The sequence below is a fragment of the Lissotriton vulgaris genome, chromosome 7, assembly GCF_964263255.1.
Source record: "Lissotriton vulgaris chromosome 7, aLisVul1.2, whole genome shotgun sequence".
Taxonomy (NCBI): Eukaryota; Metazoa; Chordata; class Amphibia; order Caudata; family Salamandridae; genus Lissotriton; species Lissotriton vulgaris.
In genome coordinates, this window is record NC_141695.1 from 1,150,510,263 (window position 1) to 1,150,798,620 (window position 288,358).

The window sequence follows — 288,358 nt, forward strand, 5'->3', positions numbered from 1 at the left end:
CCAACATGTGTGTTTCAGTGTTGCCTTCTGTTGGGATGATGTTTCTCGGGTGAGTTTCCCTCCCATGAGCATCCAACGATGGATGGATGGATAGATGCAATCTCTCTCATAAAGAGGTGACGGAATACTTGTGTTTTAGAAAAGATTACGTTTTTTTTAACAATCACTGTGAGTGAGGCTTACTGACCCTACTTATGTTAGAAAAGAAACAAAATATTGTATACAGAGAACTCTATGCTAGCAGCACGTGTTAAGTGGATCTGCGTTTGTATTACCTTTAACATATGTTTAGAAAGACTGTGTGAGTGAGCCTAAGTAATGTCAGTGTATGTGTGGTGTGCCTATGTGGTTGCCAGGGGGGTTTACTAATGTGTGACTGAGTGGACAATAGGTATGTTTCGTTTTGCGTGTCTGAAGGTGTGTTTGTGTTGTACAGGTGTGTATGCACTGCAGCGTGTAGGCGTATGCATGTTTTTGGACTGCCTTGTATGATTCTGTATTGGTTGGCATATCGTAGATTAGCCATGATTTGGGCAGATGTAAATGACATATAGGGGTGTGTGCACATTCCTCCTTGGTCACATGCTTTTGCTTGTTATCTGCTAAAGCGATCTCTACTGTATCCCTCTGGGGATGCAGTACAGCATCACTAAAATCCAATGGCAAAGCCAATAGTTTTCAAAGGCGACAGTTATGGGCTTTGCCAAAACTTGTCTTTTAAGTTTCTGCTGGTGGAACTCGAGGGTGTGAGCTTCATGGCTTCACGACGACAAAAATAAACAGCTACTCTTGCTGTGGACAGCCATAGGTACTGTGCAGCTTCACATGTGATATTAGATCAGTGGGCGGCATCTGCGCTTGTGCCATTCATTCCGCTTCTTGACACCGTTCGTAGATGTGTGCCTTTTCTGCCATCTTGTGGCTACATGTGGCCTGTAATTTTAACAATTAAAAAAGTCTGCTGCATGGCTAAATGTATAAGGTCCCAAAGGCGAGACCTATTGGCTATGCCAATGCTTGTTTTTTTTTTACCAATACTGAACAGCATTGGCAAAAACTATTGTAATGGGATGGCACATGGGTTTTTTCTCACTCTCCTTTGTTTTACATTTGTTTTTAGGTCTCGTATAACCAACGCGCATGCGTTGTTCTGCGAGAGTATAGTAGGGATTTCAAAAATTCTCCCAAAGTCTGCAGATCGGACACAGTGCATGTACTCAGGCGCGCGCACACTATCTGTCCGCCTGCAGCTTTGGGAGCAATTTCGCGTCCGCTTTGATGTTCTCAGTGAGCCGCGCGGCCACTGAGAACATCAAAGCGGCCGCGAAATGCTCACCATTTGTCACCCCCTCCCTTCCTGTGGCATTCCCCCCTCCCTTCTCGCCCAGTCCTTGTTCTATTTTACTTTGCTTCCTTGCAGTGATCTGCCTGCCTGTGATTTTATGGTCAGCATGCTAACTTGTCAAAATGTGTTTTGGTGTATTTTATCTTGAACAGGAGGTGAGACTCTCACGTTTTCTCATATTTATCCTCATGTGTTTTAATTCTCACACAGCACTCTTAACTGTTATTTTTCAAGGAGGTCTTTAGTTCGCTAGTTGTTTTGCTCCTGAAAGCTGCATCTCTCAGAAACTGTTATTTAAATCGGCAAACAGGGTTCATTTGCCTCCCACCGGAACCCTCATTTTTAGGTTACTGGAGAATAACTCGAAAAGGTGATCTCACTTTTCTTGACTTAAAGCATCCATTTCCTAGTAGCAAAATGTAGTAAATGTGAGGATCAGGTGTGCAGAGGTGTGCCCTAAAATACCCTTACATCAGTGCATTTATAGCACGGATACCCGCTGACCTATATCGTGTGGGCCTTCCCGGGACAGCCCTCAACACACGCACAGGCCTTCCCCCAGCCTCTCTTTACCTAGGCACCTCCGCAAATTTAAGTTGCCCTCTGGAGCGAAGCATTGTTTCCAAAAAGTCAATATTTGGTACGCAATTGCTTTCAATTGGTGTCCCATGTCCACACAAAGGCCTTTTCACTGATTCTTTTTCACCATGCTTCTGTATCTTGTAGGTTTTTTCTAACATGGAATGCCGTGTACGTATATACTAAAGGCCATGCTCCTTTACTAATAGTAATTGTCGATTCCCACCCATGACATCCTACGGGCGTGTTGAGCAATTCTCAGGTGTTCCGTAATGACATTTTTCCAGCTCCCGATATCCTGTCTGTCTCAAGCATCTTCTCTTGATCTGGTTGTTCAGTCCCAGCACATTCCATGCAATCCCCTAAGTACACAGTCTCTACAATTTGGAAGCTGCACTACCTTAGTAGAATATCCCCCCTCCCCACCTTCCTTCTCGTAACTTAAATGGTGGGATTGGGGTTGCTTCAACTAATCAGTTTGCTATGTTTGACACCTTGTCCATTTTACCTTTACCAGATTCCCTTACCAGTTAGCCTAGTCAAATCTCCTTTCATTTTCCGAATTAACCATACAATGTTTTTATTTTTGTGATTTCTGTTTCAAAGGAATTTAAAATATATTTTTGTGCAGTACATACAGTTGCCCTTAGGTTTCTCATTTACTTCCCTAATTGGATTAACCCCCTGCAGGTTTCCTCATCACTGTAGCTTTTAAATTAGAAGATTTGTTTTATCAGGGCGGAGTTACGCCTTTGAACAGGAACACTGGTGATCCCATGAGTCTAGGGGATGTTCAGATCTTATGTTTTTTCACGTTAAGAACATATTGGAGATTACACGATTCTGGATTTGTTACAACTGCTCTGGTTATCCATTGTACAGTTTTAGGAGCCAGTGCACACGCTGCTCGTTCTTTAAATAACTCATGTCTGTACTAAGAAATGATGTATTAACTTTAAGGTAGAAATGCGGATGCGTAAATCTCTGCACGGCCTGCCACTTATTTACCAAGACTACTCTGTTACTGCTTGTTTTTAGGTCTCGTAGAACCAACGCGCATGCGTTGTTCTGCGAGAGTATAGTAGGGCTTTCAAAAATGCTCCCAAAGTCTGCAGATCGGACACAGTGCATGTGCTCGGGCGCGCGCACCATTTGTTGCCTGCAGCTTTGGGAGCATTGTCGCGGCCGCTTTGATGTTCTCAGTGTACTGCGCGGCCACTGGGAACATCAAAGCGGCCGCAAAATGCTTACTATTTGTCACCCCCTCCCTTCCTGCTGGCATTCCCCCTCCCTTCTCGCCCAGTGACTAGTCCTTCTTTTATTTGAATCATACCCCACGCACTCCCCTTCTACTATTTATTCTGTAACATCCCATTGCTCTCTCTACGTCTTATCTTTTTTTGTGTGTTCTCTCTTGCAGGCATTCCCATACGAACCGCTTGCTCTTCCTCCTGTCATGCCTGTGCTCATGTCTAATTTACGCTCTTTTTTCTGCGCACTCGTGTCCTCTTCTTTGTTCTCTCTAGCATCACCCTCATCACACTCTCCTAACAGGTCTTCCTTCTCCCGCATGTGACCCTACTTGCACTCTCTCGGATCCATCTTCATTCTTTTCTGCTTTTCCCTGTTTCCCCCACACACTCCATTCCTTTGTGTATCCTTTCTGGCCTCTTTCCTACTTAACTTTTCATCCTTTCTCTTTTAATCCCATTTCCACCTTCTCACAACCCCTTCGAGCACTGTTATCTTAACATTTGTGTTTCTCTCTGTTGTATGATGTCTGCCCTGCCACGATTTAGTTCGGACCCTCACACACCCTCACCCTCACACACCCTCAGACCCTCTCACCCTCACACACCCTCACTCACCCTCACGCCCTCACCCTCCCCCCCCTCACACACCCTCACTCACCCTCACACCCTCACACCCCCTCACCCTCACACCCTCACCCTCACACACCCTCACCCTCACCCTCACAACCCTCTCACCCTCACACACCACCCTCACCCTCACACACCCTCACTCTCAAACACCCTGAACCTCACACACCCTCACCCTCACACACCCCCACCCCCCTCACACACCCTCACACATCCTCAGACACCCTCACACCACCTCACCCTCACACCCCCTCACCCTCACACACCCTCACCCTCAAATTCCATCACCCTCAAATCCCCTCACCCTCCCTCACCCCCTCACCCTCATACCCCCTCACCCTCACACCCGCTCACCCTCACACCCCCTCACCCTCACACCCCCTCACCCTCACACCCCCTCACCCTCACCCTCACACACCCCTCACCCTCACACACCCCTTCACGCACCCTCACCCACGCTCTCACCCTCACACACCCCTTCACCCACCCTCACCCACGCTCTCACCCTCACACACCCTTTCACCCTGACACACCCTCTCACGCTGACACACCCTCTCACCCTTACCCTCACAAACCCTCTCACCCACCCTCACCCTCACATCCTAACACACCCTCTTACCCTCACATCCCCTCACCCTCACACCCCCTTACCCTCACCCCCCTACCCTCACCCCCTCACCCCCCCACACCCCCTCACCCTCACACCCCCTCACCCTCACACCCCCTCACTCTCACACCCCCTCACTCTTACACCCCCTCACTCTTACACCCCCTCACCCTCACACACCCTCACCCTCACACCCCCTCACCCTCACACACCCTCACACCCTCACTCACCCTCTCACACCCTCTTACCCTCACACACCCTCACACCCCCTCACCCTCAAACCCTCTCACCCTCACACCTCCTCACCCTCACCCTCACACCCCTCGCACCTTCACCCTCACACACCCTCTCACCCTCACACACCCTCACACACCCTCGCCCTCACACCCTCACACTCCTCACCCTCAACCACTCACCCTCACACACCCTCACCCTCGTCACCCTCACCCCGTCACCCGCACCCTCACACCCCCTCACCCTCACACCTTCACCCTCACACCCTCACATACCCTCACCCTCACAACCCCACACCCTCACCCTCACACAACCTCACCCTCACAACCCCCACACCCTCACAACCCCTCACCCTCACACATACCCTCACCCTCACACCCCCTCACCCCCCCTCACCCTCACACCTCCTCAAACCCCCTCACCTCACAACCCCTCACCCTCATACCCCCTCACCCTCACACGCCCTCACCCTCACACCCCCTCACCCTCACACACCCTCACACCCCCTCACACCCCATCACCCTCACCATCACATCCCCTCACTCTCACACACCCTCACTCACCCTCACACCCTCACCCTCTCAACCTCACACCCCCTCACCCTCACACCCCTCACCCTCACTCACCCTCACACCCCCTCACCCTCACACCCTCACCCCACTCACACACCCTCACACCCTCTCACCCTCACACACCCTCACTCTCCCTCACACCCTCACCCTCACACCCCTCACCCTCACACCCCTCACCCTCACACCCTCACACACCCTCACCCTCACACCCCTCACCCTCACACCCTCACCCTAACACCCCCTCACCCTAACACACCCTCATACCCTCACCCTCTCACCCGCACACCCCCTCACCCTCACACCCCTCACCCTCACTCACCCTCACACCCCCTCACCCTCACACCCCCTCACCCTCACCCCCCTTGCCCCCCTCACACACCCTCACGCCCTCTCACCCTCACACACCCTCACTCCCCCTGCACCCTCACCCTCACACCCCTCACCCTCACACCCTCACCCTCACACCCCCTCACCCTAACACACACTCACTCACCCTCACACCCTTACCCTCACACACCCTCACACCCCCTCACCCTCACACACCCTCACACACCCTCACTCACCCTCTCACACCCTCTCACCCTCACACACCCTCACACCCCCTCACCCTCAAACCCCCTCACACCTCCTCACCCACACCCTCACACCCCTCACATCTTCACCCTCACACACACCCTCACACACCCTCTCACCCTCACACACCCTCACCCTCACACCCCGTCACCCTCGCACCCTCACATACCCTCACCCTCACACACTCACCCTCACAAACCCTCACCCTCGTCACCATCACCCTGTCACCCTCACCCTCACACCCTCACACCCCCTCACCCTCACACCTTCACCCTCACATACCCTCACCCTCACAACCCCACACCCTCACCCTCACACACCCTCACAACCCCTCACCCTCACACCCACTCACCCTCACACCCCCTCACCCTCACACCCCCACACCCCCACACCCTCACAACCCCTCACCCTCACACACACCCTCACCCTCAGACCCCCTCACCCTCCCTCACCCTCGTACTCCCTCAACCTCACACAACCCTCACCCTCACACCCCCTCACACACCCTCACCCTCACCATCGCATCCCCTCACTCTCACACACCCTCACTCACCCTCACAACCTCACCCTCTCACCCTCACACCCCTCACCCTCACACCCCCACCCCTTCACACACCCTAACACCCTCTCACCCTCACACACCCTCACTCACCCTCACACCCTTACCCTCAAACCCCTCACCCTCACACCCTCACACACCCTCACCCTCACACCCCCTCACCCTCACCCCCTCACCCACACACCCCCTCACCCTAACACACCGTCACTCACCCTCACACCCTCACCCTCACACACCCTCTTACCCCCACACACCCTCACCCTCACAATCCCTCACCCTCACACCCCCTCACCCTCACACCCCCTCACCCTCACACCCTCACCCTCACACCCCCTCACCCTCACACACCCTCACTCACCCCAACACACCCTCACACGCCCTCACCAGCATAGCACAACAAAACACAGCATAGCATAGCACAACAACAAAAGCATAGGATAGCAAAACATAGCATAGCATAACAAAACAAAGTATAGGATAGCAAAACAAAACATAGCATAACAAAACAAAGCATAGCATAGCAAAACACAACAAAGCATAGCATAGCATAACAAAACACAACAAAACATAGCATAGCATAACAAAACATAGCATAACAAAACAAAGCATAGCATAGCATAACAAAGCATAGCAAAACAAAACATAGCATAGTATAACAAAACATAGCATAGTATAACAAAACATAGCATAAAATAACAAAACACAACAAAACATAGCATAGCATAACAAATCACAACATAGCATAGCATAACAAAACAAAGCTTAGCATAGCATAGCAAAACAAAACATAGCATAACAAAGCATAACAAAGCATAGCATAGCATAACAAAACCTAGCATAACAAAACATACCATAGCAAAACAAAGCATAGCATAATAAAACACAACAAACCATAGCATAGCATAACAAAATATAGCATAGCATAACAAAGCATTGCATAGCAAAACACAACAAAATATAGCATAGCATAACAAAACATAGTATAGCATAACAAAACAAAGTATAGGATAGCAAAACTAAACATAGCATAGCATAACAAAACAAAGCATAGGTTAGCAAAACAAAACATAGCATAGCATAACAAAACATAGCATAACATAACAAAACATAGCATACCAAAACACAACAACACATAGCATTACAAAACATAGCAAAACACAACAAAACATAGCATAGCTTAACAAAACACAACAAAACATAGCATAACAAAACATAGCATAACAAAACATAGCATATCATAACAAAACATAGGATAGTATAACAAAACATAGCTTAACAAAACATAGCATAGCATAACAAAACAAAACAAAACATAGCATACATAACAAAACATAGCATAGCAAAGCATAGCAAAACATAGCAAAACATAGCATAGCATAACAAAACACAACAAAACATAGCATAGCATAACAAATCACAACATAGCATAGCATAACAAAACAAAGCTTAGCATAGCATAGCAAAACAAAACATAGCATAACAAAGCATAACAAAGCATAGCATAGCATAACAAAACTTAGCATAACAAAACATACCATAGCAAAACAAAGCATAGCATAATAAAACACAACAAACCATAGCATAGCATAACAAAATATAGCATAGCATAACAAAGCATAGCATAGCAAAACACAACAAAATATAGCATAGCATAACAAAACATAGTATAGCATAACAAAACAAAGTATAGGATAGAAAAACTAAACATAGCATAGCATAACAAAACAAAGCATAGGTTAGCAAAACAAAACATAGCATAACAAAACATAGCATAACATAACAAAACATAGCATAACAAAACACAACAACACATAGCATTACAAAACATAGCAAAACACAACAAAACATAGCATAGCTTAACAAAACACAACAAAACATAGCATAACAAAACAAAACATATAATAGCATAGCAAAACATAGCATAGCATGCCAAACACAACAAAACATACATAGCATAGCATAACAAAATATAGCATAGGAAAGCAAAGCATAGCATAATGAAACACAATAAAACATAGCATAGCATAACAAAACATAGCATAACAAAGCATATCATAGCAAAACATAGCATAGCATAACAAAACATAGCATAGCATAACAAAACACAGCATAGCATAGCATAACAAATCAAAGTATAGGATAACAAAACATAGCATAGCATAACAAGTCAAAACATAGGATAGCAAAACAAAACATTACATAGCATACAGTATCACTCAGCACCACCACAGCATCACTCAGGGGCACCACAACATCACTATGCGCTACCACAGCATCACTGAACGCCACAGCATCACTCGTTCGCCATCACAACAGCACTCAGCCCCACCACAGCATCAATCTGTGCAACCATTCAACAACAACTGGTTCAAATATGTTCTCTCAATGTTTCAAGCTTTATTACAAATGTAACAAAAAGATGTTAATATTTCACTTCTGTTCTTGGATTTTCGTCACAATAAAATACACTGAACATAATCTTCACAAAAGTTATTTACAAAAGTTTAAGCTATTGCCATTATAAATTACAATAACTTTTATTTAAGTATTATTTATTAAAAAAAGTTAAAAGCCATTGTTATTTGTAATATCAATACATGTAAGTCACGTAAATACAACACATATTGCATTGCAAATGCTATAGGTGTCACATTAGTGAAAGTTATAACTATTGGCATTGTAAAATGACAAAGCTATTAATTTCAATATTTTCAAAAACAAAACATAAATAAAAAAAATGTGTCATTTACAATACCAATAGCTCTAACTTTTCTAATGCGAGTCCTATTGCATTGCAAATGCTTGTTATATTTAACTTTCAGCCTTCCAGGGGATTGTAACTTACATTTAGGGCCGTAGTTGGGAAACAAAAGCAGCCTTGGCAAAAAATGCTCAGACTAGCCTCGCCTCCTGTGGCTATCTCTCTCTTTCCAACCATCCATCCATCTATTCACTTGCTCCTTCTTTCATCTACCTCCTTCTTCTCTGAGTCTCTGATAGCTTTCCCTCTATCGCTGCCTTCCCCCTGCCTCTCTCTCTCTCTCTCTTCCGACATTACTGAGGTGCCTGCTACAGAACCTTGGGCTCTGGGAAAAGTGACTGAAACCCCAGGAGTACCCCTTGGCCTTCAAATCCCAGCCTCCAAGGGCCATAGCCCACCAGAAACACAGCAGTGAAATAAGAGACCTGTCTAGCTTGCTTTTGTTGTTCCTTCCTGCCAGTTTGCTTCCGTCACATCCCTGCTCCATCCTACCACCTGTGCTTGTCCTTTGCTTTCACATTCCTCCTCACTCCCTACATTATTTGTCATTTCCCTTTTTCTTTAAAAAAACATGTATTGACTTTTTATTCGGGGCCTTCCTTCCCCGCCTGCTTGTTATTTCGCCCCATCACCCCCCTCCCCCTTTATTTTTAGTTTTTGGGTCTCACCTGGCATTAGCAGCGCATGCGCTACCCTCGCCATGAGAGTGCCTTTTACTATCAATACACTTTCCAAACTTACTTAAAGGCATGCCCTTGTTTTCAATTGGCGTGCGTCATCGTTTATGTTAACCGCTGACACGTGATTGAAAACTGGGCTTTCAGGTTACTGCCTTGTACACTTTTCGGACGGCCCATGTGGACAAGGCCACGCCATCTTTGTTTCTTGCAGTGCACACTGCCATACGCTTGTGAAGCCAGTCCTTCCAGGACAGACACCACAACAGGGTTCCCTTCACAGGATCACACGCTGCTTGCCTTTCTCTCGCGCACACACAGGCTGAGTTCCATTCTGAGCCCATGCCCACCGGGCATTGTTGTCGCTAATAGTAAGACACAAGGGGGTGCGGGACATTGACAGGTGATGCACCATCCCCATCAGCGCCCATCCCCTCTTATCGCCGCCATTGTATAAAAGCAGTCGCTCTGTTGAGAGTCAGATGTTTAGCGCTTCCAATCTCCCTAAATCACGCTACTCTTTAATTCCCGGCATGCCTAAGATCACACAGATGGCCCTACGGACAGGAGAACAATTCCCAGGTGACACAGTGCGGAGAAAAGTCGGACAGAATGCACAGAGTGTGGCTTGGTAATTTATGCAAAAGGGAGGTTGTCCAAAGGGAAACACAGCAATTACCTGTTCGACATCTGCAGTTTTTCGGGGCATTTGGAGCCAGTGCGGTCTTCACAAAAAGAAAGTACGCAACAGAGTGCTGATATGAGAGGGAAAGTGAAAAGTTTCTTGCATTTTTGTGAGAGAAAAAAAACAGAACATGGTAGGTTCCTGCGCAAACACAGAGAGGATGGAGACTGTTGCCTACGTCCATCTGGCACTAGGCGAAGTCCAGACGCGGCCCCCAGGGTACTACTCCCCCATACCATCTGACAAGCAATCCCATAAACGACCCCCGAAAAAAGAGAATGATATACCTGCTGCACACCAATGTGCCAAAAATGTGGGGGCTCCACCGACCCCTTTGGGGGAGTGCGGAATCCCACCTCTTTTGCATCCACCAATGTCCCCTATGCCCAAAAATGTAAACAAGACAGACATCAACATGGAGGCGCTATCACCAAACAGTCAGGGAATAAATGCATGCAGGAGAGAGTGTCGAAAACTGAAGATTCTGCAAATCCATGTGCCTGTTGTCGCTGGTAGTAAGATACAAGGGGGTGCGGGACATTTACAGGTGATGCACCGTCCCCATCAGCGCCCATCCACTTTCATCCCCGCCACAGTATAAAAGCAGTCCGTCTGTTGAGAGTCAGATGTTCAGCGCTTCACATCTCCCTAAATCACGCTGCTCATTAATTCCTGGCGTGCCCAAGATCACACAGATCATCTTACAGACAGGAGGACCATTCTCAGCTGACACCGTGCAGAGAAAAGTCGGACAAAATGAACATAGTGTGGCTCTGTAATTTATGAGGAAGGGGGGTTGTGCAAAGGGACAGACGGCAACTACTTGTGCGACATCAGCAGTTTTTCGGGGCATTTGGAGCCAGTGCGGTCTTCACAAAAACAAAGTGCTGATATAAGAGGGAAAGTGAAAAGTTTCTTGCATTTTTGTGACAGAAAAAAAACAGAACAAGGTAGGCTCCTGCGCAAACACAGAGGCTCAGGTCTGCTGTTTACGTCCATCTGGCACTGGGCAGAGTCCAGACGCGGCACCCAGGGTACTACGCCCTCATACCATCTGACAAGCAATCTCATAAACAACCCCTGAAAAAAGAGAAACATATGCCTCCTGTACACCAATGTGCCTAATATGTGGGGGCTCCCCCACCCCTTTGGGGGAGCGCAGAATCCCGCCCCTTTTGTATCCACCAATGCCCCCTCTGCCCAAAAATGTAAACAAAACTGACAATAACGTGGAGGTGCTATCACCAAATAGCCATGCAATAGGTCTCGCCTTTTATTAAGTTAAAGTCATTTCCTTTGCTATACAATACCATTAGCAAAGCAAATGGCTTTAACTTAATCAAAGGCGAGACCTATTGCATTTTCAATGCTTGTCTCTTTTTTGTAATTTTATTTTCCCCGAGGATCTAGCAGCTGGACACTTCTAACAGACCACTCGCGTTTTTCTTTTGGGAGGCCCACACAATTTTTCTATTTAATTTATTGTTAAAAATTGCCGTCAAACATCTTTGAACAGTAAATTAAACTTTAAAAAAAATCAGCTCTTTCTTCACAACGCATACATATTCGTCTTAACATCGCGATACATGCACATGCATATTTTCCAACCCATTCCAAGATGGCCTCAGGTACAAGTATGTATGCCATAGCCATTGCTGTCTTCTGCTCCTATTTTTGACACCTGTATAACCGTTCTGGTTGACTGCGGAAAACATTGCTTCCTTTGTCAAGATTGCATCCTGTCAGGAAGTAGCAGAATCCGGTGGTTTAGAAAATACACGCTTTTTTTGTGGAATACAATTCTTGCACTTCTCAATCAAAATGTGTTAAATGTTCCCTTCAAGAAACCATTGTTTTATATTTTCAAGTGAGGCCCTTGTTTAAGCACAGAGCTTAATGCTTCCACTCCTAAATGGCCACGATTTTCCATCCCGCATTGCACCTGTACCAGTGTTATATATGTCAATAGGAAAAAAATAAGTGTTTTAATAATTTTAGGCCACCATGTCCATTTCCAGATGCTGGTGGGATTCAACAAAAATAAACATGAAGATTGTTTTGGGTGTGTAATTTGTTGTGCTGTTGAAACTACAAATTGACCTATAATTTTCCCATGAGGTTAATCTTTCGAAAGGGCGCTGGACAGAGTAAGTCACATGTTTTTGTCATGTGGGACTGATATCTGTTCTTTTGATTAAAAAAACAAAAATCAGTTAATGGTCCATTGGATCAATGAGTCTGGCAAGGAGTTTTAACTAGGGTACACTTCTTTCAGTGTTCTTAACCCTGCTTTTCAGTTGAAATACTCCCCTCTTAGGCCCTCCTTCCCCTCAAACTCTTATGCACACTAGTTATACCTCCAAACCCTAGTTCCACTCCTTCTTGGCCTTCCTATTCCCCTCTAACGTCAACTTGCCTTGCCTATCTCAGTGATAATGAAAACAAACAGAAAAGTGTAACATGAAATATTTAAGGAAAAGGGATTTAAATTTAAGAAAGATCCATCCTTTATGGTTGAATGAGAACCTCTTTTTTATTGGGATTTTAGGTTGTAAAGTCTTGTCAGCAAAGTATGTTTCTCAGCACCTACCTGTGCCACATGTGTACCTGTTGTAGCCACTGAAATGGTCTTAAACTACTCAAATTGTCTCTGGCTAGTTGTATCAGCTAAACAATGCACAAGTACTTTGGCTGTGATCTGCATAACTCAGGTGAGTTCTGTTGTATTCTCTGCACTTATGTTTTACTGTATAGCCTTTTATCTGTCTCTCAACTTCATTTACAACAAGTTCCCTTACCTTTTTGGTGCTTTATGGGCAATAGATCTTGAGAGTCAAGCCTGGCACTTGAAAGCTTCCTTCAGATACATCGGAAAGCTATGGAAAGCGTTCAGATCAAGGGTTTTGTGAGGTGCATTTGTTTTTGGCTCATTACTAGTTGGGCTCCACTGCTGTGAACACGTTCAAGCTGTTTCAACAATTTCTTGGGGAGAACTCTTTGTATGAAATTACAGTGGCATAGGTGGTACAGAACCAATCCTGAACGAATCTACGAATCCTTAAATCTCTCCCCTTTCCTGCTCACCCCTACCCCCAAATCTACCCTATTTATTCCCTTTTAACCCAATATTACCACTGTGTCTAAGCATCTACACCAGTTGCCGCTCTACTCTTGGTTTTATCTTTCTCCACCTGTTGCACAAGCATCCTCCCATGTGGAATTGCCTACAACTAGATGTGAAGTGCTTAAATATCCCTGGAGGCTTGCATGCTTTATAAGAACATTAAATAAATAAGTAAATGCAAAAGACAGATCTACTTTGAGTTGTAAAGATAACATGGGAATATTTTGCTCAGCATGTGGGGCTGAAAATGTGTCTTCTGCAGCAAGGTGTTTATGTGAGTGATACCCATAGTGGAGTATTAATAATGGGTTAGGCCAGGGGTGGTCATCTTAGGTCCATGTGCATTAGATTCATGCCAGATTTGCTAGATAACTATTGGCTACCTTAGTAGTTTCGCCCAGGTTCATTATGTGTGCAATTGTTTTTTATGAGGATATTTTGAAATTTTGACTTGAATTTGGACTTCCAGGACCTATGTTAGACACACAATAACTAAGCAAGTTGAGGTTGCTGGGTAGTTTCCAGATCCTTTATCTTTGCACAGACGAATTGAGGCACCACACAAGTTCATTTGAAGAAGCATGTTCACTTCTCTAGGTGCTGTCTAGGGGATACATTAACAAGCATTAGAAATGCAATAGGTCTCAAATTTTTTTTAGTTAGAGCTATTGGCATAGCTCAACAGCTACCGGACAAACATTGCCACTTTGCAGGTGCGGAACAGAGCATTGCTCCTTGAAACGGCCTGAAAGCCTAAAACGATATTGATAGCCTACAAAATAAAAAAGCAGATCAGGATGGCCAGAAGAAACCACTGACATATTGGAATGGCCCACGAAAGCAAACAATGAGTGAAATCGCCTGGGCGTGACCCAAGCATGCAAAGGTGGGAGAATCAGATCCAATGTACCAATAAAAACTGTATTTCTAAATGGCACAACAACAAGCAAATGGCAATTCATGGGCATGCCAAAGCCGATAGAGGAGATAACAACAGGTCTTGCAGACATCGCATGAGAGCTGCCTAGGCTCGACCTAAAAATCTGAATAGTCACTTAGGCTTGACAATGTATTAGGGGCCTTCAGCTCACCACTTGGATATCTGAAAGGAAGGGATGTTTCTTACCAGCCTTGAAGGATGAAAGCTAAGCATGACAGATCTGTGGATAAAATCCCTATGTATAACTGTATTGAAGTAAGATACTGCTTCATATAATTCAAACCTATCTTTTATAATATTAAACTAAGCTTACCTACAAAGACTGAACATAACACCTATTGCCCCCCCCCCCCCCAACAGACACCATACTTAGGAAACTGTGCTCACCACATCCTCCCTGCATACCGTTTACAAAGGCTTCCATGCCTTCTTCACCTCCCCACATCAACTTTCCATTGTCCCGATCTTTTTTCCCTCTCCTCTCATTGAACCATGCAACGCAGCTGTGGTGTGAACATTTCCACGGCAGAACAATAATATTGTTTGAAACTGTTAAGTCCAAACCTGGGTGTTAGTGTAAATTGGTGCATTTGCACCTTCTGATTTGATTCTAGGTTGAAAGTTCCAGATAATCGACTTCCTGCAAACTAAAGGACGTGTCAGTCGTTCCAAAAGTCGAACTGTGATTTGCAGAAGGCCTGTAGATCAATGCAGTAGAAACATTAAGCTAGTAAGCTAACTCACAATGTCAGTGTCTACCAAAGTATTTATTACACAAGGATGGTCAATCACAGATCTCTCCTGTTCTTGTTTGCCCTGCCTCCACAGTGATGAACCTTGGCCAGAGTGCTCACATCCTGACAAGTTCCCATGAGCTCATACACTTCCTTCCTCTGGAAGCACGTGTGTTTCCCTCCACTCCCAAGGTAGGGCCAATCTGGAGAAGGCTGGGAAGCGGAAGTGGGGCTGGCTCGGTTCCCATTGTTTGTACAGAATAGAATGTCTTCCTGTTTCTCAAGGAGCCCACTTGCTGAGTACCCAGTTGGCTGGTGTTTGTAGCAGCCTTCAAGACAAGTGTAAACAAAAACATGGAGTGAAGGGCAAGCGGCTCCTATCACCACTGGACCATGGAAGCTAGACTCCGATTAGGCATTCGCCTGCACATCCTCCACATTTCAGATATTCGTCTTTGAATGAACACTTTTGTGCTTACTCTTTTGGAATACAAATTGTTAATATTGGAATTCGTGAATTATCTATTTCTTCATAAACATACTTGTAAATTTGCACTTATTAACCTAAAATCAAACGTAATTTCTTTAAATGTGATAATTTATTCAAAACATCAATGTGCTTTTCTTTAGTTTTTTTTGTTTTTGTTTTATATAGCGCGAACTTGACCTGAAAGTATGAGAGCGCTTTAAAAGCGCACCAGTTGCGTAACAGACAGACACAATAATTTTGTTAGCCACGGGGAGATTAAATGATTTGCCCAAAATTACAGGATGACGACTGTCCCTGCCCAGACTCAAAACCAGTTTTCCAGCTTTGAGGTTAAACCACTAGCTGTTAGGCCACATCCTCTCTTTACACTGATGTTTTAAAGCTGTGTCGATAAGTTTCAATTTTTGGGTACCTGGAAGTGTTAGGTTTTCTATATTACTACCGTTGATGCTTTTGGATAATTGTCGAGTTGCTTCCATACGCCTACATTATGCAAATTCAAAGATCTGCACACAACAAAACACTCCGTTCTTGACCAACTCCTTGCCTCTCCAGCTACCCTTTCAAGATGCAGAGAATTAATGGCACATAGTTCTCAAGATTGGATGCAAGACTTGTTAGCTCCTCCCAGCAAAGAATAAGAAGCGCAAAAGACCATCTGGAAGGAATTAAAGATCTGGCTCTTCCCTGTCTAAGAACCACACAACAGCTATGCTCAACAAAAATGGAATAACACCTGTGATAAGTTCAAGAAAGACACAACAGCGACTTAAGGATGTAGCCTTATGGCTAGAGTGGTTGACCTCGAAGCTTGGAAACCAGGTTTGAGTTTCAGCAACGACGTTCAATATCCTGTGATTCTGGGCAAATCACGTAATCTCCCCGTGCCGCACAAAAAATGAATATGTCCATCTGTAACGCAACTGGTGCTCATGTAAAGCACTCTGATACCCGATGTCTCAGGTCTAGTGTGCGCTATATAAAACTCTAATAAAAATGTTTTTACAGTAGGGCGGTTTCTGTAACCAGTACATTCCATGGGCTAATCAGATGTTTCTTACATGTTGGCCGCTCTTGTGGAGACCTCATGGACATTAACTATGGGTAATGTAAGCTGTGCTTACATGTAGCCACTCTTCATCCCTTTTAAACTAACCCTACATCATTATGAAGTGATGTTTCCCCTGTGTGCCACTCCGGGGAGGAAAATCAATGTAAAGCATTTATTAGCTGCTGCAGATGATTTGCGAAGACTATTTGTAAGCAGTGAACGCCTGTGCTCAGTGACTGAGCATTTAGGTTGGCGGCCTGTGACCGGTGCATGCTGTCAATTGTTCCTCTACCTTCCTCACCGCAGGGTGAGTAACTCTCTCATTTGGAGTCACCCTATGGAATTCTTCTCTTGGTACCCGGTAGCCTTAAAATGTCTGGAAAACATCTCTCGGCTACCACTCCGAGCAGCACATAAGGAACTTCCACTGGGACTGCACCTCTCCACTCTGGGCTTATGATCTTGTCCTGACAGTCCGGCAGGGACACTCAAGATCACTTTTTATGAATGGCTGTATACAGACTTTTACTGGAAGTTCTTCTTCCATCCTTCCATGGTCTATAGGGGACGTTTTCCATAACTGTTGTTTGCAAAACCCAACTGGGTTGCTCTGCTGGGCTACATTTACCATTCTGTGATTCTGTAGAGACCTGCAGATTAACTCACATCAATCATCTAAAGTTTGGGCTTTCCATGTCTATCTCCGCCCTATGGTATTGTATTTGAATTACATTTATATAGCGCTTACTACCCCTGATGAGGCGTCAAAGCGCCTTTTCAGCAAGTAGCGCGCTACTCCAGAACCCTTAAAGGATTAGTGTTGAATTAGTATAGTGAAATAGTAAAGTAATTTGAGTGGTGGATATTAGTCAGTTATTTGGATTCAGAAAGATAGCGGAGAGATAAAAGAGGGTAAAAGGTTTGCATTTATATAGCGCTTGTTACCCCTGATGGGGTGTTGAAGCACTATTTGTGCGAGTAGCACGCTACTCCAGAACCCATAAACGATTAGTGGTGAATTAGTATAGTGGCATATGAAAGTAATTTGAGTGGTGGATATTAGTCAATTATTTATTCCAGCACACACCTAAGAACCGCAGTCCAGGAAAGGACAAGAGAACAGTTCTGTCACTGAATCATAACAATAAAACAGTTCCCACATAGACCACACTGTAGTTTAAAACCCTTCCAACTAAGCACACACACTGTGTAGAATGCAAATGATGTGTTAATGTGCTCCCCCTCTTTGTAAGGGGTAAGAATGAGTGTCATAGCCACTCATGAACTTCTCCTGAGGTGGTAGGTATCTAACCGCATGCCTGCGTCTCTTCCCCACTTTCTCCAGTACCGATGCGCTGTTGTAAATAAACATTCTGCGAAGTCTCTGACATACAACTATAACATCAAACCACTTCCCACAAAGTTCCACAAAGCATCCACACTGTTCCTGTCCATCCAAACTATTGCATCCAATCCATACGGGTCCTATGCCTCATTCCCTTTTACTTTATGCATAAGCACAGTGCCTAATACTTTATGAGAGCTCAACCCTGGTCTTCAGGCCCTTTTAATCACATACTATCCATACAGGTTGCATGACAACCCATTCTTCCATCCATAGGATTCCCATGAAGTAGTGCATTATCCATCCACATATGTGCTTTGGTGCCTTGTCATAGGTATGAATTGCTTTATAAATGCAATTCCAACACAACATAATATGATTCATCCGAATGATTATCACACTCATGAGGGGGCCCTTATTCATTCTCTGTCTCAAAGTTCTCATAGATATTAAGGGAGTTTTGCACAAGGATATCCCAATTTGTCTGAATTTGTCAGAAAATCATATTTTGGTTTGAAATTATCCAATGAAATCTTGAGCAATGCCGCCCCTTTCCTTTCTATGTGTTGTATTGTTGTGTAGTGCATTAGTGAATGGTGTGCTGGTTGCAACACCACTCATTCTGCAATAGGAACTGCAAGCAAAAGACTGAGGAAAATTTGTATAAAGAAGTGTTTTTAATAATAATAATAATAATAATAATCCACATTTGTAAATCGCACAATCACCCTTAAGGGTCTCTAGGCGCTGGGGGGCGTCGGGTAGATTAAGCAGCTATTGCCCAGAGTCACATGGTGCTGGGCTAACCTGCCGCCGGTGCCAGGGACACTGTTTTTAATAAGACCTCATTTAAGTTTAGAAACGTATGTGGAAGAGAGCCCCTATGGCTACATTTTAGCGACCCTCACCCGTGGTCCCTGCTTATGGTTTCTAAAGATACTAGCCTCTAGGAGCTTTCTGATATTTGAAAAGGACGTAAGTCTATGAACATCCTTTTGCACTAGAATGGATTCTGTGGCTGACCCTGGCTGAGCTCGACCATTCCTTTACAATCCCTCCAGCTCCTAATGAAATCTCGCACATTACCTATAACAGAGTAGGCGAGTCCATCTCACAGATATGAATTGGAACATGAGTTCTTATTAGTCTATATAAATAAGTAGCTGAGGGAGCAGTCAGTGGCAGAGTGCTGTGTTAGCTGGTAAGGTGTTTGTGGTGGGCCTTCTCCCAAATGCATTCTTTGAGACTTAGCACTTAACAGTGTGATGGATAAAGAAATGTGAGAAATAGACGCTCAGATAATGGTTTAGAGTAAGCTGGCCGCTTTGTCCTCCTCCGCCTATCGCTTTACAGTATTTCTTACGGTCACAGTCCACAAAGCAGGTTACTGCACGGGGTTGTCCATTTTGACATTTTTGTTTTTGTTTGTGGTCCTGAGAAGGTTTAGGGAGGACCATGGGGCAGTCAGGAGATCTGCTGCTTGGGGAAATAAACAAGTGCCTGTTCTCTTTTGCTACTGAGCTTCCAGCAACATTTTAAACCACCTGGAGACTATCGTGTCCTTCTATGAATAAAAACAGGAGTTTTTTCGGACTGAAGCTCAGCAGGGTCAGTTTCAATGCACTAGTGTTTTAAGAATGCATTGAGGGTCGCACAAGAGGTTCTTCTTGTAGGACACGTGGGACCTCTTGTTGCTCTTAAGTAACACACTATTCCTATGGGAACAGTACCAACCACGCAATCATGAACTAGGTTAAATGATTTTTAGTATTCCAGACATATTATCATTTTGCTAATAGAGAGCTCTCTGTCCCTATTATAAACAGGGCTTGACAAAGACAAAAGGTTACGCCCAAAACATTGGCTACAGACTTGGCTTTGTCAATGCTCATTTATAAGACCATTTTGAGGTGCTTTTCTTAAAGTGATACACGCTTGTTATGGGGCTAATGGATGAATTTTCAATAAATTGTTTTAACTATTGTAGATACCCCTGAGGAAGGTCGATATGACCGAAATGCATTGGGTGAAGCAAAACAATGGATTAATGAAGTTTCTATATGTGCCTGTGGATGGGCAATTCGTAAGCATTCAAAATGCGTGAAAATTTGGAGACTCATTGTCTGTGACGTGACGGAATAACCTGAATAAAATATTGAATTAAAATAAATGGAGTGAAATATGGATTATTCCTGAGTACGTGTCGGAATCGGATACAAATGAGCATGAGGCTGTGCAACTCCTGTGACACGGCTACACACGTGTCACAACTTTGTAAAACTGTTTTTTAAAGCAAAAGCATTCCAAGATAGCCCCAATGGATGTGCACATGCACAAGTTTGCGCATGCAGAGGCGGCCATCTTGAAATGGTTTCAATATTGTTCAAATATTACTACCCATAGTGAATAGAGAGAGAGGACGAGGGCAGAGGGGCGAGGGCAAGCAGGTGGTCAGGTAGCTAATTTTTAACACGAAGAGAACAGGTCAGGATAGTAGAGGGAGAAAAAGAGAGAGGGAGAGAAATAGTCATTCATACACTGCAATATGAAGTCTTGAACTCAGCAGTAGGTGGATATTTCTCATCCAACCAAAACATGGTGAGGCCAAAATGCTCCTTGATAAGAGCAATTAAAACTATAGTGAGAGAAGCTATCAAATCAGAAGCAGGGCGGGAGACAGACAAGAGAGCCATCAAATCATGGGCAGGGGCTAGACACAAAGTCCATTCCAAATCTATACTGGATTCTAAAAATCTCCTGCCAATACAACAGCTAACAATTACTGTAGGTGAAACCTTTAAAAAAAAAGCCATTCTGTTTGCCTTCTCTTGCCTCACAATAAGCAATTTCATGCCATAAAATGAAGATGTTGCAAGGAGTGCACTCCTAAGATATGACATTTGCTCAGTCATAAAGTATCAGGGAACATAAAATGAGTCCCATTTTGAGAATGTCACATAATAATAACGACTTTAATGGCATACACAACATCAAATATTTTCTTAATGTTAAAAATTACCAAATTTTTAATATTGCACAGCAGTAGTTCTGTTGTCAATTGCAGAAAGGTAGATTGGTGAGTCGGATCTGCCAGCATTTGACCTCACCCACCAGTGCCAGCTTCACTCTGTCCTCTTGTACCAGAAGCTTTTTTCACTAGTGTAGACTCCACTCCCTGCCCACAGGTGGATGCCCCTTACAGTGGAGAAGTGTGGCTCACTGGTTAGAGGAGGCAGACCTGGAAGCAGAGGTCAGCCTGGGACCAGGGTTCAATTCCTGGCTCGGCGGGGTCTTGAGTCCTAAAATGTCCATGGACTCGACAATTCTTGCTCCGGTGCCTACTCGATTCACGGGTTCACACTCTGCGACTCTGGGCAATAGCTTGCTTAATCTCCACAACGGCCCCTCGCGGCGGGATGCCTGGCTTTCACCTTGTGGATACCCTGCCGGGGTTATCTCACAGGGGAATACCAGGACGGGTTCCCTAAGCAAGCGCTTAGAGACCGGTTGGTGATTTGCGCTATATAAATTCCTGTACATTTACATTTACACGTCTCATCAGTGCCACCATCTTCAAGTCTTAAAGCCACCAGTGTGAGTGCCTCGGAAAGTGCACCAGGGCCAGCCTCTCTCTCAATGTCCCCCCAGACAGTGTGCATCAAATATACTCAGCCTCCGGGTACTTCATTCACTGCGTGTGCCTCGGATGCCCCAAGCGTGTGCTGAGGATACTGTAGCATGCTTGCCCATCTGTAGATCTATTGCCATTCACTTGGAAATACTCCCCTGAGTGCAGCTGGCAGGAACACTTTGTCTCCCAATATCTACCGGACCAGTGAAAAGCAACACACAGAGTCATTTGCGTTCGGTGTGCGCTGGTATGTTCGCGTTGCACAACATTGCACATCTAGCCTCCATTGTGTTGCCTCAAAAGCTGCCAACTAGATCCTTGTCATCAGGAACACCTTTATTTGTTTATGTAATGTTAGCAAGGAGAAGTAAAACTACAAATCCCAGCATGCAATGTGGCTGCTGGCCTAAAAGCCAGCACTAGCTAGAAAATATTCTACAGCCATTTGGCACCTTACATCCAGTTAGTTGTCTGCCAGAATTTTAGGTAGTAGCCAACCGACTTTAGTGAATGGAGGGTTCATGATAAAAGAGTATCCAAAGGTCAAAGGGCGCCATGTCATGATTACTGGGCTGAGGCCTCGGCTGTGCCTCTGACAGACAGACAACCGACTCGCAGCGCACATTGCCCACCAGTGAGGTCACACTGGTGGCTGATGGGCTGTCTCTGGAGTGACACCACCACTCCACGAGCAGCCTCCGGGACTGAATGCCCATTGTTTCCAACATGGCGGGACTGTTGCTATCACTCACACTGAACTGCAGGAAATAGATATGAAAGGAGGCTCTGGGTGCAGGGGTGGGCTGTCAGAGGCCCAGCTTATCAACATCTCGAAGGGGCGGGAGTCTGGGAGTGCTTGGGGTGAGGGGCGGCTTCATTTCCGAGGTCGTTAGCCTTCTGCCTCTGATAAGGCCAAGCTTCACAGAACAGAAGGAGATTGTGTCATGGCCGCCCGCTTCCAATTTAGATGTGGTTGATGTTAAGGAGGAGGTCGTTGCGACCTCTGGAGCTGCAAAGACGACGTAATCCTCGAGGAATCCTGCGTAAGACGGAACTTCCTCAAAGAAGAATGTTAAATATTAAACTTTTCTGCTGTGCAGATGAAATAATACACTTTGCTGCAGAAAATAGTCAACTTTTACAGCTTTCTACGTAAATGATACATTATACTTAGACCAAGAACAAAATAAATATAGTATAAGCAAAGCGTGCCAAATATTAACAGATGATAAAGTGAAGGAGGGTGGAATCACCCCTAATTCTATATACCCATGTATACCACAACGTATCGTGTACTTGGCTAATACAAAATGATTCCTTGTTTTGCGTGCAGATTGAAGCCATTTTGCGGCGATTTTAATATCTTGTATACTTTTCAGAAAGATATGGGGGCACTGTTAAGAATCAGAGAGACTGCAGCAGGGTCCACTATGACTCCTTGAAATTCCTGGGGGACGTGGGCAGACGCACTTGACTGGATGGAGCTTTCATTTGCTGTGACCCTTCACCTTGGTTGCATGTGATCGAGACATGACAACATGGTAGTTGTGATGAGTCAGGAGTGTTGAGTGCCCTTTGTTTCTTGTCCTTAGGTGGTTCACCTCATACCTACAAACCCAGTCCCAAGTTGTGAAAATTGGGAATGCAGTCTCAGATTCAGTCAGCCTGCTACAAGGGGTCCCCTAAGATTCAATTGTCTCTCCAACACTTTTTAATCTCTACCTCTAACCCTCCATCTCAATCCGCAGGAGCTCAAGAGTCCTGTTCACATAATGCTGACAACAGCCAAATCTACTTGAAGGTCTCATGCCCGGAAGACTTCCCTTGCCTATCCAACTCCCTGAATAGAATTCAAGCATGGATGCCAAGCAACCGTCTCAAAATAAACCCAGTGCTAACTCTTCAATCAAAGCATCAATGGATCTCTTAACGGACATTGAAGGCCGCCCGTCCATCATTCAGAATGCCAAATCAGAAAGAAATGGGGCACTAGAAAGATTGCAGCAGAGTGCAATATGAAGCCTTGAAGTTGCGAGAGGAAATGGGGTGCATTTGCCTGGTCGGAGCTTTCATTTGCTTTGCCCTCTCATGTTGTTTGCATGTGATCAAAAAATGACAACATGGTAGTTGTGATGAGTCAGGAGTGTTGAGTGCACTTTACATATACGGCGAAGACAGCTAGGACACTTTGTCTGTTACAGTGCACTTAACTTGCAAACTTGGAGACTCTGAACACATAGCCTGCCTTAGATCTGCAGAAATCACCTCAACAAAGTTTCAAAGAAGCATAAGTTCGCATCTTACAAGGTTGGAGAGGGCCAGATTCAAAAGCGCCCATAGGCGGCTCTTGGAGATGCCTAGTCAAGCTGCTATCCAGGGACATGCGTTTTTCAGGCAGAGATTAGCTCTGCTCTTTCTCTTAAAAGAGGTATAGACTTGAGCCAGGTCCATTTTCTCAAAATTTCAAAAATGAAAGTGATGGGTTTGGTTGCCAATGTAGAAAGCACTAATTTCCAGACCCCCACCTCCAGCCTACTCTCCCACCGACTCCTCTGTGATCCAGTGGTGTAACACAACTTGAGGGGGCCTCCCTGCAAAGTGCAAGGAGGGGCCCCCTTTCGGACTTACTCAAGAGTTCTCAGGCCAGTGTACTGTGCTACGGGGGCCTTCTGGAGCTCGGGCCCCCCGCAGTGCAGTGGCTGCGGGGTTATTTTTTTTACGCCACTGCTGTGATCTCGTTCTTAAGTAGTTCACCTCAGACGTAACAAACAGCTCTCAAATTGTAAAACTTCGGAATGCAGTGAAAAGAGAGGGCCTCATTTACAAGTTCATTTCACAGCCGGTGTATCACTATTTTTAAAGTATTGGCAGCGCAATGGGCTTGCCCATATTTACAAGGCCACGTAAAGTCACCCTGTGTGACGATTAATGGCCTTGTAAATATGGGCCCCTTTCATGCATTACTCTACTCGAAAGGGGCGTTCCATGGGTGTTGCTGTGGGTGCTCCCACACAACATCCATGGAACCTGACACATTCCCAGATTTACAACATTTTGTGAAGCTGGGAATGCATCAAAATCCTATTCCTCAGAGGAGAAATACTTATTTTTGTTTTAATTTGTTTACTCTTTCTATACGTGCTGCATTCTGCAGCACACATAGAAAGAGGAAAATGGCATCAATTATCCCTTCCTGCACAAAAACAATCATCACCGCAACGCAGGCAACCTTGCAGAATGATGCAAGGGTGTCTATGCTGGCTCATGGCAGCCAGTTGTGCGCCAGTGCAGGGGAAAGCACACAGATGCATTGTATTGTTAATACAATGCATCCCTGTGCTTGTAAAATGATGCAGCTCGGGACTGCAAAATGGCTTGCAGAGCCGCGCTGCGTCATTTTGTAATAAATTAACTCCAGAATTTCTTCTCATCTTTCCAAAGAAAGCTAACTCTTTGATCAAAGACTGGGAGGAACTCCTCCCTGATATTGACTGCCACCTGTCCATCATTCAGAATGCCAAATCTCTTAGTTTCATCCTCAGCAGACTTCTAAACCTCCAGAGCCATATCTCCTCCATGACTGAGGGTACTCATTCCGGATATGGCTGTTTAGGAATTAGGAACCTCACCCCAGCACCCAACCTTAAATCTGAAGTCCAGGCGCTCATGCTCTCCAGACTCAAATATGACATTGCCCGCTTTTGTGACATTCCCAAAGTCTACCTAGGTCCACTTAGAGCAGTCCTATATGTGACAGTCTACTTTGTGACAGCTCAATAGAAATTCAGCCACATTTTTCCCACTTCCCTTCAGTGGCTTCCCATAGAGGTGAGATCTTAATGCCACTCATATAACCCCTCACTCCTCTGTACCCTCCTCAAGGTCCGAGTGGCATAGCCCTCCCTCTGCCTCCCCTTACCTATAGTTTGTTTAACTCACTCAGAAGCCACGCGCGGAGATACCCCTTCGGGGCTGATTCACGCGCGCTATAAGACTATAAATAAATAAATAAATAAATAAATAAATTGCCAGGCATTGGGCGTTTCCCTGGGAGGCTGTATGGGTGGTGGGGGGCACTTTTGTTACTGGGGACGGTTTTGTAGCAGTGCAGCACTTTTTAAAACACTCCAGAGCTCCTTGTTTATCCATTAGTTTTATTTAGGGGCAGTTTTGACTCATCTAAGGTACTGCAGAGGCTTAATATGCCTGCTGCAAAGAGTGTATACTATGCAGATCACTGAACAGTTGTTTATGCGCATGGCTCCTTGGGTTACTGCTTTTGTAACTGAGATCCTTTTGTTACTCTGCAGTTCAGAAGTTACAATCGTAATATAGGTCGTTAGACAGTTGTGTATTTTTCCAAGTCTTTCATTATCCTCATTTTGCTTAACCCCTTCGATGCTGATGACGAGCTCAGCTCGTCATCAGCCACGGGGGGCGTGTGCTGATGACGAGCTGAGCTCGTCATGTAACGCGGTACTTTGAATTGCGCAGCACAGCGCAAAAATCACCGCAGCAGCGATGCGGTTAAAAAGGTTTGTTTGGGTGGAAATACATTTTTATTAGTAAAGTCACCCCTAACCACTGTGTTAAGTTCTGAATCCTGAGTGTGTGCTTCTCCAGAACAATCACTCTTAAAAAATGCCTTCCAGTAGGGTTGACAAGTGAATCCTACACATGGTAGTCCCCTTTGCATATGTAACATTTTCTATACATTGATTTACACATGTATGATTTACTGTCTCCGTATGCGTGTGTGATGGAAAATGCTGCGATAACATACACTGATAAGAGTGGTGTTATAAAACAAATGAAAAACATGTGAGAGGGGCTACGGAGAGATGAGAGGCACTGTTGGAGGGTGATTGTGATGGAATTTAAGAGCCCCAATAGAGATTGCTGTATCCTGGTGCACTGTAATGTCATCATTTACTATGCTTTAAAAGTGAATATAATTGAATATATAATGAAAAGTATGTTGTTGAATGCACCATTTTTCCCAAACCCCTTTGTAGTGGTCAGGCTCGCCTTGATCGCTCGCTATGAACCATATGCGGACTGGTCTGACAAAATTTGCCACTGCCAATTTGGATTCAAAGTCTGGCCCTGACCCATGTACCTCTCAGAGACACAAAATCTCAGGCAATGGTGGACATTCAATAAGTGCCCAACAGCTCTGCCTCAAACCTCCCAATTTCAAGCATGAGAGATACATGAACCAATCCTTCTCCAGAAGCGCCGCAAGAATATGTAACTCCCTCCCGCTGAGCCTCCACCTGACTGCATGACGTATCACTTTAAGAAATACCTCAAAGTTCTTCTCTTTGAACGACACCAGGTCTTAACCACTCCCACCTCCTATCACAAACCAACCTCAACCTGCACGATGGATGGATGGATGGAAGGATGGATGGGTGCAAGTATCGATGGACGGATGGATGGATGGATGCATGGATGGATGGATGGATGGATGGATGGATGGATGGATGGATGGATGGATGGATGCATGGATGGATGGATGGATGCAAGGATGGATTTATTGATGGATGGATGGATGGATGGATGGATGGATGGATGGATGGATGGATGGATGGATGGATGGATGGATGGATGGATGAGGATGGATGGATTGATGGATGGATACATTGATGGGTGGATGGATGGATGGATGGATGGATGGATGGATGGATGGATGGAAGGATGGGTGCAAGGATCGATGGACGGATGGATGGAAGAATGGATGGACTCATGGATGGATGGATGCAAGGATGGATTTATTGATGGATGGATGGATGGATGGATGGATGGATGGATGGATGGATTGATGGATGGATGCATTGATGGGTGGATGGATGGATGGATGGATGGATGGATGGATGGAAGGATGGGTGCAAGGATCGATGGACGGATGGATGGAAGAATGGATGGATTCATGGATGGATGGATGCAAGGATGGATTTATTGATGGATGGATGGATGGATGGATGGATGGATGGATGAAAGGATGGATGGATTGATGGATGGATGCATTGATGGGTGGATGGATGGATGCATGGATGGATGGATGGATGGATCCTCAATGGAACCGTACCACCTGTTCTTTATTGCTATGTCCTGCTTTGAATGTGTGTGAAGCGCTCTACCTCCCGGAAGAGGCTAACGCAGCGTTCCCTCCTGCTTTGTTGCCCTTGCACGTTTTCATTTTGTTATTGATATGTTCGGGCTTTATTGGGAAGCGCTCTGATATTTCCGGGCCGTGTCCGCACCATATAAAATCACTAAAATAAAATAAATAAACAAATCTCTCTGATGGGAAAACACTGGAGGAGGGCGTTGTGCATTTGACTTTTGTGCAGCTCGCAGTCTGCTTTTGGTGTGGCCTTGTAGTGCTTGGTGAGTGTTTCTATTACCATTGACTTGTGCCCAACCGTGCCTCACCACAGCCCCCAAAGCAGTAGGAAAATAAAACGGATTTGTGGTTTGTGCTGATAGTAGCTAAAAGGTGAACATATAATGTGAACAATAAGGCTAACCCACTATTTCGCATGTCATCAATAGCCGATTACTAAGGAGGGTAGTGACAGCTGAGACTCCCTGCCTGTGTACACCCCTACTGTGGTATATTTGTGGTAACTGTTAATAAACCTTTTTTTTATGCAGCACGTCACCCATGGTGCTCGAAAAGCTTTGATAAAAATGGGTTTAATTGACTGACTCAGCGTTATTTCATCACCCGAAGATGGGTAAAAGGCTGAGCTGACCGTCGGGATTAGGGCACAGAGTCAACAGTCTACACGCAGAACTCTTTCACAGCGAGTAAAAGAACCGCTGAGTATCGAACAGCAGTTCTAGAAATTGCGCTTAAAGTTCAGCTCAAAAATGCTCACATTACCGTCCCTGTAAAGATGAAAGGCCGAGTCAATCCAACTGACAATCAAGCTTATGACCTGAAAGTGGCAAGGAGACCTCAGCTGCAATAACTCAACCCGCTGAGCTACCTCGCCATCATATTAGATTGGGTAATTCTGATGGATGACTCTTACTTTCCCCCCAGAACAGCGGGGGTGGGCTGACACCTGATAAGGCCCATGGGTGTGTGCACCCTCCCCCAACCTCTGCTCCCAGGTCCCGGCTCGTTTTCTTATCCATAAACATTGCATTAGTTCTGAAACCGCAGGCCTTGGAAGGGCAGGGGAAGTCTAGAGCGCTTCAAAGGGCCGCCGGCCTCTCGGGGGTTAGCGGGGCCCCCACATCAAAGTGCGCCTCCGCCTGAGCAGGTGGGGGCCGGGGACCCTCACGCCCATGAACCTGCCCAAGCCCCCTGCCTGCGACGCCGATGGGGCCGCTCTGTTTATTTTTCTTTCCCGAAACTCTGGAAGCTGGCTTTAAAAGGATGGATGTGGAAGGAGGTGGGCCGTGGGGTGGGGTGGGAGGGGTTTCAAAGAACAGAACAAATATTTGGCCGAAAGCAGTGGACCGTGCTGTTTTTGTATTTTTTTGTTTTATCTGGTTTGGTGTTATTGGCTAAATAGAAGAGCTGTCCGCTTCTGCGCCCCAGTCCCCTCACCCCTGACATTTCACACCTGTTTCAAGTGTGTAGGGTCGAAAGACCCCGGGCAGTAGCATTTCACCGCCAGATCCCTATCTCGTCATTGACAGCGCGAGCCACTGCGCAGGAAACACACTGGCAGGCGCTCCATCTGATGCTTGGGAGTTGTTCACCTGCAAAGCAATGCACTGCCCTGAATAAAATGTCCAGCCACAGTGGCACTCCTTTTATCCTGCATGCCAACCATTCCCATGTCTTGAAAAGGCTAACGGCTGGATGCATAAAATTGCATTTATATACACATATATACTTACTACCCCTGGCGTTTGAATAATTGTCGTGCGGTGGAAGCCTTTTTGAGTGCACTGCAAATTGGACGAGATGTCTCTGTCCTCCTTGATGGCTCAAAGCAGTTTCCACGACTTGCACCTTAACGTCACCGGAGGTATGGGAGTCGTGCATATAGTCATTCACACCCCCAACAGGCCGCTTCACTCCTCCTATGCCTACCTGCTGTCAGTGCCAAGGACCAAAACCGCCTCCTGGGGCCATCGACGCTTTGTTGTCAGCAAACTATGGAATTCTCTCCCTTTGGAGATTAGATCTTGCCAAGCATTGCTGGCTTTCAGAAGAAAAATAAAGAACTGGCTGTTTAATCAATAACTTCCTCCTTTTCTGTCACGTCCATAGCGCCGAGACGCCTCTGGGCATTTGCGCGCTTTACAAGTTTCAAAAATATATAAATAGATGAACGTGTTTGGGGGAGCCTATGCCGAGGTCTCCCGACGTAGCCTGAATAATGTGGATTGCCATGTTATACAACCCATGTGAGCTGTTTTCTACAGAGGGGAGGTGGTCCACAGGAGAATCCAAGTCCACATCAGTTTTCACAAGGTTTTGGTGAAGGTAACACACTCAAAAAAACTCTGGACCTCTTGAGTTTTCAGACAGTAAAGTTTTGAAGGGGGTGATGAGTGTGTTAGGTGTTGCATCTTAATGTCCTTAGGCTCAATCCTTGTTTGTATAAACAGAGTCAAGAAAGTCCTTGTTTTGTAGAAAAATTGTTCTTTATTTGTGTAAGTAAAACCGTGGACAGCCGACACGTGTTTCGCCCCTATGGCGATTTGCGCCAGGGCTTTTTCAAGGCTGTAAGGAATCACAATTAAATATGTAAGTGTACATGAATGAAGAGACAGTGCCTAAGACCCCAAGAGACGTGCAAGAGTTCGGAAAAAAAGGTAGTGTAAAGTCCAGACACATTAGTGTGGTTTCTGATATGTGATCAACGAGTAGATAAGACCCCATTCGTGAATTTTTAGACAACATGGAGAAGAGGTATGTGCATGAAGATAAAAAGCATTAACCTCTGTGATATATAATACCTAGATTTTGTGAAAATTATATGTAGAGGTGTTGAGAGTTACAGTTCAGAAGATCAGAGTGATCATAGTTTAGCAGGTTCTGCCACAAGTATAGTTATAGAAGTGATCAAGATGGCTTGCCAGAGCAGAGAGAATAAAGGATGGAAAGATGAAAGCTTAACCATTACTGGATCATACCTATTTACAATGTTATTTGTTCTGTACACTTCCTCATCTTTTGCAAAATAATATCCAACATCAAATCTGGTTTTTCAATCTGTTAATACAACATTTGCATTTTTTAGAAACAATTTTTTTTATAAAACCATTTTTACTATATTCATGAGTTTTCATTTTTGCCTGTTTCTTTGCCTATTAGCGATCTGATTAAAAGGTACGATATAATATGCAACCATCTTTTTACATTAACTCCACAGTTTTGATCATGTAATTCATATCATATGATCCCAAATGTTCTGACATTTATTACAAAATTATCACAGATTGAATTCACACTCGATGTATCGCAATGTATCGGGTGAGATCAGGGTAATGGGCTAGAGTCAAATAGATCATGTATAAAAAATATATTCTGGGAATTAAGTCCCTTAGTTCATAAGAGACGTAATTGTTAAGATGTTAAGGCTAGTTGGTCATGCACTGAAGAGTATGGGGATTCTCACATCATGTGGGTGATTAATAGCATTTGAGAACTAGCGGGAAGACAAGATTTTAGGATCTCAGCAAATGTTTTCTGCATACGGGAGTTGGACACTCCGGTATGGTGACACGAGCTTGGCGGATTTCGAAAGAATGCGATGATAGCGAGGTTTCTTAAGAAAACCACTCGTAGGATATGTGCGCGGGGGTGGCAGTCCGACAGAGAGTGCTACGGTGCTGCGCACTCAGCGGGATTTAATAATACGTAAGAAAACTTCATTACAGCTATTTGGTCACTTACTTTTTGGGGTAGAATCCCTGAGGTGCTCCTGAAAGGTCTCTCGTTTCTTCTTCCGCTATCGTGATCTACGCGTTAGTGGACTCTGCCTCTTTTAAACCGGAAGGGGGATGTTAACCCGGAATATACTTACTACCCCTGGCGTTTGAATAATTGTCGTGCGGTGGAAGCCTTTTTGAGTGCACTGCAAATGTGACGAGATTTCTCTATCCTCCTTGATGGCTCAAAGCAGTCTTCCACGACTTGCACCTTAACGTCACCGGAGGTATGGGAGTCGTGCATATAGTCATTCACACCCCCAACAGGCCGCTTCACTCCTCCTATGCCTACCTGCTGTCAGTGCCAAGGACCAAAACCGCCTCCTGGGGCCATCGACGCTTTGTTGTCAGCAAACTATGGAATTCTCTCCCTTTGGAGATTAGATCTTGCCAAGCATTGCTGGCTTTCAGAAGAAAAATAAAGAACTGGCTGTTTAATCAATAACTTCCTCCTTTTCTGTCACGTCCATAGCGCCGAGACGCCTCTGGGCATTTGCGCGCTTTACAAGTTTCAAAAATATATAAATAGATGAACGTGTTTGGGGGAGCCTATGCCGAGGTCTCCCGGCGTAGCCTGAATAAGGTGGATTGCCATGTTATACAACCCATGTGAGCTGTCTTCACCAAGAAAAGAGTTGTGGATGGAACAGAGAAAGGTTGTGCAAACCTCCCTGATGGAGACTCGATGAGCACATAAGCCTGTAAAACGCGAGGGCCGCATCACCTCCAGTGTGGCCAATCGCCTGGCCGCTGCTAAAACCCGAACAAAGATGTGCCTGATGCAGATCCCTTCCCCCACTTTGTGGGCGACTATAGCAGAAGTGGTGGCTTCTCCACTAAGGCGGAGGAGCGTCACCCAAAACAGTCATGCGCAATTCTCTGTTATCCATTTGGGCTGCATTACAGCCTGTATGGAGAACATTCCAACCCCTCCAGCCCCTCCAGCCCCTGGCTCAGGGCAGGCGCGCAACACCCATTGGACTCAAAGGGCTTCAGCCCCCCCGTCGAATGTGGCAACCCGGGATGAGAGCTTCCCGGGCACACATACAGTCGCACCCGAGCACTTCACAGGTCTTTAAAAGATTATTTGCATTTTAATGAGGCCTTGCTGTTGTTTCACCCCTTCTAAGAGCCCCTGTAGCTCCACTCTGATTGTCGCTTAAAGATTCAGGCCCCCCCCACCCCGAAATTTTTTCTCAGTCCACCCCCGAAATTTGGCTCTAGTTGCACCTCTGTCTCAGGGCCATATCACAGCGCTCAGACCAATCACAACCAGGCACGGCCCGTGCCGGGCGTTATACTGGGGCGGTGACGTCAGGCAGGGGAGGGTCAGGGTGGGGGGTTGTAAAATGTGGGATATGGACCATTAGAGGTAAGTACCGAAAAAAATAAATAAAACGAATTTCGTTGCCCACGCTGCATCACATTTGGCAATGCAGTGTGTGCAACTAAATCGTTTTTTTTTCTATTTTCGGTATTTACCTCTAATGGTCCATATCCCGTATTTTACAACCCCCCCACCCTGACCCTCCCCTGCTTGACGTCACTGCCCCAGTATAACGCCCGGCACGGGCCGTGCCTGATCACAACGCATTGTGATTGGCTTAGATGTGGAAGCCTGGCTGCCTGCTTCCAGCTTCGACCGGCAGTCGGACACAGGCAAGCAGGAGAGAAGACACAGGACCCAGCTGTGGCAAGGTACGTTTTTTTTTAAAGGCAGCCTGCCCCCTCGCACCCCCCCCCCCCCCAAAGCTGTGCCGGCCGCCCCTAGAAGATGACTGAAGCCAGACTTAGAATCTATAGGTATGTGAAGCAACATTAGTAGGTGTAGGAGCTGTCAAAATTGGTAGCATACTGCCTAAATCAGTAGGGTTGGAGAGCCTGTCTTCTATCTTTATCAAACTTATATCTCTGCCCAGACACATTATGTTGATTGTCTTTCTGTTAAGTGCTACCTGCATCTGAGCCTTCTAACCCACTTTACCCTTAAGGGTAAACCCCAACTATTCATCATAGCTATTGCACAAGAGTTATATATTGAAAGTGATGGAAGAGATGTTCTGCGAAAGCTTAGAAGGGGCTGTGGAGAGGAGCTCTGAGGGACTTTAACAGGATGGACGGAGGCAATAGGAAGAGAATAAAATATTGAAAGTACAAAAAGAGAGGAATAGCTCAGGGCACATAGTCCTGTACACATATTTGTTCTCCATTGTGCTATCCCTAAATTGGCCATTGGCACAACTCAATGCCATCAAATAGAGAGAATTCTCAAAATTAAGCTTAAAGTATTAACAGAGCGGGGTTTTCTGTATCTCAGTCTTTGGGTATAATCATTATGTAATCCCCACCACTGTTTTTTCGGACCTTTTATGGTCGCTGAAAAGAAATGGGAAGCAATCATCTACATAAAAAATGCATTGTTAAAGATTTTTTGAGAGTCAATAAAGAGAGTTAGTGTGAGTAAATGGGTTTTATTTTCAAATATTTTAATTTTCTCATCTGTTTAATTATTAGACATTCATTAATAAATTTCAGCATTTAAAATTAATATAAACCATCAATCGTTACTTGATAAAATAAAACAAAATGTTCATCAAGATCACAGTCAAAATAGTAATAATAAAGCGAGCATGTTCCATAAAGGAAACACCCTATTCTAAATAGGATTTGGATTAAGAGAGGAAAAGGTGTCAGTTAACAACCCCATAAAGGGTTTTAAGGAGAGAAAAATCAATGCGTAAGCAGGAGGTCTTTGCATTATAAGCTGGGAAGTATTCTCAGCTCAAAATAACAGTAGGCAATTCAAGGAACAATCTAAGAAAGCCCACTCAAAGAAAGCTACAATTTAAAAGATGAGCCTCCGGTCAGAGAATCGGGGAGGGAATTCGTAAAATCCACCTCTGAGGTCTGAGGTCTGAGGTCTGACATCTATGCTCTGCACACTAAACTACTCTAGAAACATATACAATTATAAATGCACACACAAATTCTATGTTGACCTCTTTTTTCTTTTGTCTTCTTCATCCATCAATAAAATATCGGCAGAGTTCTGGGAACAAGTTCACTCCCCATGCTCTCACCAGAACATTATAGATTTCCAAACTTTAGTCCTAGGAAGGTTACAAAGTTGTTTTTTTACGGTCCAAACTTCTTCCCACAAATTATTTTTCCTGCCGTTATCATCTCCTCCAGATGAGAACCTCACTATCAGTTGTCCGATACAAAACAAATGTTTATTCACTAGCTAACAGTAGGCTTCTCAAGATACAACAGCTGCAGCAAAGAGAAGAAAAAAATATCTTGCACAAACAACTATTCAATGTGAAAAACAGGCCTTTCCGTGTTAATGCATTAATTTGCAGTTAACATGGCATCAGTAGTTAGGCTAACTTAGTTCAGAACTTCGTTTACATGCATGCCTACAATATTTAAGTATGGGTTCCTACTACAAGATTTTCATTCAGCATATGCTTGCTTTAAATGTGAACTTGCACACATTACTAAAAAAGGTGTTTTCAATAGCAAATAGAATACGCTGCAGCACTATGTAACTGTTTATGAAATGTTTGTCACTAAGAGCCTGACTCAGGCGTTATGTTTAGTTATGTTGATTTGTATAGCACACTAATCCCCCGAGAGTCTATCCAGGTGCTTGGGCAGTTGTGTAGTGTAGTCCCCAGAGCCAAGTCTTCAGCTTTTTGCTGAACTCAAGAAATGATGAGGTGGGGCTTGCCTTAATGAAGCCTGAAAGCCATAAAGACCACTGGCATATACCCATAACTGAGGTCAAAATGGGATGCAGGATGAAAGCAAAAGGTTTTCTTGGGTACTACATGGTATATGGAATCCCCAAATACTGGCTGTTGCTCTATGCTGAGATCAGGACATTAGTCTGTTACTAATTCTGTACATTGTATTCATGCGTTTCACACAAAGTTTGTCATTTTCTACCTCTTGTCATGTGCTCTGACGTCAGCTTGAGATAAATAAATGAATTGGTCCCAGTTGCATGCCATTCTTTTGACAAACACACAGGAGGGTGGTCATGTCATCCGAGCCATACTTGAACTCTTGCGCACTTCCTCCGCAGTGTCCAGCTCCACGGGTGTGCCACAGACCCATTTCCTTGACATCAGTACATTGCCTTCCCTTCCTGTGGTAGTTGGAAGGCCGCCTTTCCCTTTAGAGAAGAGGGAAGCTTACGAGGCACTTCCTGATGGCAGGTGCTTCCGAGATCTTTTGCAGAAGACTGTTCCTCAACAGATAGTCTATGCAGAGGAGACAAGCGGAGGCTTCCCGACAGCCGGATGCCTCTGAAAGGCCTTTGGAACCCAGATGGGTCAGCACACTAGTGGTGACTGGTGAACTTTGAAAATGGTGGGGCATAATTAGTAGCAGAGATATCCACTGAACAAGTGAAGCAAGGAAACCTGGCTTTCTCAATGAGGCTCTGGATGGAGGGGGCAGTGGGAATGACAAAGAATGCATTTTTTTCAACACATCTTTTGCATCAATTGGTTAAAATGTCACATGTTCTACCTGGCCACTAATGCAACATGTCAATATTATTTTCCTGGTATGACAAGCGAGTCTGCATCTAAATAGGAAAGACTGGCGCACACCCCAGGGAAAATTCCAGAAATTGTTTGTAAAACAATTAATTAGCAGGACAATTTCCTAAAAATTGTATAAAACATAGATACAGATAATTCAGGTAGTTAAAAAAGTCATGGCATGCTATTTCAGACGTGAGTCCCATGCTCTCCACACCACTGGAGTCAAGCTATCCTGGCTGAAGACGTCTGACAGCCAGAAACTAGTCCTAGGATGCTTGATTCCGGTCCAGGAAAGACATGGCTTGGCAGTTCGGGCTTGACTGCTCCCATGAGGCACAGGGTCAAGGCTGATTTGCATATGGCCATGTCTGAACTGGGGTGGTGTGGAGTGCACAAAAACAATGGATTTAGGCCCAGATCTCTGTACTGGGGTGAGTGTATGACATTGTTCTGCATTCTGTCCATCAATTGTTGTTTTTGCATTTGTCACCCCGAGTGGGATGGGTATGCTCAGACGTGAGTCCCATGCTCTCCATACCACTGGAGTCAAGCTATACTGGCTGAAGACGTCTGATAGCCAGAAACCGGTCCTAGGATGCTTCATTCCTGTCCAGGAAAGACATGGTATGGCAGTTCGGACTGGACTGTTCCCATGAGGCACAGGGTCAAGGCTGATTTGCATAAGGCCATTCCTGAACTGGGGTGGTGTGGAGTGCAAAAAAACGATGGATTTAGGCCCAGATCTCTGTACTGGGGTGAGTGTATGACATTGTTCTGCATTCTGTCCATCAATTGTTGTTTTTGCATTTGTCACCCCGAGTGGGATGGGTATGCTCAGATGTGAGTCCCATGCTCTCCACACCACTGGAGTCAAGCTATCCTGGCTGAAGATGGGTGATAGCCAGAAACCGGTCCTAGGATGCTTGATTCCGGTCCAGGAAAGACATGGCAGTTCGGGCTGGACTGTTCCCATGAGGCACAGGGTCAAGGCTGATTTGCATATGGCCATGTCTGAACTGGGGTGGTGTGGAGGTCAACAAAACGATGGATTTAGGCCCAGATCTCCGTACTGGGGTGAGTGTATGACATTGTTCTGCATTCTGTCCATCAATTGTTGTTTTTGCATTTGTCATCCCAAGTGGGATGGGTATTCTCAGAAGCTATCCTGGCTAAAGACGGCTGATAGCCAGAAACCAGCCCTAGGATGCTTGATTCCGGTCCAGGAAAGACATGGCTTGGCAGTTCGGGCTGGACTGTTCCCATAAGGCACAGGGTCAAGGCTGATTTGCATATGGCCATGTCTGAACTGGGGTGGTGTGGAGTGCAAAAAACGATGGATTAATGCCCAGATACCTGTACTGGGGTGAGTGTATGACATTGTTCTGCATTCTGTCCATCAATTGTTGTTTATGCTATATCAAGTAGCATTTCGTTTTTCAAAATGTGTGTGGCATCTTTCTTCGCTTCTACTTAATAGTTTTGCAAATTTTTCGATGCGCGGCCACCATATAAAACAGCAGAGCTAGGGAGATTTTAAAGGTTCAGACAGGAGAGCTACTGCACAAGTTGCTTAGAACATAAAAGATCCAACACCAATTTTACGGGCTTAGGACGTGGCCACCAGTTGTAATAATTTTATTAAAAAAGCTTTATCCATATAGATCATGAAATGGCTCCACAGAAGTAATAAAAAAACAGTCAGAGTAACATCTTGCACTTAGGAAACCCCAGCAGTGATACATTTAATGAAACCAGCGTACATTTTCATCCAAGGATGAGCTTGAAATATGCTTTGCAATTTACATTGTTTGGCCTATATGCCCTAACACATTTTCTTATAGACGCAGAATGATTATATCAGGCTCTTTCTTCCTAAACATCAGCGTGTGCATTTCTGAAAATGCACATATTTTTCTGTCAAAAATATGTTTTTCATATTGGATTACTAAAGAGAATTCCCCCCAAAATTCCAAAATTCATACAAAAAAAAATGTTGTCACAAAAGCCAACGTTTTTCTTTTTTAACAGAAACACATTTAGGGAAACATGTACAAAAGGTTTCAGTGGTCCCAAATGCAGAATGGGCTGTTTGCAACCGCTAAACAACCTGCTGATATGTACTAACCCTATTTTGTGAGTCAGTAACCTATTACTGAATCGCAAAATCGGGTTTGCGAATCGGTATTAGGAAGGGGCATGTTAAGGGCGTCCCTTCCTAATGGCGGGTCGCAGGGGGTTGTATGAATGTTTTGCGACCGGATTGCAATCGCAAAACATTCACAGATTACTACCAACTTCAAGTTAGTGATAACACATTGGCAAATGGGAAGGGGTCCCTATGGGACCCCTTCCCCTTTGCAAATGTGGGCTAAAACCTTTTCGAAGATTAGGCAGTGGTCCCACGAACCACTACCTACTCTTAAAAAATTAAAAGAAAACTTTTATTTTGGTTTTTGAAAGGTTGCATTTAAAAAACAAAATTGCTTTATTGAAAAAGCAATCGCTGTCATGGAAGTCTGCTGACCCCAGCAAGCCCCCATCCCTGTGAATTTGGGCATTCCCAATGGGTTGCAAATTGCAGCCTGCCTCAAGCGTATTGATGAGGCAGGTCAATTGCATTCCACTGGGAATCTCAAACAATGTCAAACACACTGTTGTAAATCGCATTTTGCAACTTCCTATTTGTGAGTAGCACAAAAGTCGCTAAGCAGTTACCACTTATTCAAGCCACCCAGGAGAATTAAGGAGGCTTTGGGGTCTGATATTTCAGCTCAGACGTAGACCCTAGTATCCTGGTCTGTCATCTGGGGTATCTTTGATAATGACAAGTGGCCCCTAAGGCTGCAATATCATGGAAAAGGCAATAGTGTTGCTTTTTTCTCTGCCTCAGTATCCGTGTATTCACATCTCAGTGTCATTGCATCTCTCTTTTGCTGCTATCCTACTTTACTCATTGGCTGTCTCCAATCCAGTTTACCCACAATGCTCTTCTTTCTGGTTTCCTCAAACCCACTTTATTTACCAGACAATCACTGATCGCATTTGCACATGACATCATTTTTTATGGCCAGCCTGGGCAGCGCATGCGCTGCTCTGCGCGGCATAGTGTATTCAGGTATGGACTTGAAGCTCCGCCCACTTTAAGCTCATCTTTTCAATTGGCTCACGTTACTGTCCTTTCTAAATGGTTGCTTTTGATTCTAATAGGCTTAGTAATCCCTCCTTGGTACTGCCTTGTGTGTATTTGTAACCTCCCACGAGGGCTGGACTTTTTACTTGTGTTGTTACACGGTCTGTTTTACCTACAGTCTATGAGCACTATTTTCTTTAATATCTTTATTCTACAGGCACAACAGGCTCTCACAAACGCACCCTGTTTTCCTGACAGCGAGGCGCCTGATCATGGATGCTGCGCTTTATCTTTGAAAGATGCATCCTCCCCACGTCTAACGAAAGGGACATGGACACCTTTAAAGTGAAAATGGGGCATGGGGGCTCTTACAAAAAAAAAAAACATTTGTTTGTCAACTGAACAAACAAATGTTTTTTTTTGTAAAAGCGCCCCATACAGCGCTTTCACTTTATTGGCAATCGCGCACATTTCTTTAGACACAGCTCGTTTAAAGAAAGGGGCGCGGCAGCCATCAAAGTGACAGCTCAGCATGGCGCGCTTTTGCAAACAAGCTTTTGCAATGCAATAGGTCTCGCATTCGCAAGAGTTTTAACTATTGACATTGGAAATGACAATGCCTTTTATTTATCTTTTTTAAAAACCGACACATAAATAAAAGGCATTGTCAATTACAATGTCAATAGCTTAAACTCTCAAATGCGAGACCTATTGTATAGCAAATGCTTGTCTTCTACTGTGAATCCTAGCGTGCTATTGACACAAATGATACTAAAGTCTAACATCTCAGACCACACTAGCCCTTGATAATATACTCAGTATGAGCATCCTCTAATACCGCAGCAGGTTACTTGTGAGCCTACCAATGTATCCATTCTCCTTCTTCGATAAAGTCATAAACTTTGCAACCCATGTTCTTGCTTATCTACTCCGATACTAACCCATCGCCTTGCGTCATAATATCAGAATACAGTCACTTGACTTGCTACACCCAATGAAGCCCCAAACAAAGTCAACCTCTGAGTCTCCAAGATGCATCGATGAGTCGAACGCTCACCGCTGAAACATATGGGGATCTGCAGGGCACTTGTTCTAATCCCGGCAAGGCTAAGCCATCCTTCCAAGGCCAGTGAATCCAGTACCATTCAATTGAGTAATAATGACACCAGTTGTTTACAGTGCTTAGAAAAGGCCGATGTGCAGTATGATGCATTATATAAAATACAAGTGTTATTATTGCGGTGTTTTGTCGGGTAAAGACTGTAACATACTTGTCAGCTACACTCACGCAATACACACCCACCACACAACCCCACACTTTCCTTCCTACTACCACTGTTCCCAAACCCCCTGAACACAATTTTGCTTCGCTGGTCGCATTGTTTCCTTACCCCCCCTCTCCTCACAGCTCGACATCAAGCCTGTACCTGCCTCACCTAGCTTTATTTTTCCTTTACAGAAATCCTTTATGGAATTTTCAAATATAAAAAGAGGTAACAGCAATAAACATTAAAACAACATATATGCATTAAAAGAACATAAAGTGTACAAAAAGTACATAGAAATATCATAAATGAATATAAGACGTGACTAAGAAACAGATTCTACATACAAAGAAAAGGTAAACCACAGCAAACATAGACTAAATCAGTACAATAACTCTCAGTGAGGTTTCAGACAGTAATCTTAAAAAAAATATATAAAACAATATAAAACTTTAAAACATAAATATGTGTTATAATTCTAGAAAAGGGCCCCAAATAGCCTCAAAATAAAGGAGATTATCAGTTAGTTTATATATAATTTTCTCAAAATGTGCCGCTTTGCACATATTTTTTAACCAGGAGTTAAATGTCGGAACATAGACTGACTTACAAAAACACAATATACTGATTTTTGCTAAACTTAGAGCTCTAGAAAGCCATTTAAAAGTATGTGTACACATGGCTGTATATGCTGCCCGCAAGCCCCATCCTTTCCACGGCGAACTGAGCTCGAGCTGAGATGCCAAATGGAATATTGCCTCTTCTCCCTCTGGTATTATGTATACTATAAAATGTATAGAACGCACGGCTGCCTCAGCAACTATGTGATATAATTATCACGTTAATGCACACACTATCTTTCCTGTGGCCACATCACCTGCCCAGCGTGCCATTGATAAATACACGCACAGTAACCCAGGGCGTGCCAGGACTTTGCCCTCCCTGGCCTTCAGCCAAGGACGAGGCCGACAGTGGCAGGACACAGCCGACTCGAGGACCATCCGGGCAGTCGCCGCGCGCCCCTCCTATCTAAGCACGCCTTCTGTTTCCTTCCCGCCAAAAGAGCCAAGCCCTCATATTTTACCGATGCTGAATGGTCACGTGGACAGGGTTAGTTGGTGACGTCGCCTTTCAGATGTTTGTTCTTTTTATTTGCAGGGTTTCTATTTTTTTTTACATTTTCTAAAGTTCTTCTCCACTACGGTCTTTGAGGACCACACGCTGCAGCTGTGAGGAGCGCTGTCAGTCCAAGGGCTTTGTGGCCTCCAAAGGGGTGTAGGACACCATATCAGCTCTGCCACACAATACTGTACAATACACCGTTGTGAATACGACTGATAAGATGTAGCGGTCAGCTTTTGGGTGGGTAGCCAGAGAAAAAGATGTATGTAGCAGATGAAATGTAAATAGATGAACAACATCTGTGACGGACAGTGCAAGCACCGCTGTATTTCACAGGTAAGCAGCCTGGAACCCCTACCTCCACCCACCGTTGGTCCATCAAACGTGGCAGGGAATCTGAAGTGGAGTAAACATCTCAGAGTGTTCCACACCAAGGAAGTCCTGGGTTCTTACTTGACCACTGTCACCGAAGAGCATTGAGCCACACGCTCTGTGGAGTGAGTGGGATAAGAAAGGTATCGTTTACACAGGACAACCACTGAGCCTTAAGATGCCTCTTGTTTTCAATTTAAAGGCAACAAGACCGTGGCTTGAATTTACTAAGAATCTCTCACCACCCCTGTGCAGAACTACGCAGAGTTGTGTCACGCGAACGGCAAAAAATAGAGCAGCGCTATATTTACAATGTGCAGCCTGCTAAATATGCCATGCTTGGGTGAATCGAACCACAATTTAGCATTAGGCTGCGGAGCACGGGCAAGTGAGAAGTAAACTTGTGTCAGATGTGTACTTGATATTTTAAATGCATATGTTTCCCTTACATCATGAATCCTTCATTCTTTTTGTTATCAGCGACTAAGTTATTGTTCCAGTATTTTTAGCCTTCTTGGTAATTCATAACATTTTGTCTACACCTCCTCGCTCACCTGTATCAGTAACATGAATTCGAAGTCAATGATTCTTCACCTTCCATAATTGCAAACTGGCATGTATATAGACCCAAATACTCATATATGATAATGATTCTGCAACGGTAAAACTCCTGCCTCTTTTCTGGGCACCTTTACTTCAGAACCTGCCACATATTCATTATGCAACGTGAGACAGACAAACAATGAACAGTAGTGACAAATCTACATAAACATCACATTTAAAAATATAAGGCATACATTAATTGCAACATTACTACATGATATAACGAAATGGCTTATTTGCATACATAAGTGTCCGTATATTTACGGTCCTTGTCTGTTTTTTTTTTGTATTTGCCACCTGAGTGGGACGGGTATGCCGAGACATGGGTCAGGTGCTCTCCATGCCACTGGAGTCAAGCTAACCTGGCTGATAAAGGGTGAAAACCCCAAAAGTGCTCCCAGGATGCTTGTTTTCAGTCCAGGTAGGACCTGGCAGTTCAGGCTGGACTGTTCCCATGGGGAGTGGGCAAGACTGATTCGCATATGGCTGGGTCCAAGCTGAAATGGCACGGTGAGCAAACAAAAACAAATATGGATCCAGGCCCATATCTTTGTACTGGGGGTGAATGTTTGACATTGTTCAGCTTTCCATCCATCAATTGTTCTTTTTACTTTTAGAAAGTTGCCATTTTTCTGACCTTAGCCCTTGTATACCTGTAGACTCTCTTAGGTCACTTGACTGGGTGTAACTGACAGGTAAAATTTGTTAATTCCTCCCAGGCAGTCAGACAACAGAGGGATTAGCTGTGTGCAATGGGCCATCTGCTAGCAGGATTGGGGGGCAAAGCTGAGCGAGCCCCACTTACAACTGAATGAGGAGTGTTGTGCCTTCACACAAAGGAACAATCACCTGCACATTTTCACTGCATCAAGCTTAGAACCAGTGGAGTCAGGAAATTCCATGCACTTCAAAGCCACTGTCTAGAAGCTTCTCCCATCTTCCAGAAGGAGGGCACCAGAGAATAAAAAAAGGACCTCCGACACCAACTCTTCAGTTCACTACTGGTGCTGCGGAAGGACTCTCGGAGAACGGCCTGCTGCTGTGCCTGCTCTGCACTTTGCAGGACTGCTGCTGTACCTGGAAGGACTGCTTTGCTGTCTGGAGCCTACCTTGAACCCTCAGAGGCTAGCCCTGCTGTTGAACCCCACATCTTCACTTGAACACAGGGCGACCAGAGTGACTCTAAGGACTAGGTTTCTGGCCTCCTGTTCTGAGCCACAGGGACACAAAAGTCTCCCACCCTCTTGAACCCACACCTGGACCCAGCATAAGGGAGTCCCCAGCCCTCAAGTGGGTCCCACTGGTCCTGGACCCTTGGTTGTTGTGCTAAAGGAGCCCAGATGGCCAAATCCAAAAACTGAAGACTCAAAACATCTGCTCTGAGAAACAGGAGGAAACCGGGGCCGACCTGGTCGCCTCTCTGCCCGAGGCACATTGCTGGTTGGATTGACTACGCAGCTTCTCCTGCTACATTCTTGTCCACAGCAGCAAATCTTTTTCAGTCTGCCTTCGACTAAGAGGTATCGGCCTTGTGGAACTGTTTTCCGCTACAGCCCTCTACCTCTTCCCAAAGGAGATTTTCAATTTCCTTTTCAGAAACTAAGTCGGAACATAGAGATCTTCACCACAGGTTTCACTCAAGGCTATCAGACGATGACATTCCTTCCTCAGGTACTTCCTTCAGCCTTTCCCCACTGAAATTTACTTTCTCAGAAATTCTTGTAGGTCTGACAGTAAGCGCTGACAGGCCCCAATCCACTTCTTGTATGGGAACCGCGCTCCATTGCGATCAGCAATATGTTTTTACTTTGAATCGGTCTCATGCGACTAGATGTCTGTGGTTGGTGCCTTGATCTCTTGGGTGCTAGTTTGTATTAAAAACGTTAAAGATTCACAACTCCGACTCTACGATTGGTTTATTGTTGTTTGGTGTCATATGATTAATTAAAATGTACTCTATGTTTGTAAATTGGTGTGGGATTTTGTATTTTCACTTTATTACTGTTTGTTTACTGCATAAATACTTTCACGTTGCCTCTAAGTTAAGCGTGGCTGCTTTTTATGCCAAGCTATGCAGGGCTAAGCACAGGTTAATTTAGTGGCTGTTTGTGGTTCACCCTATTGTGACAGTTGCTTGAACCTGGTTCACATCTCAGTCAACCTTCAACCCAATTTATAACAGATATGGCATATATCTTTGTAATTTTGGAGTGGGGTAAAGTCATGGTTGTAATATAATATATTGTGTTGCCGCTTTTATTTAGTGCTTACTACCCTTATGTGTGGCAAATGAAGCATTTGCATACACGCATAGCATGCTACACCATGTAGGGTGTGCACTTTCAAGGAAATTGTCTTTGTTTTTGAAGTGTACGATGACCGTTAAGGTGCGGTTACCGTGTTATGGGAAGTAGCGTGTACCAGTCTGGTGGATGATGAAGTGTGGGAGACAGGCACCCGGTTTTATGGTTTTCAGCATGCAATCAATCAATCACTCAATCACAGGCATTTCTATAGCGCACTACTTACCCGGAGGGTCTCAAGGCGCTAGGGGGAAGGGGGAGTGCTGCTACTGCTCGAATAGCCAGGTCTTGAGCTTCTTCCTGAAGGAGAGGTGGTCTTGGGTCAGGCGCAGGTCGGTCGGAAGGGAGTTCCAGGTCTTGGCGGCCAGGTAGGAGAAGGACCTTCCTCCCGTTGTCATTCTTCGGATGCGGGGGACGGCGGCGAGGGCGTGGCTGGCTGATCGGAGATGTCGTTTGGGAGCGTAGAAGTTGATGCGGTTGTTGAGTAAGCTGGGGCCTTGATCGTGTAGGGCTTTGTGTGCGTGGGTGAGGAGGCGGAAGGTGATTCTTTTGTTGACGGGGAGCCAATGCAGGTCTCTCAGATGTCCGGAGATGTGGCTGTGTCGTGGGATGTCGAGGATGAGTCTGGCTGAGGCGTTCTGGATCCGCTGGAGTCTCTTCTGGAGCTTGGCGGTGGTTCCGGCGTAGAGGGCGTTGCCGTAGTCCAGTCGGCTGGTGACGAGGGCCTGGGTGACCGTATTCCTGGTCTCGGTGGGGATCCACCGGAAGATCTTCCGTAGCATGCGCAGGATGTTGAAGCATGACGAGGAGACGGCGTTGACTTGTCTGGTCATGGTGAGGGAGGAGTCCAAGATGAAGCCCAGGTTGCGTGCGTGGTCTGTCGGTTTGGGTGCGCTGCCCAGGGCGGGGGGCCACCAGGAGTCGTCCCAGGCGGAGGGTGAGGAGCCCAGAATGAGGACCTCCGTCTTGTCTGAGTTCAGTTTCAGGCGGCTGGTGGTCATCCACTCGGCTACGTCTTTCATCCCTTCGTGAAGGTTGGCTCTGGCGGCGGCGGGGTCGTTGGTCAGGGAGAGGATCAGCTGGGTGTCGTCAGCGTAGGAGATGATGTTCAGGTTGTGTTGGCGTGCGATGGCCGCGAGGGGGCTCATGTAGACGTTGAAGAGGGTGGGGCTCAGCGAGGATCCTTGAGGGACGCCGCAGATGACTTCGGTGGCCTCTGACTTGTACGGTGGTAGACGGACTCTCTGTGTTCTTCCGTTGAGGAAGGAGATGATCCAATCCAGTGCCTTCTCCTGGATTCCGACGTTGCTGAGGCGCTGCACTAGGGTGCGGTGGCAGACAGTGTCGAATGCCGCGGAGAGGTCTAGGAGGATGAGGGCCGCTGTTTCTCCGTTGTCCATCAGGGCTCGGATGTCATCGGTGGCAGCGATGAGGGCGGTCTCGGTGCTGTGGTTGGCTCGGAAGCCCGACTGTGAGGGGTCGAGGGATCCATTCGTCTCGAGGAAGGCGGCCAGCTGCTTGTTGACGGTCTTCTCGATGACTTTTGCTGGGAACGGGAGGAGCGAGATGGGGCGGTAATTCTTGAGTTCGGTGGGGTCCGCTGTAGGTTTCTTGAGTAGGGCGCTGAGTTCGGCGTGCTTCCAGCTCTCCGGGAAGGTGGCGGTGTCGAAGGAGGTGTTGATGATGTCCCGCAGGTGGGGTGCGATGACCACGTCGGCCCTGTTGAAGACATGCTAGTTACTTTGAACAGCTCTGCAGGACCCTTTATGGTATTTTGTATGATATAATTTGCTTAGTTTGGTGACTGCCCTAGGTTGTCCAGTCTGAGATTTTGTGTATAGTTGTGGTCCGAACTGGCAGAGACAAGTGAAGAGATCTGTTGGGATGGGCATTTTTATTATTATCCCCTATCTGAGTATCCTTGTGCAATGCAAAGAAACAGTCAGATTTTATAGTTTTTGGGGACTTGCAGTGGCAGACTGTATTGAAGTCCTCCAAAGTGTCCAGCAATGTGTGACAGATCTCTTCAGTTATTCCATGCCTGTTCATTTGATGTTTGCGTTTATGGCTGTAAAGTGCTGGTGAAGGATAACCCTCAAAGTAGTTAGGTATGGGAATTTAAGAAGTATATGCTACAATATGTTGCTGACCGGTGCATTTTATGATCTTAGTACTATTGTGGGCCATAACTGTTATATATATATAAGCACATGACTATATTATGCCATGGAGAACCATGGGTCAGTTGGAAGCAGTTTGCTGGTTCAGTTGTTTCCAGGTTGTGGGTTGTAAGCTGAGGAATGTGCTTGAGGGTGAAACGGTTTTCTGGACTCCATTGTTAGAATGTGTGTGGTACAGTTATCTAGGAAATTGCCACATTTTCAATTGCCGTCGAAGTTTATATGATCCTGGGTGCTTCTAACGTTGGTTGGCAGTAAGCTCCAGAGCTTGGTGGCTTGTACTAAGAAAGCAGGTCCTTCTACGGATTTCTTAAGGTGATTTGATGATAAATCGTTCAATCCTGGAGCACGCAGTTCGGTTTAGTTTGATCAGCTTAAGTTTAACTTGTAGGTATAGTGGTTGTATTTTCCTTGGGAGGCACTGTGGATATTGCCCTTTCTATCTATAGATAGCCAGTGGCGCAATTACAGTATTGGAGCCATGCTTTCCCTTGGGGGAAAGAGTAGGAGGAAACTCCTTGATGCAGCAGTTTGGATGAGTTGTATTTTGCGTATGTTGAATACAGGTGCACCTTGGCGGGGGAACTTCTGGTCACTTTGACCTCCCAGTTACACGTGGACCTCAAAGGGGGCTCTTGCAGCACTCGTTAAAGAATCGGCAATTTTGCAGGGGGTTGGGTTGGTCACAAAGGATCCAGTCCGGATGGGCCGTCTCAAAAGGAGAAAGGGCGGTAAAAGTACACACAGGACAGCGGCCTGGATACCAGGGGAATAAAGTTCACACAGGACACCGGCAGGACCCCTCTGCTGCCCCAGGAACCCAAGACTAGACCTAACCCCAATGAAAAAAAGTCAAGTTACTCAAAGCATGTGGAATGACTGCACGTCAGGGTCTATGCGGAGTCCAAAGTGAGGGTCTATGTGGAGTCCAAAGCGGGGGTCTTCGCGGCTGGGATTTGCCCCCCCCTAATGTCTGCCCACGCAGGGGCGGCCTTAGGCATGTGCAAGCTGTGCACCTGCACAGGGCCACCAAACTCCAGGGGCCTCCACGCCAATATATATATCCTTAATATAATAATCCTCTGAGGATGGATACATATTTGCGTGGCGACCCCTGGCAGGGATTTGGTGGCCTCCAGCTCAGTTCCACTTCCAATCACCCTGACCCCCCCCCCCCTCCTCTTCACTGGCCTCCGCGCTCCGCCCTGCCCGGACCCCCTCTTCCAGGGCCCCCTATCTACGCTCCCTGCCCAGGGTCACCATGAGCCTAGAGCCGCCCCTGGCCCACGCACCAGGGTTCTTTGAGCCCCTTAAGCACCTTTAGAGCTGTGGACAGAGCAGTCACGGGAGAGCAGCAGACGAGAAGTCATTGCCTTACCACGGAGTGTGACCACTTCTCTCCGGGAAGAGCCCGTGTGAAAACGAACCAAGATATGCAAGCTTCCTTTTGTGAGCCATCCCTGAAGATGTCGATATTGGACGGGGGAGGATGGGGCGGCAAATAAAGCAGGGCCTCGAAGAGAGAAGTGAAACCACACCACTAGTATCGCAGACGGTGGAAAAGCCAGTCATGGTAAAAGCGGAAGTTTCACATGAGCACGGATCCCGCCTGTTGTGGTGATGAGTGGGGCGGGGCCTGGTCTGGGTAGCCACCACCCCCCATCCACCAACAGCCACAATCTGACAAGGTGTCAAGAGTCCTTCCACTGAGACAGATTTGTCATTCTGTGCTCCCTTCAATGAGCTTTGCGGCCATGTTACAAGCCCTGGAGCATGCTGGGACATAGCCTCCGAGGGGTATTTACCACAGAACCCCCCCCCCCCAGGACTCACTGTGGTAGTCTGTCGCTTTTCTTGCACAAGTCATTGCCGTCAGGTGTGTTAGGTCAACCAGATCACCTTAAATCCGGATTCTGCAATTATGCGATTGGTCGGCCCCGGCAATCTTCGCAAAATTAAAGTTTTCCCTTATTTGCCACATAATCCATTACGTGCAGCATAATCAGCCGATCGTAACAAAAAAACTGCTTCCAGCTTAAATGGTTCAAACGTTACTAAAAACGCAGCCACACGTATGTGCCACGCTGTGGAAGACCCTTTGCAATGCTGGACTGGTCCCTTTTCTGTTGCTGCTAGTTATATTTTGGTATTACACTGGTACTACAGAGGTGCAACTAATACCTAAACAGTATTAACAAGTTTAAAATTGACAGAACAATGAAGTAATGCTATCACAATGTGTGCTGCATAAAGCCTCATTATTTGCCATTTCTTGCCGCATAATTTACTCAACCCTGCCACATAATTCCAGTGGCCCTGCCTTACGTGAACCAAGGCTACAGAATGCATTTTGGTTCTGAAATGGTAACGCTTCTCTCTCTGCCTGCTCCCTTATTAAATAAGAAAAGTGTCCCTTGGGGTGGACGGAGTGCAGCAGCAGGTCCCACTGCCCCAGTTTTTGGAACCCACATTGAAATACACTCGCCCTAAGTACCTCACTCACACCTCAGAAAGCGCACTCAGTGCTGAGGACGAGAACTCACCATCACGTGAATGTGAACTCCTCACAGGAACCATCTCGTCAGATAGGGTTTCTTCGACCCCCCCCCCCCCCCTTCTCCAAGCTGGTTTCCACCAGGACCCTCAGCCCTCTAACCCCGTCTTTGTAGTTTCCTTCTCTAGCCCACTTAAAACAAATTGTTTAGAGCTTTGGACAACTGTGGGTGACAGATTAGACTCTCATGTTGATGAGAAATGAATGTCCTGTTTTAGCTTTTGGGAGTTTATCTTCTGTAAATAATTTTACAGTTTATGATTTGCTTTTCGCTGTGCGATTGACTGGTACATCACTCTCTTTCTCTTTCTCTCGCTCTCTTTCTCACACACTTTCTCCTCTTTCTCCCCCCCTCTCTCTTTCTCCTCTCCTCCCTCTTTCTCCCCTCCACGTCTCCTCTCCCACTGTCTCTCTCTCTCTCTCCCTCCCTCTCTTCCTCTCTCCTCTCCCTTTTTTCTCTCCCTCCCTTACTCCTTCTCACACTTTCTCTCTTTATCTCCCTCCCTCTCTCTCCCCCTCGCACTTTCTCTCCCTTTCTCCCTCTATCTCTCTAAATCCTTCCCTCTCCAGTTCTCCCTCCCTCCCTCTCTCTCACTTCTCTATCTGTCTAACACCCTCCCTCTCCCTCTGTCTACCGTTAACTCACCCTAGTACGAATGCAATGCAATAGATTTCGCAGTTACAAAAAAGTTAGCTATTGCCATTTTTGCATTTGAGCATTTTTTTATTGTTTTTTACAAAGGAAAAATAATAATAATAATGTCATTGCGAGGCCTATTGCATTGTAAATGTTTGTTTCTGTTGTATGTAGGGCCCTTAGAGAGCCCAGAAAGGCCAGAGCTACCAGGGGGACCAGGCAGAAGGACATGACTTTACAGAATGTTTTGTTGCACAGGAGGTCTTAGAGTTGGACGTGACTCGCTGTCTAGAGGACTATGTATGCAGAAAAAGAATACTGTGACAGAACTTGGAAATATAAGTGCTGTTAAATGTTATATATTTTGCATATTATAATTATTGATTAACAAATAAATAAGGCCTAAGATTTGAATTTCTAAACAGCAACAATTGAGTGTCAGGTTGCCACTGGGAGCAAGTTTCGAACAAATGGCTGTGAAAAGAGTTGGGTGAGGCCATTGGCATGCCACACAGTTTCCTCTTGCCCAAAGTTTTGTGCTGTTTTCTTTTGGCCCAGGATTCCATGCAAACCAGGTCGTGCTACTTGGTAGACCTTTAAATGATCTGATTTTACGTGAAACCCAGGGGTGTTTGTGCTACAACACCCTTAGTACCTACTTTGCTTGAATTATCAGAATTTTGAAGCTACGCTACAGAATAGCATTAGAATATCTTCAGTGGCTGCTACGGTTTGGGATGCATTTTTGTTGCTGCAGTTTTATGTATCGCTCACTCAACCCGAAGGTATCAGAGGGCTTTACAGGAGCACCAGTTGCACTACAGACAGACACATTCATTTTTTGTAGGCACGGGGAGATTAAGGGATTTGCCCAGGATCACAGGATGATTGAGCCTCCTGCCAGACTCGAACCTGGTTCCCTAGCTTCAAAGTCGACTGCGAGCAAACCTGGGCTAGAGTATGTCTACCCCTGAACTGGGTGTACATTATCACAGAAGAGAATGTGGATCTGCCACTCGTGGAGTGTGCTGCAGCATGCCAAGGGTGTGAAAGGCTCAGGAATGGAATCTGTAAAGTCACTGTGTGGAATGTGGAGTGCCACTGAGTATGGAGGGCCTTCACTCATGGTGCTGAGTGCTGCATATTGGAATGTCAGGGCAGAGTCTGGGGAATTCCATTGTCACTGCAGAAAAGCGAAAATGTAAATAAGAAATGTATTTGGGAGTTCATGTTTAGATTTTTTTTTTATAAAGCAAAAAATGTGATGCCTTGAGGTGCTTCCCATACCTTTTCTGTCCAAAGAATGGCAGATGGTAGTCTCTAGCGCCTAGAGACGCCTGATGTAAGGGCCACTATATAAAAGTAGTCAGTAGTGGTACCAATAGACGACACGCAAGGTGTACACTGGGAATTTAGTGAATCTAAGGGCTAGTTTATGAATGGTTTTCATTTCAATGTTGTTCTTTGCCATCCTGGGTTTGGCATCGGCTAGGGATGCACATTGAGTCTGAAGTTAGTAGCAGTAGCATTGAACAGTTCTACTACAAGAAGCAAATGGACAGTTGTCAGATCAATCATCACCGAACCCTCAATAGATTGAGATCTCATGGATAGGTTCATGTTATTCTAGAGGGCGGAATTGCCCTGAAGGCCTTTTCTGCATTATTCTTCAATCATAATCTATTTTTACACCAGTGCTTATTTCCTGGAGTTCAGGTTATTGGAAGGTGTGTTGTTTGGTGATTGGTTCTAGAGGTAGTTAGGGCTCCTTTATCTATATACAGCTTTTGATTTAATATATTGATTGACTGGGACCCACCAAAGTGATTCGTATCTCCTTTAATCTCTAGTTGTGATTTTCAGGGCCTGGGTACAGTATGTTACAAGCGTCTACTTTTGAGAGAACTTTCTAGCGTGCTGCAGGATTATGTGTTACTGCTTGGTGCTGGTCTGCGGGTTGGGTGATGGATCATTGATTCCACAATCGCTATTGTTTGACAGTCAGAGGTTATGGTTTGTGTGTAGTAATTCCATCACATGTGGGCTCTTTGAGGAAGCTAAAAAAATCACACCTGTTCTGCATCTTAACTCGCTTCACTTTCAATAATGCATTACTTTTTTATTTGATCCCTTGACCGCTGCCTTTCCAAGCCTGAATAAGGACCACTCTGAGTCAAAAAGTTTGAGTAACTTCTTACTTATTTGCCCTAGAATTGATGCATCATCCATCAGCCAAGGCAGGGGAAGAGAAGCAAGTTTTACGTTCCACGACCCATCATGAATACATCTACTTATGGCCAGTTGGGGCAGGCACACACTTTCCCTCCTCTCTCTTGATGTTTCTCTTCAACATTTATATGAGGTTGTTGGCTTATGTACATATTCAATATAACCTACTGTTCCAAATGTATATGGATCATATCCAACTTCACAATCAGGCAGGAGGAACAATGGGCCAGATTCACAAAGATAATCTAAGATGAAAGTCTAACTTTACGACTTTCAATATTCACAAAGGGCATTTACGAGTAGTAAAGTTAGACTTTTGGCCCTCAGTGCCTTTTTCCATCCCCCATCTCCAAACTCCTATACACCCTTGTCCCACCTCGCCTCGAGCTGTAACATGCAGTAGGGGAGTGATTTTGATGTTTTTATACAACAGTGATGTGGCAATTTTGGCCATTGATTCTGTGAGCAGCCATTCTTCCAGTGGTGCGGATTCCTCCACATCTGTGCCCCTTGTTATGTGGGAGGCCAGTGTACCTGTAAATTTCTTAATCAGCCTTGTGGGATTCTATCACTAGATCTTTCAGGAAAATCACATCTCCTCCTGCCCATAGCTCACCCAGTTTGGAGAGGCCTATTAAGTTCCATTTTGCAAAGCCCGATAATCTCCCCAGATATCCCTGAGTGGCAGAGTCATGTAGTGGCATCTCTTGTGTGAGTCTGCACTCCTATCCCAAGTATTTCATTACATCCTTCCAAATCGTCACTACTGTGGATTCAGAGTTCTTTTCCCATAGAGCGAGGCTGGGTACCATATGCTGCCCATCATGTGTCTGTCCATTCTCACAGCCAGTTTGTTTTCTGCAGTGAAGACCCAGTCATTTACCATCATTAACTGAGAGTCCCAATAGTAATTTTGAACGTGCGGCAGGGTAATCCCCCTCCCTCCCCCTTCATTCATACCAACCTCTGGTCAGATTGGCCAGACCCCCTCTTTCCCAGAGTCGCAGGTGAACTTCTGCTGTCACAGAAAACAAGCAAATTAAAGAACACACACAGGATCTCAAGTGCAAGCAAGAATGCCCTACCTGCAATCTAACAAAATGTCCACTTAATGTCCCATCAACAAAATCTAGTGTGAAAACAAATAGGCAATGTAATCATGCTTGAAATGCCTTAACTTTAAATGAAAGCCCAACCAAACAATGGCAAACCATGAAAACACATACAAACGAATGCTGAAGGGGGCTGACAAAAAATCACTATTTCTCTGTACTTCATTTTAATGTGCTTTTTAAAGAACTGAAAGCATGGGGCCATCCAAATATGCTAAGGCTGTTTATAGCCAGACCTGAAAGTGGAACTGTGTTGTAGAAGCCTTAAAAGGATGAAAGTCCTTTGACTGCTGTGCACAAATATTGCATGATCCAAGTGGCACTGCATCAAAAACCCAGGGAGACCAATTCACACAGACAAAGAGCAGGGGAATGATATGGTGTAATTTCTGGCATATTATTTCCAGTTATATATAGGTCACACCTGGAGTATTTTGTTCAGCTCTGGATACCAAAGCTGAAGTATTTTTAGGTCAAGCCTGGGCGGCGCATGCGCTGCTCTGCGCGGCATGCTGTATTCAAGTAAGGACTTGAAGCCCTGCCCACTCTCCGCCCATATTTGTCATTGGCTTGTGTCATTGTCCTTTGTAAATGCTGGCTCTGAATCGTTAATAGGTTTGTTAGTCCCTCCTTAGTACCGCCTTTTCCTCATTTGTACCCTCCCTTGAGGGCTGGCCCTTTTTACTTCTGTTGTTACATGGTACGCCTTATTTAGTCTATAAGCACTCTTTTCTTTACCGAGTTTCTCCTACTGCAGGCAGGACATGCTTTCCTGCAACATTCAGAGCGCCATGAGCTCTTTCACTTTCCAAGCAGCCCGGGGCAATGGCGACCGCTTCTTTGATATGCATAGGTCTCGCTTTTACAACAGTATGAGCTATTGGCATTGTAAATGACAATGTCTTTTATGTATGTGTTAATTATCAAAACAAATAAATAAAAGGCATTTCCATTTATAATGCCAATAGCTTAAACTCTCATTATTGTGAGACCTATTGCATTGCAAATGCTTGTTTTATTTTAGTGTTTTGTTGAGTGCTACATGATGGCCCTTGTGGCCAATGCAAAGTGTTTGTCTTCAAGCTGGGCACAGTTAAGTGGAAGTTAGGGTCACCAGTCCAATCTTCTCAGGTTATTGTCTGGAAAACTGGTTTGACAAAAGGTCTGATTCACAATGTCCTTGTCAAGGTTGCATTGCAGACTAACTTCTGTGTTTACAGTACAATTCTAACATTTGCCTGATGCATACAGGACCCCCAGAAGCATGTAAATAAAACGGTGACAGCTGTAAATATTCATGAGCACTCAAATGTGTCAAATTTAGCTGGCAGATTGTCCACCCAGTGGAAAATCTGCATGGAAATGCAAAGACAATGTGTTTTTTTCACTTTTTACAGTTTCTCTGGAGATTTTTTTCTGTTTACAAATCTCTTCTCAAACATCACCATTTAATGTAGGGGTGCTATCAAACCCTTCTTCCTTTAAAACAGGCTTATTGTTCCCTATGATAAGAGTAAGTTTGCACTTCCTGGAAGAAAATTACATGAAGAAGTACATAAATGCCCTCACATATTGCGGGCCTTGTGGAAGTTGACCTATTGTTGTATGTAGGCCCACCCAGAAGTGACCAGAAATGTCTCTTAAATCTTCCACCGTGAACCAAGATTGAGAATTTACATGGGCAAAGTGATTATTTTGTGCACCTAAGTGCATCTTGAATGCACTCATTGCTTTGTGAATCAGGCCCATTATCAATCGTTCAAAAGAGAGTACTGTGTTCAGTTCTGAGTACTCATTGGGAGTACTGTGACCAACTGCTTAGGCCCCATTTGAAGTACTGTGTTCAGTTCCAAATTGTTGTGGACTACCCTCCTGTCATAGGGAGACAATATCTGGAGAATTGTGACCAATTCAGGAGATCACATCCGCAGTACAGCATCCAGTACTGGAGACCACCTCTAGAATAAGGTGCCCAAGTATAGTGAGCACATCTGAAGTATTGCTCACAATTCCAGAGGTTGCTTCTGAGGAAGAGTGTCCAACTCTGGGCAGCTTTTTAGGTCTCGCTTAGGCAGCCCTTGTGTTGTCTCTGCGAGATATGCTGTATTCAGGATATGCGGTACAAAAGGGGGTGGTAATGGACGGAGCATCTGAGCCAATCAAACACTCAAACCCAGTCAAAAGATCTGGGTTTAATCCATCACTGTTCTTTAGCCCACTCTGCCACCCCAGTTCAGACATGGCTATATGCAAATCAGTCTGACCCTGTGCCTCATGGGAACAGTCCAGCCCGAACTGCCAAGCCATGCCTTCCCTGGACTGGAAACAAGCTTCCGAGGACCGGCTTCTGGCATTCCAGCCATCTTCAGCCTGGCTTGCTTGAATCCAGTGGCAAAGTGAGCAAGGGACTCACGTCTGAGCATACCCTGCCACACTTATGGTGGCCAAATAGTGGTACAAAAGGGGGTGGTAATGGATGGACCATCTGAACCAATCAAACACTCACACCCAGTCAAAAGATCTGGGTTTAATCCATCACCGTTCTTTAGCCCACTCTGCCACCCAAGTTCAGACATGGCTATATGCAAATCAGTCTGACCCTGTGCCTCATGGGAACAGTCCAGCCCGAACTGCCAAGCCATGCCTTCCCTGGACCGGAAACAAGCTTAAACAAGGTGTAAACAGGGGCGTAGATTGGGGAGATGAGAGGTGGAAGGGGGTGAGGTGTTACACCTCATAATAAATCTATTATTTAATAAAGTTGGGTACAGGAGTTTTCAGTCATGGATGGTAAGGTGTCTGTGGGATTTCACCTGAGATTTTAAAATACCCACACACACACTCTCGTCTCTGATCTGAAGGTCTTAAAACTGGGCTATTTTGTAAAATAAGTGTTTTAAGTACCTCCTCACAATCAGCACTCCTTTTCCTTTCCACTGGCCCTTAAGGTCCTCTCCTGTGCTGCTTCTCATATGATTATCATGATATGCCAGTGTGATTGTCAGAAAATCTGAAGCTCACACCCCACTAGTCTTACGGACCAAGCTACACCTGTGGTTGTAACTGGGGGTTTACATTCAAAGAACCGTTCATTTATACCTATAAGTAATTCACAATGGAAATCCTGGCAGATAGAAATGTGTTTACTGCTGCAATTTCTCTGCTATTACTGCAGAGAAATGCCAACCAACAAATCCCACAGAAGAGGTGGGAATGTGTGTGGGACATGGTATTCTTAGCCTTGTAAGTTTGCAAATGCCCACAGACTTAAAGGTGTGGCTGCATTTAAAAACTCTGATGCAACCCTTTTCCCACGCTGGAAAGAGTCAGAGATTTACTCCACAGAAGGACTGGAGTAACTTTTCTTTTACTATGGACGGCGAACACATCATCTCCAAACCTAAAGAGGTCTCCACTAAGAAATCTTTTACATGACATATTTGCTACCTTTTCATCAGAAGACATTTCTCAAAGTGCTGCTCATGATATGATGTATGTGTGTTCAGAGGGTGTGTCTCTGTGTCAACGCTCAGGGGTAGTAGAATTCACAGAATAAAGTGAATAAAGAGAAGAGACCGCAGGCACAAGTGGAGGAAAAATTGCACAATAATTATTCAAATAGACGTAGGCCAGCTGCAAGCAAGCATTACTACTATTAAAATGGAGACTACATAGAACGTGTTGAGCAAACCCGAAGAGGGCACAAGAGTCATGGATGAGGATATCATATGTGCCACCTGCACGAGTCTGCTACACCGGAACAGGCAGGGTGGCCATGCAGCCTCTAAAACTTGATGTGACTCACAGATGTTAGGCCTACTTCACCTTTCCTAAGGTGGGGTGGTGTTGGCAACTGTGCACCTTGTGTTGTTTTTACAATGAAAAGTGCTGTCTGCTAGGCCTGGAAGGAGTTTGCGGAGTTTCCGCAAAGTGACCCAAAAACTCCTCCGTGCTTTGCAGAGTTCCGCAAGTGGCGGAGTGCGTTACATGCTGATTCTTAGTACCATGTGTTTGTACCACGCTGTAAAATCAGCGCAAATGGCACGCGCAGCGCAAGTGGGCGCAGCTTCCTTTCTGCTGCTTGAGTAGATGTTCTACTCGAGCGGCAGCTTCCTCAACGCGAACTGAAGGTTTCCCAACAGGAGCGGTAGTGGCCATTCGCGACTGCCTGCGTTGGGAAATCCCGCCGGGGGCCTCACTCGCTCTCGTCAATTTAACGTTGGTGAGAGCAAGCAGGGAAAAAACTCCGCTCTGGGCAGTTTTTTTCAGAACTCCGCGCTCTACACGGAGCGGAAAAAATTCTGCAAACTCCACGAGCGGAGCAGAATTTCACACCCAGGCCTACTGTTTACAACGGAGCTTTGCAAACATTCCCATGACGTGATACGTCAACTGCGTGCACAATCCCAGTTTCCTTTCTCCTTTATTCAACTTGATTCTGACCTTTCAGCACACGCCACCCTCCAATTGCCCTGCCCTCCCTGTAAATTTCCTAACATCTCTCTCCCTTCAGCCCTGTGACCACCTATGCTATGGCTATTTCTATGTCTTTCCTTCTCTTTCTTTCTTGATGTCTTGTTAACCCATTCTCACCTTATCTCCCCAACCTAACCGCACTTCCTTCCTTCGCACCCTCTACCTTGTTCTCCTCCCGTGGTACCACCATATTGTCGCTTCTGTCCCTCTTTCTCCTCCTCCATCTTTCCCTCCGCTGCCTCTCGCTTTCTTTTTTCTCCCCCCTCCGCTTCCTTCTTATACATGCCTAGTCCCCTTGCATCAATGTGTTCATTCTCTGCCCAGTCTCTCCTCAATTTCCCTCAGCCGCCCTTCTTCGCTGCACTAGACTTCGCAACTTTCTTCCCCTTGTGCGAACAACCCGGATGTCGTCTAGAATTAGGAAACCGCATAAAGCTCTGTTGTGTATTTGGAACACCCGCCTCCTCTGCTGCTCAATTTGCACCCTCCATTAACCGATAAAAGATATATCGCTCCATTTAAATAGAATTGCCTCTGGGCGCTTTTCGCCTTGAGGCGCCCGATTCAACAGCCTGCTCCTCACAAGGAGGCTTAGAAAAGAAAGATGTGTACCAGCGGCGGCTGCCAGACAGTCGTCCTTCAGAGGCAGTGACTGTCAGGGCTTGCTTGAAGTTTCCCTTTGTACGTGTGATGCTCTAAAGTGCTCGCTTCCCCTTACTCAGACCCCCCAGACGCCCACCCTTCTCCCCTCAGGCCGGTTTAACACATCCCTGTCACCCTCCCCGGGACAGTGGACTTTGTCCCAAGCAGGTCCAGGGCCCAATTAGTGGCAAGGTGTCCAGTTACCGGGACAGGCCGGGCTCCTGCCGACAGGAGGGTGTGGGGAGGAAGGGAGGGGCGAACAGACAAAGCAGGGAAACTGCCAGAGGTGCTGCTCACTTGGACGGAGCGTGGAGAGAGGAGGCAGCAGCACGACCAGAACTCACCACCATTTCCTGGTCCGCCGCCATGTTGACCAACGGGTACCGGTCCACGGTCACCGGTGAGTGGAACCACGTGGGGAGCAGTGTGGTGCTGAGAAGGAGGGGGGGGGGGGTCCCCCACAATGCGACTACTTATTTGGGCTGGAAAAGGTAACTCGGTGGGTTGAGCCCCCGCTTATGGCGCAGATTATAGAGGTGAACCTCTAGCTGAGCCGACTCAGCCTTTCATCCTTCCTAGGTGGATACAGCTGGCATTACCTACTTCCAAGGTGGTACAGTGCTCGCACGCAGGACGTCTCGTTTGTTTCTGTAAAGTGTGACTTGTAATATCCTCCTCATGTAACGTACTTGGTTCTATTGTGCAGCGCTCTGACACCTTTGGGTAAAGTCCGCGCTATATTTAAAATGCATTAAATAAAATAGTTTGCTTGGTAATGCGTGTGACTACCGTGCAGCTGAGTAAGTAAAAGAGTATTTTGGTTTGACTGGCATTGATGGAAACGCAGAGGGAGAAGCGAGGGGAGAAAGCAGATGCTTTGTGCTTTGATGACTTGATGTGGCTTACTCCTGTCCTGACTCAGGCAGTGCTGGGAAACTACATCTGCCCCAGGTGACCACGAGCACACAGCAACCCACCCCTGAACCGCGTGCGCCGCCGGACCCCTACCCTTTTGTCACTGTCTCACAAAAGGTTTTAAGTGCTTTTGAGTGGATTGTTATGTTTTAAAAACATGATTTTTAACAAGTCTGCCTGCTACTTTTTCCCCTCTTAATCTGCTGTTATTGTGTTGGGCAATTACTTTTATTTCATTCTGATGGCTAGTTAGTTGTTTATTTAAAGGGATGCTTCCTTTATGGTGACTGCAATAAAGTCCCAGACTGTTCGCTCTCTGTGCCAGGAAACACATCACTCAAGAAAAGACCGCGAGCCGGAGTCCTGCGTGCATGTTCTGTAGATTATTGTTAACGGCAGAGCCCCGTGCGTACGGTTTAAAGTAACAAAGAGGGGAGGAAGGAGTAGAAGAGCTCATTAAAAATAAACAATTGTACAGTATAAGTAGGGCTGGAACCGGCGACGGAAAGAGCGAGTTTTACAGGAGATGGAGCGGGCCCTTTAAACCTTGTGAGGGCCCTGGGGTTTCACACGGGCCTGTGAAGGTTTGCTCATTAGCTGTGCGGGCGGGCGGGCTGCAGTACACTGGGGACTCGGGCAAACGGGAACGCTTCAAGGCATGCCAGTGTGGTCGGTGCAGAGTCAGTCACGTGCCAGGCTGCTGTCTCCATGAGGCCTCATGGGCTGGGGTAGAGTCAGTCATGTGCCAGGCTGCTGTCTCCATGGGGCATCATGGGCTGGGGCAGAGTCAGTCATGTGCCAGGCTGCTGTCTCCATGGGGCCTCATGGGCTGGGGCAGAGTCAGTCATGTGCCAGGCTGCTGTCTTCATGGGGCTGCGCGGGCTGGGGCAGAGTCAGTCATGTGCCAGGCTGCTGTCTCCATGGGGCGGCACGGGCTGGGGCAGAGTCAGTCATGTGCCAGGCTGCTGTCTCCATGGGGCCTCATGGGCTGGGGTAGAGTCAGTCACGTGCCAGGCTGCTGTCTCCATGGGGCCTCATGGGCTGGGGCAGAGTCAGTCACGTGCCAGGCTGCTGTCTCCATGGGGCCTCATGGGCTGGGGTAGAGTCAGTCACGTGCCAGGCTGCTGTCTCCATGGGGCCTCATGGGCTGGGGCAGAGTCAGTCACGTGTCAGGCTGCTGTCTCCATGGGGCTGCACGGGCTGGGGAAGAGTCAGTCACGTGCCAGGCTGCAGTATCCATGAGGCTTCGCGGGCTGGGGTAGAGTCAGTCACGTGCCAGGCTGCTGTCTCCTTGGGGCCTCATGGGCTGGGGTAGAGTCAGTCACGTGTCAGGCTGCTGTCTCCATGGGGCTGCACGGGCTGGGGCAGAGTCAGTCATGTGCCAGGCTGCTGTCTCCATGGCGCTTCACGGGCTGGGGAAGAGTCACTCATGTGCCAGGCTGCTGTCTCCATGGGGCGGCACGGGCTGGGGCAGAGTCAGTCATGTGCCAGGCTGCTGTCTCCATGGGGCGGCATGGGCTGGGGAAGAGTCAGTCACGTGTCAGGCTGCTGTCTCCATGGGGATTCACGAGCTGGGGCAGAGTCAGTCACGTGCCAGGCTGCTGCCTGTCTCCATGGGGCCTCATGGGCTGGGGTAGAGTCAGTCAAGTGTCAGGCTGCTGTCTCCATGGGGCTGCACGGGCTGGGGCAGAGTCAGTCATGTGCCAGGCTGCTGTCTCCATGGGGCCTCATGGGCTGGGGCAGAGTCACTCATGTGCCAGGCTGTTGTCATCCAGGGTGGCTCATGGGCTGAGTCAGTCATGTGCCAGGCTGGAGTCTCCATGGGGCTGCACGGGCTGGGGCAGAGTCAGTCATGTGCCAGGCTGCTGTCTCCATGGGGTTGCACGGGCTGGGGCAGAGTCAGTCATGTGCCAGGCTGCTGTCTCCATGGGGCTGCACGGGCTGGGGCAAAGTCAGTCATGTGCCAGGCTGCTGTTTCCATGGGGCTACACGGGCCGAGGAAGAGTCACACATGTGCCAGGCTGCTGTCTCCATGGGGCTTCACGGGCTGGGGCAAAGTCAGTCATGTGCCAGGCTGCTGTTTCCATGGGGCTACACGGGCTGAGGAAGAGTCACACATGTGCCAGGCTGCTGTCTCCATGGGGCTTCACGGGCTGGGGCAAAGTCAGTCATGTGCCAGGCTGCTGTCTCCATGGGGCGTCATGGTCTGGAGCAGAGTCAGTCATGTGCCAGGCTGCTGTCTCCATGGGGCGGCGCGGGCTGGGGAAGAGTCAGTCATGTGCCAGGCTGCTGTCTCCAGGGGGCTGCACGGGCTGGGGCAGAGTCATTCACGCGCCAGGCTGCTGCTTTGGCTGGGACTCAGTCCAGAATGTGACAGGTTGGTGTTTCTACAGGGCTCCTTAAGCTGGGCAGAGCCTTATGTATCATTTATGACGTGGAAGGGCTCTGTGGAATTAAGTATATGGATTTCAATAGGTTTAATCTCAGGGCAAGGGTTGGGTCTAGGCGTGACTTTAGCCAAGGCACACTTTTAAAAAAAAGAAGTGGGGGGATGCTGTCACCGGAAGTGATGTCACGACAGGAAGCGTTGTCACGAAAGGTGCCGAGCTCCTCGTCCCAGAGAAGCCAAAGAGTGAAGTCCAGCTGGTTGGCAGGGGGGATGGCGTCCCCCGGTAAAATAAGTGGGGGGACGCCGTCCACCCCGTGTGGTACCCCGACTCGAGCCCTGAATTTAGCATTAGAAGTAGGCCCAGGTCTTAGGGTTAGCGTTAAATCTCGGGGTCAGAGACTAGGGCTAAGGTCAGTCTTTGCACACGACTTAGTGTGGGATTTATGCCCAGGGTTTGGGTAAATATTAAGAATCGCATTTGGTTAAGGTTCAAATCTTTGAGTTTAGGTTTAGTGTTGGTTCACTCTTTTTGATTTGTTTTCACTTTAATAGTTTATGCTTATCTGCATTATATTTTGGGGATTGTGGGTTTTACTATTGTGGTGTCATTTTAATGGATATACATTTTGGTTACGTGTTTTCAATATAATTTGTTTTTTGCGGTTTGGATATTATGAACACTGCCACTAGAATAACTCAATCCCTCACTCACAACAATTTCCGTGTATATTTATGTTAGCAACACTTGCCGAAGCAAGTGACTAACTAAGACAGGAGGCCATGTTAGGTCACGTGTTCAAATATTTGCAACTTCAGCATCAGTCAGAAATGGCCACTGTCTTGATGTTTGTGTTCGCTTGTGCAAAGATTGTCACAAGTGAGCGCAGCCTCATTGAACAGATGTCACTTTCACACACGGTGCAATTGTTGGCAGTTTCACGAAGGAGGCCCTAAACCGGTGGGTAGTGTGAGAAACTTGTACTGGGGCAGTGTGACGTGTGCACTGCTGGGCAGTGGTTAATTTGTAAAAAAAAAAAAAAAGTGCAGAGGCTCTTGTCAGGAGGCAGCTTCCACCAGCCCATTTCGCCTGTTAGTGCCGCCTAAAACAGAGCCAACTACTAACCATGAAAGTGGTTCGAAGATGTGGCGTAATGGCCAGAGCTGCTGACTTCGGAGTTGGGGAACCAGGTTCCAGTCTTGGCGTAGGCTCAACATCCTGTGATTCTGGGCAAATCACTTAATCTCCCTGTGCCTACCATAAATGAATGTGTCCTTAACTGGTGCAAAAGAAAAGGGCCAGTGTTGATGATTAAGTGCTGTGCTCTGCTCCGGAAACCACCGGCTCAAATTAAGCACTGCCAGTGCTGGGCGTTTGCTGAAGAGTTTTCCCTTGTTAGACTTGTGATGGGAAGCGTGACACATGCACTGGGTGGCACTGTAAGAAGCTCACGCTAGAGAGCAATGTGAGAAGCTGGCAGTGCTGGGAGGTAGGATAATCTGGATATGGTGGACACTGTCGGGGACTGGTGATAGTGGGCAGCATGAGAGTTTAGTGCGTGTTGACGTTTTGAGAAGCTGATTCTAAAAGACAGGTTGAAGCTCTAGTGAGAGAAGATAGTATGACTTCAAAGTCAGAGAAGTTGACGCTGGTGAGAAGTGTGTGTAAAAATAGCACTTATGACCACCGTGAAAAGGTATTAGAACAGAGCCACCCAATAATCCCACCGGGACAGGGTAATGTAAATCATATAAGCTAAGTGTCCAGGTAGGAATCATTCACAGTGTAAATTTTACATTCAACAGTGTCATAACTATGATCACTAAATTGAAGAGGGTAACCGAGGGGTTTCAGCAACAGCAAACAATGAATAGTATCAAAAATATATATTTATTTTTTGATTTTCAATTATAAACTTTTTGTGTTTTACAGTTTTATCCAAGAATCAAAAGTCCGGCAACATTAAACCACCAAAACCATATATCACAAATCATATGGTGGCATACAAACACCTTTACCACATAGTGTGGACACAATAAAAGGACCACATGCACGTTATTATATATGCAGCCTAATTCACAAATTGTTATTTCAAGTGAATTATACAGTATGGTTGTATAAAAGGTGTTAGGCGTCGACGTTTCGGTCCATGTAGGCCAAAAAGATCCGGAGGACCATCTTCAGGACAAAAAGAGTTGCACAGGGGTATAAAAAGCCAACAACCAAAACGCCTCACAGGTCGTTATCTGGCGGCCGCCCGAACCATTCGCTGGCCAAAAGACGCCGGCTCTAAGGAGTCCGTGTGTCTTCTCCGTGAACGATCGTGGAAACCATCCACTTCCGCATATGATGTATATAACGTTAGGCGCCGGACTTTTGATTCTTGGATAAAACGTGTGTCTGAATTTGGCAGCAGCATTAGATAACAAGATGGCCGGCGCCTAACGTTATATACATCATATGCGGAAGTGGATGGTTTCCGCGATCGTTCACGGAGAAGACACACGGACTCCTTAGAGCCGGCGTCTTTTGGCCAGCGAATGGTTCGGGCGGCCGCCAGATAACGACCTGTGAGGCGTTTTGGTTGTTGGCTTTTTATACCCCTGTGCAACTCTTTTTGTCCTGAAGATGGTCCTCCGGATCTTTTTGGCCTACATGGACCGAAACGTCGACGCCTAACACCTTTTATACAACCATACTGTATAATTCACTTGAAATAACAATTTGTGAATTAGGCTGCATATATAATAACGTGCATGTGGTCCTTTTATTGTGTCCACACTATGTGGTAAAGGTGTTTGTATGCCACCATATGATTTGTGATATATGGTTTTGGTGGTTTAATGTTGCCGGACTTTTGATTCTTGGATAAAACTGTAAAACACAAAAAGTTTATAATTGAAAATCAAAAAATAAATATATATTTTTGATACTATTCATTGTTTGCTGTTGCTGAAACCCCTCGGTTACCCTTTTCAATTTAGTGATCATAGTTATGACACTGTTGAATGTAAAATTTACACTGTGAATGATTCCTACCTGGACACTTAGCTTATATGATTTACATCACCGTGAAAAGGTGGCATTGTTGGATAGTGCAGAAAAATAGCACTGCTGGATCAGTGCTTAATTTGTAAAAAACATAAGTGCCAGGCCCCTTGTCAGGAGGACACTGCAGCTTTCACCCCTCATTGCCCCTGCCAGCGCTGTCAATGACAGTACCAATACAACTAACCTTCACACTCCTAGAAGTGTGACAATTCAGACTTTTAATGTAATATACATTAAAAATGACTAATATCTGCCAACCAAGCAATTCTTATAGATTTGGATGGGATGCATTAGTCATTTAAATGTATTTTGAATTATTAAAGAACTGTTGTTGTGCCCTCCACAAAATTAGACAAACAGCACCACCATGTGGCAGGCTGGCATAAGTGCTGTGTTGACAATGAAGTGCTGGTGCCGAGCACCGGAAACCACTTGCTCAAATTATGCACTGCGTGCTGGTCCACCAAAAACTAGATGAATATGGTGTACAGTGAGATAATCTAATAATAGTGGGCAATTTTAAGAGCTTGCCCTAATGGGCATTGTGAGGAGGTGAAATTGGTGGGCAGAGATGCTTTCACTGGTAAGCAGCTTTAGAAACTTGCACTGGAGGGCAGTAAGAGCAAATTCCACTAGTAGGTATTTTCAGATGGTGATACTGGTTGGAAGTGTGAGATGATGCTACTGGTGAATAACTTGAAATGGTGGCACTGGTGCAAAACAGCCTGGTCAACAATGTGAGAAGTTAGCGTTGGCGGACAGTGTGAAGAGCAAGCGGTAGCAGTCAGTGTAAGGAATTTGCACAGTGGGTTGCTTTAGAGGCTGGCACTTTTGAGCCATGTGCATTGTTAAATTTATTTAACAAAAGTAAGTACCAGAGCCCTCGCCAAGCTCGCACCACCCATTGCCAGCGCTGCCAATGACAGTACCAACACAACTAATTACATCGCACTGTTACTAGTGTGACATTTCAGACTATTCCAGGCCCCCAACACTACAAGAATAGTGTGGGTGGCAGATATTTGTCATTTTAATTCATATTTAATTAAGCCCTTCAGCGCGGCACGAATTTTCGCGCTGTGCTGAAGGTTCTAATGAGCCTATCGGCTCATGACGGAACGGTTCCGTCATGAGCACAGCTCAACCGACGCTCATGACGGAACCGTTCCGTCATGAGCATGGAAGGGGTTAATAAAAAACTGTTGTTGTGCTTGTCTCTAAATTAGACAGACAGCGCCATCATGTGGCAGACTATCATAAATGTCAGGGTTGATAATTAAGTACTAATGCCGATCACCGGAAACCACTTGCTCAAATTAAGCACTAGCCATGTCAGACGTTGGCACTCGGGGTAAGGAGCTGGGCAAGTGTGAAAAGGTGACATTGAAGAGCAATGAAGAAAGCGTGCACTGCTGTGTTGTCTAATTAAGAGATCGTGAGTGAGACTTCAATACAACTGTGAAGAGTGAAAAGTTTGCATTATTCGTTAGCGTGAGAAACTGGCACTGGAGGGCAGTTTGAGAAATTGGCCCTGATCGCAAGTGCGGGAGGCTGCAAACTGTGGATAGTGTGGAGGCTGGCACTGGTGGGTGGGGGGTAAGAAGTTAGCACAGGCTAGCACAATATTAGTCTTTTCCTGTCCACTTCTATCTCTTTGGGCTTCCTTCCAAATGTGAATCAATTACTCTGCAATGCAGGAGTGTGGCTGCCCACAACCATGCCAAACCACAGTCTTGTATTTAAGTCCTCCACAGCACCTAAACCCTTCATGTTTGTAGGACCTCTAGGTCATGTCCACCCATCACATCCACCTACACCTAGGAGTTAACTTTCACAGTAAGAGGCAGCCCCCCACAACTACTCAAGTAAAAGTAAGGTCTGCACCTGTCAACTTCACTTCTCAGCCCATTCCAGTGACCCCTAAAAGTAGACTGTTGCAGCAGCCTAGCCCTTGATGTTTTCTCACTTGTTTAATCCTCTCGACAAAGGCCTGAACCCATTTCACCACTTGGGTGCTCCACACTTTTATATGGTCTGCCTCAGTGCTTTATTTGAGCCGCTGTTTAAAGGTGGGGCCCACCGGCACCTATTTTTGGGGACTAGCATTGATGTTTCCTCAGCAGGCTGTGACACACAGGAAGCGTAAGTCAGAAAAACAGTGACAAAGGAAGAAAGCAAGGATGAAAAAGAACCCGCAAGAGTGAGATTAAGTGTCTGGTGGTGGATTAAAGGAGCATGAAGTAAAGTCAAGGCTATGCAGCCTTGGTTTTCAGCACCACAACCGTGGGTAGGCTGATGAACAAACTTTGGGGCCCGGCACATCATCTTCCACCCAGTTGGGTTGGGTGGGATTCGACAGACGACCACAGGGGAGAGGTAAATAAATAATGCATTTTCCCCCGTCATCTGTTGAAATCTCCCCCCAACCAGCCCCACCGCTCTTACCTGCATGGGCCGCGGCTGCTTTCACAAATTAAGCACTTATACTGATACTAAGGTGGATTTATGACCTTTCTATGTTATCGTCTTGTTGCATTTTATCCGGTCTATTTCTTTTTATACTCCTGGCCTAACAATCCGATCCCACGTCCCCCATAACGTCCTTACCAGCCCAAGCTCCACGACCCAGTCACTGTTTCAGTTCTTTGGCACAAATTCACACAATCAACTCAACCCCTTATAAACAAAACATCAGGCTGCTCTCTACCAATCTTCAGACTCCAACACGCATCAGAAACAACTGATTTTGGCCTTTCCAGTTCCCTACAAAAGTGCACTCACTCGGAGATGGTTATACGATGCTATGGGCATTGTTGAAAACATATCATTCACTTACTCTGATGGTCCTGGCTGTTTCAAAAGAATCCTTCATGTTCAACCTCCTACGTCAAAAGATACTCACCACCTCCTAGCCACTGGCCAGGATCTCAGGGCAGAACAGTGTCTCTCGACTTATGTAAGGCTTACAGTACTGCTCTGCCTGGCATGCGCCACAGACCAATCAAATTCTTCTGTTTTTGTTGTACTCATGGAAAACATCCTATCTGATGTACAACAATCCGATATGAATGCCCAATGTTTAAAGGGAGGGACTGTGGAAAATAAGTACAAACTTGGTGAACATTATCGGCGCCATCTTGCCCCTTTCCAAGCCCATTCGTGCGCGTAAGCGGCAGCCATTTTGAGCACCATGGCCTCCCTGCCCCTCGCTGATAGCCAGCGCGTCTCTCTCTCTCTCTTAACCTCGCAAGCATTCCCCCGCACGCTGACAACCCCCGCTCTCTCATGCCTTGGGTCATAGACCCCTTCTCGGCGCAGCTTCACCACGGAATCCCATCCTGTTCCCAGCGCGACACCTCCCCTCATTCCTTTCATGGCCTCAAACCCTTCTGATGCAAACCCCCTTTTCCTGTGTCCCCGTTTGTCTTCCCTGTTCCCAGGCCGCCACCTGGCCCTGCGGATACTGTTTATTACCCCGTACAGTAGGAAGCTTCCCCTCCCCATCAAAAGATCCCCGAACCGATCAAAGCCCCCACCCCATGAGATCCGATCAAACCCCATGCATTCCGTGAATCGGCGGAATGCCCTGCTGTGCGACAACCATCACCTGTTGTGACCGGGGTGGGGAATCCAACTGTAAATGTATGTGGGAACGGGTCTGAAGGGGAGATTCCAAGAATGTTCTTTCAAGTACTAAAGTATTGCGAGAATGTGTTATGTGCAATAAAGGTCGTAAACCCTAGTATAAGAGGCCAGGCCTCAGAGATGTGGTTAGAGCACCTCGTGACGATACTTGCTGTCTGAATTGATGTGTTCTCCTCCGGAGAGAATAAATCCTCGTTTCCCGCCTTCCAGTCTCCAGCGCCTGCTTCTTCATTGATTAATATTGGTGGGTCATAGAGGCGATACCGCCGGGCAACATAAAAGGGTCTTTGGTTACCGGTTGTCTTTGGAACCCTTTTTAACAATTGGCGCCCCAAACGTGGGGCCCATCAGCGACTCGTGGATCCAGTGGGAGAGGTCCCGACGACAGAGTGAACGACTGCAACGATCGGAAGGTACCCTGTCCGATAGACCCTTGTCTGACAGCCGATCATCCGAACTTCACTGGTTCCGAACAGACCTCTCTCGAGTGATCTGCGGTCCTGACTGGGAACCATCAGGAAGTGCCACGAGAAGTACGAAGAGAAGAGGACGATCGGGCGCTGGATTCGGAAGACGAGAAACTGTCCATGCGGTCCGGGTAAGGTCGTGTAAACACGACGAATTGCGAAAGTGATAGATAATTGGAAGTGGTTGATAATTGTTGAGAAAATACTAGTATTACTTTTTGTTAATTTATTAGAGATTCACTGTCTACAAACGGAGAAACAACAGGCTCTCCCTTTATAAACAGCGAAGGATAGGTACGCACCCATCGGACCCATCTTTCTCCCCCATTGATTAACTGTTATAGATTGTTTTCTGGAGATTCTCTGTCTGCAAACAGGGAAAAATAGGTCCCCTCTTTACAGATAGTGAAAGGGTAGGTGACGCGAACTTTTGCGAGCCTACTTATTCTCCCCATTTGACCATATTGATTTTTTATTTTCGACCTAAACATTGATTAACTGTTATAGATTGTTTTCTGGAGATTCTCTGTCTGCAAACAGGGAAAAATAGGTCCCCTCTTTACAGATAGTGAAAGGGGAGGTGACGCGAACTTTTGCGAGCCTACTTATTCTCCCCATTGACCATATTGATTTTTTATTTTTGGCCTAACATTGATTGATTGCTCAGAATTGGTTTATGAGGTATTCACTACGTGCAAACAACGTAGAATAGAAATATTCTGTCTAGTCTTTGCGCGCAGTGATAAGATAGGTAGTGCTGACTATTATCCCATTGTGATCCGTCATGCCTGTCTTCTCCCCACTAGTCAGTAGCCTGTTTAGCCCGGACCGCTTATTAGAGATGAACCATCCGGCTCCGCTGGAAGGCACCCCTAATAAGGACATGTTCATGAAGCATGGATTAATTGCTATAGCCTATAGTGAGCTGTGGCATAAATATACGAAAAAGGATCGAGAAAGACAGTGGCCACTGAGAGGATCCTTTGATCTAGACAAAATAGAAACGGTAGAAATAGCCCTTCGTAGGAATGAAACAACACCTATTATGCTCGATAGTCTCGGCATGTGGCGCAAAGAAGCCTCACGACGAAGGGAAGGCGACGAATCTAGAAAAGATGAGGGGACACGACGGATAACCCTCCAAACGTCTAGTAGGCAAAGGGAAGGGCCAGCGATGGCACAGTCCCGAGGAGTAGACATGGAAAGAGAACGGTGTAGAGGGATGTGCCGACAAGCCAACCCCGGAACACAACGACCCGAAGGTAATCCCCCGACATTACGCACAGGACGAACAGATGTAAAACAAAACCAATGTGCTTTCTGTAAATGTCTTGGACACTGGAAAGCCCAATGTCCGATTCTGCAAAGCATAGGTAAGAATGGAAGGTTGACAGAAAGGACGGACCGGCAGAAAGGAAAAAGGCGTGAGATAAAAACCAATCAGACTAGTACAGACAGGACCACCCCGTTTGATTATGCTCGATGGCACAGATTTCGTCAGACCAATTTTAACGACATGTTAGAATTCTGGGACTGATTGCTCTCTGTTGCTCCCCCACTCTGAAAAACAAACACAACTGCAGGTCAGTGTAAACAACCCCCCGTTAAAAAAAAAGACTCAAGAAAGCCAAGCGTCTATTATATAACTTAGGATTTAATTACAGTAAAACACACAACCAACAGTAAATAGAATAACTAGTAGAACTCTCTAAAAAACAAACTTTACTAATAGGAAAAATACAAAACATATTATGCTCACTCCGGAAGTCTCCCAATGTAACAGTTTGATGGTCCCGCCCATCCGAAACACATAGCACGTGTGGGGCGGGGCCTGCCAGCAACCATGAGCCAAAAAGAGATTGCTGGCGAGAAGGTACTGGAGACCCCACACAGCGGGCAATGAAATGGTCTTCCCATACTGCCCTTCCAGGGATGGCGTCCCCCGGACCGCGAGTAGGGAGGGGGCGGATGAAAATGACCCCCTCCCTTGTATCTCCTGGTCCGGCCATCACGAATTCCTCCATCAAACGGATGCAGGGTGGGCAGGGAGGAAGAGGCGACGCGGACGAGCCTCTTCCACCTCCACAGGTAGGAGGCTTCCCTGCCCTGGCCCGACGCCGATGTCCTCCAGCCGGGCGACGGCCATATTTCCGCAACACAGGACACACAATGCCCGACTCGTATATTTTCTCAGTACAGGATATACAAGACCCGGCTGGTATACTTGCGTGGTACAGGACACACAATGTCCGACGGGCATATTTACGGAACACCGGATGTACAGTGGTCCCCCAAGAGTCGGAATCAGGGGTGTAGGGTGGTCATCATGTGCGCCCCTGATTCCAAGGGACGGTGTAGGATGCGCCGGGAGAGGGAGACGGCACGGACGAGCCTCCCTCACCTCCCCAGACGAAGGCTCCACTGCTGCACCCTGGCGCCCCGAACCAAAATGTCCTGCTCCAGCAGCATGATGCTCTGTCTTTTGCCATCACAAGAAGTTTGTTCCACTCCTGATGGATACGGCAAAGGTGGCTGCCACAGGGTCTCAAAATGGCATCTGGGCCCTCGAAAGGCGGGTCTAGGCCGCTGGAGTAACTTTGTCCGAAATTGCAACTCGAGCACTTGCCCACCTGGGCGCAAGCCCCCACCATCGACAAACATCCCCTCGACTTTGAAGATTCTACCAAAGTCCCAAGAGCCCTCGGCCCCTTCAGGCTTCCGGTGAGGAACAGTTGCATTGATCTCAAATGAAATAACCACAGCACAGCAACAAGATGGCGGTGCTCTCGTGTCTGCATCAGCCTCCGTCTGAACCACCCAGGAACATTATGGGCTAACGAACTCGAGCAAGTTCCGGCTGAACATCAACATGACCCGGTAAGAGAGACTTTACCCCCTCCCTCTCTTGATTGACGGTCCGCACCACCAGCCCCTTTGTTAGCACAGTTTTCTTTTGGACTGCCGAAAGGGACTCTGGTCCAACCGCCAATTGTCGGGGATATTTTGCCCCTGATGCTACTTCCGGACTAAAACCGGCCTCGCCCAAAATGGCGCTGGTATCAATGAAAACTAACGGATGCCTCATGGTGTTCCTTAGCTAATGAAACTTGATGTACTAAGATATATATATATATATATACGAACCATTGCGCACTCGATGTTAAAGGGAGGAGGGTTCACTTGGCGAACATTTAAGAAGGGTTCCGTAAAATGTTGATTTCAATGAACAATTTATTTTTTGATATTTGTTGTAACTGATACATAACGTCGCTCATGATGCACACCCGCGGTTTACATCTAGGAAATGTGATTACGATGAGCTTGACTGTGTTTACATTTATGAACTGAAATGCCCCTGATTCCTTCGTCACGCAATGAAATGTTTTTGGTTACTTGCAAATAATTAATTAGACCTTTTTACATGTTCTTGTGCTACAAAATAACCCCCTACTGTATGTGCTTCCATCGACGACATGTCAGACCGAAATATGAATTGCGCTCTCACATTTTACGTACTGAATAATTCTACAAATAAAGGTCTTAAAAAAGGCTATGGATAGGCATCGCATACTTTTGTAAATGCGGGTATCGGTGGGAGGGTTTTTCTGTGCGCAACTGTTCTGCTCTTTTTTTAAGGTTATCCGAGAAATGGTTGTTCGGCCCTGGGTTGATGGTCGAATCAAAGGTATGATACGCTGCCTCCAAGATATGCGACTAAGCTCAGGAACTGACGTATAAAGAAGGACCTCGACTTCTGAGAATGGGTAAAGTAAAACGGTGTGATCGATAAAATATTATAAAGATATGGTGGTCGAAGGTACTAAGGTACAGGGTTGAACGAAGAACTGATATGCCTTAGAACATCACAGCTTTGGGAATGATTTAGGGATCCCGATGGCCGGATACATCTCACTACACACGATCCTTAATGCCATCCTCGAACCTCCCCATGAACCACCTATCACATTGCCTGCCCCCATGACTTTAGGAAACCAGAACCCTAAGGGATTATATCCCGAAGAGATAAGTACGAGTATGTGGTAAGTAAAGGACTTTCGTGCCTATACATTTGATGTGTTCGAATGTTGTCCCCCTACCCCCCCCTTTTTTTCCCCCTTTTTCCCTCTGCAGGTTACATTAGAATCCCGATTAGAGTATCATAAGGGATCTGGAACCACGTCACGCCCGATGCATGAAAACGGACTACCGCTGCAAGACGACACAAAAAGGACGCCCTGCCCGATGCACGACCTTTTTGTACTAGATCTAATGCCTTTCTGTCCCAAAACTGCATGCTTTTTTACATCCTAACACAGACCCGAAACGTCTAACGTTGGGTAACGCACTGAATAGCCCAAACAATACACGGTCATTCTCTATGTCCCATGTGTACTGTTTTGCCTATTCTCTCTCTCTCTCTCTCTTTCTCTCTTTCTCTCTCTCTCTCTCTCTCTCTCTCTCTCTCTCTCTCTCTCTCTCTCTCTCTCTCACTCTTCCACCCCTCCACACTTTCCCTCTTCCTAGCGACTGGCACCTAATTGACGAACCTGGTGCACCTCCTGATTGGCCTCAAATACCACAAGTATTTGCAAAAATTTGTCCTAAATAAAATTGTATCGGTACCACGTTACTGCCTCTCCTTTTCTACTAAAATATGGATGAAATTTAAATTGACCGATAAGAAAGGGACAGGTAAGACGACTAAGGTTCCCTAAATTTGACCCACTCGCAGGGAACTATTTGTCAGTGGCTTCTGTGATAAAATGTGTCTGTGGTAATGCGACCATCCCCATTGAAAATTGTCTCCGTACCCCAAGCTGTAAGAAATGATCGGGACACCCCCATCTACCCAAAATGCCCCCAGTTTGGTATCAGCTGCCCTGAACGAGAACTTGAAAAACGCCCCTTGCTCTCCTAATCGCTTTTCATAAGATCCCACCTTCCCCGAGGATAAGTTTAATAATTATCGCAAACCACCCCCCCCGAGTTTTTGTAGTAACCAGGTTGCGAGGATTTATATAGAAAGTTAGAAAGATGTATGCAAAGTTAAAAATTAGATCGAAAATCGAAAGACCTTGTTGCTGTAAGCCTTGCTGAAAATAAGATATTTTGATGTAATGAGGACTTGTTTAGCCTATGTTCTTCCCTCAGAAGGATGCCTATCAGACTATGGTGAATAGCACGTTGCACTTTTTTTTGTAAAATACAAGGCCCTGAAGACCAGCCTAGCCCTGCAAGACTCGTACTAGGGAAATGGGTCTCTGCCAGAAGAACTGACATCTACTATAATAGACATATGACAAATGAACGTAATAATCATCAAAGCGTCAAAGAATTAGCCAACAATAGGAAGTTGTAAGGAAGCCAGCAAAATCCATCATCAATTGTTTATACGTAAGCCACAAAAATCTCAAATGTAGCGAGTACTTACCCCAGTTGCTTGGAGTTGGGAGAGAAAATAGACTTATGTAATTACCTTTTTCTGCAAAATCTCTAAAGACTGTCTTTTCAACACTCATTTAAGGGTATCACTGTCGGAGGAGAAAGAGACCGGATGTGGGAGCACGCGGCCTGACTGCGGATTGTGGAACATCAGCGACGGAGGCCGAGGCGAGACCACAGCAGTAAGGAGTCGCAGGACGGGGCACTGTTTCAAACAAAGCTAAGGAAAGGGCTGACCTGAAGCCCCTGCTCTATGATCAACGTGTGCCAAAAAGTCCCCGCTCTCTGAACATGGTTACGGACCCGCCTGTCGCAAACCCTCCGTCCCCCCGATCTGTCCCCGACTTGGCCTTGCTCCATCCCCTCCTCCTCCGACCTACCATAAGGACTGTTCACACCCGCACCTTTCCACCCGAACTCCCAAGTTCCTCCAAATCCTACTGAGCTACCCAGAGAAGAGTACTCCCTGCATCAGAAGGGAGGGAGCTCCGACTAAATAGACCACGAACTATGTTAAATCCCAGAACGGTGACCTAGAACTCCACCAAGGGTCGCCCCCGAAGAAAAGATAAACAAAGTCTGTGGTTCTGCCCGCTACCAAGCACCCTGAAGATGATGGAAGCAACAGGAAATGCCCACCACAGAGACTCAAGAAACGAACAGATCTCACAATTCTGGAACAATTGCACTTTCCATTGCAAAATCTATGCTCTACATTACGGAAGAAAATGCACCTGCTCCAAAACCGTAACGCATTTCTCCTACGAGGTCTGGCGAAAACCAAACAGAATGCACCCCTGCCCGCAGACCCCCAACGACTCAATCCACATGAACATTTCTGTTGATAGGTAATCCAGGTGCTCAACAGTGCCGACAGAAGACGACAAAGGACAACGAGAACTCTGATATATATATATTTTTTACTGTATCTCATTTCTCTCCCAACCACCATTGGACTGACTATGCACCCGCCGTATACAAAAAGGACTTACTTATATGATAACTTACCAGTTCTTATTCTATGATCTGTACCCAACGCCCTCGCTACATAATTCTAGTCTGATATTGCATTACGATGACTTTTTTGCAACCAACTTAACGATGAACCCGCCTACTAAATGATGAGATTTTTCAATATGATGTTTATAATGTGATGTTTATGTACAGTTCTTTCACCTAAGTCCCCTCTCCCTTACTTATGACCGCTGCATATAGGTGTAGATAGGAAATAGGCCAGCAAGATGTCTTGGAAATGTTAAAGGGAGGACTGTGGAAAATAAGTACAAACTTGGTGAACATTATCGGCGCCATCTTGCCCCTTTCCAAGCCCATTCGTGCGCGTAAGCGGCAGCCATTTTGAGCACCATGGCCTCCCTGCCCCTCGCTGATAGCCAGCGCGTCTCTCTCTCTCTCTTAACCTCGCAAGCATTCCCCCGCACGCTGACAACCCCCGCTCTCTCATGCCTTGGGTCATAGACCCCTTCTCGGCGCAGCTTCACCACGGAATCCCATCCTGTTCCCAGCGCGACACCTCCCCTCATTCCTTTCATGGCCTCAAACCCTTCTGATGCAAACCCCCTTTTCCTGTGTCCCCGTTTGTCTTCCCTGTTCCCAGGCCGCCACCTGGCCCTGCGGATACTGTTTATTACCCCGTACAGTAGGAAGCTTCCCCTCCCCATCAAAAGATCCCCGAACCGATCAAAGCCCCCACCCCATGAGATCCGATCAAACCCCATGCATTCCGTGAATCGGCGGAATGCCCTGCTGTGCGACAACCATCACCTGTTGTGACCGGGGTGGGGAATCCAACTGTAAATGTATGTGGGAACGGGTCTGAAGGGGAGATTCCAAGAATGTTCTTTCAAGTACTAAAGTATTGCGAGAATGTGTTATGTGCAATAAAGGTCGTAAACCCTAGTATAAGAGGCCAGGCCTCAGAGATGTGGTTAGAGCACCTCGTGACGATACTTGCTGTCTGAATTGATGTGTTCTCCTCCGGAGAGAATAAATCCTCGTTTCCCGCCTTCCAGTCTCCAGCGCCTGCTTCTTCATTGATTAATATTGGTGGGTCATAGAGGCGATACCGCCGGGCAACATAAAAGGGTCTTTGGTTACCGGTTGTCTTTGGAACCCTTTTTAACAGGACGCTCAAGAAACAAACTTTTAAAATGGGAAAAAGTGATGTACCGGGGGGTGCAAGGGGCTTGCAAATAAGCTGCTTATTAAAATTGACGAACCGGCGGCGAATGAGTCTTGTACATAAGTCCCTAAATTCAGATTTCAGGGCAACGCCTTGTGTAACCACTATGCATACTACCTAAATCCCATTCAAGCACATAGAAGCGATTCAGTTTGCCGAGTGAGCTATGCAGCACATTTCACTCACTAAAGACACATGCAGACATTCCTGAAGGCACCTCTGCTCCGGCCCCGCTACCCCTCGCTGTGCGGGATATTTTCCCAGTATTCCCTGGCTGTTGTTCTTAGGTTGGATTTCGGCTTCTCAGCAGAAAGCTAGTCTTGTGTTCTTTCGTGCCCTGTTTTTGTTTTTTCAACGTTTCTCCTCTTTCTTGCCTGTGGCTGTTGGATAAGAAAACACCCCTCCTCTCGCGCTGTTTGGATTGTTCCTGGCTAAGCTCTTACTTCATCACAAGGCGAGCTTGACTTTGTGGATGGGGGAGTAAGTTCACCAAGCAGGTGTCAGGGCTTTGTGCCTAAAAGACAGGTCTGCACCATTATTTACAAATGTATTTATAATTCCTATAGCAAAAAGGCAACTGTAGGTTCAGGGAACCCCTACAATGTTACACCTCGAAATATTACCACAACATCACGTGTAGATGAATCGGAGACGGTGTTGAACCTCAGTTTAATGAGGCAAAGTGTCCCCAAGATAAGTCTCCTCATAATAAAGCAAAATACAGTCAAGGACAGAAATTGGGCCTGCAGTGACCGAGTTCTAGGGCAGGAAAACACTTACTTGATTTATTACAAACATTTAAAAGGGTGCAGTACAGAGATCATTAACGCAAATGCATGAAGTCATTGCCAGGAAGGCTGCCAGCATATAGAATAAAGTGCACATCAGATTAATGCAAAGTTCTAAGTGAGCAGCAAAATCAATAGAGAAATGGACAGCATCCCTACTAGCATTCAGGAAAGCTCACAGAGGTTCTGGTTTACCCCCCAAATCAGGGGTTTATATACAATTTCCTTGCATGGAAAACCATCAAAGTCTGGTACATCATCATGGCATGACCAAAAGAATTACATTCTCAGCCAATCAGAGCTTACTTTTATTAAACATCATATTGCCTTAGCATCTAAGCCTTGTCCTATTAAATGAATTGAATATTGATTCTGCCCACTCTATGCTAATGCCATCCGGAGTTGGCAGGACAAACTATTACGTGTTTACGAGCAAACTATTATGAATGAATAGGGTACAGTGAGCTAGCGGAAAGTCCTTGAAAAAAGAAATATTATGACCATGCTGTAAAGTTTTCTTTGAGAACAGCAAGAACAATGTCAATTGAAATAAACAAACTTGACTTTTCTTGACTGCATGTTGTAGAAATAATGAACACTGCATGCAGAAGGAGACTTCCATTCTGATCAAGATGGTGTCTAGGCCTAAATTGAGGCCTAGTTAACATGAGTAGTAAAAATACACTTCTATAAGTTATAGCGAATTTGTTTATAATGCATTAGCACCAAGTCAATGTATACATGTAAATTCAAGAGTAGATCCCCATTCTGCATGATGTTAAAGTGTACACAAACGTCAACACAACCAGAGGGACTCTGGGCCCTTTACTGGTACCACCGCAATGGATCACTCCTTATATTATGAGTCAGTTGCACGTGTTACATTAATTCAGTCCCTTTGCCTGGTTACATGCGGGTCATCTGTGAGGTTAGCTGTCACAAAGCAACATGAGCTAAATGGCTGCACCTGCCCGAGTTCAATCCATATCCTGATCTTTAAGAATTCTGTCTGGTCTGACCTGTGACCCTTCCACAAACAGAGCCTTCGAAAATGTAGATACATGGACAAGGTGCTTGACTTTGGCACAGGTGTCTGGCTTGTGCATCTAAAGTATGATACTCTCTCGAGCGAGAAATTCATATATCATCTGGACTTTAATGTGCCATTTTACATCAGCGCTTGGCATATGTGTGCCCTTTCTGGGAGATGTGAGCCTAAAGGCTGTCAATTGGTTTGAATGCTGCAGAATTTCTGATGATGTCACAAACCAGTTGAGTTAAATTGCCTGTGAAACGGAAGGGCAAAATTATCTTCCCATGGGTGAACCAGACACATGTTGAAGATGTAGCCTGGTTTATGCTACGTCAGATCACAGGACAGTGTGACTGGACAACAGAACTGATATCAGCAGACTGAAGTCAGAAACCATGTGGCAAATGGGATGGACTTTCCACTTGCAGTGGTGGTGGTTGAAAAATACTTTTCAGCATCACAACCATTGACACACTTATACCAAGCTGGTAAAGACATTAACCTCCCAAACAATTACAAATGACCTCAAAATGGAATGATGGTTTCTAATTCCCAGGTAGGGTGTCAAAGGATGCCTGAAACAGATAGAAATTCAGCATTCCTGAATCACCGTTTACAGGCCTCCACTGAGAAGAACACGGAGCACTTTGAGAGAATACTAAAGGAATCCATAACAACAGCTGAAGAACAGAATACTCACTTGAACAGAGAGTATTCTGATACCTTCATGAATAAAGGCCAGTATCGCGCATCTCAATCCGTGATTTGAAAGGGAGAATAGAGAACTTCTTGGGACTGCTGCAATTCATTTTGATAAGTATCCACACTTCTAAGAAGCCAATAGGTACTCTGGATAGCAGCAATTCTATATATCCATTTGTTGCACTGCTTGATACAATGCTATCTGGGGAGAGGATATGGCCTAACGGCTAGAGTGGTCGACCTCAAAGCAGGAGAACCGGATTCGAGTCTCAGCAGGCAAGCTCAACATCCTGTGATTGTGGGCAAATCACTTAATCTCCCCGTGCTTACCAAAAATGAACGTGTCCGACTGTAACCTAACTGGTGCTTATGTAAAGCGCTCTGATACCTTCGGGTCAAGTTCGCACTATAGAAAACTTTTTTTTTCAAAACCATGTTGCTATTTCCAACCCGATGTATGCTAGTTGGTGGCTCTTCCCAACAAACCAAGTGCTTATGAAAGGCATACACGAGCAGAGCAAGGACTGTATAAGCCCCAAGAAAAGGCTTGTCCATCTATGACTTCCCGGGAAAGACAGAATGCGCATTAGCTGCAAACATCTCCAAGTCCAGTTCAAGACGCCATTAAAATCTCAATCCTTTATTGTCACTGTTCTCAGGCATGTTGTGTTGACTGGTACCTGTGCAGACCGAACAAGGAGAGGAAAGGGATCATTCTAGAAGAGGTTCTAAGGAAATTCCCCCAAGCCCTCCGGCGATTAAGATCCCTCACAAAAGTTGTCTCATTCAGTGATACACAAAGAAGGGTCCTCAAGATGATGAAGAAGCTAAAATGCTACTGTCAGATTCTGCCAACTCGACCATGTTGAGTGGGTAGCGTAGCTCACAACTAATACTCGCAACAGCATGGATATTTCCTTCCATCAATGAACTCTTGGGCCTAGATTCTCAAAGGCTTAGCATTGGGTTCACATTACTTTTTTTAATGCAGCCACAATGCTAAACCTGTTTTGGATTTGATAAACCAATGCAAGTTGGTATTCGCATTGGTTTGTATGGACAAGTAAAGCAAAGCAGCACAAAATGATGCACTGTACCACCCATGCATCACACTGGTGTTGCATGGGTGGTACATGGGCATTGCCATGCAACCACCCATGCTTTTTGACACTTAACTATATCTGCTAACATTGGTAGACAGGGTTTAGGGCCAAAAATTTACGCCGATGGAAAGCAGGCGTTAAAAGGAGAAATGCTGCAATTTCTCCTTGCTTTTCCGACTTTGCACTCTGCAGCACACTTACAAAGTAGGAAAAGCTTTTAAGTGTATCTATTAAGAAAAATGGGGTATGACCCAGACAAAGTCAAAGGACCTGGGTATCGTATAGTACAAAACAAAGTGGTCCTAGACACAATTTATCAAACTCATGTACATGAATTATTCATTTTTACTCTTTGTAGGACTTAATCCTGAAAAAGAAGGAGACAAAACAAGCTAAATGCGTTTGCAGTATTATCCTAGATACCCAAAACAGATTATACGACACTGAGTTTGCGTGTAGCAATATAAATTCACAATTTATTTCACAATCATATATACATATTTACAAAAACCCAAGAGAGTTTGGGGGAATTCTGCCAGGTGCAGTAGATAGTGCAAAAGTTTTTGTGCTCAAGTGAAAGTAAAGAGGAAATTGAATAAAAAGGGGGATAATCAAATGATTTTAAACAAGAGACTAAGGTTCTGTTCCCTTAGTATTATGCCAGCCCCACTTATATTATTACCGTATGATTATTATACGCATTTGGCTTGTTGTTTTGTCTCCTTCTTTTTCAGGATTAAGTCCTACAAAGAGTAAAAATGAATAATTCATGTAGATGAGTTTGATAAATTGTGTCTAGGACCACTTTGTTTTGTACTTTAAGTGTATCTAGGCATAGTATTTACTACTGGAAGGCTACCCTTTCAGTACAAAACCTATGGTAGACTCAGGCACTATTAGCGCTAAGGTGAGCTCTTGGCGCACAGCAGCTGAAATCAGCGCCGGCACTAGGGAGCGGGGAGGAGAGTGCCATATGTCTGTGAATATGGCACTCTCCTGCTCTCTCCCAGTCACACAATGCAGCGCAGCCTCTTTGGGTGCTGTGCCGCCTCGTCTGACAGCTGTAAGGATCTGGGCCTGAGTGTGGTGCCATCACAGTTTATACTTGGGTTCAACCTCGGGACCCTGAGGCGACATCACTAGAGACTCACCCGACAGCCTAAAAAAACTAGACCTGTTTCTCCTGCAAGATGCTGGGAGCTGGCCATGTAAAGAGGATGGGTGCGCACACCACTCTAATATGAATGACTTGCTGTTATGTCCGGGTAGAGCAGAGCTCCCATACATGAGTAGAGTGAGCAGACAGTCTAGCACTCTCTACCATAGAGTTCAGCTGCGGGTTGGTTGTACCTCATGTGATATGGTACAATATACTAACCTGGATTCACACCTCCATGGGGTCCAGGTGGATAGAGAGGTTCTAGTACCTTACCTTTCCTGTAATTCAGTCTGGACCACACAAAGATTGGAACCATTTCAAGTACATCGAAGAGGGGGGAACTGTCCCTTCTTTTGCTCGTACCACCCGTATTCCTACAAGACATACATGCAATTTCCAGGAGATTGGGACAGCCCTGTGGGGCAAACCAATAGAAAGGGTGAAAATGTGCCATGTGTGGTTTGCGGGCCAGTGTTTCAGCCTGCTTGGATGCCTGGATTGCCAAATTTGGGGCTTGCAGCTGGGTTGGGGTGTGTGGAGCTCAATCTCCAGGGGGGCTCTTTCTAGGTGCATACTGGGGGTGCAGTTAAAAAGAGAAGTTCTCTGTATGTGGTTTGGGTGAAATGAGGACAGCTAGGTGCTTACATCAAGGTTGCAGGGGGGATGATCCAAAATGAAGTCATAAGTGCTTTCCTGAATCCCAGCAGGTTTCCAGGCCAGGGGAGGTTGGTGAGGAGGGCATTCCTAAAACGCTTAGTCAGCACAGAGAAGGCCGCTTTATATGAAATTCTAGCCAGCCCGGGGGGTGATGCCATGATCTCAGTCCTTCTCCTGCATGGTTCAGCCTGTTGCTGGGTAAAAGAAAAACAAAAAAAACCCAGACTGCTTTAGATTTGCTTTGCTTTCTCACAGAAACCCCGTCCTGGTGGCAACACCGCCTGAAGTCCAAACAATAGGTTTGTTCACTCTGTCTGGTTCATATATACCAACAATCTGAGAAAAAAAAGAAGGACACAATAGTGACTGGAAGTGACATCTCACAGTCATTGACCCAACAATGATGGGACCTAAGTTAGAGGAAATAACCATGTATCTTCTTATCCAGCCAACATCATGAGAAAGAAATCACACAAATGGCCAATGTGCTCAGTGGCCAGCCTTAACACACCCAACACGTTTTCACCAGCAAACACACCCACCTAGTGCAGTGTGAAAAAACTAAAGCAATAAAACAAGGCAGCAAGCCCTCTCCATCTGTGCAACCTGGGTCTATACCAACATTTGTGTCGTGTGTCCATCAGAAACACCGCACCCTGCACCCAGGATCTGGAACAACAATTGTGTGTCTATCAGACATCGCCCAACTCTTTCCAAAACCCTGTTTAGGAAAGAGTTGAAGATGCACCTTTTTGAAGAACACTAAATCACGATGCACTAACAGTTCACTACTGCTCACACCACCTACCACTCCAACTGCACATTGAATATATCTTTGCCTTTGACTCTGTACATCACTCATTGCTTCTCTCTAGGGGAACATCCTTTTCAACGCGGATGTTACCCCGCAGTGCTTTTACGGCGCGTCCTTTACAACGCAAGTCATAACCACGACTTGCGCTGGAGGTCGCTAAAGGATAAAGAATAGTATATTTACTATTCCAACACCTTCCCTACTATCCACGGGGACTGGTGTTAGAATAGTAAATTATACTATTTACAATCCGCGCCCAACAACGCAAGTCGTTGTAACGACTTGCGTTGTTAAAGACGCGTTGTAAAGGCACGCGTTGAAACGGTACGCGTTGTACCATCATACATCCTTCTCTCTAAGTTTGCATCTTAGCCGTTGACTCTGTACAGAACTCGGCTGCATTTCGCTAGGTTTTTGCCATACAAATACCCCATACCGTACACACATACATACCAGCTGCAGGTGCTACCCCAAGACGGGTACTTCAGAGCACTGTATGTCTTTCAAAGAGCTGTTCTCCTCCTGCCTGGGAAGCTGGCTTTGAACTCCTACCAATTAGCAGCTGTCCCATAAGGAGGAGGACGGCTCACAGGAGTCTATAGGCTGTAAGATCACTAAAACAGCAGTCCTCCACCTTCTAAATCAGTGGGATTGGCAAGTATTATGTGTCTGCAGCATGACTATAGCACCATGTGCGAATGCACTTAGTTATGGACAATTTGGAACCCCCTGAGATGAAGCTCTTACACAGCAGCAACTCCTTTTTGTAGCCATTTAAAGTAAAAGGTTAACGTCTGGAGACCTAATCCTGCAAGAATATCACAGATCCCTTTGTCGGGTTGCTGGGGTGAATTGAAAACACAGCCAGGCTGAAAACACACCCTGCACCTCATACATCTCTCAAGCGATGATGCCCACAGCCTTTCACTTTTGTCCCTAAGAACATGTTTACTGCTTGAGGCCTACGCTAAGTATGTAAAACCATAGGTGGCATTCTAGAATCAGAGCCCTTCAGTGGTTTGGAAAAAAAGCTAATGTTTACCCAAACACACTTCACACTACAAAGGGAGTCTTTTTCTTAATGCAAGCTCATTGAATTGTAGCTCCTTTTCTGTTGCGTAACACTTCTTCCCCTCATCAAGGTCCCAAAGTGGTTCAGAGCAGTCACCTGGCTTGCTAGCCCATTCACTGTGCATGGTTGGAAGGGAGTGAGTTTGTGGTGTGGCCTGAATGGAAAGCACTGGGTGTCATACGTGAGTTTCAGAGTTGCAGATAAAGGTACCATCAGCATGCATCTGACTTCTTCATCATTGTTTGAACACAGCCAGGTCTGGACCACTCTTCAAAACTGAAAATGGTCATGGATGATCCATATTGTAGCTGAGAGGAAGCTCCAAACTTGTTCAGCTGGATCAGGAAGGACGTCTTGCCAATAGGAGACTTTCGGAAGATGGGATTGTCAGGAGAGGGGTCACTGGCACTGGGTTGGGAGTGCGTTGTGAATATGACTTTCGGGAAGACTAGTCCACAGAAATGCATTGCACAATCAACCTCACAATACAGATGAGGGATAAAATGGGCTAGGTGGGCGTCAAGCAGTTTTCAACAGAAAATCTGAAAAAGATCCCCACAACAGTGTGAGTGTCAGGGCCGGACTGGCAAAAACGGCCCCCAGGAGCCCAAAACTGGCCCCCACCCGTGCGGCGCACCGGAGGATTGCCCGGTGCCCGCTACTGCCAGTCCGGCCCTGGTACCTTTTTTTGAAGTGCAGAGGTAAATATCTGGATACTGACACCACACCAATTTAGCCCCCAAGTGACTAGTTGGTCTGTAAGGGTCTCATCTAAGGGGTAGCAACAGGTCTCTAACATGTGCAGATCCTTATGTTACACAAGTTTGTCTAGCAGTTCAACGGTGTTGCTGTTCCTACGCACACAAATATATCACACTCTTATCCATTCACATCCAAACTCCTGTATTTATACATCTGGGCATTATACCTATCTTGCAAAAACCCATCCTGACAGTCACCGGTCGTCCATTGCTTGCTCACCCTTAAATGTCTGAAATTTTCACTCCACGCAATCCTGAATTATATATTGACCCAGTAGAGGCCACGAATCAGAAAGCACACTAATAGCCTCTCTGTGCCATGAGGTTTAAACTGCTATCCTCTGGTAGCCAGACATGGCATCTGCACTTGAGTATGCAAATAATGTGTATGCACCCCTAACTTTACTTGAAAAGGTCCCGGATAGCCACAGCGAGGCAGCAGCCATCTTGTTTTCCTGTAGGAATATAAAGCTCCTGGCTTGTCTAAGACTGGCGAAATGGCGTAATGTAAAATGATGCCCCCCTGAAGATTGTGATGAGGAAGCACCTCTAAAATCCTGTATCTCCGAGGTTAAAGGGTGTCCCTTGGAGCTGCGGGCACCCCTGCACTGCAGGGGCTAGAGTGGCTTGAGTTACACCCCTGGGCTCAGGTGTTTGTGCTCAAATGACTCAGACCAAAGTCTCCCTCACATCGGATTAGCTCTAATCATGATTTCCATTGCCATAAATGTGTGTGTTTGTGAGTATTGAGTAGGAAACCGTGAGAGCATTACTACATTTTAGGTCGAACCTGGGCAGCGCATGCGCTGCTCTGCGAGCCATGCTGTCCATATTTGTCATTGGCTTGTATCATTGTCCTTCCTAAATGCTGGCTTCTGATTCATTAATAGGCTTGTTAGTCCCTCCTTAGCACCACCTTGTCTTCATTTGTAACCTCCCATGAGGACAGGCCCTTTTACTTCTATTGTTACACAGTATGTCTTATTTAGTCCGTAAGCACTATTTTCTTTAATAGTTTCATCTACTGCAGGCCCTGCATGCTTTCCTGCAACATTCAGCGCGCCATGTGCGTTTTACAAAAAAAAAGCATTTGTTTGTCAACTTGACAAATAAATGCTATTTTCGGGAAAAGCGCCCTATACCACGCTTTCACTTTAATAGCGGCCGCTGCCCTTTCTTTAGACACAGCTCGTCTAAAGAAAGAGGCATGGCCTCTATTAACGTGCAAGCACAGCATGGGGCGCTTGTAAACAACAAGAATTTGCAATGTAATAGGTCTACCATTTTAGAAATTTGACCTATCAGTATTGTAAATGACAATGCCTTTTATTATTGCCGCTTTTTTAAACACAAAGAAAAAAGGCATTGTCATTTACAATGTCAATATCTCAAAATCTCGCAATTGCAAGACCTATTGCATTGCAAAATCTTGTTAAGCACAGCCATCACACCAGCCCAACTCCTTTTCACCAAACAGTGCAAGCATGATGAAGGATTTCTTGGAACCAAGTGTCTTGCATTGCTTGTCTACCTGTTGAAAGGAGGAACCGTCTGGTTCGAGTCCTAAATTCCACAAGCTTTTGAAGACTGGAGACTCAGGCACAGCTTACATACCCTAACCCATGACTCCACCATTGATTTCCCACTTAACCCTTTCGATGCTGATGACGAGCTCAGCTCGTCATCACCCACGGGTGTCGTGTGCTGAAATTTGTGCCACTAAAATGGCATTTTCCAGCACTGGGGGGGGAAACGCCCAGCAGCCATGTGGTTAATCAGTGGCCACCGGGCAAGCTATTACTCCTGCGGGGAATGAGATTTTGATATCAATTTATGATTATGATCAATTTAATAAATTATCCCATTCATCTATTTTGGACCGCTAATATCTGTCATTGAGGAAAGGACAACCCCCGCATAGATTAGACAAACCCCATTAACTGACGCCACTCTGAAGAACCACTTACAACTGATAAAGTTTAAAAGTTTTATATGAAGTTAATTTGAATGCAATACAATCCTTACAGAATAAATCTCAAAGTATACAAAATACAAAATCAATCTCTAGATCCGCAATCAAAGCTTCAGTGTGAAGTGGTTCCTTCTGCGTCATCTGCAGTAAGATAAAATAATCAAGTTAAAACTGTCCCTACTCTATGCTATGTGACATTCCTACTTCACAAATTTCTTCCCTAAAAAGGTGTCAGCAGTTTGACTCCAAAGAAGTTCAAACTCTCTTAGCCTCTAAAGGAATTCTTAAATGTTAGAAGCAGTACCCTCTCTGCCTACCCATCCGCTCTCTAAGGGTCCTCGGCCTACTGCTCCCTTGCGCTCTGATCTCTCCGCGCATCTGCTCAAGGCATCTACCCTTGTCTTTGCTCTCGCCTTAGCCTAATGCTAATTGCTCTGCTCTCCTCCCCGGGGTGCTGTCCCTAAAATACACAATCATCGTGTGGGTGAAACGCCCCTTGACGCCCACCACGGACTTTCCCCGATGATGTCAACTTCTTGCTTCTTCCATTGGTCCACTCCTTGCGTCGTTCGTTAAGTTGACCCTTCTCCTTAGATGTCATCTTTATCATCTCGCTGGCTACCTTCATTGACACCTTTAGCGCAAAAGTCAAATGACCTTAGACAAGACTTTAACTCCATGTCGCTTAACTTGACCCTTCTAGGTCCTGTGAATGGTCTTGTCAAAACACAGTTCAAATTCTAAGTGTCTCTCCTCACGTACGAGCAATAAGCTCCGTCCGGCATTGTCACCTTAAATCTAACAAGTGCTAGACTTCTTGGCTCTCACGTCCACATCAAGCTATTTACGACTTTTACAAGCCCATTAAATTACATACATTTGACTAAGTTCCTGCGAACTCTTGGTCAGTCGGGTTATAATCACAAATGACCTAAACTCTTCTAGCATTCCTACAAAACCCCCTCTACACAGTATAACCTTTAACATACATTTATATTTTCGTACTTTTAGCAAAGTCTTAGTCATGCTTGAATACATTTTACCTAGAATATAAACTACGTAGAGTATAACTTTTATTTTCTCACTGGTTACATCGTTATATAAATTCTCTGCACATTTCTCCACGTTACATTTCCCTACGTTTTTCTCTCATGTTACTCCATTTTAAAGTTATACACGTTCTACATTTCATAAGCATTTCTACACATTTCTACGTCTACCCATCATATATACGGGCCTTCTAAATCTAATGCATGTTTAACATGTGAATACATTTACATTTCCTATACCATGTTATCACGTTAGTTGGCCTTTATGCTATTATCGTCAACTTTACATTACGATATGTGTTTCATTCCTACGTTTATAACATATACGTCTAAATATGGCTACTATATATTTCATATTCAAATTGCGCTCTCTCAGTTCCCCCCTTTGATGACTTTTAGGAGTCATCACTAAAAGCAATTTGAATACAACCTTTTATACAGAACTAGTTACCTCATTTCCTCTTTTTATCGATTCGAGTGCTCTCAGACTTTTATACTGTTGATCTTGTAACATAGCTAATCTCCTTTCTTGATCTCTCATCGATCTTTGTAACTGGTTCGACCTATACCATTTATATAATTTTACTAATCCTAATAATGTAATTATGCAAATTAATACTATTAATACAGGCTTTAATATGTACCATATTATACTTTTGCCAAGATTAGCAAACCAACTTCCAACCTTTCCCACTTCATTTCCAACTTTTTCCCAAACATTTATTTTTGATAAATCTTCGATCTCCTGATGAATCTGTGTAATGTTCCGTATGACTTTCTCAAGTGGTTTTGAATTATCAGGAATATAAGTACAACATTCCTGAACCTTCAAAGCTTTACAAACTCCGCCTTCTTTTGCTAGTATTACATCTAGAGCAAGTCTGTTCTGAAGAACCATTGCTCTGATCGACTGCATCTCACCTTCTACTAGTATTAATGACCTTGCAGTACTGGCAGACAATCTATCCACTACTGTCGCTAACCTCCTAATTTTAACATCGTTGAGGATCAAGCCTAACAATGGAAACATCGCTCCAAATACATCTCCTACTACCTCTGCATCTCCTACTTCCCTTTTCGTTCTCGTCGAAGCCTTTCCTTCTATGATCGCTAAATCCTTTGCATGATATATTTTGGGGAAGACAATTGCCAAGTAACACGAACCATACCAATTGTCTGGTAGTTTTACATAGGCATTTCTCCCACATACAAAATACACATTCGGAATAGCTTGCATCCCTTTCATAAAATCTTTCGTGTAGTACTCCAGTTTAAAAGAGTGCTCGCAACTAACTTCACCTACAAATTCGCTCTCATAATATGTCTTGCTTCGAGTTAAACATAACTTTCCTCTCTGCGTTCTATCCAATGCTATTGGACCATTGCTACCTTTCTTTTTATGTGCCTTCTCTTCTTCTGTCCAATCTGTTTTCCATTGTCCTGACATTTTTAGAATCTTCTGCCTTCTGTATCGGTCATCTACTTGTGCAATAAACCTTTTCTCTACCTCTGACACTTTGCAAGTCAGATTATTTCTACGTGCATATGATGTATCTAATGTATCCCAAGGAAGAAAGAATTTAGCCAGTCTATCCTCCTTTTTGTAATAGTCCCACTTATTCATTTGCTTATAATTCGGAACTTCAGGCAGTACCGAATCATAATTTGAAAGGTAGTACTCAAATCCTTCTCTACCATAAAATATGCTAAGCAGTAAACTACATGTTATCCCATAAGTCAATGGGAGGTGATGATATCTAATGCCTTCGTCTACAGAAGCCGGCAATTGCATACAAACGTAACAATCCTTGGCCTCCATGGCATCGATATATTCATATAACAGTTTAGCGTATGCGTTTGACCTAAAATTTCCCTGCGACTCGTCTACGTGCAATCTACGAGCTTCATCTGTAAGTAACGCCTTTTCACGTATAACATTGCTCCCTTCGTTCTTCCCCACAAGAGCAGGTTTCAAAGTCGTTACAGTTTTTACATTTGCTATTTCTTTATCGTTCTCATGTCCTATTATGTAAGATATTGTCACTACTGTAATTATGAGAAATATCACTACTGCTATAAGTGTACCTACTATACATCTAGCTTTTCTGTTTGGGTTGCCGTTCTCCATGTTATCAAACAGCGTACCTCGTTCTCTAGCGAAACTTCTCTTTTCCAGTCTTTGGTTGCTTGTTTGCTTTCTTAGTCTTTAAAGTGCTTTTTATCAACAAAGTCTCTTCTTTCACAAAAATGTCATTTCTCTTTTTAGCAGCAGACAACCCTAGCCCTTCTCCGTCCTCTAAATGTAATCCCTAATTTTATTCTTCTTTCCACTCGGCGCTAGGTTATCTTCTTCTTTACAACTTATATACAAAGTCTTTATGTATCAACAATTATTCTCGTACCTGCAGCTCTTGCAACAAGTTCCAACAATTCAAACCGAATGACTTTATCTTCTTCCTCTGATATTTGATGACCAAATGTTGGAATCTGTTCAACACTAAATCTGTAATCCGACTCAAGTATGGGGGTATGGGAAGTGTGAAAGTCAGTAACCCCTCAGTCTCGAGTCCAGGCGTCAACATCCATATCTCCACTGCCACAAATGGATCGAGATCGATTACTTTCACGCTCTTCACTCTCCCAGATTTCTGTCCCCAAGACATCTGCTAGATAAGTCCACTCTGGGGTGGCGTACCTTCTGCAGGGCACACGTACCCTTCTCGATCTTCGTGGACTCTCAGTTCCTGAGTCTGTCGTTTCTTCCTCCTGATCCGATTCTTCAGCGATCGGGACAAGTGTTCTTGCTTTCTTTTCTTCCGAACTTGGCCTTTTCCTTCTCTCCGGCCAACTGGCTTCGTTACTCCTTGTTCTAGGATCTGTCTCTTGGTCACTCTCAGTCTGCTCGATATCTGTGTCGGACTCCCAATTACTTTCTTCTCCTGAGGCGACTTCGGTCCCACTAGTGTCCTGACCTTCGTCGTCCTGTTCCAACACAGTTTCAGTTTCTTCGATCACCTCCACAGCTTGGCTTTCCCCCTCTATGGCTTCTCCGCTTCCCGCCGGATTTTCATCCAAGAGAGGAGCTGTTTCTTCTGGAGGTGTTGGCACTCTTCGGGTGTGTGAGGCATGTATCCAGTTTGGCAGACCTCCACACTTCACCGCAGTGTTCGTTACAAGTATGACTTGAAACGGTCCTCGCCAACGCACGTCTAAGCAGTTCTTCCTGACATGCTTCTTCACCAGGACCCAGTCTCCCGGACTCAGGTCATGGCACAAGTCTTGTGCTGATGGAACCTCTGCAGCCTGGACCTGGAGGGACACAGAATTAACGGCATCAGATAGTCCCTTGCAGTAGTCCAAGATCAGATCGTCTGTGATGTTCACTAGCGCTGCAGTCGGAACCGATGGCAATCTCATAGCTCTCCCCATTAGCACTTCATGTGGAGAGAGGCCTGTTCTTCTATCAGGTGTGCTACGTATGCTCATAAGAACCACTGGAAGTGCGTCTGGCCAACTCAGGGATGTCGATGAACAGACTTTAGCCAGTCTGGACTTGATGGTACTGTTAATTTGTTCTACAATCCCTGAAGCTTCTGGTCGATAGCTGCAGTGTAACTTCTGATCAATATTCAAAGCTGAACATAGCATCTTCACCACTTCGCTATTAAAATGAGTTCCTCTGTCCGATTCCAAAGAGGATGGCACCCCAAACCTCGGTATCAACTCTCTAAGCAACAATTTTGCTACTGTAAGTGTATCGCACCTACGTGTAGGGTAAGCCTCAACCCATCTAGAAAATATGCAGACAATCACTAAGACGTATCTAAGTCTGTTACATGGAGGCATTTCTATAAAATCAAGCTGCATCCTATTGAAAGGCCCCCCAGACCTCCCAATGTGACTCAATGTAACTGGTGTTCTCTTACCTACGTTTAGTTGTTGACAGATCGCACATCGCTGACACACTGCTTCTGCCGCTACTCTAAACTTAGGATTGAACCATGTCTGTCTGAATACTCTCACCATAGCATCTCTCCCTATGTGTGCTGATCCATGCAATTTCCTTGCCATTGGACTAACAAGTTCATTTGGTAAAACTGCCCTTCCGTCGGCAGAAACCCAAAAATTCATCTCGCTTTTTACACACCCTGCTGTTTCCCAGCTCCTTTTCTCATCATCTGGTGCATTTTCCTGTACAGCTCTCAATTCATCCCACGTATCTACAGTATCTAGCAACATGGTCAATTCAGTTCTTTCCTGGACTCCCCCCACCTTGACATCAGTGTGAGAATAGCGCGCTACTTCATCTGCATAGCGGTTTCCTAGTGATACAAAATCAACATTCTTTGTATGGGCTGCACATTTGACCACTGCTATGGCCATCGGTTTTTGCAATGCCTCTAACAAAAGTCTCACAAATTCTCCATTCCTAATGGGAGAACCCGAGGAGGTCATATAACCTCTTTGAGACCATAACTGCCCGTAATCGTGAACTACCCCGAAACCATACTGGCTATCGGTGTATATGGTGACTCGGAGTTTGTCGCCTGCTAAGCAAGCACGAGTCAAAGCAACAATTTCAGCTACCTGTGCGGAGTGTACTCCTTCCAGGCAAGCGGCTTCTATAACTCTGGTAATCGTGCATACTGCATAAGCTGCTCTCAGCTGACCGACATCGTTTCTTACGCATGAACCATCAACGAAGAAAATTTCGTCTGGGTCTGTCAATGGCTCATCTACGATATCAGGTCTCGGTTTGGTACATAGTTCAGTCACATCGAGGCAGTCATGATCTGTACAATTTTCATCATCCACTTCATTCGGAAGTGGCATCAAGGTTGCAGGATTCAAGACAGAGCATCTTTTTAGGGTCACATTCTCGGCAGCCAGTATGACTTGCTCGTAGCGTGTGAGCCTGCTATTCGTCAGATGCTGAGTCTTCGTCCTGGTCATTAACAATTCCACAGAATGCGGCACATACACCACTAACTGGTGTCCCATCACCACGCTCTCGGATCTCTCGATGCTGACACCCGTTGCAGCTTCGGATTTGAGACATCCGGGCAACGCTGCGGCTACTGGATCTAATGTAGCCGAAAAATACGCCACTGGCCTGCGCGCATCTCCGTGGATCTGAGCTAAAACCGCTAAAGCGCATCCCTCTCTCTCGCAGCAGTAAAGCAAAAAGGTTTTAGTGTAATCTGGCATTCCCAAAGCCGGGGCGCGACACAAGTCCTCCCTCAGCTGCAAAAATGCCATCAAACAATCTTTGTCCCATGGTACCGGATCACTTACTCCTTTGTGCGTCAGTTGTAATAACGGTTTAGCCTTCAGTGAAAAGTTTGCTATCCACTGTCGACAATAACCGACCATGCCCAGAAACATCCTGACTTCTCTTTGTGTTGTAGGCGCGTTCATTTTCATAATCGCCTCTATTCTGTCTGGAGACACCTTCCGCTTTCCCTTTTCAATCCTATGGCCCAAGTATTGCACTTCAGTTTTACAATATTGCAACTTACTTGGAGACACCTTGTGTCCGTTCTCGGCCAAGTGATTTAGCAAAGTGATGGTGTCTTCTCTGCAAGCTTCCTCAGTTTCTGACGCAACTAGGAGGTCGTCTATGTACTGGACTAGAACCGAATTCTTGGGCAGTACTAGACTCTCAAGATTTTTCTTCAATAGCTGGTTAAAGATCGATGGGCTTTCTGTATACCCCTGAGGGATACGACACCATGTTAAGACGCGATCTTCCAGCTTAAAAGCGAAAAGATACTGGCTCTCTTCATCTAAAGGTATCGAAAAGAAAGCCTGGCACAAATCTATCACTGTAAACCATTCAGCTTGGAACGGTATCTGAAATAATATCACTGACGGATTCGGTACCACTGGACAACATGAGACAACAATGTTATTAATCTTCCAAAGATCCTGCACTATTCTGTATTTTCCACTAGGCTTCTGCAAACCCATAATCGGGGAGTTACATGGACTACCCACGATCTCCTTCAGTATTCCTTGTTTGACCATGGATTCGATCACAGGCTTTATTCCTGCAATCGTTTCTGGCGTTAGCTTATACTGTGGTGTTCTTGGATACTCAGCGTGGGGTCTTACCAAGATCTTTACCGGTTCTACTCCTTTGATCAATCCTATTTCTTCTCCAGTAAAATCCCATACCTCAGCTGAGACTTTCTCCCTCAAGTCCTGTGGAAGCTCCTCCACTGTTAAGGTAGGATATAGTTCCACACATTCTTGTGAGTTCACGACTTTAAAATCAGCATCCTCGTCATTGGTCTGCACTTCTACTCCTTCTGGTGTGCAATGTATCGTGCAATTCAGTTTACACAGCAAATCTCTCCCTAGTAAGCACACAGGACTAGAATCGCAGATCACAAACTGATGTTCGTCACTGTAATTCCCTATCCTTACTGACACTGGTTCGGTCAGGGGATTCGTCATCCTTTTGTTCGCGACTCCTACCACCTGAACCATTTCTCCTGATATTGGCAGACCTGGGACTACCGCAGATCTCAACGTGGATCGAGTGGCCCCCGTATCCACCAAAAAGGTTGTAGGACATCCCGCTATTTCAGCCTCTACATATGGTCCTCTCTGATCTACTTCCAAGGCGGCTCCTAGCGTACAATCCTCCTCCCTGTTCGCCCGCTGCCCTGTAAGTGGATCAACGTAGTAGCATTCCTCTCCTCCTACAAACAATGGCATCTGTCTGTAGGTTTTCCCTCCGTTTGAGATGCGAGGTGGTTGAGGAAACGGGGCTCGAGGAGTCTGAGTCCCCCCTTTGACAAACTTGCCCTTCGGGACTGTGGCTCCCTTAACCACGTTGTTCTGAACCTCTTCCTCCTCCTGCTCTAATTCTCCTGACTCAACATTGTAAGGACACTCGCGTCGCCAGTGTCCCACCTCGTTACACTGATGGCATCTCGTCGTCTTTTTCAGTGTCGCGATATCCATTCTCAGTCTCGGTCTTTCCTCCTCATCTCTGCTCTGATTATTCTGTTTCTTCGCCTGCGTTCCTGTTCCCTGCTGCCGTGGTTTATCCTTTCCAGCAGCTTGCATTTGCACTAGCATTAACTTTTCTTTAAGCTTCTTTGCCTTAGAGTCTATCTCGTCACTACAGTACCTTGCGTACCTCAGAATTTCATCTAAAGGTTTGTTCTGCCAACAGATCAGATGCTGTTGGATCATTAGGCATATTTCCGGTCTCAACCCGAGGACAAACTTTGAAACAAACTGTCCAATGTCCTTAGGATCCATTACATCTAACCCGCTATACTGCTTGAATGCTTTCAGTAATCTCTCATAGAACTCATGAACTGTCTCTTTCGGTTCCTGAGTAGTTCGATCTATCTTAACCCAGTCTATGTCTTGCACCGGCACTTTCTCTTTTAGCCATGTTATTACTCTCTCGTATTTTTCCATGACTCTAACTGATGGACCATTCGTCCGGGTATCTCTCGGAGGCTCACAATTAGGCCATTCAACACTAAGCTTGCACGCCGTCCACAAATCTCCGGGTACTACGATATCGAACAGTGTGTTCAAATCGATCCACAGTACCTTCGAGATCTTCACGAATCTTTCTACCTGTTTGTACCACTCGACGGGATTATCCCTAAGCTTTGGGAAGGAATTGGTAAATGCCGCCAAATCCCCCCTACTCCAGGGCACGTGAACGTAGCTTCCATTCGCGATTTCTCGCAAAGGGAAAGCCTCCATTCGCATCAAATCTGCGTCCTGGGACTTCCCAAGGGTACTCCGTCTGACAGAGCCCTTCTTGGACCATCTTTCCTCCCATCTATCCAGATCTTTCCATATTCTGATACTTAGGATCAATTCCCTTGTGTGTACCTTCAGCGCGATCGTTCTACGCTCATCCAGATCCCGATCTGTGCAAGTTAGCCTATGGTTACTCTGTAAAGCCTTAGTTCGCGACAGGTCTACCATATACCTGTTTGCCAAATTAGATAGGTTCTCATGAGCTGACCTCGCCCTCCGAGTAATATCCTTGGATAAGAACAATATTTCGTCTGGTGTATACAAGTCTAATCTCTCTAGTGCCACTGTGCCATCAATCATTTCATCCAAGTCTGACTTCAAACTCATTACGTCAAGCCGGTTTGCTTTTATTTCAGCTTTCAGCATTTCTGTTCTGTGTTGTTCTCTCATATCCCTCTCACCTCCACTATGCGCCCTACGCCTGAGCACAGGTGAGTTATGAGGAGTCTTGCTTCCATTTCTCTGTTCCCACCTTTCTAGATCCCAAGCCTTTCCATCTTCGCGTGGGGTATGGTGGAATAATGCTCCGTCCCCCAACCCTACATTCCGTCTTTTCGGCTCGGTTTCCCCAGATACGAGATAGGATCCACCGTTCTGTTCTAACCCACTGTAACACGCTTGTTGTCTGGTGTCGCTTAATAAACGATAAGGTCCTTCACGGCCCTCCATGTTCCCGTGATCTCTTTCGTGATCACCGGATGAATGGCGAGACGTTTTGCGACTCCCTATGTTCTCCTGACTTCGTCCACTATCGCCGGATGCATGTCGAGACGCTTCGCGACTCTCCATGTTTCCGTGATTCCAGTGTCTCACATCCTCACCTGGGGCATGGTGTGTGCACCTAAAGGTATTCCGGTACTCCTGTGTCCTACGTTCCCCTTCACTGAAGGTGACACGAGGCACTTCGCCACACCCTGCGCTCCTGTCATCGCACATTTGTCTATTGCCGCTAATGGTAGGACAAGTATCTCTTCTGCTCTCTTGACTTCCTCTCTCCCACTCGGGGCTGCTTTCGCCAGCTCCACAATGAGAGAGACTCCTGTTGTCCTCTTCTCTCCACTCAGGTCCCGTTTCTAAACTCCTACCCCGAGCCTCTTCGGCAGTTTCCCATTCTTTCAAATATTCTCTTAACTCCTTAAAAGACTTCGGTTTAGGACCTCTCAAATCCATTGGCCCTCTTTGACCTCCCCGTTCTATCCTGGGACCCGTTGCGGAATCTAATGGGGTACTCCGACTCATCGGTGCTAGTATTTGCCTTTGGGGATTCATTGTGGCATTCCTATTCTCCACTTCTGCTCTTTCACTGTCCCATCGTGCCTGTTCCTCCTGCTGGACCCCTTCTGGGTTGTAGATTGACACAATAGGGCCTATGGTAACCGGAACTTGCAAGGCGTCTGGCATTTGGTACGACCTTGCGCATTGCGTCTCTGGAACCTTTTGGACCACAAATCTTCCCACTACTCTCTGTTCAGAACTAGTTTGGGGTATTTCCTCAGTCTTATTAGCGTCCCACTCCGTTACTGGGATCGATTTATATTCCCCCCACCTAGCTCCGTCCGCTTGCGGTAATATGGGACTCGCAAGTTCACCGCTGTATGGAGGTGGTTTATCTGTTAATAGCCTCTCTATCAGATCCTCCTCCGACTCGCTTTCCTCATCTTCCTGTTCTAGAGGTTTCCTTTCTCCTGTAACTTCCAACATCGGGTACAGTTTATCTGCTTCTATCTTCTGCACCCTCCATTTCTTAGCTTCCTCGTCCCATTTAGCATCCTGCACTGCCTTTACCGATCTTCTCACTCTTTCTTGGCGCCTTTTTACGCCCTTTTCGTGTGCGGTCCTAAACCATACACCAAGTGCTTCAAATTGTGTGGGCCTCGGTAGAGGTCTTGTTGAAAGCATTGTCGCTTTCAGCTGGTTCAACACATCTAGTTTAAACGTTCCGAATCTCGGAAACGCCAGTTCTTTATGCCCTTCAGTTAGCCTGTGCCACTCGGAAATCCACAGTATCGAATGTAAGCCTACATTTACTGCCATATAATAAGCTGGTGTGCCTTCTGGTGGAGCTTCTTCTCCTGCATATAGATCTCTCCTTTTTCTCCTAAAGATTTTCCCTAAACCCTTAAAACACTTCATTTTCGATAATCTACAGTTTTCCTCTTACGCTTCCTTGTTTACGTCCCGATGACAACCAACCAACCAATCTCTATGCGGCTCTCACTAATCGGCCTATCTCAGCGTGACTCTACGCTGACCGACCAATCTCTATGCGACTCTTCGCTGACGTCTGACAAACTAACCAATCTCAGCGCGGTTTTATGCTGACGTCACTCGTTCCCTCTTGCAGCAATTCTCCTCTGTTCTCAATTTGTCTCACGATTTCACATGCGTTTTCATTCATGCACTGAAAAATGACTACTTCCGTCCAAGCGATCACTTTTCTCTGACTGTACGGCCACAGTCTAACTGTAATTGCTACCTCAACTGACGAAACGTCTTCCCTCTCACGGTCAGACAATCGCCTCAACTGATAGGTTACTTACGCACAGTAAACGTACGACCAGCGTCCGTTACTCACACACTCACTCATACGCTCCCCCTATCATCGGTCTGTCGGGAAATCAATGGTACCTCATGACCCCCTTTCAATGGTAGACAATTTACTCTGGGTGTTCGATACACCCGAACCACTTAAGTCCTCTGGACATAAGATTTCATCCGGTTGCGCGCGCTCACAACCTTCCCTCAATCACACTACAGGCATTCAACTCCGCTTGACATTATAACACAAGAACAACATAAAACACCGCAATCTTACAACGCATGACCCTTATACTCACTCTCGACCGACTCTGCTGCTTTTCTCTCGACGCACCGTCAGCACCGTCTTCGGCTGCAATTCTTCTTCTGGTCGATGATGACTAGGGACCTTGGGGTAAACTAACCTGGCCTAGGTCGTCTTCCTCAAGAAGATAACCATCATACTCTGCTACCAACTGCGGGGAATGAGATTTTGATATCAATTTATGATTATGATCAATTTAATAAATTATCCCATTCATCTATTTTGGACCGCTAATATCTGTCATTGAGGAAAGGACAACCCCCGCATAGATTAGACAAACCCCATTAACTGACGCCACTCTGAAGAACCACTTACAACTGATAAAGTTTAAAAGTTTTATATGAAGTTAATTTGAATGCAATACAATCCTTACAGAATAAATCTCAAAGTATACAAAATACAAAATCAATCTCTAGATCCGCAATCAAAGCTTCAGTGTGAAGTGGTTCCTTCTGCGTCATCTGCAGTAAGATAAAATAATCAAGTTAAAACTGTCCCTACTCTATGCTATGTGACATTCCTACTTCACAAATTTCTTCCCTAAAAAGGTGTCAGCAGTTTGACTCCAAAGAAGTTCAAACTCTCTTAGCCTCTAAAGGAATTCTTAAATGTTAGAAGCAGTACCCTCTCTGCCTACCCATCCGCTCTCTAAGGGTCCTCGGCCTACTGCTCCCTTGCGCTCTGATCTCTCCGCGCATCTGCTCAAGGCATCTACCCTTGTCTTTGCTCTCGCCTTAGCCTAATGCTAATTGCTCTGCTCTCCTCCCCGGGGTGCTGTCCCTAAAATACACAATCATCGTGTGGGTGAAACGCCCCTTGACGCCCACCACGGACTTTCCCCGATGATGTCAACTTCTTGCTTCTTCCATTGGTCCACTCCTTGCGTCGTTCGTTAAGTTGACCCTTCTCCTTAGATGTCATCTTCATCATCTCGCTGGCTACCTTCATTGACACCTTTAGCGCAAAAGTCAAATGACCTTAGACAAGACTTTAACTCCATGTCGCTTAACTTGACCCTTCTAGGTCCTGTGAATGGTCTTGTCAAAACACAGTTCAAATTCTAAGTGTCTCTCCTCACGTACGAGCAATAAGCTCCGTCCGGCATTGTCACCTTAAATCTAACAAGTGCTAGACTTCTTGGCTCTCACGTCCACATCAAGCTATTTACGACTTTTACAAGCCCATTAAATTACATACATTTGACTAAGTTCCTGCGAACTCTTGGTCAGTCGGGTTATAATCACAAATGACCTAAACTCTTCTAGCATTCCTACAAAAACCCCTCTACACAGTATAACCTTTAACATACATTTATATTTTCGTACTTTTAGCAAAGTCTTAGTCATGCTTGAATACATTTTACCTAGAATATAAACTACGTAGAGTATAACTTTTATTTTCTCACTGGTTACATCGTTATATAAATTCTCTGCACATTTCTCCACGTTACATTTCCCTACGTTTTTCTCTCATGTTACTCCATTTTAAAGTTATACACGTTCTACATTTCATAAGCATTTCTACACATTTCTACGTCTACCCATCATATATACGGGCCTTCTAAATCTAATGCATGTTTAACATGTGAATACATTTACATTTCCTATACCATGTTATCACGTTAGTTGGCCTTTATGCTATTATCGTCAACTTTACATTACGATATGTGTTTCATTCCTACGTTTATAACATATACGTCTAAATATGGCTACTATATATTTCATATTCAAATTGCGCTCTCTCACTCCGATTGCTAAAGATCTATAAAAGGTCATAAAGAAAAATGTAAAAAGATTAGAAAAGTTGCTAGTAGAATAGTTGAGATCGGGAGTGCTTAATTTGTGCCAGAGGCTACAGGTGCTGGGCACGGATAGTCATTTTTGAGATCGTGACTTCTGTTTCATCTTCAAAGTTTGTCCCTAGAAAGGGGTGAAGAAGTTAGAAAAAGGAGATGGAGGGAGCAAGAGGAAAGACAACAGTGAAAAAGGTTAAAAGCAGGAATGGGTAAAGAACCAGCAAGAATGAAATTAAAAAGACCGGACTTGAGGGGCTGTGGAAGAATCAGGCATGTGGTAGAATTAGGACTCGAACCCTCATCAGCAGGCCTGCATACCATGCAGACAAGCTCACTCTCTCTGGTGGATCTCAGCCAGGGGTGGCCTTAGGCATGTGCAAGCTGTGCACCTGCACAGGGCAGCCAAACCCCAGGGGCCACCACATATATCCTTAATATAATAATCCTCTGAGGATGGAAACATATTTGCGTGGCGGCCTGCGTTCCTCCGGGGCCCCCTACCTACACTCCCTGCCCAGGGTCTCCATGAGCCTAGAGCCACCCCTGTCTCAGCACACCCACAGCCAGGACACCATCAGACTGCTGACTAAGAAGTGTAAAAAACATAAAAACAAGATAGCCAGTGGCTTAACAAAGGCCCCTGCACTTCGGGGCGGGGGGGGGGGGCGAGCTCCAGGGGGCCACCTTAGCACAGTACCCTGACCTGAGAGCTCCTGAGTGCGTCCAGAGGGGGGCCCTCCATGTACTTTGCAGGGGGGGCCCCCTCAACTTTCGTTAGGCCACTGAAGACAGCAGAGCTTTTTCCATCTTTGCACCCAGAATCTGGAACAACATCCCTGTATTTACCAGGATCACCCCAAAGCCGCTCCGATTTAGGAGTGCTGAAGACTCACCTCTTGAAGGACACCACATCACAGTGCATTAAACGTCCACAACCCAGCTCCTTAGCACAGTACCCTGACCTGAGAGCTCCTGAGTGCGTCCAGAGGGGGGCCCTCCATGTACTTTGCAGGGGGGGCCCCCTCAACTTTCGTTAGGCCACTGAAGACAGCAGAGCTTTTTCCATCTTTGCACCCAGAATCTGGAACAACATCCCTGTATTTACCAGGATCACCCCAAAGCCGCTCCGATTTAGGAGTGCTGAAGACTCACCTCTTGAAGGACACCACATCACAGTGCATTAAACGTCCACAACCCAGCTCCCTCGCCTATTGCGCCTTGACCTTGCGCTTGTCTTTGACCATGGTACAGAGCTTAACTGCCTTTTAGCTAGGTGTGCGCTATAGAAATACCATTTATATACATACTAGGCATCCTTCGTATATGAAAAAAATGGCTCCTGCAATTTCTTTTGCAATAAAGGTCTGCTGCAATGCAAGCCGCTGATTGGCAGCTTGGTGTCTGAATGGCTTGTGGGGCTTCAGATGGGCCAGTCACACCACACGCCGGGCGCTGGGTCCTTGCAGAGCCAGTCACGTGCCCAGCAGTTGGGTGTTCAGAGTCTAAAGTGTGTGTGTGTGTTTATATCGGTCGCCTCTGTATATTTGGCTTCGAGAGTGTTTTGGCGCGCGGCCTGCCGCTCTAATCCTCGGCGGAGGCTCCGAGGTCAGCCCCGTCTCTCAGGAGGAGGGTTACTCTTGGCAGCAGTAATGGTTGAAACATTAAGCACAAGTGACCCATCCTTCAAACAGACTCGCTCCCTCTCAGCTTTCAACGTCGCGACCCCCGTCATGGCGTCCTGCGGCGCCTCAGATACGGCCGCCTTTGAAGATGAGGGGTGGGGCTTAGCCTGCGGAGGAGGGTGTCAACAGTTCCTCGGAAAACCCCGGCCCGTAACAGCTGAAGGCTACATTTTGAGGTCGTGGACCGAACGGAATGAAACACACACTCCCTTAGAAGGGATATGAGCTGGATTCAATATAGCAGAGAGAGATAACGAGGTGGGCCGCAAGAAAGAACTCCTACTCTGCAGCCCTTCAACCCTTTGCACTCAGCTGGCAGTATCAGCAGAGAGGCCAGTGATGGAATGTGCGGGGAGCAGTCGAGACATCGTGGTCTTTAATCTCGGCAATGAGGCTCGATTAGACCGAGCTACTCTAAACATATAACTTTCTGCATAGTTCGCAATCCTGTGTATAGAAACAGGGTGAACACGAGTCTTACCCGCCCCGGGGTGCATCCCTCACGCTCACTTCTGTATGCAAATTGTATTACAGTTTTAGAGAATAAAGGAGACAGTACTAGGCCTCTAAACATATTGGGGCAGATTTACAAGCCCCTTGCGCCACTTTTGCGTCACTTTTCCCATGTTAAAAGTGATGCATAAGTGGCGCAAGGGGCTTGTAAATCTGCCCTTCTGTATAAATGTGAGGCCCAACATAGTACAGGTGTGACAGGTAAACATATCTGTTATTGTTGACATATGTCTGGACATATAGGAAAGAGAATGAACAAGAGCTGTCATAAGACATTTGTACGGAAATATATCGTAATAACCTCATAACATCATAGTACAATAGATATCATAACATCATCGGGCGCAACAGTGGGGATAAAACGAAATCCTAATAATTAATATATTCAGGCAGGAGACGGTGTTAAAGAAAAGTGGAGAAGTCCTGTCAAATAAGGGCTGTGGGGAAGGTCTATTGGGCCAGAAAGGTGAGATTTGCCAAACAATAGGAGAAGAGAGGAGCTATGAGAAAGAGTGAGGGGGGGGGGGGGGGGTGTCACTGGGGGGACAGATTTTACGCTGAGAATGAATATGCCAGCTTTGCGTGTAATGGAGTCAAATGGTGGAACCACAGCCCGTTAGGTGATGGACATGAAGCTATCAGAAGTGCGCCAATTTGATAGGGTGGGGACAGTGTTTGTCAAAAAATTGATGTAAATGTATCCATGTCATAGATTTTGTGTAATTTCAAACATTTCATATTTGGTTTTATTTGGCGGGACGGGGAAGTACTAGTAAGATTTATTTTCTTGAAGTAATCGGTTGAAATACTATCAATTTCAGTGGGATTTTCTGTCCACGTGAGGCTTTATCTGTTAGAATACGGAATAAGGAAATATCTTGACATAGGAATGTTGTTCACATAAATATTGTCTGATATAAATATTTTGTCCTGATTTCCAATAGACTCCAATGAAGCGATCTTTTGTTAAACAATATTTAGGGTACACTGTTTTGTCAGACGGTATTCTGACCCCCATCCTCTGGTGCCAGCCACGAGGAGGCTGAATGGCTGCTGTGCTCAGTGTGGGAACTCCTTAGAGTTCGGAGAGGCTCCATTGGCTTTTAGATCCCCTCAGCTATTTGTACTTCTCGCTCGCTGTCCCTTCCTTTCTGCAGTTTTGCTCCAAGGATGCTTGTTTCTTTGACTCTGGCCATCTATCCCTGTTTCGGGGTCTCCCTAGTCTCACTCAAGTTACCCCCAATTCTGAGCTCAGAGCCAAAATATGGGGAGTGGAGATGAAAACGGGTAAATTAATAGTCTCACTCACTCACTCACGGAAGAGGTGTGGCGCCACGGCCAGGGTGACTGACTGGGGTTCATGGTTTCGATATCCGGCGCCGGCAGCAGATTAGCCCAGCACAGTGTGACTCTGGGCAATAGCTTGTTTAATCTTCCCGATGGCCCCCAGCTCCTAGAGACCCTTACGGGTGATTGTTCGCGCTTTACAAATGTGGATTATTACTCACTCACTACCTCTCTCTCCTTTAACATGACGGCAACTATGTAGTTGGATGCCCAAGCATCAGGATGCCTGGTCTTGTTTGTAGATATAAATGGTGCAGTATGGGCAGTGGCCCGGAGCCCATAGGCCTCAGGGGTCTATAGTAGGCCTGGGCAGTAAATTTTGTTCCGCTCGCGGAATTTGGGTAATTTCGCGTTCCCCGGAGAACGCGAAATTGCCTAAAATCCTGCGTTCCGCGACTTCGCAAAATGTTTTGCTTGTTCGCGTTCTCAAAATGCGTGTTCGCAAGATATTTCCCCCTGAGCACGCAAACAGCAATCATGAACAGGCAATTCCGCGTGTTCGCTGAATTTCTGCGTGTTCGTGTAGATTTTTTACTGTTTCGTGGAGATTTGCGTACATCGATTACGCACATTCCGCCCACCCCTAGTCTATAGAATACGGATTGTTGCTGTAATAGCAGTCAGGGAGGCCATTTTCCTCGGCTGCAATAGGACCCATTGCGCCCTTGTTCTGTTACTGTGCCTGACATTGTTCACCTTTTCTATGTGTCATACGTAGGGCCACTGGAATTATGCAGGAAGGGAGGACCGTATTTCGTGGCAGGGATGAATGAAATATGCAGCAAGAAAATGTACATTATGCGGAATAATGCAGCACATTGCAGCAATGCAGCCTACTTTGCCATATTTGAATCTTAACAGAGTTTGGTAAAAGGTTTTCCCTTATTAGTACTAGTTTAACACCAAAATACAGCAATATGCAACTGAAAGGTGAAAACTCAATCTGTGCGAAGTGCCTTCCTCTGCACAGCAACACGGATCACACGCATTTTTATTATTTTTTGGTCCGTTTGAGCCAGAATCATTTTTTTGGTTAAAATCTAATTTGCAGAAGATTATTAATTATGTTAATAAAAATGCAGCCAATCCATAATTATACCAAAAACTCAGCGGCCGCAGAATCACTTCATTCCAGTGCCCTGGCCACACGTCGTTGTGCTTCCCTCGCTCACACCCACCTACTCACCTGATTATGTTGACAGAAGATCTCTTCCCTTTGCTCCAATACAGAACTCACAGTAACTCATTCATCACGCCTGCTGTTTACGCATTCGCGCCTTCTCGTCACTTGGTGACAGATTGGGGGTGGGGGTCAGCGACTGCCAGCTCCTCTGACGAGCCCTCCCTGTTGTCACCACAGATGCTCACACTGGGACTTTGGCTACAAAGACTTTGAAACATCTGCGTGTCCGCCCCAGGGCGGAAGTAACACCTTGTGCAGCTGCAGTCTCACGGGTCCTGTCACGTGCCCTCCATGGCACGCGGGCCATATGAGAGGCGCGCTCCCCGCCTTCCGGGCTCTTTGTAATCCCCCGCTCCCGAACTCAGACACCTCGAAGTCAGACTCCACCCCACAACCCAAGCTTGGGTGCCAGTCCCTCATCGCAGAGGCCAGCTCCTCAGACATGCCAACCCTCCCAATTCAGGCGTGAGACTACCGATTTCACGGCTAGTCTCCCGCCTCCCGATTCCTGCAAGCAAAAACTCGATTCCTTGGGGTTTCAGCTGACAGGGCTTGGTATTGTGTAAAGTACCAATTCTTCCAGCAATAGTCAGAGTGGCCATGCAGGGGCACTAGAAGTGGTGAAAAACCAACAAAGCGTAATTAACAAGGGAATGGTCTTTTAAAGACCTTTGAAGTATTGGTTGGGGAGGGTCTGTGTGTGTGCACAAGAAGCTGTTTTAGCCCGGGCTGTCACAGGAGGAGGGGGGGAGGGGGATTTGGGTAGCATGCACTGCCAGCAACCTACCAGGCCAGTGCACAACACTTGCATCACTCTCTCTCTGCCTGCCATTGCACTCCATGCGTCTGAAAGGTATGAAAAAAACGTGCATTTGTGTTTCAAATGTCAAATCCTGCAGCAGCGCACTTCAGAAGCCCATGCATACCAGTAACCCGATTCAAGGTCCCATTCTCCCGATTTTATTTTTTTAAAATATCCCTCTTTGCTCTTCTCAAATGTTGGCATGTATGGGCCTCCTCGTCACAGACACCAGTCCCTGGTCTTCTTAAAGGACCTCTTCGCTAAAGCGCCGGGACACTCCTACTGGAGTAGCCGTTGCGCTATAGAAGAACCCTAATAACATAACATAACATAACATAACTGGGACACCAGTCAGTTAGAGCAGACACCAGTCCCCTCTCTGGAAGCCAGTTCCTTATTGCAGAGACCAGTTCCCCATGACAGATACCAGTCCCTTAACTGAGACACCAGTCGATAGTGCAGACACCCAATCCCTTCTGACAGACACCGGTCCAGACACCAGCCTCTCCTCATACACATAAGTCTCTCATGGCAGCAGACACCAGACCTCTCATCAGAGAGACCATTTACAACTCACAGACACCAGTCCCTTATCTAGACACAAGTCTGTTAGTGCAGACACCAGTCCCTGATTACAGACACCAATCCCTGATCGCAAACAGCATTTCCTTTTATTAGACACCAGTGACTGGTGACAGGCACAAGTCTCTTATCTAGACACAAGTCTGTCAGTGCAGGCACCAGCCTATTATGTCAGACACCGATCGCTCATCACAGACACCAGTCCCTTATTTCAGACGCCAGTCCACTAGTGCAGACACCAGCCCCTCCCTTCTCTAAAAAAACAGTCCCTTATCACAGACACCAGTCCCTCGTCAAACACAGTCCTTTATCTCAGGCACATGTCTGTTATTACAGACACCAGTCCCTTCTCTCAAAAACCAGTCTCATATCTCAGACACCAATCTGATTGTACAGACATCAGTCTCAGATCGCAGACACAGTCCCTTATGGCAGACACCGTCCCTTATGGCAGACACCAGTCCCTTATGGAATACACCCATCCATTAGTGCAAACACCAATCCCTAATCTCAGACACCAGAACCTCCTCACAGACCCTCATGGCAGAAACAATATCTCAAATTGGAGAGACCAGTTCCTCAACAGTGTTCATTAGTCTTTTAGAGAAGAGACTTTGGAGAAGTGTGGCTCACTGGTTAGAGGAGGCAGTCCCTGATGCAGAGGTCAGACCCGGGACCAGGGTTCTATCCCCGAGGCGGCAGGGCCTTGAGCTCAAAATGTCCACAGACTCGATAATTCTCGCCTCGGTGCCTACTCGAATCGTGGGTTCACACTCTGCAACTCTGGGCAATAGCTTGCTTAATCTCCACTATGGCCCCACTGCAATGGGATGCCTGGTCTTCACCTTGGGGATGCCCAGTAGGGGTAATCTCGCAGGGAAAGGCCAGGACGGGTTCCCAAAGCAAGCGCCTTGAGACCTTACGGTGAAAGGCGCTATATAAGAACGTAAGATTTACGATTTTATCTCAGCCACCCATCCCTTCTCCCAAAAATCAGCGCCTTATCGTAGCCACCATTCCTTTAGTGCAAATACCCGTGCCATATACCAGACACCAGCCCCTTATTGCATACACCAGTTCCCTTGTTCAAAGGCCAGTCACTCATCACAGACTCCAGGCCATTAACTTAAATAAAAAACAGTCCCTTATCTCTTTAACCCGTCTCTTATCTTGGACACCTGCCATTATCATAGACACCAGTCCTATATTTTTGACACCATTCCCTTAGCACAGATACCAGTACCTTTGGCATAGTTCCTTATTCCCTCAGTCCCACGTCTAAGGCACCAGTCCATTATCTCAAAAACCTGCCCCTTATCTCAGGCCCCATTCCATTAGTGCATGCACCTGCACCTTAGCTCAGACACCAGTTGCCTGTCTATAACACCAGTGCTTTAACTCATAAACCAGTCCCTTATCACAGATACACACCAATTATTGTAGAAACCGATCCCTTAGTGCAGACAACAGCACCCCCTTATCTTATCCACCAGACCATTACTACAGACATTCATTCCTTAGCTCATGCATCACAAGCACAGACACTAATTCCTAAGTGCAAACACAAGTTCTGTTTGCAAACCCTCGCCCTCTAGATCAGAAACCCTTTTTTGGCTGAAGTCTATAAGACAGCGCATCTCTCTGGTTTGCTAAAGACATCTTGAGGACATTCAGAAAAGGTGACCTAGGAATGCATTCTGTCCATTGCTGAGCAATAGCTTTGTGATTTGTAGCTCATATTTTCTGACTTTCTTTTTGCCGGCTTTATTTGTTTTAGTCTGTCCAGCCTGAGTTCATCCCTCCCGTTTCCCAAATCTTACTTACTGTATTCTTCCACGAACTCGCTTTCTGTAAACAGGCCTTTACATTTTGTTCTTATCTTGTCACATTTGCTGTATATTTAAAGATAGAGGTAAAATGTCAAGCTGTCTTCCACGGGAGCTTGGTGTTCACTTTTTTCTCTCTACACAAGTGAGAGAATTTATGTGACAATCCTGCTGAGTATCCATGTAAGAGGAGAAAGAAAAATAAATTAAAATGAACTGCGCTGATGTTTCAGAATTTCACGTTAGTACAAATGAAGCACATTTGTTTTGTAATTCTGAAGTGTAGTAGAAACAAATATTTGAATAAGATCAAAACACATCAATACACTAGGTGATGTCATTTGCACACATTATCGTTTGTGTGCAGTAAAACCGTATTTTGGTGCAAATGTAATGGTCATTTTAACCCGTTAAGTGCTGCGAACGTTCGGCGGACGTCGAGTGCACTACCTCGCTAGTGCTGCGCACGTCCGCTGAACCTTCCGATTCCGCCCGCGCAATGGAACGTCCGCACTGGGAATTTGCCTAACGGGTTAATTGAAAATGTGTTGCCTGTAACAGCAGTGTGCTCCCACACCATGCATACTCCACACTACACTCTATGCCACTCCATTCTACATCACTCCACTCTACGACATCCCACTCCACTCCGCCCCTCCACACTAAGACACTCTACAGCCCGCCACTGCAATCTATGCCAATCACTCCATAACACACTATTCCACTCTATGCCCTTCCACTCCACCCACGTACCCATCTCCAATCTACCCACCCCACTCCACTACTCCACTTCGCTACAGATTACCTGTCTACTCTACTCCAATTTACCCCACTTCACTCCAATCCACCCCACCCCACTCCACCCAACTCCACTCCAATCTACTGCACTCCTCTTAAATCTGCCCCACTTCAATCTCCCCCACTTCAGCCCAATCTACACCAATCCACTTTAGTATGATGCAATCTACCCCACTCAACTGCAATCTACCCCACTCCACTACAATCTACCCTACTCCACTCTGTCTTACTCCTCTCTACCCCAATCTACCCCACTCCACTCCACTCCACTCAATCTAACCTATTCAATGCCACCCCTTTCCAATCTACCCCACTCCACCTCAGTCTACTGCACTCTATTCAAATATATCCCACTCTGCTCCAGTCTACCCACTCTACTCCAATCCACTTCAATCTACCCCAATGCACCCCACTCTAATGTTCCGCAATCCAACCCACTCCACTCAAATCTACCCCACAACACTTCAATTTGCTCCACTCCATTCTGCAGCACCCCAATCTCCCCCAGTTCAATGTATCTCTCTCCATTCCAATCTACCCCACTCCACTCCAAACTCCACTGTAATCTATCTAACTCCTCTCCACCCCAATCTACTCCACTGCACTCCAATCTGCCAAACTCCACCACAGTCTACCCCACTCCAATCTACCATAATCTACCTCACTCCAGTCTAATGTACCACACTCCAATCTACCCCACTCCCTCCAATCTAACCCACTCCACTCTACCATACTTCACGCCAATGTACCACACTCCTCAAATCTACACCAAATCTATTTCACCCCACTCCAATCTCAACTCCACTCCAATCTATCCAACTCCCCTTCACCCACTCTACCTTGCTCCCCTCTACCCCAATCTATTCCACACCAATCTACCCACTCCAATCTACCCCTCTTCATTCTACCCCAAACTATCCCACAACAATCTACCCACTCTAATTCACTCAATCTACCCCACTCCACTCTGTCCCAAACTACTGTACTCCTATCCACCCTACTCTAAATTACATCAATGTACCCCCACTCCACTCCATTCTACCCTACTATAATCCACCTAATCTACCCACTCCACTCTACCCCAATCCACACTTTTCCACTTTTCCCCAAACTACTCCACTCCAGTCTACCCCAATATATCCCAATTCACTCTACCCCAATATATCCTAAGTCTCTACTAAGGACTTCCAGCCTATTTGATCCGCAGATTGCAAATAGCTCAAAGCTGCCGCGACCAGACTGATCTGCAAATTGCCTTTCCGTCATTCCATTTCTCCTCATCTACAGAGTCTTCACTGGTTGCCCATCAGTAGGAGAATTGAATTTAAGGCCCTTACTCTGGCCTACAGAACGACCAGGGGTCGGGGCTCGGCATACTTGAGACTTAAATCTTAGGTTGCAAAGCTACCAACACAACTGGAGCTCGAGACCAAACCATATGAAATTGCTCACAACTCCCCGCTTGTTAAGGCCAGGATAGGCGGCAAAGCGTTTGCGGCCAGAACTGCGAAGCTCTGGAATGCCATGCCTCTCTATCTCTGAATGACGGAACCAGAATCAGCCTTTAGGAGAGTTTTAAAAACTTGTCTCTTTAACTGTACTTATTCCTTCTTACGGGCCTCTGTGTGAATCTACTCCCTTAGCGCCTGAACACCTCCATGGGAGGTAGCCATGCACTCTATAAATTTCAAATAAAATACATTTAAAAATTCCCATTCCACTCTACCTCAATCTACCCAATCCCTATCTAGTCCAATCTGCCCACCCCAATCTACCCCTCTCCAGTCTACCCCACTCTACCTCAATCTAGCCCACACCAATCTACCCACTCCGATCTACCCCGCTCCAATCTATCACAATCTACTCGACTCAAACTCACTAAAATCCACTCCAATCCACACCTCTCCATTCTAGTCCACTCTACCCCAACTTCACCCTATGCCCCAATCTACCACACCCCACACTATCCCATTCTACCATATTCCACTCTGCGCCACTCCAATCTACCCCACCCCACACCACGCCACCCTACCCCACACCACAGCATTAACTTTTAGCTATGCTGAACAGCAGCCATAATTGTGTACAACATGGCTAAAACACTCGCCAATGCCAGTAGCGCTCTCATAGGCGAAACCAATTGTGTTTGCCAATGTTTGTTAGTAAAGACAGCACTACCTTGGTTAACTACACCAGCCCCTTTCTCTGGCGCCACTTCTGTCTCAGACACTACCTACCTGGCTCATACTCATTGTTCTTTCTCAGCTAGGCATCTTTGGTGTTTTTAGAGGTTTAAAGTTTTTAGTGTATTTGCTGATTCCATTAAATGTTTTTGTTGGGCTGGCTAAATGTGTTTAGAGCTCATTATGTTAGGTGCACCGGTAAACATTTGTATGTGTTTAAGGGATTGTAACTGAATGACATGTATAATTAGCTTGCTTTTGTGTGCACATTTTACCACAGTTTTTCCGTACACGTGAACTGCAAATAACAGGTATTAAATATTGTGTGTAGTTGTGTGAGTGCGTGCTTTGTGTCTCTGGTGGAGAATGATGGAATAGACAGTGTTGTCTTAAGGATTTTTGGGGCCCTGGGCAAGCCATACTTTGGGGTCCCCTGTTTATATTTTTCCTGCTAATTGAACAGGGCATGAGGCCACACACACATTCACGAACGTGGCCTCACACAAAAACCATTGAAATATGTCTTTCCAAATCCCCTAAAAATCCTTCAGATGCCACTGGGCAAAGAGAGAGACAGTAAAAGGTAGAGTTAGGTAAAGGGGAGAGAGTCCGAGATATGGAAATAAACAGATGTAGGTTAGTTAAGGAGAAAGTTTACTTTCCCAGCGGCCCCATGGAAGGTGTGGCTCTTGGTTTTTGCTCACTTTGCCCCTGCCTTAAAATGTCTCTGAGAATAGCTGCAATTTTTGTGTTACTGTATATACACAGGTTTAAGTGACTGTATGTTTGCGTAACTACACATGCGTATGGAAGGCTTATAATTCAGCGAGTAATGTGTTGTGCATTTTATCATGAGCGATTGTGTTTGATTTGTTGATTGGGTTTATTGTGATTTCATTACCCAAGTACATGATATGTTTGGTTTTGGGTGTTTGATTTGGTGGATGTATTTATAAAGGTAAGAGCCTTGTTTTTGATGGTTGGCATAAGCTCACACCACGGTCACATGTGCGCCACCAGACGGCACAGTTTCTCCATCGATGTGGAGGCAGATGTTGGAGGGATGTGGCTGTACGTGTTGTGGGCATGGAACTTAGGGAGACATGATTGCACATATTGTGCATGTGTGACGGGGTTAAAGGAAGCAGTCTATCTCTACATGTTGTAGTAGCGGCTTCTCACTCTTTACGCACTCTGTCTTCTCTTATAGTGCTGGAGCAGCTGATCCCAGAACTGAACCTCCTGCTCGAGCTTCTAGACCAGGAGTATCTGAGCACCTCGGCTCGGGAGAAGACCACCTCTGTGTCCAGCATTCTGCAGAAGCTGCAGCCCCCGGGAGGTCAGTGAAGATCCAGAAGCACCGGCATCTTTTCATGGTCCTCTGCATCTGCTTTCATCCTCCTTCCCATCATCCTCATCCTACTCCATCAACATCCTTCATACCCCTGCACCTGGCTCTGCACCACCTCCTCCCTGCCATCCATTTCCACCTGCAAAAACAACAGTTGATGGACAAAATGCAGAACAATTCATACATTCACCCCAGTACAGAGATCTGGGCCTAAATCCATCGTTTTTTTGCTCGCCATTCGAGTTTGAACCCAGCCATATGCAAATCAGTCTTGACCCTGTGCCTCATGGGAGTAGTCCAGCCCGAATTGCCAAGCCAGGTCCTCCCTGGACTGGAAACAAGCATCCTAGGACCGGTTTCAGGGTTTCACCCCTCTTCAGCCAGGATAGCTTGATTCCAGTGGCATGGAGAGCACAAAACCCACGTCTGGGCATACTCGTCCCACTCGGGGTGACACATTCAAAAACAAAAGTTGATGGACAAAATGCAGAACAATTCATCCATTTCCACCTCAGCAGTATCCACTGCCATTTTGCCAGAATCTGTTTCCTTCTTGACAATCTCCACTGAGATCTTCCAGCCATCCATTGCCCTATTACTGACATCTATCAGCTTCTAGCTGGTGTCCATGGCCTTAAAACAGTCTCCACACACTTTTCGTCTATGTCCATTACTTTCTTCCTCATGTTGATTTCTACCATTGGCTTCTTGCAAGCATCCATTGGCCGATTACTCGTATTCATGGTCTTGTTTCCGCCGTCCTGAGCCTTATCACACTCTGTACTGACCTTTTGCGTATGTCCGTTGTCTTATTACTCCTTACTTGTGCATGGGTCTCTCTTGCTTCTCACTGCTCTTCTCATGTGCTTCTCTCCAGGGGATGAGGTGAATATGACCTACGTAAACACAGTCTCCCTTCGCAATGGGACCAGCTTTGTGGAATCACTCTTCGATGATTTCGGTAAGTTTACTCGGGAGACAACGGTGGCGGGCTCTCCTATTGTGTATTTAAGACAATATATGAGATTCACTCTCTATTGTTCACCACTTCATAGTTCAAAGTATGGTTAACCTATTATTAGCAGATCCTAGCTGGGACAGGTATATATGAAAATCTAGAGTCTCAAACTTGTTTAATTTGGTAAAATCCTGTATAGCAGTGAGGTGCAGTGTGGACAAGATGATCTTGAGACTCTTGACATAAGTTTCAGAATGACTCTTCTGCTGTATGAGTTCAACTGCTGATTTCCCTGTAACCAAGTAACTTTCTGGGAAATTCAGTACTAGAAATTAAATGTCCAAGAAAAGCTAGGAAAGCATTAAACAGCTGCTAGACCAAGCTTCTCCTTACAGCGAAGACGTCTCAGGAGGCACTGCTTTCCTTCTCAAGCCAGGAAGAGGGACTTCTGGTCCCCAGGAAACCATGCAGACCTTTCTTTAATCCTTTGATGGCCCCTACAACTCAATGAACCTGGATAAATGTACAGCACTGCATGAATACTGGCTGTGAACACTGTGGGGGATGCAGATATTCTAGGGAAGACCTAGGCGAGGCCCTTTCCTAAAATCCTGTAGCAACCAGTGACTTTGAGGCTGCTGTTATCCACCTCTGATGTCCCAGGGTCAGAAATGCTATGTTAGTTGAATATAGCGCATGAATCGCATGCAAAGGTGTTTCGGAACTCTTTGCCTAAACATAGTAAGTCAGTACTCAAAATTGAAATCTAGCTGTCTTAAGAAGTTTCCTATAAGATACTATTGATTTCCGATTGGCGATCCATGTCAGTTCTGTTTGGCCTTGGCTCTGTCAGTGTTATGAGGTCAGGCAGTGAAGTCCTGCTCTAGGAGGGGTATTGATGAGAAACAATACAGTACATAGCACTGTAATTAGCACAGGGTCTAGTCAGTGCTATAACTTCGAAGAGGAATGGGACTTTTATTTACTGGTAACTAAAAAAAGCGCTTTAATATTTCTTAATAAAAGTACACCGAATCCTCCGGATTGAGATAACTTACTTATATGGCAGGCAGTCTGTGACCCATATGGACACCGCACTCACCTTTCCCTTGTGAAACTATGATGTACATACATTACCACACATGTGGCAGCACAGCACACAGTAATAAGGACTGGACATTTAAAGGAGGGAGCTAGTTTGAAGTTCCTCTGCAGGTGTACAGGTAAATACTAAGAGACTTATTTACAAGCCCCCTGCGTCACTTTTAACTTGGGAATAAGTGACGTACCAGCGGCGCAAGGGGCTTGTAAATAAGCCCCTAAGAGTCCTGTGCCTTTTAACTAGAGGCACTTTATTGCAATTCAGTCTCTTCATACCCTGGGGTGACGGCACCGTAACCAGCCTGGTTCCATCTGGGGGACCCCTGACAGCAAAGGTGGCATCTGCTCATGAACAGCACTGGGACATCTGGATCACCTGCCTACACTCAGAGATGGTCAGTTTCACTGGAGGGCTGTCTCCTCAACAGACTAACACTGTAAGTCACTGCAGGTGCACTGGACTTCAGCAGGTATTGATCTGCATAAGCCATGCTCTGCACAGAGTCCAGGATGTACACTGTGCACACCCTAAGATACAGTACAGGTGAAGACTAAAAACTCAGTAAGAATTATGGATTCAGTATCTAAGTTCTAGACATTCATAAGACACCCAGGCAGTTGGAAAACACTTCATTCCACCAAGGGCATAGGCATAGATACAGTTAGAGGTATACATATACGTTTGGGGATAGGTATTGGTACAGGCTCAGGTACTTTTATACACTGATATAAGTATGGGTACAGGTACAGGCACAGGCATAGGGACAGGTAAAGGGGCAGGCAGATGCATGCACAGCCGGCAGGATGGCTCAGCGAGTGAACCACTTCCTGCCTGCACGCGTGCATGGCCCACAGATCACAGTCCTGGAAGGGTTGACTCAACCTTTTAAATTTCAAATGATTGATTATGATTTAGTGATAGTGACACTTGTTATTTCCAGCTCTATGAAGTGGCAAAACAGTAACAGCAAGTGCTACCCCTAAGCACAGAGTAGCTGACATTCTATAGCTCATTGAGTCAGCCTTCGTTACTGCTAGTTTAGGCTACAATTCTGTTCCTGCTCGATCCTCAATAGACAATCTGCAACAATTGTTTCCAAAAATGTGTGGTGCTGCTAAGAGCTTTTGGGTGAAGACAGACAGAAACAGATGTAGATTAAGAGAGAAAAGAGATATGTATGCACTTGAAGCCTTCTCAAGAGCCAGAGTAGTAATGCAATGCAAATTATGTGCCCCCCCCAAAAAAAATACGCACTCACCGTACAGAGAGAAGATTCAAGAAACAGACTTGTCGTTTGATACAGTAGCGGGATGGTTCTACAATGTACTGGGTAGCGCAATAAAAATGTGAACATTACCTATGCAACTCCATTGTTTGTTAATCTGCTCCTCACAGACTGCGACCTTCAGGAGCTACAGAACATGAAGGATGATGAGGAAGATGAGAGCGAGGGCCAGCCCTGCAAAATGTCCCCATCTGTAAGTACTGGACTTTGTACATAAGAAGAGGAAAGGTGCCCTCATAGAGCAATTGTAGAGATTTACTCATGCATGGGACCCCAGGCTTCACACCACCCCCTGCTGCACAGGTTTTAGAGGAACTGCAGGAGTGCACCCATGCTTCATGGCACCCCCTTCTTTTCAAGTGTTACCAGAGCTGCATCGTTGCACCCATGCGCCCCACTACCCCCTGACATTCAAGTATTACCACAGATCCAATCATCTGCCCGGGCTGCATATCACACCTTACTATTCGAGTGTTAGTATAGCTGCATCTGTGCACTGCAGCACTATTCGAGTGTTAGTATAGCTGCATATGTGCACTGCAGCACTATTCTAGTGTTAGTATAGCTGCATCTGTGCACTGCAGCACTATTCGAGTGTTAGTATAGCTGCATCTGTGCACTGCAGCACTATTCTAGTGTTAGTATAGCTGCATCTGTGCACTGCAGCACTATTCTAGTGTTAGTATAGCTGCATCTGTGCACTGCAGCACTATTCTAGTGTTAGTATAGCTGCATCCGTGCACTTGTGCTCTGCAGCACTACTCAAGTGTTAGCATAGCTGAAGCTGCGCACTCGTGCTCTGCAGCACTACTCAAGTGTTAGCAAAACTGCATTTGTGCACTCGTGCTCTACAAGTGTTAGCATAGCTACAGCCATGCACACGGGCTCTGCAGCACTATTCAAGTGTTAGCATAGCTGCATCTTTGCACTCCGGCTCTGCAGCACTATTCAGGTGTTAGCAGAGCTGCAGCAGTGCACTTGTGCTCTACAGCACTATTCAAGTGTTAGCATACCTGCATCTGTGCCCTCGTGCTCTGCAAGTGTTAGCATAGCTACAGCCATGTACTCGGGTTCTGCAGGACTATTCAAGTGTTAGCATAGCTGCATCTGTGCACTCGGGCTCTGCAGCACTATTCAGGTGTTAGCAGAGCTGCAGCCGTGCACTCGTGCTCTACTGCACTATTCAAGTGTTAGCAGAGCTGCAGCAGTGCACTCGTGCTCTACTGCACTATTCAAGTGTTAGCAGAGCTGCAGCAGTGCACTCGTGCTCTACTGCACTATTCAAGTGTTAGCATAGCTGCATCTGTGCACTCGGGCTCTGCAGCACTATTCAGGTGTTACCCGAGCTGCAGCAGTGCACTCGTGCTCTACTGCACTATTCAAGTGTTAGCAGAGCTGCAGCAGTGCACTCGTGCTCTACTGCACTATTCAAGTGTTAGCAGAGCTGCAGCAGTGCACTCGTGCTCTACTGCACTATTCAAGGGTTAGCATAGCTGCATCTGTGCACTCGGGCTCTGCAGCACTATTCAGGTGTTAGCAGAGCTGCAGCCGTGCACTCGTGCTCTACAAGTGTTAGCATAGCTACAGCCATGCACTCGGGCTCTGCAGCACTATTCAGGTGTTAGCATAGCTGCATCTGTGCACTCGGGCTCTGCAGCACTATTCAGGTGTTAGCAGAGCTGCAGCCGTGCACTCGTGCTCTACTGCACTATTCAAGTGTTAGCAGAGCTGCAGCAGTGCACTCGTGCTCTACTGCACTATTCAAGTGTTAGCAGAGCTGCAGCAGTGCACTCGTGCTCTACTGCACTATTCAAGTGTTAGCATAGCTGCATCTGTGCACTCGGGCTCTGCAGCACTATTCAGGTGTTAGCCGAGCTGCAGCAGTGCACTCGTGCTCTACTGCACTATTCAAGTGTTAGCAGAGCTGCAGCAGTGCACTCGTGCTCTACAAGTGTTAGCATAGCTACAGCCATGCACTCGGGCTCTGCAGCACTATTCAGGTGTTAGCAGAGCTGCAGCCGTGCACTCGTGCTCTACAAGTGTCAGCATAGCTACAGCCATGCACTCGGGCTCTGCAGCACTATTCAGGTGTTAGCAGAGCTGCAGCCGTGCACTCGTGCTCTACTGCACTATTCAAGTGTTAGCAGAGCTGCAGCAGTGCACTCGTGCTCTACTGCACTATTCAAGTGTTAGCAGAGCTGCAGCAGTGCACTCGTGCTCTACAAGTGTTAGCATAGCTACAGCCATGCACTCGGGCTCTGCAGCACTATTCAGGTGTTAGCAGAGCTGCAGCCGTGCACTCGTGCTCTACAAGTGTTAGCATAGCTACAGCCATGCACTCGGGCTCTGCAGCACTATTCAGGTGTTAGCAGAGCTGCAGCCGTGCACTCGTGCTCTACTGCACTATTCAAGTGTTAGCAGAGCTGCAGCAGTGCACTCGTGCGCTACTGCACTATTCAAGTGTTAGCAGAGCTGCAGCCGTGCACTCGTGCTCTACAAGTGTTAGCATAGCTACAGCCATGCACTCGGGCTCTGCAGCACTATTCAGGTGTTAGCATAGCTGCATCTGTGCACTCGGGCTCTGCAGCACTATTCAGGTGTTAGCAGAGCTGCAGCCGTGCACTCGTGCTCTACTGCACTATTCAAGTGTTAGCAGAGCTGCAGCCGTGCACTCGTGCTCTACTGCACTATTCAAGTGTTAGCAGAGCTGCAGCAGTGCACTCGTGCTCTACTGCACTATTCAAGTGTTAGCAGAGCTGCAGCAGTGCACTCGTGCTCTACTGCACTATTCAAGTGTTAGCATAGCTGCATCTGTGCACTCGGGCTCTGCAGCACTATTCAGGTGTTAGCCGAGCTGCAGCAGTGCACTCGTGCTCTACTGCACTATTCAAGTGTTAGCAGAGCTGCAGCCGTGCACTCGTGCTCTACTGCACTATTCAAGTGTTAGCATAGCTGCATCTGTGCACTCGGGCTCTGCAGCACTATTCAGGTGTTAGCCGAGCTGCAGCAGTGCACTCGTGCTCTACTGCACTATTCAAGTGTTAGCAGAGCTGCAGCAGTGCACTCGTGCTCTACAAGTGTTAGCATAGCTACAGCCATGCACTCGGGCTCTGCAGCACTATTCATGTGTTAGCAGAGCTGCAGCCGTGCACTCGTGCTCTACAAGTGTCAGCATAGCTACAGCCATGCACTCGGGCTCTGCAGCACTATTCAGGTGTTAGCAGAGCTGCAGCCGTGCACTCGTGCTCTACTGCACTATTCAAGTGTTAGCAGAGCTGCAGCAGTGCACTCGTGCTCTACTGCACTATTCAAGTGTTAGCAGAGCTGCAGCAGTGCACTCGTGCTCTACAAGTGTTAGCATAGCTACAGCCATGCACTCGGGCTCTGCAGCACTATTCAGGTGTTAGCAGAGCTGCAGCCGTGCACTCGTGCTCTACTGCACTATTCAAGTGTTAGCAGAGCTGCAGCAGTGCACTCGTGCGCTACTGCACTATTCAAGTGTTAGCAGAGCTGCAGCCGTGCACTCGTGCTCTACAAGTGTTAGCATAGCTACAGCCATGCACTCGGGCTCTGCAGCACTATTCAGGTGTTAGCAGAGCTGCAGCCGTGCACTCGTGCTCTACTGCACTATTCAAGTGTTAGCAGAGCTGCAGCAGTGCACTCGTGCTTTACTGCACTATTCAAGTGTTAGCAGAGCTGCAGCTGTGCACTCGTGCTCTACTGCACTATTCAAGTGTTAGCATAGCTGCATCTGTGCACTCGGGCTCTGCAGCACTATTCAGGTGTTAGCCGAGCTGCAGCAGTGCACTCGTGCTCTACTGCACTATTCAAGTGTTAGCAGAGCTGCAGCAGTGCACTCGTGCTCTACTGCACTATTCAAGTGTTAGCATAGCTGCATCTGTGCACTCGGGCTCTGCAGCACTATTCAGGTGTTAGCCGAGCTGCAGCAGTGCACTCGTGCTCTACTGCACTATTCAAGTGTTAGCAGAGCTGCAGCCGTGCACTCGTGCTCTACTGCACTATTCAAGTGTTAGCATAGCTGCATCTGTGCACTCGGGCTCTGCAGCACTATTCAGGTGTTAGCCGAGCTGCAGCAGTGCACTCGTGCTCTACTGCACTATTCAAGTGTTAGCAGAGCTGCAGCAGTGCACTCGTGCTCTACAAGTGTTAGCATAGCTACAGCCATGCACTCGGGCTCTGCAGCACTATTCATGTGTTAGCAGAGCTGCAGCCGTGCACTCGTGCTCTACAAGTGTCAGCATAGCTACAGCCATGCACTCGGGCTCTGCAGCACTATTCAGGTGTTAGCAGAGCTGCAGCCGTGCACTCGTGCTCTACTGCACTATTCAAGTGTTAGCAGAGCTGCAGCAGTGCACTCGTGCTCTACTGCACTATTCAAGTGTTAGCAGAGCTGCAGCAGTGCACTCGTGCTCTACAAGTGTTAGCATAGCTACAGCCATGCACTCGGGCTCTGCAGCACTATTCAGGTGTTAGCAGAGCTGCAGCCGTGCACTCGTGCTCTACAAGTGTCAGCATAGCTACAGCCATGCACTCGGGCTCTGCAGCACTATTCAGGTGTTAGCAGAGCTGCAGCCGTGCACTCGTGCTCTACTGCACTATTCAAGTGTTAGCAGAGCTGCAGCAGTGCACTCGTGCTCTACTGCACTATTCAAGTGTTAGCAGAGCTGCAGCAGTGCACTCGTGCTCTACAAGTGTTAGCATAGCTACAGCCATGCACTCGGGCTCTGCAGCACTATTCAGGTGTTAGCAGAGCTGCAGCCGTGCACTCGTGCTCTACTGCACTATTCAAGTGTTAGCAGAGCTGCAGCAGTGCACTCGTGCGCTACTGCACTATTCAAGTGTTAGCAGAGCTGCAGCCGTGCACTCGTGCTCTACAAGTGTTAGCATAGCTACAGCCATGCACTCGGGCTCTGCAGCACTATTCAGGTGTTAGCAGAGCTGCAGCCGTGCACTCGTGCTCTACTGCACTATTCAAGTGTTAGCAGAGCTGCAGCAGTGCACTCGTGCTTTACTGCACTATTCAGGTGTTAGCAGAGCTGCAGCCGTGCACTCGTGCTCTACTGCACTATTCAAGTGTTAGCAGAGCTGCAGCAGTGCACTCGTGCTCTACTGCACTATTCAAGTGTTAGCATAGCTGCATCTGTGCACTCGGGCTCTGCAGCACTATTCAGGTGTTACCCGAGCTGCAGCAGTGCACTCGTGCTCTACTGCACTATTCAAGTGTTAGCAGAGCTGCAGCAGTGCACTCGTGCTCTACTGCACTATTCAAGTGTTAGCAGAGCTGCAGCAGTGCACTCGTGCTCTACTGCACTATTCAAGTGTTAGCAGAGCTGCAGCAGTGCACTCGTGCTCTACTGCACTATTCAAGTGTTAGCAGAGCTGCAGCAGTGCACTCGTGCTTTACTGCACTATTCAGGTGTTAGCAGAGCTGCAGCCGTGCACTCGTGCTCTACTGCACTATTCAAGTGTTAGCAGAGCTGCAGCAGTGCACTCGTGCTTTACTGCACTATTCAAGTGTTAGCAGAGCTGCAGCTGTGCACTCGTGCTCTACAGCACTATTCACGTTTTAGCATAACGCATCCTTGCACTCGTGCTCTACAAGTGTTAGCATATCTAAATCTGTGCACTCGTGCTCTGCAGCACTATACCTTCGCGTTTCGCCTTGCAGCATTTTCACGGTATGACACATGAGTAATCTGAGTACTTTGACACATGAGTAATCTGAGTACTTTCTACACTCGCCCGTTACTCTTTGATGCAGAATGCAGCATGCATAAAAGTCGAAGTAACAAGGAGAAATACAAATATTTCTACCTGTTACAGCTGCCTCGGGTGGACACACAAAATTGCTGTAACCTAATGTTTACAAATCTTTGTAAATATGGATTTGCATGAAAATTCATGGAACACCTATTTTACACAAGGTAATGCAAGCTGCCTTGAGTTACCTTTTTTCTTCTTTTTTTTTACAAATCCACTCAAATCGTGGCTTGTGTGGTTTTGTAAATCCCAAAATAGATTTTGCACCAGGCTGTTGCTAAAAAGTGGCACAACCCAGATGCAAAATGTTAATAACTGTTGGCCCCGGTTTTTCAAGGCCGATGTATAGAGATGGCTTCTTGTTGACCTCTCATTCCGTTATCTCTCCTTCCCAACCTGATGTGAGGATGGAGGAGCCCAAATCCCTCACCTTTAGAGCAGTGGTTCTTAACCTTTTAACTTCTGTGGACCCCCACATAATCAATACTTTAATCTGTGGACCCCCATTGAGTCATTACTGGAATCCTGGGACCACCAAGGAGGCATTACTGGAAGCAATGGACGCTGGTCTAAGTAATTTTGATGAACTGAAACGCAAAACATCACATGAAAATACAGAATCAAGCAAATACACAAATGAATAAATATGTTATTTAATTCACAAATGTAAAAAATATAAAAATTGTAATTTTAATGGGAAGGTTAGAGTTTTTTTTAAATTTAATTGAGGCCACCCTTTGTCCATACTGTATTCTGTTTGATGCACTGGACTCCTCCCATGAATCGTTCTGATGATACAAACTTCATTTCTAGCCTCCAAACTCAAATTCCTTCAGATTTACAGAATATTTTTAAAATGTAAATCTTACATTTTGATTTTTATTTATACACTGTTTATTAATCTGTTAATTAAAATGTTCTAAGCAGCCTCGAACCCCCTGAGCAGTCGTGGCGGACCCCCAAGAGTTCCAAGACCACAGGTTAAGAACTGCTGCTTTAGGGAATGAAATGAATGCCTTCTTCTCCCAATCCTCCAACCCCCCACACACACGCACCAACAATCAGTGTCTGTCGACCCATGCGGTGCTTGGTGGCACGACAAGGCCCGCTGTGTGCCAAGGCTCTCCTTTATAAGCAGACATTGTGCCACAGAGAGCTGAGCCCTGTGTGCCTGCGTTCACCATGGTCAGTGCGATGCCCTCTTCTAGAGCACTCTCAGATGGTCAATGCGGCCCTCGCCCTGTGTTCCCCGTGAGCCTGGGCCTCTCAACTTCCCGCTGCCCATCAATCACCCTGCCCTCTCGACTATTGTCTCATCCTGGTCGCTACTGTGCACTCTTGTTTTCCCTTTCATGAACTCTGCAGGTGACAGAGAAAAATATCTTTGAATTCCAGATTCTTAAACCGAGTAAGACAGAGGGCCATGTTATCAAGAACGGCGATAACATTATCGCCGCTTTAGCGGCAGGAAACTGCCACTAAAGTGGCGATAAGGGGCTTGATAATATGCCCTTAAGAATTCCCATAGTAGCCCAGGTTTGATGTCCTTCACACCAGAACCTGGGCTTCTATGGGAATTCTCAAGGGCATATTATCAAGCCCCTTATCGCTGCTTTAGTGGCAGTTTCCTGCCGCTAAAGTGGCGATAATGTTATCGCCGTTCTTGACAATATGGCCCAGAATCTTCTGTTTAGGGTCTTAATTTTCTGATGTTGAGCCCCAATAAAACAGTCTTTAAGTTACTTGGCAACACTGGTCTGTCTCTTCATCCTTGTTGGACAGAAACCCTAGGGTGTGTTTCATTGAGTTCTTATAATATACGTCTTCACAAATAGTCCACGTTGTTATAATGTTTATAATTTATATGTGTATATAACGGGCACTGCGGGAAGAGAATATACCCGCTGTTAGTGTCAATAAAAGGTCGACATGTTTAAGTCTATTAACCTACCACCAGTGAATCCTCCACTCTATAACGAATCATAGGATCAATGGATGGTTATGTATATTTAAACTCTTCTACATACATACATTTGTTCGCACACTATTTTTCATTGAGCAGCAGCACTTATTATTAGGCTTATAGAAAGCCGCCACACCTCTGTAAAGGGTTAATTGGCTGAAAAATGTTGGCCTTTTATTACCACTAATAGCGGGTATATTTTCCTTCCGCAGTGCCCTATTTTTAATCCTGGCCTAGGGACCCATGAATAAAGGAAACTGCCTACCCTGTAGCTAGTTTTAACTGTCACTCACACTCTTGCTCTGCTGCCCCAGCACTCTCGGCTCATCGTTGAGGTATTTACAATACCTTTCACTAGAATAAAACATCCCTGAGCTCCTCCCTCTCAGTGAGAGGGTTGAAGCCCGTACCATGACTAGATATCACGGAACCAGGAGATCCCCAATGATGAAACATGCCACCTATGATGTGTGAGGGAAATCGTCCTTTTAAAGCAATGGTCTTCAACTTGTTTGATGCCTCCCTCCCTCCCCCATGACAAAATCAATATCATCAGGCCCACCTCAGAATTTTTCACAATGATTCTATTAAACTGGCAATAATTAAATATGTCTCAACTTATTTAAACACATGACATAGTTAAACATTGCAGTTAAATTCTGTTATCGTTTTTAAAAAGGGACCAAATACTTGTTTGCCAAACATATTATTCTGGTCAGGCCGGCCTTACTAATGTGCAAAAGTAGCCACAGTGTTATTATTAGAAATGGGGGTGGGGGATTGAAGAGTATTTGTGGCCCCTTTTGACACACACAACCAGCTGGATATAAATGACAAAATATGTTAGTGATAGCCCATTACTGAGCGGCTTACTGCCACTCATTTTCTACCTGATTAAAACAAAGCATTATACTTCTTTTGGCAAGAGCCTGGCCCCCCCTGGGATCACTCGAGGCCCCCTTAGGGGGGCCCAACCCAGTTTGAAGACCCGTGTTTTAAAGGGATATTTCACCCTAACTAGGTCTTAAATTGAACAGTAATCCTTTTACACTCAAGGATTTCTTGGCTGTCGTAGTGTTAACCCTTGCTGGTCTCTAGTCTAAACCTCCTCGGACCACCCCTGTGTGATAGACTAAATATTTATGACACAAGCATAATCTTGCATAAATCCCGTCTGTTGGGTTTCACACATTTTGCCTTAATTGTATTTCCTTACTCTTAATCAATTGTTCGTCTGGGGAAGGCCGGGACAAGCAGACATGTCTTGGTGCAATGGGACATCAGACGTGTCCAAGGGCAGGTAGTGCCCTACGTGTAATGTTCCCCGCATTTTTTTAGAAACTTGGGATAAATCATTAAGCAGGTACCTCACAAAAGCATTGTTTGCCAGATGGGACCACACGTCCAATTTCCATGCGGATGACCACCCAAGCATCTGCCACATAATAATAGTCATTTTCATGAAATATCCATGCACTTCACATGGAAAACATTTCCCAAATCCTCCCAGGCATCGTTTAGCAGTCGCTGACATACTAGAGGGGCGGATGCTGGTTCTCACACCTCTTCTGGTGCTGACCTCATGCTTTGATGTTTTTTTATTAAACCACCAGGAACTGTTACGCGTGTTGAAATGTAATGTTAGAGTTATTGTACAGAGCTTTTGTGAGAGGAATATATACAAAACACCAGGGACGTCACAAGGGGGGTGAAGGGAAGCAGTCAGCACTCTTTGCCCCAGGCCCATCTCTTTCCTCTGCTAATATTTATGTATCACAAAAGCAAGCGAGGTAGATGTTCTCAGCTGTTGCAAAGTGGGCCATAAGATGGACATTCCTCTCACGGTGACACAGGGCATTGTTTTTATTTCTTAAATTTTTTGTTTTTTTGTTTTGAGCAACATGGACGTGTTATCTAAATTCCTAGACAGTGTTATGTGCTTGGTGTAGAGTTTGATAGCCTTTCATCTCTGGGTCTTCTGTAAAATAATGTGTCCATTTCTGTGGTGATTACATTTCATCAGTGCCCTATTTGTTCAATATCCCTTTTCCAACAGCGTGGTTGTCTAACAGTCCCTTTTCCCACTAGCCAGGCACCAAATTTGAAAAAAAGCACATAGTTGACACAGTGGAACCGGTATTGGTTGGCTTGTCTCAGCACACAGGCCAGGAATGGAATGAACACAAACACTGAAGCCTTTTGATTGTTGTTTTATGTTTTTTGTTTTGTTTTAGTTGTGTCCTAAGGTACCCTGGGCTGTGGAATCTTGGTAGCTTAAGGTTCTCTAATGCTGCCTTTACAGCGGACTTCTGTTAACACACTATTAATGTTCTGCATTATGTCTTGCAAGAATCTGGAATCCCTGGGGTTTTTAAGGTGGTGTGAATTAAAATCTGTAGTGGTAGAGTTTGGCGTAATGGTGGCTTGCATGCTTCTAATAAACTGCAGTTCCAGACAAAGATGAAGTTCCCACTCTGAGCAAGTTTGATGCAGGGAGGTGTTGGGAATACTGTGTATGAAGTCTATTCTGGTGGGCAGTGTGAAAAGCTCATAATAGCGGGTATTCTGTGAGCTTTGTGTTTGAGAATGGAGGGCTTAGAGATCCCGGGCATGAATGTCAATTAACCAAAATGCCATGGGCAGCGGAAGTGGCATCCTACACCCTTTGGACCCTCATGACATCACAGGAAGTGCTTCCACAAGACTTTTGACATCACAAGAAATGACACTATTACAATACAATCATTGCAAGATTAAAAAAATAACAAAAAACTACTATTGCTGATACATCCTAGTTTAGTCAACACCCCTGTGTTAACTAGGGGGTATCCATGGTTTGACTAAATACATGAACTGTACATGTAGCTGTGGCATATTCACAAGCCTGCTTATGCCTCTGGAAATGCACTTCAATTTGGAACAGATTTATGTTTACATACATAAGAGTCCCGGCAACCACTTACAACTGCTTGTGATTTCATCCTAATGAAACACACTTTTTCTTCTAACTTTCCTTGCACAAATTCCCTGGACCCATACCCTGCAGTACTTAACTTTTCCACCAGCTCAGAAATAAGGCAAATGTTGTCCTCTCAGGCTCTCACACTTTCACTTCAGGGATTAACTGAGGAAGGCTTGGAATGTTTCTGGCTTTTAAATCAGAAATGTTAAAACATAGCACATTGGGCCTTAACATCTCATCTGACCGGTGCCAGGGGAATGTGTGTTTTCACCTCTTCACATAAAATAAAAGGGCATTACTTCGGCTTACCCAGCTTACTTTTTAAAATCACACAGCATCCTCCATGTCAGAAAGTTATTGCTGTAATTCAGTTTGTATCATTCTGCCTCAGTGTTCAGAGTTCCACAGGGAAGGGATGTGTGGCTCTGTAAATGGTAAACATGGCTCTCACTGCCCTGTTTTCCCTCCACTTTTAATGCTGTTCCTGTAGCCTATGGGGCATGGGGTAGCAAAGACAGCACCAGGGGTAGCAAGAGACAAGCCAGGGGTCGCAGCCACGACCCCTGGCGTCCTCTAAATAACGTCTATGATCCAGGGCTATTAATCAGGTACCTTTTGTGAGTAATGCCACCCTATTCCAGTGATTCAGTGTGCATACTGTGCTTTCTGAAATTCCCAGTGACTTAACCTCTTAGTATTTGTCTCCGTTGGTGAATCTTTGTCTTCTGGTTTCCAGGTCCCGGCGGACGCACCTCCACCACTGCCCACGACACCCCCACCCGAAGACTACTATGAAGAAGCAGACCCCCTGGGGCCAGGGAAGTCCCCAGAGTACATCACCTCTCACAGTGAGTACCGCTCATGCCATTACCCAAACAGTACGGGGAGGAAACAGAAGCACTGTGGGGGTGGGTGAAGGGTGTGGAGTGGTATGATGTGGTGTGGGGCTCTTCACTTGGCAATAGTTTGTTTTGGGGGGGTCAACAAAACTCTTGTTGGGGTTGAGGGTACTCTAAATGCTCCATCAAGTGTTCTGGTAAATTCAAATGTACATTTTCTATTGAATGCCTGCATTCTAGTGAACTCAATTTCTTTTTGTTTGTGTTCTTGAACATGCCAGCGAACAGCAGATATGAAGAGGTCAAACAAAAGACCTGATGTAAAGTTTGGCAAATGCATGTCATCTGCCAAAAAGCGGCAGATTTTTTGTCATCCGTACTAAGAGCAAACAGACATCTGTGCACTCTACAAAGGGTTAAAAAGGGAAATCACATCATTTTGGTGGATGTCCAACGTCTGAAAAACACTATTTCCACCCCACAGTTATTTAATGTGCATTTGGAGGTTTTTGTCACTTATCTGGTTTGGCATTTCGTTTGTTTTTAGAACTTGAACTTTCTTCCTAATATTCCGTTTGGCTTTATTCAGAATAGGAAGATTCATAGTGGATTCTTAGGAAATTGAGAATTCACTTAAAATTCGTTTTAGAAGAGAACAATTCCCATATAGTTGTTGTTATACCTGACAGATGCAACCGTCCTGTGGACACCCCTGATCCAGGCAATCTGACTTGAAGTTGAATCATGGGGTGTCCATTCGGCATCCGTTGGTATAAACCAAGAAGACCACTTCTGTTACCACTCCCAGACCTATATCAGTTGAGGCCTCCGGCAGCAGGTCAGGCTGGTCTCCTAAAAGTTGAAGGGGCATAGAGAATGACAGGCTCATTGTTTTGGGGCATGACATGCTGCAGGTCTGAGCTTGCCTGCTGTGTCCATTATGGAAGGAACTGACTGTTCCACTTGGGGAAGTGGTCCCTGATCCCATCCTGTATGTTCTGTGACCCTCACCATTAGGGAGAATGAGAGTTCCCTCTTAGGGCCAATCAGCGAACAGAAGGCTCAGTGACTTCACATCCGTGGTCACACATGAATGGTTGTAAACGGTTGGGAACCATTTTAGTGACATTTATTATGGGCAGGCTAGATTTCATATGGATCCAAGGAACCACTTGCATTCTAAAATTTACCCCACCTCTCGATTTTTTTAAGCCAGCCGTTCCACTCTATAGCTCGCATTTACAAAATACCGGCCAGCTCAGGTAAGCGTGGCGGGGCAGGCGCGGTGGAGAGGGTAGTCAACAGATGACAGAATATGTATTATTTATATATTTAATTATACCTATTCCATTATCTGCCAACCCCCCCCCCCCCACCCCCCCCCCCCACCCCCCCCGTCTCCACCCCGACCCGCTCCAGCCCCACCACCCCACTGCGCTTACCTGACCCGGCCACCACTGTATTTGATATGGTTGGAGATGACATTAAAAATATTTCCCTTTTAAAATGTCACCCATCCCCTTCTCGCTTTCTATAACAAACAACTGAGGTCCTGTGATGTGACTGGAGCACTCTTAGAGAAACCACTGGAACAAGATCAACCTGCAAGACATTCTGGGAGGGCAGGTCAGGGACTCTCGAGGGATGCGGGGTGTTTCAGAGGATGGGGTGTGGGATTTGAGAAGGGGTGGAGCGGAGGGGAAGAGGTCTTTCTAAGAGCAGTCAGACTCTAGGGGATTCATGGCCCAGTAAAATAATGGGAACTCCCTTTACCCAGCTCACTATAATGCTTGACTCTAAGTGACGGCAGGGGAAATGTGTCAGGAGCTGTGTAAACAGGGCCAGGGCTTAATGGGCTCCACCTATCAGCAGCTTCCTTCCCCTCCTCACGCCCTCTTCCCTCTTTCTGCAGCTCTGAGAACTGACACCTTCCCACAGGAAGGACAGACCGACCCATTTTCTCAGGCCCTCCCAGCTCTCACACACTCTCCTCTTACACACATGATGCACAGAATCCCCTGCGACCCCGGCCTTTGGAGGTATTATGTATAATAGCAGGAATCAAAATCTCAATAATGTTACTCACCTTAATCCCCCAACCACCAGCAATAGAAGAACCTTGTTTATCTTCAATCACACCCTGATTCGGCCTCAGCCCAACAGGCCTTTCAAAAGCAGCAACCTAATAAGAAATCTCCCACATTCCGTCACTCACCTTCCTAAGTTCAAGTGATGGCTTTTTATCTCTGGTTGGCATGACCATCATAATAGAAAAGAACGCATGGATTCGGGAAATGGTGGGACTTTTGCAACCAACTCTCACCATCCCCACAAGGCCTTGGTGGTGTTTTGATGTTTTCTTACTTTAAAAGCATTCTGCTTAAAATTGGAGCCTTTCGGGAGCCCCAGGGTGCATTTTTTTCTGCCTGAAAAGTGTCGCCTTACGCTTCTGATCGTTTGCCCGGAGAACCAGCACAAAACTGGACATCAGAAAGTTGCAGCGACAACCTCTTCGGCAGCTTGTTTCCGGTCCAGGGAAGGCATGGCTCGGCAGTTCGGGCTGGACTGTTCCCATGAGGCATAGGGTCAGACTGATTTGCATATGGCCATGTCTGAACTGGGGTGGCAGAGTGGGCTTAAGAACGGTGATGTATTAAACCCAGATCAGTTGACTGGGGGTGAGTGCTTGAATTGTCAAAGCTCCGTCCATCATTTCCTTTGGTTTTTCCAACCTCTTTGAGGGCCCAGCTGCGGGTGGTGTACAGAAGTTCACAAAATCGCCCCAGCAGTTCAAAGGAGGACAGAGAGGCTGGCAGGAAGAAGGTAAAGCACAGCACAATTTGCACCAGTAGTTCACCGGAAGTTGAGGAAGGGGTTACCAAGAAACCCTAGAATGAGGGCTACCGGCCATTTAAAAGATGTGGTCCATGGTAGTGAATGGTACAAGATTTATACCGTACATTTAGTGAAGAGAAAAAGAATAGTAATGAAGGTAACGATTGAATTTATGTTGGTGGTTACAGGAGTTCACCCAAACATTGTTCATTATTTTGAAGAAAAAAAAATGGAAACCCAAAATAAAGAGGGGATACTACTTGGTATCTGTCAAGCAGTTTCTGCCTCACTTTGTGACGAAAAATATTGTACTTAACTATAAAACAACACAGCAGCGGGATACTTAAAACAAGAGGACACTGCCCAACACCCCACCCCCTTCCTTCCTGGAGGACAGTGCAACGCTGGCATCTGCCTAGAGCAGCGCCCACCATCTTGAAGCCACTCTGCACTCCTGAAGACATAAGGCAAAATCAGTGCCTCCTGGACAGTCACTCAGCCGGCCTGGGAGCAAAGGGGAGACACAGCAGGGCCTAGCTCCAAAAACCCACTGATGGTGAAAACAGGTACAAGGAAAGGTACCAAAGTTGACCGAGGCAGCAGTGTTGCAGGAGAGGAGCCTGAGATTCAAGTCCACCCAACAACAACACAAACAAAGGCACAAGAGAGGCAAGCCCAGTAGCACAACGACTCCCATAGAAGTGAGAGCAAGGGACATCTGTCACATAGAAGTGGCACACGCGCCCCATTACAAAGTATGACCCACCATCCAGTGCACACCTTCCAGAGAGATAATGAGACCGCAGACAGAGAAGGAAGTGTAGAGAAGGATGAACGTCCACAGCCAACACTGTCCTGGCGGCTTGAAGGTAAATGGACTTTACACATCTTCACTGCGGACAGCGCAGCAGTGCAAGAGCCCTGTGACCACACAAAGTCATAAAGCAGCACTAGGGGGACCAGCAGGTAGGGTACAGGCTGTGAGTGCCACATAGGAACTTCCCCTGTTTATGTAGCTACTGTATGAGAGCCTTGGCGTAACGAAAATTGAGGGGGCCTCCCTGCACGGTACGTAGAGAGGCCCCCTCCAGGCTCAATCAGGAGCTCTCCAGCCAGAATGCACTGTGGGGGTTGCTGGGGCCAGTGTTACGCCCCTGCATGAGAGGCATGGTGGGGCAGCAGAATTTCTGACACATGTTAGTCCTTGCACCATGGTGCGCCGTATTGTAAATATGGCGGATCCATGGTGGCGCAAGGGTATCACAGGCTGGTGCAGGGAAACTGGTGCATCTCTACAGATAAGTCAGTTTCTTGTAAATCTGCCCCCCAGAGTTCCTATTTCTGTTGCACCTTTCATGCTAGATGAGCCGACCCTGCATCTTTCCTCGCAGATGCTGTAATACTCTTATTACTGCTTGCACCATGTAAAGCTGCTGACCTCGAACCTGAATGGAGACTATATGTCATTGTCTTCGCTGTTCAGATTCCAACAACCAACTGCCTGTCTGGGGCTTTGATGAGCTTTAATCCTCCCCCCAGGCAAAGATTTTGTCAAAATGGGAGCATCCATAGCCATCCTTGTTGGCTCTTCCCGGACACAGATCAGACTCATCTCCTTCCCAAATGTGGAGCTGTCTCGGCGGGAGCCCCGCCTTCACCCCACTGCCCCATGGCACAGGATGGGCACAAAAGGCCCTGTGTCCTATGTCCAATGTCATCATTCCTAACATGTGGCATCAGCGGACTGTCCCAGAGCATCCGGGTTTCTAGGGGGGGGGGTCTAAAGGAACTCCAGAGGGCAGGGCAGTTGAGGGGTTTCCGGAGCAGAGCAAGAGGGTGTGCTAAGGTACACAAGTGGATTGGGGACCCTTATTCGTTGGGGGGGGGCTCGAGGAGTTGATTACAGGGACACTCAAGTCAGCCATTTCAGCCTAGTGCTGCTCCCACTGCAGCTGCGTTTTAATCAAACACTGATCATTTGATATTAAACCTAAGAGTATTATGTTGTATTTTGTTGCAACATGAGTCCTTATTTACATATTTATTTTGGCAGCACAGGCCTTGAGGTTGTTCTGTGCTTTTAGAGAACAGACTGCAATCTCAGCTCATTTGGAGAGAGCAGTTCCATGTATATCAATGATCTGGGTATCAAATAGTGCGCATATGTTTGGTACAGGGGTAGAGCTTCCATTTGTGCAGCAGGTACAGTGACACCAGGGCCTAAAGGCCCACTGACCTCTCATTATTGCTGCATTTCAAAGAGCTGCCACTGAGACTATTTCCTAGCTTGCATTAGGGCCCTCGACGCCATGGGTTAGGTACACTCAGTAACCAGTGTTCTGCTAACATTGTCTGTAATGCCTCGGAGGCGCAGAGGCCGCACTAAAGTGCATATTTATTAAGGTTTTGCTTTGCCCTTGCGCCAGGCAAGGGGCTCAATCAAAAAGGAGAACAGGGGATTCAAAGCCTAGGTCGGATTTATAAAGCCACGCAAGGCCACCTTGCGTGGCCTTGATAAATCCAGAGCGTTGCATTACTCTGCCCCATGGGGGGAGCGTGGGTGTTCCCATGCATCCACGATCAATTTTGTCGCATTACCAGATTTACCAACAATGGTAAACCTAATAATGTCTCAAAATGGCACGCCAGGGGAGACGTAACGAGAAGAAATATGTTTATTTCTCCTAGTTTTTTTCCTCTTTCTATGTGTGTTGCAGAATGCAGCACACATAGAAAGAGGAAAATGCCCAGTGGGTTTATTTGTGCAGGAAGGTGTTTCCCTTTCTGCACAAAAACAATCCTGCTTCCCACGCAGGCACGCGTGCGCCTTGGGCAACGGCGCCTGTGTTGGTGCTAATTGTGCGGCAGTGCTGGGAAATGACAGGATAGCGGCGTCTATTGTTAAGTCCGGCGCATTCCTGTCCTTTCCCTATATCGCAGCGCAGCAAGGTCAGGTGCTGCGCAGCGCTGCATGATTTCTTAATAATATGCCCCTGAGTATTCCACATTAGTACTCTCTTGTTGTCAGTGTGTGCTGGACAAGGAAAAAACAGTGCTGAAGAAGGGAATTTGCAGATCAGGGCACATTTGGCAGGAGTCCAGCAGAAGCTGCGCAGGGAGCTGCAGGCCTGCTGTTTGGAGAAGGGAGTGTGCAGGGAGCGCCCCCTGCGCAGGAGACGTCCTGACCTCGGGGGAGCGTCGATGGCGGACCCCTTTCCCGGGCACGGGTCCAAGTGACCGGAGCCTGGCAGCAGGGTCCTCCTTCGCCTCTTCCTTGCGAAGGCCTTGAGTGACCCACTGGGGGCGCGCCTCTTGGCAGGTCACACAGAGCCTCCCCGTGGCCTGCCGGGGTCGTCTCTCTTGGCTGGATCCTCTGAGGGCCTCCCACGGCCCTCTGGGGTCGCACCTCTTGGCAGAACACTCTAAGGCAGGCGCAAGCGAGGCCCTCCCAGGGCCCGCTGCGGCGGGAGCGGCTGCCTGACGAGCAGGATGCCTGGCCTCCGGCTGCTTCCTCTCTGACGTAGCTGCGCTTCCGTTTACAGTTTTCTTTCCGGTAGGAACGGTTCTAGGGTGCACAGTTTAGGAGTTGATCCAAATGTTCCATTTAACGGCCTCCGCGCACGCAATATGTGCCTGATATAAACCTACGCAGGGGAGTCAATGCGTTTGAGAAGTGTTTTTACTGAGCGAATCGTCATTTTATGAAAGAGGCTCTTTGCAGATTTTATCAATGTTAGCATTTGGTCACAGTTCAGCTTAGGAGTTTAATTGTGCTATTCAGACAGAGGGCGGTCTTCACCTATAATATCACAATTTTGATCCCAAATTTTCCCTAGAAAGGATACATATAATGTACATTAATGCTAAGTGGATTTTGAAACATAAAGAAGTCCTAGATATATTTCCCTGAAATATATACACTTGGGTAATTAGGAAATCGTGATGGGGCGAGCGTGGTGTAATTTGTGCATGCAGCCTACACTACCAGGCTCTCTCTGAAGCCCGCCTTCCAGGGTTGGATGTTGTAAGTAAGTAAAGTCTGCTTGAATGAAGATGGGATGTGGGTGCTCAGCTCAACATCTGTGACAGAGGCTTTCTGTTTTACTACTGATGTTTGGTTCATGTTTATTTCCCTCTTGCCTCGTTGTAAGGAGATATTCAATCCCGCTCCATGCTTATAGCTGGTATCTCTTCTTTCTCCCCCTTTAAAATCCTCTTGTCCGCTTTCCAAACTTTCTCCTGATGCCTTCTATCTCAGTTTAGGTGCTGTGAGCACCGAGTCAACTTTCCTTGGTCGCAGATGCATCGATTCGCGCCTCTTCCTCTATCCATGCACATGTTCATCTCTGACTTCCAAGATTCTGCTTTCCCACATTTTTGATTTGTGCTTTCCTTTCCTCTGGGCATCAGCTTTTGTCTTGAACTCTCGCAAAATAATCATTTTTTTCCATTTCATTGTGCCAGGCTTTCTGATCTCACTTTATGAGATCTTCTGCTCTCTGATCTCACTCCCCTGTGCTAGCTTCTCACCGTCTCATGTTGCCTACTTTCCCATCTCACTTTCTTGCACAGTACCATACAGTCTTGTACCATCTGATTTATGACTACCCGCTGTTATACGGTGTAGTCTGAGATCTCCCACAGCTCTGCTCTTGGATATCCTGTTCTGACACTCTATGCCCTCGGGTCTTGCTCTCAAAGGTTGTACTACTGACTGTCGTCCACCAGAATATTGTAGTACAAGAATTTCGAGGACAGAATATAGAAAGGTAAGTGCATATAGGGAGTATAGATTTAATGTTCCTAACTTCACATCTACGTACCTTAAAGGTATATACAAAAAGGAACACTGTTCATATTTTAGACGTTAGGTATAGAGAATCGAAACGTACTTACCTGTTGATAATCAAGTTTCAATATTTTGTCCTCAATATTGTGTGCCATCAATATTCTGGTTTCAATATTTAGGGGGCTCACCGCTATCAAGAACTGCCTTTTTTCCTTTTTTTCCTTGTGCAGTCTTCTGTCTCATCTCACTAGCTGAGGTTTACTGCTCCTTTATTTCACTCTTTAGTAATGTGATGCCACCCCTCCATTCTGTCCTCCTATCTCCCAGTCTCAGAGTCTTACTCCTCTATTTTGTGTTCTCTTCACTTTCCTCCCGTCTGACTCCACAGTCTGGATCCTGAGAACACCTACACTCTGGACACTGCTCTGCAATGCTTCAATTCTTCTTTCATAGGCAATTTGATTTTTATTTTCACACCTCCTGGGGACCTCATCCCCGTCATCTTCCTGTTTGCTTTGCCAACCCATGTCTGATGCTCAGTCTTTCTGATTAGCATCCTTCGTTTAAAATGACTATTCGTGTTCTCTGCTGTTTATTTATTAGTATCGCTGTGCCTCATAGCATTTATTCTCTGATCTTCTTTCTCAGTCTCCATCTATTTCTTCCATCCTCCACCCTGCGAATGTTCAGTCATAAAATATCTTATCTCTTTGCCTGCGGTCTCTTTCTTCAGTGAAGTCTGTCTTTCACCGTTTTCTGTGGTTTCTGAATCCCATCCTAATGGTTTTGTACCCCCCTTTACTGGATTTTCCACAGATAGCTCCAGTCCCCCCAACTCTATTGAAGATGGATATTATGAAGATGCTGATAACAACTACCCTGTGACCAGGATCAATGGAGAGACAAAAGTCTCCTGTAGGTACCAAGGCTGCCCATCAGTACAGGTGTGGGTGAATGGGGACTTTTTTTTATGATGCTGAGGCATAATTGGTGGTAGGGGAATCGAGAAATTTCTCAATAGTTGAATGCTTAATAAAGACCAGCGGGAATCCTGAGAACGAAACAGTCCCAAGCCAGACATGAGCACTCCCACGCTACTGACTCGCGGCTCTTCCGGGTTTTAAAAACAATGACCTGCAAGACGCCGTGGTTTATTCATCATTCTTGAGACAAACCTCTAAGTGAGTTGTATGGTACTTTTTCTCGCCGACTATATAGAACATTTGGTATTCATTGTAACATTTGGGGCATAAAGCTACAGAGTATTTGCCTTATTTTTTGGAGGTCCCCAGAGCTAAAACATCACCAAATTAACTATAGAAATAGTCAATAAGACTGCTGATGCCTGCCTCGCTATTAGAGTGAAAGGCGATTTATCATATCTGGGCTGCATCTTGTGGATACTGAGGTAGACTGTCAGTGGCTCATCCTCTCCTTTGGGGTGGTTGGTTCAGATACTGCTGCACATTGCCAAGATCCCTGGTCATTATGGCGTGTCTCAACTCTCACTGGCTGTGCTGCAGAATGAGATTCCCATTGGATAATCCCTTACCCCATAAATTGTCTTCCTTGCAGACAATGACTCCGATGGGATGAGCAGTTCCTACGAGTCATATGACGAAGAGGATGAGGATGGAAAGGCTCAGCGGACAACCCACCAGTGGCCATCAGAAGAAGCTTCCATGGACCTGGTGCGGGACTGCAGGATCTGCGCCTTCCTGCTACGCAAGAAGCGCTTTGGGCAGTGGGCCAAACAGCTGACGGTCATCAAGGAGAATAAGCTGCTGGTGAGGAAAGTTTGTGAACAACAGGGTGAAGACATCATGTTGACATATATTTATATAATGGAGAGGAACTGCCTCGTAAAATGTGTGTGCATGTGTGTCATAGAGAACAGCTCCCTAGAGAGGTGTGTGTATGCTTAAGTGTGTGTGTGTTTGTTTACATGAGAATGTGTGTGTGTGTGTGCGCATACGTGCACTGGAGCACGTGCTGTATTTGTATGTGGTGCACATGCCTGTGCTCCAGTGAAAATAATCATCTAGCGAGACATGTGTTTTTGTGCCACACAAAGCTATGTCTCCAGTTTTTAGTGTGTCTACACACCAGGACACACTGTCCCAAAAAATGGGGACATTGATGGATATCTCATTTATTAGTGGCAGGTGATGTAACGCTCACACATGTTTTCTCCTCCCTCTTAAAGGATGAATGATTTTGAAGCAAAAATATTCTCAAAAGTAAGCAAGCAAAGATTGCCCATTCATGCTATTGAACCGACTTACCTTGTGCAGATGGGAAAGTGTATGTTAGCCTTTTCTGACCTGAGCTTCTGTTATATTGCAAGGAGGAATTTTTTTGAGAGGTTTCTTTCAGTGGTCTGGCTACGGCCACAGGGTCCTAATGCTGCTTTCCGAGCCCATCGGATAGTAAAAGACAGATATAATTGGAGGGCTGTGAGCCCCACGCACTTCAGGGTGACAGCGACACCTCTGATTTCTCTGCTATTTTGGATAGAATACCTTTTATTATTTAATTAAAAAAGAGCCTTCTATCCTACTTTAGATATAACTTCAGAACTGCTCTCTGAAGACAAGTCCTTGCTCTTTTCCCTCAGTAGGTGCCAGATGTCACTTTGACAAGTTTTCCCTCCTTTGACCCACCAATAAAGGTAGAGAACTTTGAGGTCCAAGTAAAAGTGTAAAGATGAACAAATGTACAGAAAGTGTGGAGTGAGTGAATAAGCTTTGCCTGACCGTAGAGAACACGGTCTTATTGAGGTGTAGTCATTCCTTCTTTCCCTGCATGTTTCACAAAAAACATTTCCCCAGTGTTCACCAAAGAGAGCACGCGGTCTGAGAGATCTGTGTGTTCACCAATCAGAAGAAGTCACTGACGAGATGTGTGTCTGGATGTATGTACATCAAACACAACATGTCACAGACGAGATGTGTCTGCATAGATGTACATCAAGCACAACGTCACTGACGAGATGTGTGTCTGCATGTATGTACATCAAACACAACATGTCACAGACGAGATGTGTCTGCATAGATGTACATCAAGCACAAAGTCACCTACGAGATCTGTGTCTGCATGTATGTACATCAAACACAACATGTCACAGACGAGATGTGTCTGCATAGATGTACATCAAGCACAACGTCACTGACGAGATGTGTGTCTGCATGTATGTACATCAAACACAACATGTCACAGACGAGATGTGTCTGCATAGATGTACATCAAGCACAAAGTCACCTACGAGATCTGTGTCTGCATTTATGTACATCAAACACAACATGTCACAGACGAGATGTGTCTGCATCGATGTACATCAAGCACAAAGTCACCTACGAGATCTGTGTCTGCATGTATGTACATCAAACACAACATGTCACAGACGAGATGTGTGTCTGGATGTTGTGTACATCAAACACATGTCACAGACGAGATGTGTCTGCATAGATGTACATCAAGCACAAAGTCACCTACGAGATCTGTGTCTGCATGTATGTACATCAAACACAACATGTCACAGACGAGATGTGTCTGCATAGATGTACATCAAGCACAAAGTCACCTACGAGATCTGTGTCTGCATATATGTACATCAAACACAACATGTCACAGACTAGATGTGTCTGCATCGATGTACATCAAGCACAAAGTCACCTACGAGATCTGTGTCTGCATGTATGTACATCAAACACAACATGTCACAGACGAGATGTGTGTCTGGATGTTGTGTACATCAAACACATGTCACAGACGAGATGTGTCTGCATAGATGTACATCAAGTACGTCACTGACGAGATGTGTGTCTGCATGTATGTACATCAAACACAACCTGTCACAGACGAGATGTGTCTGCATAGATGTACATCAAGCACAAAGTCACCTACGAGATCTGTGTCTGCATATATGTACATCAAACACAACATGTCACAGACTAGATGTGTCTGCATCGATGTACATCAAGCACAAAGTCACCTACGAGATCTGTGTCTGCATGTATGTACATCAAACACAACATGTCACAGACGAGATGTGTGTCTGGATGTTGTGTACATCAAACACATGTCACAGATGAGATGTGTCTGCATAGATGTACATCAAGTACGTCACTGACGAGATGTGTGTCTGCATGTATGTACATCAAACACAACCTGTCACAGACGAGATGTGTCTGCATAGATGTACATCAAGCACAACGTCACTGACGAGATGTGTGTCTGCATGTATGTACATCAAACACAACATGTCACAGACGAGATGTGTCTGCATAGATGTACATCAAGCACAAAGTCACCTACGAGATCTGTGTCTGCATGTATGTACATCAAACACAACATGTCACAGACTAGATGTGTCTGCATCGATGTACATCAAGCACAAAGTCACCTACGAGATCTGTGTCTGCATGTATGTACATCAAACACAACATGTCACAGACGAGATGTGTGTCTGGATGTTGTGTATATCAAACACATGTCACAGACGAGATGTGTCTGCATAGATGTACATCAAGTACGTCACTGACGAGATGTGTGTCTGCATGTATGTACATCAAGCACAACCTGTCACAGACGAGATGTGTCTGCATAGATGTACATCAAGCACAACGTCACTGACGAGATGTGTGTCTGCATGTATGTACATCAAACACAACATGTCACAGACGAGATGTGTCTGCATCGATGTACATCAAGCACAAAGTCACCTACGAGATCTGTGTCTGCATGTATGTACATCAAACACAACATGTCACAGACGAGATGTGTGTCTGGATGTTGTGTACATCAAACACATGTCACAGACGAGATGTGTCTGCATAGATGTACATCAAGTACGTCACTGACGAGATGTGTGTCTGCATGTATGTACATCAAACACAACCTGTCACAGACGAGATGCGTCTGCATAGATGTACATCAAGCACAACGTCACTGACGAGATGTGTGTCTGCATGTATGTACATCAAACACAACATGTCACAGACGAGATGTGTCTGCATAGATGTACATCAAGCACAAAGTCACCTACGAGATCTGTGTCTGCATGTATGTACATCAAACACAACATGTCACAGACTAGATGTGTCTGCATCGATGTACATCAAGCACAAAGTCACCTACGAGATGTGTGTCTGGATGTTGTGTACATCAAACACAACATGTCACAGACTAGATGTGTCTGCATCGATGTACATCAAGCACAAAGTCACCTACGAGATCTGTGTCTGCATGTATGTACATCAAACACAACATGTCACAGACGAGATGTGTGTCTGGATGTTGTGTACATCAAACACATGTCACAGACGAGATGTGTCTGCATAGATGTACATCAAGTACGTCACTGACGAGATGTGTGTCTGCATGTATGTACATCAAACACAACCTGTCACAGACGAGATGCGTCTGCATAGATGTACATCAAGCACAACGTCACTGACGAGATGTGTGTCTGCATGTGCACATGAAAGAGAACCAGCCACTGATGAGACTCATGTCTGCATGTATGTTCATCAAGCACAACACGTTACTGGTGAGACGGTTGTCTGCATTTGTGTACATCAAAGCTAATGTACTCCTAATGAGACACAGGTGGGCTTTTGGGTGTGAGTGAAAGGAAACAACTGGTGACAAGGAGATCCGGGCAATGTTTTATGTTCACACAATCTTGCAAGGCCCCTCTTTGGTGTCTGAGCCAGGGAACCGCTCGTAGTTAAGGAAACGTACACTGGGTGAAGCAGCAAACAGTATTTTGCGTATCTTACTAGTGTCGCTATGTTACATCAATAATGAGGCAACAAATCAGTCCTTATTTCTTTTTTTATTTTCAATTAAATACAAGTCGTAAACAATGCACACCCTCTCCAAAAGGTGTAGCTCCAGTTTCAGAGAGCCCAGGATGCCCGGCCCTTGTGCTGCCAGTCAAGCAAGCAACATCTGTTGCTATAGATGAGCAAGAAGCGGCATGCCACCTACCAAGTCCTAACAGCTCTGCCTATTTCTCCTGAGAGAGACTCCACTAGAAGCACGGACTTCTCCGGTTGAGAGAAAAAGGGCCCCAGTCTAATTCACTCTCTACCTTTTATTTTACTCTCTGCTATGTATTCCATTCTACTAACCTGGCCATAAAATGCCTTTAAATGCGCCTGAGAGTGCTGCGTCCAACTTCACGGCGCTACAGTGTAATTGTGATTTAAACGACTTGCTGTCTTAGAAACTTAACCTAGCAGAGTACATCTGAAGGACCATAACTTAGCTCTCATCACTTACTAAGTGTTTTTATTGATAAAGGTCGTTAATTAGTGAATGTAGCCGCAACATGAAGGAATTCAAGGGCAGGGACGGCTCTAGGTTCATGGCGGCCCTGGGCAGGGAGCGTAGGTAGGGGGGCCCCGGAAAAGGGGTCCGGGCGGGGCGGAGTGCGGAGGCCAGTGTAGAGGGGGGTCAGTGTGTTTGGAAGTGGAACAGAGCCGGAGGCCGCCAAATCCCTGCCAGGGACCGCCACGCAAATATGTATCCATCCTCAGAGGATTATTATATTAAGGATATATATTAGCATGGTGGCCCCTGGGGTTTGGTGGGCCTGTGCCGGTGCACAGCTTGCGCATGCCTAAGGCCGCCCCTGTAGTGCAATGTAAATCACAGAAATAGGAACACATACAGAAATAGGTCAGAATGTCTGAAGGACTCATACATAAGGACAACAACTAAAGCCAATAGCACCAGTACAAGGAGAGGTTACAAAAAGAAAGATGGGCACAGTGCCCTCTCCTGGACTGTTCTTTAACTGCATTTTTTCTAGTAACAAGTTGACTCCAAGAAGCCAAGGCAAGCACCTGTTATGTGTCACTGTAAACAGAAAGTAAAAGGTGTATGGTATTCTTGGAGGTGTGAATGACTTAACAGACTCTCTTCTTTGCTCCTTTCACAGTCATACAAGAGTTCGAAGGACCAGTACCCCCACATGGAGCTCCCCCTTAACCTCTGTAGCGTCACCTACGTGCCCAAGGACGGGCGGCGTAAGAAGCACGAACTCCGGTTCTCTCCACCGGGTGCGGAGGCCCTGGTGCTGGCTGTGCAGAGCAAGGAGCAAGCAGAGGAGTGGCTAAAGGTGATCTTTTACCCTTCTGTGAAGACCAACGAGCTGTGCGCCCTCCCCTCTCCTCTTCTCCCACCTACAACTGCTATATTTCCACTCCCTTTTGTAAATCCCCAGACAGTGCTGTGCTGCACACTGCAGTACCTACTTCTCCTGCTCCTCAAATTAGTGTTGCATGCTCTGATCAGTGCCTTGCAGTATGTGGCCATGTGTGTCCTCCATTCCAGTGCAGCTTCCCTTTCGTCACTAATGTTGTGCTTCCGAAGATGTAATTGCCTCTACTCAAAGCAGCGCTGGTTCCCCCTCATGTTTTGCATGCTGGGAGCTGTTGTCCGCTCCACATTGGTGCCTTAATCAATTAGAGCCTTAGCAGTGGCTGCTCCCCTGCTAAGGCTGAGGAGCTCGCCCAGTGCTATTGCAGCAGTGAAAAAAAAGAAAATGATAATGGGCCCTATTCACAAAAGTAATCTGAGACAAAATCCTAACTTTACGACATTCAGTATTCACAAAAGGCATTTAGGAGTAGTAAAGTTAGGAATCCTAACTTTACTACTCCTAAATGCCTTTTGTGAAAACCGAAAGTCGTAAAGTTAGGATTTTGTCTCAGATTGCTTTTGTGAATCGGGCCCGGCAACAGATTGCTATTATCATTCTCTTTTTCTATGCGGGTGTCGGGGCGGGGCTGGCTCTCTGACGCCAGAGCAGGGGAGGAATGGTTGGCACTCCTCTAAGTGCACATGACAGTTTGGCCAGCCCTCTAGCCCTGGCCAAACTGCCATGCACACTTGGCACGTTCTCCATTGGGCTGTGTTGCACAGCCCAGTGTAGAACATGCCCAGCCAACCCAGGCACTGCCCGAGTGTCCAAACAGGACGCTCAGGCGAATGACGCCGCAGCTCTTGCAGCGTTGTGATTGGCTGGCAGAGCCCGGGAGCTGGAGTGCTTCCGGTTCTTCCGGTAGAGGAGGAGAGGCGTACAACGACAAGAGAGGTGTGCGGCGGAGAAGGGCATTTTTTTTATTTTTGTTTAATACGCCCCCTCCTGCCCCACAACCCCCTTTCCGAACAAGCCACCACTGGGAGCCTATAAAGTTGTACAGTGGGCAGCCTGCTATTTCACTCGTTATGAGGGACCTTGCCATAGATCCTCACATAGAGACTGTGGGTCACAGACGGCTCACATTAAAAAACAATTTAATTGGGGGGTGAGAAAGGAAACTAGCAGTACATTATTTAAACACTCATCAGAGGAAAGCAAAGCGTTTCCTCTTGACACTTATATCAGTCTCATTGAGATTAATAGAAATGTTACATATATTTTAATGGTGGTCCCGGTAGAAAAGTGCAAGGGAAAGATGGATAATTCTTTCTGAGCTTCAGAGTGCTCTCGTCCAAGCTGCCGCAGGAGGCTCACAGAGCTTCATAATCATCTTTGCTTCAATTTTAGAAAAATGATCAAACTCAAGGCCAAAGCTAGTAGACCATGGACAGGTAAAAATGTCCAGCCAGGTTAGTTTGTTAATGTTGAACTCTTTTTGTTACTGATAATCGATGACCAAGCTGGATGAGAGCAGAAGGCTATAAAAGAAAAAAAAAAGACTTTGCAGAGAACAAATTCCCAAGAGCATCCTTAGCCCTGCATAAACATCTCTGTCTAAAAATCAGAAGGAAGGTAGATTCCATAGGAATCAATGGGGCCGTGTTGTACCACAGTCCAATGAAAAACCAATAAGAGTCAGTAAGCCCCTGTGTGATGCCAGAAGATCACTTTTATTGACCTTCCGGCGGCGCACAGTGCTGTACCATATTTACAAAGCATTGGAAAACCTAAGGAGTCAGGCCCTTGAGGACAGGTGGATATTCTGGACCCTATTTAAATGAGAAAACACGTGAAAGTGCCTGGCCACCTACATTTACATCCACACTTAAGGAGTGTCGAAACCGCTGTCTGTAAAGATCAACAAGGTATTTTTATTTATACCAATTATTTCATATTTATTCAATGATTTTTCAAAAGAGTAATTTTAAGCAAAAAAAAGACATATATCTACACAAGTGTATTTCCAACTTGACACGGTCAAGTTGGAAATACACTTGTGTAGATAGATTTGTAAAAATGTGTTGTAAATATGAAATTATCGCCGCTTTGGTCGCAAAGCGGCAATCATTTCATCGCCCTATTAGCAAGCTGTTGCTAACATCAGTTAGCGACAGCTTTTAGGTGATAGCGAGCGATTTGGGGCCTGCTTTGCATTTCAGCGATATTTATCGCTAATGACATGCAAAGTGGGCGTATCCAACCTGTTAGCGACTGAAAGCAGTCGCTAACATCGCTATCACCTATTATCAACGCAAGCGTAGCGATTAAAATATTTGGGCTAAGCGCGAATATCGCCAAAACCTAACACCTGCTCAGACCACTTCTTAGCCTGTATATCCAATGGGAGGTGGATATTCAGGTTAAGTCCCTATTAGCGATAATGCCTGAATATCGCTGAATTTCCAGCGATATTCACGCATTTCGCCGCTATCGCCGGATATTTTATCGCTTTGGAGATAAACGCTGCTACTAGCACGTTATCTCTGCGATAAAATCCGGCGATGCGCGGCAATAAAAAAAATGTCGCTAAGCCTATTTAGCGATAAATATCGCTAGTTGTTGATAATATGCCCCCTTGTTTTTTATCAGTCGTCTTCACTCGAACAAGATGGTTCTAAATCACACTTCAGAAACCACTGGTCAGTCAACAGCAGTGTCCTGCATTAAGTCATAAACAGAACAGATAATTGGGAAGCCCAGTAGTGAACCTGCCTTCTTGCACTGCTGTTCGGAAAGACCTGGGCTTCCTCATCCATTTGTTAATTTACAAAAGGATGGCCCTGCCAGTCCATATTACAGCTGGTACCCGGATCTGATGCCCTGTTCTTCAGTCCCAGAGCAGATGCTTTTTACATGCCTCATTCAGATGCCCTGTGCAAAGCGCCTGAGACAGAATTTAAGCATCATTGTCTAACCCGTCTGTCTCTGGAGGCCTAACCCCAATTCCGTGGATCCATATAGTGGTGAGAATCTAAGTGCTGTGTTTACATCCCGTGCATGACCAAAAATGTTTTCTTTGCAGGTGATCAGAGAGGTGAGCAGTCCATGCAGTCCTGGACTTGGTGGGACAGAAGCTCCGAGTTCACCTGCGCTTCGATACAAACTGGATTTAGACAAGGTAAGACTTCCTGACAAGTGATGGAATCTGAAGGTCTGTTTAGTAGAGTGCCTTATTTCTAGCCTTGGTGCAGGGCCACTGAAATCTGCCATAAAAAAATGCAATAAAGCCCCTAAAAAACGTGTCATCTGTCATAATATCCTGTTCACGTTTGTAGTTTCATGGCAGCCAATGATCCCTATAGAGCGTTTGTTTGATGCATTGTATTGTAATTGTATTTATATAGCTCTTACTACCCCTGACGAGGTGTCGAAGCGCTTTTTTGGCGGGTAGCACGCTACTCCGGGACCCACAGAGGATTAGTGTTGAATTAGTATAGTGAAACATGCAAGTATATTTTAAGTGGTGGATAGGTTAGTCAGTTATTTGGATTTGGAATGATAGCAGAAGGATAGAGTAGGACAAAGGTTAGTATTTATTTATCGCTCGCTTGTTGACGCACGCTATTCAGGGAGCCTATAAAGGATTAGTGGTGAATTAATCTGGTGAAATATGAGGTAATTTCAGTGGTGGATATTTGTCTGTTACTTAGAGTGAGAAGGATAGCGGATGGATAAAAGGGGAAGAAAGATTTGCATTCATATATCACTTGTTACCCCTGATGGGTGTTGAAGCACTTTTTTGGCGAGTAGCAGGCCACTCCAGAACCCATAAAGGATTAGTGTTGAAAAATAGTATAGTATAAATATGAAGTAATTTGAGTAGTAGATATGTTTTTCAGTTATTTAGGCAGTATATTAGTATAGTTGAATATGGAATATGGAATTTGAGAAGTGAACATGTTAGTCTGTTAATTTTGATAGAAAAAGGATAGTGGAAAGATAAAAGAGTGAAGGATTAATTATTATTTTTTTTTAATGAGAAAAAGGGCAGCATTTCTGGCCCTAGTCCCGACCAGTCTCAAACAGGCCCAAACAGGCAACTACCCTTGGCCTCTCCACCCTTAACTGGCCCAAACAGGCAACTACCCTTGTCCTCTCCACCCTTAACAGGCCCAAACAGGCAACTACCCTTGTCCTCTCCACCCTTAGCCTCGACGCCCGGGCTGAGACGCCCTAAGCCTGGGCTTTTATAGCCCTAGTAATCAGGTGACTCCTTCAGCCAATGGGAACCCTAGCCCTAACACTATCCAATCACAACACTAGCCCTAACATCTAGAACCAATAGGAGACCAGGACCTTGCAGCCAATCTTAACCCTAGTCCAAGCACCCAATCAGTTAAAAAACCCTGATCTCTACGTCCAATAAAGGCCTTAGCCCTACCACTAGTCCCAACCCAAGTCCAAGCAGCCAATGGTACAGGTAACCCTAGTCCCTACTTCCAATAGAAAGCCTAACCCTAATCTTAGTTCCACAACTGGTCCAACAACCAATCACACCAGAAACACTAAATAGCTACTTCCAATTAAAGGTCTAACCCTAGCCCTAGTCCCACCCTACTCCCAACAACCAATAACATAGGAAGCCCTAGTCCCTACTTCCTATAGAAATCCGAACCCTGCCCCTAGTCCCAACCCTGCAATGATTGAATCACAGACCGAGAAACCAATCAGAACCCTCAAATGCCCAACCAATGAGGACATTAACCCTAACTCAATAGAAACACCAGATACAACCACCAATCAGTGTACCCATATGCCAACCACCAGCACACCATATAAGGTCCCAGCAACCTCAGAGAAGGTTTGCTGGCCAGGGAGTTGGAAGCTGCTTGCTCCTGTTCAGAATATCATAGGAGACATACAGGCTCAATCCACAACTTTGGACTTCAGCAGGTAAAGGCTTCACTAACTCGAAATCTAACAGTATTGTTTGAATAAAGCTTTACTCCCCCTGCTGGCCAAAAAACGAAGTGCACAGGCCCCAGTAAATACAGTTTAAACAGCTCACAGAAGCACCCTCTGATTTAGAAAATCCCTGTTGCTGGGGGGGGGGGGGGGGGCGCAGGGGGGCTGGCTTCACTGGCTTGTGAACACAAAATGGTGGCTGGGGGTGCACTGTTTGAGCACACAGGCCTAAGCACAGAGAAAAGGAGAAATTTGAAGGGAAAACAGATTTGTCACCAAGGGATGAGAGGGACAAACTACAGAGGTTGGGCTGCAAATCCCACAATTCAACACACTAAATGAAGGCAATCATGGGCAGGGAAAACCACACATTTAAAACACAACACAGGTGATAAAATATGCAATTACAGGCAGGCTAAAACTACAATTTTTAACTGTAACAACCACAGGCATAGACAGTAAACACAGAAAGTGAAAATCGTTTTTTAAACAACTTTTTGTCTTGGGAAGAGACAGCACTAGTCTGTCTCCTTGCCACTTCCTGGACTCTGCTCACTGCAATCTGGGGCACATGTGGGCTGCAACTCACAAGATGGAGGAGAATGATTTGGGGTGCACCCAGCAAGGTCTTAAGGGGGCTGGGAAGGTGTGAGAGGAGGGCTCAGACTTGCCTGGTAGGTGAATAGCCAATGGTCTGCTGGCCTGGGGGTGGGAGCTGGGCAGCTGCTTGCTCCGGTTCAGAATCTCCTAGGAGACAGACAAGCTCAATCCACAACTAAGAAACTGACCAGGACAACACCATGTTGATTGGTGGAAATGGCATTTAAGTTATCAGCATCCAGGTTAATTTTTCCTACATTCAGATCCTAAACCAACACGACTCAGACCTCATCATTTGTCAACTTAGTTTGATTCCCCAGCTTCTGTGAAGTAACTTTAGAAGGTGTCAGAGCGAGCCTGATTGTGATGTGAGTGTGACTGAGCGATCGCTTTATGAGTGTTACTCGTGTAATAATATAAGCTAATCTTCCTCTTCAAGTATGTTTTGTTTTAGACACTCAAAGCTTAGAATAAGTACACACTAGGCTTATTTTCACTCAGCTCAACTTAATGTCAGCCGTAGAACTGTAGCGTGTAGCCTACATTGCTGCCTCAGCAGCTCTGTGGATGAGACGGGGCTTAAGAATAGGTTCTATGTCTAGTATACAAGTAGCTCTTGTGGAAAGATTGTCGGAGCCTCAAGAAAAAGTACATCTGGTCATGAGTGTGCCTTCTACCTGATCAAGAAGGCTATTTGTAGAGATCTGGTGCCCTCTTGTGTCCTTAAATGGCAGTGTTCTAAGGCAGTTACCTTGAATGGGGCTAATGGCTGGCATGGAAGTGATGCCAATTTAAAAATGGAAAAAAACAGAGAGGCGGGATCACGACTGCTTCCTTTACAGCTAAGCCCATGAGTCTGAGCAGTTACTGGCAAAGACAACATTCACAAATCCACATGCTACAGAAAGATATAATAATGAAATCAAACAAATAACTACCAATAATCTGAATGGATCTATTATAAATCCACATGTCGTGCATAATTATTCCATCTTGTTGGGCTCTGAATCAAAGCCTTTTTGTTTCAAAAGGAAATGATTTGCCCCAAAAGCACCTGCAACACAAGAATATTTTTAAGATTGCTGTTTTTTTAATCGTTCGAAAGAATGGGTGGCTTTAGGGAAGAAATCATTGCAGACATGGAAACCCACGACTTTGGCACATTTTTTAGGTGTTTCGCTTTAGTCATGTAAATATAGCTTCGCTTATAATTTATTCCAGATGAAACAAGTGGCTCTTTTGAATAAAATTGCACTATTGCTATCATTTGAGTGTGGAACTGGAATGGAGCTCTGTCGACACAAGGTTCAAGGCTTTCATCAGCCTTCCGCCTAGGGGTGTATAAAATATATTGTTCTGCGTCTCCCATTGCATCTGATCAGAGATCAGATAGGGACATGCTAATGGAGGGAGCCATAGCTGATTTTGGGTCTTACAAAAATGAGTATTCTTTTACAGAAGTGGGTGAGTTATCGGATAGTGTTTTAACTGATGAGGGCACTGGTGGTGATTTTTTCCAAGGGCAGATATATCTTCTAAGCCGTTTAAAATTTTTTCTTTTATGATTTTAGGTATAAAAAGTGTAATATTGGCTTTCAAGCTCACAAACATCAGCCAAGAAGCAGGTTTTAGTTTGAAAGCACTATCTTTCACAACTTGCTCAAGACATCTTTCACACATACACATATGCCACATCAGCAACATTCAGCCTAAGGCATCAAAACATTGCAAGGCTTCCAGTTGCAAAGCAGACATCTATACCAGTAGGCTCCAGCTACTCTCTACTCTATTTGGGACATGCAAAAACAATATCTTGGTCCTTGAAGTATCTCCCTCAACAGTGCCTAAAAACCAGATCAGTTTTGCTACTAAGTACAATGATGCAACGTCTGAAGAGTGATCTGTGCACACACTGCTTTCAAGTATCACCACCTAAAAAAGCTTACTGAGAACTTCAGTGCTCTCAGCTCACAGACAAGAAAAGTCTCCTCCACCCCTAGGTCTCATTGGAGGCTTTCACTGTCCAGTTATGAATATCTGTGCAAGTACAGATTCAGGCTACTACCTGCATAGCTTTCAGTTGCTTAGGAAAGATGCTGGCATCCAAGTTCAAAGCAGAGATGTTTGCCCATAGTTCTGCATCTTACACTCTATTCTACGTCCTACCTACCTTTACCCGTCCTTACCCACTATCCCGTTCTCTTCACCCTAGAGACTGTCCCATGAGAAGCAGACCTCAGATTCAGACAGCATGGTCAACGGAGACAACTGTACATTGAACAGGAGAGAGCATGGTGAGTACGCACGCCTGCGTCACAGGAATTTCCGAGAGTCAAATTGCCTAGTTAAAAAACAGGACATGGTTGGTTCCTCGCATTTTTGCCACCAACTTTAGATTAGGGCCTAGTAATCAGTATTCATGTTCGTGACATGATTTGTGGTGGCGCTCACCAAAAATATTGTCTTATTTCCAACACTATCTGCTAGCTTACATAAGTAGATGATAATTTGCATTATCCTTAATGTGCCAAGCCAGGATGTATTTGGTTTTTGCAGAGTCTGTTGTCCATTGTTGTCAATTTTCTTTGAGTAGGAAAACAGAGGTACCCAGCAGGCAGACTTTATCGATGCACATATGAACCTGCACTTACATGTATATTTTAGTTATGAAATCGCAAAGCAGATTCCTTGATGCGCTCCAGTTAAAGGATAAATATGTTCTTTGTTATTTGTTTTAGCATCTCATTCACTTGGTTCTCTGCCTTCGATAGTGTTCTTAGGGCCAGATGTATCAAAGGGTTTTACCCATTCTGTGTCTATGGGAAAATGTGTTCATACATATTGCCCTTAGACCTTTGCTGATACTAACTTGCCACATAGAGGTTCTTCATGCTCATACTTGCATACACAGTCACAAGGAAGACCACAGCATTCATGTATCTGTACCACAGTCATTCACATAAAGCGGTCTGTAAGATTACCCGATGTTCACTTGGGGTACAAACCATCCTAATTGAGTACTTTACTCTTTGATGTTCAACTGTTGTGAAACAAGAATACAACTCCCAGCATTCAGCAAGTTGTTCAATTAGATCAGGATTTTTTCTTATTTAGCCCCTCTGTATTGGAACAAGCCTCCGCTCCAGTTACGTCATTGTACGGATCATTTTGAATTTAGAAAATTTCTTAAGACAGAGCTGTTTGTGGCCTAGAAGTTTTCATTCTGTTTACGATCTGTGCTGCGCCAAGGCTTCCCTTCCAGGGTGATTTGTGCACATTATAAATTAAAATAACATAACATCACCGGACAAGAAGTATTGAATATCCTGTGAAATGGAGCCTTACCCATCTTTCACGGAAGGCTACAGGTTCCCATTGCCAATAACAATCATACGGTCACTAACATTCATCATGCTTAATTGGTAATGCAGTGAGATATCATAGTGCGTTATTGCACTAGACTCAATAAACATGTACACAACCTGTAGGACAATGATGCTAAACTTGTTGCAGTTGGTCCAGCCGATCATCCTTCAAAAGTCTATAGGATCAGTACCATTGTGTTGATGGTAGTAAAATCTGTTGGTTTTAGTCTGTGGAGCAAGTTCTACATATAAAAATGTTCTTCATATTATTGTTATTATTACCATTGCATACTGACTGGTTCCCACCACTAGTGGATAGCTGGTACATTGTTCTGCAGTTTATCCTCTTCAGTTTATGAACTTATGTGTGGCGGATCAATGAAAAAAATAGGTTTTTTTTCTCTTTTCTCGATTTGAAACACATCTCTCCTTTATCCAACAACAGCTAAGGTTAAGCGGAGTGGGTTGGCGGAGCTCAAAGGCTCAGTGAGCCGTGCAGCGGGCAGGAAGATCACCCGCATCATCAGCTTCTCAAAGAGGAAGCCATCACCCGAGGACACCCAGACATCGTCCACTGAGGAGGACATTCCATGCTGTGGTGAGTACTGCAAGAACAAGAGTTGATATCGGTCAGACTGTCAGCCCTTGGGCTGCAGTAGGCCTTTGACTGTGAGTATTGAATGCTGCAGCGAGCTGAGGTTTGTGCATGCTGTAGAATGCAACAGGCTAAGAATTGTGACCACCTGAGAAGGGGGCATTGAACTGAAGAGTAGGAGTACTATGAGCCAGAGTGGGCCAAGGAGTACTAAATTTGAGTGTCCTCGTTGTATCATTGTGTGTGATCACTTTGTGACAGAGCATGTCAAAGAGTGTGCTTACCCAGTGCCTAATTTGAGCTGGTGGTTTTGGGTGCCTTAGCACCAGCACTTAATCATCAACACCGGCGCTTTCCTTGAGCACCGGTTAAGGACACATTAACAGTAATTTATGGTAGGCTCAGGGAGATTAAGTGATTCGCCCAGAACAGGATGTTAAGCCGATGCAGAGACTCAAACTTGGCTCCCCAGCTCTGAAGTCAGCAGCTCTGGCCCTTACACCACATCCTCTCCCCGCTTTCATGGTTAGTAGTTGGTTCTGTTTTAGGCAGTGCTAACAGGAGAAATGTGCTGATGCAAGCTGCCTCCTGACCAGAGCCCTGTCCCCTATTTTGTTTACAGATTAACCACTGTGCGTACCAAGTGCCACATCTAGGTCCCAGGGGCCACAGGGACCCATGAACTGTAGTAACTACAGATCAAAGCAAAGATTGGTGTCCTTTACGACTGTAGTCCAGTCAGATCTCAGTAGGTAAGGAATGGAGGAGGACACTGACGGGGTTTCATTCAGGGGGTGTGGAAGGAAGTGAATGGCTTTCCTTACCTTTCCATCCATGTACTTTTTCTCTGCCACTTCCAATAGTCACTGCTCGAGAATAGAAATGATACCTAGTGTAACTATCGAAAGTATGCTGCTATCTGTGAATAGTCAGGTGACATTCTAATGTTGCCATCCTTCGCCTCGGCGAATAGGAGAGTGGTGGCGTTCCCGGCACCCATTTCAAAGGCGTAATGTGTAAACCAAATGAGTACACAGCCCAAGCTTTCCCATGGGAGCCACCGCTGTTGCTGCTCAATATCAGTGTTGCCAAATACCAAGGCTATGTAGTCTTTCTTCCACCACACTGCAGTTCGTTTCTCTCACTTTTTAGTTTGGGCCTGGGCAGCGCATGCGCTGCTCTGCGAGGGATGCTGTATTTGAGTATGAACGTGAAGCTCAGTTCACTCTCCGTCCATATTTTTCATTGACTTGTGTCATTGTCCTTCGTAAATGCCGGCTTCTGATTCGTTAATAGGCTTGTTAGTCTCTCCTTAGTACCGCCTTGTCTTCATTTGTAACCTCCCATGAGGACTGGCCCTTTTACTTCAGTTGTTACACAGTATGTCTTATTTAGTCTGTAAGCGCTATTTTCTGTAATGCACTTCTCTTTCTGCAGGCATGACATATTTTCCTTCAACTTTCAGCGTGCCATGCGCACTTTCACTTTCCAAGCAGCCTGGGACAATGGTGACAGAGGTCTCGTAGTTTGACCTATTCGCATTGTAAATGACAATGCCTTCTATTTATGTGTTAATTATCAAAACAAATAAATAAACGGTATTATCATTTAGAATGCCAATAGCTTATACTCTCGCAAATGCAAGACCTATTGCATTGCAAATGCTTGTTCCAGATTCCCCCTGCATCCTCTTTCACGTCTGTGTTTTTTCTTCTTTTTTCAACACGCTTCTTTCTTGCTCTGGGTCAATTTCTGCTGATGAAAAATATGTCCCAGTCCCCAAACAAGGGTGCTGATGCCCACCACCTGCAAAAAGTATTCAGTAGAATGCTATTTGAAGCAACATGTGCTAATATCACCCATGTCTTCCTGTGACTGCACACCTGCAGCTGCCTTTCCTTATCCTGCCATCATCAATTAACGACCAACTCCATTTCCTGTTCTGTGTCTGTGGGTGACGTCTAATTGTGAGGTCCTGTGGTATTCAGTAATTATATAAAAATATCTCAGCAGTTGTCACTGGTTAGTAGCATTGTTTAACACTGGCGTCCTAGACCCACCACTATTGAGGCACTTCAATTGGATAAACAAGTTACTCCCTTTGGATATTTGACACTTTACTTGTAGTGAAATCGAGCTGAATTGTAATAGGTGGTATGGCATAAGTAACAGGACAGAGTAAACTACTTATAAAACATGAATTCCAAGTCAATGCTGTAAATGTAAAGGACAATATGATGCTCTTTAAATGTAGCTTAATTTTGGAGGTGAGAAGAAAGATGCACATCTAAACATCATGTGCTAGCATCTAGGGTTGAGATAAAACTCCAAAACCTTTTATAAAACACACACGCTAGAGGCTAGATTTTACGTTAACATTGATCCCTGTGGTCGATGTTAACCTTTTGGGAAGTGTGTTCATGTTTTTGTACATTTTTGGGTATACTTGGATTTACTTTTAAGCGGTCGCTGAGGCATAGGTTACAAATGTTGAAAAGCGCTGTTTCCATTTTGATAATATGAAAGCCTCCTGCCCATATGTCTCTTTGGCCCTGGGTAAAAAGCTGGGCATCTGACTGTATTGTAAACATTGTAGCTGAGTTCCCAACAAGAACAGTCTTAACAAACTAGGGACAGGGTACCCCCAAGGCTGAAAGCAGTCTTGGTGCCAAATGGGTACTTCAACAATCTCTCAGCACAGTTAAAGGGGCCAGTGGTGTTCTGGTAGTCACTCAAAGGACAAAGAACACGAGTGAGCCCAGTTAGGAAGCTAACTGGTTTTGCATGGTGAAAAGAAGCAAGGTGCTACTGTGGGGCTACCACATTCTGCTGGCTCGCATGTCATTATCTGTCAGTCACAGTGAAGATCCAAATGGGCGGGACATCTAGGGGAGTGACAGCACCGCCTGGTCTTGCATGCTTAACCTTTTACCACCTGAAATTGGGGTTTATGGTCAGTCCAGTTGAGGCGTAACGCGTCTGTGTCACCTGCATGGTAAAGGGTGATCACTCACTTCAAGGGTTCCAGAATGAGAGTAATGCATTGTTTCCCACAATGTCCTCCTCACTATTTTGCTCTTGCCCCTTTTTTTCTCCACTCTCTTCACCATGTCATTCCTTTCTTCTTTATTCTGTCTCTTCTTCCTACCTGTGGTTTGCATTATTTCACCTTTTCCTACCCCCTGTCATGATTTGTACACACTCCTGCGCTTGTTAATTCCATTCTCCTGTTAGCGCTTGTTTCCTCTTGCCTTATTTCCATTACTTCTCTCATCTCTCTTTCCCTCCTTCCTGTTATTCCCTCCTTTTCTTTTTACTCTCCTCTCGCCATTGTCCCACATGCCCCCTACTCGCCTACAATCTCACTTTCTAGTTATTTGTTCCCCTTCATTTGCCCCTTTATTGTCCATTCCCGCTTTCTCCATCCATCCCTCCCCTCTCAATTCCTTTTCTGTTTTTTCTCATATTTCTGCCAATCATTCACCCCTTTATCTTTCATTCTTGCCTCCCCTCCCTCATTCTCAATCGTCCTTCTATCACCTCGTTTTTCTGTTGATTGGTAAAGCCATGAATGCTGCCTTTAAACGAGCTTAGAGCACGAAGAGGAGTGAAAAAAAAGAGACACCACCCCTACTTTCCTTTGTTCTCCTTTTTGTCATTCATCTTTCCTTACCTTATCCTCTTCTATTCGTTTTACCTTCTCCTTAACTTGTTCTTTCCCTTTCCACTTCCTAACATTTCTTCCTTCAACTTCCCTACTGTCCTTCTGATTCTTACCTTCTCCCCTTGTCTCGGATCCTTCCTCCCATTTTTATCTCCCTACTTCCACTACTCTTTTCTTCATTTTCCATCGTCTCCCATCCCCTGTGCCTCTCCTTCCCTTCCATCACTGTTTCTCTCCTCGTGGCCTTTGGCACCTCTCTCTCTCGATCTCTTTTACCCTTTGCTTCCCTTGTACCTCTTCGTTCCTTCTTCTTTACTCTTCCGTTCTCCCGGCCCCCTTTTGTCTTTATCTTTTGCTTTCCTTCTCCCTTGCCTCCTCCGCCTCTTCTTCTCGCATCTATTTACCTCCACGTTTCTCCTTCGGTCACACATTACCGTGTTCACTCCATCTTTAGAATGCACCGTCTGGCCCAGTGCCAGGTCATCCCCTAAAATGGCGGTGTCTGGGTCAGGCAGACAGGCAGGCGCTGGGCCTTGCGTGTGGCCGATCAGCGTTGTTATGAATACTGGGGCCCAGGACCTGCTCCGCGCGTGCCAGGACATTTCCCAGACACCTTTTGTAAAACGCCTCTGTGCAAAGTGTATATATCAAGAGTTCAGCGCTCCACCTGTCTCCCATCCCTATCCATTACCCGTAATGCTGTGCGGCCCGTTGGGTCTGACTGCTACCCTCCTTGAAATGTCACAGTATAAGCATCCTAAGACGCCGCACCTCAATTGTAGTTAATTTCTGGTTGTTTAGCGTGATTATTGCATTCATTCTAACATTAATTTCAGAGCACTGTGAGAATTTATCACAATCAACAGCTACCAAAAACCTATAAACTATTTTGTCAAGCCTTACCTATAAACTTCCCCTCATTTTTGACCTTGTTTGGTGAATAGTGACATCTGTGTTTAGTGCTATCCAGACTGCCACTTCCGAGGGCCAATAGCGAGGGTGCAATTGGCCCTAATGCAAGCAAAGAAAATGTTTCAGTTTGGTATTGCATTTGGAGTGAAGTGTGCCCACTTCACCCCTGGGCCCGGTGCCACTGCACCAGCTGCACCACTGAATGCTGCTCTTCTTTCTTCGGTAAGAGCTGCCCTACTTGTTGCTGCCCAGCAGCTCATCAGTGATTATACGCGTTGGGACCCCTGTAGCACGCAAGTGTCACATTGTCTTCCAGGCTTTACATCAAAACTGCTCATGGAAGTTACCAGACGCTCAGGGTCAAGATAACTTAATATAAGTTTGTATGTTTATGGTTATGTTATCAGCATTTGTATAGCACACAGTCTGCCATTGGTATGGTCCGTAGCCCAGAAATACTTTTGCAAATGGGCAAAAGTTTTCCGTTGCCGCCCAGAGTCTCACTCGGCTCGCTAAGGTCTGCTTCTAGTAGTGTGAACGGGTTTGTTCCTGTGTTAGGTGAGTGTGCCAAATTCAAGATTTGATGAAAATGTTCTTGGTGAATGAAGAGTCAGAAAGGAGGACCATCCCGAATCCCTAACTGCTAGAGGGGTTGACCCCGAAGCTGGGGAACAGGTTTTGAGTCTCGGCAGGGGCACTCAACATCCTGTAATTCTGGGCAAATCACTTAATCTCCCGTGCCTAACAAAATGAATGTGTCTGTTTGTAACTCAACTGGTGCTCATGGAAAGCGCTCTTATACCTTCGGGTCAAGTTTGTGCTATATTAAACAAACAAAAAACAAGAATGGTACACATGCCTGATGCCTAACACAAGTACGTGTGTAAGACCCATCAACGCAGTGCATTTCCAGCATGATTGAACAACAAAATCAGGATCCCATCGTGGTATTTGTGCTTGGTGGATTTCAACGTGCTTGGAGTTGCACCTGTACAATGCGATGCTAGTCCAATACACATATTTATCCGCAAATGTCCAATGAAGCTACTCAGTGACCTTCGCCATCGCTGTATAAGGCATAACTGTGCAATTATGTTTTCTTCTTACATGATGCCATTCTCTTTTATTTCTAAAAATATCTGCTTCTCAAGCAGTCAAATCTGTGAGCCTTATTTGGAGTGGGGCTGAAGTGGGACATCCGAATATACCCTGTGCTATATTAAGAGTGCTTAGGTGTCATTAGCACTCTAAATATGGTGGGCAGGATGCCTGCCTCTTTCTGCTGGCTGCGCCTCCCTGCCAAATTCGGAATGAGTCCATAAGGACTTTATTTAGAGTTAGGTGATAATAGGAAATCCTAACATTTCAGGAAGTAACAGTATATTTCGGAGTATTGCTAGGGATGGTATTGTAGATAAAATTAGACATTCGGATTTGCCACCGGTTTATAATTTCCTCCAGAAACTGAAGGGGTTTCCTTTGGCACCTAACCTTGAATCAGACCAGAGGGCCTTAAAATAGTCTTTCTGGGCTTTAGTTCTCAAAACTGGCATACGTTTGCAGTTGATGCCTAAGGGAACTGAAAGGCTTCTTTTCTGGAGGTAACAAAAAAGAGGGTTCCTTCGCCTGGAAGTCAGTAATGCTTAAGATCCCAACTGGGGGATGATTTGCAAAAAAGGATTGGGTTGCAGTGTTACAATGATTACCAAATTTACAACTCAATATGTATGGACCATAAAGATATCATTAAAACCATGAAACAGATTTGTTGGTTAAAACATTTTCACACATTTATTAGAATAAGTCTTAAGTGGTAGTATCTAAAAATCATATACACAATTTTATTCACACATTTAAAAAAGTTTTCCAAGGAATAATTAAAAAACATTTAAACCTTCACTGATTTGGTACTTCAACATAAACATTACATAATCATATTCATAAAACAATGAATTGTTGCAAGAACGAAATAGTCGACGCGGCGTTTCGGTGCTTTTTTAGGGCTCGCACTGCGACGCAATCGCGAAAGCGATTGTCGCAGTGGAGTCCTATTGTAATCATTCTGGCTTTCAAGGACTAACGAGGTTTGGGACAACAGACTGGCACGCGCACGCACGCAGCCTGCCAGAATCGGATCAGGTCGCGCGCTCCGATTTTGGCAGGCTCTTCAGTCACCATGGATCACGCACGCACACAGAGACACACACATGAGCGCACACATACAGACACACACCACACCTTCCCCAGCCCCCCCCCGCCGCCGTTCCCGCCCACACACACACACACGCACACAGAGAGACCCCCCCCCCAACTAACCCCACTCACCGCATCACGTCACAGCTGCTCCTCTGGCCAGGCACTCCGTGTGCGCGTGCGCGGGCTTCTGAAGACGGAAGTCCCGCCCCGCACCAGGTTTCAGTTTCGCTCATCTTCAAGCATCTCTGTAGTTCAAACCCGGCCCCGTCCAACAGCCGCCTCTACAATCACAAGCCGCCCTAGGGTAACGAGAATCACAACCCCTACCCCTCCAGACGAAAATGAGGAGGAAGAAGAGGACGAGAACGACGAAGACGAGGAAGATGTGGGTGTAGAGGAAGTGTTAAACTGGAGCCAGCCGCCCTCAGGCGTAAGATTTAAACTATTGAGCGCGGGCGAAGCCAGTTGTGGAGCACAATTGTGCAGCTCCGCAATTACCCGACAGCGTCTCAATCCTGGCATGCATCTCCGGTCTACCGAGGTAATAGTACAGTCTACAATCGTGTGATAAGTCCAGGAGAGAGTTGCCACCCACTTTGTGCCTTAAACTACAGCTATACACCATACGGGTGTACCCAAAAGGCAATCCTTAGGGGAACTGGTCCGCGACCCTCGCCCGCATTCCCCGCCCTCGGGAACCCAAATGCTTTCACCCGCAGACCAATAAGTGGCCACATAAACCACACCGCTACGGAACCCACCAACCCGGCAGCCTCCAACAGCCCCCCGGGTCTCCTTGCTATGCCTGCCATCCCGAGCATCGCTGCGTCCCTGTCCACCTCTAAGCTCGCAGGTGTCTCTGCCACCCCCAGGTGCTCAGTTGCCCCTAATGCCCACGCCCCGAGGGCCCTCCGCATATCACTCTGAAGCGGCGGGGCACTCTGGGGCCCGGGCAAAGGGTGCACTCACTGTCCTCACCGAGCCCGAGTCCCAGCCTTCACTACGGCTCAAAACCCCCAGAGCTGGCAGCGGGTCGTGCAGGCAGCGCCATGAACGTCCAGCTGAGAAACACCCCCCCCCCCGCCCCCTTCCTTTGTAATTAGACTCCTTGCGGCCTTTTCTTCGGCTGCCGAACCAAGGGCCCTTTGACCTCGTACCCATAATGCGACTCCAGCATTGATGCTCTTTACCGGAGCACCCATAGCGCACGCCAGGACCATATCCATTTTCTGGTACTTCGATGACATTTACAAATCTGCCCAGGATCACAAGATGCTGATCAGGCTAACAACACCCCCGCCCCTCCCCCCAACTTTGTAATTAGATCCCTTCCTTCTTACCCTTGGGCACCCGACTCAACTATTGCTGCACTTTCCGTTAACACGTGCCTGCCCCTCCGCCCCCCGTGCCTACTCCACCTCCCCCCACTGTCGGCCAACCAAGCCCCATGCTTGTGCAAGCACTGCGCTGCTGCGTGGCCCCGCTCCCTTCCCTCGGGCAGAACTGCGCTGTGCTACCAAGAGATTCTCGCAGACGGGCTCCTGCCCCTGTGGGATGCCCGCCCTGTGCGACCCCCGCATCAGGCCCGGTCCCCCAGTGCCATCCTCTCCCACAAATCACTACCTTGCTCCCTAACATACTATCCATCCTAAGGGCCGAGGACATGAAGACTGGGTATCTAACGGTGCACAAGGGACACCAGCTGCTCGCTTCATCCTCTCTTTATGTGCGGGTTCGAGCCACTAACTCACTCTGTGCGGGAATTTAGACTGGGCCTTGCACTGCTTTCCAGGGACACCAGTGTCTCCTTCCTCTCGTGCGAGTTACTACCCGACCACCAGTCACTTCAAGAGCGGAGGACTGACTACCTTCCCACTCGTCCCACCGGCCTATCCCATCTTGTGCCTGCGCGCTGCCCACCTCCCTGCATGCCCTCAATACCCCCGGTCCATGAGCCTACTCTGTCGGCTGCCCAAGCATCTTTTCTATTCTCGCTCCCTTGTTAACAGCGCCTCCCGCCTCCCAAGAGGCTAAATTATGCTGTTCGAAAAGGCATATTAGGCGTCACATTTGGTGACAGTATTGGGACTGAGGGACCGCTTTTGGCACGTTGCGTTTGCGGAAAAGGCTGCTGTATTGAAAGAAAGCAAAGGCCAGACACACTGCAACCCAGCATTAAGAGTCGCCGGCTCCGCATGCGGTAAATAACAATATGCGTCTTACACGTCTGTGCATTAATAGGCTTAGAGACAGTAATGCGAGCTGCGGCCGGGGTGCTGTGCCTGCGCTAATCTAGAAGCCGGGGTGTGAGGGCAGTGCGGCCACCTAGGAATGCCCGGTGCACAAGGGCACTGAGGAGACAATGGTGCGCGTGAGCACCGAGGCTTCAGAAGTATTTGGGGGCACCAAGGCAACATAGTATATGTTTTGAGGCAACGCTAGGGCACAAGGGCAAGTTCACAGGGGCACCGGGGCAGACTCAGTGTATGAGGGCTCCGAGGCAGCGCAGGCACACGGGCACCGAGGATGCATCGGAGTATGTGGCCAGAGCTAGTTAGTGCTGGAGGGCACCGAGGCCAGTCTCAGTACATAAGGCACAGAGCATAATGGTGCCGAGATAACCCCACTGCATGAGGGTACAGAGGCAGCGCCAGTGCGCGAAGTCTCCAAGACAGCGCAGTGCCAGGGCCGTAGCGCATTGTACCCGTGTTTCATCCAGCTCTTTCTTTTTTTCTGGCAAACACAGCGCGTGCAGTGCGGACTGCTCTGTCCTCCTGCTGCATCCAGGTCCTATCTCGTACAGCCCTAGTGAGTGCACTTCGGTTTCTGCTCACAGGGAGGCACAGGGACTGCAGTCCTGCCCTGACAACCAACGTGTCTCTGTGCAAACCGTGCTGCACGAGGCAATGCTTCCGACACTGGCCCCCTATGCCCAGGCAAGGACCAGCTTTGGTGCTGTGGCGCCTCCGGGAGGTGGTACTACACATCAGTGGTAGTGCACTGGGACACTCGGCTTCCTCGAGCAGCCAGCGCCTCCCACTCCACAACGTGCTGCCTGACGCAGTCCTGCTCACACGAGCCCATCCAGCTGTTGTGCTGTGGTACTTCCGGGATGTGGGCATGAACACCAGGGGCAGTGCACTAGTCCAACCAAGGGGTAGCTGCACACTTACCCGTACAGCACTGGCGCCAGGAGGGGTCCTCCTCTCCAGAGGGGGCAGCGCGTTCCGTTTGGGGCATGTGTTCCGAGAGGTCATTTAATGATTTCCCATTACAGCTGCAGAAACAACTCTCGCAGTGTGAGTGCCACACATTCAGCGCAGCCCAAGTTTAGACCAGGCAGGCAGGGGTTTCCCTTTATAACCAGCCCCTTCACGCAGGCGATGACACTGTTCGCCCACAATTTTCTATCACGTCCAGGACTAAGCTTCCAAGGCCTCCAGTCTGTCCTGCAACACTTACTTGTTTTTTTAGAGGAAACACTGAAGGATTAAAGCAAGAGTAATTACTGGGCTTTCAGCTATGAAGGTGCATCATAACTGAAAGAATTGGCTCAGCAACCATGCTGAGGAAGGAGAGACCTTAGCAGCAAATAGCTCTCCAACACCCCTGGCAGCACACTGCAGCCATAGCAACAGAGCAGGGCTGTCCCAGACAGGGCCCGCTGTACAAAAGCATTGATAGTTCGAATTTCGCATACAAATGGACTACTTTATGTACTGCAAAATTGCGGAGGGAGGGAGTCAAAGTTCCTGAGATGTGTGTGCAATTAATCAGCTCCTGTGTATTACTCTTTACCTTCTGTCTTTGTACACCTCACAAGAGAGCTGCCAGTAAGTCACATGCAATGCTATCCCTGCTACACCCTCACACACCCTCACGCTCACATACCTCCAACACTCACACACCCTCACCCTCCCTCACACCTCCTTACTCTCAACCCCCCTTTCCCTCACACCACATCACCCTCACACCCCGTCACCCTCACACCCCCTCACCCTCAAACACCCTCACCCTCAAACACCCTCACCTTCACACACCCTCACTCCCTCTCGAACTCACACACCCTCACTCACCCTTACACCCTCGCCCTTACACCCTCACACGCCCACCCCCTCCCTCACCCTCACACCCCCCGCACCCCCTCGCCCCCCACACCCTTACACCCCCTCACCCTCCCTCACACCCCCTCTCACCTTCACACACCCTCTCACCCTCACACACCCTCACACACCGTCTCTCACCCTCACACACCCTCTCTCACCCTCACCCACTCACCCTCACTCACTCACCCTAACTCACTCATCCTCACTCACCCTCACTCACTCACCCTCACCAGCATAGCATCACAAAACATAGCATAGCATAACAAAACACAGCATAGCATAACAAAACACAGCATAGCATAACAAAAAAAACACAGGATAGCAAAAGATAGCATATCCTAATTATTCCCAACTCTCCTTATTATTAAGCAACATCTGACAGTTTGCAAATCATCTTTATACACTAATTCAGAGTTTTCGAAAAAATGTATGCAACGCATTGTCATACACAATGCCAATAACTCAAACTTTAATGCTGCGAGACCTATTGCATTGTAAATGCTTGTTCTATTCTGCACCTTCTTCAAGGACTCGTTCACAGCTTAATATTTTCCAGGTTTGGTCTTTCCTGGTTTCGTTGTTATAAGTTTTTATGAGCACGTATCCTTCTGCTCATGTTGCTTTCATTCTTTTCTACTTATATCTATGATGAGTTGAAAAACTTTCCTCGGGTTTTGAAGAAAATGGACCAACTTCAATCCGATCCTATTTCCTTGAACTTTGTAGTGGTTGGGGGGACGCCTCTGGAAGCTACCTTATGCTGTTCCGTCCTCCACTTTCACTCTGTGTAGATAGGAATCTTTTTTTGCGGTTAACTCTTGCATGTATTCATCATGGAATCAAGGGTCATTTTCTTTAGGCTTTTTTTAAAATTAGCCGTTCACTTTCTAGCTGGTAGCTGATCTGCGTGGCGTCCTCCTCCTCCCAAGGTTAGTTTCTGGAGGGTTATCAACAAGTGAAGAAACATTTTGCTCTTTGGAAATAGACTCTGAGTAAGTGTTTATTTTGCCTGATTTTTACATGTCATTTTGTATGCAGTTCATTTAGTATATTATTTGTAAGTTTGATTTTGTATGCAATTCATATTGTTTGTTATATTCGGAGAACCTTTAGTTTGCTCTAATGTCATATTGGTCTGATCATAAATTAATCCCTCATCCCCGATAGACTAATAGAAAGGTGAACATTCCCTGAGGAAATAACAAAGCCTAGACTGTTATGGGATGAACATAAGGCCCCAAGGGTGATAACAATACCTAGGATAGTTTAGTAGTAGGTCCAGAATATCTTTGCCCTTTGAGCTCCCATTGTAGTGTTTGAGGTGATCACAGCTCTGTAGAGATGGTGTCAACCTTGCACAGCCCAGATGGGGTGATTGCTGCCCTTATACGGTTGGTCCTAGTATACCCTTTTCTTCATAGTGTATGTTCAGATGTCCTCCACATAGCATTATCATGGCTCTTCTCTCTTCACATACTGCTTCCACAGGGTACCTCAACGTGCTGGTGAATCGCTGCTGGAAAGAGCGATGGTGCCGCTTGAAAGGTCACACACTCTACTTCCACAAGGACCGGAATGATCTGAGGACCCACGTGAATGCTGTGGTGCTCCGGGGCTGCGAGGTGAAACCTGGCCTCGGACCCAAACACCCCTTTGCACTGCGCATCCTGAGGAACGGACAGGAGGTGTCAGCTTTGGAGGCAGGTATCCCACTCAAGCAAATGTTGTGATATCTGTCTGGTCTCAGCAGTGGATCAGTTTAAAACATCTGTGGTGTCAGGTTTTGCATTATTCTGGTGAATATAGGGCCACAAGCAAAAAGGGCCTACTGCCCTTGGTTGCTATAAGAACCTGTGGTACCCAAGGGTATACAATACCACACATAATATACGAGCCTGTAGTACACTCTCACCTGTTCTCGTAGGTGAGGGTAGAGGTCAACAGAGTATAAGGGATATCACAAGGTTTCAATGCACAGGAGCCAGCAGTCCTTGTGCAAATATGTGGGTATTCCAGTGATATAGTGATTATAAGTCTGTCAGGAGAGCGGTGCCTGCAGTTCCGGGACAATTACATTTGAACATCGCAGATGTTCCTTGTGAGGGCAGATCTTTCTCTTACACAGCCCCTTGTCTTGGAATAAACTTCCTCTTAGCCTTTTCTCTTGCCCAGATTTTCCCTCCTTTAAGAAGGGGTTTATATGTTATAGATTCCTTCCATTTGTCTTCTCATGTAGTGCAGCGCCAAGATACTCCTCCGGGAGTGAGTTATGCACGATATCAAATGACCAAATAAAATAAATGTTTAGTGCCAAGCAACAGCGGCGTAACATAAGTCTCTACTATTAAGGGAGGAACACAGCTTTCTTGGGCCCCCAATTTAACTAAAGACATAGGTATGTGTGTGAGATGCAGAAATATTGGGGGCACCTCACCACCATTTATCAGGCCGCCCCTCCATTTTACGTTACCTCATGGTCCCCAAGCTTCAAATGCCCTCAAATCTGAGAAACATACTACCTATTTGAGCGAGACTTATTTTATGTTGGTAAAATCATAACATAAGGTAGAGCGGTGAGGTTTAGAGATTGAAATGTGCAAAGGTTCAAAGAAAGGAGGGCAACATTTTAAGGAAGGGGTGTAGCTGGATGGGGAAAAGCATGGCCTTTGGACAGGGTGGGAAGGAAGGGAGATGGTTGGTGGGAAGGCACAAAAAGAGAAAGCAACAGTAATGTGGAAGGGGTAGGTACAGGCAGATATTGGGCAGACTGAAATTAAATGTATTTACTGATAAATGATGGTCTACATATGAATCTGTAATAGATTTGATTGCTGGGTATATTTCTGCCATTTAGTGCTTGGATCTGAATGTTTGTATGTTGATATTCTGAATATGTTTAACAAGCATTGATAACTCCCTGGACCACTGCTTGTTCCCTCTGAGGTTGCTTGACAGGATTCACAAAGGGGCAGGTGTTCATAGGGGACAGGATTTTCTTTGCAAATCAGTTACCACATCCTTTGAGGTGACAGTAAATAATCAAACGTTTGAGACCACAATTGCTGTTGCAAATCATACACACATACCAATGCTACTCACCGTTCTGAAGGTATGAGCCTTTCATACCCCCTCCTAATTGCCATTTGAAATAGATTGCAAAAACCCATTTTGTGACTCAGAAAGGATTTTCTGGCTTATAACATGGGCATTAGTAAATAGGAAAAATGGTTTTGTACATCTGGCCTTGTTTCTTTCTTAGCTCCAATACAGACTCATCACTCTTAATTTTATGATCGATTTTGTCAGTTTAATCACTTTGTGCATCAAGTGTAGCAGTGATGATTGGTTTGCGCTGAAATGCTTGTGCTGCTGTACTTAATGGGGTATTTCCAGTCCTTTAGTGGGCCCTTCCATGCTGCTGTGCCTGTACTAACATTGACCGTGTGTGTTCTTTCTTCCTGCAGGCCAGTTCTTCAGAGGAGATGGGACGCTGGCTGGGGCTCCTTCTGGCTGAGACTGGGGCTCAGACTGTGCCTGAAGCGTTGCACTACGACTACGTTGATGTTGAAACAATCGCCAACATTGTCACGGCTGTCCGCCATTCATTCCTGTAAGTATGGGCATGGGAATTGGGTTCTGTGGAATGGAGTGGAATGATAATGGTGGTAATGGCAGTGGTGGTAGTGGTAATGGTGGTGGTAGTGGTGGCAGTCGTGTGGCTATGGTAATTGTTGCCACTGGTTGCTATTCATTCCTGGAAATGTGGCCACCTAGAAGGGCTCTGGGGATGGCTGAGTGAGAATGGGCAGGTTTAAAGCAAAAGGTCTGTTTGGCAGTGGTCCTAGCAATGCAATGCGTGCCACTTTAAATGTAGAAAAGTTGACTACGATAGAAAATGTGGTGTGGGGGGCGTGTGAGCTGAGAGCAGGTTTGAGATACAATAAAAGAAGTTTATAGAACCATTTCAACCATTAGGAGTGACATTATAAATGGAGTAATACTTCCACTCTTTACTAATGGGGGTAATACTACCACTCATTATCTCAATGTATTTGTGCATGAACTTTCTGGACAGCCCTGCCATTATGGATATCAACAAGAAATGGTTGAACTGTGTCAGAGCACACTATCTCAACAGAGTAAATAGAGGTGAGCTAATGTTTGTTTTGGATTAAACGCTGTCCAAAGGAAGACCATGTTCCAATTATGTGGGTGAAACAAGTTGACAAAACTCATAATTGAAAGCATTTTTTTAATGTAGGCTAGATCCCTGCAAAAGAGAAGAACGTTTCTTAAGGGATCTAGTCCAAATGCGTCCTCCTTCAGAACAGATAAGCTGTCCTTTTTGGATTACCCCAAAGAAACGTACAAATGGAAAAAATACATCCTATAGGTCCAACAAATACACTTTTTTCACAGCTCGAATATGAATTCCTATGCAAATAAAATAATTCTTTAGAGTTTCCCGCTTAGAATGTCCTGCAGCTGTATTTCGTCTATTTTTTAAAATGCATATAACTTCATTATTAAATGTGCATTTACAAGACCAAGTTCAGTGGAGTACAAGGACATAGAAGACGGTACATGGTCCATACCAGGCTTTGTAGGGAAGCATAGAATTGTTTGATTAAATAAACAACCCTGAGGCAGTCTGTGATTCCAAGCACTGGTAGCTCTGGGTGTAGTGGCTTATGATCTACTTAGGTTCTTGACAAGAAGACGCATACATTCCATGGTATGAAATTACAGCACAACAGTGGCGTTACATGGAGGGGCCCTTTCCCCGGGCCACCACCTATCGCTTTTGCTGAGGGCAATCTACTGGAGCTCACCCCCTCCGCGCCCCGCAGCGCGGGGGCTGAGGGGACTTTCGTTTCGCCACTGCATCACAGGATTGGATTAGTAATGTTGCAAACACGTCACCCGATCCATATTTTAGTAGACAAGATGCTTGTAGGGATACCTACTTCCTAATGTATTTCTTTGATTAGGTTCTGCATAACTGATTAAGTAAACAAACTGACATAATATATAACATGGTAAAACTGTGGTTTCTCTAACTAACGAAAGGCATACTCAGGACATCGGCAGGCATCCTACCTACAAAATAAAAGAACATTCTTAGCACTGCTTCCTCAAGAGAACACACATATTACATTTTATGCTCGCACAAACACCTCAACTGAGATTTTATTTTTGAAGATATTTCTGAAATGGGAAAACACACAAGCCTGCACTGAGAGAGATAGGCTCACTCCCATAAAATAAATGTGAATTATTATTCTGCAATTGTGAATAGCTGTGAATATAAGCTGACTGGAGGGTCACTGGAATTATGGTGCAGCGAGGACCAATTTATGCTGCAGAGTCTACTAAATTAAGTGGCAAGAAAGGGCAAATTATGCGGCACAATGAGGCTTCTTTGTGATAGTATTACTTCATTACTTTGCATTTTTGCACATAGTAACACTGCATGGGAAATAATTGTATCTCAGTACCAATGTAAGACTTAAATACACTAATAAGCAACTGATGTCCATTCGACCTATGTGAAGGGCCTTCCAATGTGCAGGAACACGCGACGTCATTTTTTAAGTAACTTTAGATCCGTTTGTGCTAGAAACAAATATTTTTTGTTAAAATCTGCAGATGATACATTAAGTAGCAATGACGTCAAATCCATAATTATGCAAAAAATGTCCCCTGCACCGAATCCCATATTTCCAGTGGGCCGGGCTTACTGCTGTCTAGTCATGCTAACAGAAACACATTTAAGTTAGGTATTATTTTCTAGGTTAAAGATATATGATACGTCCTACCCTTGTAATCACGAGCACACACATTAATTTACACCCTTGCCAAACATTTCTGAGAGACTCATATATATGCGCTAAAATGAACATATTTCTCCATTTGTTTTACTTCTCTTTCTTAAAATGCAAGGCATTGTAATGTAAATCAGTTGAAGATGACATTTTCCCTCTTGCAGCTGCAAAATCTGTCTTGAGTGTTCCCGAATGTATATAAAAAAAAGACAACAAAAAAAACCTTTTGCGATACTTCGCCTACTTTTCCGATACCAGGGGTTCGAGTTAATTCCACGATGCGTAGTTTGCTGAAATACCATTTCTTTGCCACAAGAGGGGGCAGCCGTACTGCGAGAATGAGATCAGTGTGTTCTTCGGTCAAATTGAAAGCATAATTAATATCCAGATTCATAGTTTGCGATGCAGTTGGCACTCTCAGAGAACAGACAAACAACCTTAAAATAGCAGCATCTAAATCAAAAACTCCCCTATTCTTTGGTATCTTCTTTTAGTAAAGGCCTGCCTTTAACTGACAAAGTGTCATCTAAAGTGACACTGCCTGAAAATTATGGCATTGTACTAAACGATTAATTGAAATTATGAAAGCAAAAAAGTGAGCGTCCTTTGTGAAACATTGCATAATATTTTGTATATGTGCCTTGTTTCTGGGGTGCAACCCCTCAGTGAGGCGCTTCAGTAAAATGTGTGATCTGCTGCAGATAATGTAAAACTATTTTTTCTAATGCTCTTCGTTCAAATGTACAGACTCTGCCTACCCTAAAATAGTGTTGTTTAGTATGAAATTAACTGTAATCCAACCATTTCATAGAGAAAAATGGGCAATTTGGAGTGTTCTAGAGATGTGCACAGCGTTTTCCAGACTCAGAATTGTTGGCGCCCAATACAACAATCATTTTTGGCTCCCCCACACTCCATGACCACCTCCTCGGATTCTCTCACTACCACCGGGCAAAAGTGTTCCTACTCTCCAATCATAAGTTATTAATAAACACACGCCCCCTCAAGCCATGTCAGCGCCCAGTGCAGCTGCACCAGTCACACTGCCCTAAAGCCGGCCCTGGTGCAGAGTAACCTGTTTCACCTTTGAACCCATGAAACTCCCACAGACTGGCATCTCCCACATCAGCTTTACGACCTTACATTAAATAAAAAAGTCTCAATTGGTTTGGGTACTTTTTAAATTACCATTACAAAATATTTGAAAAATGTTATGGTCCCGGAAATAACACCTTTCACACAACCTAGGTAATGCTGGTGCACAAATACATCTCCATGCTTATCTCTCAAATAATGCATTTCTTCACATACTCTCTTACCAATGATCTTGCTTATTGTTTCTCCTTGAAACTGATAGTTGGTGGACGTCTTCAACAAGATTGTAGGTTTTCATATTCACTAAGGGGCATATTAGCAAGGTCCTGCGATAATTATCGCTCAGCACTTTTAGCGCGAGGATAATTAACGCAGGCTAATGCTGGATTCCATCGCGGAGATAGCGTGCTATCAGCAGTGCTTATCTCCCAATCGATACAAATCCATGCGTTAGCTGGTAAACAGTGTGATTATCGCTGGAAATCCAGCGATAATCACACTGCAACCAGCGAAACCTTGCTGATAGGGCAGGATAATCTTAGCCATGTAATCCACCTCCCATTGGATTATATGGCTAAGTCTGAAAGTTTGCAGACGTAAAAAAGCAGCGTTAACCATGGTTAGCGCTGCTTTTTTTTGTCTCAAACAGGGTTAGCGTGAAACTTGATAATGAGAGAAATGTCGCTTAGCAACATTTCTATTAGTTTGCTCTGGAAGGCCCACTTTGCATCTTATCAGAGATGCAAAGGGAAGCGTAGTGGAAAAGGGTGCTAACATGCGATTTTGCATGTTAGCACCCTGTTGTTGATAGGGCAATATTTATATCTCTGCTTCTTTGGCTTTTAAAGCCAAAAAAGCGGAGATAATGCCCCAAAGTTGCTAAGTTTCCAAAGTGGAAGAACTTTTCACACATTCTTTCTTCAAGAAACCAATGTATAGCAACACATTTTCCAATTTGTAAAATATATGTAATCCAGATCTTGTTGTCAACATTTCTACACAAATTATGGAGAATTTGAAGAATGTTGTCGTTTTTCAGGCAGATTTGGGGTGAATTGATTTAGCAGATTACAATGGGGATGTCTTTAGCAAGCTTGGAATTGGTCACATAATGTGTGAGGCTGTAGGCTCATGTTGTACACTGAACTGATGGTCAGGAAGACTCCAGATTGTATGCACTATTCTTTGTAGCCCTTAACCACATTCTCACATCCCACATATCCTTAACTGCGTTCCCACATCCCACATCTGTGTCCTGCTGCGCAGGCAAAAGTGCCATGCTTTCCCATTCAGTTTTTCACATACAGTACAGATTCATACACACACATCTGTATTTTTTGACAATGTACTTCTAGAATAATACAGTTTAAAATACTGTGAACTATAGATGCTAAGCTTACCCAGTTCAGTGATAAACATTTTATCAACTGCACTAGATGAAAATATATAATGGATAATTACACTCATACATATATTCATAGATTATAAAGATATTTCAAGTGACTGAGGAGTTCCATAACCATATAGATGAATGAGGGCAAAGGCCGAGTTCCTTTATAAGGTTATGGAGCTCCGAGGTGACTTGCAATATCCTTATCATGTACGCAATGAGGTACCTTATCCCATATAATACATGCTCCCCCACATCCTTTCCCACACACCACTTAGAATCTTGGTGTGTATCTCTTTCATAAGCAAAGCCAAGCATGTTTCCTAACATGAAGACTAAATTTAAAACTTCTAGTGCAAAATTAAAGACATCAAAAACCTGTTAGATATTTGTTGTGAAAGGATATTAGAAACAGTTCAATACAAGTCAGTTTTTTTTAAAATAGCTCCAGTAGCTCTGAATGTGTAGAAACATGCAGAAAAATGTGAGCTTTTCACTAAGGAGTGCAAAAAAGAATCATATTCTCTCTGCATCATTCACGTTGTTAAACGTCTGCTTTTAATTATGCTGCGTGACCTGCCTGTCACCTCGACTGCTGGCTCTGGCGGCAGGCATTGTGATGTCAAAATTCAACTGTAATAACCTTATAATAGACAAGTTCTGATGTAGTTGAGTTCTGACGTATTTTCTTTAAAATAGGCGACTTGGTGCATCACAAGTTAGTGACTGAAGTATATACCTGAATTACAGAAACCCATGTATTATATAAACCTGTGCCACATTTTCTCTGTTTTGATTTTCAAATCACTTTTATGTGGGTGATAGAAATATCTATCTTACTTTCTTTTTTCTTCCAACTGTCTTGTAGCACATTGTGTTTTTAACCGGTAGGGAAAGGTGAATGCATCTAAATCATCCCACTCATCCCTCCCTTTTAAATCTGGTTGCGCTGTTTCCTATTATTATTGGTGTTGGTGTTATTATTAATATTATTAGAATTTTGACTTTGCTAAATATCCCTTTTCTGCCATTGACAGTGTAAATACAGATGTCACTATTAACTAATTTATGCCTTTCAAAGATCTGGATATTATTTATAGTGTATAATTTGTATTAGACTCTGGAAAACATAAATGTGAGACAAGTCTGAAAGTGGGTGTGATTCATGGCAGAAGACAGTGTCACAGCTGGAGTTACAGAGCAGAAGAGATTAAGGTGGTACTTAAGAAAATAAATATACACACCATGACAGGTTCACTTTTTGATTTTCATCTCATATGTATGTGATATGAACATTTGCTTTCTTTATTCTACCAGCTGTCTTCTAGCAATTTGTTTTAAACCTCAGTTCTAACTTAAATGTTTCCTAATGACCCAAACACATCTGACGTGAAACAGAGTTTGCATTCTTTGCTAATCCACTTATTGTTCTATACTTCTATGCTTGTTCTTCTTTGTCCAGTTTTATTACTACTTCTCTCTAAGCTCACAGTGGTTCTTACTTTACCTTTCCATTCGCAATGGTCCCATTTAATCGTTTTTCCTCTCTCCTTATTATCACCAACAATGAGCTTTTACATCATATTTTCACGATTCCCTAAATAGACTCTTCAAAATAGTTACTTTATGCAATGCTTAATTTGAGCCGATGGGGCCACAAGCACTCATTTTTGGGGACCGGCACTCATTTTTCCTCATTCGGAATTTGACAGCGAGTAAGAGAGAGAAAAGCACACACAGGGGAAAGAAGTAGGAAAGGAAAGACAGAAAAAAAGCCACAAAGAAAGAAAGCAGAAAAAAACTTGCACGAGTGAGATAAATGGGGAGGGAGAGTCATGAGGTTGATTCATGACTATGCAGCCTTGGTATTCGGCACACCGACATTTAAAAGCACCAGTCGCAGTTTCTGAGCAGAGCTTTGGGTTCCAGCACTCCTTCTTTAACAAATTAAGCACTGTATGTATGGTGAACGTTGTTTGTCTCTTTTGTTTTGTATTTTAGTGCCTCAGTAGGCCCTCATCTTCTTTAAATAGATTGGATTCCGCATACCAACCATTGTTTACTATTTATTGCCCCCGAAACGTCATTGTGCATATTCATCCGTTTGCCCATTTTTCTTATGATGCTCCCTAATTGGGGATCCATCTATATTGCTCTTTTCGAACTCATCCTTTTTAGGTCTCGCGACCTATCGATGCGCGCAAGCGCATCGAGCAGAGCGAGAATTCATGTCAGCAAAACACAAGTCAAACCAAAGGGCTTTCAGCCCCGCGGTTTTCTTGCAGTTCACGTGTACATGCACGCGCATCGCATGCAAGCCCAGCCTCTCGCATTCCCAGGCTCTCCCGCCCCCATCCGGCATCAGGCTTCTCCTCCCCTAGCAGCACTCCTCCCACACCAGCAACTCCCCCCTCCCACACCAGCACCTCCCCTCTCTCTCCCCGCAAACACAGCCTTGCCCTAGCAGCACTCCTCCCACACCAGCACCTCCCTCTCCCACACCAGCACCTCCCCTCTCTCTCCCCGAAACACAGCCTTGCCCTAGCAGCACTCCTCCCACACCAGCACCTCCCCCCTCCCACACCAGCACCTCCCCTCTCTCTCCCCACAAACACCTTTGCGTGGTTTCTGATGGTGACCAGCCTTTCTCGTCCACTTATCACAAGCCTTGTAAAATACACTCCCGAAGCCTGTCTCTGACCTGACCGTGTACGGACAGCCCTTCTCAGATGCAGGGCCTCGGTTTCGTGATGTGGTTGTTGTAAACCTACACGTCCTGCGTGTGGTTCGTTTGTGAACAGTTGTTGCCGACATGTCCGTCCGCTCCCAGGCCTGACTTGTTTCTTTTTACTTTAAAACTACTTTTTCCAATTTCAACTGTCTCGGAGTTCCCTTGTTTCTCAGAGCATGGTATTATCTTCTTATTTCTATCACGTCCATCGCTAAAAATGGCCTTCAGCTGAAGGTGTGGCAGAGCCGATTCTTTTAAGAAGCAGAGATCCGTCACGTGTTTTTCTTTACGAACCTTGGTGGCGTTCCCTCAGTAAACACACTGGGTTGGTTCGCCATTGCTGTGACGTCAGGGCTTCGAATAGTTGGGTTACGTAAGGCGTACCGTGGATCGTAACGACGTACAGGCAGGCAACAACGCGCCAACAAAAGCGAGGAAGGCTTACAGGAAACATCCTCTGCAGCGGGGCTTATCTCGACTGGGACAGTAATTCAAAGTGAAATGTTATTACTGTTTTGGCTTCTTTCTGCGCCAGCAGGCGGAAAAAAAGACAATGGGAACCACCCGAGCCGGCAGAGTCAGCACTCCAGACTGTCAGAATCCACAGAAAGCACGTGCGCCCCACAAATAGGCCATCAGCTCCACCGCATGCCTTCAACCCTAGTTATATTTAATTAGCAGCAGCAGCATTTCTCCTGCGCCAGGCCACATCAAAGGCTCTGTGCCACTTTCACCCACACAGCAACACTTACAGACACGCAACGCCACTCACACCCACGCAAGCCACTATCATCCACGCAACACCACACTCACCCACGCAACGCCACTCACTCACTCACGCAAAGCCACTCACACCCACAAAGTGCCACTTTCACACACACAGCACCACTTTCAGACATGCAACGCCACTCACACCCACGCAAGCCCACTATCACCCACGCAATGCCACACTCACCCAAGCAACGCCACTCACCCAAGCAACACCACTCACTCACACACGCAACACAACTCACCCACGCAACGCCACTCATCCACGCAACGCCACTCATCCACGCAACCCCACTCATCCACGCAACGCCACTCACACACGCAACGCCACTCACACATGCCACGCCGCTCACCCACGCCACGCCGCTCACACACGCAACGCCGCTCACACACGCAACGCCACTCACACATGCAACGCCACTCACACATGCAACGCCACTCACACATGCAACGCCACTCACACACGCAACGCCACTCACACACGCAACGCCACTCACACACGCAACGCAACTCACACACACGCAACGCCACTCACACACACGCAACGCCACTCACACACACGCAACGCCACTCACCCACGCAACACCACTCACCCATGCAACGCCACTCACCCACGCAACGCCACTCACCCACGCAACGCCACTCCACACACGCAACGCCACTCACACACGCAACGCCACTCACGCACGCAACGCCACTCACCCACGCAACGCCACTCACCCACGCAACGCCACTCACCCACGCAACGCCACTCACACACGCAACGCCACTCACACACGCAACGCCACTCACACACGCAACGCCACTCACCCACGCAACACCACTCACCCACGCAACGCCACTCACCCACGCAACACCACTCACCCACGCAACGCCACTCACCCACGCAACGCCACTCACACACGCAACGCCACTCACCCACGCAACGCCACTCACACACGCAACGCCACTCACACATGCAACGCCACTCATCCACGCAACGCCACTCACCCACGCAACGCCACTCACCCACGCAACTCCACTCACACACGCAACGCCGCTCACACACGCAACGCCGCTCACACATGCAACGCCACTCACACATGCAATGCCACTCACACATGCAACGCCACTCACACATGCAACACCACTCACACATGCAACACCACTCACACACGCAACGCCACTCACACACGCAACGCAACTCACACATACGCAACGCCACTCACACACACGCAACGCCACTCACACACACGCAACGCCACTCACCCACGCAACACCACTCACCCACGCAACACCACTCACCCACGCAACACCACTCACCCACGCAACGCCACTCACACACGCAACGCCACTCACACACGCAACGCCACTCACACACGCAATGCCACTCACCCACGCAACGCCACTCACACCCACGCAACGCCACTCACACCCACGCAACGCCACTCACTCAAAGCCACTCACACACACGCAGTGCCACTTTCACCCACACTGTGTCAATTACCCTCCTTTTCTTGAGAGTGTTTCAATATTTTAATATATTGTGTTTGTAAATTTTGTACTCACCTTTGGCAAGAAGTGATTTGTAATTTGTAAAAAATATTGCTTATGTGTTCCCTCCACAGGTGGGCAACTTCGTCACATAGAAGCAGCACCGACTCTCGGGAGTATGACGATGTCCCTTATGAGAAGGTACGAACAGACTACAGAATATGGAGGGATAGCTCCTCCGCTAAGGTGGAGAAGCGTTGCCCCACTGCTCTCAGAGCAGTGGAAAAAGGAAAAATAAAAGGATAATACCATCGTTATTATCATTGTATTTTTTGTAGCTACGGGGCTTGGTTAGGGCGGGCAGGGCTGGTGTTTCAGCCTGGGAGGAGTGGTCTGTGCACATTAAGTGCGCATGACAGTTTGGGCGGCAATCTTTGTCCAGCCAAACAGTTATGCCCACTTAGCATGTTCTCCACCTGGCTGTAAAACATAACCTGGGTGGAGAACATGCATAGGCTCCTAGTCCTCGTCTGAACTCTGAACCATGGTGATGCAGTGTCGAGATTGGTTTAGGGAAGCCTGTGGGCTTCCAGGACTCGCTAGGAAGATAGGCAGCAATGGAGGAGAGATGGCGGCCATGAACCAAATGTTTTTTTAAATAGTGTTTTTTTTTTCACACATACGCTCCCCGCAACCCATGTTCTCTTCCAGCCGCCACTGAGAATCTGCTGGATATGTGCCACTACGTTTTATTTGCTAAGAGTCCATTCCATTATGCATGTCTCTGCTTCTCTAGTTTCAGTTGGAGTTTATGTATAATCTATGTTTTATTTTCCTTCTGGAATGCTTTTGCATCCAGTGTGCTAAACCCAACTTTTACAGATGAATCCAAGATCCATAATGCTGCTCAGTAACCACAATACTTTCTATCTTTTTGTATTGAAAACGTGGTGGTAAAAAGAATCTTTGTGAGCCTTATTCAGTAAAATAGTGAACATTTCCAATATTTTTTCATTGTTTGAGAAATGCTGCAATAGAGCGCTTGCCTCTCTTCGATTTGTCCTAATGCCTGCTCTCATTTCTCAACAAGAAATGGGGGATAAGGAGCCTACAAAGGTCCAACCTACATGCTCCTAAATATAAATCACTAGACAAGGAGTATGCTGTTCCTATAAAATTTCAAATCTGAGATTCTGAAGGTGTCGTCCCTATTGAAGGAGAGGTCGGAGGAATCTGAAAATTCAGAAGCAGGAGACCTCACCCACCTAATCAGGTGGCATGCTACATCATCGGGCAGCTCCTCATTGGGCCAGCGCTGCAATGCCCAATGGGCCCCATGATGGGGTTCTTTGCCAGAGATCTTTTTGGTGTTATTATCCGAGATGAGCCTAAAGGGAGGGTGCTGAAAGTGTAGATTGGAAAAGAAAATTGTGAGGATAAAATGACTGAGAGTCACTTGCTAACTGTTTATTGAAATAGTGTATCTTGTCTTGATTAACAGCATGTAGAGTGATAAAGGATTTGTATCTCAAGGGATATTTTATAGGAAAGTTCGCCCTAGAGGTTTGTCCTCCACTCCGATGCACATTCTTCTGTCTGTTCTTACACAGTTCTTCTGTCCCTTGCTCTTACAGGTGGATGCGCCCTCTCGTCCTTTGGGTACGCAGGTGAAACGTCACGCGTCGTCCTGCAGCGAGAAGTCCCGCCGAATAGACCCTCAAGTCAAGATCAAGCGCCATGCCTCGAGTATGTTCCGCCCGTATGCCAGGCTCATTTTTTGAGGACATGATTATTGACTGTTTGTCTAACACTTATCCCTTCATCTCCGACATATTTACCTGCAGATGTGAACCAGTACAAGTATGGCAAGAATCGGGCAGAGGAGGACGCCCGCCGCTTCGTAAGTGAGAAGGAGAAACTGGAGAAGGAGAAGGAGTCCATCCGCAATGACCTGCTGTCCCTGCGGAAGGAGAAGAAGGAGCTGAAGGAGGCGTTGAAGACGAGCACAGGTAGGAAGTCCTAAGCATAAGTGTACCCTAACCAGGGCCACTGGAATAATGTGGCTCAAATTATGCGGCAGGGTTGAGTAAATTATGCAGCAAGAAAGGGCAAATTATGTGGCATTATGCAGCACATTTTGTGATGGCACTACTTCATTATTTTGGTATTTCTAAGCTTGTTCACAGTGTCCTTGCATTAGTTGTGCCTCATTAGTGCCGGTTTACCACCCAAATATAGCAATAAGCTGCATTAAGGTGACCAGGCAACTTTTGCAAAGAGCCTTCCACTGCGCAGTAGCACGTGTTGCTGTGTTTTTACTAACATTTGAACTGTTTGAGCAAGAAACAACTTTTTGGGGGTTAAAGTCTGCAGATTATGCAGCAAATAATGTATTATGTGGCAAATGCGGCAAATCTACAATTATGCTAAAATCGCCACAGCCGCACAATCGCATCATTCCAGTGGCCCTGATCATAACGCCTGTCAGCGGTGGATCGACCATAATACCTCTCCCTTCAGCACGTGTGGTTGTACATCACATACTGTTCACTCTCCTGCCATCTAGTGGTGGCTGCAAACAGAATGCCTCTCTTCGCGTTTTGTAAGCAGGAATGTCTTGCATTGACTGTGGTGTCAGACAGCGAGGGCAGTGTCAGTCTTTCTTTGAAGTTCAGTCTGACCCTTTCTTAAATGTCTCTCTGTGAACATCATTCAGTAGGAAGTCAGCAGAGTCAGCCATGTTTATTCCCTCACATATGAAATTTCCTTCTGTGATTACTTCCACACATCTGTGTCCTTAAAGCCACTGACTTACTTCACCACGCCCAACTTCAGATATTCTTCAGAATACTATGTCTATCTCGGATGTGCTGAAGTCCAAAATATTTAAGACATTCCTTTAACTGCTTTGTCAACTACTGGGTATTTGAAGTATTGTATTGTATTGTAATTGCATAAGTAGTGTGACTTGCTGACGTTTAGGTATAAAGACTTCGAAAGCACAGGAGTCGCAACAATATTCAAAAGTCCTACATACGTGGGAAAGTAGCCATCAGGCATTTTTAGCATTTTGGATCCTTTTTCGGTCTCGCATGCGCTGCTCACTCTGCGAGGCTTCTTGTAATCGGGATATTTCAGAAGTGGAGTTTAAGTCCCGCCCATCTTTTTGAAAGGCTGGCGTCATCGTCCATGCTAAACGCTGGCTTCCACTTAAAAAGGAGGCTTCTTAGTCCCTCCTTGTTACCGCCCTGTCTCCTTTTGGGATGGCCCAACCGGACTGGATCTTTTACTTGTGTCCTGAAACGGTCTCCTTCATAAGTCTGTATGCACTCTTTTTTACTTTTATTTTTAGCGCGGTCCGCTTCAGACACGCTTGTTAATTTATTTAATTATTTTGCCACGCGGGCCAAAAGGGAGCGTTTCTCCTCACTAATACAGTCTGCTTTTATTTTCAGTGCGGTCCGCCTCGGCCGCGCTTGTGTACTTATTTAATTATTTTCTCACAACGGCTCTCTGCAAGCGGGGCGGGATTACAGGGCCTGGTATACAACTGTTACAACGAAGTTTTTACAACGCACTACCATTACAACGCAGGCATTACCACGCATACCATTACAACGCATTGCACTGGGGGGCGCTCTAGGATAGGGAATAAGTAAAATTTTATATCCAACACCTTCCCTAGTGTCCACGGGGACTGGAGTTGGAATATAAAATTATACTTACCACTATCCAGCACCTCTAAGCGCTATGCGTTGTAACGGTATTCGTTGTAAATACCGCGTTGTAATTGTATGCGTGGTAAAAGTATGCGTTGTAACGTCATACATCCCAGGGCCTTGTTCACAGAAGGTTCAGGTGCGTATACAAGGCAGGAATACTACGCATGATAGTGGAATGCCAGCACCATCGCTGGACAGATGGATTTTAAAGAATTATGACATATTAACCAATAACCTATGGCACACACAGGTTGGAGCAGACGTAAAGAATTCTCTGTCCAAGCTGGGCACCACCAGCTGTGCAGCGCGGGGGCGACAGTACCACAGTCCCCAACGGCCGCTCCCGCCACCTCCTGCCCACGTCCGGGTTAAGATTTCTTGGCTCCTCGGTGCCATCTCGCAACCGCTCTAACAGCACCCAAGGTAAATGAAGCTGAGGAGAGAATAAGCTGCTTCAGACCGGCTCCCAATCTCGCGCTTAGATACATGTGTAATGAACTCTGGCAGAGGGTAGCGCCATGAGTCCCCGAGGCGCTCGGTGCTTCACTGAAAGGTGCAGGCTTGCTCTGCTTCTGCAGACGGGCTTTTGGAGGAGAGGTCTGTGAGCCAAGGGGATCACCGGCGTCAATTCAAGCGCTTCTCTAGCTGGACAGAATTACACATACACCAGGGATGGACATTCGCCTGGGGGTGACATACTTAAGTATGTTTACAAAAGAAAAACATACGGTTCAAGGTAGGAACCGTGACAAGTGACCACTCACCTTTGATTATGGAAAAAAACTTTTCATCATGCAAGACTAACATAAACCCACAAAATACTCATCCTTTAAGGAAATAACAACTGATCAATGAAAACAAAACCGTCTGTTGATTTAACTGTCTTTTCTTATTTTAAATATGTCAGGCAACCAAAAATACAAAATAGAGCATTCAGATTTCTTCTAGCCGCTAAACGACAAGTGGTTAAACGCCCGTCACTGTCATCCGCTGTGATCTGCTGGTCGGGGGATAAAAATCACCACAAAGGTCAACTCTACCTATTGTTTAAGGTCATTACTGAGTGTTAGGCAATGGGATAATAGCAAGCAACACCAGTGGCGGCTGGTGACATCTAAAAGAGTTGAGGCGTAAAATTTTGTGGTGAGTGGGCGGTGCCGAGCGAGCGTGGTCGACCGTCATAAGGTGGGGTTTGTGAGTTCTCCCCCACGAACATTTTTAAAAAGAGTGGGCAAATAGTGCCTTTTCATTTTTCAAGCACATATAAGAATGCAAGATGGTTAATAAAGCGATTGTGAAGTGTAGTTATGACATCGATAAAGAGATTTTATACGATAATGATGTAGGTAGCAGCTTATTGACTCGCAGAACCAAAGGGTTCAGGGGTTTGGAAACAAGCTGTAAAATTGCTTAAAATATCCTGACAAATTGAAGAAGCAGATTTTGTAGTTTAAAACGTTTCACATTACGGGGTATATTTTTCCCCTTCATCTTCAAGGTTATCAAGTGGTGTGTACAAGAGTTTAATTGTAGTAAGTCAAGGTGCCATTTCGAGGTGTTTGCTTTCTTTTAATATAGCAAAGTAATCCGAATGGGTAACATTTAAAGCAGGGCTGTGAAATGTTCTGATAGAGCCAAAGATCAAATAAATGCACCCTCCACACACCATGAGTCCTGTACTCACCCCTAAAATGTGTTATTGTTTCAAGGCACTTAAGTAGCGGTGCTGTTCCCGTATTAGCGTCTACTCCCCGGTCTCCTACTTGCCATTCCTGCACATCCTGCCAGTCCAGAACATGAACCCGGCTCTGCATAAACAAACAAGACCGCCTTCAGCTTTTATTTAACCTGCACAGTTGCACACACCAGGGCATTTGTGTTTGAGATGCTATGTGTGGCATTTTTTGATGGTTGACAAAAGGCTTGAAGAATGCTATTGCTTGTATTCCAAAGCCGGCCTGCCTGTAGGGCCCTAGCCACTGGCCAGGCCATAGATACGCGGCAAGCACACAAATGCCCTCCTAGTGATTAAATGCATCTTACAGGCAGCACCACAGAGTGCACAGAGTGTGTTGGGAATGAGCCCCAACAGCCAACCCTATGCTAGTGGATTTCTTTCCTAGTGCCAGTGGCTGAAACGGACGCCGCATTTTGCCCCCTACGTCATCATCACAACATCATATACAGATTGGGCACAAGCGCACAGTCAAACCAGATGAAGAATAAGACGCCCCACCCTCCCCTCGTTTTAATAAAATTCTCAACTTTGGTTTGGAAAGAATAAAAAACGTTTTTAACTAGAACTATTCTGGTTTTCCATTATTTACATGTTTCAGGTTCTTTTCTGCCCCGCTTTCCTTTACCACAGCTTCAGCTCCTTTTGGTTTTCAAACAAGCATTTGCAATACTATAGGCCTCGCATTCACGCAAGTTGGAGCTATTGGCATTGTAGCAAATTGCTATTAAGGAATCGCAAAATGCTATGTATGTAGGAATCGCAATAATAATTGCGGTTCCTTAATATTCCTTAATTGCGAATCTCAAATCGCGATTCGCAATTAAGGAATACCTTCCTGTTCATTCCTATGGGCTAGGAGGCCTATAGGAGTGAATGGGAAGACATTCTCTATTTGCGATTCGCAATTAGAGAATCACAAATTGAGAATGCAATTTCAACGGTGCCAGGGTGGCAAAAGGACACCCTGTTGCACCCCTGAAATATGTATGTGTACACATGTGGGGCACATACCTGCCCTAAGGGTATGTATGTGCGCCACATGGCACTTTGAAAAATGCAAAAAAGTGCGTTTTTCAAAGAAATCGCAAATTACCACCAACTTGAAGTTGGTAGTAATTTATGATTTCTTAAGGCCAAATTGCACTTTTTTTGTGCTTCATACACTGCATTTAAGGAATCGCAATTTGCGATTCCTTAAATGCAATCGCAAAATAGAGAATCTTAATTTTTGCGATTCTATAATTTGCGATGCTCTTTTGGGATGATACATCCCAAAAAGCCTTTTCCCGTTCGCAAACGGGCCGATTCTGAGAATCGGCCCGTTTGCGAACGGGAAAAGGGCTTGATACATATGCATATATAACAAAACGGTTGGAGTAGGGTCATAGGGGAAATCATATTTATAGACCTACCAGACCGTCTACACCCCCATATACCATGTAGAGACAAACAACCTGGCTGTCAGTGGTCTGTAGAGTAAGAGGACTATGTGTCTGAAATGACATAGGTGTCACTGTGTATAGGAAATGAATCCCATCAACCCACCCAAATGGCGGAACATCATCATCTGGGACTTTTCTGGATATTCGTATGGATAGGGAGATACACTTGTTGGAATAGTGTGTTATTCTCCACTTCACCGAGACCACCAGCGATGGATCCAACCATAGAATGACAGGGAGGGATAGAATGGTGTGGGATATTTAATTGCAGTGAGAAAATGTGTAAACAAAAGTGAATAATTTAAAATTGGCTACCGTGACAGCAAGAGATACTTTTAATAGGGAGCAATCAAGGTGTCAACATTAAAACAAAATGTATGACAGTTTGAAAAAATAACTGTCAGGAAAAGATGGTATAGTGGTCAACATGTTTCTGCCATTTACTAGGGATAATCCCTTCTGGCTTTCATCAGGATCTAGTAATACACTACTGCAAAAGGAAGAAGAAAAACCGTGCAAAACAAAGTATTTACACCAAGATAAATGATACCGGGTATCCAGTTGAGCGTGGAAGGTCTCCTACGTCTCTTTATCCGGTTCAAAATTCTATTGGATTCTTTCCCAATAATCCTTGGGAGTAAGCCCCACCTCTCCTGGCCACTGCTCAGGAATTGGAGGTCCCGCTCTCTCCATCTGTACCTCTGGCCTCGTCCTAAGCCAAGTCCTATGCCCCATTGTCATTTACAATGCCAATAGCTTAAACTCGCACAAATGCAAGACCTATTGCATCACAAATGCTTGTTAAGTCTGATGTTAGCAAACACTAGAAAATTTATATATGCTTGCACAATTATATATTTAAGATACATATAGAGGCTTTTAGTCAACCCTCAAAAGCTACTTTTTTTTACCAGGGTCACATCCACACAAAGTCGTTTCTTTAAAAGCCAGGCTTGCCATGGCAATATGTGCTTTTTGAGATTAGAAAAATATTTTTGCTTTTCTTCAAATTTTTTTTAGGTTTTGCCTGGCGAAAAGATGCGCTCTGCGCATCTTTTTCGCGCAGGCGAAAACCTATTGAGATGTATACGGGAGACAGGAACGGCCTCCGTCTTTCATTGGCTAGCTCCATAAATGGAGGCTAGCCATTGGAAGACGGGCCTGTCCGTCAATGCCGGACCAGATTCGGGGGCGTTCCTGAGAATTTTTGGCTTTTGGCTACGTCACGCGACGTCAGCCAAAAGCCGGGAACGCCCCCGAATCTGTTCCGGCATTGCCGGCACCCGCCTTCCTGCTCCGGCTGTCTTCTGCGTCTCTCCTCCCCCTTTCCCGCCCCCTCCCGCTTGTTTCCTGATGCTGGTCCCTCCTAGAGCCCACTTCGCTCTAATCAGACCCCCCCTCGCTCCAATCAGACCTCCCCTCGCTCCAATCAGACCTCCCCTCGCTCCAATCAGACCTCCCCTCGCTCCAATCAGACCCCCCCTCAACGCGCGAGAGCACGGACCCGAGCCCCGGGTGCCTTCTGTGGGAGGCCGAAGGAGGCATCTCCCACCGGGCACGGCCGCTCCCCTTGCATTGTCAGGGCTGGGCGGGCACAGAGGGCGGCCCCGCCTGGCAACGATAACAGATCGCGGAAGCTGCTGCAGCCGGTCTGCGGCGAGCGGAAGAGCAGCACCGGGAATCGGTGAGGAGGCCAGCGGGCGGTACTGGAGCAAGCAGGTGGGGGCAGCGGGGGCGCGGATACCCGGGGGCCGAGGGAACGTCTAATACCGGTACTGTGTGCAAGAGGACTGTGTGTTGTCCAGTAATACAATGGTATGCCCTGTACTTTCGTCCTCCAGACCTACTGTCTCCCCTCTAGGTTGCTGCCAGGTCCAAATACTCTTCAGAACCCCCAATCCGGTGCCTGAGCCAAGCACAGCTCCCATGGCTAAACCATCCTCCCAGAGCCCATCGTGTCCCTCCTAGAGCCCATCTTGTCCCTCCTAGAGCCCACTTTGCTCCAATCAGACCCCCCCTCGCTCCAATCAGACCCCCCCTCGCTCCAATCAGACCCCCCCTCGCTCCAATCAGACCCCCCCCCCACCCACACAGCATTCTAAGAACCCATCCCTCCATTGGTGTGCTCGGTACTCTTTGGGTCTGCTTGGCACTACCCGGATCACTTTGCTTTCCCTGGGTCCACTAATCTGTTACCGTTCCCACTTGACCGGAGTGGGCGTCCCTAGAATTAATTAGGGGGCACTCATTGGGCCTGAGATGAAACTGGTGGTGACCCCAGTAAAGGGGGCATGGGGAGAGCTAAGCATGGGCAATGTATGCAGCTGCCCAGGGATCCGAGCACAGGTCGAAAACATGGGTCCCCTCTTGTGACATGCTACACTATCCACCTGCTCCTCCAGTGTCCCCTCCTCAATTCGATCACATCAAAGCACTACATCAGGGGTAGTAAGCTCTATATACATGTCCCCTTGCCTCCTACACCATTTCAACCTTTCAGCCATGCAGTGTCCAATTTAGTACCAGGTAAGCATCACACATCTATTGAAATGGGGGTCGCAGTGTGTGGGGGGCTCGCAGTGTGTAGGGCTTGCAATGTGTGTGGGGGGGGTCGCAGTGTGTGGGGGGCTCTGTGTGGGTGTGTGTGGAGGGCTCTGTGTGGGGTGTGTGGGGGGGCTTTGTGTGGCTGTGTGTGTGGGGGGTCTGTGTGGGTGTGTGTGTGGGGGGCTCTGTGTGTGTGTGGGGGGGCTCTCTGTGTGTTTGGTGGGGGGGCTCTCTGTGGGTGTTTGTGGGTGTCATTTGCGAGAGATAAAGCTAGTTGCATTGTAAATGACAATGCCATTTATTTATGTTTTAAAAAAAAACATAAATAAAAATAATGTCAAGAGCAATGCCAATAGCTCTAACTTTAACAAAGGCAAAACCATTGCATTGTAAATGCTTGTTTTTATTGGTGAAGATGTGGCAGCTCCCACAATATTGTTTTATAAAAACCATAGCAAAACTAAACAAGCATTGACAAAACCAAATGCCAGTCAACTTAGACCGATTGGATTTGCCAGTGCCAATGCTTCTTTGGATTGCAAGGTATTCTCGAACATTACATTAATAATTGTCTTTTGTAGTAGAATATGAGCATGTTAAAATCCTTCAATAGGCTATACATGTTTGCAAGTTCACACAGTTTTTCCTGTTGCAAACACAGAATTAGCCAGAAGGTTATGACTGTCTGTTAAATCTTATCACTATGTGGGAGAGACAATGTCAGTACAACCTGAACTATCCAAAAGGTCAGGTATCGCTCAAAGACCTCGGCTTATCCAACGACGAAAAAGAAAACATGAGGATTCCAAAACAGCTTGTGGACAAGCGTCTGACTCCGAGATCTACGCAGCCGACACCAAAAGGAAGCAGGCGCCAAAAAAGGCGCGAAGGACGCTACAAAGAAGAAGCCAAAGCCTTATAAAGCAAAATGTTAATCTGTTCATAAATGTGACTGCTCAATGCCCCTTGCACCTTAAAAATATTAAATAATCATGAAATCCTGAAAGATTCCTCTTTTAACCTATATTGTCCTTACATTTGAAGCTGAATGGTCCTCTGCATGCCTAGAGAGTGAGTGTTCAATGGCTAGATTTAGGCTAGTGGCCCTGTGGAGACGGATATGGACATCTTCAGATCTATCCCTCTTTGCAAAGGAACTGGCCGAAGTCAGGTCTATTAGGGGTTCAGGGAAAATCCCATGGCTTTCTGCTGTTAAATCCATCCTTAATGACATGGGCTTGGAACACCTTTGGACATCTCCTCAATCCAATGCTTCCCTTCCAAAGACGAGTTCAAATCCTTGTATTGGGCCACAACCCGCCTAAAAAGAGTTCTGCTCTCTAACAAAAACAGCCTTACAGGCTGGTTTTTAACATTCAAACTTGACCTATCGCGAGAGCCATATTGGGATGTAATAACTCGACCGTTAGACAAGAAGCTGTACCATCAGTTTAGAGTGGGCACTTTGCCCTTGAACCCTTTTCTAAACAAACGGTCTACAGGGTTATCGCCCTATTGTACATGCTGCCCAGGTCATATTGAATCTGAAGGACATTTTCTTTTTGCTTGCCCAAGGTATGGTGCACCCCGAAAAAAATGGCTAAAACCTTTGTTTCAAAAACTACCATTCAAAACATCGATGGAAGCAATATGGGTGCTTAGGACTAACACCTCCGAACTCTTTGTAGTAACTCTGGCAAAATATTTGGGATGGGCTTGGCTCCTAAGGCTAAAAAACAACACGCCTTAGCCCCAAGGACCAAGATGCTCTACAATCGGTCATAATCTATTTGACTATGTATCAGCTAACTGTTGTGTGACTTAGTTGCTTCATCTGTACCCCTTGTTTTTTTTTGCTATACAAAGGGCCCGTTTACAATGAACTTGAACTGTAATGTCTTCTTTTTTAACTTAAACTTATCCTTTTTATAAAATAGCCAGGTTTTTTCATTAACTGAAATTTAATCCTGTTTTATCCATTTGTCTTAAATGTTCCTTATTCGCATACTTTTGTTAGTGTTTAATCTCTTTCATAGTTTTGATTTTCCCTGTTTTAGCTCAAATTGAACCAGTTAAATTCTTTTGTATTGTATTTTAATGTGTCTTTTATGATTTGTTAAAAATCGAAATAAAGACTTTAAACCTGAACCTGAAAACTGAGTGTTCAGTATGTTTTAGATATTGGGTGCAAACTTTGTTTAGAATGTTCCAATTTTTTTTATCCCAAACCATAGCATGCTAAATTTCACAGATTATGGTTGCATTTATTCCCTCACCTCTTCAAGGTAAGAAGCAGAAGCAGTTGGAGGAAAGGGTTGCAGCGCTGGAGGAGCAGTGCAAGCAGAGGGAAGGGCGGCGAGTTGACCTGGAGCTGCAGCTCACCGCAGTGAAAGAGAACTTGAAGAAGTCCCTGGCAGGTGGACCGTCACTAGGGCTGGCCGTGACTGGCAAGACTGATGGTGTGGTAAGCCTCTCCTCTAGTAAAGCGTCTCCCATCATGTATCCATCACTAGCAAGTAATGTGAAGCAATCTAACATGGTTTCTACAGAGTATATTATGACAGACCCGTAGTTCACAAGCCAATGAGTGTTACATTGCTGGGGAATGAAGGTGCACTCCTCCCTCAACACAATATTGGAGAAATTGAAACCAAACGGTTCATTCAACAGCTTACATTTGTTTTGCAGGTAGTTTTGAATTGTAACACATATTGGGGCATATTATCAAGGGATTTATCTACACTTTTTTGGCTTTAAAAGCCAAGAAAGCGGAGATAAAATGATCTCCCTATTACCTAGCTGTCGCTAACACCCGTTAGCGACAGCTAGTAGGAGATAGCGACCATCTTGGGGCCCGCTTTGCATGTCAGAGAAATTTATCACTAATGACATGCAAAGTGGGCGTGCCAAGATGTTAGCGACTGGAAACAGTCGCTAACATCGCTATCTCCTATTACCAACTTTTGGAGATATTCGCGCTAAGCGCGAATATCTCCAAAAGCTAACACCTGCCCTGAGCAGTTCTTAGCCATGTTATCCAATAGGAGGTGGATAACATGGCTAAGAGCATTCGCTCGGTAATGCATGAATATCGCTGACTTTACAGCGATATTCATGCATTTCGGCCGATTTTTATCGTTTCTGAGATAAACCTTGCTAATAGCAAGGTTTATCTGCGATAAAAATCGGCGCAGCTCGGCGATACATTTTTATCGCTAACCAAGCAATAGAGATAATTATCGCTATTGCTTGGTAATATGCCCCATTGTTGTATGCAATCAGCATTTGAATAGCTAATACCTTATAATAGTGTCCTGCCAACAAAAATATTAATATACTTCAGAATTTGCCACCATGTCTAAGTGTACTATTTTGCCATATCACCAATCATATGTGTACCTTTAAGGAAAGTGTATACCCAATACAAAACACTGCATGCACAGCAGGCATATATATTTGTGAGACAAGATAACCCTTGTCCTTTAAGGTAGTGTTATGGCATTAATGGTTTGTGGCCGCAATTGTGGTCGCACAGCATTGACACATGATTGAGATTCATATGGGTGGGGCCTTCTTTTGTCCCTTCTCCTTATGAAAAGATATTTCTGACTGATATATTGCAACTTGTGGTTTTGCAGCATCAGTTTCTGGATTCACATGCTGTGCATTATTCTGCCATCTAGTGGTTGGGTCCAGAATCGTTCTTGATTGTTTCTTTTTTTTCTTTTTAGGTCTCGCCTGTCGATGCGCATGCGCATCGAGCAAGCGAGACTATGGGGGCTTATCCACTCTTTATCCAACTTGCAAGGAATCGTGGCGATTCCTTGCAGTGCCCGTGACTTTTAAGCTCAATGCGCATGCGCATTGAGCTTAAAAGCGCGTGCACATGCCCCCAGCCGCCTGCCTTGCCTACTCTCCCACCCCCTCACTTCTTGATTGCACGGCCGCTAGGCCGTGCCTCCCCTACTCTCCTCCTCCTACTCTCCTCCCCTCGCCGTCTGTTCCCGCACTCCTCCCACACCCCCGCTCCGCCCCCTCCCCTGCCTGCCATGTCGCGTCGCATTTCTCCTCCCCCCTCCCCACAGCTCCCCTACTCTCCTCCTCCTACTCTCCTCCCCTCGCCGTCTGTTCCCGCACTCCTCCCACACCCCCGCTCCGCCCCCTCCCCTGCCTGCCATGTCGCGTCGCATTTCTCCTCCCCCCTCCCCACAGCTCCCCTACTCTCCTCCTCCTACTCTCCTCCCCTCGTTCTGAGGTTCCCAATGACCAGGGTGAAAGTCGCCAGTTGAAATTGTGTCTGGGTGTGTTTCTTACTGGCTTCGGGGATGGAGAGCGTGGACATGGTTTGGGCTCAACATGTGAGAGGATCTCTGCTTTGTCTGCTTAGCAGTCCACGTATGTGCTCCCCAAGTTACCAAGCACCCATTCGTCACTGATTGTGGCGACGGCCGTGTCTGATGAAAGGAAACCCCACTAATAAGCGGTTTTGGGAGGCCACCGAGGGAATGACTGACCCACATGCTGCTGTTTCTGTAGCTTTCACCCTTTGCTTCCTCTTAGCGGGTGCCACGGATCCTGTAGTACCTGCTGAAGCGGTTCCACGCTCGGCCTTGGATTTGTAGGTGTAAACGTGTCCCAATGCCTAGGAGGAAAGAGCTATGCTCCGTTGTGACAGGTGTTATAGAGCCTCGCAGCTCTCGTGTACATGTCACAACGAAGGAGACTTACGTGGCCAAAAAGAATCTTGAATGCAGCTGAACCCTTTTTAACTTCAATAAACGGCAGAGTGACAAGTCCCATGTACTCCAGCCAATCACATGCGTTAGCTGGGCCGAGGGTCTCGCCTCTTTAGGGACCTCTGGCACGTGCCCCTCAAGAGGTTATAACCAGAGCACTGTGGACCCATTGCCAGTTCAGACCCTCCTCAGAGTCCACAATGTTCTTCAATCGGACACTTTTACAAGTTTATGCTTCGGCTTCCATCTTCTGTAGTAAGCCTATTTAAATCCACCACAGTTATATACCAATCAGTACGAGATATGAACACATTAGAAAAGGGGAGGTTCAAAACACTGATATACATCATTGTTTGCACACCTCAGGCGAAAACAATACGCGCTTACAAATAGCCTGTGTTCAGGAGGTCAGTCCCTGCCTTGACTTATTTATTTGATTTGAGAATCTCCCCAAAAAACAAGTTTCTTGGCCTTCAGAAAGGTGTCTTATCTGGGACTGTAAAAGCCCGGTCGCACCTGCTTAACAGGCTTGAGCACTCGCCACTTCCATAGAAACTGCTGATGCCGACATGCTTTTCCGCCAAGTGCACTCAGCGGTTTGCCCAGGGTCAGGAGAAGCAGCAGCTGTTGGGACCCTGCTGCTTTCACACCCTCTCCCCGCTCCGCCCCCTCCCCTGCCCGCCGTGTCGCATTTCTCCTCCCCCCTCCCCTTCTCTGCCTGTTTCAGCCTTCTTTCCTTTCTGTCCATTTCGCTTCCTCGCTCTTTATTTTCCCTCTGCTCTTTCCTTTATTCTGCATTTCTTCTCCCCCCTCCCCTTCTCTGCCTGTTTCAGCCTTCTTTCCTTTCCGTCCATTTCTCTTCCTCGCTCTTTATTTTCCCTCTGCTCTTTCCTTTATTCTTTTTCTCTTTCCTTTCAGATTCCGTTTCTTTCCTTCCCCAGTTTGTTTCTTTTTTCCTGTTCCATTTTAAACCTATTTAACAATTCTTCCCTTACTCATCGTTTGTTCGATCCGTGTGACTTTGCCGACTTACACCTCCCCTCCCTACTTTCTGCCCTGGCCCCTCCCCCTCTCCTTGAGGTGAGCTCGGCATCACCCTCGCTCATAGCCTCGAATCCATCACCCTGCTTCCAGTATGCACACCCCGAGCACGTCCTCGAAACACATTTCCATTCTGTCCATTCCTATGCATCATTCATTTATCACGCAGACACCTCTCAGATCCGTTTCAAAGCCAAACTGCAACTTTCTTGCACTCTCAATCATCCTCACTCACCCTCAACCCCTCACCCTCACCCTCACTCACCCTCAACCCCTCACCCTAACTCACCCTCAACCCCTCACCCTAACTCACCCCCACCCTCACTCACCCTCAACCCCTCACTCACCCTCAATCACCCTCAACCCCTCACCCTCAACATCAACCCCTCACCCTCACTCACCCTCACCCTCACTCACCCTCACCCTCACTCACCCTCACTCTCACTCACCCTCAACCCCTCACTCACCCTCAACCCCTCACTCACCCTCACTCACCCTCACCCACCCTCACCCTCACTCACCCTCAACCCCTCACCCTCACACAGTGCAATAGGTCTCGGAGCATTTGAGTTAGAGCTTTTAGAAATGTTTATGGCTTTTTTTTTTTGTAATTCTTTAGCATTGGCTACAGGAAACAAAAATGCTAAAGATTTACAAAAAAACCCATAAACAATTCTAAAAGCACTAACTCTAATGCTGCGAGACCTATTGCATTTCCAATGCTTGTTGTTTTTGTGGCTTCGTCGACCACCACGTGGCGGTATGTCCATCCCCTTGAAGTTCCTGTGCGTCATCACCATTTTCAGATTCATTGTTCCGCGTGGTCTGGAAGCACAATTTCGGAGCTCTGAAGTTTTTTGGGGAAAACGTAAAATTAAGAAGATCAACCAAATCTTAGAAGACCACAACGAAAGCGACAAATACAGAAGGGGATCCTAGCCCAACAGGGTACCCAGTCGGTAACAACCACATGTTCTGAGGGTGAAGAGGGGAGAGGCAGATGAGGGTCTTAGAAAATACCCCAACTGCCACCACAAGTTTCCCCAGAGAGACCCCATGAAGTCTGCAACCTTTGTCTGTCAAAAGTCCACAAAGACGAAGACTGCAAGGCCTGCACCGAGTTTGTTCTCAAGACTCTCAAGGTACATCGATTTTAGAGGCTAGAGAACTGCACCATGGCCAATGCACATAAGATGCAGGTATCAATCAAAGACCTCTGCTTATCCAGCGATGAGAAGAACAGCATTGAGGTGGCCAAAACAGCTCATCGAAAAGAGTCTGACGCCGAGATCTATGCGGTAGGTGCTGAAAGGAAGCAAGCTGCGCAAAAGGTGGCAAAGGACTCTGAAACGAAGAAGCAAAAGGTAACTAAACTGCCAAAGGCCCAGTCACCAAGTCCTCGGACAATAAGCTCCCAAAGGTAGCCTCGGCTTCAAAGCCCTTGTCAACTGGAGGTCAGCCAAGAAATAAGAGACACACGGATCCTGACCAAGGGATATCCAATGGAGGCAAAACACAGTTCAAACTCTCAACACAACCATCCGCGAAAGACAAGGGCAAAGTTTTAGAGAGTGTAGCCATCCATGCACAATAAGAGACCGACACTGAACAAAAAGTACTCAAGGTCAAACAGAAGAAGAGATGGTCTGAGGCCTAAATTGCTGTCTGATTGCAAAGGAAGAAGGAGTTCGACAAATCCTTGCAGGAATTCTTTATTCCCGCGAAGCCTAGATGGTTAGATGACCAGAACCGAAGAGGCATGGCACAATCTCAATGCCAAATCCTTATAGGAGGGTTAGGCATCTACCTTTCAAGGCCATCTGCACCAGACCACCAATTCCTCTACAACAGCCTTATCAAGAGGGCTGAAGAGACATATGGGGTACAACTAGAGGAGCAAAAAGGATATTCATGTTTCCGCCTTAGGGACCCTTAGAAGGCAACCTTTGGGGCACTTCACCTCCCTGGACTCACATCACATCAGGGGACTCAACTCCCCCTTCACCAACATGCCAGAAGGCGCGGTTGCCTACTGCATCTTCCAGGGGGCGGGGCTTCAACTACTGGCTCAAAAGCACCTTGGTCATCCAGCTGCGTGAGATGCTCAGAAGGCAACCTTTGGGGTACTTCTCCTCCCTGGACTCACATTGTATCATGGGACTGAATTCTCCATTCACCAATGCTCCAAGAGGCGCAGTTGCTAACTGCTGCTTCCAGGGGCGGGGCCTCTAGCTACCGGCTCAAAAGCACCTTAATTATCCCACGGTGCTGGACGCGTGGTCAGTGCTGGTGCCAAGAGCGGGACTTTCCTGCTCTGGTCAGAGCCTGGAGGAGGCTGGGGTGGGTCACCCCACTTGCTAGACACCTTAACTGACCCATGGTATTGTGGCTTATATTGTGCACCATTCGTGAGTGACTTTTATAAAGCTTCTTTGACTTATCATACATGTTTACTTCAACAAGGGACTTACAGTTTAACATTTTTGATGGGGTTATTCTTATAATTGTTCATTTATTATATTTGCTTTGCTTGGTTTCATATTTTGCTAGTGATTTCTCCTTCTAGCAGGCGTGTGAACATGAGATTTCCTGCCTTCATTCCTTCAGTGTTCACACAATGGCAAAAACAAAAGGCTTCCGACTTGGTGCATGGCCCCGCCAAATATTGTAAGAGCCCACCTAAACCTAACAATTGTACACTCAAAGAAATTGACCTCTTAATAGAAGAGGTCGAAAAAATTATAGGAGTTCATTTCTCCTCCCATGGTGAACCTGGGGCCAATCTAAAAAAGCAAGGATAGACATTGACAAGTTACTTAAAAGGGAATTCTACTAGGAAATCTACTGTCAAAGCTGCCCCTCCCCCAACGACTGCTGTTGATTCAGCTTGTACCAGAGTAGCAACAGACCAACTCCACCATGTACACATTCTACCCTGTATCAATCGTTTCCTGCTCCTGACAGATTTTACCTGCGAGCACAAAAATCTTGGAAACATCCAGTAAGCCCATAGAAGTACCAACTTTGCCGTATTCTACTTCAGACGACTTGTTCCATTTTACACTACAAATCAAGGAGCTTAGGGGTGTGGTGGGGGAACTAAAATCACTGATTTATCCCAATATCCAGCGCACTGAATCAGCTATTAGTGGATTTGGCTAGCACCAAAAACTAAAAGATTACTCATCCACAAGATCCCCACTCTGCTGATTCTGAAACTAGGTCAATTTGAAATCCCCTACTGAAGGATTACGTAAGGTAGTGCATTTGACTCATGTCAAAGACCATCCTATTAGAATAGAGGAATCTGAAAAACATAAAAACTCAAACAATGCCTTAGATCTCCTAGCTCCCTCGAATATGCTAAACAGTTTAGTATGTGTTATGATGAAGGGTCACGAGGTTGTCCATGTAATGATGACTTGAGGCAAGGTGTAATGGGCCTGCTCGGCCCTCCTGCTGGTAATAGATCTACTCATCCCGCTAGTTCTGTTTTCTTAGTCAATGTTCCCAAATTACCTCTACAACAACACTATGAAGCGGAGGACATTCTAAAAAATAAAGCCATTCATTGGATTTGCCAAGTGATGGGGTGTTGCTTTGTTGTTCATGATGATATTCTTAGTGCCAGAAGACGCCCATAAAAAAATTGTAATTTGACTGTATCAAACTATCCCTTTGAGGCAGGGATCTGGCCGATAATCTGGTGGCATTTGACATTAGAACTTCCTTTGCTCTCAATAATATTATTCACATTAAATATCAGCAGGCTGACAATCTCCCCTTCAGTGCTTCTCGCAATTTTCCATCTGTGGTTGGCGGTCGGTCCACTTTACGGGAAGCCAACTGACTACTTCCTCCTAATACCAATTCTTCCTCTTTGTCTGTGGTTACTCCTTTGTCTGATGGTTGCTCCGCAAGAGATCGCCTTACTGACTGTGAGCCTGCTACCTTAATGGATGATCAACCTCTCAATGCATTATTGTGCCTGGCAGGCTCTAGCTCTAGTATCCACAACTAGGAGCCAAGGGGGTAAAAAATAACAGGTCGCCCCCCACTCACTAACTTCACCACAAAAAAGGACTTGTTCTAGCCAATTCTATGGACGACTACAAACGTCCACCATATATTTTATTTTAGTCATACAATTTTATGTGACACAGCAGTAAATCAATATCTCTCATCAGCCAGACAGTGACCTAAATCACTAATTTAAGCTCTAATATGTGGTGCTGTGTCTGCTTGATAAGACCCTCCCACAGGTGTAAGGAGGACCTAGAGGTGAAAAAAGGTGAGGAAAAGTTGGCAGAGCCTCACCAGAGTAACACCATGGGAGTTTACAGACTGGTACTCGCCTGTATCCTCAGGTTCTCATTATTAACAACTGCCAATTTGAAAAACAAATAGGTAGTGAGGAGAAAAAGGAAACCAAAATTCTGTTCTATGTGATGCATGTGACCCTATAAGGAGTACCAGGATCTAATTGAGCAGACACACAGCAATGAATTAAATAGTATAGCTAGTGGGTCTAGCTCGTTTTTAGACTAAGGTGCACCGGGTTTCCTACGCCAGATCCTGGTACTTCTTATAGTAGGTCCACCCTACACCTGTGGGAGGGTCTTATCAAGCAGACACAGCACCACATATCAGAGTTTAAATTAGTGATTTAAGTCACTGTCTGGCAGATGTGAGATATTGATTCACTGCCGTGTCACATAAAAATGTGTGTCTAAAAAAAAAATATATGGTGGACGTTTGTAGTCGTCCATACAATTAGCTAGAACAGGTCCTTTTATGTGGTGAGGCTCTAGCTCTAGCCCAAGTACTTCCAACCATGATCTTCTGGCCCTCAAAACCCTCACCAGTGACACCACTTTTACACCTACTAATCCCTTGGTGTCTTTTATTTCATGGAAAGTGGCCGGTCTTAAGTCCAAAGCTGCCATACCAGACTGGAATAGTTTTATAGAACCACAGTATATTTGCTTGTTCCGAGAAACATGGTATGCAGATCCAATCTTTAGGCAAGGAAATCTAAACTTTTGCATTTCCGCAAAGTTAAGTGCGATTGGGAGACCATCTGGTGGGCTTACGATTTGGATGAGAGCTACCTTGGAATGCAGATTTCAAAAATTTGACATTGAGTGCCCAGACAGTTTAGGAATTGGGCTAGTTAGTGATAAGTTTTCCAGCATTGAAATTTATAACTTTTACTCTCTGGAGGTTAAGGGTTTCTAGGCCTCACAAACTGTTCAGTGCTTGGAAGACTATCCTGGTAGCTTCCAGTGTTAATCTCACATTTTCATAGCATGGGACTTCAATGCCCCTTTGAGGCCCTGGATGGTGATGATGCTATCCTATCTTATGAAGAGGCTGCATTATGGGCTCTTTCTCAACTTGACCTTCCTTCTATTAAAAGATAGACTCAAGCTACTCTTCAGCTTAAGGCATTATCACAAAAATTTGGGATGAGGGCTCTAAAAGGCCTATCTAAATCTGACCAGAAGGGGGCTTTCACAATTAAAAAACCATCTCACATGAGTTGTATTGACTACTTTTTAATCGATCTGAGACGCTGGCCTTTTAACTTTTTGTGAAAGGCATCTTACTGATTTTCATATTTTTCCCTTGCAAGGGATCAAGTGCCTTCTAACGATACGCAATGGCTTAACGGCTTCAATGGCACCATATATTTATTTTATTTTTTACTTATTTATTTATATTTATTTGGAGTTGGCTTAGCACTGGCAAGACCCGAGGGTATCGGAGCGCTTTACAACATGTAACAGAGAAGCAATCAAACATAAGAAGTGACCATAGTAGAGCATAGTGATTTGTGGCGAGTAAAGTTCAAACACAGAGTGGTAAATCAGACATATTGATCTGTGACGTGCACAGTTCAAACATAAACAGTAACCAGTAGACTCCATGATTCGCAACAACTCCAGATCGGTGAGGAGGAGCACCGGAGCAAGACGAGAGATGAGCGAGCTATCGGTCCTCTAAATAGAGTGAATGTATAGTGCAGTGTGCAGGATTCGATGTGGAGCATCAGCTATCCATTCGGAAGAGATCGGTTGAAATACATTATACAATTGTAGAGCATAGTGATTCGTGACGAGTAAAGTTCAAACACATAGAGTGGTAAATGAGGTGTAATGATCCGTCCCGTGCACAATTCAAACATAAAGAGTAACTGATAGACTCATGATTCGCAACAACTCCAATTCGGTGAGGGGGAGCACCGGAGTGAGACAAGAGGTGAACGAGGTACTGGTCCTCTGAACAGAGTGAATCTATACTGCAGTGTGCAGGATTCGATGTGGAGCGTCAGCTATTCATTCGGAAGAGATCAGTTTAAATACATTATCCCCAAATACATTATTGGTCATTTCCTCAGCCTTACAATCTACTTTGGCTAAGCTGAATAACTCTGTAAACTCGTAAAAGGAAAACGAGTTTAACTAGCGATTTACATAATACTTTTTTCAGTCACGTATTAACATACTTCACTGCTCCGGTCTTTAATGCTCACAAACTGGAAATTAGAGCTAACATCTTGGTTTTATAAGGAAGGTCGTCATGTAAGAAGTCTCTTGGCCATAGCCATAAAATCTATGGATACAGTTCGTATTCACTACCTAAGAAAGGAATATAAGTCTCCACTGACCAAAGCCAAAAAGGAATGGGTCGACCAGAGGTGATCAGACGTTAAAACACCTTGTTATGCAAAAGATTCCACCAAATTTTGGTTGCTTGTTACCTGGTGTGGTAATGGTTTACTCTCCACCCCCCTCAAATAATGTACCCCCTCCGACTGGGTTGATTACTTTTATAAACTGTACTCTGAAGGACCACCAGGTTCCACGGGAGGAGAGCTCCTTGTAGTTGATCCTCTCCCATTTAATATAGTTCCCTTGTTTGACCTAGACAACATTGCCACTTCCCTTGATGCTGTCACCAACGGCTGAGTGTTCGGACCAGATGGCACTCCAGGGGATTTATTTGTCTATGACAGAGAAATCTGGTCCAAGTTAATTTTTGCCCTAGCCAACGCCATAGAGCACAGCTCAGATTCATGGAAGGGAGCTGAGGTCTTACCTGTTTTTTTAAGAAGGGGGATAGATCCTCATCTGACAATTAAAGATCTATAAGTCTTATTGACTGTATTCATAAAATCTTCTGTCATCTTGTACTGATTAAAATTCATGACTGGGCTGCTAAACATTAGATACTGTCCACCTTTCAAGCTGGTTTTCACAAAAAGACTAGCACCAATGACCAGGTTTTCCGATTTCTCTTGATATATTGGAAGATGGTTCCTGTCTGCAGAGGCTACTTAGATGTTGCATTTGCCAACCTCAAGTCAGCATTTGACCTAGTTCCTCGCTCTAAATTACTGCAGGTCCTTCAGGAAATGGGTATGCCCCCTGATCTTTTAGTACTCTTCATTCGTTTACACAAGGGTAATTATGCCGAATTTCGCTCAGGTAACCAGTGCCAGTTTACCAATCTGATTCCTGTCAACAAAGGAGTCAATCAGGGCTGTATCGTCGCCACCACCCTGTTTTCTCGGTAGCTTAACAACAGAGTTGACTTTCTTTCCCACTTTGCCACTGCTGTCCCCACTTTAGCAACACTGAAGACACCTATTTTATTATTTGCTGGCGATACCTTATTGATTTCCAAAAACCCTAGTGGGCTCCATCACCTATTACTCCAGTTTCAAGAGTTTTTTGCACATTCTGTGGGCTGGAGATCAATGCGACAAAGATGAAGTTTATGACTTTCATTTAGCTCAGAACCTTAAAAGAGAGTCTACGTCTGGAGGGCACAACAATCACGAAGGTGGATTCATTTAATTACCTTGGAATCACACTGTCTTTGACCATGTCTTGGAAGCCCCATATCGAGAAAATGATTCTTAAACTCTAGCAGGTTACAGGTGCCGTTTCCAAGGAACATCATGCATCCTCTGGCAAACCAATAACCCCTGCCCTACAGATACACAAAGCTAAGGTTAGGGGTTCTACCCTGTATGGTTCTGAGCATTGTTTTTTTTTATAAATATCCATGGGATTGTAAAATTGGAGAGTAAGTTCATTAGAAATGTGGCCCTCCTCCCACAAAGTACTTCCACCTTCCCACTGTTCCATGATATGGACAGGAAGGCGACAGATGAAAAAGTCATACTGCGTCCACTGTTATTCTAGAAAAGGATACGGAATACTTCAGAATTCATACACAATGCCGCTGCCCTGCAGGATGTTATAAACACTGATAGGTTTCACAAAATTATCTGGCTCTCCCATTTTTTTTTTTTTTTTTTTTAAATATATTTTTATTGCAGGAATCAGTACAACAATACAGTAACGACCAGCATCATATTATAGCCAACTTTTACAAGATATAGCCCACCGACCCCCTTCCATAGCAGTGCTATACAGCCAAGCAGCCCATATCCCTGGGGCTGGGCGGCGAATGTAGCTGGGGTCAGTAGGATGCGGGAGCTGGTCCGGATAACACACTGTCCGTCATCTGCTTTTCTAAACAAACCCCAACCCCCAAAAAGATACCCCCCCCTCAAACTTCCAGTCATTGTGAAACTCCCCCCTCCCCCCCCCCCCACCATCAGCGCCAGGGAGCTTATCACTTTAGGATCCACTGCTTGACCCACGGGGAAGGTAATAGTGCTGTTAATGCTAGTGTCTAACGGGACTCGGGTCTAGTTGCTTCTTCGCTTTCGGAGTCGCTGGGGGCACAATAATCCCTGAGGGCCTGCACCAGCGTTTCCCATTCTAACGCGGCCTCCTGCGCCTTCTCATTGCTTTGTCTCCAAGCCAACTGATATCGCAGCGCGCTCTCACCCGCCGCCCATTTCAAAAGTTCACCGTGCCATCTGCTGCCCGTAGGACCAGCACGTGCCTTCCAGTTCCTGGTCACCTCTCGCTTAGCAAGTAGGAGCCCCAGGTCGATAAATTTACTGGTGATTTTATTCCGGGGGGTATGGGGGAACCAGTGCAATAGCCCTACCGCCGCATCGAACGATAAGTGCCTCCCCGTCACCTCTTCCAAAGTCGCCGCCACCTCCTGCCAGTAGGACGTCAATCCTGGACAGGCCCATAGCATGTGTAGGAGGTCCGCCTCCTGAGCCGGGCACCTAGGGCATTCCGCCGAAGCCGTGGCAAAATAACGCCTGATCTTAACCGGGGTCAGGTACGCCCTATGGAGAACATAATAGTGGACCAGTTGGAAACGGGCGCTACGTGTACCCTTCTATGCTCGCCTCACCAGCTGGGACCAGGTCGTCTCCGGGATCTCCCTACCGATGTCCACTTCCCAGCGGGACTTCAGTGTGGCGAGAGGGACCAACCCCTCGGTAATCAGCCTGCCGTAAAGGCAAGTGACCGCCTTCACTGTGCCCGCCGACATCATTACATACTGGCACACCTGGGACAATTGAGGTTCCTCTAGTCCGTTTTGCCAGTGCGCCTGGATCACTCGCACAATGGCCGAGTGCAGTAAAAAGTCGCCCCGGGGGATCCCAAAGCGGTCAATGAGATCCTGAAAGGACAGGAGCACTCCATCCTCATACAGGTCCCCGACGAGCTGTAAACCCGAATCCTCCCAGTCCGCCAGTCGCGACCAGTCTCCTCCGTGGGGGAGGGCCGTCAGCATCCCCAATGGAATTTCAGGTGCATATGGGGTCCGCAGGTGACCTCTGTTATGAGCCCGATTCCAACAGAGTCGTATAGTCCGCTCCTCCATCGACAGGTCCCGAAGGATCAAACGCTGTCGCAGCGCGATAAAGGAGAGGATGTGCCTGGCCATACCCGTCCCTCTACCGTCTTCCGGGCCTCTGAACTCCCTGGCTATTTCCTGGGTGTATGTCTGGAGCTGCGCCGCTAGGTAATACTTCTCGAAGTCCGGCACAGCGAGCCCCCCCTCGTCCTTCGGCCTCATCAGGGTATTGAGGGCCACCCGCCGCCGGCCCGTGCCCCAGAGGAACCCGACCACCATAGAACGCAAGCGGCGAAACGTAGCCGGCGGGACCCAGATCGGCAAAGTCCGAAAGTAATACAATAATCGGGGGAGCGCCACCATTTTGAGCAGGGCGATGCGTCCTGCCACGGAGAGCGGCAGCGTGGCCCAAAAGTCCATGCTGCCTCGGAGTGCTCGTATGCAACGGGCAATGTTTCCGTCTAGGAGGTCGGGCTGGTCGTGGTACACAAATACCCCAAGGTATTTAAAGCAGTCGGGTTCCCATCTGATCTCCTTACTTAGCGCCGGAGTGGGGACACCCCTACGCATCGGGAAGAGGCAGGTCTTAGACCAGTTCACTCGTAGGCCTGAGACGTCTCCGAACTCCGTAAGCGCTAATTCCGCTCCCCGTAATGCGTCGACCGGATCCTCCAGGAAGAGCAGCAGGTCGTCCGCATAGAGCGAGACGTAATGTGGGCCCGCCGCTGTCCATAAGCCCGTATAGTGGGCTCCCGAGCGAAGATGCATCGCTAGTGGCTCCACCGCTAGTGCAAAAAGAAGCGGGGATAAGGAGCACCCTTGCCGCGTGCCACGCTCCACCGGATATCGCGATGAAATCAAAGGGCCCGATCTAACCCTGGCTGAAGCGGAAGCGTAGAGAACTGCTGTCCATTTGATAAATCCCTCCCCGAGGCCGAATTTCCGCAATACCGCGCTTAAGTAGTCCCACTCCAGGCTATCAAAAGCCTTCTCCAGGTCCACCGACAAAACTACCGGGGACGGGGCATCCACGAATGGTTCCCCAAGCAAGCGAAACAACCTTCGGATGTTCATGGTCGTATTTCGCCGTGGGATGAAACCGGCTTGGTCCTCGTGTACTAGGGAGCTCATATGTCCTAACAGCCTCGAGGCCAAGATGCTGCTCAATATTTTGTAGTCCACCGTCAGCATTGAGAGGGGACGGTAGGACCCCGGGTCAGACGAGTCTCGGCCTGGCTTGAGTAGAGGAACCACCAACGCCTCACACATCGAGCCGGGGAGGCGACCCAGCCTCTTCGCCTCCCTGTAGACCACCAGTAAACGAGGGGCCAGGAGGTCAGCATAAGCTGCATAGAACTCCACCGGCAGGCCATCTAGGCCCGGGGTCTTGTTCCTCGCCATCCGTTTGATGGCCCCGCGGATCTCCCCCAAGCCGATGTCAGATCCCAGGGCGTCTGCCACTTCTTGTTCCACTGTGCGGAGTTCCAGCGGGCTAAGATAGTTATCAAGCCGGTCTGGGTCACGCGCGGAGCGACTGCGGTATAAACATTCGTAATAATGCCGGAAGCAATTAAGAATCTCCGGTTGGGTGCACACCTCGGTCCCATCCGCCCTACGCATCCTAGTCGTCGTTTGGGACTGGCGCGTAGGGTTGGCCAACCACGCCAGTAACGCGCTCGATCTGTCGCCCTCCGCTATAGATCGGACCGTGTAGGCCTTATAATCGAAACATCGGAGCCGTTCGACCTCCACCGCCACCTTCTCCCTCGCCTCTACCGTTTGTGTTTGCAATTCCGGGTGTCCGGGTCGGCTAATTTCGAGCTCGCGGAGCGTTCGGTCCGCTGCGTCTAGATCAGCCAGGATAACACGCCGCATGCCCACCTTCTTAGAGATACAGTACCCCCTCACCACCACCTTGAAAGCGTCCCATTCGAACGCCCTAGTACTCGCGGAGCCGCCGTTGGATGCAAAATAATCCGTGATTCTCTCCCCTAGGTCTGCCTTGAAGACACTGTCCTCGAGGATCTCGGGGCGCATCTTCCAGGTGGGTACCGCCGGCGTCCCAGGGAACCAGCGAATGTCCAGCAGGAGGGGGTTATGGTCCGAGATGGTCCGCGATAAATACTCCGATCGGACCGCTGCCGAGACTAATTCGGACGAACCAAGAAAGCCATCCAGCCTGACATGCAGCTCATGAAGGCTCGAAAAGTACGAATAATCTCTAGACGCGGGGTGATGCGCCCTCCAGATGTCCGTCAAACCCCAGCGGGTCTGCCAATCTTGACTGCCCTTAGCCGTCCGCCGGACCGGGGAATCGGGGAGCGGGGGATGCGAGCGGTCTATGTCTACATCTACCACGGAGTTAAAGTCTCCCCCCAGCAGGAGGGGACCGGCGAAAAAGTGAGCCAACGAGCCCGATAACCCGGAAAGGAAGGCAGTCTGGTCCACATTAGGGGCATACACACAGCAAACATTCAAGTCCCTCCCTCCCAGCGTGCCTGATATGGCCACGAAACGCCCCTCTGGGTCCAACACTGTCCTCGTGACCTGGAAGGGGACTCCTGCCCTGATCCATATTAGCGCCCCCCTGGCATAAGCAGAGTACGCCGTGGAAAAGACCTGCCCTCGCCACCCACGCTGAAGCGCCGCCCCTTCCGCCTTGTTCAGATGCGTTTCCTGCAGCAGCGCCATTTGCACTCCCCTACGCACTAAATAAGCGTGGACCCTGTGACGCCTGGACATAGTGTGAAGCCCCCTCACGTTCCAAGTAATACATTTCAAGTTAGCAACATCAGCCATTGTCCCAGAGTGTTCTTGCACAGTCTCCCCGTCCGGGTCCCCACAAAAAAAAGACATCAATCCTCCCAGCGCTGACGGCGGCCATTTTCCCCAACCAGAACCAAACCCCCCAAAAACCAACAAAACCCCCTCCCAACCACCCCAGAACAGGACCCAAACTGCACCATCTAGATCCCATCCAAACTTCTACGGAGAACAACCCCAAAAACCCCACTAGTCCTACGGTCGCCACCGTAGGAAGGCCTTATGGGCCAGGTGCGGGCTGAGCGGAGGCAGTGGGCCCTCGTCGCCCAGGCCACCAGGACTATAATAAGCCCCTCCCTGTGTCAAAATCTTTCGGGGTAAGAGCATAAGCCTCCCAACCCTCCCTCTCCCATTGTCAGCAATAAAGAACGGCAGCCGCCTCCCCCCTGCCGGGCCCCCACCCAAAACAAGGCAACCTATTCCATTACCCTTGTCCGTCCAAAAGGTCCTCCACCGATTTCGGTGTGATCACCGGTGTGTGGGTACTGTCTGCCACTGAGTCTTCCGAGTCCGATGGTGCCCCCTGAGCACCCGGGTTTTCTTCCTCCTCTTCGATGTCTTCGCCCCTTGCTCCCGACAGTTCCGACAGAACTTCCAACACTCCCCTCCGCTCAGATGATGTCTCCGCTGTCGAGGGCCCTCCCGTGCGGCCGCGGCGGTTCCTGACCCTTTTAGAGCGCCTCCTTTGTTCCGGCTCCTCCGCCTGATGGGTCGAGGCGTTATAACCATCCTTCCCGGTTCGGTACAGTTCGAGCCAGTCACAGACCTCCTCCGGGGTGTCGAAGAACTGGGTTTTGTCGTCGACAATGACTCGGAGCCTCGCGGGAAATAGGAGTGAATATTGGATGCCCTCACTCCTGAGTTCACGCTTAACCGCCAGGAAGGAGAACCGCTTGCGCTGCGTCTCGTAGGTATAGTCAGGGAAGATATTCACCTGACTGTTTGCAACCTGGAACGGGCCATTGTGTCTGGCGGCATTTAGGATCAGGTCTCTGTCCCGGAAATGTAGCAACCGCGCCACCACCGGCCTCGGGGCTCGTCCCAGCTGTGGGGGCCGCGCTGGAACTCTGTGGGCCCGTTCTAGAGTCTAAAAGGAGGACAGGCCCTCTGGGACCACCGTGTCCCGGAGCCAGGTCTCCAAGTAGCGCACCATATCGCCTTCCTCGACCTTTTCCGGCAGGCCCACTACCCGAATGTTATTCCTCCTGTTTCGGCCTTCCGCATCCTCCGCCCTCCGTTCGAGGGTCTCGATTCGGGACATGGCATCCTTTATCGTCGCAGCCAGGGTTCTCTGCGCCGGTTCGATAGTCTTCACCGTGCTCTCCACCTCCTTGACCCGGTCTGAAAGTTTACCATGGTCTGCCCTAAGGAGGCCCAGGCCAGTCGCCACCTGGGCAATGTCCTGTTGTAGAGCCGACCGAGTTGCCTCTATGGCTTCTAGTACACGGTCGAATTGTTGCTGGAGTGGTGCGCCACCAGGTCGTTTAGGATCTCCATGCTCTTCCTTGTCCTGGGCCTCAGAGTCCGAGGTGGCCTGGCTGGATCCCTTGGCTCCTTTAGGTTTCCCCATGCTGCCAGGGGCTCCCCGCAAAGGTCCCGGAGTAGGCGTCGCCGTGTGCAAGTGTCCAGCACGACTTTCCCGGGATTTCGCCCTCAAGTCCGGAATGGGCGATCTCCTTCTCCAGAGCCTGTGGAGACTCCGCCGTTTCGGCTCACGCCACCGCCACGGCGTCCGAGGGCACCGATAAGGGGGTGGAGACACCCGTCTCCGAGTCGGGCAGGCCCGTTCACCCACTATAGCTCCGGGGCAAGGGCCACCAACTCCCCCGGTTGTCCTGTGGCGCCCGAGTGTCGCGCCATCCATGTAGTTGGGGTGGCCAGGAACTCGCGGCTAGTTGCGGAGTCGCGGTGCAGACCACCGCCTGGAACTGAGGGCACCCGTGCCCGGCGCCCTCTAACGCGTGGGCACCCGCCCGGTCGTCCAATCGAGTATGGTCCCGCTGTGGAGGGTCGGAACCAGCCAATGTCCAATGTCTAAAACCACTGAGGCTGGTGAAGCCGGGTGCCGGGCGACATCCGCGAGTTCTCCTCAACTCCGTAGGTTCGTTCAAGGGGACAAAGGGGTCCGGGCGCCATATTGGGTCGCACTCCGCCACTCCGCAAACTTCGGCATTTCTTCAAAGCCACCTCCGTCCAAACTCCACCAGGGCCCTCGGCAGGGTGTCGTCGCCTCGCTCAACCGAATGCGGGGTCTGGGGTGCCCCTCAGCCTCCGATGTTCAGGATAATTTCGGGCTTAGTCCCGGAGCCGAGCTCTCAGGCGACCATCGCCATCAGCGCCCAAGCCACGCCATTATCTGGCTCTCCCATATTAAAAAAACTCTTCACTGACTGTGCCTGAAGGAACTTTGGGAGATCCAGTCACAAGACTCCATCCTTCAAAAATGTTGTTGAAAAAGCATAATTTGTCCGGTTGAATGAAGAATAATGTTGCCAAAACTGCCACAGTTACATTATTGGGGAGTTCCTTGATTTGAAATGTCCCCTTGCCCTGGATTTGTATAACTGTCCCATTGGACATGCACATTTATTTTCAATTCAGGGTGGGTGTGCTCCCTTTGAAAACTTTTCCTGCAAATGGGTGGCCAATGATACTTCAATGTTATGTCCTGCTTGTAATACTGCTGATGAAACTATATCTCACGTTTTGTTTGCCTGCATTGCTTATGTTCACCCGTTTCTCATATGGATTAAGCCCCTTTGCAAGCAGTTAGGTACACACAGTCATTTTAGTGCACTGAGAATTCTTAGATCATTTTTGGGGCATTAAAGGCTTATTAGAAGAAGGCCATCTGCCTCTTAGTAACACCTGAGGCCTCATTTGCCCTCAAGGATCCTCACTGTTTTCTGTATTTTATTGTATCTTTGCACACTAGGATCATACGTTTTTTGATGGTGATATTTGTGATATCCACTCTACTTCCCTGGAATTATGACTCACAATGCTGTTTTAATTTCTTTTAATTTTTGTATCCTGTGAGAATGTTATTTTCCGCAAATTTTTGTAGTGACTGTATTGTTCTGTGGATTTGAATGTGTTAAATCATATTGTTTTATGGCACTAGCTTGCCGAAATAAAGTTATTTGATGATGATGTTTCCTCCTTGAAGCGTTTAATGCCGTCACATAAGGGAAACCTTTACCTACTCATGCTCCCAAGCATCTTGGACAAAGGGAAGGTGGCCATTTGTGAACCTGCCACTGCAAAGCTGCAACACCAAGAGTGGAAAAAAGTACAAACCTTCCACTCAGGATCTAAATACATCAAGAGCAATACTCTTGCAGATTCATTTATTGTGACAAGCGCAAGGAAGAGGAACGATGCCCCCACATCCACACGTCCATCTCCAGAAAATATAAGTAAGAGACTTGACTTGGTGAGAAGAAAAATTGAAAAAGAAGCAGCAACCCAATGGAGGATTGCTAACTGCAACGCTCTCTTAAAGCGACACGGCCACCAGCAATGGGATGAGATGGAGGCCATCATGCAACAGCTCCCAGAGGAGAACAGAAAAAGAGCCAAGGCTGGATTGCAAGAGGGAAAAAAATATTGCTAATACCTGCCTCAAGTCAGCAATAGATGCAGCAGATAGTGCCATCAGGCTGATGTGCACAGGAACAACATTAAGAAGGCACGACTGGCACAGAGTATCAGGTTTCAAACCTGAGGTGCAAGCTTCAATAATCACTATGCCATTCCCATGTGACGCCCTGTTCGGACAGGCGGTGGATGATACCTATGTATACCCATTCTTAGAAGATTGGTTAGTAAAAGCCCAATCAAAAGAAAGATGTCACAGGACATAGAAACAGTTAGTGCCATGCTGCAACGCCTTGGTTTCACAATAAATCACAAAACGTCTTCACCACAACCGGAATGGGTAAACATGTTTCTAGGAGCAACAATCATTCCAAGACAGTACAAGCATATCCAGTTCAGAGGAGGGCAGAGGTAATCGCGGAGCAGACTTGTCTTTACCAGTGGAGTCGGTCTCTGACAGTGAGGACTGTCCTGAAACTCATGGGCATGATGACATGCATCCCACTCATAACACATGCAAGATTACACACATGTCCCATCCAGGAATGGATCTGCAGCAAATGGTCAAAAGCCATTGGGAGTTGGGAGGATCTAGTCATTGTCACAGCAAAGGTAGAAAAGGAGATACAAAGGTGGAAATCAACAAGCGTGAACTTGAGGAGGCCATTCAAGACACAGCTCCCACTGTGACCATAACAACTGGTGCATCCCACAAGGGTTAGGAAGCTCACATAGGCAACCTATAGGTATGGGGACTGTGGAACAGCACAGATGCAGTGAAACACATCAATTACCAGGAGATGAAAACAGAATTCCCAGCCCTGAGTGCTTTCCAATTGCACATAACAGGTCAAATTGTACTGACGGACAACACAACAACCATGTTCTGTCTCAACAAAAAGGGTGGAACAAAATCATTCACTGTGTCATACTACCCCAGGAAATAAGGAGATGGGTGATACAAAGACAGATTACACTGCAGACAGTCCACCTACTAGGAAAACAAAACATGAAGGCAGACAGACTAAGCAGGCAGGGCAGCACTTCCCACGAATGGGAGTTGAAACAGGAAACACTGGAAACAATCTTCAAGGTCTGGGGAAGACCAGCACTAGACCTATTTGAACCGCAAAGAAGACCGAATAACAATAATTCGCCCCCAGGTTTCTACACCACCAGTCAGAGGGGAATGCCCTGTCAATAAACTTGTCAGGGAAATTCGCATATGCCTTTCCACCGATTCCCCTGATCCTCATAGCCCCACTACGGGCCAGGCATACCTGCTACTCGGACCTACTAGAACAGTCCAAGGGACAGATGATCAAACTCAAAGTAGAAAAAGATCTGCTATCAATGCCAGACAGGAAAGTGCACCACCCAGAGCTAGCCACACTCAGCCTAGAAGTATGGCTCATGGATATCTAGAATTTAGACATCTACCCAGGACAAAGGAAATCCTAAGAGAAGCAAGAAAACCAAGTACAAGGAAATGTTACATTGCATAAATACATTCACTGGTGCACATATAACAGTAGAATGGAAACAAGGACAGAACAGGAAACAGTGCTAACATACCTCATACACCTCCTAGACAGCAGACTAACCTACACATCGCTTAAGGTACACCTAGCAGCAAAAGTAGCCTACACCAGGGGTACTTCAGGTAACAGTCTCTTCACATCCCCAGTGGCAAAGAGATTCTTGGAAGGTTCTAAAAGAGCGGCACCACCAAGATCAATTCGAGCACCATTGTGGCACTTGAACCATGTACCAACTCAATAAATGACGGAGCCTTTTGAACCCATGCACAAATCGGATCTAAGTTCACTCACTCTAAAGACAGCCTTTCTAATTGCGATCACATCATTATGAATAGTCAGTGAACTTAAAGCGTTAGCTATACAGGAATTATACCTACAGATCCACAGGGTCAAAAGCCATTGGGAGTTGGGAGGATCTAGTCATTGTCACAGCAAAGGTAGAAAAGGAGATACAAAGGTGGAAATCAACAAGCGTGAACTTGAGGAGGCCATTCAAGACACAGCTCCCACTGTGACCATAACAACTGGTGCATCCCACAAGGGTTAGGAAGCTCACATAGGCAACCTATAGGTATGGGGACTGTGGAACAGCACAGATGCAGTGAAACACATCAATTACCAGGAGATGAAAACAGAATTCCCAGCCCTGAGTGCTTTCCAATTGCACATAACAGGTCAAATTGTACTGACGGACAACACAACAACCATGTTCTGTCTCAACAAAAAGGGTGGAACAAAATCATTCACTGTGTCATACTACCCCAGGAAATAAGGAGATGGGTGATACAAAGACAGATTACACTGCAGACAGTCCACCTACTAGGAAAACAAAACATGAAGGCAGACAGACTAAGCAGGCAGGGCAGCACTTCCCACGAATGGGAGTTGAAACAGGAAACACTGGAAACAATCTTCAAGGTCTGGGGAAGACCAGCACTAGACCTATTTGAACCGCAAAGAAGACCGAATAACAATAATTCGCCCCCAGGTTTCTACACCACCAGTCAGAGGGGAATGCCCTGTCAATAAACTTGTCAGGGAAATTCGCATATGCCTTTCCACCGATTCCCCTGATCCTCATAGCCCCACTACGGGCCAGGCATACCTGCTACTCGGACCTACTAGAACAGTCCAAGGGACAGATGATCAAACTCAAAGTAGAAAAAGATCTGCTATCAATGCCAGACAGGAAAGTGCACCACCCAGAGCTAGCCACACTCAGCCTAGAAGTATGGCTCATGGATATCTAGAATTTAGACATCTACCCAGGACAAAGGAAATCCTAAGAGAAGCAAGAAAACCAAGTACAAGGAAATGTTACATTGCATAAATACATTCACTGGTGCACATATAACAGTAGAATGGAAACAAGGACAGAACAGGAAACAGTGCTAACATACCTCATACACCTCCTAGACAGCAGACTAACCTACACATCGCTTAAGGTACACCTAGCAGCAAAAGTAGCCTACACCAGGGGTACTTCAGGTAACAGTCTCTTCACATCCCCAGTGGCAAAGAGATTCTTGGAAGGTTCTAAAAGAGCGGCACCACCAAGATCAATTCGAGCACCATTGTGGCACTTGAACACTGTACCAACTCAATAAATGACGGAGCCTTTTGAACCCATGCACAAATCGGATCTAAGTTCACTCACTCTAAAGACAGCCTTTCTAATTGCGATCACATCATTATGAATAGTCAGTGAACTTAAAGCGTTAGCTATACAGGAATTATACCTACAGATCCACAGGGACACAGTGGTCCTCAGAACCAACCCACATTTTCTACCCAAAGTGGCGACCCAATTTCATGTCAACCAAAACATACAGCTACCAACTTTATTCGAAGAACCAAAGACACAGACCAAAAGAGCCCTGCACACATTGGATGTGAGGAGGGCTTTAATGTACTATGTACAGGAAACAAAAGACTTTCATAAATGAAACCAACTGTATGTCTCCTTTGCCAGAGAAAGCAAAGGTTCACCAGTAACTAAAGAAAAACCCTACCCGTGCAATCTAGCATACTCAACAGGAAAAAAAGGCGCAACACTGGAGTTCTTAGCAAACGTTCTCATTGACGAAATTTGTGCAGCGGCTACATGGGCATCACCTCTCACCTTCGCAAAACATTAATGTGTGGACATTTAAATGAACAAGGAAGCACAGATGGTACTACAACACCAGTTTGCTAACACTTCCTGCAAAACTACTCCTACTGGTAAGTAACCATTTCGTTCTATCCTAACTCTCTTAATTTTGTGGGCCTTTCATTTGGAAAGCTATTCAATACATCTTTTTATTAATGAAAATATGTGTTGTAGGAGGCTGAGAATATACAAACCAAATGGACATGCATCTTTTTGTTTGCTCTCAATTCCTGTATATACGGACTTCCGAATAATGTCATATTTTGCCCCCTCCCTCAACAGGCTGCAAAACGCCAGCAGGAGGTCAGCTGTCCAGAGCGGTGTGTGCCCGTCAACAGCGCATCAGAAATGAGGAAGCGCCCTCCCTCCATCACAACATCCGGCAAAGGCAAAGTTCTCCAGAAGGCCAAGGTGGGGCTCTTGTTTGATGGATGAACAGATGATTTGTTGAGTGAGAACACTCTTACAGCTCAATCAAGACCTGCTAGCACCTGGGCATGCATGTGCCTGGGGCAGACCAACCGAGAATTGGAGGGAGAAACGTATCAACTAGCCAGTCTCTCTAAATGATTATTAAGGCTAAGGTATTATTGTGGGTCACATGTTATTCCGGTGCTTCTGAGAGGCCGGAATTACTAAGGTAGAGTCATGTATGCATCAGGTTGGTGCCTGTAAAAAAGGAGGAGTACAACACAAAAAGATTTCTGGCAGAACCTCTGAAAAAAATTGCTTTTATTGTCCAAACAATTTTACTGCATGTTCTTGGCTGGTTTTCTTACCTGTGCTTTCCTCGTGCAGTAAAATAATTGCAACATTAAGAAATGATGCATTAAGAACTGAAAAAAGAGATTAAGCTATGCTCCCAAAACAAGAAAAAAAGAAAATGTGCAAGTGTGTACAAATCTGACACATTTTAATTAATTTTGATTAAAATGTGGAATAATTCAATTGTTTTCTCAAAACATTTACGGGAAAAAAAATGGCAACAGCAGGGGGTGTGTATTCGTAATAAAATAAGTTCATAAAATGAACTCAGTAGTAAAGGGGAGAAGTGGAAGGAACTTTTATGAAACTGCACTTTAGGGCACAATTCAAACCACTATAAATTATCAGAAAACCACAATGCACATGACTCTCACTTAAATATTTAACACATTTTCATGTCACACCCCTCTCTAACTCTTTCGGATGTCCTTTACAAGTAAAATGAATGCTGGCGGGAAATGTGAAAGGCTAATAGCGCTTTGAAGCAGCAGTGCTACCCAGTTAATGGAACAATGCTGGTGAGATCCTCCTCCACACTTCAGTGGGCATAGATCGTGAGTGGTATCTACCCCAGTACTTAAGTTGAGCATATGAGCACCACTGGCACCTTGTGAGCCTGGATACTTTAACAGTCCTAACTATCACAATTAAAAGTAAAAAGCACTGCTAATTTTTTTTTCTTCCTGTGCCTGCCTTGACTCGTCTACACGGAGAGCCTTCCACCACCAGGTGGCAGAATTCTACACTGAAGCTTATTTATTAAAAATATAATGCCAGACACAAAGCATTAACCATTAAGTATCCAAAGGAACATCCATATGTTGGGAGCAAAATGGTACTCAATTCGTGGCTGCTTGTACTGGATACCCTATTGGGCGATTAGTCGCACTTTATAAATCCGGATTGATTGATTGAGTTGTGTGCCCTGAACTCAGCCCCAGACAGAGTACATCTCGGTCACTGTTTCTATAGATTTCTATGAATTAACTGGTATCAGTAGTGAAAGTGGGCAACACCAACCAATGAAGTTGTCCGCGATCTCCCAAAAACCTTTGGGCATCAACACTCATTTTGTTCTGTAGGTCAGGCACTGATCCACCAACTTGATCAACAACACTAGGGTTTGCTTCGTCACCCCCTCAAAATATCAACAAGAGTATAGTGGGTTGCTGAGGTGCCTACAAGTGCCAAACACCAGCCCCTTTACCCATGATTCGCAAATTCGCTGCTCATCAAACATCAGACTCTCTTTGGGATCCTGTGCCCATCAGATGTCCGACTGTCTCCTGAAGAACTCTCTCAGATATAAAAGTTACATTAAGTAACACTCTCTTTATCCAATCTCTTAGAGAATATTCATCTTGCGGAGCTCCTCTGTTGTACTTGACAGCAGATGTTCAGTTCAATAGAGTGACAATAAAATGTTGTTACAACAACACAAGCGGTTTGTCTTATCTGATTCATGGTTGATAGGCAACAGTTAGCCTAATATTCAGGTCATAGAATCATATGGAAACCTTAAAGGGTAGAGGTGGCAGTGCTTAATTTGAACCAGTTGTCTCCAGTGGTCAGCACCAGTGCTTAATGTTCAACACCACCGCTTTTCCTGAGCACCAGGTAAGGACACAATAATTTACGGGGCGATTGAGGGATTTGCTCAGAATCACAGAAAGTTGAGCTGACGCTGAGACTCGAACCTGGTCCCGCAGCTCTGAAGTCTGCAGCTCTGGCCATTATGCCACATCCGCTTCCAACTTTCATGCTTACCAGTTGATTCTTTTTAGGCGGCGCTAACAGGAGAAATGGGCTGGTGCAAGCTGCCTCCTGACCAGAGCCCCAGCACTTATTTTCTTTTATAAATTAACCACTGCTAGGGCGGCTTATATTTAATGGGAGATATCAAAGAGGCATTTTGGGAGATATCAGTACTGAAATAAATATCCACTGCACAAGGCCCAGCCAGATGAAGATCTATGTGTGGGACCATTCAGGTTGGGTGCAAGACCAAAACAAATACCACAGGCAAGCATCATCCGAGAAGAGACACCACCCAGCACCACAGGGGAGCCTGTATCTGCTGTTTCCCAGTCCACAGGAGAGTTTTGATGTTAGGAACCTTCACATCGCTAGCACAGGGTCTCCTTGATTCAAGGTGAACATCCTGATTCCAGAACCATTTGAACTAAAATATCACTTAAGGCTCCAGAGATATGGAGATTTTAAGTTGTTGTGGAAACCTAAACCTAGAACCCAGCTCCTAGCAGGGCCGGACTGGCCATAGCAGGCACCGGGCATTTTCCCGATGGGCTGGAAGGGCGGGGCCAGTTTTGGAGCAGTGGGGGCTGCTTTTGTTACTGGGGGCCAGTTTTGCTGCAATATCGCCCCTGTAACAAAAGCAGCAGCAGTGGTTCCCACCAGCACCCATCTCTCCCACCCCTCATCCTCTCCCCCCCCTCCGAACCCCCCCCCCCAGGCCGATCGGACTTAATTGCCAGGGCAGGTTTGCGTTCTCAATTCGACCCTGGCTCCCAGTTGAGAATAGTTTATCCATGGTATCCATTGGCAGTCTCAGTCGCAAGAATGCACTTGCCACAATAAAACATAGATCAAAATAGCTGTCTTTGGGCTTCGAGGGCGAAGATGGCGGACGCGGCTCTGTAGAGCTCCTGCCGGCCCGATCTTTATCCGCTAACTTATCCTGGCCCTACCTCCTCTTCCCCCATCTCATCTAGTGCAGGGGTTTGCTGGAGTCCGGCGGATCCCAGTGGTATGCTTCTTTGAGCTCCGGACGCCCGCTGGCGTGACCATCGAGGGCTGTCCATCCTGGGCCTACTTGCCGCGTGGCGAGCCGGGGCCTCGATTTCTTGCCTGCCCGCTGGGGCGCCCTGAGGCCGGCCGGGCATCATCCATCTTAGCCCGCGCCGTCGGGGCGGAGTCACTGGAGCTGAGGACAGGGGCTCGGGACCGTGCACTGTGGAGTGGGGTCCTGGCACGTCGATGGTGTGGGCCAGAAGTGTACCCTGATCAACCCGCCCTGACTCTCTCGTGGGGCTGCGGCGTGTCCGGAGACGGAGGACCGGGTGGCGCGGTCCAGCGATCCAGCGTTGAGCCCTCGCCTGGTGGTCCCGGCGCCTTGGTGGTAAAGGGGCCCCCCACTCCAGGGTCTGCACCATCTCCCGGCGAAGTGGGGCGAGCTACACCCGCGTTCGTCCCGCCTGCTGCTTGCTTCTGTGAGGTGACCCATAGCGGATACTTTCCACCGGACTGCCCCACCGGCGGCCATGACGAGAGGCAGAGGCGGCCTAACCGCGGCCACAACGGGACCCATCGACAAGTTCACCGGCCATGGGAATGGTGCTGGGGCGGCCGGAGGGAGTCAGACGACGGGCCCGGACAATGCAGCACTGCTCACGGCCATCACGCAATCCTGTGACATGTTGGACGCGAAGATCGGCGCGGTGGGCGCCGACGTGATGTTGCTGCGCCAAGACCTCCGCAATGCGGTAGCTCGCATCACAGAGACAGAATCCAGGGTCACGACGGGGGAGGGCGATGTAGATGCCCTGAAGAAGAGGGTCGCCGACCTGGAACAGACGCAGCGGGGCCTAGCGCACCGGGTGGAGGACGCTGAAGGGCGGGCACGGCGAAATAACCTACGCTTTGTGGGCTTTCCGGAGGGATGCGAGAAGGGGCCTATGGACGTGTTCCTTTCCCGGTGGCTGGAGAGCTGGCTGTCCCCAGACGTCCTGTCAAGCTGTTTTGTGGTGGAACGAGCCCACTGGGCCCTGACACAGAAGCCTCCGGCTGGGGAGCGGCCTCGCCCGATCATAGCCCGGATCCTGAACTACCACGATAGAGATGTCATCCTTCGGGAGGCGAGGCTCAAGGACACCCTACTGTTCGATAATTGCAAAATTATGATCTTCCCGGACTATACAAAGTTGGTTCAACAGCAGCGGCACTCCTTTCTGTCGGCCAAGGCTAGGCTCCGGGGCCTCAAACTCCAATACTCGTTGCTGTATCCGGCCCGCCTCCGTGTCATTTATAACTCGAGGACCCACTTCTTCGACACCCCGGAGGCTGTCTTTGCCTGGACTGACGAGGCGGTTCGGCTTCGCCCACATGTTCTGCCGGGGCTCCACTCCGGCTCTTCCCGCAGTTCATCTCAGGAGCGGGGCGATCAACGGGCCAAGGGGAAGCGGCACCGCAAGTCCTGATCGAGGCGGAGATCCCTGTCTCGGGACCCTCTTTTGGGGGACACACAGCCAGAGACGGATCATTCTGGCGGGGGGTCGTGACTCCTATCCATTGTCCCTTGACATCCACATCTCTGTTGGGGCCACCTGCTGCGACGGCGGATTGCTGCACGACGGTCCGGTCCGGGTCTGGTGCAGTATTACCTGGCCTTTACAGGCTTAGCTGGGACTCCTGTGGACAAATGCACTGTATTTTGCGATGTTATTGCTGATGCTTATTGATGGGGGGGAGGGTGGGGCACGTTTTGTGGGCTGCCTCCTCCTGTTGGGGTTGGGGAGGTTTTTGGGTGTGTGCTCGGTGGGTACTGAGGGGTTAAGTGGGATCCATTGGCATGCCTAGCTTCTGGTGCTCTGTTTTGTGCCTGAACTACCGTATGCCGCGACAGGTACTTCATTGTTTCTTGAGGTATTGGGGTGGGGGTGGGGGGTCTGGGATGGTTTGGTGGCGTGTTGGGGGGGTTGGCATTGTGGGGGATAGGGGTATTGGGGTACTGTTCGTTGGGGTGCACGTGATCTTTCTGACCTATGCTACTGTGGGGTTTGGGGCCTGGGCCGGGGACCGGGGAGTGTGGGGTTGGATGAGTCGTGATGATGGCTGACGTCCCTCGCTGGGCGCCTACTGGCGCCTCTATGCATATTCTTAGCTGGAATGTCCGGGGTCTATTGGATAAGATAAAACGGGGGGCTGTACTTCGCTGGGCCAAAAGGGATCTTGCTGATGTGCTCATGCTCCAGGAAACACACATGCTAGGTACGAAGGCCCTCAGTCTCCAGCGCTTTGGCTTCCACCAGGTGTTCCATGCCGGGTTTGCCAGGGGTTCCAGGGGGGTGGCCATTCTTATCCATAGGCGCCTGGCGTACACTCACGAACGTCAATGGCTCGACCCCCAGGGGCGCTTTGTGTTTATCCAAGGGAAGGTTGGTGCGGAGCCTGTGGTGTTTGGGTGTGTGTATGCTCCCCCCCCCCTTCAATGGGCCTTGGCTGAGCGGTTATTTGCTTTATGGGCTGAACTCCCTGATTCCTTGGCGGTGATTGGCGGCGATTGGAACGATGTTGTGAATGTGGCTGTGGACCGGCAGCGGAGGCTTGGGGTGGCACCTGTCCCCCCTCCTACGCGGTTGGGCGCTATGTTGGATGTGCTGGGGTGGGCAGATGTATGGAGGCATCTACATGCAGAGCGCCGCGAGTACACATACGTCTCTGCGGTTCATGGCTCCCTTTCGCGCCTAGACTATGTCTTCGTCCCGAGGGCCTACCTTGCCAGAGTGAAGGGGGCGGCAATACGGCCTCGCGGGCTCTCCGACCATTCCCCGGTGGCGGTCCAGATAGACCTGCATAGACCGCGCCAGCCCTTCCGGTGGCGGATGTCCACGTGGCATCTGCAGCGACCTGACTATTCCCAGCATCTTCGTGGCGCTATTGCCCAGTACTGGCAGGATAATCTCGATGTGGGGGTGGACGCGGTGACTGTCTGGGAAGCCATGAAACCGACACTGCGGGGTATTGATCTGGCTTGGTGCGCGTCGGCTCGCCGGGCTCGGCTGGAGGGCATAGCCGCGGCGGCGGAGCGGGTGGAAGACCTGGAGGCTCGCCACAGAGATGCGGCGGATGACACCACCCTACGACAGCTCCTGCAGGCGCAGCAAACACACTCGTCGGTCTTGTTAAATGAAGCTCGTCAGGCGTGGCTGGCCACCCGTAGCCGGGTATATCAGTGGGGCGACAAATCGTGTAAGATGCTCCATCGGCTCTGTCAACAAACCCTGCAGCCCCTTACGCTCCCAGGCCTCGTGGATGCTGCGGGCGTGGCTATTACAGACCCGGCCACCCTTGCTGCGAGCTTTGCGCACTATTATAGGTGTCAATATGCCTCCCGGGAAACTCTTGCCCCTGCTGCCATCGCAGACTATCTTACATCGGTCCCCCTGGCTGCTGTGTCTGATGAGGTGCGTGATGCTCTCGATCTCCCCCTGACCGCTGAGGAACTTGGAGACGCACTGGGTCAGTTGAATGTGGGCAAAGCACCTGGACCAAGCGGCTTCCCTAGTGAATTCTATAGAAAATTCCATCTGCAGCTCGGGCCGCATTACCTGCGCGCCTTGGAGATGGCGCGCGAGCAGGGCCGCCTCCCACCGGACTGGCGGCATGCCGAGATCGTTGTGTTCCAGAAGCCGGGAAGGCCCCCAGACCGTCATGACTCCTACTGGCCTATCTCCCTTATTAACTTTGAGGCCAAGCTTTTGGCCAAAGCGCTCGCGAATCGCCTGCTTCCCCACGTCACTGCTCTTGTTCATCCTGATCAGGCTGGCTTTATGCCACGCCGGGCGACGCGGCACAACATACGGCGGGCGCAGGCAGCGATTGATGCTATCGGTGCTTCAGAGGATCAGGCGGCGTTGTTGCTGGCCGACATTGACAGCGCCTTCGATTCAGTCAGCTGGACCTTCCTCTTCACCCTTCTGCCGCTGCTGAACCTCGGCCCGGTCTTCATCTCATACGTTCGCTTGCTCTACACGGAGGTTCATGCCTCGGTGCGGATCTCGGGGGCGGCCTCGGCACGATTCCCGGTGACCCGGGGCACACATCAGGGGTGCCCGCTTTCCCCCTATCTTTTTGCGCTGGCCATGGAGCCGCTAGCTGCCAGGGTCCGCACTGATGCGCTGTATCGGGGCTTCGTCTGGAGCGTGGACCACACGGACCGCATCGCCTTATATGCGGACGATGTGCTGTTCTTTATGACAGACCTTCGAAATACGGGCCCTCGAGTTCTGGAGTTGATGCAGGGCTTTGGCCAAGCGTCGGGACTCTTTCTTAACCCGCGCAAGTCGACTCTTTGGGTGCTGGGCGGTGGTGCGGTGGACTTTCCATGGGCTGCATCCCTTCGGATAGCAGTGGAGGGAGTGAAATACCTGGGAGTTTTCCTCTCTGCCTCGCCCACGGAGGCGTGGGGCCGGAACATTCAACCGGTCTGGGACCGGGTCCAGCTGGACATCAAAACGTGGACGCGTATGCCTCTTAACATTTACGGTCGGTCGGCCATTTTCAAAATGGTGGCCTTACCCCGTCTCCTTTACCAGCTGCAGAATCACCCCTACCCGATTGATCCGCAGTGGTTTCGCAGTGTTGATTCCGTGCTGGGCAGGTTCTTGTGGGCTGGAGGTGCCTCCAGAGTGGCGCTCCGTACCTGCTTCCTCTCTACTTACTGCGGCGGCTTGGCTACCGCGGATATGCTGTCCTACTATAAGGCCTCCCATCTCCTGGTGCTCAATGAGTGGTGGTATGGGGTCCGCTGTGACAAGGCCTATGCCCTAGAGCACTATCTGATGGGCGACGCCTCCCTTCACACACTGCTGTATTCGGCCAAGAGGAGACGGTTGCTCCCGCGTGTTACCCAGACAGTGTTTGCTGTCTGGCGGAGGGCCCTGCACCGCATGGGATGGTGGGGTAAACTTACGGCAGAGACTCCGCTGTGGCGTAATGGCCTGCTGCCGGCGCTGGCGTCGCTGCAGGGCTTCGACGGCTGGGACGCAATAGGGGTTTCGTCCTTGGGGCATGTCCTCTCCGGCACCACTCTTAAATCCTTTCAGGAACTCAGCACTGAGTTTGGCATGCCCAGGTCCCAGTTCTTTCGCTACCTCCAATTTCGCCACGCTCTTACTCCTAGCCTGGTAGGGCTGGAGCAGCTCCCGGACTTCAGTCCCATAGAGGCAAAGCTGTTTATGGATGACTTGGGTGACAAAAAGTCTCCCAGATCTACCACTCCTTGGTTACACACTGCTCCCCCTCGCTCGCAACACTGAAGGCCTTATGGGAGGCCGATGTCGGCCCCTTGGACGAAGACGACTGGCGCGAGGCCCTTGAATCCCCCCGGGGGACTGCCATTGCAGTCCGCCTCCGCTTTATTCAATTCAAATATCTGCATCGTGCCTATTTTACGAGGGAGCGTCTGTGGCGGGCGGGTCTGATTGCATCCCCGGAATGCCTGAGGTGTGGTTCGGAGAGGGGCACCCTCCTTCATACTGTGTGGTCTTGTGAGCGGTTGACTCGGTTTTGGGCCGGGGTTTGGGATTGCCTGTCCGAGGTGCTGGGGTGGGATCTGCCCCGTACGCCTAGGTTGGGCCTTCTGCACGTTTTAGAAAATATTGGGGGCAACATCTACAAGCGCCACCTGTTACTGCTGGGGCTGGTGGTGGCAAAGAGGGACCTGGCGCAGGCCTGGAAGAGCGAGCGAGCCCCTCCTCTCAGTGCCTGGAAGGCGGGCCTGGACTTCACCATGGGACTGGAACAGCCGGTTTTCGAGGCTCGGGGATGTCCCCGCAAGCATTTCAAAATATGGAAACGGTGGGCGGACTATAGGGGCTTGCCCCCCGACCCTCCTATGGACATGGACGATGCATTCCCTCAAGATGTGGACCCTGCACCCTAGGCCGTTGGCCGGCTCCACCTATGTACATCTTCTCTTATGGTTGACTTACGATCATGTGCACAGGGTTAGGGTGGGATAAGGGGTGGGCGGTAGATGGGATTGGGGGGAGTTTTTGGGGTAGTTGGGTGGGATTGTTTCCTTTGTTTCTTCTTTTTGGAATTTCGCTACATACGTGGGGGTTCGATGCTATGCCATTAATGTGCCTTTCATGCTCACTGTTGACAGTCTCCTCCTGATTGTGGAGACCTGTGCTTACACTTGATTGAACCTCTAATAAAAATGGTTTTGAAAAAAAAAATAGCTGTCTTTGAGATATTGCCCCTTATTTTCAGTACTTCCGGGAGTCTTAATAGTAAATGCGGGCTCACTAACACATCCAGCTACATTACAAGGGATTAAGATGAGTTGGTTCTGGAACTGGTCTTGGAAAATGAATTATATCTTACTGGAGACTGATTAGCCAGTCCCCTTCAACACTTAAACTGTATACTAATGGCCTTATTTAAAGTGTGGTGGATGGCATACTCCATCGCAAATATGATTGCTATCCCTTTCACTATTTTACAGGCAAAACAGGCCATAAAAGGGGCCACTGGAATTATGCAATTGTGCGGCCATGGTGATTTTCGCACGATTATAGATTTGCCACATAACCAACCATTGTTATATAATCTGCATATTTTAACAAAAAAGAAATTTTTTCCAGTTTCAAACGATTGAAAAGTTACTAATCAATAATGATGTAGTACTGTTAGACAAGTTGCTGCATTAAGCTGCATAATTTGTAATTTCTTGCGGCATAATTTACTCAACCTTGCTGTATAATTTGGCCTTTCCCTGCCGCATAATTCCAGTAGCCCTGGCCACAATGCACTTGCCATGTTTGTGACAGATGATCCCATCCGCTAAACTCTAAATAAGGCGCTAAGTCTCTTGACAACCTATGACTCCTTGCTTGGTTGTGAGCTGTGTTTAATGGGCGAGTTTTAGGCACAATGGAATTTTGTATTTCAGCACTTCATCCTTAACCAAAACTTTGGGGCATATTTACAATGAATTAGCGTAGGGCAGAGCCGCAAGTCATTTTGCTGCGCTGCCCTATGCTAAATCTAAAGGACAGAAATGCACTTTATTTACATGATAAATGCACCTTTGCCTTTGCATTGCTGCCTGACGCTTTCAGTTCGATCCACCTTATGATACTAGAGAACTTGCTCCGACTAGATGCAGTAGTAACAGATGTCCATACTGACTCGGTGGACCGTTTAGATTAAGCCTCGTAATCAACTCTATGAAGGTTGAAGACTATTTCTTCATTAATGCTCGGTGTTTAGACTACCCTCACTACCATTTGGTGGCCAACTCACCTTCATTTAAAGCACTTTCCGATTTGGTCATCGCTTAAGAAAATCGTGATCACTACCTTTCAACACACTTAAGTGGCGCTGCTAAAAAATAAATAGGGGCATATCCAGTATTCTTGGTAATACAACTCCGTGGTCGACCCCCTTATCTTTCATCTTTAAACTTGCAGCATTTTGACTGAGATTACATTTGGTCCTATACAGCACGCAATTGACATCAGTCCTGAGGATGGTCTCGAAAAGTATTCTTTAGGAGACCGAAACGTCGGCATTCATCTTATCCCTTTATTGTCTTATTAATTTTGACCTGGGATAGCTGTTTCTTTAGGTTCTGCTGTGTCACTTACCAATTTTATTTTTCTATGTACCTGTAGGCCTAATTGTTATTTGAATTGTTTTCATCTGTATATGACATTATTTACCACTTAAAATTGTTTTTTGATAAATTCTATTTTTCTAAAATACACCCTTGTGCTTGTTGTTTATATGTTGTTTATATGTTAAAGACCTTGCTAAAGTCACTCAAAATACCGTATGTGGTGTATTAATTACACATAGGGATTATTAAATCATCCTTGTAAATCAATTTAAAATCAACAAACATTATTCAAACGAATTCCCTTGAAGGCAAATGAGCTAAGCCGACTCAGTAGGATTGTGGCGAGAGTGTAGTGGTGCATTTTCGAGCTCGGTGTCAAATATATTACCAAAACAACATTTGTCCGCGCACTGCCATTTACAGACCGCACACTTTACATTGACATCCCACTAAATTAGCATTTTTTTTAAAACTGATAACACTAAGTAGGGCACAAACAATAATCTGTAGAGGACACCTTTCAGCAAATATTTATCCTCCGTGCATCACCAGAGCAATCCTCAGGGAACAAGGGATTAGTTCAGGGAAACTTTATTTACATAGAAAGAACATGGAGCAAGTCTTCCTCCAGACATTCAATGCCGATTATAGCCCTTTCACAATATATATACATCGCCTGCATGTTTAAATTATAACACTCATGCCACGGCTAACAAAAACAAGCACTGGCGTTGCCAATAGGTTTCGCATTTGGAAAGTTGGAGCTATTGCTTTTGTAAATGACATTTTATATTTATATATTGTTATTGACAATGCCAATAACGATATATAAATATAAAATGTCATTTACAAAACCAATAGCTCCAACTTTCCAAAAAGTCGAAACCTATTGGCACCACCAGTGCTTGTTGATAAATGCAAATGCTTTTATACAATAATGTTTGCAAACATGCCTGATGCACTGAGGTGATCGCAGGTAGTTATCTTGCATATGGTGGCTGCTAACATAATCTTGTCTCATGTAGTCACTATTACAACACTAATACTATCAATAGCTTTCAATGAGTTACATTGACCAAAAGTAGCTTTTATTACAGAAAAGGTTGGAAACCCCTGTGTTAGACTGAATACCCATGTATCCTCTCTGCTTTCTAACATTATGTTTTTTTCCTTTTCTTTCAGGAATGGGAGATGAAAAAGACTTAAAGACTCCAGGGAAACCTAAATATGGAAAATAAACGTATTTGTTTTCAGGACATTGGGAGATGAACCCAAACCCAACTCGAGGACTTGTCCGAGGAAGGGAATGGGCAACCTCCATACTGAAACAAATAGACCTGCGTACAGGGATAGGGCTTTGAACAGTTGAAGCGCGGGTAACTGGGGAGGGGGGTATTGTTTCATGGAATCTTTTTTATGGATCACTAAGAAGAACTTTCTAATTCCAAGCTGTGAGAGCAGCAATACTCCATGCAGAGTCTATCCCTGAGCCGGCCACACGGCATAGCCACTTGGACAAAGTCAAGAGTTGATCCTTGTTACCAAGAACGTGGCCGATCACTCCAAGCATGGAGAAGCCTTCTGTGGACAGAACGATGGGACTGTTGTCAACGTGGCCCTACTGTACCAGCGCAAGGAGATAAGCATGAGGTGGAGAATGGCTCTTCTGGGATACTTTCAAGAACATTTTAAGCAAGGTGTTTGTTTGTGTGCGCTGAAGGCCTAAGGAATTTTGAAAACAAGATGAATATTTTTAGGTGGCTTTCCAGTGCAGATTTGCATATATAGATTACAGAAAGTTTTCAGCTGGGTCAGTGAGTCTGGAATACCTGGAATACCTGCATGTCTGGGCAGGAGACCAGCATTCAAGGCTCTGTCTGACACGTGACAGACACTGCCTCAGTCTCCAACCTCTTGGAGAGAGTGGCCTCCTACGAACTCCCCATGTTGCAATACAGCGTGGATCGACAACTTACAGTAGCAACATCACTTCCTAGAGTAGAGCTTTTACAGTAAACCACATCAGAGCTGAGGCACATGGCTGATACGGACCAGGTCTCCAGCACCTGCGGGTGTAGCCAAAACATTATTGAAATGCAGTTCAGAAGGTGTTTGCGCCCAATTAGTCTCACCTCACTGATGTCTCTACGGTCTGTACCAGTGGAAGCATGGGGAATGTACCTCTGTCTTGTGAATCACCGTTTCACAGAAACATATATTCTGCCTTTAGTTCAAGGCAGCGTTGGCTAGAGCTAGACTGTCTACTTTCCTCTGACATCTTAGTGTTCCTCCTAGCGTTGCCAAATTAACGCATTTCGTCATTTCCTCTGAGATCTTAGGTTTGCTAGACAGACCTTTTCCATTGGCCTCTAGTTCACAGCAGGAACCCTACCATTGGCTGGAACAGGTCTCCTCATTCCCGCTCTTCTAAGCTTTTGCCTTCGCTCTAACATGTTCATATAAATAAACTCATTGCGTCGTTTGCAAGGCGCGGTGTGACAGGACCCTCTGTACACCCATTGAAGAAACAAGGCTCAGCCTCAAGTTACAGGTGCAAAATGCAGGTGCTTTTTATAGCGCAAGCTCTGTGCCACGGACATTGACTGCAGTAGTTTCATATGGAATGAATAATTCACCTTATGAGTCTGCGGTATTACCTCAGCACTATTGTTATTGTTTTGTCTTCACACATTAGCTAGAGTGGCTGCAGAAACAAATGTTAGGGTGTATTTTTTGACTTGCCTTATAAAGCAAAGTTGGTTTCGACTATGATCTGACATCAGCAGTGCTTGATTTGGGCCGGTGGTTTCCAGTGCTTCGCACCGACACTTAATCATCAACACAGGCACTTTTCATGAGCACCAGTTAAGGACGCATTCATTTATGGTAGGCACAGGGAGATAAAGGGATTAAGGGATTTGTCAATGATTTTAAGTTGACGTCGAGACTCCACCCTGGATCCCCAGCTCTGAAGTCAACAGCTTTGGTCATTATACCACATCCTGTCCCCACTTTCATGGTTAGTAGTTGGTTCTGTTTTAGGCAGCGCTAACAGGAAAAATGGGCTGATGCAAGCTGCTGCCTGACAAGAGCCCCGGCACTTATTTATTTTTTAATTAACCACTGGGCCCCAGGCTGTTAGAGGTGACATGGTTTCTCATGGACAGCAGTGTCCAGTTTCAGGGTAAATGGTAGACTTATTCTGGTAAAGATGGCAGTGCAGTTAGTGACAGCTTTGGCTAAGGTCTTTCATATGCATTAGCTTGGATATCATGGTGTTTATGGGACGGTGTATAGAGCAGTGACAGTCTTGTCTGTTTCAGATAGCATAGCATGTTCGATGGAGGTTGTTTTTTTTTCTTTTTATTGAGGTTAGCATGGATACTATTGCAGGTTGCAAAGGGAATAGTAGATATGAGCTGAAATTGAAGAATTGACTTACAAGGGATGTAACGAATAGTCGTGGCATAGTTACTAACGATGGATTGGAGTGGAATATTTATTGCCGGCTTACGCTTATGGCACAAGTTGGCAGCAAACTTGCATCTGGGGTTGAGCCTAGACAGCAGTATTAAATGTAGTCTCCGAGTTCGTATGTACTGTTGGATTTGTGTTATTGGCATTTCTCATCTGGATCTTTGCTTTGGGTGGAGGCTAGAGCCTGTGCAATGAGTATGGTTGGGTTTGAGACACATTTGAATAACTTGCCTTTGGTTGATGGTATAAAATTGCAGGAATAGCATGGCAAGTCTTTGCATGGATAGCACAACGTGGGTTTCTATCGTAAATATATTGTCTTGTATAAATGACATGGTTTTGTTCAAGATACAACTATTGAGGCTGGAGTTTTGATATGTTTGAGATGGTGTGGCCTGCAGAACATGGTGAAGCATTACTTGTGGCAGATGTCTTGTGCTAGATTGAATGGGAATGGCTTTAAGGAAGTATGAAGTTGTGTGTAGAAAGTGTAGTCGGAGGTGATGATAGTCTTGAGGTGATATTGTTGCAAGGTTCGCAAACATATTTTTTGCTTAGGGCATGAGATGATACAGTTTGGCATATCATGCTTCATATGCTTAAGTCCAAGATGTGGCACAACTGCTTGCCATTGACTAGACAAATGGCTTGCTGGTGAAAGTATAAGCAATGCTTAATTTGAGCTGGTGGTTGCAGGTGGGGCCCAACGTCGCTCATTTTTGTAGAGCGTCACTTATTTTTCCCTAACAGACTTTGGTCCTGAGCAAGAGGAGTAAAACACAAAATGGTGAATAAAGGGGTAGGACAAAGACAGAATAAAGTGAGAGAGAACGTGAAAAAGAGCCTGCAAAAGTGAGGTAAAAGGGCAGGGAATGCAGTACAGGGACTCAGCCACGACCCTGGAGACTCCACATTCATAACTTTATTACATGTAAGTGCCTTCGTGAATCGGGCCCACTAAGGTTGACTTATTAAATCTTAGTTTTTTGTGAAATAAGCATTATCTCCCCGGCAAGGAGAGGCATCTTCGGTGCAAGGATGAGATTAAGTTGGTGGTTTGTGTATATTTTCATGTAGATATATGTTAAGTGAGTATGGTATAGTCCAACTTGTTGTGGAAGACATAATAATCTTGGAGCTAAACATGGGTCAGATACTGTGAAGTAGTATGTTGAATGTTGGTCAGAATTCAAGTTAGTGTAAATACATTGTTAGAGGCATGTTTAAGTTATGTTTTTCAAGGCCCAACCTAAGAATATCTCATTTGAGTGAAAATTACAGGGGGTGGTAACACTTGGTTGTAAATATATTTGATATCAAAATCCTGGATCACTGTAGATGGCTTTTAAAGTACACTTTTGCAGAGGATTTTAGTCTGACACTTCTCAACTGCTTACACTGCCCTCCTGTACAACCTTCCCTCAGTGCCCATCAATGTGAACTTTTCACACAGCCCACAGCTGGGATTTTCTCACGCTGCACACTAGAGCAAGATTCTCATACTGTTCGCAAGTGCACATCAGAAGTACTAAGTTACAGGGGAACATAGCACAGACTTTTGAACACTGACTTGTTGGCCCCTTTGTTTAAAGTGTCAATGTTGTAACAGGCGAACACATGATTTCATGAGAAATTATATAGAGAGGACAAATTTAACAGCAACAAATATTGCAACAGGGCGTAGAGGTTTGGAGGGCATCAGCGTTAGAATTTTTGAGCAGCCTGGGTGGGCAACCTGGTGTGCAGTCATCTACAACCTGAAAATAGGGGCGTCACATTTCAAAAGCAGTATAGGAGTTGGGTTACAATTTGCATTTGAGAGACAAGCTTGGCTGGAAATGTCACTAGACTGCATGTATGAGGAACACTGAACCCAATAAAACATATGGGGATTTTCTGGGAGAGCCAATGATCACTCATAGTATCTGGAAGCAGGAGTGAACTTAGGGGAAAGTCACTATAGAAAATATACATTTCCCCTTGCCTCGCTCATTTCTAGACTGCTGCTTGTTCGCAGTGCAGGAGCAATGTTTAGAATTCTTTTAAATTTTGAGACCAGAATTCTCTGCGTTTATGCAATGGCAAGAACTCTAGGAAAGCATCTAAAACTATATATCACAGGGTGAAGCGGAAGAACCTGCTGGTGTGACCCAACCAAGACCAAGAGCCAAGAAGTAGGGATTTAAAGAAGGTGCCTTTAATCATACAAGAAACTTTGGTTACTTTGCCTTGACTTGAGTTCAGCACAAGAAACTGTCCATGCGTGGGGGGGCTGGGTCCACTAACCCTTTCTGGTTACCAGCTGCAGCTTAGTGCCCTATAGGGCGACAGCGGGGGTTCTTTGACAGGCCGAGCTTACTAGATTTCTCAAAGGACATGTTTGGGAGCTATTACAATATATAGGATTTAAAGTCAAATCTCTTCAGGCCAGTGGAAACTGTAACCGCTCTGGTGTTGTGTTGAGCTGGACTCATTGTGTATGTACTGTAGAGTTAAGGCAGAGGTCGTTTCTTACGTCTTATGCATCTTGGCCGCTCTACAGCATTGGAATTGTGTTTTTATTTCTGAGCAGGACAGCCATGACTTCAGCAGGGGTCTTCTGTTCTGTGTACTTGTTGGTGCCCTCAGCTCCATGCCTTGTAAATATTGCTACCCTCAGAAATGAGGGGATGGATAAAGGAGGGGAGGGGTTGTCCCTCACCGCACTGACCACTTGCATATTGTGCCATTGATTACCGAGAACTTGAAGCACTTTATGGATCTCTTGTTTATCCCTCAATAAATGTATTTTAAACAGTAATATGCTCTCTTTATTGATAGGGTTTGCTCGTTGCATTGGCCCTCACCACAAAGCCAATTGCTTCTAGGCGCTTGCATGATAGGGGTGGTTTGCAGGGAATGGTTTTTCAATATCCCCCTCCCTGAAGGATAAAAGGCTGAGTCAGCATTGCAGGGTTTCTAATCCCCAGGCCCGCTCAAGGTTTTTGAGTTCGTACTTTTGTTTGCTCTTTTTGTGTCCAGGACCTTTCTGCATTGTGTTTACAGCAATTTCTGTGAGCAAATGGCATCCGCCCAAGGTCGCGAGCCTCGGCCTCCCCCAAACCGAGCGCTGCTACACTGAAAAATGCAGCATCTTTTGCCAGGAACAGTTTGTTCTGAGAATGTTTAACAAAGCAACACAGTGTGAAGGAGCAAAAGCAGATAAATAAAACAAAAATAAAAACACGTATCAATCCGAGGTTCCATTTGAAGTAGTAGGGCAATCAGGGTCACATTGATAAGCCTGTGGCCAGATTGTGCAGAAGGATCTGTGTAAGGGAGTTCCGTGGACTATTACTGTTCAGTGCTTATGCTTGAAGCCTTTAACTTATAAAAGTCTCTGAGCCTCATTTATGAAAATTGACGCATCGCTATGTGAAAACAGCGATGCGTCACTTTTCATTGCGCCCTCCTTGCGACACTAATGATGCATCATATGTACAGTATGATGCATGTCACAAGGAGTTACAGATATGTCAGTATTTCGGATGTATCTGTAGGTGCAAAAATGATGCATTGCTGCAGTGTGTCACAACAGTGAAGCAACTCTAGCAATGGGTCATTACACATGGGCAAAGTACCATGTTAAATGTGCCTGCGTCAATCTTACGCCTGTAAGATATTGACGCATCTGCTTCGTAGAAGTGGCGCAGTGAAATCTTATAGATGTCACTGCGCCACTTCTATGACCCTTACTTGTGTCGGAACGCTCTCCCCTGCATACATTGTCCCTGGCGCAGGTATAATGTAGCGCAGCGGTTTACAAAGTGACGCATCTACTTAGATGCGTCACTTTGTAAATATGGTGCTACAAGGCACATTTTTACGCCACTGGTGCGACACAGAAAATGACGCACCGGTGGCGCAAAAGTGATGCAAGGGCTCATAAATAAGCACCTCTGTTTCTTCGTGAAGTTTTGCATATCCTTAGCTCCTGCTTGTGCCTTATTTCTGCTGTGAAAGTCCTTAAAAAAGTCACAGCCATTTTCATTTTGAAAGGTTATGGTTCTTGTGTCTTGATTGTAGCTAACACTACTTCCCAAAAATTATTTTTATTGGCACTTATGCAGCATAGAGTGGACCCTTGGTGTGGCGTTCCAGTGCATCAGAACCGCAGTGGATGAGTGGGGTGAATATATCCTTGAAGGTAGCAGTGGCAGCTCGCACAGATAAACGCTGTGAGGCGGGGTGGTGGTGTGGTGAAATGGTGAGGTAGTGGAGTTCGACATACAACGGGAAAGGTGAAAGTAAAGAAATTGATAAATAAAACCACTTACCTTGCAATCGCTGCATCGCCGACTCGGCGAGTGCAAGGTAAGTGGTTTTATTTATTTATTTACTTGCACCTTTCCCGTCGTATGTCCGACTCCACTAACCCCCCTCCCGCCCCGCCTTACTGCCGCATAGCGTTACCTGTTCGAGCCGCCACTGGAAGGTAGTAAAAATGACTGTGATTGTTGAGTGGTCAGCGAATGTGCACCTGCACTGCCTCCACGTTGTACATTGTATGATATTGAATGATATACTTCACACATCATACACACACAATAGCTGGAAAAAGAAGAATTGGCAAAGCTAATAAGTCTCACCTATGCAAAATCTATTGACTTTGTTAAAGTTTTATTAGCTATGTTCTATTAAAGTGCGACTGGTGAGCATCATGGCTGAAAGAATTACAAAGTGTTATGACATGGTCAATGATGGGCACTTTATAGTGCTTTTTAATTTTTTTACTTTTATAGTTCATGGTATGGTATGGCATGGCCTGTCATATGATATGGGATGGTGTTGTATATTATGGTATGGTATGACTGTGGTATGGTCTGTCATTGTTTAGCATGATATGGTATAGTGCGGTATGGTATGGTATGGCCTGTCAATGTATAGTATAGTATGGTATGGTATGGTATGCTATGGTGTGAAATAGTATGACCTATAATTGTATAGTATGGTATGATATGACCTGTCATTGTATGGAGTGGTATGGCATGTCATTGTATGGAATGGTATGGTATGGTGTGGTATGAGGTGGTATATTATGGTATGGTGTGTGATTATATAGTATGGGATAGTAATCTTTGTTATGCAGTGTGAATCCTTTTCTGGATTCACATGCTGTGCATTATTCCGCCATCTAGTGGTTGGGTCCGGAATTGTCTTTTTTTCTTGTTTTGGTCGCTGTCAACCACCATTTGCTGCCAGGTACGTCCCCTGTGTGACAGTATCCTGGAGGTCGACATGCGTGGTAGCAATCTTCAGATTCTTTTTTTTCGCCGCTGGGTCGGGAAGCAAGACGGAAAGCTCCAAAGTTTTTTCAATTTTTTCACAAAAACTTCAGGAAAACCAAAGAAAGATTGCTGAGAAATCTCATCGGTCATCGACTCCATAACCGGGGACAGAAGTAGAGCTCCGGTGTCAACACCACAGAGGACCCCCATTGGTCCACAAGGGGCGAGGTAGGAGACATGAAGAATACCCCCTTCAAGTTCTGCCACAAGTGCCACCACAAGTAAGCTCCACGCAACCCACATGACGCCTGTAACCTCTGCCTGCCCGAGAACCATCAGGACAAGGACTGTGAGGCCTGCGGGGCAGTCCTGTAAAAGACACTTCGAACCAGTCGAAAACAAAGAGAGACCCGCTCCACCACAATGTCGCAGACCGTGAAGAAAACCTCTCTCAGAGACCTGGGTTTCTCCAGCACCGAGGGAGAACATGGAGCACCAACAGAATCGATGCTGAAAATGCCGATGCCAATGGTCGAACACGAACCAGCAAAAAAGGGCACAGCACCATCGAAATCTAACGTCTACGCTGGTAAAAAGAGAAAATCTCTGGCCTCCGACGTCAAGAGGGCTCTTGAAGTTGAAAGGAAAAGAAAAAGGCTTGAGGATGAAATGGCGACGCTCCTCCAGAAGAAAAAGGAGTTTGACGCATCGCTGAATGAATTTCGAATCCCAAAGGTACCGGCTGCCGAACAGGAGAACGTCGACGCCGAAGAGGCTGAAGACGCAGAGGGAGGAAAAGATGGTATCTTCGATTCACCCCCAACCCTAGGACATCGAGACGAAGAACCCGAAGAATAGCGGGACGTACCGGAAGAGGGGGGTATCTCCAAACATTTCAAAGATTCATGGAACAATCGCAACACCGAAAGCCCGGAGGAAGAGATATGCAGTTATCCCTCGAAAGCTTCGCCTCCAGACTACATTGTTTTCTACAATGACCTAGTCAAGAGGGCAGCAAATCAATTCGGAGTTGCCCTAGAGGAAGAAATAGGACACATATTTTCTCCTAGAAACCCTGGCCCCAGCTACTAAGGGAGCTCAATATCTTCCTAAGCGTCCTAGCATTCTGGATCAAGGCAAAGAAGCTTTCAAGGAACCAGCTTCAAACAAGGGACTATCCCCCAGGGTGGAAAATAAATATAAGGCCTCCTCAAAGGACCCTAAATATATTCAGGGAAACACAGTGCCTGACTCAATTATTGTCACCACAAACAGAAGGAGAGCTAATGCAGTCTCCAACACCTGCCCTCCACCAGAGAAGGAGAGTAAAAGAATGGACATGGTGGGGAGAAGAATGGAATAAGAAGCAGCAACATAGTGGCTCATTGCAAATTCCAATGCCCTACTAAACAGATATGGTAATCAACAGTGGGGTGAGATAGAGGAGATTTTTAACAAACTCCCTGAAGAGGACAGGTAAAGGGCAAGATCTATTGTCCAGGAGGGAAAAAATGTGGCAAACACCTGCCTTAAGTTGGCTTTGGATGCAGCAGATACTGCCAGCAGGCAAATGTGCACAGGAACCATCCTGAGAAGACATGCCTGGCTCAGAATATCTGGTTTCAAAACAGGAAGTTCAAGCCTCCATCATCCATAGACCATTCAATGGAGAGGCATTTTTTGGAAAGGAAGTGGATGAATCCCTTCAACAGATAAAAAAGGACAACGAGGCGGCAAAGGCGATGGGAGCGCTACAGCAGAGAGGTTTTATTAAAAGGGGTGGATTGAATAACAGAAAGCCCACATGCAGAGGCACATTTGGTCAAGGACAACAGATGTAACAGCAACCACAAGGACAGAACCCAGAACAACAAATAGGTCAGCAGTCAAGCTACCAAGGTTGGCAACAACAGCAGAAACAGCCCTTTCATGCTAGAGGCAATGACAGAGGGAGAGGCCAATCCTCTAGAGGAAGAGGAAACTTATCCAACTGACTCACTTACAAAAAAGGACCCACAGAAAACACCAGTGGGGGGAAGATTATCCTTGTTCCTCAAGCAGTGGCTAAATATCAAAACAGACAATTGGATATTAAATGTGTTAAAGTATGGTTATTGCATAGAGCTGACAAGAAAACAACCTGCAAACCTACCAAAAATAAGAAGATTCCTAAAATCAGAACAAATACTGCCAGAGGCAGAGATCAAGGAACTATACCAAAAACAGGAAATAGAATTGGTACCAAAACAAGAATGGCTCAAAGGAAACTAATCCCCATCTTTCCCAAATACCCAAACAAGACCTAACTCTAAGACCAATACTGGACCTAAAGTTCATAAACAAATCTATACTAACACAATGCTTCAAAATATGTACTCTTCAAGAGATAACACCACAAATCCAAACAAGAGACTACATGGCAACAATAGACCTCAAAGATGCCTACTTGCATATCCCTATGAACAAGGGACACAAAAAGTACTTGCTATTCCTACACAACGGAACACATTACCAATTCAAGGTCCTGCCTTTCGGAATAAAATCAGCTCCACGGGTATTTACAAAGTGCCTAGCCGCAATTGCGGCACACCTGAGAAGTGAGGGAATCCACGTTTACCCATAGCTGGACGACCGGCTTATAAGGGCACATTCAAAGCAAACATGTCACAAGCATGTTCAAGCAGCTATCCAAACGCTACGGAGACTGGGGTTCTCAATAAACCACAAAAAATCTTCCACAAAAGCAGAAAAGGAAAAAACATTCCTAGCAGCCATATTGAACACAACAAAGTCAAAAGTGTACCCCACGAAAAGCAGGATACAAGCTATCCACCAGGAAACGACCCTCTACCAGATGGGACAATCTCTGAAAGTGAGGAAGGTCAGGAAACTGGTGGGCATGATGGCATTATGCATCCCACTTATCCCTCACGCCGCTTACACATGCGCTCATTCCAAGAATGGCTTACCAACAGCTGGTCCCAAGCCACAAGAAGTTGGGAGGATCTATTGGTTGTTACAAAAAGGGTGCAAGCAGAGATTCAATAGTGGGCATCCAACAACATAGCACAAGGGAGACCTTTTCAAAAACCCAACTCCATCTATGACAATCACCACGTACGCATCCCTCAACGGTTGGGAAGCACACTGCAATGAGCTGAAAGTACGGGGTCAATGGAACAAACAAGATTTGATCAAACACATCAACTTCTTGGAGATGAAAATGGTCTTTCTGGCACTGAAATCATTCCAGAAGCACATTCAGGGGAAGACTATCCTAATCCAAACAGACAATACAACAGCAATGTTCTATCTGAACAAACAGGGAGGTACAAAGTCCTTTCCCCTCAGCAAACTGGCACAGGAAATCTGGCAGGGGGCAGTAGCTCATAATATCAATCTACAAACAGTACATCTAACAGGAGTAGACAACATTACAGCGGAGCAGCTGAGCAGACAGAACAACTGCTCCCACGAATGGGAGTTGAAACAACAAACGGTACAATACATTATCAATCTCTTGGGGACACCAGTAATACATCTGTTCGCAACAATGCAGAACAAAAAATGCCAGTGCTTTGCCTCGAGGTTTCCAAAGCGCCTGTCATAGTGAAATGCTCTGTCACTCAACTGGTCATGGACATTTGCTTATGCCTTTCCCTGATGCAAAGAGTGTTATAAAAAGCAAAAAATCCATCCAGGAACAAACATGATTCTCATTGGTCCACAATGACCAAGACAAACATGGTACTCTCCTGGAACTATCCAAGGGGGAGAGGTTCAAGATCAAAGCAGACAAGGACCTGCTAACAATGCAATCTTTCACCCGGAACCAGCAACGCGGCACCTGGCAGCCTGGCACCTGAATGCATAGAATTTGGCCACCTCAATCTGCCTATACCAACAATGAAAGTTCTAAAAGAGGCAAGAAGGCAGTCAACAAGAAAATGCTATACAGCAAAATGGAAGCGATATACCACCTGGTGCACCACTAACAATAAGGTCAGTTCACTTAACACTCAAGAAACAGTAATTACATACCTGACTTACCTCCTAGATAGTAACATCAACTACTCAAGCGTAAAGGTATACCTGGCTGTCATAGTAGCATACACAAGAGGAAAGACATGTAAAAGCTTCTTTAAAAGGCCTGTAATTAAAAGGTTTTTAGAAGGAGCAAAAAGAATTGCTCCACCAAGAGCAGCTCCTGTACCTACATGGAGCCTAAGTACAGTACTATCACAACTTCTGACAAAACCCTTCGAGCCAAGCATGCAGCGGACCTCAAACACATTACTCTAAACGAGTTTTTCTCATGGCTATCACGTCCCTATGAAGATTAAGTGAGCTACAAGCACTAACAATACAAGAACCATACTTACAAATATACAAGGATAAAGTAATCCTAAAGACAAACTCACACATCTTACCAAAGGTGGTATCAAAATATCACTTAAATCAAAGTATCATCCTACCGGTTATCTTCAAAAACCCAAAAACTAGAGGGGAAAAAAGCCTCCATACTATGGATGTAAGGAGGTTGTTGCTGTATTATTTACAAAAAACAGAACAGATCCGCGAAACAAAACAATTGCTTGTCACCTAAGCACATACCAACACAGGAACATTAGTCACAAAGGCAACTATTGCAAGGTGGATAGTACAAACCATCCAATCATGTTATGCCAATGCCAAAAAAGAACTAAGGGGCAGATTTATGTTGTGTATGCGCCACGTTTGCGTCACGCAACTGTGGCGTAAACGTGGCGCATCCCTACGACCGATTTACAACGTGACGCATCTAGGCAGATGCGTCACGTTGTAAAGCCCTGCGCCGCTTGTGGGCGTTCCGGCGCAGGGTGGGCGTTCCGGGACAGGTGCGCCTCGCAAAAGTGGCTGAGTGACATCTATAAGATTTCACTCAGTCACTTTTAGGCCAATGCTGCGTCAAAACCCTGCGCCTGCTTGAAGCAGGCGTAAGGCTTGACGTAGCATTGGTCAGATAGGGCACCCCCGAGCCTTGCTGGAGCTGCGTCGCGCTTGCGACACAGCTCCAGCAATGCGTCACTTTTACGGCACAGATGCGTGACGCATCTGTGCCGTTTTTGCCCCATGGTGCGCCGCATCATGCGGCGCACCATGGGTGGCGTAGCTGTGGCGCACTGTGGCGCATGTTAACTGGCGCATCCCTCGGGATGCGCCAGTTAACATAAATCTGCCCCTAACAATTTAGCCAACAGCTCACTCCACAAGGAAGAAAGGAGCAACCCTGGCTTCATGGCAAATGTTCCCATTGACTATTTGCGCAGCAGCAACAGCAACAGCGACCAAAACGAGAAAACAAAAACAAAGACAATTCCGGACCCAACCACTAGATGGTAAAATAATGCACAGCATGTGAATCCAGAAAATTCTTCAAGCTGCAAAACTACTCCTACTGGTAAGCAACCATTTTGTTACAATGTACAAATTAATTTACAACAGGAAGTGCAATTGGAGTAGCCAAATAAACAACAAAAAGCACTTTACAATATAATGTTATTTTCACACCAGAATGTTGTATCTAAAGCATATTCGTGAAAACATCAACTAGTTTAAAAAATACCCTATTTTTTGCATAAAACATATTAATCATGCCCAAGATAGCCTATAGATCATAATACATGTACCAAAAGGCACTTTGTTACAAACTAAACAAGTGATTAATTAAAAGCAATAGCGCAAACTAATTACTGTTGTGTGAACCATTTGTTTTGCAGTTATGAATCTTTTCTGGATTTACATGCTGTGCATTATTCCGACAACTAGTGGTTGCGTCCTGAATTGTCCTTCGTAGTCTATCTTCTCTTTTTCTTTTAGCTTGTGTGTGCATCGTCGATGCTTAGACCGTTTTCTGCTAGGTCCCTCCGTGTGTGATGTTGGATGTATGCCTCGGAAACCCTTCAACGTGGTAGTCATCTTCAGATTCTTTTTTTCTGTCTTTTGGTCTGGAAGCAAAGGCAAGAGCTCCAGAGTCAAGTGAAATATAAGCTGCATCCCAGAAGTTTGTTTTTTGTAAAAAAATAAAATGACAAAAACGTCGAGAGGAATAGGGATCCTGGTGATCATCGTTCGATATTAGAAAACACAGAATATACCTGGAGAAAAAACAGAGGAGGTGAGAAGCCACCACACAACAAGACCACATGGGTCTGACAATGAGAATAGAGGCGTTAAACATATCCCTTTTCAGATTTTGCCAGAAGTCCCATCACAAGCACACACAGAAGACAAGCAGGAAGTGTGCAATCTGTCTTTAAATGGACCCCCAGTATGGAGGACTGCACCACATGCTTGGAGGTCTTGCCAAAAACTATCAGGGCAAGGCAGGAACAGTGGTAGGCACATTACATGGCCACTCCACATGACAAACAGCAATAGTTAAGAGGCCTGGAGTTGTCAAGTGAAGCGATTGACACATTTGAGAACATACTCAAAGACTCAGAGGAGGCACAAGGAAAAGAACAGGAACTTGAGGTTATCGAGGTCCAACCAGCTGGAAATCGCAAGAAGATTCCGGGATACAGAGACACAAAACAAAAGGCAACTCTACAGAGGTGTTCAGGAACCAAGTCAAAGATATTGTGCTCAATGGACGAAAAACCTAAATTCTAGTGTCGAAGGTTCTGTCACTGGAGGCCAAAACATGGTGGAAAGAACCACACAGGTCCAAAACAAAGGACACAGCTGAAGGCATACCCTCCAAGCCAGCCTTGACCCCGAAAGAGGATTAAAGACTGGGAAGAGACATGAGTGCATTGGGAAAAATTGCTCCACGCCGAACCCAAAGACCAGCCTTACACCACCTCCAAAAACACAGGCACTGAAGAGAGGATCGACAATGACACTGAAACCCAATTAGACATTGAAAAAGGGAAATGAGGAGGCAGATGGCGACGTGGAACAGAAATCTCTTGAGGTAGATAAAAAAAGTAGGAACCTCAAGGCCAAACTGGAGGCCCTGATCTGAAAAAAGAGAGTTTAACGACTCTTTGCAGAAATACAGAGTACCTCTCAAAAAGCAATCAATCAATCATATCATTTGCAAAGCATACTACTTACCCATGAGGGTCTCAAGGCACTGGGGGGGGGGGGGGGGCGGTGCTGCTACTGCTCGAAGAGCAAGGTCAGTAGGTCTTGGGTCTGCCGTCGGTGGGTGGGGAGGGTGTTCCAGGTCTTGGTGGGAGAAAGATCTGCCACCGGAAGTCGCTCTTTGGATGCGGGGGACTGCGGCGAGGGCGAGGTAGGTGGAGCGGAGCTGGCGGGTGGGGGTGTAGAAGCTGAGTCGCGTGTTGAGATACACTGGCCCGGTGTTGTGGAGTGCTTTGTGGGCGTGGGTGAGGAGCTTGAAGGTTATCCTCTTGTTGACGAGGAGCCAGTGCAGGTCTCTCAAGTGGGGTGTGATGTGGCTGCGGCGGGGTATGTCGAGGATCAGACGTGCAGACGCGTTCTGGATGTGTTGCAGCCGTCTCAGGAGTTTGGCAGAAGCTCCTGCGTAGAGTGCGTTTCCGTAGTCCAACCTGTTGCTGAGAAGGGCCTGGGGGACCGTTCTTCTCGTATTGGTGGGGATCCACTTGTAGATCCTGCGGCGCATATGGAGGGTGTTTGAGCAGGAGGAGGAGACAGCATTTACATGCTTAGTCATGGAGAGGGTCGTGTAGAATATGACCCCTAGGTTGCGTGCATGCTCGGTGGGTGTTTGGGCTGTTCCCAGTGCGGTCGGCCACCAGGAATCGTCCCAGGTCGAAGGGGTGGGCCAGAGGATGAGGACCTCCGTCTTGTCCGAGTTCAGCTTCAGTCAGCTGTTCCTCATCCATTCAGCGACTGCCTTCATTCCTTCATGGAGGTTGGTTTTGGCGGTGTGGGGGTCTTTGGTGAGGGAGAGGTTCAGCTGGGTGTCATTGGCGTAGAAGATGATGTTGAGGTCATGCTGTCGTGCGACGTGGGCGAGGGGTGCCATGTAGATGTTGAACAGCGTTGGGCTGAGGGATGAGCCCTGGGGTACGCCGCAGATGATCTCGGTGGCATCGGGGCGGAAGGGGGGGAGGCGGATGGAGAGAAAGGATGAGGTCCAGTCCAGGGCCTTCTCTTGGATCCCGGCGTCATGGAGGGGTGATCATAGTGTGCGGTGGCAGACCGTGTCAAAGGCGGCTGACAGGTCCATGAGGATGAGGGCCGCTGTATCTCCATTGTTTAGCAGGGTCCTGATGTCATCGGTGGCGGCGATGAGGGGGGTTTCAGTGCTGTGGTTGCTGCCGAACCCGGACTGGGACAGGTCCAGGATGCTGTTCTCCTCGAGGTAGCGGGTCAGTTGTTTGTTGATGGTTTTCTCGATGACCTTCGCCGGGAACGGGAGCAGGGAGGTGGGCCTGAAGTTCTTGAGGTCCTTAGGGTCCACCTTAGGTTTCTTGAGTAAGGCATTGATCTTGGCATGCTTCCAGCTTTCCGGGAAGGTTGCTGTCTCGAAGTAGATGTTGATTACTTTATGGAGATGGGGTGCGATGGCTGTGCTGGCTTTGTTGAAGATGTGGTGTGGGAATGGGTCTGAGGGTGATCCAGAGTGGATGGTGTTAATGATCTTGCAGGTGTCGTCGTCGTTGATGTTGGTCCAGGAGAGCAGGCGGGTGGTGGTCGTGGAGGTCTCAGTGGTTGTCGGGGCGGTCGTGACGTTGAAGCTGTCGTGGATGTCGGCGATCTTGCGGTGGAAGAAGGTGGCCAGCGAGTCCCACAGGTCTTGCAAAGTAGGGATGTCGTTGGTGTTGGAGCTGGGGTTGGAGAGTTCTTTCACGATGTTGAAGAGCCTTTGCTGTTGTGTGCATTGTTGTCTAGGCGGTCTTTGAATGAGGTCCTTTTGGCAGATCTGATGAGGTGATGATGTCTACGGGTAGCGTTCTTGTGGGCTGCATAGCTGTCCGGTGTTCGTTCGCGGAGCCAGTTCTTCTCCACTTTTCGGCATGTTCGTTTGGAGGCCTGGAGATCTTCGGTGAACCAGCTGGCTTTCTTGCTGGTGTGACTGCTGGAGGGTTTCTTGAGCTGGTGAGGGTGTTGGCGTAGTTGTAGATCACTGTCTGAGGGTGCGGCGGTGGTGTCGGCGTCAATGGGGTCGGAGGGTGGCCTCTGGGTGAGGGTGGTGGTTAGCTGGTCTTCAGTGACTTTGCTCCAGCAGCGGCGGGGCATCTGTTGGGTGCATTGGTGCGTGGTGGGCTTCCTGAAGGTGAAGTGGATGCAGCGTTGGTCTGTCCAGTGGAGTGCAGTGGTGTGGTTCAGGGAGAAGTGGGGGCTTGCAGAGAAGATGGGGTCGAGGGTGTGGCCGGCAGCATGGGTGAGTGTTGTGACGACATGTCTGAGTCCGAGATTGGCGAGGTTGTCGATCAGGGTGGTGGAGTTGGTGTCGTTGTGGTTGTTGAGGTGGAAGTTTAGATCCCCGAGGAGGATGTAGTCGTAGATGCGAGGGCGTGTGTGCTGAGGAAGTCGGCTATGGAGTCGCTGAACTGTGGTCGGGGTCCGGGGGATCTGTAGATGAGGGTTCCTCTGAGGGTGGTGTTGGGGTTGGTGTGGATTTGGAAATGCAGAGTTCGGCGGTGTTGAGGGTGTCGTCGGAGTTGGTAGAGACCTTGAGGGTGGACTTGTAAACGATGGCGATTCCTCCTCCAACTCTATTGGTGAAGTCTCTGTGGGTGATCTTGTAACTACCTGGGATAGCTATGGCGATGTCAGGTGCTGAGGCGGGGTTCCGCCAGGTCTCCATCAGGAAGGCGACGTCTGGGACGTTGAGTCGAGTAGGTCCCAGAGTTCAACGGCTTGTTTGCGGGCGGAGCAGGTGTTGAGGAGGATGCATCTGAGTTGGTTGGGTTCTTTTCTGTGCGGTGGTTCGGCGGGGCAGATGCTGGTGAAGCTGCAGTTCCGGCCGGTGAAAGGTCCTTGGGTGCGATTCGGGATGGCCTGGTAACAGGTGTGTTCTCGTCCGGGGTTGAGTGCGTGGAGGGTGCTGGCATTGTAGTGGAGTCGGGCGTCGTGGCATTTGCGGGGGCCAGGGGTTCTGGCGCTGGGCACGGTCCAGGCGCAGATGGGCTGGCTTGTGACACAGCTTCGGCGTGCCAGTGGCGCGGCCGTACAGCGGCCACCATAAGAAGGAGAGGTGGGAGGAGCTAGGAGGGGGGATCGGCAAATGGGCGAGCGGGGGACAGGGGCGCAGGGGACGCAGCGGTGGGATGCGGGACCGGCAAGGAACAGAAGGCAAAACGGGCACAACAGCACAAAATACAGGTAAGAAGGCAAAGAAAAGCACAAAATACAGTTTACAGAAATCAAAGAGTGGGGGGCGGGCCGCAGGGGACGCAGTTAAGCGGGACCGGTGCGGAACAGAAGGCAAAATGGGCACAACAGCACAAATGCAGCTACAGAAGGCAAAGAGAAGCACAAAATACAGTTTACAGACGGCAAAGAAAAAACACAGTAACCAGGCAAAAACAAACCAAAGGCCTACCACTGGCCACCAGGGAAGAGGCGTAGGTGGTAGCCTGCGGGTGGAGACGGGCCTCGAACTACAGCAGCAGCTGGGACTCAGAAACGGGCACAGTCAGGTGGAGCTGTGCGACGTGGGGAGCAACCTGCCTGGCAACAGGGTCAAGGGTCGCTCTCGCTGCCTCGCAGCGGCCGCCATAAGAAGGGGAGGTGGGAGGGAGGAGGAGCTGGGAGGGGTGATTAGCGAATGGGGGGGCGGGGACACAGCGGCGGGATGCGGGACCGGTCAGGAACAGAATGCAAAACGGGCACAACTGCACAAAATGCAGGTACAGAAGGCAAAGAAAAGCACAAAATACAGTTTACAGAAGGCAAAGAGCGGGGGCGGGGATACAGGGGACGCAGCGGCGGGAAGCAGGACCGGCGCGGAAAAGAAGGCAAAACGGGCACAAAAGCACAAATGCAGTTACAGAAGGCAAAGAGAATCAGAAATACATAGGGAGCAAGAGACGGAGGAATCAGAAACTAATTGTCCGCAGAACCTCAAGAGGAGATGGAGAAAGATATTTTCGAGTGTGAAGAGGGGGAACACCAGCTCCAGGAGTAAGAATACTCACAGACAGGGAATTCATTGAAAACTGGCATGACATCTATGCAGACTCGTCAGATGAGGAGGCACCTCCTACCCATTTAGATCCTCATCACCAGATGACAGTACGGTATACAACAGGCTTATTAGAAAGGCAGGTAATATTTATGGGGTACAACTGGAATCAGAGCAGCTAGTCATTGTTATCAGATCTAAAGACAAACCAATTTCTCCCCATGCTACACAGTGCCCAGGACCACGGGAGAGAGATTTTCAATAATCCTTCAGCAACTAAGGCCTTAACGCAAAGGGTCGAAAAGAGATATCGGTTTCCAACCAAATACCGCCCTTTCATGATGGCAATGTGCCAGCTGAGTCTCTAATGCTGGCAATGGCCGGGGAGAGAGCGAACAACCCCACATCAACAGGTCCCCAAGACTGTGGACATGGTGGGGAGAAAGATGAAGAGGTTGGCATAGCTACCGTACTCAAACGCCCTGCTCATCCGGTATGCCCATCAACAGTGGGATGAATCCTACTAGCTGAGTTCAAGAAGAGGGCCAACAGTGTGCTACAGGAGGGAAAAACAATTACTAACACTTGCCTCAAGACATCTTTAGATGCAGCAGACACAGCCAGTCAGCAACTATTACAACCCTACCACAGCCCAAAGACCCGCATGGCTTAGACTCTCTGAATACAAACAGAAGGTATAATACACACTTATAAACATGCCCTTTGCAGGAAACAGCCTCTTTGGAGAAACAGTCAATGAAGCTCTACAGCACATGAAGAAGGATAATGAAGCTGCCAAGTCCACGGGAGCCATTCTGAGGGAGCATAGAACGAAGAAAGAGGGCACCCGCAAGGGTAGGTATGCAGCAACAACAACGCAAGAGAAATTCAGCTTAACGCAAGCCACCCCTTATATGGACGAGGCAGAAGAAAAAGGAGGCACCTTCCAGGCGGGGGCCTCACAAACAAGTGACTCCGCAGGGAGCATCCTACAAAACAAGTCACCAGTAGAAGTAAGAATTGGAGAGGTCCAAGGGGAATGGAAAAAGATCACCTCTGACAAATAGATACTAAATATCATCAGACATGGTTATTGCATAGTATTGATAAATACTTCTCCCTATATACCGCCAAAGAAAAAAAGATTAAAGAGGGTGTAACAACACCACAGGATAACAGGAGAAGAACGCGGCAGAGGTGCAGATAAACTTACGACCAGAACATATCCAGTTCCAAGGTCAAGAAAAATTGAAATTGACATATGCCCGTTCAGGAGAGCGTTTTAATTACATGAAGGTATTCGCCAATTGTTGAACCAAAAATAACCCCAAAGAGAGAGAAAATTATAGTCTACCTGTATATACAACAGGAGAAAGACCCTTCTACCTTGAGAAAGTCCATTACCCCAAAGGCACAATACAAAACCTACAGAGATCGTTTATAGAAGGCTTCCTGATGACTGTGTCCCCAGGGGATTCTTCCAAGATTTAAAGGAAATTCTTTAATATAAGTGTAGAAGCCGGTGACCCCAAAGAGACGGCATGTTCTGATGAAGGTGTTACAACATCAAGTACAATAACACCGAAACGCGTCGACGCATTTTGTGGCTAGAATCCCAACAAGGTCAAGGAGGTAGCAGATATCCATAAATTATAGATACTGTCTACTGTACCACCAGCATTAAAGAAAAGACCAGTGGATCTATATGAGTAGTGGCAAAAAATATCAAGGCCACAATAACAGGGGGTTTGTGAAAAGGATCCAATTGTTGTTTTGTGTGGAATTGTATTGATTAACTTTTTCTCCTTTGTCTTATAATTCTGATGATTGTGATATTATGTTTTTTATGTATAATGAATTGTTTTTAATTGTCTTTTGAAAATTTTATTGTACTTATCCAAAGAGATGTACTTTGGATTTTTAATTTACCTTTCTGTGATAAGAGACTTCATTTTTACAAAATATTAAAGAGATTGTGAACGTTTACTTCTAGTGTGGAACTCCTTATCTAATGTTTCACTTTTACATAGATCTTCCCCTTAATGCCCCTAGAAGGAATGTCTGATGATTGGTTAGAACCCATGCAGTAAACATAACACACCGATTTCAGCGTACACCCAGGGATTTCCTTTTGACTACGTAACAACACCACCTACAACAGGAGGTAAAGAACCTGTCAGGCAAAGGAGCTATAGAAATTGTGCCACCAAGAGAAAGAAACAAGGGTGTTTTCTCCACTTACCTCCTGGTGCTCCCCGTGAATACACTAAAAGCAACACTGGATGTAAGGACACTCAACAAGTCGATCAAAACACAAGACTTCAAAATGACAGCCCTACAAGAGGTCATCCTGCTCATAGGAAAGGAGAGTGCATGGCAACCATAGATCTCAAAAACGCAGACCTGCACATGCCAATGAACAGATCACATGGAAAGTTGTTCAGATTAATGGTGAGCAAAGCACACTTCCAAGTCAAGGCTTTAACATTCGGAATAAAATCAACATCTCTAAAATGTACAAAATGTCTAGGAAATAAAGGTGTACCCATATCTGGACGACTAGCTAGTGAAGGCAAAACAATTCAAGCAAGGCAAGAACAACATAAACAAAGCCATGAAGATGTTGCGCAACCGGGGACTCTGAATCAACTTTGAAAAATCATCAACTACATCAGAAAGGCAGAAGATATTTCTGGTTGCATCCCTGAATTCACAGACCTCAAGGGCCTTCCCATTGAACAAGACTGTTACAGGCACAGTTCAGAATAAGAAGGAATGGTGGAACATAAAGAAAATCACGGTGGGGAAAGCATTCAAGTCAAGTCAGAGTTCAAGTCAGAGAATTTGTATAGCGCACTACATACCCAGAGGGTCTCAGGCGCTTGAGGGGGGGGTGGGGAATTACTTGTCGAAAATCCACGTTTTAAGTTGCTTTCTGAATGCTAGGTGGTTCTGGGTAAGGCGAAGGTGACCAATGACCATCACAACGGACACGGAGTAGGGATAGCACATGCTGAACCTAAGTGTCAGAGGACTATAGATCCCCACAAAAGCTGTTCAACACATAAATGTATTGGAACTGAAGACACTGGGCCTTATTTATGAAGGCCTTGCGCCGCCGGTGCGTCACATTTAACATGGGAAAAAGTGACGCACCGGTGGCGCAAGGCTTTCATAAATGAGGCCCACTGTTTCTAGCACTAAAGATCTTTCAGAAACACCTGAGGGAAGGATCAGTCGACATCCAAATGGAAAACACAACAGCAATGTGTTACCAAACAGGGGGAAATAACTCACACACTTTGTCAAGACTAGCCCAGGAAAAATGTAACTGAGCAATACAAAGCATGATGCCCTACTGCGGGAACTAAACACACAAGCGGACAGGCTAACCAGACAATCAAGCAACACACACAAATCGAAGATAAAGCAAGAAGTTCTACTAATTATCTTCCAAAAATGGGGGATGCTGCTTCTTGATCTATTCTCAAAACAGGAACATTTGAAATGCCAAAGCTTCGTATTCTGATTTTATCACCAAAGGTCTCCTGGAAATGCCTTGTTGATAAAAAAGGTCAAGGACCTTTGCCTACACTTTTCCTCCAATCCCAATTATACTACAGAAGAGATGCACTGGTGTAACATAAAGAAAATCACAGGGGGGAAATCATTAAAGCCACCCACTCCCTCAATGACCATATCAGCAGACACTGGGTAGGGATCACACATGCTGAACCTGAGTGTCAGAGGTATAAACAATGCAAACAGGAACGTTGCTCGCTGATCCTCATAGCCTTACAATGGGCGAGACAGACATGGTTTTCAGATGTAATGAAGATCTGTATCTTGTCAATACAGGAAGGACAAGTGGAGTGGTGTGGCTCACTGGTTAGAGGCGGCAGACCCTGAAGCAGAGGATGGCCCGGACCAGGGTTCAATTCCCGACCCGGCAGGCTGGGGACCAGGGTCAGCGGAGTCGATAATTCTCGCCTCGGTGCCTACTCTAACCAGGGATCACACTCGGCAACTCTGGGCATTAGCTTGCCTCATCTCCACAACGGCCCCCACATACGCCGGGGATGCCTGGTTTCACCTTGGAGATACGCAGTAGGGACCATCTCACAGGGAAAGCCAAGACGGGTTCCCCAGCGGTCTACAGCGCAGAGATACCTCATGTGGGGTGATTCAGGCGCGTTACAAGACATAATTACATTACATTACATGCCATCTGGAACCAGCAAACATCGGTCTAGCAGCATGGCTCCTGAGGACGTAGAGTTTAGCTACCTTCAACTGCATCCAAGAGCCATGGAAATACTGCAATAAGCAAGGTGACCAACAAAAACGAAATGATGCAGCAACAAGTGGAAGTAATTCTTACACTGATGCAACAACAAAAGGGAGGGAAATAATTGGTCACATAATACCACGGTGATCAGATACCTCACCCACCTTGTATATAAGCACCTCTTCTATGCTTCGCTGAAGGTCCACTTAGCAGCCATCGTAGCATACATGAGAAGAGTCAAAGGGAAATGTTTCTTCACCACACTAGTAGTAAAACATTTTCTAGAAGGGACAAAAAAGTATCACCACCAAGTAGGACACCCATACCAATTTGGAACCTCAATGTGGTATTGACACAACTGACTACATCACGTTTGAGCCAATTCAAAATGCACAACTAAAGTGCTGAACCCTAAAGACAGCCATTCTTATTACCACCAGGTCAATAAGAAGAGTTAGCAAGATCCAAGTGTGTAACTATTACACAAGAACTGTACCTGCAGATTTAAAAGGACAAAAGGATAATGAGAACAAACCCCAGGTTCATGCCAAAGGTGGTATCACGGTTCCATGTTAATCAGGTCATCCACTTACCTGCTTTTTTTTCAACATCCCAAAACACAGGGAGCGAAAGCTCTACACACATTGCATGTGAGACTAGCAATTACGTACTACCAGGAAAGAACAAAGACAATAAGGAAGAAGAAGCTATTCTTCATATCTTTTACCAATGCAAACAAAGGCTCTTCTGTCATGAAAGGGATCAGTGCAAAATGGATAGTCCAAACAATCCAATACTGCCATAAGACAGCAGGAGTAAAACTCAAGGAAAGACCACAGGTACACTCAAAAAGGAAAATGGGAGCAACGCTACCCTTCATTGGGTAATTGCGGTACCGGACAGCCACATGGTCTCCAATACACACTTCCAGGAAACACTACTGGGTGGAAATCCAAGCCAACAAGGAGGTACAAGTGGGGCAGAGAGTACTAAAACATTTATTTGCAAACACCCACTAAAGAGAAGCCAGACTCCTTCAAGAACAGGATACCGCTATATAATCAATGCACAGCTTGTGAATTCAGAAAAGATTTACTATGAAAAACTAAGAGTCATATTTTTGTAGAAGTCACACAGCACAGTGCAGCAAGTCACCTTGTACGTGACCGGGAAAGTGCAGGAATGAGCATTGTTTAACAGAATATGCCGCACTCCTACCTCTTTCCAGTGCTGGCAAATAATGTGCTGCCTAGCACCAACGCATGCCCTCTTGCACCAAGGTGCACGGGTGCCTGAATTTTAAGCATAGTTGTTTTTGTGCAGGAAGGAACACTTTCTTGCACAAAAACAATCCTGTGAGGCATTTTTATCTTTCTATGTATGCCACGGCACAAAAAGAAAGAGGAAAGAATGAGGAGAAATAAAGATAATTCTCATTACACCTCCAATGGGAAGGCAAAGCACTTTGACGCATTCCCTGGTCTACCGGTAATGGTAAATCTGGAATGCGTCAAAATCTAAGGGTGTTGCATGGGAACACCCACACACGACCCATGGAATTCCTCCCTGGGTCGCAGTAATGGATTTACTGGATTTATTAAGCCACTCAGGGCCATGCAAGCTGGCCCTGTGTGACTTAATACATCACATTTAGGGTTGTGTCACACAGGCACCCTGTTGCATGGTGCAAAAGCAACGCGACCTGTAAATAAATATGTCCATAAATGCTTACTTACCGGTTGGGGTAGATTTGCAGCTCGAAGAATTTTCTGGATTCACATGCCACCCACTCATTTCCGAAGGTGTAAAAAGAAATACAAGGAGGAGACCGGCAGAAGTAGAGAAAACAGACATATCAAAGTTGCCAATAAAAGGAAAAAAGATGAAGATGATGAGTAAGTTGAAGGGTTTCCGGGCGTACGTCCGACGTCACACAAGGAGGGACACAGCCCTACATGGTCGAAGGGTTGACGAAATAAAGAGAAGAGAGACTGCAAAAGGCAGTTACAGCCCCAACCACTAGATGGCAAGACAGTGCAAGGCTGGGAATTCACAAAATTCTTGAAGCTGCTAAATTACGCCTACCACTAAGTAACCCTTTTTAGGTCGCAGCCTGTCAGACAGTGGAGCTGTCTGGTTTGCTAAAGACATTTTGGAGTCTTTCAGAAAGTTGACCTAGGAATGCATTCCATTCATTGATTACCATTGGCTTTGTGCTTTTTAACTCACATTTTCTGTCTTTCTATCTGCTGGCTTTATTTGCTTTTGGCACTCCTGGTTCAGTTTGCCCCTTCCGTTGCCTAAACCGTGTTTACAGTACTCTTCCACAAACTCGCTTTCTATAAACAGGCCTTGAAATTTTGTTCTTATCTTTGTCACATTTGCTGTGCTTGGTGTTTATTTTTCTTTCTTTGACTTCAAAGTGAGATAATTTATGTGACAATTCTGCTAAATGCTCATGTAAGAGCAGAGGGTGTAGTATGTTTTTTTCCAAGCACACACCAAGAAAATGAACCATGCTGATGTTTCAGAATATTTCGGAATTAGTACAAATGAAGGATTTCTTTTTGTAATACTGAAGTGTGGTATTAACTAATATTTGAATACAATCAAAACACATCGAAACACAAGGTGATGACATTTGCACACAGTATCGTTTATGTCTAGTAAAACCGTATTTCTGTGTAAACGTAAGGGTCATTGTTGTCTGTAATGGCAGTGTACTAACACACCATGCATACTCGACACTGTGCCACTCCACTCTATACCCTTCCACTATATGCCACACCACTCCATTCTATGACATGCCACTCCACTCTAGGCTCCTCCACTCTGAGACCCTCTGGGACATGCCACTTGACTCCACTCCATTCCAATCTACGCCACTCACTCCACAACAAGCCACTCCTCTTTATGCCCCTCCACTTAACACCACTTACTTCACTCCACTCTACCCTACTCCAATGTACCCCACTCCACTCTAATATATCCCACTTCACTCCAATGTAACCCAATCTACCTTACTCCACTTCACTATAATTTACACCTATCTACTTCACTCCAATCTACCACACTCCACCCAATCTACTACACTCCACTCAGGTCTACCCCAATCCTATCTGCCCCACCCCACCCCACTCCAATCTACTCCAGTCAAGTCAAGTCAAAAAATGTATTGCATAATAAATTAAAATTATTACAAATTCGCATAATAAAATAACAATGCAAGTTAATAACATTTCTTAAGTTAATACTTCTCAAGATCAGATGCCATTAAAAAATGATGCAGATCAAAGAGCAATGAAAGGAACTTCCTTGGGCACTACTCAGTCTGTCTCAGGGTCTCTTTTTCTTATCCCGGTTTGAGACCCTGGAGTTAAGGTATCCCTGATGGTCCTTCGTCACGATGTTCCCCCTCCTCAGATTCTCTTAAGCATTTACTAGCCTCAGCCAGAAAATTTACTCCCCGGCATACCAACATTGTGGAGGAACCTCCCAACCAGCTTGTAACTGCATGTCTGCAGGAGCGAATGTTCATCTCATTAAAAATGAATTTCAAATATCGTCGTCTCTGTCCTATCAGTGCCGGGCATACACAGAAAAGATGGGCTAGAGTTTCACTTTTATACCCACAGAGTCGACATTGCTCCAACTGGTGGGCGTGTTTCCAAGAGGGTAGTAAATCCTTCGAGACATGCATGCCCATCCTATAGTCTATAAAAGCTTTTTTTAAGTGACCGTTAAAATGGGATGTAAGATATGCAAGAGGTTTTAGTGTTATAAAAAGTTAATGATGGTCCAGCCATGTCGACGATTTGCAATAGAATGTTTGTCCTCCAAAAAGGATTTCCTGTTCGCTGCCCCGTTAGTTAGTCTGCTTAGGGTTGATTTATCTGTCCCCGCTTTCCAGGCTAGTTTAATGGTTCAGCTTTTCCACGCAGTATTTCAGGTACTTCCCCCATGTGTTCCCGGAATCATTCTCCGCCCGTTGTTTGATTTCTTCCCAACTCAGCCAGTCCATTGTATCTGGATCTGCGGATCGAAGTTTGTTGCAGATTTTCACAAAGCAGCTCATGCTCCGGAAATACTGATTTTGCAGTCCAAATTCAAGCCTGACTTGGGAAACTGAGGCGGATTTTGGGAGATTGAAGACCGCTTTGTAGATTTTAATCTGTAGGTCATAGAAAATCGGCCTCCTTACCACACCGGGTAACTTTGGGCTGCCATGAATTTTAATAGGTGTTTGTAGTTTGGGCAGTCCATTTTTCCTTTTAAAGATCGATACGCAAAAATCAGAGATTGGGCTTTGGCTTGAATTGCTGCTTTGTGCTCCTTATGATTTCCACCTTTTGATATTATTATTCCCAGGTATTTGTATGACCTTTGTTCTTCCACTATTTCCCCTTTTGCCGTCCATATGTACTTTAGTTTTTGCGGGGTAAACAGTCAAAATATCGAGTAAAAAATATCGAATGGACATAATATCGAGTTTAAAATATAGAATGGACAAAATATCGAACAGACAGAATATAGACATCAAAAATATCGTTTTTGAGGTAAGTAATGTAATATAGAATGTTAAAAACATAGATAGTTAAAATATCAAAGTACATAATGTAGGTTATTAAAATTATCGAATTTTTAATAATATCGAATTTTTTATAGTGTTTTTTATGTTATTATATGTGTAAAAAGTGTGTATTTATGTTATAATTTATTTTAATTAATGAATTTTGTTTTTTAAATTTTTGCGTAATTTAATTCTGTAGCGGGTTGTTGGTTTATAGGGGAATAGGGTGGGAAGTAATTTAATTATAATTAATTAAATATGTAAATGTATTTATTGGTATTTATTTTTAATTATTTGTTAATTAATTTATATGTGGTAATTAATTATATTTTAATTGGCAATTCCTTTTTAATTAATTGATTAATTGCTAAATATGTTAATTTTACTAATTTATTTTCTGTAGCGGGTTGTGGGTTTATAGGAGAATTGGTTGGGAAGTAATTTATTTATAATTATTAAATATGTAAAAGTATTTATTGGTATTTATTTAGAATTAATTGTTATTTAATTTTTTATGGGTAATTAATTACATTTTAATTACCCAATCATTTTATTTAATTGATTAATTGCTAATTTTGTTAATTTTACTAATTTATTTTCTGTAGTGGGTTGTTGGTTTATAGGGGAATAGGGTGGGAAGTAATTTATTTATAGTTAATTAAATAATTCAATTTATGTAATTGTATTTAATTTGAATTAATTGTTAATTGATTTTTAATTGTTAATTAATTATTTGTTAATTTGAAATTAATTTGTATTAATAGGTAACTAATTGTAATAATTAAATTAAATTTGTAATTTTAATTGATTAATTATTATATTATATGAAATTGGTAATTACTTTTAATTAATTTTTTATAGATATTAATTTTAAAAAAAAATAATATATGAAGTGATTACTTTCCCTACTGTTGCACTCTCTGGATTGGGAATAGTAATTTTTACCCCTACGCTATCCAAAGCTTTCCCTACTGTTGCACTCTTTGGAGTGGGAATAGTAATTTTAACCCCTACGCTATCCAACGCTTTCCCTACTGTTGCACTATTTAGAGTGGGAATAGTAATTTTAACCCCTACGCTATCCAACGCTTTCCCTACTGTTGCACTGTTTGGAGTGGGAATAGTAATTTTTAACCCTACGCTATCCAACGCTTTCCCTACTGTTGCACTCACTGGAGTGGGAATAGTAATTTTTACCCCTATGCTATCCAACGCTTTCCCTACTGTTGCACCCACTGGAGTGGGAATAGTAATTTTTACCTCTACGCTATCCAACGCTTTCCCTACTGTTGCACTCACTGGAGTGGGAATAGTAATTTTTACTCCTACGCTATCCAACGCTTTCCCTACTGTTGCACTCACTGGAGTGGGAATAGTAATGTTTACCCCTATAATATCAAACGCTTTCCCTACTGTTGCACTCTTTGGAGTGGGAATAGTAATTTTAACCCCTACGCTATCCAACGCTTTGCCTACTGTTGCACTCTTTGGTGTGGGAATAGTAATTTTTACCCCTTCGCTATCCAACGCTTTCCCTACTGTTGCACTCTTTGGAGTTGGAATAGTAATTTTTACCCCTATGCTATCCAACACTTTCCCTACTGTTGCACCCACTGGAGTGGGAATAGTCATTTTTACTACTACGCTATCCAACACTTTCTCTACTGTTGCACTCACTGGAGTGGGAATAGTAATTTTTACCCCTACGCTATCCAACGCTTTCCCTACTGATGCACTCACTGGAGTGGGAATAGTAATTTTTACCCCTATGCTATCCAACGCTTTCCCTACTGTTGCACTCACTGGAGTGGGAATAGTAATTTTGACCCTCCCACTATACAACGCTTTCCCTACTGTTGCACTCACTGGAGTGGGAATAGTAATTTTGACCCTCCCGCTATCCAACGCTTTCCCTACTGATGCACTCACCGGAGTGGGAATAGTAATTTTTACCCCTACGCTATCCAGCCCTTTCCCTACTGTTGTACTCTTTGGAGTGGGAATAGTAATTTTTACCCCTACGCTATCAAACGCTTTCCCTACTGTTGCACTCTTTGGAGTGGGAATAGTATTTTTTACTACTACGCTATCCAACTCTTTCTCTATTTTTGCACTCATTGGAGTGGGAATAGAAATTTTAACACTCTTGCTATGCTACGGTAATAATATTGTATATTTTTTAATAATAATATGTTAATATATATATATATATATGTTTTAACAAATCAAATTGTATTATTTTTTTATAACTTAAATTAATTATTTAATAATTTTAAGGTTATTTAAGTATTTTTAAGTATATTTTAGTTATTTATTTTTAATATTTATTTAATTTTACATTAATTTTAATAAATTCGATATTTTTATAAAGTACATATTTTCAAACGATATTTTGGATTCGATATTTTTGTACTTACCTGTTTGTAGATAGGACTTCGATATTTTTGTAGTCGACATTTTTGTAGTCGATATTTTAAATGTCTATATTTTTGTAGTCGATATTATGTCAGTGATCCTTTTTGCGGATCTACTAGGCGGACCACTTTTGTTTTGTCTTTGTTTAGTTCCAGTCTTTCCCGATCCAAGTAAGATGTCAGTTTGTTAATGGCTCTCTGTAGGCCGATAGGTGTTTTACTCAACAGTACTATATCATCTGCATATTGCAAGAAATATATTGGGTTGTTGGCCAAAAATGGAGGATGATTTTCTGCCGATTCCATCACACTTGAGAGGTCAGAAAGAAAAAGGTTAAACAGAGTAGGGGCTAATACACAACCTTGTTTTAAACCTTGATGCGTAGGAATGCTCATGGTTGTACTGCCTCCGTTACCCAGTTTCACTCTTGCCCAGGTGTTCTGGTATAGGGCTTTTATAGCTTGTAAAAGTTGGTTTGGCAGGCCCCAACTTTTTAATTTACCCCACAAGTGCTCTCTGTTCACCCGGTCAAAAGCAGACTTGATATCGATAAAGCAGGCATACAGCCGGGCTCCCTTGGCTACCGCGATGTCCATTAGGAGTGACAGACAAGTTAAGTTTGTTATTGTCCCCATTCCTTGCCTGAAGCAAGTTTAATATTTGGGAATTATCTTGGTTACTTCTATCCAAGCTTGTAGCTCAGGTAGGAGGAAGGAGGCGTAGAGCTTAGCCTCCACATCAATTAAGGATATCAGTCTATAATTTGTTGGATTACAATGATCTCCATGCTTGAATATCGGGTCGATAATATTGCCTTTCCAAGATGTGGGAACGTTTGCTTGTTTATATATGTAGCAAAATTCCAAAAAGACCAAGGCAGCAGACCAGGTCAAGCACTCAGGATCCTATAGTTCCAAATTTGAGGTGGTGCAAACTACTTCCTACACCCGCTACCAATAGGTGTATGAATCAGAAATATGCAAACAAAAATTGGAAGGTGCACACAATTAGAGTCAAAAAAGCAGTAGTGTATTAAATATCTTCTTCTTTATTCAGTAGTAATCATTGTACATAGGCACAGCCAACGCGTTTCGTTCCATTTGCCTTTAAGGAACTTCGTCAGGGCTGTAAAAAGTGACAAACATATATATACATAAATATACATTTATATAGACACATGAAACAAAGAAAAAATCACACTAGACTAGAAAAAGACCAAGGCCCAAATACACATATTTACAAAACTTATTATCAAGACAAAAAGGAGACTAAAGACAGTATTAAACCACTACAAGTCCTAATTAAAAATATACAGCTACTACACTGGCTGTATATAGTTTTTTTACATTTACTAAAAAAGTGCACACACATTTATATGAAAATAGTATTCTTCACAAGATCATTTACAAACATTGCCACCTATAATGGACTTCTGTTACCAATAATGCCATATCCATTCCTTGGAAAAAAGCTCAGTAAGAAAAGGAAACTCCTAGGTTAAGGTAATATTCTTTAGGAGAGCTGAAAATCACATTGCCAAGTTTACTTATTGGGGATTCATCTGAAGGAATTTAGCGTGAGCAGGAGCTCAGAGAATAGCGACTGTAAGAAAACCGTCAATTCAGATGGTCAGAAGTTCATAACTACTCAGTAAAGATTGTAAACTTACCAAAAAAAATATAATTTCAGTGCTGTCACCAATATTGGACAGAAATATTAGGATCAAACAACCAGCTACCAATTGTGGGTCAAAGTAATATGACCTAAAGTGAAAAGCAAACGTAGCTTTAGATTATGAAGTAATGTAAAAATTGTGCAATAAGAACATCTCTATAGTTATTTAAGAAAACTACATCCATATGTGTACCTGTAGAGACGGTGTCCTCACTAGGTATAATGAGTCCAGTTGAATTCTCAAGTTGTCTTCCAAGTTCGCCAAGGTTGACTGGTGTCAAATATACAATTGGATGATGCGTGTAGTTGAATTATAGCTCCAAAGGAGGTCTATAACAATGAAAGAATAAGACTGAAGGCTAGTTTGTAAATTGTAACAAGGTCTAAGGTATAAAGCAGAATAATTATGAGTCCGCTAGACAGTTTCAAGCACGCCAAGAACCTTTTTTTTTAAATCCTTAAAGGAGGCCTAGTACTAGCTGTATATTAGTCTCTTCAGGGTCATGACGGTAATTAAAAGAGATGAAATGGATTCTGCAAGCATCATTGTGACAAATCTTAAATCTATGGTGTTGAGTCACCATATATTAAAAATATATATATATTGGATATCTCCAAGACTCATAGGTATTAAATATTCATTCCTTTCGTGTTGTAATTAATCAAGGTAAATTCAAGTCCCCATTTCTGGGTTCTTCCTCACCATTTTGAACGTTAAACACCAGAGAGTCTTATGTGTCTCTGTAAGCATATATTCACTCCCATGGAATGCCCAACAACATCAAAATACAGCAATAATCAGGAAAGTTACCTAGTAGTTCCCGTGGGGAATTTCCCTATATTCCTCGTGACTTCGTTCTCCGTAAAGGGCCAAGTGTGTAGGCGTAACCGCCACCAATCCGTAATGTAGTACGGTGTCCGTGGCAATAACCACCGAGCACCTAAAGTCAGAGACAGACATATGTTTATAGTGAGCACTCCATCTTATATTTTTAAACTTAAGAATGGCAAGAAAAAATCCATAGTGGTATCATTAATTATGCCACAATCCACTCATTCCACTTTTTCATGTATATATTGTAAATCGATGCAGCCAGCCTCCAAGTTATTCCTTCCATTAAGCGCTATCGCATGTTATATATAACATTGTAGTGCAGCGAGCCGTAGTTAGCCCATTACACCCCATCGAGAGTCAAACCTATCAGCGTAAGGGGCCGCCGAAAAACTCCATTCACTATGTATACTCGCATATATTGCAAATATTTGGCACATTAGTGTGTATTGCATAATAATGCAGTGAGCTGTCGGAAAAAAAGGAGTTGGCCAACTTACGCATCAGCAACAGGCTTCAACAGAAGAGAGACATTGCAAACCCCCAAAGAGACCAGGCAAAACAAGGAGGGGCAAGGGCAGGTACAGGAAAGAACCAGGTAAACAACACCACAAACAAACCAAATACTGGAACCAGACCAAAACAGTAAATGTTACCTGTACTGATACTTTCACTGATGATATTGATTGTGATTTGGACTTGAAGGTTATCAATCTGTCTAATAAAATACTAAATGATGATGAAATTTCAGTGTTGAGTAAAGGCCTCAATTTTTGTCCAACTCAAAGTGGGGATTTAACTGATGTACATGTGGATCTGTACAAATTTACGAGAATACTGTGCCATTCTTAAGTTTAAAAATATGAGATGGAGTGCTCACTATAAACATATGTCTGTCTCTGACTTTAGGTGCTCGGTGGTTATTGCCACGGACACCGTACTACATTACGGATTGGTGGCGGTTACGCCTACACACTTGGCCCTTTACGGAGAACGAAGTCACGAGGAATATAGGGAAATTCCCCACGGGAACTACTAGGTAACTTTCCTGATTATTGCTGTATTTTGATGTTGTTGGGCATTCCATGGGAGTGAATATATGCTTACAGAGACACATAAGACTCTCTGGTGTTTAACGTTCAAAATGGTGAGGAAGAACCCAGAAATGGGGACTTGAATTTACCTTGATTAATTACAACACGAAAGGAATGAATATTTAATACCTATGAGTCTTGGAGATATCCAATATATATATATTTTTAATATATGGTGACTCAACATTTATTTAAGATTTGTCACAATGATGCTTGCAGAATCCATTTCATCTCTTTTAATTACCGTCATGACCCTGAAGAGACTAATATACAGCTAGTACTAGGCCTCCTTTAAGGATTTTTAAAAAAAAGGTTATTGGCGTGCTTGAAACTGTCTAGCGGACTCATAATGATTCTGCTTTATACCTTAGACCTTGTTACAATTTACAAACTAGCCTTCAGTCTTATTCTTTCATTGTTATAGACCTCCTTTGGAGCTATAATTCAACTACACGCATCATCCAATTGTATATTTGACACCAGTCAACCTTGGCGAACTTGGAAGACAACTTGAGAATTCAACTGGACTCATTATACCTAGTGAGGACACCGTCTCTACAGGTACACATATGGATGTAGTTTTCTTAAATAACTATAGAGATGTTCATATTGCACAATTTTTACATTACTTCATAATCTAAAGCTACGTTTGCTTTTCACTTTAGGTCATATTACTTTGACCCACAATTGGTAGCTGGTTGTTTGATCCTAATATTTCTGTCCAATATTGGTGACAGCACTGAAATTATATTTTTTTTGGTAAGTTTACAATCTTTACTGAGTAGTTATGAACTTCTGACCATCTGAATTGACGGTTTTCTTACAGTCGCTATTCTCTGAGCTCCTGCTCACGCTAAATTCCTTCAGATGAATCCCCAATAAGTAAACTTGGCAATGTGATTTTCAGCTCTCCTAAAGAATATTACCTTAACCTAGGAGTTTCCTTTTCTTACTGAGCTTTTTTCCAAGGAATGGATATGGCATTATTGGTAACAGAAGTCCATTATAGGTGGCAATGTTTGTAAATGATCTTGTGAAGAATACTATTTTCATATAAATGTGTGTGCACTTTTTTAGTAAATGTAAAAAAACTATATACAGCCAGTGTAGTAGCTGTATATTTTTAATTAGGACTTGTAGTGGTTTAATACTGTCTTTAGTCTCCTTTTTGTCTTGATAATAAGTTTTGTAAATATGTGTATTTGGGCCTTGGTCTTTTTCTAGTCTAGTGTGATTTTTTCTTTGTTTCATGTGTCTATATAAATGTATATTTATGTATATATATGTTTGTCACTTTTTACAGCCCTGACGAAGTTCCTTAAAGGCAAATGGAACGAAACGCGTTGGCTGTGCCTATGTCCAATGATTACTACTGAATAAAGAAGAAGATATTTAATACACTACTGCTTTTTTGACTCTAATTGTGTGCACCTTCCAATTTTTGTTTGCATATTTCTTGTTTATATATGTGGTTAAATAAGAGAGTTAGAGTCTCTATTCACATTTCTGGATCGTGCTTAAAGATAGCATTTGGCAGCCCATTCGGGCCTGCAGCTCCTTCTGACTTCAATCTTGATATGATCGACCTTAATTATTTTTTGTTGATTAAATCAGCCAATTCCGTTTCCCCCTTTGAGTCTTCCTCGAACTCGGGTTTTTCCATATTCTTAGTTCCATTTTGTTTATCCTCAATTTCCTGTGTAGCCCATAAACCTTTCTCGGGCTTTGCTCTATTTCTCTGTATAAAGCTTGCACATGACGGGTCCAAATATCTGCTCCGACCCCTGCTTCCTGTTGGAGATTTGCTCTTTGATTTAGATCGTTTATAATTCCCCAGAAGTCGCGACTATTAGGGTGTTTTACCGCAATTAGGAGTTTGTTCCAAATTTTTTCTTTGTACGAGGACTTTGCGACCCTCACGGCCTTTCTATAGATGTTTCTGGCTTCCCTTAGGTTAGATTTGTTTATCACTGGCCCGATATTTTTGTTTGGCTGGCAAGTGCTCGTACCTCCTTTGCGACCTTTCTTTTTTTAGCTCTTAGGTCCATATTATACCAGGGCTCCTTCTTACAATTGGCATTACTCTGATTCCCCATCCTTGCTGGGAACTTTTGCAGTAGATCCAGTATCATTTTCTCCCAGTTGGAAACTCGCTCTTCCTCTTTTTGGATCCCTAGATTAACCAGCTGGGCTTTCACGAAGGCCTCAATTCTGCCCAACCCTTCCCCACGCCATTTTAGTTTTTTTAGATTAAACTTAGAAGCGTGCTGTAGTAGGGAGGTCATTCTTGGCGCAATGATGGGTGCGATATTCAAACTTGTTATTTGGGGGAGGTGATCACTTTCAACTCGTGGTACTATTTTGAATAAGTCAGTAACGGGAAGTAGTTTGTTGCTTACAATAGTGTAGTCTATTATGGAGTTAACCCTACCACTTAAATAAGTGACGTCTGCTGGCCTGTCCCCCTTTGTGTTGCCGTTCAGGATTGACAGACTTGCTTCTTTTAGACTGGCTACTAGTTTTTTTCCACTGCTGGTTGCTGACGTCTTCGCCGTGTCCTTATTTTTCCCGATAAGAACTCTGTTGAAGTCCCCGGAGATAAACAATGGACAATGCGAATAGGATCTTTGCATTACTTTAATTAATGCTAGTAAGCTTGCGTGTTTCTCTTTTTGTGACTTTCTGTCTGGGTGGATATAGACATTGAATATTATAAATTGCCACAATTGAGTCCCGGATGGCGAAGATTCCGAAATTCTAGTCACTTGAACCCAGTTTAAACCCACGTCCAGCTCTTCTGATAACCAATTATATCTTTGGGCTATATAGGTCGATAAGCCACCACGAGGATGCCCAAAGGTTGAGAGGCGTTCGCAAATATATGGAGTTCTTTAAATCCTGAGATTGAAGTGGGTATTAACTTCCATGACTCCTGGATTAAGATTATGTCTTGTTGTTGAAAAAAGGCTAGCGTTGCATTATCATACGCTATTTCTTGGAAGCCGTGCACGTTCCATGAACAAACTGAAACACTTCTTAGCTTTATTGCGTTCTGAGGGAGCTTCTTGTTATGAATTGCCAGATTTGGGTCAGGGTGAGGTAGATTTGTTACTCAGGACCATGGGGATCCAAGACCAGTCCGTTTTATCTGTGACGTAATGACCGGATACTTGCGGGGTGTCTGACGAGGGGGTCCTAATCCTTACCGTTGAAGGTACTGGCGAGGAGGCCCGGGCAACTCGCAGACAGGTGGTTGGACATCCTATATTTTCGTTTCCCTTTTTTTGGGTGCACGTACTGTTTTGCAAGGGATAGGGATTTCTTGTGCACGTGTGTTTTATGATGGAAATGCCCCATGGGTCAAACTGAGATCTTACAGAGTATATCTTTTCAACCAAGTCTCTTGAGGCCCAGGTTGTAACGGTTTCCTCTATGTCCGAGTTGTTTTTATTAAGTTGAAATTCAACGGCGTAAAGGTCCTGTGACTTTATCTCTTTTAGAGCTGTTGTTTCGTTAAATAATTTTAACAGGTTACCTCGATTGAGGGTGTCCTGTGGCCCCTTGGTTGGATATTCCGGGATGAAAGTTAATTTGAACTCAAATGGTTCTGAAGGTTGGGTGAGCTCCTTTGCTCTTTGATCTGCATTGAAAGACAACTGGTTATAAGGTTGAATGTTATTGCGCCTCCTGTCGATCGTTTGTTGTCCATGCGCTACCGGTGCTACCTCCGCTGAATTTGTTGTTTTGTGTGTTGGTCCTGCATTTGATGACTTTATTGGATCAGTGCACGCCATCCTTTGTGATAGCGAGCATTTGCGTTCCTTTTCAAAAACTGTGACTTGCAAGGGGGTTAATGCAGTTTTAAATCCTGGGCCTGCTATTTCCCCAGGGACTTCATATTGATTTCTTTCAACTGTTGTGCCTGTAGCCTGCGCGCTACTGACTATCGTGTCCTGATGGGGACCCATTTTAGGTGTACTTTTCATGTCCTTACTTTTGATTGTCTGAGCTCGTGCAAGATCAGAAAGCTTGCAGCCACCAAGTCCCTCCGTTTGTATGGATTTTGATTTTACTTGGCGCTGCTCCTGCCCTTCATATTACAGGTTCAAACGTATTGCTCTGTGGGAGTTGAGACCTGTAGTCGGAGCTAGGCTCTTGTTTCCTATTGACTGGATGGGGAGATCTTTGAATCCGTGACTGGGGCCCCCTTCCCTGGGTGAATTTAATGTAATAGATTTGTCTGATGAATAGGTATAAATCTTCTCTCCCTCCGGTAAACCCATTGGAGATTTTAATTTGTAATCCTGGAGAATGTTAGTTTTGAATATGGGAAAGATGTTGCCCAGGTCTGTGTTTGGTTGCCTTTTGTACTTAAGCCTAGCCTTTCTTGCTTTTTTCCTTTGCCTCTTTGTGGGTTTGTCCTCAGTAAAGGATTTTTGGTAAGACAGGGTGTCTTCAATGACTAAGGCTTGATTCCCTGAACCCATTTCCTTTAAGGATTGGTCTTGATCCGTAGTTGATTTTCTTTTTATTGCACCGTTTGCGTAGTTACTCTTGACCGTTAGTGACTTATCCTGGTTGAGATTATTTTTTTTCTCCTGACTGTGGCTGCGGGGTTGTTTTACCTCTCCTAAGATGTCCATCAGGATGGCCGGAAGGCTTGCTAGTTTATCAAGTATACTTCCGCATCCACAACTACACTGTTGTTTGCATGGGCTGGTGGTAGCCTTTGATTTTCCCCCATTTGTTAGGAGCGAGGATAGGGAGTCCAGCTTTGCGTTGATACCCGAAATGTGACCCGCCACTAATGTAATGAGGTCAATCTGGACCTCCGTTTTGTTTGACTGATAATTTAGCACCCTTATGGCTTGATCTAGAGTGCTCAGCAAGGCTTGAAACCATGGGGTGGATGACTGGTCCTTTTGGAGCTTGCTTGGATCCTTAAGTTCTGAGTCCGGAGTGCACCCCGATGAAATTGAGATTGGTGCAGCCTGGTTAGTGTGAAGTTGGTTTGTTGGCATGATGGTGCAATTATTTACGGAGGGTTTTCCGTGGTCGTTTTTTGCCACATAGCAACGGGGGGTTGACACCAACATGCCAGAACTTAAATGGCGATCCTCAAACCCCTGCTCTGATCGTGGGGCTCTCCCTTGAGAGTCGATGTACTTTGTTATTCTCTCGGTAAGTTCCTCGAGTTGGGAATCGTTTGGTAAAAAAAGGGGTTTTAACCATGGATCCCCTTCTTGACAAGATGAGTTGAAAAGATTGCCATGACCAGTGATTCCCTCCTGGAAGCCCTTGATTGCCTTTGTGTGGTCATTAGCTTCAACCAACTCCATGATTGTAGTACATTTGCTCTGAATCAAACGGTTTTCCTTTGGAGAGGGATTGTCAATGGGGGCCTTATTAACTCTGCTTCCCATGTTTCCGTTAGACACTATAGAAGTGGTGGAGTGATGCACTTGGGCGGTTACTAGTTCCAGTTTACCCTTAGATGGGGGAGCCACACACGCTGTAGGAGACGAAGACCCTGAAGGGTCGTTTATTGAGTTCTGCGGACTTTTGGCCCGTGGGGAAATGGCGTTCTGAGCCGCAATAGGACTTGGCAGTTTGCAGGCCTCAGCCTATGGTGCTTAAATCGCTGCCATTGGATCCTTTAAATAAAAGAATTTTAAGATCCCGGTTTTCCGACTGGAGGAGGGTGTTTGTTCTGGGGTTGGTGCTGAAACCAACCGTTCCCTGGAGTTTAGCCGGGTCCCTATTTCCAATGGCAGTGTTGCATCCACAATTAGCTTCCTTGATTTTTTTTTGTGTTTTTTTATTTTCCACAGATTGGCGCGTTTTCCCTGATCTCATTTCCAAAAAGCGGCGCTTTACATTCTTTTTTGTCCCGCTCAGGGGTATGGCCGGGTGTGTAATTGCGGGGTTTTCCTTGTGACCCAAATTAATGAAATCGAGTCCTGCCCCTTGCAGTGTCCGTGGGCGGGCCTTTCAGTGTCTGGAGCCTGTATTACTACTTGCTGTGAAACTTGGTTGTTGTGAGGGAGCGGGCGCCGGACTGCACCACTGCCTCCCTTACTTGCTGGGTCAAAAGGTGGGCAAGACCCCCCCGGCGACCTCTGCTTTTGAGGTTTTTTTTTTGCTCCTGCCTCTTTGATGTTGTTTGGAGTTTTTATTTATCCACTTGTCTACTTGTGTATTAAATCGGCAGCTTGTTTGGTTGCCTCTGCTCCTGTAGCAGGAAGACAATCCGGGGCCCAGATACTGATCGGGAGTCAACTCCCATGGCGACACCCATAATTTGCTTGAAACCCTCCTGCACAATTGCCCTTACGGTGGCGGCTCCTGTCCGCACGACACACCCAGCTGGTACTCTGCACAATTTTCAGCTCGTGGGGGGTTGCATCGGCTCTCAGATTCTGGGCAGTCTTCACATACTTCACATACTCTGAAGCTGGCGTGAGCTGGCATGTGGGGAGAGAGTTCAGGTGCAGTGCTGTGCGTGGGATAGACGGGAGGGGCTGGAGTGGAGGCTGGTGTAGGCTGGTGTAGTCTGATGTAGGCGCTGGTGCAGTCACCTGGCCACCACCCCCACCGCTACCGGCTGCCAGCCGACGCACCCTGTCATGAGAGCACTCGCAGCTCCAGTCTCCCCCTGCCGCCTTCAATACCGCGATTACCGGCGGTAAGCTGTCACTCTGCGCTGCTTCTCACCGGGGGCTTGCTGCGGTCCCTGCGGCTGTAGCTGTAGCACGTACAGTAGCCGGGGGCCAGGGGCTCTCAACGCGAAGTCCGGCGCAGGTCCGGATGCACAGCTCTCTCTCAGACATACTCATTCAAAAACAAAATGTGCCTGCTCCCCTTTGACACGAGTGTGCATCTACTCCTGTCCAATCTACCCCCACTTCAATCTACCCCACTCTAACCCAATCTACCCCACTTCACTCGAGTCTACCTCACTTCAATCCACCCCACACAATTTAGCCACCCCAATCTACCCCACACCATTCCAATCTATCTCATTTCAATCCACCCCACTTTATCCTACCCCACACTAACCCAGCCCCCCCACTCTAACCCCATCTACTCTACTGTAACCAATCTACCCCACTCTCACCCATTCTACCCCACTCTAACCCAATCTACCCCACTCCACTATACTCCACTCCAATCTACTCCACTCCAATCTACCCCACCCCACTCAATTTAACCAAATCAACCATACCTCGCTCGAACCCAATCTCCCCACTCTAACTGCATCTACTCCACTCCAACCAATGTACCCCAGTCTAACCCAATCTATCCAACTCTAACCCAATCTACAGCACTCCACTCAAATCTACTCCACTCTGCTCCAATCTACCCCAGTCTACTCCACTTCATTTCAATCCACTCCAATATACCGAAATCCAACCCACTAGAAAGGTTCTCCAATCTACATGACTCGGCTCCACTCTATTCCACTCCACTCCAATCTTCCCCTGTCCAATTTATCCCACCCCATTCCAATGTACCTCACTTCAAACTCCAGTGCAACCTATCCAACTCCTTTCCACTCTAAACTACCCCACTCCACTATAATCTACCCATACTCCACCACAATCTACCCCACTCCACTTCAATCTACCCCAATCTAATCACCACAATCTACCCCACTCCACTCCAATTTAACTCACTTCACCCCAATCTATTCAACTCCCATCTATCCCACCCCACTCCAATATAATCTACCCCATTCCAATCTACTCCACTCCAATCTATTCCACTTCAATCTTTCCCACTCCACGCCCACCCCAATGAAATCTACCCCACTCCATTCCATTCCAATCTACCCTACTCTAATCTACCCAATCTACCCCACTCCACCCTAATCTACCCCACTGCACACCACTCTTCCCCACTCCACTCTTCCCCAGTCAATCTCACTCTAATCTCAACTCCACTCCAATCTATCCAACCTCACTCCACCCTAGTCCAATCAATCTACCCCACTCCACTCTACTCAAACCTATCCACTCTAATCCACCCACTCTACCCCACTCTATCCAAACTACAACACTCCATTCTACTCTATTGAATCTACCCTACTCTACTTTACTCAATACTACCACATGCCCTTCAAATCTACCCCACTCCAGTCCAATCTAACCCACACAATCTACCCTACATCACTCCACTTAATCTTAATTATGAGCAGGTGAAACATTGGATAAATCTTCCACTTTCTATGGTTGGGGGAGTGGCAGTATTCAAAATGGTTGCTCTCCCCCACTTTTTGTATATATTTTTTAATATCCCAATCCCTCTCACGCAACAATTCTTCATAACTCTCTGTAGCCTTCTCCTGCATATCGTATGGGTCAAGTAAAAAAGAGAAGGGAGGCCTCCTTAATATGGGTATAAGGGACAAGGGGGACTAAGTAGGAAAAACACAAGGGAAGTCCCTGGTATATGTACTGACTTTGGAACCTAAGTGTAGTTCGTATGTACCAAAAAAACTATATCCCAGTACTAAAGTATAAATTCATAATGACACTGTAGTACACCAAATTTATATAAATTTTAAAACAGAATTGAGAAAATAAGAAATTAAGAACCTTAGAGTTTGTTGTTTTATCAAATAAATGTACAGTTTATTACAATGTTAACAAGGTTAAAAACAATCATATGCACAAATAAAAATTAAAAAATATCACAATGAGTTAAAAACAATGGGTTTCAGAAGTCACAGTTTGTTTTCGTTGTCGACGCTGCGTTTCGGTGAGTCTGTGATACCACCTTCATCAGGACAAACAAATTTCTATAAAAAGACATTACAGTTAGAGGACATCCTTTTTTTGTGCAAATAGAGCGTCTAGAGCTCTCCTTTTTTTTAACACGCATTAATTAGACATACTAAACCTTCTATCTTCCATTAACAACGAACTAAACATCAAGCTAAAAATCATGACACGTGACAGGCACCTTGCAGGTAGAATTATTCACCAAGAAAACAGATAGAAATACGATGTTGCATTATCACAGCTACCACCCTCCATGCCAGAAAAATAACATTCCTTTTGGACAGTTCCTTAGATTGAAACGCAACTGTACCGACAATAAAGACTTTCTATACCATGCAGGAATTTTAGCTAAAAAACTAGCGGATAGGGGATATCCAAAAAAGATGGTAAATCAATCACTAAAAAGAGCGAAATATTTCAATAGGGAAAACCTTTTCCAGAAGAAGGCCAATAATACAGAAAGCGACAAAAGATTGGTCTTCATAACTAACTACAGTGGGGTTAGCAATAAAATTAAAAACATTATCAACCGAAACTGGAATTTAATAACCACGAACACCAGTCAACCACCAATCCCTAAACCAATTATTGCCTTTAGAAGGAACAAAACCATCAGAAACAGTGTAGTCCATACCTATAGGGAAACCTCTCAACTACAAAGATCCATAGATAACAACCCTCTACCCACAGGCACATTTCCTTGCAGTAAATGTTCTAACTGTGACCACGTTATAAAAGGCAATCCAATTGAACACAACAAAACTAAACACCTGACTAAATCATTCATTAACTGCAGATCTAAAAATATAATATACCTAATTAAATGCCCATGTGAATTAGTTTATGTAGGAGAAACGTCGCGAGAAATAAGATTGAGATTGAATGAACATAAGTCCGCCATAAGATGCAAGAAGTTAGGAGCACCGCTCACTGAGCACTGGCAAGCGGCCAACCACAAACTTAATGAACTGAAATGGTGTGGCCTTGAAATTATTACCCAGACCAACAGAGGAGGAGACATCAACTTAAAACGGAAAAAACGGGAACAATTTTATATGTCCCGTTTTAACTCCGTAAATAATGGACTAAACTCCAAGGAAGACTGGGAAAGGATTTTACAGTAAATCCACTCCAAAGTCCATCCCTGTTGTCTGCTAATTCCCAACAACTACTCGCAGATAGCTACATTTAATATGTTAACATGAACGCGGATTTAGATCTCCCCCGGTTAGCCAATATTCCGGATTACACTTGTAAACAAGCGAACCCATTGTGCCCTTGGTTACCGCCAACCAATCAAAAACAGAATTAACAACAGGGCCCTCTCCCGTGCAGCAACTTTGCGTCCCTAGTTACTGCCAACCAACAGAAACCTAGTACGGCAACCAATGAACTGCCTGCCACGTGTCTACGGACGAGTGAAACTACAATTGTAGTTTCGTTCGTTAGACCGTTCTGATTGGCTAACAACCCGCGACGTCACTAATTGGACGTTTTCCCGGGAAACTGAACTCTTTTTAAACAGGAGTCGGAAGACCCTGTTTATCTTTGGCAGATCGAGCAGTTTTGACAGATGCAAGAAGGACCGTAAGGGGAGCAAGGAGGCCGACACAAAGCCAGAAGGTGAGCGCGAGTCTGGCCATTTTTATCCTCGTAATGCCGACAACTGCAAGTCGACCTGCGGCATCTCTCTAACTCGAGGCGCCTTTAGCGCAATAATATGCAGAACTATACTTACTTCGGGCACCTTGTCTCCCCCGTCTAGTGCTCCTTAACGTAAAAGATAGAATTAAAACCAGGGATAACTAAAAACTTCTTTCAAGGTTTTTTTATTATAACCCCAGGGAGTACTTATCATGATATATATTATATGTTCCCATTAGGTTGAATGTTAAACCAACCACAAGTGTTCTTTACCCAACGCTTTGGATATGATTGAAGGCATCCAGTAGCGCGGTTGAACTCAGGAAAGAAGGATCAGTCATAATCCTTATGTTTGGTGAGTTTTCATGTCTAGGCAATTAACCCCTTCAGTACAGACAGGACATATTCACTGGTCCAAATATGAATACTGAGGCCCCTCTTTTCCTGTCTTTTTACTCCTAACAGTCCCCTAATTCACAATCGGTGGCACCCCTCCGGTAACCTCTACAATCCAGAGCATTTTTATTCAAAACAGGTAACCAGAGTAACTGTTAAACTCCCGCTTATATAGAGCATTTTCTTGAAAAAAACATAATGTAATGGACAAAAAATGAAGTACTGACGGTCATTACATTCTGTTATAGAAAGAGCACCCTGTAAATTAAGAAACAGGAAGCCATTTTCGTGAAATTGATACATGAGAAGTTCCTCGCACTAGAACGGAAGAGGACTTGTGAAGAATTCACACACAGGTACGCTTCAGATTCATTCCCATTCAGAAGCAGCCTGACACACGTGTTGCCTAGCCAACAGTACTATGGAGACCATAGTGATAGTCCTTTGTACCAAAATTGCTCCCACCCATACACCCTTTAGAACCGTAGTATGCAATTGATATTCCCATCAAGTATCATGATTTTTAGCTTGATGTTTAGTTCGTTGTTAATGGAAGATAGAAGGTTTAGTATGTCTAATTAATGCGTGTTAAAAAAAAGGAGAGCTCTAGACGCTCTATTTGCACAAAAAAAGGATGTCCTCTAACTGTAATGTCTTTTTATAGAAATTTGTTTGTCCTGATGAAGGTGGTATCACAGACTCACCGAAACGCAGCGTCGACAACGAAAACAAACTGTGACTTCTGAAACCCATTGTTTTTAACTCATTGTGATATTTTTTAATTTTTATTTGTGCATATGATTGTTTTTAACCTTGTTAACATTGTAATAAACTGTACATTTATTTGATAAAACAACAAACTCTAAGGTTCTTAATTTCTTATTTTCTCAATTCTGTTTTAAAATTTATATAAATTTGGTGTACTACAGTGTCATTATGAATTTATACTTTAGTACTGGGATATAGTTTTTTTGGTACATACGAACTACACTTAGGTTCCAAAGTCAGTACATATACCAGGGACTTCCCTTGTGTTTTTCCTATCGTATGGGTCATACATAAACCCAGCATTCAATGAGACACTATAACTCTCCCTTACGAGCATGGTGGTTATTGAATTCCCAACGTCTACCTTTACTATCTTGACACACAATGCCAGTACACACAGTTCTGCTATCACCCGGATGCCTGCATCCGCTACCTCAAACCAGAGCGGGACCAGATTGGACAACTCTTGCTCTCCTCTCGCCTGCCGAAGGGTATCCCCATGGACCCAGCCAATATTCAGACCCTATCCACTACCTGTTGGGCTTGGCAGAAACTCTGTTTCATTCTACCAAGCAGCATCCTTTACTCTCCTGCCCTCCCTTAAGCAGACAATCCCTGTCTCCCCCTTACGTGTGAAAAGCTTTTCCAGTGCACCATACAGTGTTATGATCTCTATACCATAGGAGATACCTTACCGACGGTCATGTCCTCACCCATGCTGATGATGTCCACATTCAGAACACCTCCTACATGGATCATTTTGTATTAAGAAGACTCCATAGTACCCTGCGCTCCTGTATATCTACGCACCCCCTTGCACCAGACAAATTCCCACCATTAACGCTTGTCATATGTGACGTTGATAGTGATCACCTAATCTCCAGATTATATCATGCCTGCCTGTCCATGAAACCTGATTCTACCAAACGCACAAGGGAGGCCTGGAGTTCCAACCTGGTCTACATGTTATCCAACAAAGTCTGGTCCTATTGTTGTTCCAAAACTAAACTTGTTTCCATCAACCATAAGCATAAACTTATACACTTTAAATTCCTACATCAGGCATACATCACCCCAAAAGATATTGCACGTTTTGACCCCACCCACTGACCTCATTGCCCCAAGTGTGAGGCCCAGATGGTGATTTTGCACACTTGACCTGGACATGCTCACTCCTAAGTTGCTATTGGCCCATTATATTTTCTCTCCTCTCCACGATGACAGACATCAAACTTCAGTTTGATCCAGCAATGGCATTATTATGTTACATGCACGGCAGCCCCAGAGCGATGTGTAGATTCATTTCTGTGGCACTTCTACTCGCTAAGTGGGAACTGACCCTCCATTGGGGTAGTAGACACCCACACCTGATTCTGCTTTTCACCACCGGCCATCTCAACAACAAGTCCATCAATATTAATAATACAAACCTGCTTCCACCACCCTTGTTCTCCATTGGGCCCACAATGCCCACAGAAACATCTTCCAACACCTCCTTGGGGATATTCCTGAAAACCATGGGAGCTGTCCTTACCTTCTGGCTCTTATCACTCAGACTACAATCATAACAGTCCCTGGCCAACCCCTTTACTTGTAAGTCAGTGTCTTGCCACTAATACATGTTTCTCAAACGTTCCTTGGTCTTGCAAATGCCCTGGTGGCACTAATGTGCTGTACCCAACCAACAACATTTCAAACCTACTGAAACAACAAACCTGCCTCCTTGCAGCACTAGATCATTGCCCACAGACAGTTTATTTCTAACATTTACTCTCCTGTATTATTATCATCACTTCTTTCAACATCTCATCCTTCTGTATTTCCTCCACCCACTTACTATCAGAGACACAACCATTGGAAATACTGCATACTTTACATTCGTCATCCTTCCACCAACTCTCCTGAACTTGATCCACCTCTTGAATGTTCCTCACCAAACAATCCAAAGTTTTGTTTTCAACTCATGGTATATATTCTATCCTGAAATCAAAATCTTGCAATGGCGCTAGCCATTTCGTAAAGCTGGGTGAAATATATTCTAGTCCTTTCTTTCCAAATACTTCTTGTAACTGCTTGTGATCCATTTTCACAACAAACTTGGCTCCCAATAGGAATTGTTTGAACTCACCATGTCCCACCAGAATACCACCAATTCCTCTTTTTCAATAGTGGAATAATTGAATTCCACCCTCTGAGGTATCTCGAGCTGAAAGCAATGGTGACCATGTCTTTACCTTGCTCCTGTTTGAGCACTGCCCCTAAGCACTTCCCCCTAGCATCAGTAAGTAGATAGCAGGGCAAACCAGGTACAAAATTCTTCAAATGCTGAGCTCTAGTCACACCATCCTTAACATCCGTAAACTCCTTCTGACAGTCAAAACTCCAGTTAAATTGGACTGCCTTCCTCAAAAGCTCCCTTATTGCACTAGTACGGCTGGCAAAGTTGTAAACAAATGTGCTGTAAAATTCTGCCATTCTCAAAAACGCTTGCACATATTCCTTTCTATTCAGTAGGAGATCAGACATTGTTTCCACTAACTCCTCCTTAGGATTAACTCCTTCGGCTAAATCAACATGACCAAACAAAACTTGCACTTCTTCATTTTCAGAGTAATGGCTTTTGCTCTGTAAATCTGCAGCAATTCGCTGATCTTATCCAAATGTGAAGACAAACTTTCACTGAATATCAACACATCGTCTTGAAAGAATTTCACCAGAGACTTTTCCTAAACATATCATTCATTAATCATTGAAAGACTGCTGCTTCAAAGCACAATCCAAATGGCCTCCTATCAAACCTAAAGCCTCCAAAAGGTGTTATAAAAGCAGAGTATTCCCTAGATTCACGGCTCAAACACATCTGGTGGTACGCTGGAGTGAGATCCAGGGTGGTGAAGTATCTTGCACCCCTAAAAACTTTCACCGTCTCCATGATGTGAGGAAAAAGAAACTTATCCTGCACCACCTCCCTGTTCAGTTGCCTCAGATCAATACACAGCCTGTTTTCTGCAGAACGTTTGGTGGCCACAACAATGGGAGAAAGCCATTCTGAGACTTCCACAGCTTCAATTATCCCTTCAAAACACAAACAATCCAATTCACAGCTAACTGCCTCCTGGAAGTTAATCAGAACCTTTCTTGCTTTGCACGACACTACTTTCACCGTCTCCATGATGTGAGGAAAAGGAAACTTATCCTGCACCACCTCCCTGTTTAGTTGCCTCAGATCAATACACAGCCTGCTTTCTGCAGAACGTTTGGTGGCCACAACAATGGGAGAAAGCCATTCTGAGACTTCCACAGCTTCAATTATCCCTTCAAAACACAAACAATCCAATTCACAGCTAACTGCCTCCTGGAAGTTAATCAGAACCTTTCTTGCTTTGCACGACACTGGAACAGCATTATTTGTTTTGGTCTCAAAACTTACACATTGCCAAAGTAGTCTCTGGCACTGAAGCTTCTGAAAGTACAGAATGCCATCATTCATGGGAAGTTTGGTTGAAGTGAGCTAACCCACAGATCCATTATATATGGTAGAGTGGGCAGAAGAAAAATGTGAACGACACAACAGCTGACCAATGGAGGAAAAGGGCTGGTTGAAAAACTCTGTAAGTATTTTATACTGCTTGCTTGCTACTGGTTCATCGCCAGCTCGAGGGGACTCCAAGTCCCAGGGTAGCCTACATCCAGGAGGGAGGAGTCTGCTGCCACAGTCGTGCTCAAAAGCGCCTAGAAACACCGCAGGGCGGGATGCCGGCGGGCAACGCCCGGGCAAAGCCCGGGCCAAGGGCAGACCCGTCCTTGTCCATCATCACCAGGAGGAGGCAGGGCAGGGCCAACACTCTGACATCTGCTGCAGAACAGGATTGATCTGAACAAATTACAAGGTGCTGTCTCATGTGTGCTAGGGACGCCAATGACAGCAGTTAAGGGAACTTAATACCCAGTGCAATAATGTGTATATAGGACAAAGTGTAGGCAGCAGTTACATAAGTATGACCTAAGTTTTATATGGACTGCGGTGGGTACTGTTTCTCCGGAAGAACCTACCTAATGGACATTGGTGGTTTACCCATGTAGTGTTTGACTGCATGTTGCCAGTAGTTTTGGTGTAACATCCTTTACCATAGTCCACTTTTGTGTATTTGAGTAGTAGCATGGGCAAAAGGAAGGCAGTGGAAGTATCAGGAGGTGGAGTAACTGGGAAGGTCAAGAAATCAAAACAATCGGATAAAGTCCCCAAGCATGTAACAAATATTCCCCATAGATGCTATTATTAGTGATTGTGAGGAGATATTAACCACTCCTCAGGGTACTGGAAGTGGGACCCTTGCTGCAAACCCAATAAATCGGGCACTATCCCCGAGCAAGCTAAACTCATTGCAGCTATGTTCAAAAAAGGAACACAGAAACTGCCCTTCGAACGGGGGTTTCGCATCGCCTAGCGAGCATACTGCACTCCCCTGTGCGCAAACACACAAATTGATACAGTTTGCAAATTGGAGTGCAGTATTAGATTTGCGCCTCTTATGGGCTTAGCTGAGGACAATCTGCCTCCATGATCAACTAAGTCTATAGATTATATAGGGACAGTTGGGTCCACAAAAGCCATAACTCTTGTAAAAGTCTGTAGTTGCCTCTGTTCAGGCCAGCCCACTCAGAACTCAGGAACTCAGACAAATCTGCTTATCGAACTTATCCCTATTCTCAAGGAGTTTGTCAACAAACTGATAGACACCCTTAAAACGCCAACACACGATAAAGCCCTAGATTCCAGTAAACCGGCCATGCCCAGGTGTCCAAAAGATAGTGTCTCCAATACGACTAACACTGGCAGACTGAGTAGAAATAATGATGTACGTGCTGCCTCTTCGGCAGGCTTCCAACCAATCACTAATGAAAGGTACCAGCAAAATAACAATAGACCGAACTTAGAAATTAATTTAAATAACGTCAATCAGCAAGATGGCGGCGAGAGCAGACGTGTAACTTCGCTGCTCCCGCCGACGGCCTTACTACAGCACCGGTTCCGGCACTCCGGAGCCTTCCTGCCGGCTCCGTGAGTGGTCGGGACTGTGGGAGAAGACGAGCGGGGCCGAAAGCTGCACCGAGAGGGGAGACCCGCATCCGCCTGGCTGCCTGGCACTAGAGAGCAGCGGAGCGCCCATCCCCCACCGGGCCTGCGGCGCGGCCTTTCCCGAGGCAGAGTGCGGAGCTGGGCGGCGGGACCAGGGCGCGGCCGGAGCGGGGCCGAGGCTGTGTTCCCCGACAGGCGCCGGCCGTGTAGAAACTCCGGGGCTGTGAGCGCCGCCGTAAGGGGGCGTGGCACGACCCCGGGGCAGCTACGAGGATCAACAGTGCTGCGGAGCCGCGAGGTGATTCCAGGAGCCGGTACCCAGGCCCGAGGTGAGGAGGAGGCTGCCGGTAACTCGACCCATATGTGGCGGCCGGTAGGTATAGCAGCGGAGTGCCTGGCTGCAGGAGAGGCGCCCGTCCACAGACAGACTCGGGTGTGCTTGCAGAGGTGGACTGGGCGGGCAGGGTGAGCCTTGGTTGCATCGCCAGAGGGAGGCAGGGAGCCCCAGTGATGTGTCCTGGCCTATGAGTGGTGCTGCCCGGTCTCGAGGGCCAGGCCGGGGAGTGGACAGTGCTGACAGCCCTGTGGAGTGAGGGACAGAGCGGGAGAGGAGGCTTGCTAACCCGGGGGCGTAGCACGGTGAGGAGGACACTGCAGGGACTGAGGGCGGCGGTGGTGTGGAGGCCTGAAGGAGTGGGCGGCCATCTTGCGAGAGCGAGAGAGCGCCCAACCGCCCCGGGACTTGCGGAGCCGGTGGGGAGAAGGCATTTGGAGAGTCTCAGCAGAGAGTGGGGGAGAGGTCAGTGCCAGCCGTGACGGAATTGGCAGGGTAGCAGCGCGGACGCCACGACGGTTTGGAATCGCCCTGCGGGATCGGCAGGGGGATAGGCCTAGCCCTACGGCCCGAGGGGCCTTGAGATGTCGGCTCACAGAGGCAACCGCGGCAAGACGGTTAAAGTCCTTTTTGCGAAACCTCAGACCCCGCCGCAGAAGGACACTGCGACTCCGGGCCCAAGGAAAATGGAGCACAGTGCAGACGGCGGGTCGGAACCCATTACAAAAGCGTTTTTGGAGTCCCTCTTTACGTCCCTGCGGGACGACATTCAAACTTTCAAAACTGAATTCACTAGCGAGATCAAGGAAGTCCAGCGGGATGTGGACGGTTTGGGTGAAAGGGTGGCGGACCTTGAAACCAAAAGCGACAACAAGGACACTGAACTGGCGGCTCTACAACAAGAAATCATCCGCCTACACGACCAGCAAGTGGACCTTCAGCTCCACATGGAGGATTTGGAGAACCGCTCGAGACGACATAACATCCGCATTCGCAATGTGGCAGTGTCAGAAGCTACCCAGGATGTGTTCCGCTATGCCAGGGAACTTTTCAACCATGTGCTGGGGCACCCATTAGACTCAACCCTTCTACTCGATGGGGCGCACAGAACAGGTCCTCCCAGAGCAACGACGGCGCCCCCCCCCCCCCCCCCCGGATATACTGGTGTGCGTCCAGGATTTTCGTACCAAGGAGGAGATACTGCAGAGGGCACGACAGAAGCACCCGCTCTCATTCCAAGGCACGTCGGCCTTGCTTTTCCAAGACTTGGCGGCCCTCACACTCCACAAGCGTCGTCTGTTCAGGCCGGTCACTTCCCATCTGCAACAACAGAAGATCCCGTACAGCTGGGGCCACCCATTCCGCCTAGTCTTTAGGCTGAACAACAAGCAATACCAGCTACGATCGGTCTCAGAGGCATGCCGCCTGTTGGGAATTGAGCAACCGGAAGACGAGGACGAGACTCAAAGACCCACCTCGGAGACAGGGGACCACAGGCCACAATGGCGCCAACAACGGCGACGGAAAAGAGTGACGAAACCCCCAGCGAAAGACATTGCGGAGGGCCAGCGAGCTGCACTGGAGGCAGTAGCAATTGATGGGGGTGTTGACCCCACAGGGTGAAAGACTTAAGGTGATCTGGTGACATTACTACCCGTTCAATATAGGTTGCCGTCGGCGGGAGAGTGATCCCGAAAGCCCTAGTACAACTACCCCATGTTGAGAGACATTTCCCATTCATCCCCAGATGAAGGACTATCAAAGTTTGTTTCTTGGGTTTGTGGGGGGGTGGGGGGTTGTCCAGGGTTTTGTTCATGGTGGGGAGGGGGGAGTTGTTGGTAAGCGGGAGGAGCTCCGGATCCGAGTGAATATTGGAATGAAGGGGAGCGGCGAGTTGCAAAGATCTGAGGGTCCTGGGTGGCTGGGGCAACTGCGAGACGGGCCGTGGCTGATGTTTCGGCCGCCGGACGTCTTCACAGAGCGAGAGTGGGGAGTGATTCTTTATGCCTGCGACTGAGTTGAGGGTGCTCACGTTGAATGTGCATGGGCTTAACAATCATGTCAAGAGGCGGGCGGTGTTGTCCCTGCTAGAGAATTCGAAAGCAGATATCTGTCTCCTCCAGGAAACGCATTTGCTATCTAAAGATTGTCATAGGCTCAAGTCCCGCCACTTTCCAACACAACTTTTCTCATCTACAACCACAAAGACTGCGGGGGTGGCGATCCTGGTATCAAAGCGATTTAAGGGGAAGCTGATACACCGGGGGACAGAGATCAGGGGGAGACTCCTATCCAGCAGATTCTTACTGGGAGCTCACACCTTCACAGTGATTGCGGTTTATGCGCCAAATGAGGGGCAGGAGAAGTTCTTCAACCAAGTGATTACTGAAGCAGCGGCTGCACCTGATAGACACGTTCTGGTTGGGGGGGACCTCAATTTAGTTTTTGACAATCTACTTGACAGGTCAGCGCAGCGATCCACGCAGGCAGGCACCCTTTCGGAGGGGGGACGGAACAGATTGTCAGAACTGGGTTTGACGGACTTGTGGCGCTCCTTCCACCCGGGCGATCGGGACTACACATATTACTCCAACGCCCACAAAACCTATGCGCGCCTAGATTATTTTCTAACATCTACCTCACTTAGTGCGCTGACGTCAAGCGTTGAGATAGGAGCAGCAGCACTCTCCGATCATGCACCCCTCACTGCGGTGTTTACCTTTCCGCCGGTGGGGCGCAGCGCCCGTTGCTGGAGACTGAGGGACACGCTACTGCACAGACAAGGGGTTGTGGCCAAGATCAAGGAAGCTATAGCTGATTACCTGGTACACAACAAGCCAGCAGACACTTCACATGCAACACATTGGGCAGCGCTCAAAGCAGTCATTCGGAGCGAGTTCATTGCAAGCGCAGCGGCAGAAAATATGGAGAGGGCCCGTAAGAGGGAGGAGCTCTCTTCCCGCACGAAAGAACTGGAGCAGGTACACCAGAGGACAGGGGCACCGCGGGTGTGGAAACAGTTGCGCGTAGCACGTCAAAAGTTAGCGGCTCTAGACCAAGATAGAGCAGAATATGCGGCACTACGGGTACGACATGCATACTACACAGGAGGCGACAGATGCGAGAGGTTGCTAGGCAGAGCGCTCCGCGAGCAGCAGCAGCGACACTCGGTGCAGGAAATACACACGCAGGAGGGGGTTACAGTGACCGAGGACGGAGCTATAGCGCAGGCATTCAGTGACTTTTACACTACGTTATACGAGGGAGTTGCGCTGGATCCGACGGACGGGGCGGCCTTCCTGGACTTGGTGTCCCTACCGACTTTATCGACAGACCAATCGGAATTCCTTGACAGGGAGATCCGTCCTGAAGAAGTCATTGCCGCGATTGCCCGCCTCAAACTGGCCAAGGCGCCAGGACCGGATGGCTTCACCGCCGCCTTTTACAAAACGTTCTGCCCCCAGATTGCTCCGTTGCTAACTGCCCTCTTTAATTCCTTCTCAGAACCCGGCGCCATCCCAAGAGACCTGATGAGTGCCATGATTTCGGTCATTCCCAAGCCAGGGAAGGACCGAACGCTATGCGGGTCCTACCGCCCCATATCATTACTTAACGTAGACCTGAAGCTTTACACCAGCATACTGTCACAACGGCTGGGTCCACTCATGCAAGGTCTGATTGATCCGGACCAGGCCGGCTTTATCCCAGAGCGACAGACGGTCGATAACACAAAAAGGGCGCTCCACTTGGTGGAACGGGCCTCCAGGCTGCCGGGAGAGTTCATGATGCTGGCGATTGATGCGAAAAAGGCCTTCGACCGTGTCCACTGGCCGTATCTGGAACAGGTGCTCATCAAGGCAGGGCTAGGCATGAAATTCCGTACGTGGATTCTGAATTGCTATACCTTCCCCACAGCGGCGGCTCGGGTTAATGGCTGGTCTTCGCCCACATTCCCCATTGAACGTGGAACTCAGCAGGGGTGCCCGCTCTGGAACCCCTGGCGCAGGCCATGCGATCGCATCCGACTATTAAAGGGATCAAGTTCGGGGCTTATATTTACACAATCAGCTTATACGCTGATGACGTCTTGCTTTCCTTTGCTTCCCCTGCGACATCCTTGCCGGCCGGAGCGGCCATCCTGGATGCGTTTGCAAAGGCTTCTGGCTTTAAGGTTAACTTGACGAAGTCAGTCGCCCTTGACCTTTCCCTGGAGGCGCAAACGCGGGCCTCACTAGAAGCGCAATTCCCCTTCCAGTGGGCGGACGGCGCAGTCCCCTACCTGGGCATACAATTGGCGGCCACGCTACTGGACACAGTGCGTATCAACTACGCTAACCTTAGTCGCACTATCCGCGCGGAGGTCGGGCGGTGGCGGCACCTCCCCCTCTCGTGGCTGGGCCGAGTGGCAGCAGTAAAGATGACGATCATCCCGCAAGTTCTATACGTTTTTCGGGCTCTCCCGCTTCGTCCCCCGGAGGGATGGATTCGCCGCACACAATCAGAACTGGCTCAGTCTGTGTGGAACGGGAAACGACCCAGGCTCAAGCTGCTGCTGGCGATGCTTCCCCCAGGGAGCGGAGGCCTGGGTCTTCCGGATTTACGACTCTATTACCAGGCGACCCAACTCAGGACCCTAGTGGAATGGAGCAAATGGGAATCGGAGCGCCATTGGTTGTTCCAAGACCAAGCAGTAGCGGGGCGTCCACTCCAGGAGGTGCTTTTCTTGCGCCGACAACACCGGACCCCTAATTTATACGCCTCCTTCATCACAAGGGTACCGCTAGAGGTCTGGGATCGAACCTGCCTCCTGCATGACCTGACAACCTTCCCGTCTCCCCTCACACTCCTGATGGAGAATCCTGGCTTCGGTCGGGGTAGGGATGTCCAGGCTTTTGCACGGTGACGCCCAGCAGGATGTATTCAGGTGAGGGAGTGATGCCTTTCGAGGAGTTCCCGAAGACCTATGACCTCCCGGAGACCGAACGTCTTAGGTATCTAGAGGTCCGGCACTGGGCGCTTCACCCCCTGATTCGTGGGGACGTGACGCACAAGCTCAGCAAATATGAATACTGGCTTCTTACACGCACCACAGATAAGCGACTCATCTCAGACATATATCGACTCCTCCTGGACAGATACTCGCGCGTTTATAATGCAGGACGGGCAAGATGGGAAAGGGAACTGGGGCGGACTCTACGCAACAAAGAATGGGAGGACATTTATTATCGCGCCCGACACTCTGCCTATCACATGGGACTGACCGACACATTTACCAAACTAGTAACCTATTGGTATTACACACCAGAGCGCTTGCACGAGATGGGCCAAATGGGGGATGCACTCTGCTGGAGGGGCTGCGGGGAAAGGGGCACCCTGACACACCTTCTGTGGGATTGCAGTCATATACAGGGTTATTGGAAACTGATTCTGGATGAAGTCGATGCCCACTTTGAGACGGAGATCCCGCGATTTCCGGCCTATGTCCTATTGGGGCTCCCTAATGCTCTAAACAATCCTCTAAGGGCTCGTAGGGGTCGGTTGATAGCGATAGCGCTGGGCTCCGCAGTGCAGGCCCTGTTAGCCCTGTGGCGAACCACGCAAGTCCCCACTCTTCAGAACTGGCTGTGGCGGCTCTGGTCTGTCCTTGGTATGGAAAGACTTTCTTTGGTAAAAGCGGGGGAAGGGGCGAAATATGCGGAGCTGTGGCAGCCCTTTCTATCCCTGCTAGCCACCGAATTTCGAGAAGTGATCTGTCCTAGGCATTTAAGATTGCTCCGCTTGTCACATGTGAATGACAAATCAGGTTGAGTGTGTGGGGGATAAGTATGGTGTTGGAAGAAGGATCCGGAGGGTGGGAGTGGGGTGGGGGATTGGGGAATAGGTTGGGGGGATAGGTTAAAGTTTGGTGTTTTTCCTTTTGTGGCTCCATGAGCGCTGGTCAAACTCTGCTAGTTGAGCTCGTAGCTCCCAAGGACTACAAGACATTGTGACTTTTGCGTAGGGGGGAGCTCTGTGGATATCGCTAAACATTGGAAGCATTGTTATCTGTTTGAGACCCTGATATTTCCCAGCTGTATGTAAGAGCCCTTTTTTTTTTTTTTTTTTTTAGTTTCTTTTTTTCGCAAATAAAGAGATTTAATACTAAATAACGTCAATCAGAATAGCCCTTGGCAGCAGCAACAGGAAAATGGAAATTTGGCAAATTCACTCTCCATTCGATCGAGAAATCGAGGCCCATCCACAGATAAGGACCATGTTTTATAAATTCTTCTTCGGTTGGTTCCTCGAAAGGCACAAATCTTTTTGACTAACATCCCCAGAATTCCGTCCAATTGTTTTGGGGAAGATGACCAATCATTGATCAATAAGAGCATACATTGGCTACGTCACTTGAGGAAGTGCAGGTCTGTAATAAGAGGAGACACACTATCAGCAAAAAGATGTGCGACTCATGGCCTTAACACAGATTATGTATGTCTAAAGTTGAATTCTGTGGATCTTGCAGATAATTTGGTGTCATTCGAGCTAAGAACATCCCACCTGATCTCATCCAACATTAGAATTAAATCTAATCCTCCAGCACAAACCAACATTATTAATCATTCCAAAACGTCTCTAAGATACGAGGAGGGTTCATCTCTAGATAACATAGATTGATGCTTAATACCAACTCTTCCTCAATCGCCGTATATGGATGCAGTAGTATTGGGGAGGGAACACACTAACACCCCTAATGACCAGAGAACTGGCAATCAGGAAGATATCAACACAATAAATCCTGAATTGTCCAACCCTATATTGGCTCTTGCTTTCTGGAACATAGCGGGTCTCCAAACAAAAACTACGTCAGCCGAATGGTCAATGTTTATAGAGGGTCAAGACATATGGGCTTTTCAGGAAACCTGGTCATAGACTCCTATTTTTCGTCCGGGGTACCTGAACTTTACCAAACCTGCTATTGCTGGTCAAAAAGGGAGGCCCTCTGGTGGGCTTACCATATGAGTATGGCAACAATCTGGTCTTTAGGTTGAAGAGTTATCAACGGACAGCCCCGATATCCTGGCTATTATTTTACGGTTTTAACAAGGTCAAAATACACTACTGATCAACTTACATGCTAGCGGGATGACAGGCGGTAAGCTCTCAAGCACAGTCTCCCTACTGGAAGCCTTCATAGAGAAACACAGGGTCAGATATAACCTGTTCATAGCAGGTGATTTCAATTGCACTTTAGAAATACTCGACCACGAAGATGGTTGCCTGAGTAACAAAGAGTACTCCCAAAGGGGCATTCCATCTCTTTCTCTACCCCCGATAATAAAGTGGATAGAGGCAGCACTCCAACTAAAGTGCCTATGTAGGGAGAGGGGCATTAGGGCTGTAAATAGGAGGACAACATTGGATGACAAGGGTTCGTATACTTATAGCAATGTCTAGCTCCTGGTTGTCGGACTGGAAAATGAACAGTGTCCGTCAGGCCAACCTTTGCTCAGCCTGACAGACACTGTTCTTGAGGGGCAAAAGGTGAGGGGGCCTGGTCCCCTCAGCCCCAATGGACCAGCTGCGAGGATTCTGCGCTTCTTAGTGGTGTGGATGATACAGCTATTAATGACTGTCACTGGAGGGCTCGATCTAGGTCGGATGACCCCGGGGAACTGCGGTTTCAGGGCCAATGGTCTGCTGGGCGAGGTAAGCTCTTTCACAGAGTGACCCGTTGTTCGTTAGTGTAGCCACGCCCCCCGTTTTGCTTTAATTAATGAGGTTGAGGAAGTCTGTTCCAAAATTGTTAGTTCTCAGGAAGGATTTTGGTAACATAGCAGGACTGAGATTAAATATAAATAAAACCCTGTTGTATTCACTGGGAAGCCTGATGAAAAGTACAGAGGAACTGTTACCTGATCTTAATTAAAAATGAGAAATGGACAAATTCAAATACCGCAGAATTATGGTGGCATTAACACTTGAGAATAAATATGAATACAATGTAGGGAGTATGCTGGTGGGGTTAAGGACATTCATGCATTTTGGAATTCGTTGCCACTGTCCGTTACGGGCAGGGTTGCCGTTGCAAAGATGAGTTTCCTTCCCAGATGTCTTTATACGATAAAAAACACATTATGCCCCTTGCGGCAGAAGACGTTCAAAATATTGGTAGCCTTCTAGTCTTGTTGACTTTGACCGCAGATGAAGTAGAGTTGCCCTTGATACACTTAACTTAGATCAGGAGGAGGGTGGGTTGGGACTTCCTGATATGGGGTTGTATTATTATGCAGTGCACAAACAGCATGCAAAAAACACAGTTGATGGACAGAATGCAGAACAATGTTTTACATTCACCCCAGTACAAAGATCTGGGCCTAAATCCATCGTTTTTTTGCACTCCACACCACCCTAGGTCAGACAATGGCTATATGCAAACCAGCCTTGACCATCTGCCTCATGGGAACAGTCCAGCCCGAACTACCAAGCCATGTCTTTCCTAGACCGGAATCAAGCATCCAAGGACCGGTTTCTGGCTATCAGCCTTCTTCAGCCTGGATAGCTTGACTCCAGTGATGTGGAGAGCCTGGGACTCACGTCTGAGCATACCCAGCCCACTCGGGGTGACAATTGCAAAAAACACTGTTGATGGACAGAATGCAGAACAATGTTTTACATTCACCCCAGTACAAAGATCTGGGCACACCCCCTAGGTCAGACAATGGCTATATGCAAATCAGCCGTGACCCTGTGCCTCATGGGAACAGTCAAGCCCGAACTACCAAGCCATGTCTTTCCTAGAACGGAATCAAGCATCCAAGGACCGGTTTCTGGCTATCAGCCTTCTTTAGCCTGGATAGCTTGACTCCAGTGATGTGGGGAGCCTGGGACTCTCGTCTGAGCATACCCAGCCCACTCGGGGTGAAAATTGCAAAAAACACAGTTGATGGACAGAATGCAGAACAATGTCTTACATTCACCCCAGTACAACGATCTGGGCCTAAATCCATAGTTTTTTGCACTCCACACCACCCTAGGTCAGACAATGGCTATATGCAAATCAGCCTTGACCCTGTGCCTCATGGGAACAGTCCAGCCCGAACTAGCAAGCCATGTCTTTCCTAGACCGGAATCAAGCATCCAAGGACCGGTTTCTGGCTATCAGCCATCTTAAAGCTCCGTTGTGGGAGTAAACCTAGACAAGGGACTTCCCCAAATGTCGATTTTCTACGCCATCTTGTAAAAGATAAGGTCAAATACACATTATATGTATATGCACACCGTGCAGGACAATAGTACAGTGAATCGGTACAAATACAAGAAAAGTATGGGCATAAATAGATATATTTACAAAATGTAACAAAATCAAGCCGTGGATCGGCATGGGTCCCTTAACAGTCAATCTACCCCACTAGAAGCCATGTATGAGTCAGCAAGACATTGTATGAAAGCTATTACATAAAAAAAAAATATATATATATATATATATATATATATATACCGTGATCAAGCTATTGAGGTAGCGAAACGCGTCGGTTGTCCCTGTCAATCCTCGTGTGCTGAAATGGATTAAATGGAAGAAAGGAGAAACTTTAACCTGTGAGTGCATATTCATTTTTCATTGTGATTTCCAAACGGGAATCTTGCGGAAAAAAAAAAATATATATATATATATATATATATATATATATATATATATATATATATACACACACTCTTTAAGATTACACTTCATAGGTGACTCCCACTATTTTTGTCTGTGCCGCTATTAGTGTCCCCTAAAAATCTAGGGCCTCATTTATGAAAAGTGACGCAACGCTGCGTGAAAACAGCGATGCGTCACTTTTCACTGCGCCCTCGTTGCGAGACCAATGATGCGTCATATCTACAGTATGATGCATCATGGCGCAAGGAGTTACAGATACGTCAGTATTTCTCACGTATCTGTACGGCGCAAAAGTGACGCATTGCTGGAGTGTGTCACAATAGTGACGCAACTCCAGCAATGTGTCCCTTCACATGGGACAAGCCCCATGTGAAAGGGCCTGTGTCAGTCTTACGCCTGCTGTGAGGCAGGCGTAAGAAATTGACGCATTTGTGTCCTAGAAGTGGCGCAGTGAAATCTTATAGATTTCACTGCGTCACTTCTATGACCCTGTCTTGCATCAGAACGCCCCACCTGCATACATTATACCTTGCGTAGGTATAATGTAGCGCAGGGGTTTACAAAGTGATGCATCTACCTAGATGCATCACTTTGTAAATATGGTGCAACAAGGCACAGCCGGTGCGTCACAAAAAGTGACGCACCGGCTGCGTAAAAGTGAAGCACTGGCTCATAAATGAGGCCCCTAGAGACTCCACTGAGATTATGGTGTGCTACATTTAGAGCAGGTCAGGTGCGGTTCGGTATAAAGTGTTTTAGAAAACACGCCATCTTTCATCATTAGTATATTTTTATAAGATATTTCGATGGCGTGGGAGCCTGCGCGATGCGCAAATGTGTGTGATGGCAGAGACTATGGAAGGTAGGTCTGGGCAGAGGCGCAGAGGGGGCCTGACAGGAGGCCGTCAGTCGGCAGGTTAGATGTGCGGGTTAGACACTCGCTGCAGAGATACTTATACAACGTGAGTGATCGATTCATATCACAGTATGGCTGACTACAATGTAGTTAGTAAACCCGGCAAACTGTTGCTTCAAACCCGCAATCATGGTGCATCTGTGTCTCTATCTTCATTTGACCCAAGTGCTGACCCTTAGCGAAAACGTCACAGTTGGACGGGGAGAGTTTTGATGAATGGAGGCAAAGCGGTTTCATTGTTAATTGTGGAGCGCTTGGCTTCCTTGTAGGGTATTGTTTTATCCTCCAGCCTTATCCACTGTCCTGTCCACTCCCCCTTTATTTAACCCCTTTTCTCCACCCCATCCCTGATCCTCGCTTTGTATGGCTGTTTGGCCAGCTGCGTGGCCTGCCAGGGGTCCTTCCCATGAGAGCCCACCCTTCCCTGGTGGAGATCCAAGGCATACGCCCCCACGACCTAATTTGCACCCAATTGTGAAGACAATTAGGTGATTTCCATAGTGCCCCAGTATCAACAGTGAGATTGGATGCGCTGGTCTGGAGCCTAAACTAATCCCATCTGAAGAGGGATGCGATTATCATGTTCTTTGACAATGTCGGTGGGAGGTTTGGTGAATGTGGATTTGTCTGACACTGTCCGTGGGAGGTTTCTGGCCGGGGGTGGGGAGAGTCCTATTTGGGAGGGGGAGGGGGTGGGGGGGGGGGGCGGGGCGGGGCGCTGGAGTTCGGAGGAGGCGTTCAGGCAGACGGACAGTACAGCTGCAACATCTAATGACATGACTTACCAAATATTTCTCTTGGTGGCCATCGACCGTTTGTACACATTCAACGATTTGTTGTGTGTGTGTGACTTACACACCATGAAATGATTCGATTGTTGAAGCAGCAGTTTTTTCGAATAACTAATATGGCTTTGTTGCTCTTGCACTTTCCGCTTGATCTACCATCTGCTACATAATGTATAGATTTATTTTAAACCAAAAATTGTTTCTAGCTGAAACAGATCACAAGTTACCAAAAACAAACACAGCACACAACCTGCAGCACAGTATCAAACCGCTGCAAAATGTCACTTGCATTTCAGCAGTTTATCGATCTAGCCCCTGGAAAGACATTTATTAGTTTCCTACTTATACAAGTGTTGCACTATGCTATTTTGGAATGTTCCTCCAGGAATGGAGCTGCTTTTATGTTGACAAATAATGAACCCTAAACCGAGGACCAGTTTAGAAACATATTTAGGATGCACAGAATCAAGAGATCCATCTTTTGTCAGATGCATTGATTTTTTTGTAGAATAACTCTTTCAAAGGGGTTTGCAAATAGTGTGTAGGCTTGGTTCTTAGGACACCCTTGCATTTTCTGTATATTGTTGTGAGCTGTTCTTTGTGAATGTATTTAAACATGTCAAGATAGATACCACAGAATGTGGAACATGAATAAAGCCGCATAAATTGCCGTTCCTTCTTTCATAATTTATGCAACATGCTGCATAATTTTTTGACCCCACTCTGCTCCCCTGGTGCTGAATAATTCCAGAGGCGGTGGCCATGCGGCGCCTAGAAGGCACAAACCAATAGAACACTGTAGAGAAGCAGGGTTACGAGCTGTAAATGTGGCAGACGAATTGAAAGATCAAAATCCTTCCTCGACCACCTCAAAATCGCTCCTCTCCATTGATTTATATGAGAAAAACCTCAAAAACCACCCATTATCCCCCTCCTCGGAGATTGAAAAGAATACAACCTGTGCTCCAGTTGAGGTCAGAGGTCAGTTGGTTGCACCACTCCTAGGTCTTTGCTTGAAGAGAAGTGTCAGCAGCCCTTTTCAGGAGTAGACAATGGATGCAGCCTGGGTGTCCTGTGTTCTTCTTTACCGAGGAGATTGTTGGAGCGAATATATTAGCCGGCTGGTGGCTACACAGGACCGCCTGTTGACAGCTCAACTCTTTCACCAGCACTAGTGGAGTATATATATACATATATATATATTTTTTTCCGCAAGATTCCCGTTTGGAAATCACAATGAAAATGCACTCACAGGTTAAAGTTTCTCCTTTCTTCCATTTAATCAATTTCAGCACACGAGGATTAACCGGGACAACCAACGCGTTTCGCTATCTCAATAGCTTGATCACGGTATATATATATATATATATATATATATATATATATATATATATATATATATATATATATATATATATATATATATATATATATATATATATTTTTTTTTTTATGTAATACCTTTCATAAAATGTCTTGCTGACTCATACATGGCTTCTAGTGGGGTAGATTGACTGTTAAGGGACCCATGCCGATCCACGGCTTGATTTTGTTACATTTTGTAAATATATCTATTTATGCCCATACTTTTCTTGTATTTGTACCGATTCACTGTACTATTGTCCTGCACGGTGTGCATATCCATATAATGTGTATTTGACCTTATCTTTTACAAGATGGCGTCGAAAATCGACATTTGGGGAAGTCCCTTGTCTCGGTTTACTCCCACAACGGAGCTTTAAGTTGGGTCATGTGTCAAGTGTCATTGACACTGACGAAGGCTTGCGCCGAAACGCGTTTGTTTGCTTTTCATTAAAATTAAAAAGCCCACTTTGGAAATCCCCACCCCCGGAGTGCTGTTGTCCTTTTTGAAGTAAGAGGATTTTGAGCGCTATATATATATATATATATATATATATATATATATATATATATATATATATATATATATATATATGTATATATATATATATATATATATATATATATATGTATATAAACGCATATATAGGTATACTTACATACATATACCTATATATATATATATATATATATATATATATATATATATATATATATATATATATATATATATATTACTCAGTGGTGGTTATAGTTAGGTCAGCTGTTCCATATGAAAAGTGTTTTTGTGTTGCTAATAGTTATGACACTGTTTGCTGAATCTCCATGAAAATTTCCAAAAAGGTGCTACTTGTTGACTAGTTGGTGCATGGAAAGTTTTGAGGTAATCCGCCAAGCGGGTGCAGAGAAAAAAGGAGGTTCCCAAAACAAAAAAATCCCCATGCATTTTCCATAGACTTCTTTAGACAATACAGCAAAAACTGCTGAACGGAATTACACCACATTTGGCAGGAAGCTAGATCTTGGTACATAGATCGTGTTTTATTTCTGATTTGGTGTAAATCCGTTGAGTAGTTTTTGAGAAATTCAGGGTCAAACATAATTTAGGACAGAGTTGAAGATTCACCACATTGCAATGCATTATCTGTCCACAGCCGCGCTTCATCTCCTATAACTCAATCCGTTGACTATGTACAAAGCACTTCTGCCTTTTTAATAGGTTCCTGAAATAGAAATACAATATACACAGTACATACATACATTTACATACATTCTGGGTTGCCTCCCAGCAAGTTCACCAGATGTGGTAGTGGGGCTTAAGGAGGGCCCAGGAAAAACGGAGCGGGGGGCATCTGACCCCCTCTAGAAAAGCCAGTAGATAATTTGACAGTTCTAAACCTACTCCACAATCACCTATCCTCTCTTCTTACAGGAAGCCTTTGCCAGAGCTGAGCATCAAAGCCTGCCCAATGGAGCGAGGGCTTATCTTTTGCGACCCAGAGCAACTTTTTCAGTATACGTCTACTTGCAGTAAGGTTTATAGCCAAGGCAGGGCATTT

General features: G+C 46.1%; 1 protein-coding gene across 1 annotated transcript; it reads left to right on the forward strand.

Moving 5' to 3' along the window:
• The first annotated feature begins 59,175 nt into the window (after positions 1 to 59,175).
• On the forward strand, positions 59,176 to 223,700 carry AFAP1L1 (actin filament associated protein 1 like 1). Its single transcript, XM_086931589.1, has 19 exons — positions 59,176 to 59,274; positions 112,652 to 112,780; positions 113,670 to 113,753; positions 116,248 to 116,330; positions 127,580 to 127,691; positions 136,123 to 136,221; positions 136,882 to 137,093; positions 142,256 to 142,435; positions 145,545 to 145,640; positions 150,240 to 150,321; positions 151,838 to 151,990; positions 164,354 to 164,565; positions 166,330 to 166,475; positions 176,282 to 176,348; positions 177,782 to 177,893; positions 177,992 to 178,156; positions 187,879 to 188,057; positions 211,510 to 211,638; positions 223,541 to 223,700. The coding sequence occupies exons 1-19, from the start codon at positions 59,241 to 59,243 to the stop codon at positions 223,562 to 223,564; spliced, it is 2,298 nt and encodes a 765-aa protein (XP_086787715.1). The 5' UTR covers positions 59,176 to 59,240; the 3' UTR covers positions 223,565 to 223,700.
• The last annotated feature ends 64,658 nt before the right edge of the window (positions 223,701 to 288,358 follow it).

Bases quoted from the DNA above. Each gene is read 5' to 3' on its own strand.
- AFAP1L1 (XM_086931589.1), top strand. From the start codon at position 59,241: ATGTTGACCAACGGGTACCGGTCCACGGTCACCG. The intron at 145,641-150,239 runs GTAAGACTTCCT...TCTTCACCCTAG, and splicing joins ACAAACTGGATTTAGACAAG to AGACTGTCCCATGAGAAGCA. The intron at 178,157-187,878 runs GTAGGAAGTCCT...CACCTCTTCAAG, and splicing joins GGCGTTGAAGACGAGCACAG to GTAAGAAGCAGAAGCAGTTG.